This window comes from Leucoraja erinacea, chromosome 24 (assembly GCF_028641065.1).
Source record: "Leucoraja erinacea ecotype New England chromosome 24, Leri_hhj_1, whole genome shotgun sequence".
Lineage (NCBI taxonomy): Eukaryota > Metazoa > Chordata > Chondrichthyes > Rajiformes > Rajidae > Leucoraja > Leucoraja erinaceus.
Window position 1 is genome coordinate 33,047,298 of NC_073400.1, and position 251,493 is coordinate 33,298,790.

General features: G+C 45.9%; 6 protein-coding genes across 24 annotated transcripts; 5 read left to right on the forward strand and 1 right to left on the reverse strand.

The window, feature by feature from the left end:
- Window positions 1-1,333: 1,333 nt before the first annotated feature.
- On the reverse strand, window positions 1,334-8,303 carry yod1 (YOD1 deubiquitinase). 2 transcript variants are annotated; one of them, XM_055655059.1, is made up of 3 exons: window positions 8,195-8,303; window positions 3,775-3,988; window positions 1,334-2,986 (listed from the first exon to the last, which is right to left on the reverse strand). In XM_055655059.1, exons 2-3 carry the CDS (start codon window positions 3,980-3,982, stop codon window positions 2,283-2,285), a joined length of 912 nt encoding a protein of 303 aa, XP_055511034.1. In that variant the 5' UTR covers window positions 3,983-3,988; window positions 8,195-8,303; the 3' UTR covers window positions 1,334-2,282. The 2 variants fall into 2 exon arrangements, with proteins under 2 accessions (XP_055511034.1, XP_055511033.1); XM_055655058.1 differs by lacking the exon at window positions 8,195-8,303 and adding an exon at window positions 5,520-5,543.
- A 187-nt stretch (window positions 8,304-8,490) lies between these two features.
- LOC129708958 (6-phosphofructo-2-kinase/fructose-2,6-bisphosphatase 2-like) lies at window positions 8,491-67,393 on the forward strand. 4 transcript variants are annotated; one of them, XR_008725432.1, is made up of 15 exons: window positions 8,491-8,548; window positions 25,768-25,893; window positions 30,172-30,268; window positions 33,762-33,828; window positions 35,111-35,185; window positions 36,666-36,722; window positions 38,982-39,106; window positions 39,783-39,990; window positions 41,667-41,813; window positions 43,351-43,455; window positions 47,228-47,357; window positions 49,005-49,067; window positions 49,878-49,942; window positions 54,088-54,221; window positions 61,223-67,393. XR_008725432.1 is itself a non-coding variant. In XM_055655054.1 (14 exons), the coding sequence occupies exons 1-14, from the start codon at window positions 8,527-8,529 to the stop codon at window positions 61,280-61,282; spliced, it is 1,347 nt and encodes a 448-aa protein (XP_055511029.1). In that variant the 5' UTR covers window positions 8,491-8,526; the 3' UTR covers window positions 61,283-67,393. The 4 variants fall into 4 exon arrangements, 2 of the variants coding, with proteins under 2 accessions (XP_055511029.1, XP_055511030.1); XR_008725433.1 differs by lacking the exon at window positions 61,223-67,393 and adding an exon at window positions 58,870-59,138; XM_055655054.1 differs by lacking the exon at window positions 54,088-54,221.
- An 8,387-nt stretch (window positions 67,394-75,780) lies between these two features.
- LOC129708954 (C4b-binding protein-like) lies at window positions 75,781-105,985 on the forward strand. Its single transcript, XM_055655045.1, has 17 exons — window positions 75,781-75,905; window positions 77,493-77,684; window positions 78,978-79,074; window positions 79,880-79,953; window positions 81,616-81,801; window positions 82,735-82,929; window positions 83,714-83,810; window positions 84,616-84,689; window positions 86,386-86,571; window positions 87,507-87,701; window positions 88,487-88,583; window positions 89,389-89,462; window positions 91,163-91,348; window positions 99,716-99,748; window positions 100,534-100,572; window positions 102,893-102,922; window positions 104,930-105,985. Exons 1-17 carry the CDS (start codon window positions 75,842-75,844, stop codon window positions 104,989-104,991), a joined length of 1,881 nt encoding a protein of 626 aa, XP_055511020.1. The 5' UTR covers window positions 75,781-75,841; the 3' UTR covers window positions 104,992-105,985.
- A 22,849-nt stretch (window positions 105,986-128,834) lies between these two features.
- On the forward strand, window positions 128,835-159,886 carry LOC129709005 (P-selectin-like). The gene is made up of 8 exons (XM_055655134.1): window positions 128,835-128,842; window positions 131,793-131,866; window positions 136,590-136,772; window positions 141,314-141,499; window positions 144,660-144,722; window positions 153,486-153,515; window positions 156,770-156,799; window positions 158,250-159,886. The coding sequence occupies exons 1-8, from the start codon at window positions 128,835-128,837 to the stop codon at window positions 158,270-158,272; spliced, it is 597 nt and encodes a 198-aa protein (XP_055511109.1). The 3' UTR covers window positions 158,273-159,886.
- A 730-nt stretch (window positions 159,887-160,616) lies between these two features.
- LOC129708957 (complement receptor type 2-like) lies at window positions 160,617-198,140 on the forward strand. Of its 4 annotated transcripts, XM_055655050.1 has the most exons (12): window positions 160,617-160,732; window positions 169,438-169,626; window positions 171,254-171,350; window positions 172,173-172,246; window positions 178,206-178,394; window positions 180,798-180,983; window positions 184,212-184,397; window positions 187,452-187,637; window positions 190,130-190,159; window positions 191,442-191,526; window positions 194,588-194,695; window positions 195,278-198,140. In XM_055655050.1, the coding sequence occupies exons 1-11, from the start codon at window positions 160,669-160,671 to the stop codon at window positions 194,661-194,663; spliced, it is 1,362 nt and encodes a 453-aa protein (XP_055511025.1). In that variant the 5' UTR covers window positions 160,617-160,668; the 3' UTR covers window positions 194,664-194,695; window positions 195,278-198,140. The 4 variants fall into 4 exon arrangements, with proteins under 4 accessions (XP_055511025.1, XP_055511028.1, XP_055511026.1 ...); XM_055655051.1 differs by lacking the exon at window positions 194,588-194,695 and having other exon boundaries at window positions 160,666-160,732; XM_055655052.1 differs by lacking the exon at window positions 187,452-187,637 and having other exon boundaries at window positions 160,666-160,732.
- A 4,517-nt stretch (window positions 198,141-202,657) lies between these two features.
- On the forward strand, window positions 202,658-242,850 carry LOC129708952 (zona pellucida sperm-binding protein 3 receptor-like). 12 transcript variants are annotated; one of them, XM_055655036.1, is made up of 17 exons: window positions 202,658-202,884; window positions 205,584-205,784; window positions 207,019-207,115; window positions 207,833-207,906; window positions 208,229-208,414; window positions 210,091-210,273; window positions 211,560-211,745; window positions 213,788-213,970; window positions 216,870-217,055; window positions 218,562-218,744; window positions 219,313-219,409; window positions 225,156-225,229; window positions 226,849-226,920; window positions 229,441-229,481; window positions 234,504-234,591; window positions 237,392-237,462; window positions 242,070-242,850. In XM_055655036.1, the coding sequence occupies exons 1-16, from the start codon at window positions 202,668-202,670 to the stop codon at window positions 237,430-237,432; spliced, it is 2,109 nt and encodes a 702-aa protein (XP_055511011.1). In that variant the 5' UTR covers window positions 202,658-202,667; the 3' UTR covers window positions 237,433-237,462; window positions 242,070-242,850. The 12 variants fall into 12 exon arrangements, with proteins under 12 accessions (XP_055511011.1, XP_055511007.1, XP_055511012.1 ...); XM_055655032.1 differs by lacking the exon at window positions 237,392-237,462 and adding an exon at window positions 237,892-238,024; XM_055655037.1 differs by having other exon boundaries at window positions 229,441-229,461.
- Window positions 242,851-251,493: the final 8,643 nt, after the last annotated feature.

Here is a 251,493-nt window from a genome sequence, read left to right on the forward strand (position 1 = left end):
TAATTTCTCAGTTGTGAATTTACATGGACCCACCGAAAATATTTGAGAGGCCCGTTTGCTCGAAATAAAAATGTTACTGCTACAATGGAGGAAGCATTTGAGGCACAGCAACAAACAGCATGTGTTTCTGAGATGCTGTATAAATTGGTTGATTTGTGGCAGTAATCAAACTGTACCAAAGGCAAAGAATGAAGATGGAGAACTAGGTGCTTTTGGATCAAAATGTATTCCATTCGTTCTGAATCCACGCAAGCAACTCTGCTTTCTAATGTGGGTTGTGTTTTCAACGTTGTTTTGTGGAAGTTATTTATGCCCAAAGTACACTTGGCATACCCAAATATTTAGATTGTAATTTGTAACAGGTTTTTACTTAAAACATTCAATTAGTAATATGAGTAATGGTTGCACACAATAACTAAAAGCCATCATCTATTGTATACTGGACATGCTATGATTTCAAGTTGCCAGAAATAATATTTGTTAAATGAGCCTTCACATCCAATCTATTTGGTCATTAAAAATAGTTAACGTAAAGATAATAAAATCTAAAACATTTATACACTGATGTATCTTTCTGATGGAAGCATGCCTACTATAAAAAAATGTTTGTGACTAAAGCAAACAATTATTCAATTAATCATTAATTAAATTATTTTTAAAGAAAAGTGCTTTCAAGGGTGACTAATGCCCAAAATGGCCCCAATTCCGGCACAATTGTGAATAGATGCAAAACATTTTTTCCACAGTAATCTTTAAAACAGGGATCAGTTTATAAGGCGCAGGCTGGAATTAAATGTTGTTATTGAATTAGGATGCACATGTTAATTGTTAGATTGAAAAACCATCAATTCTTATGCATCCTATTGAGTTAATGGTAAGAGGCACAATCATATAATTAATTGAAAGCTCCATGTTGGGAAACCACTGGAGACGGACACACATAGAACTGCCTTTTGACCGACATTTCTGACAGCTTAACTGAATTAAAGAAAATAAAAATCCATGTGGGTCATGTAGGAATCTACAAAGAAACTTCACATCAGGAAATCAATGAAAGACTATTTCCTCAGATATTAATTATATTAACTGCATCGGGACTGATACAATCTTGGTATTTTCTAAATATTTATACCATCAATACAGTGCTACTTCTATGCATCTATACAAACATCTAATGCAAAAAGGAGCAAAAAAAGTGATGAAACTTAGCAGTTGGAGCACATCTGCAGCGTATGAGGAATTTATGACATTCTGCATCGACCATCCCCGATGCAGAATTGTGACCCAAAACATTGACAATCTCTCACTCACACATATTTCTTGACTCGCTGAGTTTCTCCAGAAATTTGTATTTTGCTGCAGATTCCAGCATCTACACTCACATTATTTGTAACTAAATCTTTCAGCATTAATCTTCAAGTAACAGTCTGACTCTATAATGTTTTTTAATGTGGTAAGCATTCCATGTGATCTGTTGTGTACTACTGTGGTTGTGTATAATTCAGTCCAGTCCAGTATCATAGTGTCAGAAATACAATGCCATTACAATACCTATCAAGGGTAGAGATTCCTGGACTTAGTGTCTTGGGCTGTTCAACAAAACAACCCTTTGGCTGTGAAAGCAGGCAACTGGGCAACAGTGCAATAACCATTACTGAGCTGAACAATGACTTAAAAAAGATTGCAAGAACTTCTACACAAGCTAGGGACAAAGGCAGTACTTCAGGATGTGTAGCAATTTCCATAGCAGACCACAAAATGGTTGTTGAATCATACAAAAAGGCAGCCCCCATCTTCCACGGAAGGATGGTATGATGAATTGTAAGAATCTTCCAAAATTAATACCAATGCAACCTTTTCCAAAGGGTTTCCGCTAGTTGCTTTTCAGATTTTCCAGTCATGGTTCACTCTTACAGATGTGTTCAGCCACAATCAAAATTTGAAGAAACCACTTACAGTTGATAATCTTCAGGCAGCTAAATGTCTTTGTTGTTTAAGTAATCTTAATGGATGTTAAAACTGAGCAGTATTTTGTTAATATATTTAATAAAAGGCTTATAATAGTAGTTATAATAGTTTAGAATTAGTAGTCTCAATAAGTTCCTAATATGTAAACAGATGTTCAAGAATGAAGACTAACCTTTGCAAACTAGCAATTTGATCAGCTCAGGTTTTAATCAACCCAGTGTTTAAAAAATCCATAGAATTCAAATTCATTCCGAAGGAGATTCATTATTCCAGTGCATTCCAGGAAAGTGAGGTAGATAATAATATTCAGAACATCACACCTCTCCAAAGTTAGTGTGTCCCGTCTCCTTAGCATGCTCTCTTGCTTCTATCTGACCCACCAAGCCCTTTTGGCAGACTATGCAACGCAGTGTGAACCTGTTCAGATCAGTAAATTGCCGTTTTCTTCGAGCTTCATCTCCCAACTCCAGTGCTTCTGCAAGTACAACATCATCAGCTGTTGAGAAGATGGTTTGTGGTGGGCTCTCAGGATCTTGAAATTGTCGTTCTATTGGGTCATAGTGGATTCCATCATAAATCAGAAGCACACGCTTTGTGTAGCTTACATCCTCTCCAAACCTGTCTATCCGCACTGTCTGCGCATCTACCACACAGATCTCACATCGGTAAAACTTGGATAGAATGGAGATTTCAATGGCCCCTCCCCATGTGTCATTCTGGCAAATCCAATTGCAGTAGTCCGAATTACTTTTTCCCAGTACTGCTTCTGTGTACGACTCGGGGTCACTGGCCACAATCTGAGCTATCAGGTTTCGCATTTCTGGGGCGCAGGTTGGCTCACAAACACCACCTTCCACCACGTAGTGAACACTTGTGAACAGACATGAATTATCTGCAGGGACAACGTGTCGAGTCAGTTGTGAGAAAGCATTCTTATCTGAACTTTCAGCACCAAGCTTTGAGATGGAGGCTTTAGCTTTCATTACATCTCTTTCCTCTTCCACAATTAAAGTATCACCTGGAAAAAATAATTAATATAACCTACTTGCTTACTTCATAATTAGGTTAATAATGGTCATCAATAAAATTACAAGGAATACACAAAGAAACAGACCTTTCACACCGTTGTCTAAGCCAGTATGCATTCTTTACTTTAGACTCTTGCTCATTTAATCCCACCAGTATAAACCTACATTCCATTCCCATGCCTTTCCCTAGTTTGTGCCTAAATATTTCCACACTATTCAACTCAGCCACTCTATGGTAGAGTATTACATTCGTGCTCACTACACTTTGGATAAAGAGGTATCAAATATGGGCTGATCCTTCCCCCCCCCTTACCCCCCCCCCCGCCACTCACCTTACCCAAACCCCCATGTGTTCTTTCACAGGAGTGAAAAAAACTTTAATCAAAACATTTCAGAACTTTACACACTAAATGTGTTGACCAAGGATAAACTCCAACGTTGTCATGAAACTTGCTGACTGGGAGATGCACTAATATTAAGCTTGGTTCTCCCCACGCAAACAATGGAGAACCAACACCTGTCCTCTTTCTCCCCATCATCCAGAGACCCAATCATTGCCCAGATGAAGCAGCAGTTCACTTGCACTTCTTCCAATACAGTGTACTGCATTCAGTGCTCACATCTCGGCCTCTAATGTATCAATGCAGATTGGCTAATCGATTTTGTGAACATCTCCATTCAGTTTTGACTGACTTTCTCTTGCCTCTTGCTCTCAATAACATAAAGCAGTGCGTACTCTTCATATTTCCTATCTATACAAGGCCTTTAATATACTTACCGGATTTGATTGCACAATCTTTGAGAGCTAGGTCTCCATTACGGAGATCTAGGGAGGTTGGAGGAAATCCCACCAGAATTTTTTGCAGAGCAGATGGAACTCCAGTTAGTTCTTCCACCTTATCTTTCAACTCTTGGACACTAGATGTCGAAGTCAGCCCTCGCATCAGATGGGTTCCATTCTTTGCTTTACATTGCAAACGCAGCATTTTACTCTGGAAGAAAAAATGTTAAATTCAGTCAAAGATTACACTAATTTTTTTTTGATCGAAATTACCAATGTTCTTTTTTCACAAACATCGTTTTTTCAAAGTGACTTAGTCTGCATACTGTTGCAGCCGAGATTTATTTTAAAGGTTACAATGTTTTTAGTTAAAAAAAAAAATGCTTAGTAGCTTGCTGACACATGCAAATGAGACACAATAAAACAATGACTTGCAGTGTATTACTATAAGGTGTAGAAAAAAATAATTCAAACAGATACATGGAAAATAAATTGTGTGGGCATGATCCACATGACATTGACAGCCATATTACCCGCAATGGCAAATAATAATAGTCACCAAGAATATATAGAATAGCTGCAATAAAGTAATCAATTGTGTTGCACAAACACCACATACAATCCCCAACATTGCTTTGGACTAATCGTTAACCAGGAATGAAATAGCCATCACATTTTTTTCCATGATATGATGATATACTGCCAGTGCTGTTGGACAGGGAGATCCAGGATTTAGAGTCTTTGACCATCATTATTGTTATCTGCCCTTATAGATTCTTGTCCCATTGAGAAAGATTTTAAGTACCATGGGAAGTTTTACTACATGAGAAGGGTTTTCTAAACACAAGTTGCTGTAGCCACACTAACCATTTGTACTTTTACTTCACTACATTATCAGAATACAAAACTAAGAGAACAATTCATTGAACAATGAGCCTCATGAACCCCAATGTGCTGCCCATTAGTCAGTATCCTTGTTCTCCTTAGTCAGATTTGCTCGTTTGTAAAGATCTTACTTGGAATTGAAAACTTGAATGAGTAAAACTTGGCATGCTAATGTACAACCCTTACAACAAAACAATACATTGACATAAAAGCTAGACAACTAACACACAGGCTCACGTTAGTTGCATGCCAGATGAAGCAGGAACAAGCATGGTCCTAATGTTTGAGGGAGAGAAAAAAATTAACAGAAGCATCAGTGGGCCAAATTGAGCTGGGTATGTCTGAAGGGAATCTCAGGCATTCAGCTGCTCCAGTGTCATTACATCCCAGAATAAATGAAGCAAGCATCTTAAATTAAAGAAAGTGGATGTCATATTATGCTAGAATTGGGGGTCATCAGCACACATGGCGTGCTTTCAAACTGTAGAATATAGGAGGGACAGAAATATATCATCCTTTTCCCAGCTCATCAGAAGCCACAGTGCAAGAATTACATCAAAAATAAATCACTGTCAGTATAACAAAGTTACACGGCACAGAAAACAGGCGTTTGACTCAATTACTTGATGAATCAGGAACATGTGGTCAATCATGTGACCAACCACATCCAAACAGGCACACATGACAAGGAGAAATTATGTTTGAAATTATATTCAATAGTTCATTGCTTTTCATTCTTTCATTGTTAAATCTTAGTTTTAAAATGTAGACATTATATAAAATGTTTCATAATCATCAAACCTACAGAACAGATTTTTTTTCTCCTGGTAATCTAATCATTGCTTCTCAAGTCTAACCTTTTGCATTCACCAATCCTTTAATCACACTTGCACCGTGCATTCTTCCTTTTGTGTCTTTAACCTGATGCCTTCCACCTGACCAAAGACAGACCTCAAATAGGATCTTTATTTCCACTAAAGTACATTTCAGAGTCCTAAAAGTAGTCATGATTCAAACAAATTAATGGAACTGAAAACTAGTTAAGATGGAAAATAGGAGCAGGAGGTGCCTCCCAGCCCACTCCACCATTCAATTTCTTCCGGGAAAGCAGATTATTATCTAAATGGTGGCCGATTGGGAAAGGGAGAGATACAGCGAGACCTGGGTGTCATGGTACACCAGTCATTGAAGGTAGGCATGCAGGTGCAGCAGGCAGTAAAGAAAGCAAATGGTATGTTGGCTTTCATAGCAAGAGGATTTGAGTATAGGAGCAGGGAGGTTCTACTGCAGTTGTACAGGGTCTTGGTGAGACCACACCTCGAGTATTGCGTGCAGTTTTGGTCTCCAAATCTGAGGAAGGACATTATTGCCATAGAGGGAGTGCAGAGAAGGTTCACCAGACTGATTCCTGGGATGTCAGGACTGTCTTATGAAGAAAGACTGGATAGACTTGGTTTATACTCTCTAGAATTTAGGAGATTGAGAGGGGATCTTATAGAAACTTACAGAATTCTTAAGGGGTTGGACAGGCTAGATGCAGGAAGATTGTTCCCGATGTTGGGGAAGTCCAGGACAAGGGGTCACAGCTTAAGGATAAGGGGGAAATCCTTTAGAACCAAGAGAGGAGATTTTTTTTTTCACACAGAGAGTGGTGAATCTCTGGAACTCTCTGCATGCACCAGGGTAGTTGAGGCCAGTTCATTGGCTATATTTAAGAGGGAGTTAGATGTGGCCCTTGTGGCCAAGGGACAGATCAGAGGGTATGGAGAGAAGGCAGGTACGGGATACTGAGTTGGATGATCAGCCATGATCATATTGAATGGCGGTGCAGGCTCGAAGGGCCGAATGGCCTACTCCTGCACACTAATTTCTATGTTTCTCAAACATTACCCGACCTTCATATCCGTAGCACTTTGAATTTATTAATAATCAGGTTGCAACCATCACTGGCTAGTAAAGAATTGCAAAGTTAAAAAATCTGAAATAAGTATTGAACATATTCAGAAAGTCAGACAACATCTATGGAGAAAAACATTGACTCCAATATTTCAGGTAGTAAACCTGTGTGGTATAGTAGCGCAGCTAGTAGAGCTGCTAACTAAGTGCCAGTGATTTAGATTCAATCTTAACCTCATATATTGTCCATGTGGGGTTTTAAGGTTCTCCATGTGACCGTGTGGGTTTCCTCCACCACATCTCAAAAATGTGCGGGTTTGAAGGTTAATTGGCCTCTGAAAATCATCTCGAGTGTAGGGAAGAGGACGCGAAAGTGGGATAACATAGAACTAGTGTGACTGGGTGCGCTTTGGTTGGCGTGGACTCGCTGGGCAAAGTGCCAGTTTCAGTGCTGTATCTTTAAACTAAACTAATCCAGAAAACAAAGATGTTTCAAGTCACTGAGGAGGCAATAATGTTGAGAGAACAAGGGTGGAAATCAAGACATATGCATTGAACAGATAATAGGCAGGACAGCTGACAAGAGGACTTGTCCTCTAACTAGTTATTGTCAGGAGACAAGTGGGAAGAGAGAAATTAGGAGAAAATCAGTACTGGTGTGACAGAACCCAACAGTTGCTGAAAAAGTGAAGTGAAGGATAACACTGGAAACATGCAGCTGGTCAGGCAGCACCTGTAGAGAGAGAACCTGTCATCATTAGAGCCATGTGTAGGAAGGAACTGCAGATGCTGGTTGAAACCAAGTAAGATAGACAAAAAAAGCTGGAGTAACCCAGGACAGGCAGCATCTCTGGAGAGAAGGAATGGGTGACATTTCGGGTCTGAAGGAGGGTCTTGACCCAAAACGTCACCCATTGCTTCTATCCAGAGATGCTGCCAGTCCCGCTGAGTTACTCCAGCTTTTTGTGTCTGTCATTAGAGCCATATGGTCATAAGGGTAAGGAGCTGAATTAGGCCATTCGGCCATATTTGTCCATCCTCCATCCCACACATGGTGATTGCCTGGTGGCCGGCATCGTCTCAGTCCTTCACAGGCACTTTGTCCGTTCCCCCACTCCCCAGCACCACTGGCTATGCCGGTTGAACCATGGCCTGGCCAAGAGCCACCCACCCATCCATCCATCTTCCCCCCCTTTCCACACACCCCCCCCCCCTCCCTCCACCCCCCCCTTTCCACCCCCCCCCCCTCTCCCATCCCCACCCCACCCCCCCCCCCCATCCCCCTCTCCCACCCCCCCCCCCCCCCCCCTCCTCCCTCCCCCCCCCCCACCCTCCAGTTCAGGTCCATAGTCACAGGAGCGCACAGCCTGTCCACTGCCTCCATTCCCAGTGCTTGGTGCCTGCTGCCAGCCACACTGTCTCAATGCTGGGGACACATCCCCACCCCCTCCCGTTCCCAAAATCAAGGACATGCCCGTCCCCCCCAAATTTACCTCAACACCGGGGCCAACGCCATTTACCTCAGAACCAAGGGCATAAACCCCTCACATACACCCCCCCCCCCCCCCCCCCCCCCCCCCCAAACCACCACATTCCATTTCAGCACCAGGGACACATACATTCTCCCCACATTTACCTCAGCACCAGGGACATCGCCGTCCCGCTCCCGCCCTCCGTCACTCACCCCCTCACTGACTGACTGCACTGAGCGCGCGCGCGCATCCACCCGCCCGCCACAAAGCCCCGCTCACGCGCCCCTCCTCTCCTCGCGCCTCACCCCCACCTGTCGATTGGTCGGATCCGCTGGCCGCTCCGTCTGCCCTGCCGGCGGTTGCGACTACACTCAGCGCGGGGGCGATGGGAGGGTGCAGGTGGCGGCGTCGGGGGAGGGGAGTGCTGACGTCACCATGGCCGCGCGGGTCACGTGTGTGGGCGGGAGGGAGGGGGGGCGGCGGCGGTTGGTGCAAGATGTCGCTGCAGCCGAGGAAAGGTAAGTGAAGGACAGCGGGGACCCACTGACCCACCCGCCGGCCGGCCGGCCCCCCCACTCACTCACCCGCCGCCGCCCGGGCCGAGGACGACGTGCTGTTCCCTGGAGCGGCCGATCCTGGCTGGCAGCTGTCAATGTGCGGCTGTCATTGAGCCCGCGGCCGGAATGCCGGCTGCCGACAGCTGCCTGCTGGAGCCGGTGTAGGGGACGGTGGCGCCTCGTCCTCCCCAGGGCAACCTGGCGCCACCACCTCTCTCCCCTCCCTCCCCCAGGGCAGGCTGACGGGTCCCCCCGGGCGTGTGTGTGTGTGTGTGTGTGTGGGTGTGTGTGTGTGTGTCTGTGTGTGTGTGTTTCTGTGACTGTGTGCGAGTTTGTGTGTGTGTGTGTGTGTGTGTCTGTATGTGTGTGTGTGTGTGTGTGTGTGTGTGTGTGTGTGTGTGTGTGTGTGTGTGTGTGTGTCTGTGTGTGTGTGTGTGTGTGTGTCTGTATGTGTGTGTGTGTGTGTGTGTGTGTGTGTCTGTATGTGTGTGTGTCTGTATGTGTGTGTGTGTGTGTGTGTGTGTGTGTGTGTGTGTGTGTGTGTATGTATGTGTGTGTGTGTGTGAGTGTCTGTGTGTGTCTGTGTGTGTGTGTGTGTGTGTGTGTGTGTGTGTGTGTGTGTGAACCACACCATTACCTCCCGTCCCTTCCCCTACACCTCTCCGGTTCAATCTCAGCTCACGCCGCCAGCTTGAAAGTATCTCACATTCATTAACAGAATGATGCAAGTTCGGCAGAGTCTGTAAAGGATCATCAGACCCGTCAGGTGAAGAAAAAAAACCCACAGGGCTTGAAAATGATTCAGGTTCACCGACAAGCCCATGAGTGGGTTAGGAAGGAAGTGCAGGTGCTGTTTTACACTGAAGATAGACACAAAGTGCTGGAGTAACTCAGCGGGTCAGTCAGTATTCAGATTCAGATTCAACTTTAATTGTCATTGTCAGTGTACAGTACAGAGACAACGAAATGCAGTTAGCATCTCCCTGGAGAGCGACATAGAATATGATTTCAATAAGTATCTCTGTTGAAAAGTATTAGGTGACGTTTCGGGTCGAGACCCTTCTTCAGACTGAGAGTCCGGGGAGAGGTAAATTAGAGTAAAAGGAGGTAAATAGAACAAATGAATAAAAAGAAATACAAAAAACAACGATGATCAGGAAAGTTGGAGCCCACAATGATCCATTGTGTGACCTGTATGAATGGGACTGTGCTAATTCTCAGAAAAGTTGCCCCACATTTCATACTAACGATCTTTAAAACACAGCTTAATCAGCACCTTCCCATTCATAGTCGCCACAGACAACAGGAACTATTCAAAAGGACACAAAATGCTGGAGTAACTCCGTGGGCTAGGCAACATTTCTTGAGAACATGGATAGGTGACGTTTCAGCGCCGGTCTGAAGAAACATCGCCTATCCGTGTTCTCCGTAGTTGCCGCCTAACCTGCTGAGTTACCCCAGGACGTTGTCTTTTTTTTTAAACTGGCGTCCGCAGTTCCTTGTATCCACAGAATCACAAACATTGATGCTCCCGCGATTGGGCAGCAGAATAAAAGTACCATGTTCTTTGACGAGGACAGAAACTTCAAATGCAGAAAATAACAAACACTTTGTTACACAGACTTCATCATCAATGCATGGTGATGCACTTAACCATGTTTCTGTGTTCATTTATGGCTTGTGGGGATCGTAGGCAAAGTTTGTATTCATGATTCACTTACCCTTCAGGAAGTCCTGGGATGCTGTTGCATTTTGCATAAGCCACTGCAGTCCTTGTCTCCTTATCGTACAACACAAAGCGTAGGAGGAACTTAGCAGGCCAGATAGCGTCTGTGGACAGAATGGACAGAAAATGTTTTACGATAGGTGGATGGATGCAGGCAGGAAATGATAAGCAGACTGGGTTGAATAAGTGACAAAGGTTAAAGATGAAAAGGAGACAGAGGGGTGTAGATCAAGAGGACTTTGAGAGTTATATGTTTTTCTGTTCATAATTTCTTAACTTTTTTCCCCCTCATTTGCACTGGACCTTGGTTGTCAATAATTTGGAAGTCTTTTTTTGTAGGATCATCTTTGAGGGCAGAAATGTTTGTTTAATTTGTCCATTATTTCTTAATTTCCCCATCATACATTCTTCTGTCTTTGTAAGGATCCCAGATTTGCTCTGACTAGTCTTTTTTAACGCTGCTTTCGTAGCAGCAGATTTTTATATCGTTCAAGAGATTACTCCCTCTAGCCACTAAGTGGATTGCATGGTTAAGGGGAATGTCATTGTATGCATGCGAGCTCTCCGTTCGAGACCTTCAGAGCATATTCACAGATAATTCTTCAAAACACAGTCCTTTGATTAATAAATTCTTTATCGTTGATGAAAATCAATAAGGTACACCCAAACTTCTTCCGACGTACACTCTAATCTTCATCGAAATCTAGCTTATTGTATTAAACGTTAGAAAACTTCTCGTGTTTCCGTTACACTTCGCATGATCGAAGAGTAAACCTTCCCCATGCTGGTCCTAAACTAAAACTGAAAACTAAGCTTCTGCTCAAGAAAAGTAGCTCCAAACATGCCCTAAAATAGTCATAAATCCCACCCACAATATAACGGTCAGTCTAAAATTTAAAGACATATGCCATCATCAAAGACACACAAAATAAGCCAAATGTCCACCACATACCGGCCCCTGATTGTTCAGAGTATATAACGAGGCAATTATTAATAAACATAAAAAAATTAGCCATGAAGGCTTAACATATATCAAAAACAAAAAGTCAGGGAATTGAACCCCGGTCTCCTGCGTGACAGGCGGGGATACTAACCACTATACTAACGAGAGAAAAAAATAGCATGCACTATATATCCGCAATCAGAATTCTTCATCGACTCTTCCATCTTCACTTTTGCCTTGTAGAAGCAAGCATAACTTGATTATTAATCTTATTAAAACACTGGTTTTAGTTTAAAGTCATAACATGTGCACCAAACCCTTAAAATCAGGCATGATACCCATAGTCCAAAACATAAGTCCAAAGCTTTGATAGCATGAAACATCTTCCCCCATGTCCGATCAACTCATGGATGTGTTGTAACAGCAATGTTGAAGTGTGAAAATCCTTCAAAAGAATAACAGGATTTTTACTAATAAAGTTCACCGTTAGGTTTGATTTAATTTCCGGATCATTAGCAGAGATTTCAAATCCCAGCTCAAGCTTTGGCCATTCTCTGTCTGGCTTACAGAGAGATTTTAGTTCATTGATCCATCTCTTATCGCTTAAGAAACGGTTCGTTGTCAGTTCTCTGGAAACCTCATCCGCAGGATTTTCTTCTGTGACAACATATTTCAGTTGTATAACATTAGTAACTACCAATGCTCTTTCCATTGGCAGATTGTCTCGGTCCAAATCCAACTCTCTGGTTTCTTTGTCTCTATTATCTAGTGGAATTGTTTCACAATTGTCACTGATCCACTTGGAAAGTGTAAAATCTCCCTTATTGCCACGGGAAGTCAGATGTTCTACTGGTAGAATTGCTTCCTGCTCAGTAGACAAGGATTTTAAGTAATCATCCTTGTCGAAATTATTCTTCAAAGAGATTCTTACTTCATGAAATTTTGTATTCTCGCCAAACTTGCGTTTCAAATTCTGGTGGCTTTGCTCTGCCTTACGACAATTATTCAGCAGATTAACACTTTCTTGTTTGAAAGGTAAGTCCAGACAATAGTGTCCGTCAATCTTTACTGAGTAGTTCATACTATCCATGAACTTCAACTGTTCGTTCGATATCTCTTCAGATTCCTTGCTGTTACTTTCCTTGAAGTCATGATTGTATGGCTTCATCGCCGGCTTTTCTAATTTATCAGTAGATATTTGATTAACAGCAATGGTAAGATAGTTCTTCTGATACCCGTTTTCGTTGTTCCTTTTCAAGGAGCCATAAATAACCTATCCAAGTCGGGTTTTTGTAGCATACGGTCCATCTACTTGGCGCTGAACAATCTGTATAGGTTCCAATGCCTTCAAAACATTCATTCCGATAAGTAGATCAACACTAGAATTTATTTCAGATATCTTGACATCCTTCAGGTAAGGCCATTCTATCAGGTTTTCATGTCTTGGTATATTTTGACGATCAACATGCATGATTCCATGTGTTAACACTTCAGATATTGGTATAAAACTATCTTCATCCAAACTGGATATCTCCATATTTGTAATTGAATACTCCTGCTCTCTTTATCTTTAGTCATGGTACTGAGTTGGATGATCAGCCATGATCATATTGAATGGCCTACTCCTGCACCTATTTTCTATGTTTCTATGTAATCGAATCTTAGTCTCTTCTATAATGTCCAGCCTTCTCGTCAGGTTTTCTATGCAAAAGGTAGTCGAACTTCCGTGATCCAGAAAAGCATATGTTTGCAACATTGTATTCGTCTTGCTATTCCTTACCTGTACTGGTAAGATGGAAAAATTACAAGCTTCAACCCCGGCCCCAATATGAGCAGTTACTTGAGGCGAGGTGATAGCATCTCTAGTAGTGGCTTCTTCTTCTGTTCCGTTTGCTTCAGTGCATCTTCTTCTATTTACTCTGATAGCTCTTTGTCTATTTGTTCCAGTTCTTCTTCTTCCCAATACTCTGGTAGCTCTTCTTCAGTGTGAAGTGCTTCAGGATGATATTGCCAGCACTTATAACAAATCATAGGACTCTTACAGTCTTTCACCATATGTCCTTTTTTCAAACATCCAAAACAGATTTCCTTCTCTTTCAAGAAGTCCATCTTTTCTTCATATTCTTTCATCTTGAATCTTCGACGCCATCTTATGGTGTGACCAACTTCATCACATAACAAACAAAACATTATTTGCTTGCTAATAGATACATTTCCTTTCATTCTATCAGTCTTTTCCACAGGTCTGGTTGTGATAGCAAAACTACTTCTCGTAGGTTCTGATATTTCTTCAGTTTTGGTAAAGGTAGAACCTTTGTTAGTTGCAATTGGTTTATAATCTTGAATAGTCCCGTAGTGTGGCTCTAACATGTACCGTACTTCCCTTTCTAAGAATTTCTCCAGGTCTGGTAGCCTGGCTACTTGGTTCCTTTCTTCCATTATTCCGCCTGCTTCATATCTCCACTTTTCTCTCGAAGGTTACACAGAAAAGCTTCTGGGCAACTTGCTAACTTGCTAATGATGATTCGAGTATTACTCGCAAGATTAATTTCCTCCAAGTGGCCGAGATTTCTCATCGAGCTGCAACAACTTCTCAGAAATATTGCATATTTACTCAATGCCTTCCCATCTTCCGGCTTGATTTCTTTCCAAGCATGGGCCTTCTCCATGGATGTGTTAGCAATCCTCTGTTCATTGCAAAAATGGTCTTTAAGTAATCTTCTCGCCTTTTTATAGCCATGGCTGCCTGTCTCAATTTGACAACTTTCTACAAGTAACTGAACATCTCCGCTTGTGTACTTCATCAGAAATCGTAAGCGCTCCTTTTCATCCGTAACTTTCGTTTCTAATACTTCTTCTAATGTCCTTACGAAGGCTTCATACCGCAAAGGATCTCCATCATACGTAGGGATTTCTGCTGGTGGTAGAATGAGAGAGGTATTTTGTTGAGTTATGATCTGGTTGAATTCAGTTTGCCTTTTCACCAATGCCAATAATCCATCCTGATAACCTTGGCTTGGCTCCACCTGTTGATGAACAGGCCTCTGTGATTCAAATTGGCTTGCTCGAGCCTGTGCACCAGGCCTCGGAAAAGCGTGGTCCAATATTGGTTTGTCCCGAGCATCCGCAGACGCTCCAATAGTAGTTTGTTTCGATCTAGTACTCATTTGCTGAGATGAAGTTTTACCCATCTTACTCTGTTCCAAAGGGTTTTCAAAACCAAGAAATCCGGTGGACCTCAATTGTGGAATTGATCCAACTGCTAATTCAATTGGAGTAGTTTTTTCTCCTGGTCTGGAGCTCATCGTCTTCGATGATCTAGAGCTGCATCTTGAACCCTTTCTTTCCAATATCTCCATCTTAGATTTGGGCACCACCATTTTTGTGTCTAGTTTCAGTTGTTCCTTTCGTCACCTCAGCTCCTTTATCCGTTCTTCTAGGTGTCCCATCTCTTCTTTCCTCTGATCGTTCCATTGTCTCATCTCAATGTCGCTCAATATCATGTTTCATCTTCAAGGCATCCGCTTCTATTAAGAGAGCGGCTAGATCAGCTTCAATCGAGCAGATGCCCTTGATACCAAACTGGCTGTAGAACCAGATTTATGTCTTGATCCTCGTGGAGATACTTTCGCGATATTATCTCGTGGTGTAATTTCATCTTCCATTCTGGCATCTTGTCCGGGAACATTACCATCTGGTTCGGGAATTGCTCTGCCAAGGACAAGAAGGCTCTGCAGAGAGTAGTGCGTTCGGCCGAACGCACTATGGGAACTTCACTCACCCCCCTGCAGGAACTATACAACAGGAGGTGCAACTCCAGAGCAAACAAAATCATGAGAGACCTCTTCCACCCCTGCAACAGACTGTTCCAGCCGCTACGGTCAGGCAAACGCCTCCGTTGCCATGCAGTGAGAACGGAGAGGTTGAGAAGGAGTTTCTTCCCAGAGGCAATTCGGACTGTAAACGCCTTTCTCACCAGGGACTAACTGTACAGAACGTTTTTCCTTCTATTATTTATTATGTAAAATAATATGTGTGTTATGATTGTGTTTATAATTTGTTTGGTTGTTTTGTTGTTCCGCGAGCATTGCCACTTTCATTTCACTGCACATCTCGTATGTGTATGTGACAAATAAACTTGACTTGACTTGACTTGACTTGACTTGGCACCTTGTTGCTTCGCACTTCCAGCTACTAAGCTCGTAGGTTGTGGTATAATTTCAAATAACCACTCCTCTGCCTCATCTATGAAACCATTGAATATCTTCATCTTATCTTCCCACCACTGGGTATGTCTTCTGCGTTCTTCCCAAGACGGCTGTGAACACAGCAGCACATTCTGTTTCTTTCCAACTCTTTGCAGAGGTTCCATAGTTGGCTCATATTAGATTTCACTTCGATCGTGTTCTGTACTGATTCCATTAATTTCTTCTGTTTCTCAATTAATCTGGTAACCTGGTTTCATAATTTGTTTCTCTCCTTCTCGGTTTCTTTCAAGCAGGCAGGATGTTTATTATCTGTTTCTTCACGATACATGAGTTCCCTGTAACTTTCAATTGACTCGTTAACTTGCTCCCATATCGAGTTTTCCTCAGGCATGGCTCTGTCTTCATCTTGTGGCTCCATGATTTTAAAGAGGTCTTGGCAGATCGCCAAGTCTTTAAATTGAACGAACAAAGTAATCTCTGAATTCTGCTGCAACTCCATCGAGTGGCCATTTTGAAAACATTTTCCTTAAAATAATAATATACTAATATTGTAGACAACATCTCTCAAACATCCATGGGCTTAAAGCTGACGATAGTTCGAAAGGAATACGTGTTATCAAGCGTTCCAAACAATCCAAGGTCAGTCGTCTCCTTTCTCCAGACAGATGGGAAAAACACTTTCTGGCTCTTCTTACAGAAGCCTTTTAAAATTAAAGCTTTTCAGCTTCAAAATACAAAGAATAATAGTCGATTTTACTCACAATTTCTGTGATGATGTCCTTAGATAAGTCTTGTCGCTGTCGATAGACCTCAAGGCCTTCTCTGGCCGAGATCTATTATCTTCAGTTCCTCGGCTGGAACAGGTATTGTCTTCAGTTCCTCGGCTGGAACCGGTATTCTGGCCAAAAACCCCTTCCGAGATCTTAGCCAAATCTTCTATCCCACTCTCTGGGACTGGTATTCACCCCCTTGGTCGGAGGTATCCTTTGACTTAATTATAGCGGCAGATTTTATATCGTTCAAGAGATTACTCCCTCACTGCTAAGTGGACTGCATGGTTAAGGCGAATATCGTTGTACGGAAGCGAGCTCTCCGTCCAAGACCTTCAGAGCTTCTTCACAGATACATCTTCAAAACACAGACCTTTGATTAATAAATTCTTTATTGTTGATGAAAAACAATAAGGTATATCCAAACTTCCTGCGACTAATACACTATAATCTTCATCGAACTCCAGCTTATTGCATTAAAGGTTAGAAAACTCCTCGTGACTCCGTTACACTTCGCATGATCGAAGGGTAAACCTTCCCCATGCTGGTCCTAAATTAAAACTGAAAACTAAGCTTCTGCCCTAAAATATGTCATGAATCCTACCCACAATATAACAGGCAGTCTAACATTTAAAGACACATGCCATCATAGCAAAAGGATTTGAGTATAAGAGCAGGGGGGTTCTATTGCAGCTGTACAGGGTCTTGGTGAGACCACACCTGGAGTATTGCGTACAGTTTTGGTCTCCTAATCTGAGGAAAGACATTCTTGCCATAGAGGGAGTACAGAGAAGGTTCACCAGACTGATTCCTGGGATGTCAGGACTTTCATATGAAGAAAGACTGGATAGACTCGGTTTGTACTCGCTGGAATTCAGAAGATTGAGTGGGGATCTTATAGAAACTTACAAAATTCTTAAGGGGTTGGACAGGCTAGATGCAGGAAGATTATTCCCGATGTTGGGTGAGTCCAGAACTAGGGGTCACAGTTTAAGGATAAGAGGGAAGTCTTTTAGGACCTAGATGAGAAAATCATTTTTTACACAGAGAGTGGTGAATCTGTTGAATTCTCTGCCACAGAAGGTAGTTGAGGCCAGTTCATTGGCTATACCTGTATTTAAGAGGGAGTTAGGTGTGGCCCTTGTGGCTAAGGGATCAAGGGGTATGGAGAGAAGGCAGGGATGGGATACTGAGTTGTATGATCAGCCATCATATCGAATGGCGGTGCAGGCTCGAAGGGCCGAATGGCCTACTCCTGCACCTATTTTCTATGTTTCTATCATCAATGACACACAAAACAAGCCAAATGGCCACTACAGCTTTTAGTCTTTAATGCTGCTTATTAGTTTACTCTCATTCGACTTTCCTTAATTAATTCTTTGGTGACTGCATAATTCTGCAACACTCCTAATCCTCAAGTTTACTGCATTTTCTGGCGCCTTTATAAGATGTTTTAAACTTATAGCTGGACTACTTTATCTGTTGTATTTGTGCCTTAAAGGAATGCAAGGTCAATGGTGGAGGAGGATGCAGAAAATATAACAACTGCATAATCTTAAAACTGATTAATATTTTAGCATCTGGAGAAAATAGATAGGTTGTGTTTTGGGTCATGTGTCTAAGCCATGCCATTTGTCTTTGATGCCTTTGTGTTTAAAGTTTTCACTGCTGTAACATGTTAAAGTATGGCATTCTTTTTGCCACATTTTGGAATGTCTCTCAGTAGAAAATTACGGCCAGTTTATCTACATTTCCCTATTTTGACTGAACCAACGATTTAACCTGCACGGAAGGCACACACACAGGCTTGTAGTTAGAGCTGAGTGAATTGAGGGTTAATAGATTTCATTGTTAATTGAGAATAAATTGTCAGATCAAATGACAAATGTCAATTCAGCTGGGTAAAACTTGATTAACCAGTCCAGAGAGCATCGAATGTCTTCAGCTACGAGCCACTGACATGTTGTAGTTTCTTTTGAACACAGAAGCAATCGGTCTGTTTTGCCCATTTGTTGTAGGGAGTCATATTGCTAGAAATCTCAGAAACTAGCAGCTTGTGTTAACAATACACACTATCATAAATGGGTAAAGATTATAACAATATAGAAAGTAGACAAAATTGCTGGAGAAACTCAGCGGGTGAGGCAGCATCTATGGAGCGAAGGAAATAGGCAACGTTTCGGGTCGAGACCCTTCTTCAGACCAAAGATCCTATAGCTCTGCTATAGCATCTTTGCTTCAGACTGATGTGGGGGGGGGGGGGGGGGGGGGGGGGGGGGGGGGGGGGGGGGGGGGGGGGGGGGGAAGTAAGGAAGATGTGGAGCTACAGGGCTGAGGGAGAGCTGAGATGGGGTGGAGAAAGTAAGGACTACCTGAAATTAGAGAAGTCAGTGTTCATACCGCTGGGGTGTAAACTGCCCAAGCGAAATATGAGGTGCTGCTCCTCCAATTTACGATGGTCCTCACTCTGGCCATGGGGGAGGCCCAGGACAGAAAGGTCGGATTCGGAATGGGAGGGGGAGTTGAAGTGCTGACCCACCAGGAGATCAGGTTGGTTATTGCGAACCGAGTGGAAGTGTTCGGCGAAGCGATCGCCAAGCCTACACTTGGTCTCACCGATGTAGAGCAGCTGACATCTAGAGCAGCGGATGCAATAGATCAGGTTGGAGGAGGTGCAGGTGAACCTCTGTCGCACATGGAAAGACTGCTTGGGTCCTTGAATGGAGTCAAAGCGACAAGTGTAGCATTTCTTGCGGTTGCAAGGGAAACTGCCCGGAGAGGGGGTGGTTTGGGTGGGAAGGGACGAATTGACCAGGGAGTTACGGAGGGAGGGATCTCTGCGAAAAGCCGACAGGGGAGGAGATGGGAAGATGTGGCAAGTGCTGGGATCACGTTGGAGGTGGCGAAAATGTCGGAGGATTATTTGTTGTATGCGACGGCTGGTAGGGTGGAAGGTGAGGACAAGGGGGACTCTGCCCTTGTTACGAGTGTCAAGTCAAGTCAAGTCAAGTTTATTTGTCACATACACATACGAGATGTGCAGTGAAATGAAAGTGGCAATGCTCGCGGACTTTTGTGCAAAAGACAAACAACAAAACAACCAAACAAATTATAAACACAATCATAACACACATATTCTTTTACATAATAAATAGTGGAAGGAAAAACGTTCTGTAGAGTTAGTCCCTGGTGAGATAGGCGTTTACAGTCCGAATTGCCTCTGGGAAGAAACTCCTTCTCAACCTCTCTGTTCTCGCCGCATGGCAACGGAGGCGTTTGCCTGACCGTAGCAGCTTGAACAGTCCGTTGCAGGGGTGGAAGGGGTCTCCCATGATTCGGCCGAACGCACACTACTCTCTGCAGAGCCTTCTTGTCCTTGGCAGAGCAATTCCCAAACCAGATGGTAATGTTCCCGGACAAGATGCTTTCCACCGCCGCTGGGTAGAAGCACTGGAGGATCCTCGGAGACACTCTGAATTTCCTCAATTGCCTGAGGTGGTAAAGGCGCTGCCTTGCCTTACTCACGAGTGCTGAGGCGTGTGATGCCCATGTCATATCCTCAGAGATGTGGACTCCCAGATATTTAAAACAGTTCACCCTATCCACAGGATCCCCATTTATCCTCAATGGAGTGTACGTCCTCGGATGATGTGCCCTCCTAAAGTCCATGATCAGCTCCTTCGTTTTTTTGATGTTCAAGAGGAGGCTGTTGTCCTGGCACCAGAGTGCTAGATCAGCCACCTCCTCCCGGTAGGCCTTCTCATCATTGTCTGAGATCAGGCCCACCACCACAGTGTCATCAGCAAACTTAATTATTGAATTGGAGCTGAACCTAGCCACACAGTCATGTGTGTACAGGGAGTACAATAGGGGGCTGAGGACGCAACCCTGGGGCGATCCTGTGCTCAGGGTGAGGGACTCCGATGTATTCCCTCCCATCTTGACTACCTGGGGCCTGGCGGTGAGAAAGTCCAGGACCCAGGCACACAGGGAGGTGTTGAGCCCCAATTCCATTAGCTTCCCGGCCAGTCTGGTGGGGACTATCGTGTTGAAGGCTGAACTGTAGTCTATGAACAGCATCCTCACGTAGCCCCCCTTCTGGCTGTCCAGATGGGAGAGAGCGGTGTGCAAGACCTGGGAGACCGCATCGTCCGTGGACCTGTTCGGACGGTATGCGAACTGCAATGGGTCCATGTTCCGAGGGAGGAAGGCGCAGATATGATTCTTCACCAGCCTCTCAAAGCATTTCATGACTACCGAGGTAAGGGCCACCGGACGGTAGTCATTCAGACAGGCTGGGGAGGCATTTTTTGGTACCGGTACAATGATGGATTTTTTTAAGCAGGCAGGGACCACGGACTTGTCCAGGGAGAGGTTGAATAATGTAGTGAGCACTGGAGCTAGCTGCGTAGCACAGGACTTGAGTACTCGCCCCGAGATGCCATCGGGGCCTGCAGCTTTTCTCGTGTTCACCCGTGTCAGTGCCCTCCTCACGTCGTGCTCGGACAGCGAGAATGGGTGCACATTCCTCCCTTCAGCTTCGGTAGCCAGCCCGCTGGCGGTATTGTCGATAGTCGGCAGACCTGGAGTGGTGTTGCCCCTCTCGAAACGAGCGTAAAAGGAGTTCAGGTCGTCAGCTAGGGAGGTGCCGGCACATGCGGATGTGGGAGGGGTGCTTCGGTAGTTGGTTACAAACCGTAGCCCCTGCCACAGGCTTCTGGTGTCCTGCTGCTCCATCTGTAACTCCATCTTGTCCCTGTACCTTCTCTTTGCGTCCTTCACCGCCCTTCGCAGTCGGTAGGACTCTGCCTTGTAGACGTCCATGTTTCCTGATGCCAGGCCTGAGTTGTAGGCAGCGGTGCAAGCATTCAAGGCCACACGGACAGACCTGTCTACCCAGTGAGGAGATGGGGAGTGGGAGCAGAGTCACGGGGTATAGCTATCTGGACTACACTTCTTCCCACCCTGCTTCCTGCAAGGACTCCATCCCCTACTCCCAATTCCTCCATCTACACTGCATCTGCACCCAGGACGAGGTGTTCCACACCAGGGCATCAGAGATGCCCTCATTCTTCAGGGAACGGGGGTTCCCCTCTTCTACCATAGATGACGCTCTCACCAGGGTCCCATCTATACCCCGTGACTCTGCTCTCACTCCCCATTCCCTCACTCGTAACAAGGGCAGAGTCCCCCTTGTTGACTCCATTCAAGGACCCAAGCAGTCTTTCCAGGTGCGGCAGATGTTCACCTGCACCTCCTCCAATCTCATCTATTGCATCCGCTGCTCTAGATGTCAGCTGCTCTACATCGGTGAGACCAAGCGTAGGCTTGGCGATCGCTTCGCCAAACACCTCAGCTCGGTTCGCAATAACCAACCTGATCTCCCAGTGGCTCAGCACTTCAACTCCCCCTCCCATTCCGAATCCGATCTTTCTGTTCTGGGCCTCCTCCATGGCCAGAATGAGGACCACCGTAAATTGGAGGAACAGCACCTCATATTTTGCTTGGGCAGTTTGCACCCCAGCGGTGTGAACATTGACTTCTCTAATTTCAGGTAGTCCTTACTTTCTCCTCACCTTCCCAGCTATCTCTCAGCCCTTTGGCTCCACCTCCTCCTTTCATCCGCACCCCCCATCCTCACATTAGTTTGAAGAAGGGTTTCGTCCCGAAACGTTGCCTATTTCCTTCGCTCCATTGATGCTGCCTCACCCGCTGAGTTTCTCCAGCATTTTTGTCTACCTTCGATTTTCCAGCATCTGCAGTTCCTTCTTAAACAGTATAGAAAGTGTTGGGCATGAGAAATTGCACAAATCTTTGCGGGACAATCTGTACTGTTTACCTCACAACATAAACTTGGCTAAATTAAGAAGAATATCGTTGTCCCTCAGACAATCATTACAGTTGCCAATTCCTAACCAGTTAGAAAAGCTCTGAAGATATCTTTGATCTTCTCCATGGCCAATTAATACAATTTCTTGTCCAGAACTGGCTGTTGCAAAATGTCCAGATAATGTAGGGATGAGGGGAGGTAATAATATTAAGTTGGATTTCGTCAAGATACTTGTGAATCTTGCATGTTATTTTGGTTGATGTTACTAAACAGTAGCACCAGGAAAGAAAATATTTCAGAATAAGGATAGGTCTCTGGGAAATGCCAAAGGTAATGGTTAGAGAGCGGAAAAGAAATCAGAGAAATGAAGTGTTTGTCAATAACCTGGTAGAAGAGAGAGAATTGAAAGGTCAGAGATGTTTGGTAAATTATCAATTGGCATTTTAGTTTTGTAGTCCATATAAAATGTGATTTTAACGCTTCATATAACACACATGAATTATGATGGTCATGACTGTTAAAAAGACAATTCTATGAACTATACTTTAAGATGATGTTTCCAAATTCTTGATTCAATAATTAGAAGTGATTATGTATGTCCAAGGCAAGATGGTGTCAAACTTGAAGGTGCCACAGGGAGGTGATTTGTTCCTGTACATCTATTGTGCAGATCAGAGAGTTGCTGCAGGTGAAGTCTTGGGAACTGTATGCAAAGTTATAGGAGGCGGACGGATGTCTGCCTTGGCCTAAAAGTTTGTGAGAATTTTTGCAGGTGAACAGACTTGTTTTTAAGTGGTGAAGAGCTGCAGATTTTTTGGGGATTGCTATTGGACAATACCCAACATGATTTCCTTCAATATTTGCTGCTCTGTTGTTTATTGTCAATGATCATGTCCATATTATTGTTGTTCATGATGAATACAATGATTATACTGCTATTATACAATAGTTCAGTGAAAATGGCAACACGGGTCAGTAAGGGTGGTGAAGAAGGTGCATGGCTTGCCTTCTCTGATCCGAGCATTGAACATAAATGTTTGGATGTTATCTTGGCAGCTTTACAAGACACAGGTCTGGGCCATACTTGGAGTATTATCTGCAGTTCTGGTCACCACATCATAGGAAGAATGTGGTTGAGATCATAAGTTCATAATTGATAGAAGAACAATTAGGCCATTCGGCCCATCAAGTCTACTCCGCCATTCAATCATGGCTGATCAATCTCTCCCTCCTAACCCCATCTCCTGCCTTCTCCCCATAACCTCTTGACACCTGTACTAATCAAGAATCTATCTATCTCTGCACTAAAGATATCCACTGACTTGGCCTCTACAGCCTTCTGTGGCAAAAAAAATCCACAGATTCACCACCCTCTGACTGAAGAAATTTCTCCTCATCTCCTTCTGAAAAGAATGTCCTTTAATTCTAAGGCTATGACCTCTACTCCTAGACTCCCACTAGTGGAAACATCCTCTCCACATCCACCCTATCCAAACCTTTCATTTTTCTGTCTGTTTCAATGAGGTCCCTCCCCATTTCTTTCTAAACTCCAGCGAGTACAGGGCCATCGCCGACAAACGCTCATGATAAGTTAACCTAGTAATTCCTGGGATCATTCTTGTAAACCTCCTCTGGACCCTCTCCAGAGCCAGCACATCCTTCCTCAGATATGCTGCCAAAAATTGCTAACATTCCAAATGCGGCCTGACCAGCACCTTATAGAGTCTCAGCATTACATCCCTAGTTTTGTATCCAAGCCCTCTTGAAATAAATTCTAGAATTGAGTTTGATTTCTTTACTACCAATTCTACTTGCAGAGTCCCTTTGTACCTCCGATTTCCAGATTCTCTCCCCATTTAGAAAATAGTCTTCACCTCTATTCCTGCTACCAAACTGCACCACACTTTGCTACACTATATTCCATCTGCCACTTCTCTGCCCACTCTCCCAACCTGACCTTCTGCAGAGTTCCTGCTTTCTTTCCACTACCCACCCTTCCACATTTTGTCATATCATCCACAAATGGCCACAAAACCATCAATCCCCTGGTGAAAATAATTAATATACAATGAAACGTAGCGGCCCCAGCACCTGCCCCAGGTGCAAGGGAGACAGTACCAAGGTAATTCACCATGATGTTGATGTCAGGACCGTGGAACTATTTGTGTGCCATCTGTGCACTGGGTAGCTACAACAAGCATGCTCGCCTCCACCCATTGGGACCCTTGTTCAGACTGATTGTAAGGGGGAGGGGAGGGAGAGGGAAAGGGAAGTTAGAAGAGAGGAGGGTCCTACAAAGCATGGCATGTAATAGGCAAATACAGGTAAGGAAGGGTTTTGATTTACAGGTGGTTGGACAAAGGCCAGAGATGAAAAGGCAGAAGGTGGAAGACAAAGGGATTGAAGAATTGCGAATTGTGAAACTAGAGATAGAAGGGGAGGGGGAAGGGAGAATAGGTGCTAGTGTGGCACTTGGGTGGGGGGGGGATGGAGAGGGTGTGGTTGGTGTTTACCTAAAGTTGGAGAATTGAATGTTCATACTGTTGGGTTGCAACCTACCCAAGCTTGCAAGCACTGATATGAACATTCTCCCCTACATCCCCCTCCCTTTCCACCCTCCCCTGTGCCCCACCTGGATATCCAAGTTACTTCAGCACTTTGTGTCTTTTTTTGTAAACCAGCATCTGCAAATCCTTGTTTCTAAGGTTAAACTAGTGATACTTAAAACATCTTAACAGTTTTTCATGATGAAAGTTTACTCACCTGAACTATTAATTTTCTACACATGTGAATTAGACTTTATTATTCTTTATGTTACCACTAATAATTTCATGTATGTTAGAACGGAGCTGCCTACTGCCGTTGTATGAGCTGCGACTGCTGGGAGAGTCAGAGACGAGCAAAAGACAGTGTCCACAGCCAATTGCCAGCAGCTACAAAGTGACATGTAACTAACAGGAGGGTTGGGGTCTTTGGGATAGGGGAGGTGGGACGGGTCGGGACCCTCGTTCAGACTGGGTCTGGTATAAACCAGCACCTGCAGTTACTTGTTTTTACACTGGATTAGCATAATTTGGTCTGTCCTGGCTACCTAATCCAGCAATAATCTCGAAACGAAAAAACGTTCGGATTCGGGATCACCACTATAGCGAGACCAGGCAGGTTGAGTTAAGGGCCTGTCCCACTTTCACGACCTAATTCATGACCTTTTTTACTTGTAGACATTTTTCATCAGGCTAGAAAAACGCCTCGACCTACTTGATACCACGAGTACCTACGACTAGCATCACGACCTACCTACGAGCTACCTACGACCTCCTAGGACCATGCTGCGAGTATGAGTCAAGGACAAACTCGGCAGAGGTCGTGAATTAGGTCGTGAAAGTGGGACAGGCCCTTTAAGTAGCTTTTATTATCAACAACAAACGGAAACTAAACTCGGTAACACTCGTGCCTGACTAGCTCACACAAAAATAGCTCCTGTTGCTGAGAGGAGAGCTGACAACTGACTGGAAAGTGCGCGAATGAACCCCCTCAGTCACATGATCGAGCCAACCAATGGGGAGGGTTCCGACCTCCCCAAACCACCACGAGGTGCCGCTACACCTTTATTATAATGCTGCGAATGAAATGGACGTGCATTTTTCACACTTATTTTCCCCCTTTTCAATCACCATTTAACAACATTTTCTCTTGATTGCAGCATGGGCATCCCACATGACCAACTCTCCCACCTTAATTGTAATGGTGGGACTGCCTGCTCGAGGCAAGACTTATGTTTCCAAGAAACTCACACGCTACCTCAACTGGATTGGTGTTCCCACCAAAGGCAAGTCAAAAAGTCACGTACGGTAAACCCTTGCAATAATAGACCAGGGGTAGGGAGGGAATGGTGTCCGTTATTGCCGACTGTCTCCTATAAATGAGTGAGGGGGGTAAAGTTTAACCCAAGGTCGGGGGGGGGGGGGGAAGGATACGCGGCATGGGGGGTCAACAAGCAGGAATTCAGAGGCCGGGGAACCGCAGCGCCCCCAGTCCAACATGATGTGCGCCAAGGACGGGTCCGGATGTGCACTGATCTCTCTAATTAATACATGGGTATTGATAGATTATAGATATTTTTATTTGATAATTAACATTGCTTCATTTGACTTTGTAGCTTTGATATTTGTGATTATATTCTCCCCTCCCTACCCCCCGACCCGTTGGGCCCCGTTCCCCCAACGCAATATTCCACCACTGACCTGTTTCCCCAACGCAATCCGTTCCCCCAACACAACATTCCACCACCCACCCACAGCCACCAACTGCGCAGGCGTGATTCATTTCCCCTCATCCACCAACACTCCCTCCCCCTCCTCTTCACCCTCCCTCTTCTCTCCCCTCTCCCACTCCTTACAACAATGTAACAAATCTCTCATTACACTGGGTGGGAACACTTGACGGGCAGTTTATGTAAATGAGATTCCATTGTGACATCATAGCTGTAACTGCCACTGCAACTTCAAGTCATTTTTTTATCAAAGTGGGGTTTTGTAAAGTTAAAAATGTGAATAACTTGTAAAATATAACATTAATCTGAACAAAACTTGATACACCACACGCACAGACAATGGTGAATAAGGTGGGCCAATAATTGTAGCGCTATCGTGTATCGTTTTGCCGTAATTCAGGGCATAACTACGCATGCATACACACAGATAGGCACACAGACAGACACTCACAAACAAACAAGATGAGAGTTTTAGTAATATACTAGACCAAGTGCAGACCCGTTGGGTCTGCTCCCCCAATGGTGTGATCCCCCAACCCAATATTCCACCATGCACCCGTCTCCTCCAATGGAACTGAAGCCGTTGCCAAATGTAAGTTTCCAGCACTCCCCTGCCTCCCTCAATTGCACCTCCCCTGCCTGCTGCAGCAGTGAAAAGTTCAGTGTTCCTGTCTTGCAACTTTGTTTCGAAGTGTGTTGGAAGCTGAGGAAGGAGCAGCCGTCAACGAATCAAAAGGCAGGAAGGGATCCGTACTGCAGGCGGACTGATTTGAGTTTTATATATAGATAGATAGATAATAGATAGATAGATAGATAGATATAGATAGATAGATAGATAGATAGATAGATAGATAGATAGATATAGATAGATAGATAGATAGATAGATAGATAGATAGATAGATAGATAGATATAGATAGATATTCTGTCTGCCTTTTCGTCTTTTTTTGTTATTTTTAGTGTGTTTTTAAAGTTTGTGTCAATGTTCTCCAGTTTGTTTTATATGGAGGGAGGGGGTCGTGTGAAACTTTTTCTCAATCTCTTACCTTGCTGGAGATGCGATAGTTTTCCGGATCGTATCTCCGGTCGCTCCGGTGGCCTAACATCATGGAGCTGACGGCCTTGCTCGAGACTGATTTGAGCCCCACCACGTGGCCGTAGACTTGCCTGGGATCGACCGGCCTGCGGATTTCACCGTCGAGGAGCTCGCAGTCTCGGGTAGCGACCGATGTCAGCAAGCTGCAAAGTCGCAGAAGGTTCGACCAACCCCGACTCTGGGTCCGATCGCCCGGTGCGGGGGAGCTGAGATTCCCCCGATGCGGGATCTTGATCGCCCCGAGGCGGAGGGTCCAACTACCGGCTACGGGAGCCAAGGTCGCCCCGACAATGGAACGTTCAAGGCCCCCCGACCGCGGGAGAACAAAGAAGGGGATTTAACTTTTCTTTCGTTGTCTCTAATGCATTTCGTTGTCTCTGTACTGTACACTGACAATGACAATTAAAATTGAATCTGAATCTTCTTTCTGCCTACCATCACAGTGAGGAATGTGGAGGAGTCACTGTGGTGGATGTTTATGTTAAAATGTATTTTGTATGTTTTGTTGCTTTTTATTGGTATGACTGTTTGGTAAATCAAATTCCTCGTATGTTGCAAAACATACTTGGCTAATAAAGTATGATTATGATGAAAATTGCCAGACTTTTAAATGGAACTTCACAGTTGTTCATGGTGTTGTCCATGGTGAATGCAGTACCTTCACCTCTGCTCTGCCATACCCCTTTTCAATAGCCATCCACTCTCGGGCAATGAGTTCAGCTAGTTACTATATTCCATTAAACATATCAATAGACAATAGTTGCAGGAGTAGGCCATTCGACCATTTGAGCCAACACCGTCATTCAATGTGATCATGGCTGGTCATCCATAATCAGTACCCCATTCCTGCCTTCTCCCCATATCCCTTGCCTCCGCTAGCTTTAAAAGCTCTATCTAACTCTCTTGAAAGCATCCAGAGATGGCCTCCACCGCCCTCTGAGGCAGAGAATTCCACAGACTCACAACTCTCTGTGTGAAAACGTATTTCCTCATCTCGGTTCTAAATGGCTTACCCCTTATTCTTAAACTGTAGCCCCTGGTTCTGGACTCCCCCAACATCAGGAACATGTTTCCTGCCTCTGGCATGTCCAAATTGAGCGTGGCTGTACTCACTCTATACTCATGACTGCGTAGCCAGTCATAGTGCGAACTCCATCATCAAGTTCGCTGACGATACCACTGTTGTGGGACATATCACTGATGGGGACAAGTCAGAGTATAGAAGTGAGATCGACCGACTGACCAAACGGTGCCAGCACAATAACCTGCTCTCAACACCAGCAAAACTAAGGAACTGATTGTGGACTTTGGAAGGGGGAGAATGGGGACCCAGTCCCATTTATATCAACGGGTCGATGGTGGTAAGGGTCAAGAACTTCAAATTCCTGGGCGTGCATATCTCTGAAGATCTTTCCTGGTCCGAGAACACTGATGCAATCATAAAGAAAGCACATCAGCGCCTCTACTTCCGGAGAGTCGGTACATCAAGGAGGACTCTCTCGAACTTCTACAGGTGTACAGTGGAGATCATGCTGACTGGTTGCATCATGGCTTGGTTCAGCAACTTGAGCGCCTTGGAGCGGAAAAGATTACAAAAAGTAGTAAACACTGCCCAGTCCATCATCGGCTCTGACCTTCCTTCCATCGAGGGGATCTATCACAATCGCTGCCTCAAAAAGGCTGCAGCATCATCAAGGACCCACATCATCCTGGCTATACACTCATCTCCCCACCACCTTCAGGTAGAAGGTACAGGAGCCTGAAGACTGCAACGACCAGGTTCAGGAATAGCTACTTCCCCACAGCCATCAGGCTATTAAACTCGGCTCGGACAAAACTCTGAACATTAATAGCCAATAATCTGATTATTTGCACTTTATCAGTTTGATTATTCATGTGTGTATATATTTATACAAAGGTATAGGGACACACTGATCTGTTCTGTATTTGTGCCTACTATGTTCTGGTGTGCTAAAGCAAAGCAAGAATTTCATCAGGGACACATGACAATAAACTCTCTTGGACTCTTGAACATAATAATCTTATATGTTTCAATCAGATCCCCTATCATCCTTCTAAATTCCAGAGTATACAAGCCCAGCTGCTCCATTCTATCAACGTATGACAGTCTCGCCATCCCGGGAATTAACCTTGTGAACCTCAATAGCAAGAATGTCCTTCCTCAAATTTGGAGACCAAAACTGCACACAATACTCTAGGTGTGGACTCATTAGGGCCCTGTACAACTGCAGAAGGACCTCTTTGCTCCTATACTCAATTCCTCTTGTTATGAAGGCCAACATGCCTTTCGCTTTCTTCACTGCCTACTGTACCTGCAAGCTTACTTTCATTGACTGATGAACAAGGACCCCCAGATCCCGTTGTACTTCCCCTTTTCCCAACTTGACGCCATGAAGATAATAATCTGCCTTCCTGTTTTTGCCACCAAAGTGGATAACCTCACATTTATCCACATTAAACTGCAGCTACCATGCATCTGCCCACTCACCCATCCTGTCCAAGTCATCCTGCATCCTCATAGCATCCTCCTCACAGTTCACACTGCCACCCAGCATTGTGTCATCTTCAAATTTATTAATGCTACTTTTAATCCCTTCATCTAAAGCATTCATATAATTTGTAAATAGCTGCGGTCCCAGCATTAAGCCTTGCGGTACCCCACAATATCCAGCTCCATGTTTTTCTCCAATTGCTTATACCTTTCTCTTTGACTTGCAGTTTTTAATCTGGGTGAATATCGCCGTGAAGCTGTGAAGACTTACAAGTCGTTTGAGTTTTTCCGCCATGACAACGAAGAAGCCATGAAAATCAGAGAGTAAGCTAGTTTGTTTCGGTTCTACCGAGTGTGTGTCAGAGTAAGGAAATTAACAACCATTCCAGCTGGTTACAGACGTGCTACTGAAATCGGGATAGTTTCTCGGCCTCTCAGTTACCACATCTCGCACTCTGTCACTCTCGTTCCTCACAAACGCTCATCCGCTATGAAGACCCAGTGTGTCAGAGATGCGAGTAGCGTCACTCTCTGTGCCCACGTGACTTTATTCATATATATGCCAGACTTACAAAATTCTTAAGGGGTTGGACAGACTAGATGCAGGAAGATTATTCCCGATGTTGGGGAAGTCCTGAACTAGGGGGTCACAGTTTAAGGATAAGAGGGAAGTCTTTTAGGACTGAGATGAGAAAATCATTTTTTACACAGAGAGTGATGAATCTGTGGAATTCTCTGCCACAGAAGGTAGTTGAGGCCAGTTCATTGGCTATATTTAAGAAGGAGTTAGATGTGGCCCTTGTGGCTAAAGTGATCAGGGGGTATGGAGAGAAGGCAGGGATGGGATACTGAGTTGGATGATCAGCTATGATCATATTGAATGGCGGTACAGGCTCGAAGGGCCGAATGGCCTACACCTGCACCTATTTTCTATGTTTCTATTTAGCTGTCGGACTACAACTGAGTTTAATGTTATCACATGACATTCATAAATGCTATTCCAGCTATCATGCACATGGATATGCAGAGAATGTGGGGGGGGGGGAATGTAGAACAGGTGCAGGCAGCGGGGATTAGTTTAATTCAGCATCATGTTCGGCAAGGACCCGGTGATCCAAAGGGCCTGTTCATGTGCTGTACTGTTCTATGTAGTCACTTTCCGTGGGTAACTGGGTTCCTGGTGTGTTAGTTTATTCCATTGTGAAGACATATTGGTTTTGTATCTCAGCAGTATCTATTTTTCATTGCAGTAACTTCCATTTCTGCAGTCAAAACACACACATTTAGTGTTGTTCCTGCTCTGTTTTTCCAAACATCTTGTAACTTTTACTATCTATTCATTTCTTACTCAATCACTCTCAAATATGATCCCTCATTTTTGATTAAAGTTTGGCATTCTCTTTGCAATAGGTTGCAACCACCTGTGGCTTCTTTAGACAATAGGTGCAGGAGTGGGCCATTCGGCCCTTCGAGCCAGCACCGCCATTCAATGAGATCATGGCTGATCATCCCCAATCAGTACCCCGTTCCTGCCTTATCAAATGCTTTATGAAAGTCCAGGTACACTACATCCACTGGCTCTCCCTTATCCATTTTCCTAGTTACATCTTCAAAAAATTCCAGAAGATTAGTCAAGCATGATTTCCCCTTCGTAAATACATGCTGACTCGGACCGATCCTGTTACTGCAATCCAAATGTGCAGTAACTTGCCTTTAATTTACATGTATGTCACAATTTTGTCACAATAATTTTATTTCAAAATGTTGTGAAATATTTTAAATGTTGGGAAATGTGTGCCTTTTAATTTATCTCTTACCCAATTGCATTTGAACTGGGATAAATTATTCATGAACAATAAAAATTCTCATATTGTGCTAATATTTGGGGGGAAATCCCCTGCTCTGCCAGGCAAGATCCAAAATAATCCACGATTGTTTCTATAAAGCATTTCAAACCAATTATTTGAATTGTATCCTCTACACTATGAATCGTAAACTTAATGCACTTGAAAGGAATTCAACATAGCTGTGTAAATGTGCATATAGACGATAAACACTGGTTTAGTGTCAGTGATCAAGATTTATCAACTGGCAATAGTCAATAGGTGCAGGAGTAGGCCATTTGGCTCTTAGAGCCAGCACCGCCATTCAATGTGATCATGGCTGATCATTCCCAAACAGTACCCCATTCCTGCCTTCTCCCCATATCCCCTGACTCTGCTATTTTCAAGAGCCTTATCTAGCTCTATCTTGAAAGCATCCAGAGAACCTGCCTCCACCACACACAGAGGCAGAGAATTCCACAGACTCACAACTCTCTGTGAGAAAAGTGTTTCCTCGACTCCGTTCTAAATGGTTTACTCCTTATTCTTAAACTGTGGCCCCTGACTCCCCCCTAACATCGGGAACATGTTTCCTGCCTCTAGTGTGTCCAAGCCGTTTATAATCTTACATGTTTCAATGAGATACCCTCTCATCCTTCTAAACTCCAGAGTGTTACAAGCCCAGCAGCTCCATTCTCTCAGCATATGACAGTCCCGCCATCCCAGGAATTAACCTTGTAAACCTACGCTGCACTCCCTCAATAGCAAGAATGTCCTTCCTCAAATTAGGGGACCAAAACTGCACACAATACTCCAGGAGTGGTCTCACTAGGGCTCCGTACAACTGCAGAAGGACCTCTTTGCTCCTATATTCGATTCCTCTTGTTATAAATGCCAACATGGCATTAGCTTTCTTCACTGCCTGCTGTACCTGAATGCTTACTTTCATAGACTGATGTACAAGGACCCCCAGATCCCGTTGTACTTCCCCTTTTCCCAACTTGACACCATTTAAATAGTAATCTGCCTTCCTGTTTTTGCTACCAAAGTGCATAACCTCACATTTATCAGCATTAAACTTCATCTGTCATGCATCTGCCCACTCCCCCAACCTGTCCAAGTCACCCTGCATTCTCATAGCATCCTCCTCACAGTTCACACTGCCACCCAGCTTTGTGTCATCTGCAAATTTGCAATTGTTTCTTTGAATCCCTTCATCCAAATCATTGATGTATATTGTAAATAGCTGGGGTCCCAGCACTGAGCCCTGCGGTACCCCACTAGTCACTGCCTGCCATTCTGAAAGGGACCCGTTAATCCCTACTCTTTGTCTGTCTGTCAACCACTTCTCTATCCATGTCAGCACTCTACCCCCAATACCATGTGCCCTAATTTTGCCCACTAATCTATGTGGGACCTTATCAAATGCTTTCTGAAAGTCCAGGTACACTACATCCACTGGCTCTCCCTTGTCCATTTTCCTAGTTACCTCTTTGAAAAAATTCCAGAAGATTAGTCAAGCAGGATTTCCCCTTCGTAAATCCATGCTGACTCGGACCAATCCTGTTACTGCAATCCAAACATGCAGTAACTTGCCTTTAATTTGCATGTATGTCACAATTTTATCACAATAATTTTATTTCAAAATGTTGTGAAATATTTTAAATGTTGGGAAATGTGTGCCTTTTAATTTATCTCTTACCCAATTGCATTTGAACTAGGATACATTATTCATGAACAAAGCAAAATTCTCATATTGTGCTAATATTTTGGGGGAAATCTCCTGCTCTGCAAGGCAAGATCCAAAATAATCCACGATTGTTTCTATAAAGTAATTCAAACCAATTATTTGAATCGTATCCTTTACACTATGACCAAATTCAGACTGTACAATAATTAACCCCCCCCCCCCCCCCCAACAATTATTACCATTTGTGAACAGTGTGTCTGCTGTTGAGAGCTGTACAACCTAATTTGCCTTTTGGTTTCCACAGAGATTGTGCTAGAGCAGCATTGCAGGATGTGAAAACTTACCTCACAGATGACCATGGACAGATCGCAGTGAGTTGTCCCCTGAATATATTTGTCACATCCTGCTCAATGATGATTCAGTTGTTCAATTATTTCATTATTGTCATGCGTGTTATCCATTAAAATCATACCTTACATGAGTACAATAGATCCTCTTCTGAAAAATGCAATGAGTCACCATTTTTTGGCACCACTTTTCAACATTCGAGTCTCTGAAGCATCCAGTCTAACTTATGGAGACATACATTTTTCTATATCTCACATTAATACCCCTGGCGGACTGGATCGATGAAGAAGTGGTTTATCTCCTGTGATGTTTTTCTTACTCATTTTTAGCTTAATTGGGCATTTTGATGTATCTCTTTTGTCCTTTAAGTACAGGAGAGATTTTCTGCTATGGACCAAGTAGTATCTATTTTGATAGAGACAAGAACTGTAGATACTGCAATCTTGATGAGTAAAACACAATGTGCTAAGTGGGTCAGGCAGCATTTGTGGAGGGAATGGACAGCTGATGCTTCGGGTCAGCACCCTTCTTCACCTCTAGACTTCTGGAGTAGGGGTGGAGAAAGCTGGAAAGAGAGATGGGGTGGGTCAAAGCCTGGCAAGTGAAAGGGGGTGTCTGATCCTTTCCCTTTCTCAAGTCAAAGGTGTAGCCATTGGGACTCACAAGGGCCCCAGTTATGCATGTTTTGTTGTTGGTTACGTTAAATCTTCCAACATATATCGGCACCATTTACCAATTCTTCTTCACTACATCCATGACTGCATCTTGCTGCCTGAAAAAAGCATTGGCAACAGAACCCCATCAAGCACATTTCAGATGTACGTTTAAAGAACTGTAACCTATAAGACTGCAGAATTAATGCAAGTAGGTGTGGTCAGGATGTGTAACTTTTCCTGACTTGCACAAGCTCAATGGGCCAAATGGCCTCTGATAATGCATATCGCCAGTGAACCGGCTTGGCAGTGAAGAGTCAACTACCTTGGTGGGCCTGATACAGGCCAGACCTGGTAAAAATGGCAGGTTTCCTTCCTGGCAGGGCAGTGGCGATGGGCTTAGAGTGACAATCTGGTAGTTTCATTGTTGTCCATATTAAGGCTAGCTCTAATTCTAGTTGTAACTGTACGTTGGTGTGGTGGAATTTGCACTTGTTTCCGAATTAATTGTCCAGTTGTCTGGTTATCTTGTTGTTTAATCACTTCATTACAGTACTGTTTCTTTAAGAGTAGCCAATGCTCTTTAGTCTATATTTGTTGGAAATTTAAGCTCAGTCCAAATATACGTCTTATTTATTTTCCTCCTTCGTAGGTTTTTGATGCAACCAACACAACCCGGCAGAGGAGAAATCTAATCATGAATTTTGCCAGTGATAATACATTTAAGGTCAGGATTAGGAGTGGTAATTGTTCTATTATTGTTAAAGCATTTTGACCACCAATTACCAATAAATGAATGGCGTTGACCTAATCTGTATATTATTGCCTGATCTGTATATTATAACAGTGGATTCTATGTGGTAATACCGCTTGCATTTTGAAAAATCGCACTGCATATCTGTCAACACCGGGTGGCGCCAGAAATTGCTGCCTCGCCAACATCCTGTCTATCCCTTCCTTTGTGTTTTAATAGTATGTATTAAATGTATGTTTTTAGTGTTCTTTAACTTGTTTTATTTGGGGGGGGGGGGGGGGGGTTGGGGGAAACGTTTTCTAATCTCTTACCTTGACAGAGATGCGATTTTTTCCATATCGTATCTCCGTCTGCACTGTGGCATGACATCAAGGAGTTGGTGGCCTTTGCTGGAGACCGACCTTTGAGAACTCCACTGCGGGGAGCCTACGGGACTTTCACATCGTGGAGTCCGCGATCCCTTTGCCAGGGATCGACCTCAGAGCGCCAAACGTGGGGTGCTTGCGGACATTAACATCACGGTGCCTGCGGGCTTCTGTTTAGGGGGTATTATTTTCACACACAGAGTGGTGAATCTGTGGAACTCCCTGCCACAGAAGGTAGTTGAGGCCAGTTCATTGGCTATATTTTAGATGTGGCCCTTGTGGCTAAAGGGATCAGAGGGTATGGAGAGAAGGCAGGTACAGGATACTGAGTTGGATGATCAGCCATGATCATATTGAATGGCAGTGCAGGCTCGAAGGGCCGAATGGCCTACTCCTGCACCTTTTGTCTATGTTTCTATTACTAAGAGAGATTTGACAGACATGGATTGTATTCTCTGGAACTCCAGATGTCGAAGAGAGACCCGATAGAAGTCTAAAAAATGGTAATGGTGGACAGTCAGAATCTTTTTCCTAGGGTGAAAATGTCAAAGACAAGTAGGCATCGGCTTAAGGTGAGATGGGCAAAGTTTAAAGATGAGCAGGCAAGTCTTTTTACCCAGAGGGTGCTGTGTGCCTGGAACATGCTGACGGGGTGATGCTGAGGCGTACAGATAAGCAGCGAATGGACGGATATGGATGATATGCAGGCAGATAAGAGTTGGTCAGCATCATGTTCGGCATAGACATGATGGGCTGAAGGGCCTGTTCAACTGTTGTATTGTTCTATGTTTCAAATGCATATCAATAGTCTACACATCTGGATACTATTTCCGCAATTTAGTCACAATGTTACTGCACAATGTCCTTGGAGAGAATTTCTGATGAGCAAAATGCCATTTATTGTGGAGTTTAAAGCAGAGTTTGTTTAACTGGTAATGTACTGACTGACATGTAAGATGCATTTTGGTTTTGAATCATGAAACATAAATCAATGAAGCTATAATAATCACACAATTCTGTTTTCTGGCCTTTTTCATTTCTTGTTACTTTAATATATTTACAAAGACCGAACTGTTGTTTGTTTACAGGTGTTTTTCGTTGAATCTGTCTGTGATGATCCAGAGGTCATTGCTGCAAATATCAAGGTACGTGATATATTTTACCGTCAGTCAGACCTTGCTGTTGAACAAGATCTGGCCAACAGTTGTTCGAGGGCAAAATGTTTAATTTGCCGGGGCTCAATAGGGCAAGTGGAATCAAGGGATATGGGGAGATGGCAGGCACCGGTTACTGATTGTGGATGATCAGCAATGATCACAATGAATAGCGGTGCTGGCTCGAAGGGCCAAATGGGCTCCTCCTGCACCTATTGTCTATAAGTAAAGGCATGACATTTCTCCTGACTGTAGTACAATCTAAGGGGTGTCAAGTTGGGGGGTGACCAATTGGGACTGAGCAGATAAAACAATTATTTGCATAAAGGATCTTTGGTTGCTCTTGATTAAACAGAAAATGAAGATTGAAGCATTATGATGCCTTTTAAAAATTAAATTATTTTTATATTCGTTCGTGGGTGTTGGATTCCCAGCAGGACCCACGTTATTTTCTGTCCATAATTGCCCTTGGGAAGGTGGAGAGGAAATTGCTGCATTGCTGCTGGAGCTGACTGTTGGCCTGTTCCAGTCTTTGCACCAGGCGATGAAGCAGCCTATAGCATATTTACATTCCTGGGTAAGAGCAAAACAAGCCATTGATATATTGGTCACCGAGAAATCGGAATAGACTGTGTGTTCCATGCAATCATGCTGCGGATACTCAAATTATTCAGACTAATGCATTCCGTGAATATCCATCAACATTTTTTAAAGTGAAGCTTCTATTTTTTGCTTTGAAGCAAATTTGGGTTTTGTCAAGGGAAATAAGTATCTTACAATCTAATGCGATATAGGGCCTCCTTACTGTTCTGCAGAGTGCAATAGTTTAACTCCACAGACTCCTGCATTGTTCACTTTCAGTCATCAGCTCGGATCTGATGATACTCTGCAGCTCCTTCTGTTTTAGTCTTAATAAAGGTCGAGGAAAATACTGCATTATGCTTTTGAGAAAGGAATTGATTTTGAAAAAAAAAATCCTTGAATCAATTGCTTCTTCTTTCCTCTGAACTCAGTGACGTTTTTTCCTGCTGTTAACACTGGTGGCATCAATTACTGCACTGGAAACAGTAGCCTGTCACCACAAATTACCTTGCAGCTTACTACAGACCAAGCCCTTGGGAAGCTTTCTGGAAACTAGGAATGCTCTTTCAATGACAAGACAATTTAACCAAGCCAGTTGTTGCCAAATCAAGGTGTGATGTATCCCAAGGTGACGCTTTCTCTGGTGAATCTGTAGAAATGAGTAAGAGTCATTGATTGAGACATGCCACATTTCCTTAGCCTTTTGAGGAAGTGGAGCCTTTGGTGTGCAACTCTGCCATAGCATCAATGTGGTTAGACCAGGGCAAATTGTTGCTATTTACTCCCAGAACCCTGAAGCTCTTGGTCACGTCCACATCAGCACCATTACAAACCAAGGCATCTTCCTGAAGTCGATGACCAGCCCCTTTGTATTGTTGACATTGAGGCAGTAGTTGTTGCCTTGACACCGTGTTGCTAAAGGGCCTGTCCCACTTAGCGATTTTTTTCAGCAACTGCCGGCGTCATATCTGTGTTGCCAAAAGATTTTGAACATTTCAAAATCCAGCGGCGACAAAAAAAATGTTTAGACACTTGAAAAAACACCGCATGTTATACGTCATCACTCACGCCGCTAATGTTTCGGTGACCTGATACGTCAGTCAATCATGCCGGCAGATGCCGAAAAAAATCGCCAAGTAAGACAGGCCCTTAACCTCTCCTTCTTGTACTCTGTCTCATCATTGTTCAAGATCTGGCCCAGTATTGTGGTCTCATCACCAAACTTGTAAATGGAGTTAGAGCAGAATTTGGTCGCCCAGTCATCAGTGCATAGGGAGCATAGTAAGGGACTAGAACATAGTCCCTTATTGTATCTCATGGTAAGGGACTAGAACATAGTCCCTTATTGTATCTCATGGTAAGGGACTAGAACATAGTCCCTTATTGTATCTCATGGTAAGGGACTAGATGATAGTTTTGTCGGTCACCGGTGGTAAACATTCTGCTGGAGATTGTTTGGTCACCTATACGTGCAGATTAGAGAGTATGGGTCAGGAAGTCGAGGATCCAGTTGTAGAGGATGGTGCTGAGTCTGAGCTCCAGGAGTTTGGAGATAGGTTTGCCTGTGCAGTATAATGTGAGTGTTAAGGAACAGATGAATTATTTACATCTGTTGTAAATCAAAACATTGTCTGGCATTGCTTAAGAGTTTCCATTTATTATTTACAGGAGGTAAAGGTTTCAAGCCCCGACTATGCAGAGGTTGCACAAGACAAAATAATGGATGACTTCCTCAAACGCATTAAATGTTACCAAGTTACCTATGAACAATTGGATCCCGATGATTATGACAAGTAAGAGTTTTAAAATGGAAGAACTTTTAAATCTCTCTGACTAAAGTTATGATTGCCACTCACAGGTTTACCCTCCTTACTGAATACTTAGCAATACAGCATGCAACGTTAGGTGGTAGTGAAATAGTTTTAAATTGTATTTTGTGAAGCTACATCGAAAGGAAGTAATGATGCAATTTGGCGTTTGTTTTTGATGCATAATAATATTTATTCATGAAATGGAATGCCAAGAATTAATATAAAATATGCGCTAAATTCCAAGATGCTTCAGCAGTCGGTATGCATCGTTATATTTCAGGTTTGCATTTATTTAAGTGTGAAGCGGGGTGGGAGATTGCAACCTTCACGTGGTCCACCCCGTTTCGACCAATGCAATCAACCTGATGTACACAAACAAATAGATCAAATAGAGCAAGTTGACCTCCAACTTTAGGCTGTGCACACCGTACACAAGAAGAAGAAGTGTGAATGAAGCGGGTTGTTGTGGTTGTATTCGTCAATAAGGTCTGGTCATTGATCCAATTCTGATTGATTTTTGGGTCTCCTCTGTTGCCTGTATTCATTTCACAACTTCTGTTTGTTCTACTTGTAGAAATTTGAAATTAAATCTGAGTTAAGTCGACAGTTTATTTTGTTAATACTTAATGGGTGTCATTTTTTTCTTTCTCAACTTTAGAGACCTGTCCTTCATTAAGGTAATAAATGTTGGTCGACGATTTCTTGTGAACAGAGTCCAGGATTACATTCAGAGTAAAATAGTGTATTACTTGATGAACATTCATGTCTATCCACGCACCATCTACCTGAGCAGACACGGGGAGAGTGAATACAACAGTTGTGGCAGGCTTGGCGGTGACTCGGGTTTATCACCACGAGGGAAGCAGGTAACAGGAGGGTTTTCACTGCCAACCTCACTTGGCTCATAAAACTGTTGTTTATGTGCACTGCGTTTGCTTATGTGGTAGTGCAGAACGCAGTGCTGGAAGAACTCGGGAGCATCTCTGGAGAAAGGATGGGTGATGTTTTGGGTTAGGTCCCTTCTTCAGAGAGGGATTACAAACTAGATATTTATTTGGTTTTAGTTTATCATTATTGTTAAATGCACGGAGATACAGTGAAGAACTTTGTTTAGGTTCTATTCGGGTAATTCATACCATCCTTGAGCACATCAGATTGGTTCAAAAGGGAAGAAGAAACAGGATGCGGAATATAGTGTTACAGTTAAAGTGAAAGTGCAGATTAAAAAGAAAATATAAGGGCTCCAACAAGATAGATTGGAAGATCAGGAATTCATCATCAGCATGAGAGGTCTGCTCAAGAGTCTGATAACAGTGGGGAATCTGGTGGTACGTGCTTTCAAGATTCTGTACCTTCTGCTCAACAGGGGAGGGGAGAAGGGAATGACCAGGGTGAATGTTTGCCGTATTCCAGCAGCAACGTGAAGTGTAGCTGGAGTAGAGGGAGGGAGGGAGGGAGGGAGGGAGGGATGGGTTGGGTTATGTGCTGGTCCGCTTCCACAATCCTTTGCCATTCGTGGTCTTGAGCAGAGCTGCAGCCAAACCAAGCTGTAATGCATCTGGATAGGATGCTTTCCACGATGCATTTGTAAAAGCCTGAACATTTTCCAGGAGTACTCACTGGAGAATGGGGGGACCTCATTGAACCATACAGAATAGTGAATGGCTTGGATAGAGTGGATGTGAAGAGGATGTTTCCACTAGTGGGAGAGTCTAGGACTAGAGGGCACAGCCTCAGAATTAAAGGACATTCTTTTAGGATGGAGATGAGGAGACATTTCTTTAGTCAGAGGGTGGTGAATCTGTAGAATTCTTTGCCACAGAAGGCTGTGGAGGTCAAGTCAGTGGATATTTTTTAAGGCAGAGTTAGATAGTTTCTTGGTTAGTACGGGTGTCAGAGGTTATGGGGAGAAGGCAGGAGAATGGGGTTAGGAGGGAGAGATAGATCAGCCATGATTGAATGGTGGAGTAGACTTGATGGGCCAAATGGCCTAATTCTACTCCTATCCCTTATGACTCTTAAGAGTATGATGGGAGGGGGAGTTGCTTACAAAACGATTGTTTCAGTCTCATCTGCAGGCCATCATTGCAAGAGGGTGCCAGCATTGTCCTCGTTTTTTAGAAGTCAACAACTAACTGGGCCAGTAAAATGAAAGCTGAGCTTAAAAGTTACCAGGCTGTGGAGAAAGAGCCAAATGGGGTTATATTTGAATTCGTATTATAATATATTTGAATTAGTTAATGACCTTTGAGTACACAAAAATGCTGGAGAAACTCAGCGGGAGCTGCAGCATCTATGGAGCGAAGGAAATAGGCAACTTTTTGGGTCAAAACACTTCCTGGTTTAGGCCCGAAACGTTGCTTATTTCCAGAAGGGTTTCGTCCCGAAACGTCGCCTATTTCCTTCGCTCCATAGATGCTGATGCACCCGCTGAGTTTCTCCAGCATTTTTGTCTACCTTCGATTTTCCAGCATCTGCAGTTCCTTCTTAAAACACAATGACCTTTGAGAAACCACACTAACTTGTGTTGATTCTTCTATAGTATGGGGAAGCCTTGCGAAAATTTGTTGAAGAGCAGAAGATTCCAGACCTGAAGGTTTGGACTAGTCAGCTCAAACGAACAATCCAAACGGCAGAGGCTCTTGGTGTTCCGTACGAACAGTGGAAAATCCTCAATGAGATCGATGCTGTGAGTCATGAAATAATATCTCTTCCTTTTATAAACTGACTTTTTAATATCAATTTCATTTTAAAAGCCATTGAAAAAGAAATGACCACAGTTAACAGCTCCACACTTCAGTGGTAACTTTTGGTCAATGTTATTGCAGAATTGAATTGGTCATATGGGGAGATTAATCAGCCCGCAGAGTCCAGATGTACTTATTGTAGAATAATAATAATAATAATACATTTTATTTATGGGCGCCTTTCAAGAGTCTCAAGGACACCCTACAAAAATTTAGCAGGTAGAGGAAAAACATGTAAGGGGAATGAAATAAATAGTAGAGACATGACTAGTACACAAAGTAAAGACAGAATACAATTCAAAACACAATATGAGGCAATTAGTGCACAGATGAAAAGGGAGGGGGACGTGGGGCTAAGGATAGGCAGAGGTGAAGAGATGGGTCTTGAGGCGGGACTGGAAGATGGTGAGGGACACGGAATTGCGGATCAGTTGGGGGAGGGAGTTCCAGAGCCTGGGAGCTGCCCTGGAGAAGGCTCTGTCCCCAAAACTGCGGAGGTTGGACTTGTGGATGGAGAGGAGACCGGCTGATGTGGATCTGAGGGACCGTGAGGGTTGGTAGGGGTAGAGGAGGTCAGTGAGATATGGGGGGGGGGGGGGGCGGGGGCCAGATGGTGGAGGGCTTTGTAGGTGAGGATCAGGATTTTGTAGGTGATCCGGTGGGAGATGGGAAGCCAGTGAAGTTGTTTGAGGACTGGAGTGATGTGATGCCAGGATTTGGTGTGGATGATGAGTCGGGCGGCTGCGTTCTGGACCAGTTGGAGTCGGTTGATCAATCTAGAACAATCTCTTCAGTCCGATTCCTTGCCATTTTCCCTACAATTTATTTTTCCTCAATTTCCTTTTTGAAAGCTCTGATTCTGCCATTTTATACAGTGAGTTCCAGTTTCTAATATGCCCTGTAATAAAAAAGTCCTTGATATTATTTAAATGTCCCTTTACCTCAGCACCATAGCCCTTGAACCATCAACTGAGAAGGTCATAAGTGATAGGAGTACAATTAGGCCATTCGTGTCCATCAAGTCTACTCTACCATTCAATCTATCTCTCCCTCCTAACCCCATTCTCCTGCCGAATGGGAACAGATTTGTATTACCCCCACCTGCATCTATATGATCTTAGAGCATTGACCAGTACAGCACAGTACATCATGTTGAGCATGGACATTGTGGGAACAGGCCCTTCATCCCACAATGGCCGTGCTGAACCCGATGCCAAGACCAACTCTCGCCTGCTTGCACATAATCTGTATCCGTACATTCCTTGAATTTCCACCTGCCTATCCAAAAATCTCTGTAATGCCACTGTCATATCTGCCTCCACCACCACCCCTAGCAGCGTGTTCCTGCCATTCATGACCCTCTGTGTAAAAAAATAACTTGACTGCTCGTCGCTTTTCAGCTTGGAAGTTGTTTGAATACTTTTGTGCTCGCTGTGAAGTCTGGCCTCGGTAATAAGTGTCTTTTACTTCATTTTCAAGGGTGTTTGTGAAGAGTTGACTTACAGTGAAATCCACGACAAATATCCAGATGAATTTGCACTACGAGACCAGGACAAGTACCACTACCGATACCCAGGAGGAGAGGTATGGAGGCAAGATGGCGAAAAATTCCATATTTACAAGGTTTTGCAGACAATTCATTTGATGGGAGAGAATTTGAGTGGAATAATAAACCTGAGTGGAGTGTGCAGTAAATCAGTGCTGATAGAGTTAGCACCCCCACCACTGGTAACTCCAGAGCAGCCGCCTACATTAGAGAGAGAGCATTCGCCATCCCGTAAAGAATCATGACAAACTCCTTCCCACATCCTTCCGTCTCAGAGTTCCCCCCGCCTCGCGCGTTGCCCCATTTCCATTTCCACAATTTTGCTGCTTTCAGCATTATGTTCAGCAGTGCTTTTATTCAGGGTGGGTGTGGGGTAAGTTGCCAGAGGGGGTAGTTGAGGCAGGTGCTATAACAACATTTAAAATACATTTGGTGCAGGTACATGGATGGGAGAGGTTTAGAGGGGTATGGGCCTAACACAGGCAGGTTGGACAAGTGTAGATGGGGTAGCTTGGCTTACATGGGCAAGTTGGGCTGAACGGCCTGTTTCTGTGCTGTACCACTCTTCTCAACTCTAAGCAATTCAGAGGGAGACCTACTACCCGAAACGTTGTCAGTTCATTCTCTCCACAGATGCTGCCTGACCCGCTGAGTTCTTCCAGCACTTTGTTTTGCAGGAGAGATGCCACTAGTCAGCACTGACATCACGCGGGAACTTGCTCCGCCCTCCATGCACACACAGTGTAACATCTGAATGTGACTGTTCTCCTTTCACTGTCCAGGCTCCACGGCCTTCCTGGTGAATCATTGATTCACCCAACTGCTGTTCGTTAATCCAGCTGGCTTTGTTACTCTCCACTTGCCTGGGTAATTTTCTGGTCTTTAAGATAGCGGAGTCAGGGGATATGGGGAGAAGGCAGGAACAGGGTACTGATTGGGAATGATCAGACATGATCATATTGAATGGCGGTGCTGGCTCCAAGGGCTGAATGGCCTATGTGCACCTATTGTCTATTCACACAATCCAATATAACATCAATGAAACTTCCAATAGATGTCAGTCATCGTACAGGATGAGAGCATTTTTTACAATCAACACCTTCTTCTTCCGTGTCCTTATGCTCTATAGTGGCTCGCCACTGCTGTACACATCATTGCGCTATTGTAGTGTTGAGTGCAAGGTCTGCACTAGTACATGGATTATCCAGCAATGGGCATTGCAGTAGGTGTTGCATTGTCTGGGTCTGTGTGCCACAGTCACAGGTTGCTGTACCCTCCATGTAGCCCCATTTGTGCATTGTCTTACCTTATATGGGCAAACTCTGTGTCTGCATTCTTAAAAACTGTTCATTACAATATTTAATTATTAAATATGAAGTTATGAACAATCACTTACTGGGTGTTGACACTATGGAATGTCTTCGTTCAATCTGCAGCTGTGACCCTCGACTTCCAAATCCATATCCTGCTCCCACACATGGCATTGAGCTCCCCTGTCTGACCTTCCATATGGGAATGTGGGAAGCAGCACATTGTATTGACTAGGAATATTGCAGCATTCTGGACTTTGATTGTAACTATCTCAGACCATGACCTTGCTGTCTGCAACCCCTTGGCACGAACACTGAATTCTCCAATTTCAGGTAATCTGCATCCCTTCTCTTCTTCTCCATCTCACTTTCTCTCCACCAGATCCTCTCACATATTGACTTCATTACAAACTGCTCCTACCCGCCCCCTCAGCCCCCCGTCACCCAGATTCTTTCCCCTTCTCCATCTGGTTCTAACTGCCGATCATCCACCCACCCACTTTTCCCAGCACTGTTCCTTTCCTCATTTACCCCGCTGCCTTCCATTCTGTCTCAGTGCTTTGTTCTCTTTCCCTCTTCTTTTCTGTCCCTGTCCCTAAGAAATGTCACACCCCTTCCTTCCAGTTCTGCCTGTAAAGCTAGCTGGGACTCTCCCCATCTGCTTGAGTAGCCTTGTAGTTGTCATACAATCCAAAGACCAGTCATGGAACTGTCAGTAGGTGTCACTATCTTACAGGATGAATTCAAATCAGAGAATGTCTTTTTATAGTCAGCATCTTAGAAAGGGAAACCCTGGCTGTGTATTCTTAACAAATGCTAATTGCTATATTTATTTTTTACAATATGAATTTATTTAACAATTATGTCTGCACAGGTAATTCAATTGGCCCTTGGGTCTCAACATTAAAGTGAAATAATTAAAGTTATGTAGTTATGTGTAATGTAGACGGATATAAACTGCCAAGAACCCAATGGGAGAAATTAGTTGTTGTAAAAACACAAGCTCTGCTTGTTTGCTACAAGTCTGTTAATCCAATAGTTGAGACCAAGTATAGTTTTAATGTAAAATTACATGCAGGGGATTTGTCTAAATATAAAGTTAGTTTAGTTTCAATTTGAACATTATGCCCAGCTGGTTATTTCAAGTTCTGTTCTAAATTTGTTGAGAATATGATTAGTGAGTTACAATAACACGAGTTTTAATTTAAATGTAGACATTTACTTATAGTTGGGCCGGAAGTTTAGAATACTTGGGATCAAAGATGACCTAGCCATGTAGCTAGCCATGTAGCTAGCCGTGTAGCTAGCCGTGTAGCTAGCCGTGTAGCTAGCCATGTAGCTAGCCATGCAGCTAGCCATGCAGCTAGCCATGTGTAGCTAGCCGTGTAGCTAGCCGTGTAGCTAGCCATGTAGCTAGCCATGTAGCTAGCCAAGTAGCTACCCCAACTTTCATCCCAAGTATTCTAACCTTCCGGACCAACTATAAATAAATGTGTACATTTAAATTAAAACTCGTGTTATTTGGCTTGGTGTTGGAAGACAGAGGATGGTTGCGTTTCAGACTGGAGACCCATAACCAGTGGAGTGACACAGGGATCACTGCTGGTCTATTGTTTGTTCATCATATATATTCAAGATTTGGAAGAGGATGTAGATGTCATAAATAGTACGTTTGCAGATGATGCTAAAACTGCTGCTGTAGCAAGAATAGATGCAGAAAAGATTCACATAAGTATTGCCTGGACTAGGGAGTTTGAATTATCAGGTAGATGGGATTGACTGGGACTGTTTTCCCTGGAGACTAAGGGGTGACCTTACAGATTTAATAGATAGGGTAGATAGTTGCAGTATTTTTCCCAGCAAAGGGAAGGCCAAAACTAGATGGGATCTGAGGGGTAAATGGTAAATCTTTCACACAGAGGGTGGTAGGTTAATAGAACAAGCTGATGGAAGTGGTAGTAGAGACAGGTACAGTTACAATGCTTGAAAGGTATATGGATAGGACAGTGTTAGAAGGACAAGGGGCCAAATGCAGGCAATAGGATTGGTGTAGATTGGCATCTTGGTGGTCATGGACATGTTGAACCAAAGGGCCGGTTTCATGCCGGGTGATGCCAGGAATCTGGGGTATGTGAATAGATACAGGAGTCTGTTAATGCAACTGGGATACCGTGAGTCACAAAGTTCAGCGACAGTCCACAAAGCGTCTCCCCTGATACTTCCGTCTTCATTGGGACTCGAAGAACAATTTGGGAAAGGATGTTTCTTTGCTGGAATAACCACCATTTTCTAATTTCATTTCATAATATTTTTATTTTTCATGCAATAGACCCAAGCAGCTTCATTGAGAAAAATGGATCTGATATTTCATATGTTAGAATGATTAAGTTCCTCGTGTCTTCTACTTGTAAACTGCGGTGATTTGTTGAAGATTTTGTTTAGTGACGTTTTTTTCTACGTTGAGTATCTGTGAATCCGTGCCCTGTGTGTTTGTGTTCAGTCCTACCAAGATTTGGTCCAACGGGTGGAGCCTGTCATCATGGAGTTGGAGCGACAAGGGGACGTTCTTGTAATTGCACACCAGGCTGTCATGAGATGCCTCGTCGCTTACTTTATGGATAAAGGAGCAGGTACAGCAATAAGCAAATGAGAAAGATAAATATTTTATATTGTCTCCTTTTCCCATTCCACCTATATTTGTAGCTCTTCTGATGTTGCTGCCTTACACCGAGCTGCAATTCCCCAGACCCCCACTGACTTTAGGTTTGGTTTGTTGTGGTCACTTGTACCACGGTACAAGTTTTGTTTTGCATGCTATCCACACAGATCAGATAATACTGTAAGTATAGCTGAGTATAACACAATCAAGCGTAGCTCAAGTACAATGGGTAGAGCAAAGGGACAGCGTGTCCCAAACTATGGGAACTAGAAAGACAACTCATTTACTATTTGCATCCACAGATCTCAAGGACTGTTTCACAGGACACCAACATTCATTTATTGAAAGGCTGTGGCAGTTACTGGCAAGGTCAGCATCTATGTGCCAGCCCCAATTGCTCCTGAACCTTGAAAGCAATTAAGAGTGAATTATCTTGGTAATATTGAACCTAGTGAAACTGTTCTAATGCAAAGCCAGTCAGTGATTTGAATGGAATGCACCTGCGGCAGTAACTAAAGTACAGATGGTTTAAAACATTACAAATTGGAACTGGAATGATAATGCACAGACTACTGTGTAATGTTACTACAACATCGTTAACAATTGCATGGGTTAACAGCTACAGTGACAAATGTAGGTGACCTTTGTTAAGGGTTGGCATTTCGGGGAATGATGACAGCGGTCCGTCAACTGGATATTAAGAATGAGATCTGTTCTGACTGATTGTATTTAACATCTTCAAGCCGATAGCTAACTGAAAATGGCAACACAGGTGGATAAAGTAGCGACAAAGGCATTTAATCCTTGCCTGGATTAGTGGGAATTAGCTCTAAGGACAAGTTAGATAAACTGGGGTTGTTTTGTCTGAAGCATAGGATGCCTGAGTGGCCACCTGATAGAAGGATAGAGTTGTGAGAAACACAGATAACTTATAAAGCATTATTTCTACAGTGGAAATGTAAAATACAGAAGGCATAGCTTTAAGGTGAGAGTGGGACATTTTTCAGAGATTTAAAGCATTAATTTTTACAGAGTTGTAGGTGCCTGGATAGGTTGGTGGAGGCAGATACAATAGCAACATTGAAGAAATAGTTAGACAGCCACACTGACAGGAAGCCAATCGGGAGATATGGCCATGTTTAGTTTAGTTTAGAGGTTCAGTCGGAAACAGGCCCTTCAACCCACCGAGTCCGCGCCGACCAGTGACTCCCGCACACTAACACTATCCTACACATACTATAGATAATTTACACAAACACCAAGCCAATTAACCTACAAACCTGTGTGTCTTTGGAGTGTGGGAGAAAACCGAAGATCTCGGAGAAATGGTCACGGGGAGAACATGCAAACTCCGTACAGACAGCACCCGTAGTCGGGATCAAACTCGGGTCTCTGGCGCTGCATGCGATGTAAGGCAGCAACACTACCGTGCTGCCTGGCAGACGTGTAGATAAATTGGCATCAGACATAGTGGACGGATGGGCCTGTCCCTTGCTGGACTAATGAAGGCAAATAGGATTACTGTAGATGGGCAGCACAGTAAGCATGGATGACATAGGTCAGTCAATAGGCCGTCCAATTCAAATGCTCCATGATTTTCTCCTTTATCTTTCTACAGATGAACTACCGTATTTGAAGTGTCCTCTACACACAGTCATGAAACTAACTCCTGTTGCTTATGGTTAGTGGTACCGTAATAACATTTTCTCTAACCACTAAATTTGTTTCTGTTAATCATGATCAAAGGGGCAGGCCAATTACATGATCTTTTTAAATTTCAACAAATATTCCTCTAACAAAGAATTATTTATCCTGAAACATGGTGGTCCGAGCTAGGTGGGACATGGATGCATAAAATAAACACATACCTTTGTGCAGCATCTTCCAGTTTAATAGTCAGCTAAACTCTTCCTAGGGGTAGTTGGTTGTTTAAATAGTATAATGCGACTATGCATCTTAGTTTAATCTTTGTGTTAATGTTTACTCTGGCCAGCTAAGTGTCTTAGTCCTGGGCATTTGAACAAGGGAAGCAAATAAGGTTAATGGAATCACAAGGAACTGCAGAAGTTGGAATCTTGAATAAAAACCAAAGTGCTGGAAGAACTCGTCGGGTCAGGCCGCATCTGTGGAGGGAAATGGACAGGTGATGTTTCAAGTCGGGATCAGTCTTCAGACTGATGATAAGTCTGTCATTCAGATTCAGTGTGAAGAAGGGCCTTGACCCGAAACGTCACCTATCCATGTTCTCCACAGATGCTGCCTGACCCGCTGAGTTACTCCAGCACTCTGTGAAACGTCACCTATCCATGTTCTCTACAGATGCTGCCTGACCCGCTGAGTTACTCCAGCATGTTTCTCTTTAATTGCTCACATTGTCAGGGGCTGTGGTATTCACCATCATCTGAAGGCAATAATTAACAATTTTAACATGGGAGTTCATTAAACCTAGCACCCAGTTTACTTATTTAATTCTATTTACTTTTCCTTTCAGGTTGTAAAATGGAATCAATTTATCTTAATGTTGAAGCAGTAAACACACATCGTGACCGTCCACTGGTAAATACCCCCTGCTTATCTTTCAGTACCTTGTTTCTATGATGATTTGAATGTAACTTTCCTTTTCTGCATAATCTTTACATTTTAAGAATTCTTAAATTTCCACAGTATTTGTAGGAGTATAGAAACTTGGTTGTAATGAAAATCCTTGACATTGTTGGGCATGTTACAAGAATAATTAGTAAAGCATTGATGAATAGAAATTCTGAATCAATGCTATAAGATTGTTCTGCAAGACAAAATGGTTGGCCAGGTAGACTGAAACAAAGGACATAAGATGGCTGCTGACCAGGCTTGCTGGAACAGGCTGTTAGGAGGGAATACACAATGTCTTGCAGTTACTGCGTAGTCATGAATAAAGGATCACAGGCCCAGTCTGACAAGATTGAGGAATACACAACCCCCCCCCCCCCCCCCCCTTGCCAGGAAGACCAAGGGATATTACTGGTCTGAGATTATGTGTGGTTCCTCTATCATCCCCTTATATGTATGTTGGGGGGGGGGGGGGGGGGGGTGGGGACATACTTGGGGGGGGGGGGGGGGGGGGGGGGGGGGGGGGGGGGGGGGGGGGGGGGGGGGGGGGGGGGGGGGGGGGGGGGGGGGGAAGGGGGGGGGGGGGGGGGGGGGGGGGGGGGGGGGGGGGGGGGGAGGGGGGGGGGGGGGGGGGGGGTGTCCCTTTGCTAAACGGTGGCATTAACATATAAAGAGCCTTGCAATTAAGGGCAGGCAGCTTGACTCTTTGCTAGGTTGTTAACCTGTGTGAAGACTCCTGCTCAATAAACGTACGTTTAAAGTCGATTATTGTCGAAACAACCGATGTGAGAGAGAAACGTGAATCAACAGCATCAGGGACCCTGGGATTCACAAAGGCTGAGATGTTGTGTAGATCTGTGCAACACACTGAGGTGATAGAAAATGTAAAAGAAGTGTACCAGTATGACTCAAAAGATGTAGGATTGCTGGCGTGGATTGATTGGAGGGTTGGATAGTCAATTAGAAACATAGAAACATAGAAAATAAGTGCAGGAGTAGGCCATCCGGCCCTTCGAGCCTGCACCGCCATTCAATATGATCATTCTCTCAATTGAGAGAATAATTGGCAGAACTCTGAGGTAAAATGTGGGATTTTGCGACTGGGCTCATGGTGGTGCAGCGGGTAGAGCTGCTGTCTCACTTCCCCACCAGAGATGCCAAGTTCAATCCTGACCTCGGGTGTTATGTGTGCACATTCTCCCTGCAACCGCATGAATTTCCTTCAGGTGCTCCGATTCCCTCCCACGTCCCAAAGATGGGCGGGTTTGTAGATTAATTCACCCTCTATAAACTGTCCCTCGTGTGCAGAGGGGGTGGAATGTGAAAGTAGGATAACATAGAACTAAGAAGAAAGGATGATCAATGGTCGGCATGGACCCAGTGGGCTGAAGGCCAGTTTGTGTCTTTAATTTAATTTGGTCAAAGCCAATATAGATGCTCTCTGACAAATGGGATCCTGTTCCATCATAATTTAATGGTTGTATAGATTCACTCATGAGGTAAGTTGCAATGACAATTCCAGGCTGCTCGCAATGTGGCACTGTACCATACTGAATTATTAAACAATTTACAGATTCTCCATATCGCTGTCATGGGTGACATTCTAGACCTAACCCAGTGACCATGTGTCTGAAGTCAGGATGATGTGTTAGAGTTTATATTGTTCTCCAGCACCTATTCCCCTCATCCTAGTTGGAGGTTGTGGCTTTGGTGAGTTGCCCAGGTAGGGTTAGGGTTAGGGTTATTAGTTTGCCTGACTGCAAGGGTGTGCAGTGGTTGAATTGTTGGATGAGGTGCTTAGTTCTGGAGTTTAAGATTCCGATGTGTTACAGCTACATCGGAGAGTGTGTCACAGACTCTTCACTAGGCTTTGTAAAGTTTAAATATTCCTACAAAGTTAATGCTCTTTTAAATTGGTAACATAAACTGTAATGATGCAAAGACAAGGCATTGAAACTTTCAGAATAATGAAAGGCCTGGATAGAGTGGATGTGGAGACGATGTTTCCACTAGTGGGAGACTCTAGGACCAGAGGTCACAGCCTCAGAATTAAAGGACATTTCTTCAGGAAGGAGGTGAGGAGGAACATCTTTAATCAGAGGGTAGTTAATCTGTGGAACTCATTTCCACAGAGGCTGTGGATGCCAAGTCAGTGGATATTTTTAAGGATAGATAAGTTCTTGATTAGCAAGGGTGTCGAGGGTTATGGGGAGAAGGCCGGAAAATGGGATTAGGAGGCAGAGACTAGCCATGATTAAATGGCGGAGTAGACTCGATGGGCCAAATGGCCTAATTCTACTCCTTTAACTTTTGAACTTGTAAATTATAACCTGCTGGTGCCAATCATTTGCCAATAGCTCTATATCTGAGACGTTGCCAAGTGCTGCTCTGTGCCCTTTGTTATTATATGGTCGATGGACATGATTACAAAGGGCGGATGTGTTTGGCTCCGTCAATCTTTGAATATGTAAACAGGAAACTGGCATGAATTTGCGTTTGGGGGTGAGGTTTTGTTATCGCCAACTTGCCTTTAATATTTATGGAATTGGTTTTGAGTTCAGATTTGTCGAGCTTCATTCTGGCAAATCCTTATTCCAAACTTTAGATGGGCCAAGCAATGTATTTTGGTTGTAGTTGGGCAGTTGATGCCGGTTATCTGGCAAATGTAGAGAGTGTTCTACAAAATATATCTGATGTGCCATGGGAATTTGACCTCTGACTGTCATACAAGCTGATAACAGACCAAGCTGATAACAGGCAGTGAGATTTGAATTGGAAAAGATTGTCCCCGCCTTTCCCCTGGCATGTGTGGACTTCAGCAAAGGCAAATCCTCTAATCATCAACATCCCAGGCAGGTTACCACAGACCAGAACTCAGCTAGATCAACCACATAAATACTGTGGTTAGGATACCAGGCTAGAAGCTGCCGGTCACTGTTCTAACGACTCATGGCTCTCTGAAGAGAAAATACTCATTTATCTCGGTCTAAAAAGGCAGCCCTCTCTCCGATTAAAAATATCATGACACTTTGAAAATACTCTGATTCGGCCAAATAACAATGTTTTTTTGAAAGGGAAATTATGTTCGACATTTGTGTTAGAATTTTGAAGACATAATTAATAGCATGGGTGAAGGGAAGCGGTGAATGTAGTGCACTTAATACAGTGGTCTCTTGTCTGTTAGTCACAGGGATCCAAGCTCCATATAACTACAAGCTCTACAAAAACAGTTCCTAATCATTAATACCAGAGACATAATGACAGCTGTAGAGTATAGTCTTGAATGTCTCCAAAGAGACGGTCCTAACCAGCATTCTCATGCACTACTGCTAAAAACATGGCAGTCAACTGAAACACTTCCGCAATTCATTAATCAGACATTAGTGCATCTTATATTTGAACACCAGCTTAAACCAGTTTCACCGATACACACCTTGGTTTGACAAGCTGTTTATCTCTAAATGTTTTCAGCAAACAGAAACTTTGAAAGGTTATTGAGAATATTTTGGCTATGCAACACCTAAACATGAAAACATTTAATCTCTAGAAATGAAAACATTTCAAATTGAAACTCACCCCAGTCTCCGCTCGCCATTCAGCTCCATTGAATCCATTGAAACTCTGGCTCAAATTCGATTAGAATCCACAAATCCCATGACTTCACACTCCCATGCTGAATTTCATTTGTAATCTGTCATCGCAGTGCAGCATTCCAGCATCTGTCAGCAGTTTGGGACAACTGAGTTTGCACAAAACATGCATAGAAACGTCCCGACCCAAAATGTCACCCATCCTTTTTCTCCAGAGCTGCTGCCTGGGCCACTTTGTGTCTATCTTTGGTATAAACCAGCATCTGCATGTCTTTGTTTCTACATAACTTGCAACCTTTGTGTGGTATAATGTCAGAATTTACCATATCCCACAGAAACTGAACCATGTTCGAGTTACCTGGGAATCGACCAAATGTGAAACCCATTCTCTCCCTCGACAAAAAACTTCAGACATAATTTCCAAAAACTCTAATGTACCATAGGAACATATTAACTTTTGAGAAATCAAGTAACAAGAAGGCAATTGCTTCAATTTTTTTCCTGTTCACTTTGTGCTTCAAGTGTTTTATGAAATCCCTGCTTGACGGTATCTTTCGGAGGAAGATCAAGTAGATCAAGTAATGACCATACAGCTTCATACAAGTACAAGTCACCTGCATGCAAGGGATTGAAGTTGAATCTTTCAACAGTAAGCTGTAAGTGGTGTTGCTTAATGCACTTGAAAGGAATTCAACATAGCTGTGAAAATGTTCATATAGACGATAAACACTGTGGTTTAGTGTCAGTGATCAAGATTTATCAACTGGCAAAACATGAATTGTAAAATGTCTGATCAGTTACATTTTGGCCAATCATAAAGCAGTTATTTACTTCCCCGAGTTGGTTTAAGATTGATTGAGGTCAATGTGCAAACCAAACGAGGGCACCTTTCCAGTTGAAGGAGACACCAAAAGCTGGAGTAACTCAGTGGGACAGGCGGCAGCATCTCTGGAGAGAAGGAATGGGTGACGTTGCGGTTCGAGACCCTTCTTCAGACCCGAAAGGTCACCCATTCCTTCTCTCCAGAGATGCTGCCTGTCCCGCTGAATTACTCCAGCATTTTGTGTCTATCTTTGATTTAAACCGGCATCTGCAGTTCTTTCCTACACAGTGTGTAGTTTTCCAGTTAATCTTTGGGGTTTTTACAAGCACAAACGTATCTGTGCAGAAGTGGTCAGCTACTTTAACATCTCACAGAGTTCCTATTTGACTGTCTTCACTTCCAGGTGGCATCTTGCAAAAGATACAGATCCTCTTTCAATACACAGTGACCATAAATAAATAAATAATCATGGCAAAGTGTGATAGAGTCAGAGTGATACAGTGTGGAAACAGGCCCTTCGGCCCAACTTGCCCACACCGGCCAACATGTCCCAGCTACACTAGTCCCACCTGCCTGCGTTTGGCCCATATCCCTCCAAACCCATCCTGTCCATGTACCTGTCTCTTAAACGTTGAGAAAGTCCCAACATCAACTACCTCCTTTGGCAGCTCGTTCCATACACCCGCCACCCTTTGTGTGAAAAGGTTACCCCTCAGATTTGTATTAAATCTTTTCCCCTTCACCTTGAACCCGTGTCCTCTGGTCCTTGATCCCCCTACTCTGGGCAGGAATAATCATGACTCACTGCAGAAGTTGTTCTCCCCCCCCCTTCCCCTGCCACAGCATCCAAGCTGAGACAACACGTGTGCAGCCTCATACTTGTCTAACTTTGCTTTCATGCCCAATGCGTCAAGCAGTTCCAAACAGCTGCTTGACTTTGCACATAGAATATTCAGCACAGTGAGCTGTGCCTGTGCAAGTTCAATGGATATCGACACATGAATCTCATACTCTCAGCTAGATACATTGACAGCACTGTTCAGCAGTGAAAGAGTTCTCTTTGTACTGAGAAGCCCCCCACAGTTCAACAGCATTCCACTCCGTCTTTCCCAGTCATTACTGGTTATTATGTTTATTGTTGTATATTTATTGTGTGTAATTGCATTAATGGGCCAGATAAACTGCAGCAAGTAACAATGTCAATGTTCCAATTAAACACTCTGCATGCTTGCCTTTCTTGACATCCTTACTCTGCATATTACCCCACAAGTCTCCACCATCAACTCTGCTTTCCATACAATTAAACAAATGAGGTGGCATCATTTACAGCTTCAGGACATCCCCAAGTGTTTGACTGCAGACATTCATTTGATATCACATGGAGAGAAACAGTGTCCTCCATAATGTTTGGGACAAAGACCCATCATTTATTTATTTGCACGGTGCTCCACAATTTGAGATTTGTAATAGAAAAACTTACATGCGGTTAAAGTGCACATCGGCAGATTTTAATAAAGGCCATTTTTATACATTTTTGTTTCACAATGTAGAAATTACAGCAGTGTTTATACATAGTCCCTGCATTTCAGGGCACCATAATGTTTGAGACACTGCAATGTCATGTCAATGAATGTAGTCATGTTTAATAATTTGTTGCATATCCTATACATGCAATGCCTGCTTGAAGTCTGCGATTCATGGACATCACCAGTTGCTGGGTGTGTTCTCTGGTGATGTTCTGCCTGTATTGCAGCCATCTTTAGCTTATGCTTGTTTTGGGGGCTAGTCCCCTTCAGTTTTCTCTTCAGCATATAAAAGGCATGCTCAATTGGGTTCAGATTGGGTGATTGACTTGGCCACTCAAGAATTGACAATTTTTTAGCTTTGAAAAACTCCTTTGTTGCTTTAGCAGTGTGTTTGGGATCATTGTCTTGCTGTAGAATGAACCGCCGGCCAATGAGTTTTGAGGCATTTGTTTGAACTTGAGCAGATAGGATGTGTCTATACACTTCAGAATTCATTATGTTACTACCATCAGCAGTTGTATCATCAATGAAGATAGGCGAGCCAGTACCATCAGCAGCCATACATGCCCAGGCCATAACACCCCCACCACCATGTTTCACAGATGAGGTGGTATGTTTTGGATCTTGGGCAGTTCCTTCTCTCATCCATACTTTGCTCTACTTGTTGCAGCAAGACTCCCGACGGGCCCCGATAAAGGGACCACATCACCCCGATCCTGGCCTCTCTCCACTGGCTCCCTGTGCGGTTCCAAATAAATTTAAAGATTCTCCTTTATGTCTACAAAGCCCTTAACGGGCTCGCCCCCACCTACATCAAAAGTCTGCTCACCCACCACACCACCTCCAGGTCCCTCAGATCGGCCGACTTGGGGTTACTGAACATCCCGCGGTCTGGGCATAAGCTCAGGGGTGACCGCGCCTTTGTAGTTGCAGATTCTAGACTGTGGAACAGCAGCATCCCTCTTCCCACCAGAACTGCCCCCTCCATCGACTCCTTTAAGTCGAGACTTAAAACTCATCTTTACTCTCAAGCCTTTCTTGACGTCCTTTGAGGGAGGGCTACATGTATGTAGTGATGTATCTACTTAATCTATGAACCACTGTTGTATAACGTTAGTACCTCCACCAATGTAAAGCACTTTGGTCAATGAGAGTTGTTTTTTAAATGTGCTTTAGAAATAAAAGTGACTTGACTTGACTTGACTTTGCTCTTGCCATCACCCTGATATAAGATAATCTTTGTCTCATCTGTCCACAAGACCTTTTTCCAGAACTGTGGTTGCTATTTTAAGTACTTCTTGGCAAACTGTAACCTGGTCATCCTATTTTTGCAGCTAACCAGTGGTTTGCATCTTGCAGCGTAGCCTCTGTAGTTCTGTTCATGAAGTGCTCTGCGGACAGTGGTCATTGACAAATCTACACCCGACTCCCGAAGAGTGTTTCTGATCTGTCGGACAGGTGTTTGGGGATTTTTCTTTATTATAGAGAGAATTCTTCTGTCATCAGCTGTGGAGGTCTTCCTTGGCCTGCCAGTCCCTTTGCAATTAGTAAGCTCACCAGTGCTCCATTTCTTCTTAATGATGTTCCAAACAATTTATTTTGGTAAGCCCGTTTGGCTGCTGTCTCTATCAGTTTTATTCTTGTTTCTCAGTTTCATAATGGCTTCTTTGACTTTCATTGGCACAACTTTGGTCCTCATGTTGATAAACAGCAATAAAAGTTTTCAAAGGTGATGGAAAGACTGGAGGAAAGACTAGGTGCTGAGAGCTCTCTTATACCTGCATTAAGGGGGCAATTAAACACACCTGAGCAATTACAGACACCTGTGAAGCCATGTGTTCCAAACATTATGGTGCCCTGAAATGGGGGGGGGGGACTATGTATAAACACAGCTGTAATTTCTACATGGCAAAACCAAAATGATTAAAAATACACTTTAATAAAATTTGACAATGTGCACTTTAACCACATGTGTTATATTCTTTCTATTACAAATCTCAAATTGTGGAGTACAGAGGCACATAAATAAATGACGGGTCTTTGTCCCAAACATTATGGAGGGGACTGTAAATTACAATGTACTGGCACTTGGTCTTAAATTGTATTTGCTCAACTTGCCCCGGTCTCATGGTGATTTATACTATTATTCTTCAGCTTATCAACTTACATACGCTAGTGTGGTCAGCAAGTTTTGATGTTTTGTTATTTAAGGCCCAAGCCAAAATAGCATTGTTCCCAGGGATGTGTATCCAATTCTACCAACAACTTGTTGTTGTTAAAAGGATATTTGGACAAGTATATAATACGGAATGATGGATATGGGCCAAATGCGGGTAGGTGGAACAAGTGTAGATGGGGCTGGCAGAGTTGAGACGAAGGCCCTGGTTCCCTTCTGAATGACTCTATGATTCATGAATCGTTCCATCCCACTCAAGCTCCTCAGAAACTCATCTTCCTTCACGTTCCCCAGGGAACAGTAGCTTTGGATCCACTATGTACTGCTTGCCACTTGAGACCCAGTGTGAATGGTTGGGGAGCTGAGGTCAAGTTTGTTTATATCTTTGAACATCGGGCTTCCTGAGATTCGCAAGGAATCTTTACAATTTCATGAGGAGAAAACCTGGCTTAGTTTCTCCCCTTCAGTATCTGCAGGTAATGTGTAATCAATAACTCTACAAGGAGCAAGTCAAAAGCTGCAATTTTAGTCACTAACGTAATAAAGATGTGCGGGTTTGTAAATTGCCCCTAGTGTCGGGAGTGGATGAGAAAGATCAACTCTGATACTATGAACAAATAATGGGAAGTAAGCAAGTCAGTAAAACCTATTCGGGGGAAGATTTCTTTCATGGTAGATACAGAGTTAGCAACCTGAACTGTTTATATAAGTAGACTGTTTAAAAAGGTTCAGAAACAAATATCCTCATCTCTTACCTGTGACATGTACCTTTAATGTAGGAAACATGGAGTTTTTCATCGATCACACTTTCCAGCAGTTCTTTGGAGAATTTGAAAGATGAAAGCAGAAACTGAGAACATGTCTATATCAGCATGAGCTAGTCACTTGCCCTGTACTTCAATAAAATCAGATCCACCTTCCCCAAAATTACGTGTCTTGTCCTTACTTGAATGTGTACCAAGAGGACCGTGACTACTGCATAAATTGTGACATGAAAGTTCACAGGAGCAGAAGTACACCCATTCGGCCCATCGAGTCTACTCTGCTATCCAACAGCATAACAGACTGGCCATTACTATTTTAACTTACTTTGTTGAAATGTGATGTCCTTTTTCTTCTTGTGTATTGACTTTCAAGGAAGACGATTGGGATTGCTTTGTATTTTAGGGTCGAGCTAGATAAATCTGAGCTTTCTAGTCAAGGTGAAAGTACTGACCAAATCGCTGCCCATGGTCATCCCCAAGACATGAGTACCTTGCAGTTCCCGATGCTGATTCAATGGTCTGGTCTTCTGTATCCAACACTGCAGGGACACAGTTGCATTCAGAATCAAAACTAAACATCATTATTACCATTCAAGGCTGTCCAACTAGTTTAGTTCCACACAGGACATTAGCTCCACAAATGGCTCTATCCAATTGCTGTTTCAGTAAAGTGACCAAGATGACCAACTGTTAAGTAGGATTAGTGCTAATGGGTCTTTGATGATTGGTGTAGACTTAATGGACCAATTGGCCTGTTTCCCTGCCATATGGCAAAGGTTCTATAGGATAAACAAGGTTGTGTTGCTTGCCTGTGATCACCAACTGAATAGCTTTCCATCTTCCATCGGTTGCAAAGTATAAAAGAGATAACGTTTGATGGCTCTGGGCCTGTACTTGGTCGAGTTGACAAGGATGAAGGGGAACCTCATTGAAACTTACTGAATAGTGAAAAGCCTGATTGGAGGGGATGTGGAGAGGATGTTTCCAGTAATGGGAGAGTTTAACACCAGAGGTCATAGTCTCAAAATAAAAGGACGTACCTTTTGAAAGGAGATGGGTAGGAATTTCTTTATCCGGAGGGTGGTGAATCTGTGGAATTCATTGCCACAGACAACTGTGGAGGCCAAGTCAGTGGGAGTTTTTAAAGCAAAGATTGATAGGTTCTTGAGGTTCATTAGCAAATTTGCAGATGACACAAAGCTGGGTGGCAGTGTGAACTGTGAGGAGGATGCTATGAGAATGCAGAGTGACTTGGACAGGTTGGGGGAGTGGGCAGATGCATGGCAGATGAAGTTTAATGCGGATAAATGTGAGGTTATCCACTTTGGTAGCAAAAACAGGAAGGCAGATCACTATCTAAATGGCATCAAGTTGGGAAAAAGGGGAAGTACAATGGGATCTGGGGGTCCTTGTACATCAGTCTATGAAAGTAAGCATGCAGGTGCAGCAGGCTTTGAAGAAAACGAATGGCATGTTGGCCTGGATAACGAGGAATCGAATATAGGAGCAAAAAGAGGTCCTTCTGCAGTTGTACAGAGCCCTTGTGAGACCACACCTGGAGTATTGTGTGCAGTTTTGGTGCCCTGATTTGAGGAAGGACATTCTTGCTAGTGAGGGAGTGCAGCGTAGGTTTACAAGGTTAATTCCCGGGATGGTGGGACTGTCATATGCTGAGAGAATGGAGCGGCTGGGCTTGTACACTGGAGTTTAGAAGGATGAGAGGGTTTCTCATTGAAACATATAAGATTAGAAACATAGAAATTAGGTGCAGGAGTAGGGTTTGTTAAGGGTTTGGACACGCTAGAGGCAGGAAACATGTTCCCGATGTTGGGGGAGTCCAAAACCAGGGGTCACAGTTTAAGAATAAGGAGTAAGCCATTTAGAACTGAGACGAGGAAACACTTTTTCTCACAGAGAGTTGTGAGTCTGTGGAATTCTCTGCCTCGGAGGCAGTTTCTCTGGATGCTTTCAAGAGAGAGCTAGACAGGGCTCTTAAAAATAGCAGTCAGGGATATGGGGAGAAGGCAGGAATGGGGTACTAATTGGGGATGATCAGCCATGATCACATTGAATGGCGGTGCTGGCTTGAAGGGCCGAATGGCCTCTACTCCTGCACCTATTGCCTATTGTCTAGTGATTAGTACGGGTGTCAAAGGTTACACACAGGGAGAAGACAGGAGAATGGGGTTGGAGGTAGAGTTAGACTAGTCATGATTGAATGGCAGAGTAGACTGGAAGGGCCGAATGGCCCAATTCTCCTTCTATGATGTATGAACATAACAGTTTTTATAGCAGTATCAGGGTTTTAGTAGCTGAATTGTTCCAAACATACTGTACCATCTATTGATTCTCTCTCTTTCGCCCACAGAATGTTTCACTCGGTCGTACACGAGAAGAAGCGTTGAGCACTGTCCCTCATCATAAATAACTGGAATCTACTCGACAAACGTCTGCTGTTACATCGTGTCATATTGGGTCCAGCTAAGCTGCCAAATAATGTTGCAAGGGACACGATCGCCACCCACTCATATCATCCAACAATGTTGGTTCAGGGCAAACATTCATCGTAGTTTGTATCTCGTGGTGGGAAGGAAAGTAATTTGAAGGTTGTTCCTGTGATTGAGTTCAATCAAATGCTGTCTACACCTTGCCTGCCTGAAAGAGCAGGGTAGTCAGTTTCCCCGTGTGAGCCAGCAATCCAGTTGATGCTGCCCTTTGTGCAGATGGAACATGGAAAGCCATTGCCCTCAAGGGGCACAAAGTGCCGCAGTAGCTCGACGAGTCAGGCAGTATCGCCATGTGACCTCATCCATCCTTTTCCTCCAGAGATGCTGTCTGACCCGCTGAGTTACTCCAGCACTTTGTGTCGTTCTTTGGTATAAACCAGCATATGCAGTTCTTTGTTTCCACATCTTCCCTGATGAGTTGCCCCTTAATTTATAAATAGAGCTTGAATTTGTTTGTCTTATTTATCAAGAAAACACATCCATAACTGGACACTAAAATAATTGTTATTTTATAGGCAGAGGAAATGGTGTTAATATATTTTGTAATACCAATCATTGATTTTGCTTTGATTGCAGCTATTTTAACTTGGTTGAGGTGCCCAGACAGTGGGCAAAGATGTACTTGTGTGTGGACTGGAATAAGCTTGCCATGTGTGGCTGAGTTACTAAGGGAGTGGGTGAGGGGAAAACCTTGAGTAAGCAAGTCGTACTGCGTGACTTTACACACGCAGGCGTTATTTATTGCCCGGGTCACATGGTTGTAGTTTTATTACAAAAGTCAAATGCGCTTTCCCCTTGCTTTAAAAAATATATATATATATGATATTTTTCAAACAAAACTAGAATAAAAAACTCTCCTGAACGAACACTAAAATGAGAACAAAAAAGAACTGAAAAAATCCTTCAGCAATAATTTGTTTCATCTTGATTTGGTAAAGTGTTTTTTTTGGGTTATTTTTCACTGTTAGAATTTAATGTATTGTTAACGCTTATTATATTTGAAACTTTTAAGTTGTATGGGAAACCATAAGTTAGTTTGTTGCAGCAGAGAATAATTTTGTGTTTATATATATATCAGGTATTTTTGTATGTCCTTTTAAATCTCTCCAAGGACTATGATGACCTCTGTTCTCATAGTTTTGTTACAGCCCCGCCAAATGTAGCCCCACAGATAAATGATACAGCTCTCCATTGAATGGATGAATAGTCAAGACAATGTTCAAACATGGGACACACTTGAACTATAATTTTGGACAATTTACTGGAGCTTTTAGTTTAGTTTCAAAAATGTTGCTTTCTCCTCTCTCAAAGTAACTGGCAGTGGAGGCGAATTCACTGGATGTTTTCAAGAGAGAGTTAGATTTAACTCTTAGGGCTAACGGAATCTAAGGATATGGGGAGAAAGCAGGAACGGGGAACTGATTTAGGATGATTAGCTGTGATCATACTGAATGGCGTTGTTGGCTCCAAGGGCCGAATGGCCTACTCCTGCACCTATTGTCTATGTGCATTTGCAAGGCAATTTGTTTTAAATGTGTAGAGAATGGTGGGTGTCTGGAGAGGTGATGGAAGTCAATGTGATACCTGTGGTGTGAACAGGTAGGGAATGCAGGGATACAGACCATGTACAGAATGATGGGATGAGTTAGAATGGCACCATGGTCAAACATAGTCAAGTTGGGCCGAAGGGCCTGTTCCTGCGCTGTGCTGTTGTGTGTTCTAATTGGCCTTAATCTTGTTTTGCTATTGTTGCTTTCTATTTTACAATGATAATCATGTTCAGTGGTCTTTCTGCAGAAGTCACAGTGTGGGTGGTGCTGTTCACGTTGTCTGTTCCATTCCATTGTGTTTGGGTTTGTCCGTGGTGATGATGGTTTCCGTCTGTCAATGCCATGGATGCCAGCGCGGTCACGAGTAAACCATGCGGCAGCTTGTTCACAACTTGCTTCCCGTGCATTAAGGGAAAGTTGAAAAGCTGAAAATGCTGAATTAGAAACCAATAATTGCTCATCACTAGATTACTGCTGCCAACTCTCAATGCAAAGTGGAAGATAGATTCAATACTGATTCTTCTTCATTCACTTCCCAGACTTGGGTGGAACATTTAAATTCTGAAATTAAGTGGGATTACTTTCCGAATGTACTTGTGCCAAGGCTGAAGCTTTAAATGGCCAGCAGCCAGTGCTGGCTTTAGCAGTCCTGCATCTCTTAGCTCAGCAGCAGTGCAGAGGAGCACTCCCTCCGTGGGTCAGTCCGAGTGTTACGTCAGGATTCATAAAACCTGCTCTTGTTGCACCCTGATTGGGAAGATCTTGCTCCGCGGGTGGGAATTATGGGATGAAGCTGGGTCCGGTGTGTGAGGGAGTGAGTACCTGCAGTATGCTGTGTATGTTGCCAGGAGGAGCATGCAAGCTCAATACCTTGGACTTGGCCAGTGACTACCTCCTGCACAATTACTGTATTAATCTCGATCAGGTAACACATTGATTGGTATTTTGCTGCTCTACAACTAGTGTACGGGTAAGGGGCAGCACGGTGGCGCAGCGGTAGAGTTGCTGCCTTACAACGGCCGAGACCTGGGTTCCATTCTGATTATGGGTGCTACTTGTGTGGAGTTTGCATGTTCTCCCTGTGACCGTGTGGGTTTTCTCCAGATGCTCTGGTTTCCTCTCACATCCCAAAGACATGCAGGTTTGTAGGTTAACTGTAAAATTGTCCCTAGTATCTAGGGTAGGACAACTATATAGATAGATAGACAGCCTTTTATTGTCATTCAGACCGAAGTCTGAACGAAATTGCAGCAGTCATACATATAATACAATACAATAAAACAACAAACACATATTAACATCCACCACAGTGAGTCCACCCAGCATCTCCTCACTGTGATGGAGGCAAAAGTCTTAGGTCTGCAGTCTCTTCCCTCCTCTTCTCCCTCTGCGCTGGGGCGATACCCCCCCCGGGCGATGTTAAGAACAGTCCCGCGGCTCAAACACCGCGGCCCGGGGTGGTTGAAGCTGCCGCCCACCAGTCCTGCAGACGCAGCCGCTGGCCCGCCCGAACCCCGGACTCAGGCCACCGTCTCAGCCACCCTCACATGAGTACCGTACTGTCTTCAGCCTCGGGCTGGGCCGCCCCGACTTGGGCGTTGCTTCTCCCCCCGGACCGGGCCGCCCCGACTTGGGCGTCGCTTCTTCCCGGGGCTGGGCTGCCCCGACTTGGGCGCCGAACCTCCCTCGGGCTGCCAGCGCCGCACCTTCCCGAGCTCGGCCGCTCCGACGGGAGCCTCGTTCCACCCTCGGGCTGGCCGCCCTCACGGGAGCGTCCCAACCTCTTCCAGCCCTGAGCTGGACCACCCTCACGGGAGCGAGCTCAGGGCGAGTCCTGACGGTGCTCTGCCTCCGGAGCCTCGAGGTCGTCAGCTCCATTTGGCCTCAGCACAGACGGAGGCAGAGAAGGGGAATACGACAAAAAGGTCGTATTCCCCCGCAGGGAGAGACTGCAAACCCCGTTTCAACCCCCCCCCCCCCAAAACACAAACTAAAACCAAAAAACTAGACTAACCAAACAAAATAAACAACATAAAAAAAACACAAAACAACGGGACCGCCGGTAAGCCGCTGCAGCCAGAGCCGCGCCGCCACTCCGATAGGTTATCGATGGTTGGCGTGTGACTCGGACAAGGAGCATATTTCCACGCTGTATCTCTGAAATAAACTAAGCTCGAGTTGATTTGTACACCTAACACTGCAGTATGTTTCTAGTAAGTTTGAATTTGGATTGAAGTGAATATTTTATTGTCACAGTGAAAGTCTTTGCTTGCCTACTCAAGGTATGTAAATAGTCGCCCATGAAGGGCACTTACAAATTTGCATTGTTCACAAATATTAACTTTCCTTCTAGGCACTTTACAAACCTTCCTGACAACTGCTGCTAGTGATGTTACAAACGTGGTTGTGCTGCTTTTAAAGTTTGTGGCTCTTTTTCTCTTTGGTACGATTGTTGAAATGAACAAAATATTGCTGTTCTGTGAGGGAATAAAAGCTAAAATGACTTAATTCATGGCAATCGGGGATTAGTTTAGTGCAATCTTCTTTGTTGCACCCAAAACTAAATGAAATGGGAAAGCAGTTCATCATGGTCAAACTGGCTTCAGGGTTTGGCTGACACTCTGATGGCATTGTGGTTAGGGGAACACTGGACTCTCTTAGAGACACAAGTTCAAATCCCAGCAAGGGGCTGGTATGAAATCTGAAATCTTGTAAGCATCAGAGTCTCAGTAAGACACAATGCTGGAGGAACTCAGCTGGCCAGCCAATGGGAATGAATGGACAGGTGATGTTGCAGGTTTTGTGGAGGGACTGGTCAGATTTCTTCAGACTGAAACTCTGTGTGCCCATTCCTTCCACAGATGCTTCCTGACCTGCTGAGTTCCTCCAGCACTTTGTGCTTTGCTCAAGATTCCAGCGTCTGCAGTTCCTTGTGTCTAACATGAGGTTTATTTATTCATGCAAAGGAGGGGGTATTTTGGGATTGTCTACCCTAAGCTCTGTGGGGACTTGATCACTGAGTTTCATGTGGTCAACAGGTTTCTTCTCTTCTTGCGAATGAAACATAAATAAGCCAAAGGAATAGTTAGATCTCGCGCCGGGTGTTGAGCAGCCAGGTTGTTGTGTCTGTTGGCGTCAATGTCTGCCAGGCCCTGACACAGCTCCATGTGGTGGGTGGGTGGGTAGAGCGGGCACCCAGAGATGACATGGTTGGCTGTCTGTTGTTCTGCTCCACATTCACAGGCTGAAATGCCCAACAGGTTTCTGGATGTGCAGGAAATAAAGGGATTTGGCAGTGGACAGAGACTGTAGCTGAGGTAGAGGATCAGGCAAACTCTCCCAGAGGACCAGACTCCATTCCAGTTCCCCATTTTCATGTTCTCAGATTAAAAATGGTCTCAATAAATGTAACCATGAAGTAAGAATCTCCAGAAACCTGTTTGGTTCACTGATACCTTTAGACAATGAGCGCACGGTGACGCAGCGGGTAGAGCTGCTGCCTCACAGCGCCAGAGACCCGGGTTCCATCCTGACTACGGGTGCTGCCTGTACGGAGTTTGTACGTCCTGTCCTCCCTGTGACCTGCGTGGATTTTCTTCTTCAGTTTCCCCCCACACGACAAAGACGCACAGGCTTGTAGGTAAAATGGCTTGGTGTAAAATGTAAGATCATCCCTTGCGTAGGGTAGTGTAATGTGCTGGTTGGCACGGACTTGATGGGCCGAAGGTCCTGTTTCTCGTTGTATCTCTAAACTAAACTATCTAGTGTGTAGGATAGTGCTAGTGTACAGGGTGATCGCTGGTAGGTGTGGACTCGGTGGGTCGAAGGACCAGTTTCCGTGCTGTATGTGTAAAATCTAACATCCCTTTTCAAGTCTACAATAAAGTTACCGTCCCTTTCCTGGCAGGGCCAGTCTTATTAACTTATTGTACCGTACCAAACTAACCTGGGCAAACTGAAATCCTGCTGGTTGTGAATTTCGTGTCATCCAGTGTGTATGTGTGCGGCAATCTCAGCTGCCTCGACCCGAGGGAAGGCAATGTCCAAACGCACAACGTACTGACTTGTAAAGTCGTGTACAAATTACTGCACAATTTGTAAATATAATATTGTGACAAATATAAATGTAACAGTGAAATATATCTAGTTTCTAATGGTTGAAGGATTTTATGTTGAATAATCCAGTCTGGTAAAGTGAATTAATTTCTAAGGGAAATGTTCAAATGAAGAAGAAATGTTAGTTTTGCACAAACATGTGGAAAAATTATTTATGTACAAAATCCCTTCATTTTAATGTAATGATTTGGTGAAGATTTTAACTTCATATTTTTCTGGAAGAATACAAATCTGTGGGGTGTTGGTGATTGACAGATATGATTGTACTTTATAGTCTGTGATTTGCTTGATTTTTATGTGTCTAAATCACAAAGGGAATATGTTAATCACCTGAAAATAAATAAATTATCTTCTGTGTGGAAGTAACTAGACTCTGGCTTTTTTGCTTACACCACATCCATCTCTAGTGTGTCTCTGCTTCTAGCAGATTGCTCCTCAGCCTCTGACAATCCAGACAAGGTTATCCAAATCTGTCCCACCGCCCCTAATAGCTAATACCTACTAACCCACCAACCTACTGGGGAAGGTACACAAAAAAGCTGGAGAAACTCAGCAGGTGCAGCAGCATCTATGGAGCGAAGGAAAAAGGCAACGTTTCGGGCCGAATCCCTTCTTCAGACCCTTCTTAACCTACTGGGGAACATCTGCACCCTCTCCAGAGCCTCCAAATCCTCCCTACAATGGGGCAACCACACAATACTCCTAATGTCAACGTCATAATGCCAAATGACATCATCCCTCAACCTCTAGACTTTGGCCATGGAGTCTCCATCTGCCATTCTGTGTTCTAGACGAGCAGATCTCAGTCAGTTAGAATTGATCAGAACATTTCCTCATCGCTCACCCTCGGCACTGCACCTCAGGATCTCAAGTTGTCACCAATTGGCGCAGTGAGATTTGAGTTGCCCTACAGCCATAGGAATAAAAAGAACACACTACACCAGGGGCGAGGAACCTTTCCATGTTGGAATGCCACATTAAGTTAGCTGTAATCTAATAAGGCCGCATCCAAGAAACTTCAATTAGATATACTTCACGACATTTATCTTGAAAGTTGTTGAAGAAATCTATTCCTCATGTTCTACCTGTAAGAGTGCCCAAAGTGAATAACTCTTCGTGGAAATAAAATAGCCCTCATGACTTACTAATGTTTTAATTGTGGCCGTCAGTCATTATTTTGTTGAATCCTCTTTTACGCTTTGATATTTTAAATACGTTCATTTTAAGATTAAAATAATAAAAGACAAAAAAAACATATTAATAAAAATAAAAGAATTTGTTCTACAAAATTTGGATTCATTCCAAAGGCCTAGAAGGCTGCGTGCAGTCTTAAGGCCACAGGTTCCCCATCCCCGCACTACACGATAGAGTTTAACATGACCACACAGCGGAATCAACGTTTCCCACCGTGAGATGAGGCAATAAAGTTCAGTCAACTTCCTCTTGTTCACCTGTGGTCGGGGCCTTGAACCCTCCGCAGTCACCGCTGTTCCGGCCATCTCACCAGCATGATCAGAGCTCCAGCGTTGGAACGGAAGATCTCTTGTTCCACTCCTGATATACACATGACTGTGTGTTCAAGTAGGGAATCATGGTCAGCATGGGAAAGTTGGGCCGAAGGGCCTGTTTCCGTGCTGTGCTTGTTTCAAGTCACAGTGAAATTCTTTGCTTGTTTACCTTGCCAAGGTATGTTAATTGTCATCCATAAGGGGCGCTTACAGTTACAAATCCCCCCCCACCCCCTCACTGTGCCAGGTACCCCTTTGTACAACAATTTGTTCTTCCCCACACAATGAAGGCATGGAATAATCTCCACCCAACTATAGTTACCCAACCAGATGCAACTACATTTAAAGTAGCTCTTTCTTCCCAATAACCCCTTCTGTCTTAAGTCCTCCCTCCACCACCTCCAGTTTAAATTCCATTGAGTGGAAGTACCTATACGAGGCGATGGACAGGTTTGGCCTCGGCAATAGTTTCATTCATTGGGTCAGTCTATTATACTCGTTCCCGGTGGCCTCAGTACAAACAAACGGCACACTGTCTGTCGCCCCACTTCCCCCTTCGGAGAGGTACCAGGCAGAGTTGCCTGTTATCACCACTTCTGTTTGCTGTCGCGATAGAACCCTTGGCGGTTTGGTTACGCTCAGAGAAGGGCTTTAAAGGTATCACACGGTTTGACACAATTCATAAAGTCTCATTGTATGCGGATGACCTGTTCCTGTACATCTCGAATCCAGTCAGCTCTCTCCCTGTGATTACCAATATTTTAGAACGGTTTGGTACGTACTCTGGTTATAAACTTAACTACCAAAAAAGTCAACTATTGCCGATTAACTCATCGGCTAAGCAGCTCCCTCGCTATTTAACCTCATTTAAATGGGCGGAGGTCGGATTTCGCTACCTCGGCGTTTTTATCACAATACACTGATATGTTCCACACAAACTTCCTGCCTCTGGTTGAGAAAGCTGAAAGAGACTTTGACCGCTGGTCAGTTTTACCGTTATCCCTCGCGGCCCGGATAAATCTGGTCAAGATGGTCGTCCTACCCAAATTCCTGTATCTTTTCCAGCATGTTCCTATATTTATCACTAAATCTTTTTTTGATAAATTAGAAAGGAGTATATCTAAAATTTTATGGGGTAGCAAACCGGCCAGCATTCGAAAGACGGTACTACAGTCTCCTAAGAGTGACGGCGGTTTGGCACTTCCTGACTTTAGGCGATACTACTGGGCTACTAACTTGCAAAAAATCCTGTACTGGATGAATGATGATTGCGACCACCTACCGACCTGGGTACACATGGAAAAGGCGAGTTCACATCTCCCGTTGCGGTCTGTCCTATGCTCTCAACTCCCCCTTTCTATAACATCTGCGGGTGCAGGCCCAATTGCGTCCCTCTCGCTCAAGATATGGAGTCAACTTAGGAAAAACTTTGGTTTACAAGGCCCTTCCATCTTGACCCCACTGCTTAAAAATCACATCTTTAAACCTTCAAGTACAGACTCCGCATTTAAAACCTGGCATAGTAATGGCAGCAGTAGTTGCATTTCGTTGTCTCTGTACTGTACACTGACAATGACAATTAAAATTGAATCTGAATCTGAATCTGAATCAAAAACCTATACAAGGACGGTATTTTTTCGTCTTTTGCGGAGCTTTCGTCCAACTACAGCCTCCCAAACTCCCACCTTTTTAGTTTTTTCCAGATTAGGGATTTTGTGAAGAAGATATTCCCCCATTTCCCAAATCGTCCCCCTGAAACCCTGACCGATTCCATCCTAGCTCTAGATCCCAACCGGAAGAAATACATCTCTTTTATGTACAACTTGTTAGGGTCGGTTACATTGAAACCTCATACCTCATTAAAAGCTGCGTGGGAGGGTGAGCTGAAAACGAAACTAACAGATCAGCAATGGGACTCTGCCTTGGATTTGATCCATTCTTCCTCCATATGTGCCCGTCATGGCCTAATCCAATGCAAAGTCCTTCACAAAGTCCACTACACAAACGCAAGATTATCTAGAATATACCCCGCTGTTAAAGACACCTGCAACAGATGTAATCAATCTCCTGCCAACCATAGCCATATGTTTTGGTCTTGCCCTAAGCTAGCAACCTTTTGGAGGAGTGCTTTCGACGTGCTAAGCAGAGCCTATGGCCAGACTATTCCTCCAAACCCACTGTCAGCTATTTTTGGTATTCCTCCCAACACCAACCTCTCTGTTGCGTTGAAGCGGGTCCTGGCTTTTACAACCTTGTTAGCCCGGAGACTGATCTTGCTTAACTGCAGGCTCACCTGTCCCCCGACACACACCCGCTGGATCAAGGTGCTCTACAACTTAAAGCTTGAAAAACTTAGGTCCTCTCTCAAAGGCTCTACCAAGACATTCCTAGATACATGGAACCCTTTCCTGGAACTTGTTAACTCTCTCAACTTGTTTCCGGACTCGGAAGAGGACTGAGTGCCCTCTATCACTGCTCTGTCTTATTGCAGCGGCCCCTCCTTTATTCCTTTCCCCAGCAGCGACATCCCCATTCCCACGTGGTCCGTCCTCATCTGCCGGTCAGTGCCGTCATTGACCGCTCTGTGATGCCGACCTGGGCTCCAGCCACCGGCTCCACAGACACCAGGGGCCGGCCACAGGCTCCTTGTTCTTTTGTAACGTTGCCACTGCCAAATCGTGGCAAGACGTGTGAACAGTCTAGGTGAGGTCTGCGGCATGTTTTACTGGGTTGGGTGCGAAACAAAGCAATTTCACTGCACTTGGTACTTGTGGCAACAGAGTATCATTGTTCATTAAATGTACGGGAATGTTCGGTGATTCACGCAACAGCATGTATCCGGTTATTGCTAAACCACTCTGGAATTCAGTTATCTAGATCTGCCCAACCCTCGTAAGCGACACCAATGTGGCAATGCCCCAAAGCTGTCTTTGTCATGAAGGGTACTGTGTTACACTTTCCTGTTCATCATGGAATTTCTGACACAAAATAACCAGAAGGGTGCCAAGCCAATAAAGTTGTGACATGATCATGAAAGTTGGCAACACCCAAACCTCAAACAGCAGGAGTCATAGATAGATAGAATCTTTATTTGCCACACGACCAGGGTTGGTGGTATTTGGGTTCGGTACATGATGGTACACTGCTTTAGACACATTAACACATATAACAACACAGATCACAGTAATAAAGTGCATCCATACCACATCACAAATCTCACCAACAATACATAGTGCAAAAGAACAGACAAAGACCATAGACAAGACACTGTATACATCAAAAGTCTTAGTATTGTCTGATTATTGGAGGGAATTGAGTGTTCTTATTGCTGAGGGGAAGAAACTGTTTTTAAAGTGGGTGGATTTTGTGGCAAGTGACCTGAGGCGCCTCCCTGAAGGGAGAGACTGGAAAAGGTGGTTTGCTGGATGGGAGGGGTCCGAGATGATCTTTATTGCCCGTTTTGAGGTACGTTGGAGATAAATGGAATGGATTGAGGGGAGGAGGGAGTTGATGATCCTGGAGGCCTTGGAGACAATGCGTTGTATTCTGTGTAGTGAGTGACTGTCAGTGTTTCCGTACCAGACTGTGATTGAGGAGGTGATGATGCTTTCAATGATGGATTGATAGAAACGGACCAGGAGGTGTTTGTGGACTCTGAACGTTTTGAGCTGTCTGAGGAAGTATAGGCGTTGTTGTCCTTTCTTGATGATGTGGTCTGCGTTGATGTACCATTTTAGATTATTGCAGATATAGGTGCCCAGAAACTTGAATGAGTTTGTGGAGGTTATGGGATGGGAGTTGACATGGACCAGGGGGTTGGGGTTTTGTTTGCGTCTGAAATCTATGATGATTTCTAAGATTTTTGATGTATTAAGCTGGAGGTTGTTGTCTTGATAATTTGATTTGATAATTTGATTTGATTTGATATAATTTAATTGCCACACAACCAAGGTCGGTGGAATTTGGGTTGTCAGCAGCGGTACAGTTATAAAGAACACACAACCACAATAAACATTTGACACAAACATCCACCACAGCATTCATCACTGTGGTGGAAGGCACAGAACTTGGCCAGTCCTCCTCCATTTTCCCCCGTGGTCGGGACCTCCACCCTCCGCAGACGTTGCTGCGGGCGTCCAGATGGTAAGGGACAAAGTCAAAGTCAAGGTGAGTCCAGGATCGGCTCTTCCCAACCAGAGACCGCGGCTTCAGGCTGGTGTAGGCCGCAGGCCGGCGGTCAAAGTTTTAAAGTACCTGCCGTGCCGCAGCCGGAAGCACCGCAGTCTGCAGGGCCGGCGGTCGAAGCTCCCCTCCAGGGGTGATGTAAGTCCATACCGTGCCCACGGTAGAAGACGGCCGCGGGCCGGCGGTGGAAGCTTCTTCTTCCCCCCGGGTCCTCCACGAGGGATCCCGGGCTGTAGACGCCGCGCCAGCTGGAGTTCTGCAGACCGCGACTTCAGGCTGCCGGCTGCCCCGGGCCAGTGTAACGGAGCGCTCCCCTCCGGCGAGCCCCAGCGAGGTCTCACCCGCTCCGAGAGTCCACGCTGCGCCCGCCGCTGAAGCTCCGGGCTCGTCTCCGGGAAAGGCCGCGCCGATCCTCGATGTTACGTCACGGGGGAAGCGGCCTGAAAAAATGTCGCCTCTCCGTGGAGGAGGCGGCCGAAACGGTTTCAGATGGGTGAGGACTATGTGCTCAAAGGCCTTCATGGCAACATGAAGGGAAGAGACAAAGATGTTGCATTGTTTTAAAAGTCCCAGTGATCTGGCTAATGTTTTAAATCTTCAGCAATGAAAGTTTCCAAAGGTGATGGAGAGGCGAGATGCTGAGAGCTCTCTTATACCTGCATTAAGGAGGCAATTAAACACACCTGAGCAATTACAAACACCTGTGAAGCCATGTGTCCCAAACATTAAGGTGCCCTGAAATTGTGTGGGGGGACTATGCATAAACACAGCTGTAATTTTTACATGGTGAAACCAAAATGTATAAAAATGACCTTTAATAAAATCTGACAATGTGCATGTTAACTACATGTGATTTTTTTCTATTAAAAATCTCACATTGTGTATACAGAGGCAAATAAATAAATGATGGGTCTTTGTCCCAAACATTATGGTGGGCACTGCAAATTACAATGTACAGTCTTAAATTGTATTTGTCTCATGGTGATTTATACCATTATTCTTCAGCTCATCAACTTACATTCGCTAGTGTGGTCGGCAAGCCTTGATGTTTTGTAATTTAAGGCCCAAGCCAAAATAGCTTTGTGCAGATAACAGAATTACACAGAATTGAATCAGGAAGTAGAGGGAACGCGGTCTGTGACGCAAGCAATGGCAGGATTGTGGTTAAAGGATCAGCTCAACAATAACATTTTTAAATTCAAGCAAGTCATGGAGTTATACAGCACGGAAACAGGCCCTTCAGCCCTCCATGTCCATGCTGGCCATGATGTATACCATGGCACATCTCCAGATTCAGCGGCAGTTCCTTCCCAGCTGTTATCGGCCAACTGAATGGTCATCCCTCTAGCTAGAGAGAGGACCCAACCTCCCATCTACCTGTGTGAAGAAGGGTCTCGACCCGAAACGTCACCCATTCCTTCTCTCCAGAGATGCCGTCTGTCCCGCTGAGTTACTCCAGCTTTTTGTGTCTATCTCCCAACTACCCTTTGAACTATCTTTAATTGGACTTATTCCTGCACTAAACATGCAAGGCCAGCAGCAGCATCAAGGACCAGTCTCACCCCCGGTCACTCCCTCTCCTCCCCTCTCCCATCAGGCAAGAGGGACAGAAGTGTGAAAACGCACACCTCCAGATTCAGGGACAGTTTCTTCCCGGCTGTTAACAGGCAACTGAACCATCCTCTCACCAACTAGAGAGCGGTCCTGATCACCCATCTTCCTCATTGGAGACCTTTGAAGTATCTTTAATCGGACTTTATGCTGCACCAACCATTATATATTTTATCCTGCATCTGCACACATGGACGGATTGATGATAATTGTGTATAGTCTTTTTTGCTGACTAAACAGCATGCAACAAAATACTTTTCAATGTACCTCGGTACACATGACAATAAACTAAGCTAAATGTCCCGATCTAAGCTATCTAGTCCACTTTGCCTGCGTTTGTCCCAAATCCTTCTAGACCTTTGCTATCCATGTACCTGTCCAAGTGTCACAGGGTCATAGGTGATAGGAGCAGAATTAGGCCATTCAGCCCATCAAGTCTACTCGACCATTCAATCATGGCTGATCTATCACTCCCTCCTAACCCCATTCTCCTGCCTTCTCCCCATATGCCCGATACCCGAACTAAACAAGTATCTATCGATGCCTTAAAAATATCCACTGACTTGGCCACCACAACCGTCTGTGGCAAATAATCCCACAGATTCACCACCCTATGACTGATGACATTTCTCCTCATCTCCTTTCTAAAGGAACATCCTTTAATTCAGAGGCTGTGGCCTCTAGTCCTAGACTCTCCCACTAGTGGAAACATCCTCCCCACATCCACTCTATCCAAGCCTTTCACCATTCTGTCTGTTTCAATGAGGTCCCTCTTCAACCTTCTAAACTCCAGTGAGTACAGGCCCAGTGCCGACAAACGCTCATCACAGGTTAACGCACTCATTCCTGGGATCATTCTTGTAAACCTCCTCTGGACCCTCTCCAGAGCCGGCACATCCTTCCTCAGATATGGGAAATACTTTAAATGTTGTAGTACCTGCCTCACGTACCTTCTCTGGCAGCTTGATCGGGGTTGTGGGAGAGGGCCAGGTGTCGGGGTTACAGGTGGGCGGCAGGTGCAGGTGTATAAGAAGGAACTGCAGATGCACGTTTACACCTAAGAAAAACACAAAGTGCTGAAAACTCAGCGGGACCGGCAGCATCTCTGGAGAGAAGAATGGGTGATGTTTTGGGTCAAGATCCTTCTTCAGGAGCAGGTACCGTGTCAGCTGTCCATGGCAGTGTTCGGGTGGAGTTGGCCCAGGTGTCCAGGTGCCAGGGCCGGGGGTGAGGGTGGTGCAGGTGGGACTGGGCGGGCGCGGTTCAGGTGTCTGAGGGAGGGACGTAGATGTCGGGGCCACAGGTGTGGGCGGTGTCGGGGTCCAGGGGAGGGGCGTTGCAAGTGCGGGGGGTGCTGCAGGTGTGGGGACAGCGCAGGTGCAGGTGCGGTGGTTGGCGCAGGTGTGTCAGGTGCAGGGGGCGGGGCGGTGCTGTGTCGGGGCGGGGCGGGGGCGGGGCTGTGGCACATTTGCTGCCAAAGATCTCATAGCTGCTGCGGAGTCGCCTCGGGATGTCCTGGCTGGAGTGGCGGGCGGTGGTCGTGGTGATACTGACGGCAGCGACACGGGCGGCAGGTAGGTAGGGAGGGGTGGAGGAGAGAAGGAGAGAAAACGGTCTCACCGAGGGGGTGGATTGAACTGAAGAGTAAATGTTTTAAATGTAGAAACAAGGAGCAGTAGATGCCGGACTTTTCCAGGCACAGTGCTGGAGTAACTCAGTGGGTCGGGCAGCATCTGTGGAGAACATGGCTGGGTAAAGTTTCGGGTCTGGACGCTTCAGACGAAGTTGAAGAAGGGTCTGGACTGAACCGTTCCTTCTCTCCACAGACGCTGCCTGTCCCGCGGAGTTACTCCAGCACTTTGTGTCTATCTTTAGCAATGTTACAAAATTCTGAGATTTAAAAAATCAAGTCTTTAATTTATCCTATCAGATAAAGCATAAAAAGAAGTTTAATTTGACATCTAATTCACTTTCATATCTTCAGAAACAATCTTACTTAGATGACTTGAAATTAAAGCATATAATTAGTTAGTTACCTCATTGTAGCTAATTACAAAATTCAATTACTAGATCTAAACATCTATCCATTTTTTAATAGATTAACATTTTTTGATAGTCTAAGTGTCCAAATAACATTCACACAAGTATTCAGAATATAACATCATTTTAAAATCTCATTGTCATGGGTTTATAGGCCAAATGGAAGGAATTTAATGTTTAATACCTGTAAATTAATGGCCATTTAAATCAGCTTGCGAGTGGGATTTTCTGGAACGGGACCATTTAGAACGTTCAGATTGCGGTGAATTTATACCCCCATATCTGCAGCAAATACACTGCCGGTTCTTCAATGGGGGAAAAATCACCGTTACGCAACTTAAAATGTGAATTAAATACATCTTAAGAAACACTTTTATACATAAAAATAAACTACTTTCTTTTACCAGGTCCTCCATAAAATCCGTCCCTGTTGTCGGCATTGACGCTTCAGAAGTTGATTTTAAAATCATTTCAGCGATTAACTTGTCAGGTGAATTTAAAAAAAAACCACGCAGAACGGCCGTAGGAATGATTCTTTAGCAAAATCTTGCACTCCAACAAAATATAATTGTATTGTATATCTTTATTGTCATTTCCTGAGTGTTCACATACCCAGAGGAAACAAAAAAACGTTGCTCAACCAGTGTCCATTCAGTGTGCATTAAAAATAAATAGAAATAAAAATACATATCATGAACAAATTAACACTCTACTAAACAGCAGCGGCACGACAGTGGCTCTGCTGCAGCGTGTCCAGGTTGGTGCGCGATACTTTGGCAGGGGGCAAAGTCCGTTTAGCAGTCTTATAGCCAGCGGGAAGAAGCTGAGGAGCATCCTGCTGGTTTTGCAGCTAATGCTCCTGTACCTCTTCCCAGATGGCAGGATGGAGAATATGTGATGCGTTGGGTGGTAGGGGTCTTTGATGATGGAGATGGCTCTGCTAATTCAGGACCAGGTTGGAAAAAAAACCCGTTTTAACCCCCCCCCCCCCCCCCCCCCCCCCCCCCAAATGCGCCAAAATCGTGCACACGGCCAGTGGCAGAATTACAGCGCCGCGGAAGGTAAGTTTTGTACCATACCTACTATCTTTGAAAACTAACTTTCGTCACCGTTATAAACAGGTGAATGTGGCAAACTCCCACACTTGGAAAATGGGTCACCGAGGGATGACTTTCTCAACCAGGTGGCCTTCCCTGTGGGGACAAAGGTGACTTACACGTGTATCCCAGGCTTCATGCTGAAGCAGGGCACCTCCCCAACGATCACCTGTGAGGCAAGCTCGAGCTGGTCACCGCTGGAGACTACCTGTGAACGTAAGTGGTGTCTACCTGTGTGTTTAACTTTATCATTGGCACGTGGACTGAGGTACAGATTGGTTTTGTATGATATTCCATGTATAAGACCACAAGAGGCATAAATGCACAGAGCCTTTTACATAGAAACATAGTTGCAGGAGTTGCCTAACTCGCTGAGTTACTCCAGCACTCTGTGAAACGTCACCTATCCATGTTCTCCACAGATGCTGCCTGACCCACCCGCTGAGTTACTCCAGCACTCTGTGTCTATCTCCAATATCGAAACTGCTATTTAATTTAATGTTCTCTCTGACTTCTAAAAAAAAAACACACATGTGAAACGTTTTATTAAAATTGCAAAATTCTTTGTGGTAACACCAAAGTAAATCAACATGTTATGTTTAGTCTGTAAGTTTAGTCAAAACTAAAATAGAAAAAATAAGCAGGCATGGGGTACTGATTCTGGATGATCAGCCTTGATCGTGTTGAATGGTGGTGCTGGCTTGAAGGGCCGAATGGCCTACTTCTGCACCTATTTTCTATGTTTCTATATCCACAATGAAGGAGGCTTTTTCCACGCTGTATCTCTAAACTAAATGTTTTGCGTGGTCATATCTAGGAAGATGACTTTTAACGTAGGTTTGTGGCAAACCTTGATTAAATATAATATCGTTCAACATTTGGAGACTACAATATTTTGCCTCATTGGAGACTCGGACTATGATCAGACTTTATTGGACTTGCACTAAATGTTATTCCATTTATCCTGTATCTGTACACTGAATGGTAATCACGTATTGTCTTTCTGCTGACTGGTTGGCACACAACAAAAAGCTTTTCACTGCACCTCGCTACACGTGACAATAAACTAAACTGAACTTGTATGTTGTGTAGGAAGGAACTGCAGGTGTGGGTTTAAACATGTATTACTGTGATTTAATATTACTTCATTGGAGCCACTCTTCTATTTCCACTGTTAAAGTCTTGAATTTGTTTTCAAGCGAGAGTTAGATATAGCTCCTGGGGCTAACGGAATCAAGGATATGGGGAAAAGCAGGAACAGGGGTACTGATTGTGGATGATCAGCCATGATCATATTGAATGGCGGTGCTGGCTCGAAGGGCCGAATGGCCTACTCGTGCACCTATTTTATTTTTGTATGTTAAAGTCTTGAATTTGTGTTCTGGAACTGGGGCAACAGTGCAGTGAAAACTCCTTGTTGCAAGTTTCCAAGCGCAGTGAGATGCAATGTAACACAGCGGACTTTCGGCATGTTCTAACCCGTGGAATTCTCCACTAATTCCTCTTTAGGAAAATCCTGTGGAAGTCCTGGAGAAATCCTGAATGGACGTTACAATGCAACGGGGAACGAATTTGGAGACAAGGCTACCTTTTCCTGTGACACGGGGTGAGTGTCTGTCTGCTCTGTAGTAACTGGAGGAAGGAACTTCAGATGCTGGGTTACACCGGGTAAAGACACAAAGTGCTGGAGTAACTCAGCGAGTCAGGCAGCATCTCTGGAGAAAGTGAATGGGTGACGTTTCGGGTTTGAGACCCTTCTTCCAACAGTGTCAGGGGAGAGGGAGACACAGAGATATGGACGGGCAAGGTGTGAAAATTAGTGATCAAAAGGAACGGAGATCAGGTAAAATATAGAATAGATAATGAGTCGCCTTCCTCTAGCTAATTATCCATTCTAAATGTTCCATCTCTGGAGAACATGCTTGGAGATACCACAAGGAAACAGGCCCTTTGGCCCACATCCACGCTACTAGCAGTCATCTGTACACCAATTCTGTCGTCACCAATTAGGACATTTTACGGAAGCCAATTAACCTATAAATCTGCACGTTATCAGAATGTGGAAGGCAAACTGGAGCACATTGAGTAACCCCACTAAGGCAGAGATAGGTCGATCCTTGATTAGTACGGGTGTCGGGGGTTATGGGGAGAAGGCAGGAGAATGGGATTAGGAAGGAGAGATAGATCAGTCATGATTGCATGACAGTATATAATTGATGGGCCGAATAGCCTAGTTCTACCCCCTTCACTTATGAAATGTCACCTATCCATGTTCTCCATCATGTCAGACCCACTGAGTAACTCCAGCATTTTCTACCCAAATGTGAATCTTTGATTGGCCTTTCCTGGGATCGCTGTTATTGGCCCGTTGGTTATGGGGATTTCCCGAGCTGTTCCTTTCCCTTTTGCAGGTACAACTTGGTGGGTCGGGAAACCAGGCTGTGTGAGGACAGTGGGTGGAGCGGCCAGGTGCCTACCTGTGAAGGTGAGCTGGAGTTCCTCATCGGCAAGGGCAGGTGTCAGTGATTCCCCTCCCTAATCCTCACATCAAAGCTGGACGTGGCAGCTTCACAAGTTAGCTCTTTCCGTCCTGAGTCTTGTAGTGTGCGTTTAGAAATGTTTGTATCGTCTGCTCAACGGGAGAGGGGAGAAGAAGGAATGACCGGGGTGTGCATGGTCCTTGATTATGTGTAGATGCTGGTTTAAACGGTAGACACAAAGCTGGAGTAACTCAGCAGGACGGGCAGCATCTCTGGAGAGTAAGTACGGGTGATGATTCGGGTTGTGACCCTTCTTCAGACTTGATTATGTTGGCTGCTCTCCTGAACCATGTGTAGATGGAGTGAGGCGGGGGTGCTGGGCTGCGTGAAGCATCAAAATCTTCCTGATGTCAATCCCATTGCAACTTGCGGACATGAAATAATTTAGTTTAGAGATACGGCACGGAAACAGGCCCTTCGGCCCACCGAGTCTGCACTGACCAGGGATCCCCGCACACTAACGCTATCCTACACACACTTGGGAATTAACCTACAAACATTGCTCGTCTTTGGAGTGTGGGAGGAAACTGGAGCACCCAGAGAAAACCCACGCAGGTCTCGGGGAGAATGTACAAACTCCGTACAGACAGCACCAGTAGTCGGGATTGAACTCTGGTCCCTGGCGCTGTAAGGCAGCAACTCTACTGCTGTGCCACAATGCCGCCCTTCTGTGAGAAAGCCTGATGTTTGGAGCTGTGAATTGACACCAACATTGTTGGGGTCTCGAGAAAGGCGGTTAATGTATTCAGCAGAATATACAGTAGATCCGCTGCAGAAATGGGCGGAGGAATGGCAGATGGAGTTTAATCTGAGAAGGTGTGAAATGGGAGTTTGTCTTTGGGAGGTCGAATGAAAGGGGATAATGTACACGACTCTTAACGGCATTGTTGTACAGGGCTTGGGGTCCAAGTCCACAGCTTGCTGAAAGTGACAATGCGTGATAGTCAAGTCTAGAGTGTTTTATCGTTGTATGTCGCAGATGGAACAATGACATTCTTACTTGCAGAGTGGCAAAGAAAGTATATGGTTTGCTTTCATCAATGGTCAGTGCGTTGAGTACAAGTCTGAAGTCAGGATGCAGCTGTATGGGATTTTGGCCAGGCTGCATGTGGAGTATTGTGTACAGTTCTAGTCGCCCCCATTACAGGATGTGTTGACTTTGGAGAGGGTGCAGCCCATTAGAGGTATCATTCTGATACTTGGATTGTTTTCTCTGGGAAGATCTGATGCGGTGATAATGTAGAACCGTTTACCACCCTTGAAATATCAAACACTAGACATAGCTTTAAGGTGGGAGGGGAATGTTTACTGCACTGTTTTTACTGAGGGTGGTGGTGGAGGCAGATACCATAGTGGTGTTGAGGCTTTTGGACAGGCGCGTGGACATGGAGGGATATGGATCAAGTGCAGGCGGGTAAGTGTTGGTCCTGGCATGTTGGGCAGGGACATTGTGGGCTGAAGGGCCTGTTCCTGTAATGTCCTGTGTTCTGAACAACCTGTGGCAGTCTGGTCAGCATGTTAAAGAACACACCGCGTATGTCCATGTTGCCCCTTGCAGCGTGCTTTGTGTTTAAAGTTGTGATCTCTGACTGTTTATCTTTCCCCAGTTGTGAAATGCTCCGATGCTCCGGCCATCAGTAACGGCTCTGTTTCCGGTCGTGGTGACAGTGAGTTCTGGGAGCACGGCATGACAGCGACGTATTCCTGTAAACTTGGCTACACGCTGATCGGGCAGGCGGAGGTGACCTGCAAGGCGGACGGACAGTGGAGTTCATCGCCACCATCGTGCAGAGGTACTCGACATCACGCTCGCTGTCGCTACATGAACACTCATCTCTGGCCACTGGACAACTGGCCAGAGCCGTTCCTTCCCCTGGTGACCAGGTCGCTCTGCCATCGGTCGTCAGTGGTCAGAAGTAACGTTAGCTGATGTAGCTCCACATTGGAGATGTTGCAACTGTGTTGTGTTCTCTAGTGAACATTCTACCCCACTCCACCCTCTCCCCCATTTACCCCCCTCCCACCCTGGCCAATACTTCCTCAAGAATTTCCTGGAAACTACAATTTTCACCAATTTTTACAGATGCAATGTAGAAAACATCGTATCGGGTTTCATCACCGTGGGGTTTGGCAACAGCTCTGCCCAAGACCTCCCCCCATCCCCAGCCAACATCTTTACTTCCTCAGGGACTAACTGAGGACATTCAGCATCACCTCCCTCCCCTTCTTACACCTTGCCCGTCCACCTGTGAGTGTGAGAGGTCAAGGGGTCACCCACTTCGGGCCGGGCGTTGCCCACTCTGCCCCTTCTCCCGGGCGCTCCAGAACCAAAGACCAAGGAGGTGCCGAGTGAAGATGGTCTTTGTTGATCCGGTCGGGATTGTTGGGTTGACCGGGTGGGGCACCTCATCCCCCTGTGGATGGGGGAGGGGAGGTTGCTTTCAACCGGGGCGGGGGGAGGTCTAAATTAGGGGTGACTCAACTGGGGGGAAGAGGGGTCTCAACCATGGGAAAGGAGGTGTCAACCTCAAATAAGCTCTGAACTACTGTGTCTGTGTTGTTTACAGTGCACTATGTTTCCATATTGTGTTATGCGTCTGCTCGTAACAATATCTTTGTTCTATCTGGGACACATGACAATAAAACACTCTGGAGTCTTGAACAGAGGGGGGAGAGGGGGTCTCGACTGGTTGAACTGAAAACTAACTTTCTTCTCTTTTTAAAAGTGCCTGGATGTGGAAAGCCCCCACTTTTGGAAAACGGGTCACCGAGGGATGAAGATATTTCCCAGGACTCCTTCCCTGTGGGGTCGACTGTGACTTACAGGTGTATCCCAGGCTTCAAGCTGAAGGACGGCACCTCCCCAAAGATCACCTGTAACTCAAATTTGACCTGGTCTCCACTGCAGACTACCTGTGAACGTGAGTGCTCGACCCCTCTACCTTCTTCAATGTCATGTGGTCTGGTCACTAGGCAGGTACGGTGGGTGGGGGGTGGGGGGGCGGTTATTGAAGGGCAGGTCACAAGGGGAGGTGTGGGTCATGGGCAGAGTCACCATGGTTTAGTTTGGAAATGCAGCGTGGAAACGGGCCCACTGAGTCCACACCGACCATCGATCACCTGCTCGCACGAGTTCTGTTTTCCCCACTGTCACATCCACTCCCTACACACTAGGGGGCAATTTACAGAGGGGCCGATTAATCCACAAACCCGCACGTCTTTGAGATTGGAGAGGAAACCGGAGCACCCGGAGAAAACCCACGCAGGTCACAGGGAGAACGAGCAAACTCCACACAGACGGCACCCGAGGTCTGGATCGAACCAGGATCTCTGGTGCTATGAGGCAGCAGCTCTACCCGCTGCGCCACCATGCTCCCTCCACTCGATGTTTTCAAGAGAGTTAGATTTAGCTCTTGGGGCTAATGGAATCAAAGGATATGGGGAGAAAACAGGAAAGGGGTACTGATTGTGGATGATCAGCCATGATCATATTGAATGGCGGTGCTGGCTCGAAGGGCCGAATGGCCTACTCGTGCACCTATTTTATTTTTGTATGTTAAAGTCTTGAATTTGTGTTCTGGAACTGGGGCAACAGTGCAGTGAAAACTCCTTGTTGCAAGTTTCCAAGCGCAGTGAGATGCAATGTAACACAGCGGACTTTCGGCATGTTCTAACCCGTGGAATTCTCCACTAATTCCTCTTTAGGAAAATCCTGTGGAAGTCCTGGAGAAATCCTGAATGGACGTTACAATGCAACGGGGAACGAATTTGGAGACAAGGTTACCTTTTCCTGTGACACGGGGTGAGTGTCTGTCTGCTCTGTAGTAACTGGAGGAAGGAACTGCAGATGCTGGGTTACACCGGGTAAAGACACAAAGTGCTGGAGTAACTCAGCGAGTCAGGCAGCATCTCTGGAGAAAGTGAATGGGTGACGTTTCGGGTTTGAGACCCTTCTTCCAACAGTGTCAGGGGAGAGGGAGACACAGAGATATGGACGGGCAAGGTGTGAAAATTAGTGATCAAAAGGAACGGAGATCAGGTAAAATATAGAATAGATAATGAGTCGCCTTCCTCTAGCTAATTATCCATTCTAAATGTTCCATCTCTGGAGAACATGCTTGGAGATACCACAAGGAAACAGGCCCTTTGGCCCACATCCACACTACTAGCAGTCATCTGTAGACCAATTCTGTCGTCACCAATTAGGACATTTTACGGAAGCCAATTAACCTATAAATCTGCACGTTATCAGAATGTGGAAGGCAAACTGGAGCACATTGAGTAACCCCACTAAGGCAGAGATGGGTCGATCCTTGATTAGTACGGGTGTCGGGGGTTATGGGGTGAAGGCAGGAGAATGGGATTAGGAAGGCGAGATAGATCAGTCATGATTGCATGACAGTATATAATTGATGGGCCGAATAGCCTAGTTCTACCCCCTTCACTTATGAAATGTCACCTATCCATGTTCTCCATGATGTCAGACCCACTGAGTAACTCCTGCATTTTCTACCCAAATGTGAATCTTTGATTGGCCTTTCCTGGGATCGCTGTTATTGGCCCGTTGGTTGTGGGGATTTCCCGAGCTGTTCCTTTCCCTTTTGCAGGTACAACTTGGTGGGTCGGGACACCAGGCTGTGTGAGGACAGTGGGTGGAGCGGCCAGGTGCCTACCTGTGAAGGTGAGCTGGAGTTCCTCATCGGCAAGGGCAGGTGTCAGTGATTCCCCTCCCTAATCCTCACATCAAAGCTGGACGTGGCAGCTTCACAAGTTAGCTCTTTCCGTCCTGAGTCTTGTAGTGTGCGTTTAGAAATGTTTGTATCGTCTGCTCAACGGGAGAGGGGAGAAGAAGGAATGACCGGGGTGTGCATGGTCCTTGATTATGTGTAGATGCTGGTTTAAACGGTAGACACAAAGCTGGAGTAACTCAGCAGGACGGGCAGCATCTCTGGAGAGTAAGTACGGGTGATGATTCGGGTTGTGACCCTTCTTCAGACTTGATTATGTTGGCTGCTCTCCTGAACCATGTGTAGATGGAGTGAGGCGGGGGTGCTGGGCTGCGTGGAGCATCACAATCTTCCTGATGTCAATCCCATTGCAACTTGCGGACATGAAATAATTTAGTTTAGAGATACGACACGGAAACAGGCCCTTCGGCCCACCGAGTCTGCACTGACCAGGGATCCCCGCACAGTAACGCTATCCTACACACACTTGGGAATTAACCTACAAACATTGCACCTCTTTGGAGTGTGGGAGGAAACTGGAGCACCCAGAGAAAACCCACGCAGGTCTCGGGGAGAATGTACAAACTCCGTACAGACAGCACCAGTAGTCGGGATTGAACTCTGGTCCCTGGCGCTGTAAGGCAGCAACTCTACTGCTGTGCCACAATGCCGCCCTTCTGTGAGAAAGCCTGATGTTTGGAGCTGTGAATTGACACCAACATTGTTGGGGTCTCGAGAAAGGCTGTTAATGTATTCGGCAGAATATACAGTAGATCCGCTGCAGAAATGGGCGGAGGAATGGCAGATGGAGTTTAATCTGAGAAGGTGTGAAATGGGAGTTTGTCTTTGGGAGGTCGAATGAAAGGGGATAATGTACACGACTCTTAACGGCATTGTTGTACAGGGCTTGGGGTCCAAGTCCACAGCTTGCTGAAAGTGACAATGCGTGATAGTCAAGTCTAGAGTGTTTTATCGTCGTATGTCGCAGATGGAACAATGACATTCTTACTTGCAGAGTGGCAAAGAAAGTATATGGTTTGCTTTCATCAATGGTCAGTGCGTTGAGTACAAGTCTGAAGTCAGGATGCAGCAGTATGGGACTTTGGCCAGGCTGCATGTGGAGTATTGTGTGCAGTTCTGGTCGCCCCCATTACAGGATGTGTTGACTTTGGAGAGGGTGCAGGGGAGGTGAACCAGAATGATACGCCCATTAGAGGTATCATTCTGATACTTGGATTGTTTTCTCTGGGAAGATCTGATGCGGTGATAATGTAGACACTGAGAACCATTTACCACCCTTGAAATATCAAACACTAGACATAGCTTTAAGGTGAGAGGGGAATGTTTACTGCACTGTTTTTACTGAGGGTGGTGGTGGAGGCAGATACCATAGTGGTGTTGAGGCTTTTGGACAGGCGCGTGGACATGGAGGGATATGGATCATGTGCAGGCGGGTAAGTGTTGGTCCTGGCATGTTGGGCAGGGACATTGTGGGCTGAAGGGCCTGTTCCTGTAATGTCCTGTGTTCTGAACAACCTGTGGCAGTCTGGTCAGCATGTTAAAGAACACACCGCGTGTGTCCATGTTGCCCCCTGCAGCGTGCCCTTGTGTTTAAAGTTGTGATCTCTGACTGTGTTTATCTTTCCCCAGTTGTGAAATGCTCCGATGCTCCGGCCATCAGTAACGGCTCTGTTTCCGGTCGTGGTGACAGTGAGTTCTGGGAGCACGGCATGACAGCGACGTATTCCTGTAAACCTGGCTACACGCTGATCGGGCAGGCGGAGGTGACCTGCAAGGCGGACGGACAGTGGAGTTCATCGCCACCATCGTGCAGAGGTACTCGACATCACGCTCACTGTCGCTACGTGAACACTCATCTCTGGCCACTGGACAACTGGCCAGAGCCGTTCCTTCCCCTGGTGACCAGGTCTCTCTGCCATCGGTCGTCAGTGGTCAGAAGTAACGTTAGCTGGTGTAGCTCCACATTGGAGATGTTGCAACTGTGTTGTGTTCTCTAGTGAACATTCTACCCCACTCCACCCTCTCCCCCATTTACCCCCCTCCCACCCTGGCCAATACTTCCTCAAGAATTTCCTGAGGAAACTACAATTTTCACCAATTTTTACAGATGCAATGTAGAAAACATCGTATCGGGTTTCATCACCATGGGGTTTGGCAACAGCTCTGCCCAAGACCTCCCCCCATCCCCAGCCAACATCTTTACTTCCTCAGGGACTAACTGAGGAAATTCAGCATCACCTCCCTCCCCTTCTTACACCTTGCCCGTCCACCTGTGAGTGTGAGAGGTCAAGGGGTCACCCACTTCGGGCCGGGAGTTGCCCACTCTGCCCCTTCTCCCGGGCGCTCCAGAACCAAAGACCAAGGAGGTGCCGAGTGAAGATGGTCTTTGTTGATCCGGTCGGGATTGTTGGGTTGACCGGGTGGGGCACCTCATCCCCCTGTGGATGGGGGAGGGGAGGTTGCTCTCAACCGGGGCGCGGGGAGGTCTAAATTAGGGGTGACTCAACTGGGGGGAAGAGGGGTCTCAACCATGGGAAAGGAGGTGTCAACCTCAAATAAGCTCTGAACTACTGTGTCTGTGTTGTTTACAGTGCACTATGTTTCCATATTGTGTTATGCGTCTGCTCGTAACAATATCTTTGTTCTATCTGGGACACATGACAATAAAACACTCTGGAGTCTTGAACAGAGGGGGGAGAGGGGGTCTCGACTGGTTGAACTGAAAACTAACTTTCTTCTCTTTTTAAAAGCGCCTGGATGTGGAAAGCCCCCACATTTGGAAAACGGGTCACCGAGGGATGAACATATTTCCCAGGACTCCTTCCCTGTGGGGTCGACTGTGACTTACAGGTGTATCCCAGGCTTCAAGCTGGAGGACGGCACCTCCCCAAAGATCACCTGTAACTCAAATTTGACCTGGTCTCCACTGCAGACTACCTGTGAACGTGAGTGCTCGACCCCTCTACCTTCTTCAATGTCATGTGGTCTGGTCACTAGGCAGGTACGGTGGGTGGGGGGTGGGGGGGCGGTTATTGAAGGGCAGGTCACAAGGGGAGGTGTGGGTCATGGGCAGAGTCACCATGGTTTAGTTTGGAAATGCAGCGTGGAAACGGGCCCACTGAGTCCACACCGACCATCGATCACCTGCTCGCACGAGTTCTGTTTTCCCCCACTGTCACATCCACTCCCTACACACTAGGGGGCAATTTACAGAGGGGCCGATTAATCCACAAACCAGCACATCTTTGAGATTGGAGAGGAAACCAGAGCACCCAGAGAAAACCCACGCAGGTCACAGGGAGAACGAGCAAACTCCACACAGACGGCACCCGAGGTCTGGATCGAACCAGGATCTCTGGTGCTATGAGGCAGCAGCTCTACCCGCTGCGCCACCATGCTCCCTCCACTCGATGTTTTCAAGAGAGTTAGATTTAGCTCTTAGGGCTAATGGAATCAAAGGATATGGGGAGAAAACAGGAAAGGGGTACTGATTGTGGATGATCAGCCATGATCATATTGAATGGCGGTGCTGGCTCGAAGGGCCGAATGGCCTACTCGTGCACCTATTTTATTTTTGTATGTTAAAGTCTTGAATTTGTGTTCTGGAACTGGGGCAACAGTGCAGTGAAAACTCCTTGTTGCAAGTTTCCAAGCGCAGTGAGATGCAATGTAACACAGCGGACTTTCGGCATGTTCTAACCCGTGGAATTCTCCACTAATTCCTCTTTAGGAAAATCCTGTGGAAGTCCTGGAGAAATCCTGAATGGACGTTACAATGCAACGGGGAACAAATTTGGAGACCAGGTTACCTTCTTCTGTGATACGGGGTGAGTGTCTGTCTGCTCTGTAGTAACTGGAGGAAGGAACTGCAGATGCTGGGTTACACCGGGTAAAGACACAAAGTGCTGGAGTAACTCAGCGAGTCAGGCAGCATCTCTGGAGAAAGTGAATGGGTGACGTTTCGGGTTTGAGACCCTTCTTCCAACAGTGTCAGGGGAGAGGGAGACACAGAGATATGGATGGGCAAGGTGTGAAAATTAGTGATCAAAAGGAACGGAGATCAGGTAAAATATAGAATAGATAATGAGTCGCCTTCCTCTAGCTAATTATCCATTCTAAATGTTCCATCTCTGGAGAACATGCTTGGAGATACCACAAGGAAACAGGCCCTTTGGCCCACATCCTCGCTACTAGCAGTCATCTGTACACCAATTCTGTCGTTACCAATTAGGACATTTTACGGAAGCCAATTAACCCATAAATCTGCATGTTATCAGAATGTGGAAGGCAAACTGGAGCACATTGAGTAACCCCACTAAGGCAGAGATAGGTCGATCCTTGATTAGTACGGGTGTCGGGGGTTATGGGGAGAAGGCAGAAGAATGGGATTAGGAAGGAGAGATAGATCAGTCATGATTGCATGGCAGTATATAATTGATGGGCCGAATAGCCTAATTCTACCCCCTTCACTTATGAAATGTCACCTATCCATGTTCTCCATCATGTCAGACCCACTGAGTAACTCCTGCATTTTCTACCCAAATGTGAATCTTTGATTGGCCTTTCCTGGGATCGCTGTTATTGGCCCGTTGGTTGTGGGGATTTCCCAAGCTGTTCCTTTCCCTTTTGCAGGTACAACTTGGTGGGTCGGGACACCAGGCTGTGTGAGGACGGTGGGTGGAGCGGCCAGGTGCCTACCTGTGAAGGTGAGCTGGAGTTCCTCATCGGCAAGGGCAGGTGTCAGTGATTCCCCTCCCTAATCCTCACATCAAAGCTGGACGTGGCAGCTTCACAAGTTAGCTCTTTCCGTCCTGAGTCTTGTAGTGTGCGTTTAGAAATGTTTGTATCGTCTGCTCAACGGGAGAGGGGAGAAGAAGGAATGACCGGGGTGTGCGTGGTCCTTGATTATGTGTAGATGCTGGTTTAAACGGTAGACACAAAGCTGGAGTAACTCAGCAGGATTGGCAGCATCTCTGGAGAGTAAGTACGGGTGATGATTCGGGTTGTGACCCTTCTTCAGACTTGATTATGTTGGCTGCTCTCCTGAACCATGTGTAGATGGAGTGAGGCGGGGGTGCTGGGCTGCGTGAAGCATCAAAATCTTCCTGATGTCAATCCCATTGCAACTTGCGGACATGAAATAATTTAGTTTAGAGATACGGCACGGAAACAGGCCCTTCGGCCCACCGAGTCCGCACTGACCAGGGATCCCCGCACGCTAACGCTATCCTACACACACTTGGGAATTAACCTACAAACATTGCACCTCTTTGGAGTGTGGGAGGAAAACTGGAGCACCCAGAGAAAACCCACGCAGGTCTCGGGGAGAATGTACAAACTCCGTACAGACAGTACCCGTAGTCGGGATTGAACTCTGGTCCCTGGCGCTGTAAGGCAGCAACTCTACTGCTGTGCCACAATGCCGCCCTTCTGTGAGAAAGCCTGATGTTTGGAGCTGTGAATTGACACCAACATTGTTGGGGTCTCGAGAAAGGCTGTTAATGTATTCAGCAGAATATACAGTAGATCCGCTGCAGAAATGGGCGGAGGAATGGCAGATGGAGTTTAATCTGAGAAGGTGTGAAATGGGAGTTGGTCTTTGGGAGGTCGAATGAAAGGGGATAATGTACACGACTCTTAACGGCATTGTTGTACAGGGCTTGGGGTCCAAGTCCACAGCTTGCTGAAAGTGACAATGCGTGATAGTCAAGTCTAGAGTGTTTTATCGTCGTATGTCGTAGATGGAACAATGACATTCTTACTTGCAGAGTGGCAAAGAAAGTATATGGTTTGCTTTCATCAATGGTCGGTGCGTTGAGTACAAGTCTGAAGTCAGGATGCAGCAGTATGGGACTTTGGCCAGGCTGCATGTGGAGTATTGTGTACAGTTCTAGTCGCCCCCATTACAGGATGTGTTGACTTTGGAGAGGGTGCAGGTGAGGTGAACCAGAATGATACGCCCATTAGAGGTATCATTCTGATACTTGGATTGTTTTCTCTGGGAAGATCTGATGTGGTGATAATGTAGACACTGAGAACCATTTACCACCCTTGAAATATCAAACACTAGACATAGCTTTAAGGTGGGAGGGGAATGTTTACTGCACTGTTTTTACTGAAGGTGGTGGTGGTGGTGGAGGCAGATACCATAGTGGTGTTGAGGCTTTTGGACAGGCGCGTGGACATGGAGGGATATGGATCATGTGCAGGCGGGTAAGTGTTGGTCCTGGCATGTTGGGCAGGGACATTGTGGGCTGAAGGGCCTGTTCCTGTACTGTCCTGCGTTCTGAACAACCTGTGGCAGTCTGGTCAGCATGTTAAAGAACACACCGCGTGTGTCCATGTTGCCCCCTGCAGCGTGCTTTGTGTTTAAAGTTGTGATCTCTGACTGTTTATCTTTCCCCAGTTGTGAAATGCTCAGATGCTCCAGCCATCAGTGACGGCTCTGTTTCCGGTCGTGGTGACAGTGAGTTCTGGGAGTACGGCATGACAGCGACGTATTCCTGTAAACCTGGCTACACGCTGATCGGGCAGGCGGAGGTGACCTGCAAGGCGGACGGACAGTGGAGTTCATCGCCACCATCGTGCAGAGGTACTCGTCATCACGCTCGCTGTCGCTGGCCAGAGCCGTTCCTTCCCCTGGTGACCAGGTCTCTCTGCCATCGGCCGTCAGTGGTCAATGTAACGTTAGCTGGTGTAGCTCCACATTGGAGATGTTGCAACTGTGTTGTGTTCTCTAGTGCTCATTCTTCCCCCGCCCACCTACCCTGGCCAATACTTCCTCAAGAATTTCCTGAGGAAACCCAGCGACTTTCACCAATTTTTACAGATGCAACGTAGAAAACATCGTATCGGGATTCATCACAGTGGGGTTTGGGAACAGCTCTGACCAAGACCCCAAGCAATGGCAGAGTTGTAGATGTAGCCCAGTCCATCACACAGACCACACTCCCCACCATTGTAGATGTAGCCCAGTCCATCACACACACCACACTCCCCACCATTGTAGATGTAGCCCAGTCCATCACACAGACCACACTCCCCACCATTGTAGATGTAGCCCAGTCCGTCACACGGACCACACTCCCCACAGTGACAATAATGAACCAAAATCTAAACCCTGCTCCATCCTCGCACCCATCTATCTCCCCCCCCCCCCCCCACCCAACCTCTGTACCAGCTATCTTACCTCCCCCCTGCTCCCTTTCATAAGGAATTAGGCCATTCAGCCCCATCGAGTCTACTCCGCCATTCAATCATGGCTGATCTATCTCTCCCTCCTAACCCCATTCTCCTGCCTTCTCCCTGGTCTCTCCCCGCCACACTACACCTTGTTAGAGGATCACATTCATAGAAACATAGAAATTAGGTGCAGGAGTAGGGCCCTTTGAGCCTGCACCGCCATTCAATATGATCATGGCTGATCATCCAACTCCGTATCCTGTTCCTGCCTTCTCTCCATACCTTGATCCCTTTAGCCGCAAGGGCCCATCTAACTCCCTCTTAAATACAGCCAATGAACTGGCCTCAACTACCTTCTGTGGCAGAGAATTCCAGAGATTCACCACTCTCTGTGTGAAAAAGGTTTTCCTCATCTCGGTCCTAAAAGATTGCCCCCTTATCCTTAAACTGTGACCCCTTGTTCCTACCGACCTTGGTGTTGAAGTCACCCCAGTGGAACTTCACGTTGTCTCCTCCTGGGGAAAGGGCCCTCGGACCAAGGTTGGAGCAGAATGTATTGTACATAGAGCAGCACAGGAACAGCCCTGTGCCTCACTGCCTGTGCAGAACATGATGCCAAGAACAACTCTTTATCTGCCTGCACATACTTCTGCATATCCACGTACTTGTCCAAACATCTCTTCAATGCCACCATCATATCTGCCTCCACCACCACAGCCTCCTGCTCACTCTGGGCACCCACCACCCAAATAGAAAACTTCTGCCCCCCCCCCCCTCCTTTAAACTTTGCCCCCCTCCATCAGAAAGGTCTGCCCTCTTGTACAATCCCGGGAGAAAGGACTGTCTACCCTCTCAATGCCCCTCATTGTATCAACTACTGTTAAGCCTCCCCTCAGCCTTCAGCGTTCCAGATAAAACAATCCAAGTCTGTCCAGATTCTCCCTAATCCAAGCATCATTGTGGCAACACGGTGGCGCAGGGGTTGAGTTGCTGCCTTGCAGCGCCAGAGACCCGGGTTCGATCCTGAAGACGGGTGCTGCGTGTACAGTGTTTATACGTTCTCCCTGTGATCACGTGGGTTTTCTCCGGGTGCACTGATTTCCTCCCAAGCTCCAAAGACGGGCTGTTTTGTAGATTAATTCGGCACCGACTCGGTCGGTCAAATGTACACTTTCACATGGCCTCTCTGACCCAATTAACAGTAAGCAGTCTGGTAAACCTCCTTGGCATGCTCTTCAAATCGATCCTTCATTTTGATCCTTGTGATTAAAACTTTTAAATCTTGCCAACATAAATGCTTCTCTGTAAATGTACCCATTGTTCTTGCTTGCAGACTAGGTGTGGCTCGGACCTTGTTTGTATGTTGGTATTTGATTTATTATTGGTGCTTGTGCAAAGGTACCGGGAAATGCTGTGCGTGTTATCCAGGCTAATCATAATCTGCATGAGTAAAACCAGAGCATGCACATATACAACAGGTGGTGCAAAGAGAAAAATATCAGGGTGTAGGAAACGGTCTTTATAACATTAGCTCACACATTCATAAGTTCCCAATCATGGCTGATCTATCTCTCCCTCCTAACGCCATTCTCCTGCCTTCTCCCCATAACCCGACACCTGTACTAATCAATCTCTGTATTAAAAAATATCCTAAGGCTTGCCCTCCACCGCTGTCTGTGGCAATGCATTCCACAGATTCACCACCCCGCTGACTAAAGAAATTCCTCCTCATCTCTTTTGTAAAGGTACGTCCTTTAATTCTGAGGCTGTGGCCTCTCTCTGGTCATCTGGTGCCTCTGGTTTCACAGAGAAGAGTCTAAAGTCTGCAATGAGGCAGCTTGGAATGAGGTATCATTCTAGTCTGAAATCCCTGCTTCATCCTGTAGTCAAAAAACAAAGTGCTTCCCTCCCAAACATCTTGCCGACCTTGGAGATCTGTGAGCAGACTAAGCCGTCTGCTGCACCTTGGTATCTTGCAGATCTGCGGACACAAAGTCTAGGTCTTCCTCCTGTCTCTCCGTGTTCTCAACCCATTCTCACATCTCCTCTTCCCCAGTCTCGTTTCCTCAGACTTCACGAGATCAATTCCCTTGCTGAGATTTGTATGTTTTTGAGCAGCCTCGATTTCTGCTTCCTCATTGTCACCATGATGGTTTACAAAGCAAAAAGGCCACGTGTTCATCTGCCCTGTAATTGCCAACATCTCTCGCCAACATCGTTGACCACTGCTCCAACCCGTATCACGGGCAATTGCCTCCTTTACTCTGGAAAATGATTCGGATGAGAATGTAGATGAGTGGTTTAGTAAGTATGCAGACAACGCAAAGAGTTGGCAGAGTTGTGAACAAGAAGAACGTTGTCAACAGATGCGGCCGGATATAGACCAGTTGACACTTGTGCAGAGTCATGATTGTGTCATGTTGCACTTTGGGAGGTCCAACGCAGTAAACAGTAGGAGACAGGAGCTTGAGATGAAGTTCATGACTCCTTGCAAGTGGCAACACAAGTAGATATAGTGGCAAAGAAAGCACATCGTATGCTTGGCTTGAATGGTCGGGGCATTGAATATAATCAGGAAGTTATGTTGCAGGTGTATAAACCATTGGTCAGGCCACATTGGGAGCATTGTGTGCACTCTGGTGGCCCCATTGCTTTGGGGAGGGTGCCAGAGGAGGAGGTTTGCCGGGATGTTGAGGATGCTGGGTATTTTGAGAGGTTGGACAGATTTGGATTGTTTTCTCTGGATCATTGGAGACCTGAAGGAAGTTTATGAAATTATGAGATGTCAGTGTGGTTTGCCCAGGGTGACAATGTCAATGCACAGTCTTGTACCCAGGAGAGGGGAATCAAGGACCAGAAGACAACCTCGTGTATGAACGGTGGCATCCAATTCTCTTTCCCAATTACCTGCCTGTTTTTTGATTCGTGGAACTCAAGCCCCAGGTCTCATTTTGTTTTCATTTTTCAAAAAGAGGATGATTTTCTATCTTCTCACATGCTCCATCTTACCCTTGCACCTAACCTATCAATATCCCCGTGATGTCCCTCTCCTACCTATCCTTGTACCAACATTGATTCTGACTGTACTGAACGCAGTTCCTTCATCCCAGCCATTCATCGTAGTCTGGTTTTGGCCAGTTGATCTGTGCCCTGTCCAGACGATATCTGGACCCAATGGCCTATCTGAGAAGGATCCTACATCCCTTCCTCTGGCTTAACATTTCACGAGAACGGGTGACATTTCAGTGTGTCTGCAGAAGGGTCTCGTCACTTATTCCTTTTCTCCACAGATGCTGCCTGACCCGCTGAGTTACTCCAGCACTCTGTGAAACGTCACCTATCCATGTTCTCCACAGATGCTGCCTGACCCGCTGAGTTACTCCAGCACTTTGTTTTGATTGTATATAGGATGATATACATATACAAATAAGGGGTCGGCCATTTGGGACTGAACTGAGGAAAAGCTTTTTCACCTAGAGTTGTGAATCTGTGGAATTCTCTGCCACAGACGGCAGTGGAGGCCAATTCACTGGACGTGTTCTTGTCCCAGCTACACTAATCCCACCTGCCTGCGTTTGGTCCATATCCCTCCAAACTTATCCTATCCATGGTCTGATCACCACAGTCACAGAAGTATTCTTTGTAAAATAGCGCGTGGTTAAAGCCGAGTAAAACAGCAATTATATTTTTTTTGTATGAACTAGTGTTAATACATTTAAATGATCAATATAGTGCAGCATTAATTAGCATCTTTAGGAATAGTAAAAGAAAGGTTATGTGTTTAATTTGTGGGTAGAACTGGTAGTGCCAAGTGTACACACTTACTAGTTTGTATTCATTTGACATGACATTCATTGCAGAGTCCTGAAGGTGAAATTGAAATTATGGTACGAGGACACCAAATATTTGTTTTCTAAGTACATTGTGGTGTTGGTGAACCTTGTGCAGAACCATGTCCACCCAGTACAGAACATCCCCTTCAACCCATCATATGGATATGGATCCAACCTTTATATGGATGGGTCAAGTTTGGAGGGATATGGACCAAATGCAGGGAGATGGGACTGGTGTAGCTGGGGCATGTTGGCCGGTGTGAAGTTGGGCTGAAGGGCCTGTTTCCATGCTCTATGACACCCTGCCCAACCACAGGTGTACAGGCAAGAGCACACTGACTGGTTACATCATGGCCTGGTTTGACAACTTGGAACACCCAGGAATGAAGGAGACCCATCCATACTTTAGTTTAGAGATACAGTGTGGGAACAGGTCCTTCCACCTAGTGTTGGATTTACCCCATGGGTTAGACAGTCGGTGGTTAGAGCAATAAAGGGTTTATGGCCAGATAATGTTTGCTTAATCTCTGACTGCATTTTACAACAGATGTTATCGCACTGTTTCAGGTCATACCACCCATAAAACGTGTCTTTTGCTGTTCAAAGGAACTTGTTTCAAAGAATTGAAGTCGGTCACAAGCTCATAGATCATAGGGGCAGAGGTAGGCCATTTGGCCCATCGAGTCTATTCTGCCATTCGATCATGGCTGATCTATCTTTCCCCCTTAACAACATTCTCCTGCCTTCTCCCCATAAACCCTGACACCCGAACTAATCAAGTATCTGTCAATCTCCACCTTACAAATACCCAATGACTTGGCCTCCACAACCACCTGTGACATTTAATTCCACAGATGTACCACCTTCTCACCGAAGAAATTCCTCCATCTCCATTCTAAAGGTACGAAAGGACTGTTTCATCCAGCTTGGAAGCAGGCCTTTCGGCCCAACTCGTTCCTACTGACCAAGATGCTACGTCTAAGCGAATCCCATTTCACCTGCGTTTGACCCATATCCCTCTAAACCTTTCCTTTCTAAGCACCTGTCCAGTGATTTTTCAATGCTGTGTAGTATCTGCCTCAACCACAGTACCTCCTGGCAGCACATTCCATTCACCCAAGTTGCCCTAAGGTTCCAACTACATCTTGCCCCTCTCACCATAAACCAATGCCCTCCGTTAGTGATTCTCCTACCCTGATGAAAGGTTATTGTTTCTTGTTTTATTGTTAATCATACAACAACTTAAGAGCCATAATACTTTGTAAACAAATAATGCAAAAGAGAAGTCCGTGGTATAACCAGCGATACATTTCATAAACTATCATAGTTGTTGAGGTTAGTGTTCAAGAGCCTGATGGGTGTTGGGAAGAAGCTGTTCTTGAACATGGAGGTCACGGTTCTTGGGCTCCTGTACCACTTTCACAATGGAGGGAGTGAGATGAGAGCGTGGCCAAGGTCTTTGGTATTGGCTGCCTTTCTGAGGCTAGGCTTCATGTAGATGCCTTTGGTGGGGAGGTCAGTACCTGTGTTTATCTATCCTGCACAATATGTCTTGTGCGTTCGGGTTGCCAAACCAGGCCGTCAAGCAACTATCCATATGTCCCCTACAGCACACCTGTTGGGGTTTGATAGACGATTCTGGAAACGGGCCTTTAGGCCCATGGATTCCACAGCAACCAGTGATCACCCCGTACATGAACACTGGACGATTTTACAAATGTATCGAAGCCAATTAACCTACAAACCTGCACGTCTTTGGCAACCGGAGCACTCGGAGAAAACCCACGCAGGTCACGGGGAGAACGTGCAAACTCCGTACGGACAGCATCCATAGTCAGGATGGAACCCGGGTCTTTGGCGCTGTGAGGCAGCAGCTCTACCAGCTGCGCCACCGTGTCGACCCTATGTCCTCGTTTGATGTATTTATTATTTATAATAATGACTTTCCCAACCAGACAAAGCTAACTACCCAATAGAGGAAACGTAAAAAATCTGTCCAGTAGTTAACTTTCTTGTCCCACAATAGAGGTTGTGCTAAGATAGACACAAAATGCTGGAGTAATGGCCCTGTCCCACGGTACGAGTTCATTCCAAGAGTTCTCCCGAGTTTAAAAAAAAATTAAACATAGCGGGTACGTCGGAGCTCGGGGATGTCTCTTAGCGGCTCGTAACGTTAAAGGCAGGTACTCGAGAAGACTCGCTAACGGCAAGTAAGCTCGGGAAAACTCGTGAAGATTTTTCAACATGTTGAAAAATGTCCACGAGTACCGACGAGCGGCCATTACTGTAAATCTCCGAGTTCGAATCAGGGCAAACTCGGGAGAGCTCTTGGAATGAACTCGTACCGTGGGACAGGGCCATAACTCAGCGGGACAGGCAGCATCTCTGGAGAGAAAGATTGGGTGATGTTTCGGGTTGAGATCCTTCTTCAGTAGAGGTTCTGCTCCCGATTAGTAATTGTTTGGGCCAGTAACCGTCAGCATTGTATTTTACTTATGCATGCATTGGTTCCATAGCATCCTTCTGCACCAACTGAATACTTCCTTTCCATTTATTATGCCCCTGTCCCACTTAGGAAACTTGAACGGAAACCTCTGGAGACTTTGCGCCCCACCCAAGGTTTCCGTGCGCTTCCTGGAGGTTTTTGTCAGTCTCCCTACCTGCTTTCACTACCTGCAACCTCCGGCAACCACCTGCAACCGCACGGAAACCTTGGGTGGGGCGCAAAGTCTCCAGAGGTTTCCATTCAGGTTTCCTAAGTGGGACAGGGGCATTAACATAGAAACATAGAAATTAGGTGCAGGAGTAGGCCATTCGGCCCTTCGAATCAGGTCCCTCCTCAGTGACGGTTACAGGCATCTCTCCATACACATGTGCCGACTCTAGGATAGGCTCATGGATGTACAGGGAATGGAGGGATATGGATCTGATGCATTAGTTGTCATCACGATCGGCACAGACATTGTGGGTTGCAGACCCTGTACTTGAGCCATGTTCCATTTTAATAGGGCATTGCTTTATAGAAACATAGAAACATAGAAATTAGGTGCACCAGTAGGCCATTCGGCCCTTCGAGCCTGCACCGCCATTCAATATGATCATGGCTGTTCATCCAACTCAGTATCCCGTACCTGCCTTTTCTCCATACCCTCTGATCCCCTTGGCCACAAGGGCCACATCTAACTCCCTCTTAAATATAGCCAATGAACTGGCCTCAACTACCCTCTGTGGCAGAGAGTTCCAGAGATTCACCACTCTCTGTGTGAAAATAGTTCTCCTCATCTCGGTTTTAAAGGATTTCCCCCTTATCCTTAAGCTGTGACCCCTTGTCCTGGACTTCCCCAACATCGGGAACAATCTTCCTGCATCTAGCCTGTCCAACCCCTTAAGAATTTTGTAAGTTTCTATAAGATCCCCTCTCAATCTCCTAAATTCTAGAGAGTATAAACCAAGTCTATCCAGTCTTTCTTCATAAGACAGTCCTGACATCCCAGGAATCAGTCTGGTGAACCTTCTCTGCACTCCCTCTATGGCAATAATGTCCTTCCTCAGATTTGGAGACCAAAACTGCACGCAATACTCCAGGTGTGGTCTCACCAAGACCCTGTACAACTGCAGTAGAACCTCCCTGCTCCTATACTCAAATCCTCTTGCTATGAAAGCCAACATACCATTCGCTTTCTTTACTGCCTGCTGCACCTCCATGCCTACCTTCAATGACTGGTGTACCATGACACCCAGGTCTCGCTGCATCTCCCCCTTTCCCAATCGGCCACCGTTTAGATAATAATCTGCTTTCCCGTTTTTGCCACCAAAATTGCAAAATTAGGTTTAGATAAAGTTGTCACTTCCTCACCTACTAGTAAATATTTTAACCGTGCGTAAATTATTGTTGTAATGCTTTTGGAATTGTTGAATAATTGTATTTATTTCCTCTTTCCCAGCTGAGAATAGCCGCACCACTAGGCACACCACTCGTAAGTATTAACTAGTCCAACTCATTCAGCATGACCAAGATGCCTTATCTAACTAATCAATTTGTCCGCATTTGGCCCATAGCCCTATAAACGTTTCCTATCCATGTACCTGTCCAACTGTCGTTTAAATGTTGTTATAGTCCATGCCTCAACTACTTCCTCTGGCAGCTCGTTCCATGCGCCCACCACCCTTTGAGGGAAAAAGCTCCTCCTCCGATTCCTATTAAATCTTGCCCTTCTTGCAATAATCAATGTCCTCTGGTTCTTGATTCCCTTACCCTGCGTAAAGGACTCTGCGCATCTACCCGATCAATTCTCCTCATGATTTTTATACACCTCTTTAAGATCATCCCTCATCCTCCTGCGCTCCCAGGAATAGAGTCCTAGCCTGCCCCAACCTCTCCCTGTAGCTCAGGCCCTTGAGTCCTGGCAACATTTTTGTAAATCTTCTCTGCACTCTTTCCAGCTGAATGACATCCTTCATACAGCAGGGTGACCAAAACTGAACACAATACTCTAAATGCAGCCTCACAAAATTCTTAGTCATGTTTAAAAAAAACATTATTTAAATCTAAACAAAATGCTGGAGTAACTCAGCGGATCAGGCAGCAGCTGTGGAGGGAATGGTGATGTTTGGGTCTCTCTATTCCCTCCACAGATGCTGCCTGACCTGCTGAGTTACTGCAGCACTTTGTGTTTTGCTCCAGGTTTTTCATGCCCCCATTCTTTTGAAGCAGTTGCTTTCTGAGTTAATTGAATAATTGTATTTATTTCCTCTTTACCAGGCGCGCCAAACAGCAGCAGCACTGTGACACCCAAAAGTGGTAAGTATTTATTCTTGGTCATAGAACACAATACTCCAAATACAGCCCCTCAAAATTCTTAATCATGTTTAAGGAGCATTAGTTAAAGCTAAACAACGTGCTTTAAAATAAGCAAATTGGCTCCATGGAAAGAAGCAGAGGGTGATGGTGGAAGGTTGCTTCTTGGACTGGAGGCCTGTGACTAGTGGTGTGCCTCAAGGTTCGGTGCTGAGCCTGTCACTGTTTGTCATCTACATCAATGATTTGGATGGGGCGGGACAAGATTAGCAAGTTTGCTGATGATACGAAAGTGAGTGGTTTTGCAGATAGTGAAGATGGTTGTGAAAATTTGCAGCAGGATCTTGATCGGTTGGCTAGGTGGGCGGAGGAATGGTTGATGGAATTTAATACAGGAAAATTAGGTGTTGCATTTTGGGATGTCTAACAAGGGCAGAACCTACACAGAGAATAGTAGGCCTCTGGGTAGTGTTGTAGTGCAGAGGGATCTAGGAATGCAGGTGCATGGTCCTTGAAGGTGGAGTCGCAGGTAGATAAGGTGGTCATAAAAGCTTTTGGCACTTTGGCCATCATCACTCAGAGTATTGAGTTTAGAAATTGGGAGGTCATGTTGCAGTTTTATAAGACGTTGGTGAGGCTGCATTTAGAATATTGTGGTTCAGTTCTGGGCACCTTATTATAGGAAAGATGTTGTCAAGCTGGAAAGGGAACAGAGAAGATTTATGAAGGTATTGCCAGGATTAGAGGGTGTGAGCTGTAGGCAGAGGTTGAGGAGGCTGGGACTCTATTCTCTGGAGTGCAGGTGGATGAGGGGTGATCTTATAGAGGTGTACAAAATCTTGAGGAATAGATCGGGTAGATGCAGTCTCTTGCCCAGAGTAGAGGAAACGAGGACATAGAATTAAGGTGAAGGGGAAAAGATTTAATAGGAATCTGCGGGGTCACTTTTTCACACAAACGGTGATGGGTGCATGGAACAAGCTGACAGAGGAGGTAGTTGAGGCTGGGAATATCCCAACCTTTTAAGAAACAGACAGGTGCATGGATAGGGCAGGTTTCACCCAAAAGTGGTAAATATTTATTCTTGGTCATAGTCACACAGCGCGGAAACATTATTCTTGGTCATAGTCACACTAGCTTGTATTCCCAGTTAGCCAAGGAACTGTAATTCTCTATTTTCAAGCCCTGGCCTGCAACACTTCTGTTTCGTCTGCCAGAAGTTCGTACTTTGTTTTTCAGAGCTATGCTCTGAAACATTAACATATCTATTTAGAGATACAGCGCGGAAACAGGCCTACCGAGTCCGTACCGACCATTCCCGCACAGTAACGCTGTCTTACACATGCTAGGGACAATTTACACATACGCCAAGCCATTCAAAAATGTTCTCGAGAGACACTAGGAAATGGCATTTGGGGATAACATTAATTGTCGTTTGAAATCTTAATCAATAAAGAGGATTTGGCACAGATTAATGAAAGCAACTGGCATTGACTGAGAACAGAAAATGTTGGAAGATTTGGTGGGGCAGCATCGATGGAAGGAGCTGTCATCAAATCGGGTTCGGTAAAACTTGTCAGAACTGGGAAAGTGATTGATGAAAAATGGTAGGAAGTTGGATAGGGCAAAGGGAATATCTGCGATAGGGTGTAACTCCATTAAATGGTTACTGTAGCATTTATAATGCAAATTATTTTGTGTTACTTGAGGCTGGGCTCTGTGTCATGGGCTGTATGAATGGAGAGAGAAGGTTAAGCCAATATCCCCTGTGGGGGCTTGCTACATACATGGCCATTCGGATGCAAGTAGAGAAGGCAAGTTACCTAACCTTGGCACATTGAGTGTTGAGTCTGGAAGGCTACAATGTGCTTGGTGAGTGTGGCCCCATGATGTAACAGGGCAGGAGTGTAACAGTGCAGACAGCTGGCAGTGAGGGTGGTGAACACTAGTGGCAGGGAATAGAAGATCCAGGGCACCTGTGTGGACTGAACACTGGCATTGTTCAGAGCGATCACCTGGTCTGATTTGTCCCAGTGTTGGAGAGACAGCATTGTCATTGTACCTGTACCTCACCTTGGTCTTGGATGGAGCTGTTCTCAAACCAAACTGTGATGCATCCCAAATAAATGCCTTCTACGGCGCATCTGTAGAGGTTGGTGAGAGTTGTTGGGGACGTGGCAAACTTCCTAAGCCTTCTGAGGTAGAATAATGAATTCCATATAATTCAGCTGCCATGTTCAGCGACTGATTTATCAATGATGCTGAGCATTGTGTTAGTTCATGGTGTGAACAATCAACTTAATATTATTTGTTTAATCCGCAGATAAAGGTGGTTCAGCTGGCACAAGTGTTGGTGAGTAGAACGAACTTGCCTGTTCTACTTTTCTTTCCAAGAGTGAATTGGTTAAACTGGAATACTTTCTGAAACATGACCTGAAATTTTAAAACAAAAAGTGGTAGTATTTGGAAACAATTCTAAATTCACTACATTTTTAGATGTTATGTGAATGACACTGTTATTTAGAAGTTGCATGGTGACTTTTTTGTAAACCAGCATCTCCAGTTTCATATGTGCACATCTCTCTCCATCATCGCATGAGTATAGAAGTTGTGAGGTCACACTGCAGTTGCATAAGACATTGGTGAGACTGTGTTTAGAGTATTATGTTTAATCACAAGGTGGATGTGAAATCTCACCTGCCTGTTTCAGTGACAGACACCCGCCGCCAGTAGATGAAGACACCCCCATCTGTCTCCCCCTCCTCTCCCTCGACTCCCCCACCTTTCCCTCCCAACTCCAGTCCCGTCCCGACCCCCTGGGAAACTGAAGGGAGCAACAATTAACTGCTGCCTGCCTGCTGAGTTAAAGAGTTCCCACGGTAGTAAGACGATGTTAGTTGCGCCCAAGTTTAAATTTCCAACGTGTGTTTCAGAGTAAATCAAAAACTGTCTGAATCAGCAAGTTAGACACAAACTGCTGGAGTAACTGAGCGGGCCAAGCAGCATCTCTGGAGAAAAGGAATAGATGCTATTTTTGGTCGGGACCCTTCGGGATGATTGTAGGGGGGAACTGGAAGCAAGAAAAGACCGGGACAAATCAGGGCCAACAACAGATGACCTCAGCAGGGTATTTTGAAGAGGGGTCCCGACCCGAAATGTCGCCTAACCCTTTCCTCCAGAGATGCTGCCTGACCCACTGAGTCACTCCAGCACTTTATGTCTATATTTGGTTCCCTGATATGCCAATTGTTGGCTAGGGATAGTGTGATCCCAAGAGGGAACCAGCGTTGCAAACCTTGGACTGGTTAACCAACATTTACTGCATGGGGGAGGGGGGGGGAAGGGGGGAGAGAGAGAGTGTAAGTTACCTAAAATTAAATAATTCAATGTTCATAGTGAACACTGACACAAAATGTTGGTGTAACTCAGCAGGTAAGTCAGATCTAGGAAGAAAAACATAAAAAGCTGGAGTAAGTCAGCGTGTCAGGCAGCATCTCTGGAGAAAAAGTATAGATAGCGATTCGAATCGGAACCCTTCTTCAGACATCCTAATCGGAATTGAGTCTGAAGATGTGTCTCGTCCCGAAACATCACCTATTTTTCTCTGGAGATGCTGCTTGACTCGCTGAGTTACTCCAGCTTTTTGTGTCTGTCTTCGTTTTAAACCAGCATGTGCAGTTCACTCCTTTACACGGGTCTCTGGAGAACATTGATTGGTAGCGTTCCGGACCCTGCTTCGGAAATGCATCGATCGCTGGTCGGCGAGGACTCCGAGCTGTATCTCTCAAAGAAGTACATGTGAAAAATTTCTCACGAACCATAAAAATGCGGGACCTTTCAGTAAAGTCCCTTTTAAAGATTAGTTATTTTCTTGAATCTCATTAACATAACTCATGAATAAGTTGATGTCCATATGCGGATGCAAATCTTTATTTTTTTAAATTCAATCCCACAGAAGACAATTTTTACTCACCTTCTGTCCCCTCTGTCAAGCTTCCGGGTTCACCGTTCGCAGGAGTTCCCACGGTACACGCAAGAGTCAGTACGGATATCGCACTGGCCACTACGTGCATATAATGTTGCAATATTCAACCACAAGTGTACAAGTCACTCTTGGAGAAATTAAAGCTTGTTTGAATTTTCTCCCGAGTCACCAAGTTACACGAGTACCTGCCGTTAGCGCCACGGTGGTCCACGAATGCCGTACGGTTTTGGCAAGAGGTTCCCACGCTGTTCAACTTTGGTTAACTCTTGCGTCAAGTCGCCGCGTGAAAAAGGGGTTTAAATCTTCAATGCTTGTGTCACCATTTCCATTTGTTTGATTTTTTCTTTTCCCTCTCTCTCTCTTGTTGACTCGCAGGACTACAACATATACTGTCGCTGCTCCTAACTGCAACATTAATATTCTGCCTTCAGTTATAATTGAAGCTGCCTGAAGAGCAAGAGAAGGCAAACTCGTTGATTCTATGATCGCAAAACCCCCATTAAACGCCTAGATCAGTTTCACAAGAAACTGTGCAAAAACTTATTGTCTAGTTTGATTTTTTTTTTTAACAAAGTAGTGAAACCTTTGCTGTCTGGCAGCTCAGTGATGCATTGCAGGGGTGAACGTTTAGCAGTACAGCTGGTTACCTTTCACTGGCCCCTGGTTACCATGCACTGGCCGCTAGTTACCAGGCTCTGGCTGTAGGTTACTAGGCACTGCGCATTGGTTAGTGGTCACTGGCCCCTGGTTAGTGGTCACTGGCCGGCCCTTGGTTACTGGTCATTGGCCCCTGGTTCGTGGGCTCCGGTCGCTAGTTACTGGGCACCAGTGACATTGAGAACAAGCTGCAGGATGGAGTTGTGCAGAGTGGAACACCGAGCTAATCTTTTCCAATATGGAAAAATATCAGTGCCAGCCAATAGCTAAATTAATTTCAATAATATATTGGTAAATATGTTGCCGTGAAAGAAAATACTTAATTTAATTTAAATTATATTTATTTGTTAAAAATATCTTTAATCTGCCACAGCTCCAGAGATGGGGTTCAGTCCCAACCTCTGGTTCTGTCAGTGTGGAGTTAGCACATTCTCCCTGTGACCTCTCAGTTCCTCCCAGTGCTCAGGTTTCCTCCCATCTCCCACAGACCGGCAGGTTGGTTGGTCAGTCGGTCACTAAGTTGACCGTGAGGTGTAAGGGGGGAGGGGGATTTGATGGGACATTCAAAAGGGCACAAAGGGACTGAGTGGGAAACCAACTCAGCATCAGTGATCCAAATGTCAATATGAAGAATGTAGACTGTGATTTTGTATTGTAACTTCAATTATTTAAACCTGTTAGTATTAATCAAATCATTACTGTGCCATATTGTATGAAAGATGAAGTTGTATTCTTATATTCTCTATGCTTATGAATTAAATTAAATAAAGCAGATATGTTGTCTAAGCTTAAATTATTGTCAAGTTGACCTGTGGTGTTAAATATTGAACACATTTATAAGCCATCATGAAAATTGGGATAAGTTTATCACTTCTGAGGGTAAGTTGTAAAAGTTATGATTTATATAACAGGATGGTAATTGCATTTTCACTGTCATTTATACATCCATTGTCCACAAAAACACTGTGGGAAATCAATGGTTGGTCTTGAGTGACTGGGTGTGAGGGTTTCATTGCTGAAACTTCCATTCACAGGGGTTGGGACTACAGAGGAAATCTGTCTGAACCCATCATTCCAACAATACTGTGCAAGCCACCCCCCCCCCCCCCCCCCCCAAAATTTAAGGGGAAATTTTTCCCAAGGCCATGACATATCCACACAGACAGGAGAATGGGATTGAGAGGGAACGATAGATCAGCCATAATTGAATGGCAGAGTCGACTTGATGGGCCGAATGGCCTTATTCTGCTCCTCGAACTTTTGAACGTACACACTGTCTCACACATTCATGCTACGACAACCAGCCCATGAATGCAAAGGAAGGGACAAAGAATTTGTATTTTGCATGAGCACTCTTGCCTACATTACTTGCAACTTTCTAAGTACCTGTAATATGAGAAAAGGGTAGGCTAGGACTTTATTCTTTGTAGTGCAGGGGGCTGAGGATGATTATATAAAAGATAGACACAAAGTGCTGGAGTAACTCAGCGGGACGGGCAGCATCTCTGGAGAGAAGGAATGGGTGACGTATTGGGTTGAGACTCGTCTACAGACAGCATTTTGTGTCTCTTCAGTTTAAAGCAGTATTTGCAGTTCCTTCCTACAAATGACTATGTGGAGGTGTATAAGTTCATGAGGGGAATAGATAGGGATGTACAGAGTCTTATACCTAGGGTCAGAGAATCGAGAACTGGAGGACATAGCTTTAAGGTGAGTGGGGAAAGATTTAATAGGAACCTGAGAAGCAGTTTTTCGTGCAGAGTGGTAGGTATATGGAACAAGCTGCCAGAAAAGATAGTTGAGGCAGGTACTATAAAAACATTTAAAAGACACTTGGATAGGAATAGGGATGGGAAAGATTTTGAGGGTTATGGGTCAATTGCAGGCAGGTGAGATGAGTGTGTATGGGCCATCTTGGTCAGCATTGACCTGTTGGGCCGAAGAGTCTGTTTTTGTGTTGATTTACTCCAAAAAGTGGCACCTATCCCCATCTGTTAGAGGGGATTAGCTCCACATGTTGTAAACAGGCCAGTTAGGTGGATTGCAGATGCTGCTTTACATAAAAAGACAGTGCTGGAGTAACTCAGCGGGTCAGGCAGCTTCTGTGGAGAGCATGGATAGGTGACGTTTCACAGAGTGCTGGAGTAACTCAGCGGGTCAGGCAGCTTCTGTGGAGAACATGGATAGGTGACGTTTCGGGTGGGAACCCATCTTCAAATTGTGTCCAATGTTACGTATGCACTCCAGCACTTTGTCTTGTCTGATCAGACCGTGGTGTAAATGCAACACTACGAACCCATCAGTTATCTCTCCATTTCTCCCCAGAGAAGGCAGTGGAGGCCAATTCACTGGATGCTTTCAAGAGAGTTAGATTTAGCTCTTAGGGCTAATGGAATCGAGGGATATGGGGAAAAATCCGGAACGTGATTTTTGATGATCAGCCATGATCATATTGAATGCCGGTGCTGGCTCGAAGGGCCAAATAGCCTACTGCTGCACCAATTTACTATGCTTCTATTTTTCCATGTCAAAAGCTCCTGGCTGAAAAGATTTGTGTTCCACTGTCCCGGTTAGTGACTTGCTCTGAGAGAGGGGCAGGCAAGTCAGAAACCCTTGCTCCCTTCATGGGTGAGGATTAATCACAACCTAGCCTGGCATCCATTAATTCTCAGGTACACAAAAATGCTGGAGAAACTCAGTGGGTGCAGCAGCATCTATGGAGCGAAGGAAATGGGCCAAAACCCTTCAGACTGATGGAGGGTGGGGGGAGGCGGTGAGAAGAAAGGAAAAAGGAGCCCGAGGGCTGAGGGAGAGCTAGGAAGGGCAGGAGACAGCAAGGGCTAACAGAATTGTGAGAATTCAATGTTCATGCCACCAGGATGCAGACTCCCCAAACGGAATATGAGGTGCTGTTCCTCCAATTTCCGGTGTTGCTCACTCTGGTCGTGGAGGAGGCCCAGGACAGAGAGGTTGGATACGGAATGGGATGGGGAGTTAAAGTGTTTCTCTTCAACGACGCTGCCTGTCCCGTGTTATTCCAGCATTTTGTGTCTATCTTCGGTTTAAACCAACATCTGCAGTTCCTTCCTACACATGGCTTCTCAAGAACATGCACCCACGTTCACTAGTTTATATTATTTTCACTGGAGTCTCATTGCTCCCCACTCCCCACTGTGCAGATGCACAGGCGCACACTTACTTGCTTACTCTCTTTAAATGCGGAACTCCGTGGAGGTATTTTGACGTGTGCACTATTGAACCAGTTCCGGCGTCTCATGATGCCAGAGTCACGGCGACATTCTTTTAGTGCGCACTAGAATTGCCACAGCCGAGCTCTATAAGACTGTGATCACTACGGTGGGTTCCCCGGTAGTGAGTGTGCATCTGTGATCACTGCGGCAGGTTTCCCGGTAGTGAGTGTGCGTCTGTGATCACCAGGACAAGTTCCGTGGTAAGAGTGCGATCACCAGGGACAAGTGACCAGTAATCGTGATAATGCCACATTGGGATAATGAGCTAATATGGGGCGCTCGCTTGGCATCGAAAATAAAATTGCTAGCGTGATTCGTGATGCACACCTATATTCACCCCGCCGTAGGAGCACACCTGTAGTAGTGATCACCGTGGTTCAGTCCGCGGCAAGTTAATGTGCAAAACTGTGATCAACAGGGCTTTCAGTGTTCCACCTGTGATTACTATGGGTGGAAGGGGGAGTGATCGCAGAAAGTGATGTGCACACCCATGATCGCCATAGCGTTTCACTACAGATAGTCAACGTGCGCAACCGTGTTCACCGCAGCCGTCCAGTGGTCTGTAGTTGTCTTCTTCTTGCGTATGGCATGCACAGCCTAAAGTTGTAGGTCAACTTGTTCTGATCTTGTTTGGGCAGTCGGGTTGATTGCATTCGTCGAAGCAGGATGGAGCACGTGAAGGTTGTAATCTCCCACCCCGGTCTGTTGGTCATCGCCACACCCACCATCGCCACACCCACCATCGCCACACCCGCCACACCCATCGCCACACCCACCATCGCCACACCCGTGATCGCCACACCCGCCATCGCCACACCCACCATCGCCACACCCGCCATCGCCACACCCACCATCGCCACACCCACCATCGCCACACCCACCATCGCCCCACCCGTGATCGCCACACCCGTCATCGCCACACCCGCGATCGCCACACCCACCATCGCCACACCTGTGATCGTCACACCCGCCATCGCCACACCCGCCATCGCCACACCCGCCATCGCCACACCCCGCCATCGCCACACCCGCCATCGCCACACCCGCCATCGCCACACCCACCATCGCCACACCCACCATCGCCACACCCCCACATCGCCACACCCGTGATCGCCACACCCACCATCGCCGCACCCACCATCGCCGCACCCGTGATCGCCACACCCACCATCGCCACACCCCACCATCGCCACACCCGCCATCGCCACACCCGCCATCGCCACACCCGTGATCGCCACACCCACCATCGCCACACCCGTGATCGCCACACCCACCATCGCCACACCCTGTCATCGCCACACCCGCCATCACCACACCCACCATCGCCACACCCCACCATTGCCACACCCGTGATCGCCACACCCACCATCGCCACACCCACCACCATTGCCACACCCGTGATCGCCACACCCACCATCGCCACACCCACCATTGCCACACCTGTCATCGCCACACCCGTGATCGCCACACCCACCATCGCCACACCCACCATCGCCACACCCACCATTGCCACACCTGTCATCGCCACACCCGTGATCGCCACACCTGTCATCGCCACACCCACCATCGCCACACCCACCATCGCCACACCTGTCATCGCCACACCCACCATCGCCACACCCACCATTGCCACACCTGTCATCGCCACACACCCGTGATCGCCACACCTGTCATCGCCACACCCACCATCGCCACACACCCGTGATCGCCACACCCGTGATCGCCACACCCACCATCGCCACACCCCGCCATCGCCACACCCACCATCGCGCGCACCTGTCATCGCCACACCCGTGATCGCCACACCCACCATCGCCACACCCGTGATCGCCACACCCACCATCGCCACACCCACCATCGCCACACCCCACCATCGCCACACCCCCACCATCGCCACACCCACCATCGCCACACCCGCCATCGCCACACCTGTCATCGCCGCACCCGTGATCGCCGCACCCACCATCGCCTCACCCACCATCGCCACACCCACCATCGCCACACCCGCCATCGCCACACCCACCATCGCCACACCCGTGATCGCCACACCCGTGATCGCCACACCCACCATCGCCACACCCGTGATCGCCACACCCACCATCGCCACACCCGTGATCGCCACACCCACACCCACCATCGCCACACCCACCATCGCCACACCCGCCATCGCCACACCCGCCATCGCCACACCCGCCATCGCCACACCCACCATCGCCACACCCGCCATCGCCACACCCACCATCGCCACACCCACCATCGCCACCCCCGCCATCGACACACCCGCCATCGCCACACCCACCATCGCCACACCCGGCATCGCCACACCCGCCATCGCCACACCCGCCATCGCCACACCCGCCATCGCCACCCCCACCATCCCCACACCCGCCATCCCCCCACCCACCATCGCCACACCCACCACCATCGCCGCACCCGTGATCGCCACACCCACCATCGCCACACCCACCATCGCCACACCCACCATCGCCACACCCGCCATCGCCACACCCGTGATCGCCACACCCACCATCGCCACACCCGTGATCGCCACACCCACCATCGCCACACCCGTGATCGCCACACACCACCACCATCGCCACACCTGTCATCGCCACACCCGCCATCACCACACCCCACCATCGCCACACCCACCATTGCCACACCCGTGATCGCCACACCCACCATCGCCACACCCACCATTGCCACACCCGTGATCGCCACACCCACCATCGCCACACCCACCATTGCCACACCTGTCATCGCCACACCCCGTGATCGCCACACCCACCATCGCCACACCCACCATCGCCACACCCCCACCATTGCCACACCTGTCATCGCCACACCCGTGATCGCCACACCTGTCATCGCCACACCCACCATCGCCACACCCCACCATCGCCACACCTGTCATCGCCACACCCACCATCGCCACACCCACCATTGCCACACCTGTCATCGCCACACCCGTGATCGCCACACCTGTCATCGCCACCACACCCACCATCGCCACACCCGTGATCGCCACACCCGTGATCGCCACACCCACCATCGCCACACCCCGCCATCGCCACACCCCGCCATCGCCGCACCTGTCATCGCCACACCCGCCATCGCCGCACCGGTCATCGCCACACCCGCCATCGCCACACCCACCATCGCCACACCCACCATCGCCGCACCTGTCATCGCCACACCCGTGATCGCCACACCCACCATCGCCACACCCGTGATCGCCACACCCGTGATCGCCACACCCACCATCGCCGCATCCGCCATCGCCACACCCCGTGATCGCCACACCCACCATCGCCACACCCACCATCGCCACACCCCACCATCGCCACACCCACCATCGCCACACCCCGCCATCGCCACACCTGTCATCGCCGCACCCGTGATCGCCGCACCCACCATCGCCTCACCCACCATCGCCACACCCACCATCGCCACACCCACCATCGCCACACCCGCCATCGCCACACCCACCATCGCCCCACCCGTGATCGCCACACCCGTGATCGCCACACCCACCATCGCCACACCCACCATCGCCACACCCGTGATCGCCACACCCACCATCGCCACACCCGTGATCGCCACACCCCACCATCGCCACACCCGTGATCGCCACACCCACCATCGCCACACCCACCATCGCCACACCCACCATCGCCACACCCCGCCATCGCCACACCCGCCATCGCCACACCCGCCGCCACACCGCCACCACACCCGCCATCGCCACACCCGTGATCGCCACACCCACCATCGCCACACCCACCATCGCCACACCCACCATCGCCACACCCGCCATCGCCACACCCGTGATCGCCACACCCACCATCGCCACACCCACCATCGCCACACCCACCATCGCCACACCCACCATCGCCACACCCACCATCGCCACACCCGCCATCGCCACACCCGTGATCGCCACACCCACCATCGCCACACCCGCCATCGCCACACCCGCCATCGCCACACCCATGATCGCCACACCCACCATCGCCACACCCACCCATCGCCACACCCCGCCATCGCCATCGCCACACCCACCATCGCCACACCCGTGATCGCCACACCCGTCATCGCCACACCCACCATCGCCACACCCGTGATCGCCACACCCACCATCGCCACACCCCACCATCGCCACACCCGCCATCGCCACACCCGCCATCGCCACACCCACCATCGCCACACCCACCATCGCCACACCCACCATCGCCACACCCGTGATCGCCACACCCACCATCGCCACACCCGTGATCGCCACACCCACCATCGCCACACCCGCCATCACCACACCCATCCTCGCCACACCTGTCATCGCCACACCCGTGATCGCCACACCCCCCATCGCCACACCCACCATCGCCACACCCGCCATCGCCACACCCACCATCGCCACACCCACCATCGCCACACCCACCATCGCCACACCCACCATTGCCACACCTGTCATCGCCACACACCCGTGATCGCCACACCCCCACCATCGCCACACCCACCATCGCCACACCCACCATTGCCACCCCATCGTCATCGCCACACCCGTGATCGCCACACCCGTGATCGCCACACCCACCATCGCCACACCCACCATCGCCACACCCACCATCGCCACACCCACCATCGCCACACCCGTGATCGCCACACCCGTGATCGCCACACCCACCATCGCCACACCCACCATCGCCACACCCCACCATCGCCACACCCACCATCGCCACACCCACCATCGCCACACCCACCATCGCCACACCCGCCATCGCCACACCCGCGATCGCCACACCCGCCATCGCCACACCCGCCATCGCCACACCCGCCATCGCCACACCCGCCATCGCCACACCCCGCCATCGCCACACCACCCCATCGCCGCCACACACCCGCCATCGCCACACCCGCCATCGCCACACCCGCCATCGCCACACCCGCCATCGCCACACCCGCCATCGCCACACCCGCCATCGCCACACCCGCCATCGCCACACCCGCCATCGCCACACCCGCCATCGCCACACCCGCCATCGCCACACCCGCCATCGCCACCACCCGCCATCGCCACACCCACCACGCCACACCCGTGGTCGCCACACCCACCATCGCCACACCCACCATCGCCACACCCGCCATCGCCACACCCATCGCCATCGCCACACCCCCGCCATCGCCATCGCCACACCCGCCATCGCCACACCCGTCATCGCCACACCCCGCCATCGCCACACCCGTGATCGCCACACCCGTGATCGCCACACCCCACCATCGCCACACCCGCCATCGCCACACCCGCCATCGCCACACCCGCCATCGCCACACCCCGCCATCGCCACACCCACCATCGCCACACCCACCATCGCCACACCCGTGATCGCCACACCCGTGATCGCCACACCCACCATCGCCACACCCGCCATCGCCACACCCGCCATCGCCACACCCCACCATCGCCACACCCACCATCGCCACACCCGTGATCGCCACACCCGCCATCGCCACACCCGTGATCGCCACACCCACCATCGCCACACCCACCATCGCCACCCCCCATCGCCACACCCGCCATCGCCACACCCACCATCGCCACACCCACCATCGCCACACCCGTGATCGCCACACCCCGTGATCGCCACACCCACCATCGCCACACACCGCCCAGCCACACCCCCCATCGCCACACCCACCATTGCCACACCTGTCATCGCCACACCCGTGATCGCCACACCTGTCATCGCCACACCCGCCATCGCCACACCCACCATCGCCACACCCACCATTGCCACACCTGTCATCGCCACACCCGTGATCGCCACACCCCCCCCATCGCCACACCCACCATCGCCACACCTGTCATCGCCACACCTGTCATCGCCACACCCACCATCGCCACACCCACCATCGCCACACCCACCATCGCCACACCCGTGATCGCCACACCCGCCATCGCCACACCCCACCATCGCCACACCCACCATCGCCACACCCACCATCGCCGCACCTGTGATCGCCACACCCGTGATCGCCGCACCCGCCATCGCCACACCCGCGATCGCCACACCCGTGATCGCCACACCCGTGATCGCCGCACCCGCCATCGCCGCACCTGTGATCGCCACACCTGTCATCGCCGCACCTGTCATCGCCACACCTGTCGTCGTCACCGCCATCCCGCGGAAAGCCAAGGTTGGCGCGGCGGGCGACGGCGGTTATTTTTGGCGGGTGTGTGGGCGGGGCGGGGCGAGCGCGTGATCGCCGGCGAGGGAGGGGCCGCGGACGGAGTGACGGCGGCAACATGGGGGGGTCGGGGCGGGGGCTGCGGGCCGTGGCCGTGACCGTGCTCTTCCTGCTGATGGCGGCGGCGAGGGCAGCGGGTAAGGAGCGCGCCCTCGGGGAAACAGTGAAGCCCCCGGGCCTCGGCCTCTCCTCCATCCCTCCCCTCCCCTCCCTTGCTCAGGCCTCGGTCCCAGTCACCGACCCCAGGGCCCAGTCTCGGCGCTCAGGCCTCGAGCAGCCTCGGGAGCGGCCACTCGGTCACACCTGTCACACCCATGCACCATTTACACCCATGCACACTTGTCACTTGTCACACCCATACACACTTGTCACACCCACGCTCACCTGTCACATCCATGCACACCTGTCACACCCATGCACCATTTACACCCATGTTCACTTGTCACACCCATGTTCACTTGTCACACCCATGTTCACTTGTCACACCCATGTTCACTTGTCACACCCATGCACACCTGTCACCCACGCTCACCTGTCACACCCATGGACACCTGTCACCCACGCTCACCTGTCACATCCATGCACACCTGTCACCCACGCTCACCTGTCACACCCATGCACCATTTACACCCATGCACCATTTACACCCATGTTCACTTGTCACACCCATGCACCATTTACACCCATGTTCACTTGTCACACCCATGCACACTTGTCACACCCACGCTCACCTGTCACATCCATGCACACCTGTCACCCACGCTCACCTGTCACACCCATGCACCATTTACACACATGCACACCTGTCACACCCATGCACCATTTACACACATGCACACCTGTCACACCCATGCACCATTTACACCCATGTTCACTTGCACCATTTACACCCATGTTCACTTGTCACACCCATGCTCACCTGTCACATCCATGCACACCTGTCACCCACGCTCACCTGTCACACCCATGGACACCTGTCACACCCATGCACACCTGTCACACCCATGCACATCTGTCACCAGTTATTCACACCTGTCACACCCACGCACACCTGCCACCGGCCGTGCACACTTGTTAGATTAATTGAAAGATACAGCACGGAAACAGGCCCTTCGGCCCACTGACTGCGCACCGACCAGCGATCCCTGTACACTAGCAGTATCCTACACACAAAGGACAATTTACAATTTTTACCAAAGCCAATCAACCTACAAATCTGCAAGTCTTTGAAGTGTGGGAAGAAATCACAACGCCTGGAGAATACCCACGCAGGTCACAGGGAAAACATGCAAACTCTGTACAGGCAGCACCTGTAGTCAGGATCAAACCTATGTCTCTGGCGCTGTGAGGCAGATGAGCCACTGTACCGCCCTAGTTCTAAGTTATCCCATTTTGGCATCCACTCCCTATGCACCAGGGGCAATTTTACAGAAGCCAATTAACCTACAAACACGCACATCTTTGGGATGGGAGGAAACCGGAACACCCAGAGGAAACCCACGGGGTCACTGGGAGAATGTGCAAACTCCAAAACCCCGGGTCACCAGTGCTGTGAGGCAGCAACACTGTCTGCTGCTTCACCGTGCCATCCTTGTAATTTTACTATTTCTTCTGTCAGTAAAGCAATGGTCTTAACACCATTCTCTGGTGAACTCCATTGTATTCTTACCTCCAGTCTAACCTGAAGATAGACACAAAATTCTGGAGTTCAGCATTTAAGAAGGGTCTCGACCTGAAACGTCACCCGTTCCTACTATCCAGAGATGCTGCCTAGCCCACTGAGTTACTCCAGCATTTTGTGTTTATCCGGTTTAAACCAGCATCTACAGTTCCTTTGTAGACAAAAGTGCTGGCGAAACTCAGCGGGTGTGGCAGCATCTATGGAGCGAAGGAAATAGGCCACGTTTCAGGCCGAAAACCTTCTTCCCTCCAACTCTGCAGTTCCTTCCTGCACACTCCAGTCTACCCGATCTATATACTACTGTGATTTTATAGATTTAAATTATGTCACCTCTTAGCCTCTGCCACAACTGGGAAAACCGACCCAGTAAGTTTTCAGAAGTGTTCACAGTGAAATCCTGGTGATTCTCCTCCATATACTTTCCAGCCTACCTCCCCACTTGCCAGAATTCATTAAAGAGTTGGATGCTGTAGTTAGAGAATGCAGGGAAGGGTTGGTGAAAGTCTAGAACAAAACACCTTCAATGGGAGATAGATTTAAAGGTGGATACGTCCCCAGCTGCTGACAAAGGTCAGGGATAGATTACGAAAGGTGGCAGATTTTTCAATCTTTGCTGGCTGTGTAATTTCATCAATTGTCACATCATGGCCACACATTGCACTGTGCATTTGAAGTCAATAAACTTATGTAGTTATGCTGGAAATTATTGGGTACAGTTTCGATTTGACACATTAACTAACAAGGGATTTGAGGTTCTGCATGGTAAGGTGCTCTGGAAGGTTAGATTGCATGGGATCCAGGGAGAGCTAACTGACTGGATAGAGACTTGGCTTCATGGAAGGAAGCAGAGGGTGATGATAGAAGGTTGTTATCGATCTGGAGGCATGTGACTGGTGGTGTGCCTCAGGGATTGGTGCTGGTGTAGCGGTGCCTACTGCCGCACGCAGGTATCGAACCCGGCGTTCGGAAGCCGCGGTCACGTGACTCGGGAGGGGCAGCTTGTTTTCGCGCGGTTTTGCTTTCGCGAGCCAGTTCAGACGTGTGGTCAGACGTGTCTAGAGAACCTGTTTACTGAATTTTAGTGAATTTTCGAATAAAAGTTTGTTTAAAACTTCAGTTGTCGTTCTTGAGACCGTCAAACTGGGCCAATTGCTGTTTGTGGTTTATATCATCAATTTGGATGGGCGTGTAGAAGGAATGATTAGTAAATTTGCAGATGACATTACAGTGGTGGTATTGTAGATAGCAAAGATGGTTATTCAAAATTACAGCAGAATCTTCATCAGCTGGGCAAGTAGGCTGAGAAATGGTTAATGGAGTTTAATGCTGATAAGTACATTTTGTAATGCATTTTGGGAGTTAAACCAATGCAAGTCCTTCACAGTGAATGACAAGGCCCTGGGGAGTGTTGTACGGCAGAGGGATCGAGGAGTGTAGGTGCATAGTTCCTTTAAAGTGGCGTCACAGGTAGATAGGGTGGTCAAGAAGGCTTTCTGTGCATGGGCCTTCATTCAGTCAGGCTATTGAGTATAGAACATGGACACAAAATCCTGGAGTAACTCAGTGGCTCAGGCAGCATCACTGGAGAAAAAGAATAGGTGATGTTAGGGGTCACAGCTTAAGGGTAAGGGGGAAATCCTTTAAAACCAAGATGAGAAGAACTTTTTTCACACAGAGAGTGGTGAATCTCTGGAACTCTCTGCCACAGAGGGTAGTTGAGGCCAGTTCATTGGCTATATTTAAGAGGGAGTTAGATGTGGCCCTTGTGGCTAAGGGGATCAGGGGGTATGGAGAGATAGCAGGTACGGGATACTGAGTTGGATGATCAGCCATGATCATATTGAAGGGCGGTGCAGGCTCGAAGGGCCGAATGGCCTACTCCTGCACCTAATTTCTATGTTTCTATGTTTCTATGTTTCGGGTCTAGACTGAAGCTGGGTCTTGACATGAAACATCATCTATTTTTCTTCAGAATTGCTGCCTGACCCGCTGAGTTACTTCAGCATCTTGTGTCTGTCTTCGGTGTAAACCAGCATTTACAGTTTGTACCTACACAGATTGTGTGTGGAAACTGGGATGTTATGTTACATTACACAAGATGTTTAAGAAAGAACTGCAGAGGCAGGACAAATCGAAGGTAGACAAATCAGTCTGAAGAAAGGTCTCGACCCGAAAAGTTGCCTATTCCTTCACTCCATAGATGCTGCCTCACCCGCTGAGCTTCTCCAGCTTTTTTGTCTACCTTTGCACAAGATGTTGGTGAGACCGCATTTGGAGTATTGAGTTCAGTTTTAATTAGTTTTAGTTATCCTGCTATAGGAAGGATGCCATTATGTTGGAAAGAGTGAAGGGAACATTTTCGAGGATGTTTCAGGACTTGAAGGCCTGAGCTATAGGGAGAGGCTAGACAGGCCAGGACTTTATTTCTTGAAATGCTGGAGGTTGAGGGGTGATCTTATGGAGGTGGGTACACAAAAAGTCTGGAGAAACTCAGCGGGTGCAGCAGCATCTATGGAGAGAAGGAAATAGGCAATGTTTCGGGCCGAAACGTTGCCTATTTCCTTTGCTCCATAGATGCTGCTGTACCCGCTGAGTTTCTCCAGCATTTTTGTGTACCTTCGATTTTCCAGCATCTGCAGTTCATTCTTAAACATCTTATAGAGGTGTATAAGATCATGAGGGGAATAGATAGAGTTAATGCACATAGTCTTTTACTCGGAGTAGGAGAATCAAAAAAAATAGAGGTTTAAGGCGAGAAGATTTAAAGAAGTGGAGGGGGAATGCTTTCACACAGAAGGTGGTGGAGTAACTCAGCGGGTCAGGAATGAGCTACCAGACCAGATAGTTGAGGCAGGTACTGTAATATTTAAAATACATTTGTCAGGTACTTGGATAGGAAAGGTTTAAGAGGGATATGGGCTAAATGCGGCAGATGGGACTAGTCAAGATGGGCCATCTTGGTCAGCATAGTAAAGTTAGACCAAAGAGACTACTTCCCTGTTGTATGTCTCTATGCCTCTATTTACCTTAGACATACCATTGGTTTGTGCAGCAGGTGTTTCTCCAGCGGATAGAACATCCTTGTGTTAGTGTATCTGTGTTTATATAATGGTACCAATTTTTCTAAGTTTTAATAACTAAAAACATAAAATGGATAAATAATGTGCTTTAATGTGGTGATGTCAACAGATCGCCTGCCACTGTTTCATAGCCGGAGGTGTATAAAATCATAGATCTGGCAGATACACAGAGTCTCTTGCCTAGAAAAGGGGAACCACAAACCAGGGGACATAGATTTAAGATGAAGGGGAAAGGATTTAATAGGCTGGTGGGTGTGTGGAACAAGCTGCCAGAGGAGGTAGTTGAAGCAGTGACTGTTGCAACATTTAAGAAACAATTAGACAGGTACATGGAAGGATGGGTTTAGAATTATATGGTCCAAATGCAGACGGGTGGGATGTGTAGATGGGATAGGTTGGTTGGCGTGGGCATGTTGGGCCGAAGGGCCTATTACCATGTTGTATGACTCAATAATTTGAGTCATACAACATCAAAGGAAATAAATCAAAGGAGATCAAATTGCACATGCAATATTGAAACAAGGGAATGGAATAATTAATGTAAATTAAAATAAACGCTTTTCAGTATAAGAGGCGAATAGAATCATAGAGCTATACATCACATCGGCCCACCTGGTTCATGCCTACTGTGTTCATCCTGGGCTTCCCATTTGTCTGCATTTGGTCCATAGCCTTCTAGCCCATTTATCTGCCCAAATATCTTTTAAGCATATAGTAGTGAAATGCTAAATGGAACTTGAAAGGAGACTGATTGCATGCTTAAAGTATGATTTTTTTTTGTTTCTTCTTTTCTTGAAGGTGATTGTGAATCGCCTCCAAAATTGGAACATGGGTCCTTAGTGGATGCACAAATCTCACAGACCAGTTTTGCACCGAATACAAAAGTTCGTTATCAATGTCATCCAGGTTACGTTTTCAAACAAGGAGTTACAACATCTGTTACCTGCAGAGCTGATTCAACCTGGTCACTTCTCCTTGCAGTTTGTATACGTAAGTTCTCGGACTAACTTTATTCTCTTATGGTAGACAAAAGTGCTGGAGAAACTCAGCGGGTGCAGCAGCATCTATGGAGCGAAAGAAATAGGCAATGTTTCGGGCAGAAACTCCTCTTCAGACCTCTTATGGTTTGCCCCAAGCAAGTAATGGACCACAATCTGGTTGTTTGGGTAGATGTTCAGTCATCACTGGATATTTATTCTTGCATGCCATTTTAAGTGAAGGGTTTTGCAGATGATTCAGCAGAAGATTGATCAGGTTACAATTTCCAGCATGAGCAGAGGTCACGTTTATTATCAGATGCACACGTCCAGTGAGGTACAGGTGTAATGAACATTTTGGTTGCAGCAACTCAAAGGCACATGGACACTGTCTCATACAAAAAAAAAAATTATATATGAATTACACAATTATAAAACAAGTCCATGCACTGATCCATAAGGTTCTGTTTTTGTGGTAGGATTAAAGTTGTGCATGTTAGTTCAAGAGCCTGATGTTTGTAGAAAAGTAACAATTCCTGAATCTGGTGGCGTGTGACTTCAAGTATCCGTAACTCCTGCCTGATGGCAGCAGTGAGAATAGTGCACGGCAGGATGCTGCTTTCTTGAGGCATGTAGTGCCGCATGGGAGCGTGAGGGCGGAGGGGGGAATGTGGCCCTGATGGACCGGGCTGAGTTCATCAGGATTGGGAATCGCCCGGATGATTTCAAATCATAGCATTGTAAGCGTGGAAATAAGCCCTTTGGCCAAAGTCGTGTATGCTGACCAAGATGTCTGTTTGATCTTGTCTCATTTGTCTGTTTGTCCCAAATTTCTTTCACATTTTTCTATCTATGCATTTGTATTAAGTTATGATTTGACTGCTAAACTAGTCTAGATAAATGCGCTTATAAACTCAAATGTTAGAATTATAATTACGTTGGGAAAATATTTTATACTGCATGCTTTTCAGCAGATTTCATTCCATCTGTATTCCTATCATTACAGAAAATTAATAGCCCAGCTAAGATTTTGATCCTCGTTTATTTGTCTTTAGAATTAATTCATCTAATTATTTGTAGAAACAAGGAACTGCAGATGCTGGTTTACAAAAAAGGACACAAAGTGCCCGACTAACTCAATGGATCAGACAGCATCTCTGGATAATGTGGATAGGTGATGTTTCAGGTCAGGAGCCTTCTTCAGACTTATTGTAGTCAGTCTGAACTTAATATACAATCAGTCTGAAGAAGGGTCCTGACCAGAAATGTCATCTATCCATGTTCTCCAGAGATGCTGCCCAAGTTAGGGTTTCCAGATGAAATTGGTGGAATTATGGATACTGAGGAAGGTTATCAAAGGATATAGCAGCATAAAGTTCATTGGAAATTTGGAGGGAAAAATAGCAGATGGAGTTCAATTGGACAAGTGTGAGGTGTTGTACTTTGGAGGAGTCAGATGTAAGAGGAAAGCATACAGTAAATGGCAGGACACTTGGGGGCATTGATGTACAGAGGAATCTTGGCATGCAGGTCCATAGGTCCCAAACACAACTAGACAGTGGTAAACAAAGCACATCTGCCCTTATTGGTCAAAACATGGTGGAAAAGCTGGAACGTCACATTGCAACTGAATAAAACTGTTGCCGGTTTGGGTGTTACTCCATTATCATTTCTCTCTTATTCTCTCTGTCTAGCGAGGACTTGTGGTAGTCCAGGACAGCCTGAAAATGGGCGTTACGAGGCAAAATCTGTTACTTTTGGAAGTACAGTTAATTATTTTTGCGACCCAGGGTGAGTAATTAATGTATAAATGTATATTAATTGTCTCCAGATGGTACAGAATGCAGCTGTTCGTCTATTGACTGGCACACGAAAACATGGTCACGTTTCACACATTTTGGCCTCTCTCCACTGGCTGCCTGTTCAGTATAGGATTCATTTTAAAATTATTTTATTTGCTTTTAAATCCCTAAATGGTCTTGCCCCGTCCTACCTATCTGAGCTTCTTCACCCTTATACACCCTCCCACTCTCTCAGGTCAGATGATCAGCTGTTCCTGATTGGGCCAAAAACTAAGCGGAAGCTCAGAGGGGACCGTGCCTTTGCTGTGTCGGCTCCAAGATTATGGAATGAATTGCCTCTACACGTTAAACAGGCCCCTTCTCTAGCTGTTTTTAAATCACTCCTGAAGACATATCTATTCTCCGTGGCCTTTGTAGACCAGTAAGGTGTCGACTTATTTATTTACTTTATTTGCTTGATTTTGCTGCGTGGTTCATACTCATGTTTTATGTCTTTTAATTTATTGTTGAATTTTCGTATGTAATTTATGCGCATCGTGTTAGCTGTATGTTCTATTGTTCTGCCTGTTTTATGATGTCTTGCTTATTTTTTTTTTTCTGTACAGCACTTTGGTCAGCTTTGGTTGTTTTTTAAGGTGCTTAACAAATAAAGTTATTATTATTATTATTATTATTATTATTATTAGAAATGGCTGAAATCGTTAATTTTTAAAATGAACAAACAGGAAAAATGTTCCCAATGTTGGGCGCGTCCAGAACCAGGGGGCACAGTCTTAGAATAAAGGGGAAGTCATTTAAGACTGAGGTGAGAAAAAACGTTTTCACCCAGAGAGTTGTGAATTTATGGAATTCCCTGCCACAGAGGGCAGTGGAGGCCAAATCACTCGATGGATTTAAGAGAGTGTTAGATAGAGCTCTAGGGGCTAGTGGAGTCAAGGGATATGGGGAGAAGGCAGGCATGGGTTATTGATTGGGGATGATCAGCCATGATCACATTGAATGGTGGTGCTGGCTGGAAGGGCCGAATGGCCTCTTCCTGCACCTATTTTCTATGTTTCTAATACAGGTCCCTTGTTTTTGAATTATGTTACTATATTAACAGAGCTAGACCACAATTTTTTATTAAATTTAAGCTTTATCCTGCTCCCTTTACAGATTGTTACATGATAATCCCCTAACTTCTCTTCTCTGCACCTCATTGAACACAGAATGATGCAGCACAAAAACAGGCCCTTTGGCCCACAATGTCTGTGCTAAGCATGACGGAAAGTTAAACTAATTTCTGCCTGCATGTGCTGCATATCCCTCCATTCCCTGATGATCCATGTGCCTCTTAAATGTCACTTTCGTAAATGCCCCCGCCACCAGCCCAGGGAGGGCCCCCGCCACCAGTCCCAGGCACCCACCACTCTGTGAAAAAATATATTCCTTTTGAAAACTCTTTTGCCCCTCTCACCTTAATACTATGCCAACTAGTATTTGGCATTTCCACACTGGGAGAAAGGTTCTCATTGTTTAACTTATTTATGCCTCATAATTTGATATTCTTCTCAGGTCTCTCCTCAGTGTCCAGCGTTTCACAAGTTCCAGTTTGTCCAAACTCTCCCTTAGCTAATAGACTGTTAATCGAGGCTGCATTCAGATAAACTCTTCTGCACCCTCTCCAAAGCCCACACATCCTTCCTGTAATGGAACCACCACACGGTACTCCAAATATGGCATAACCATAGTCCAATAAAGCGGCATCATGACTTCCTGACTGTGAGACACAATGCCTCGACTGGTGAAGGTAAGCGTACCGTACACCTTCTTTACCACTCTGTCAACTTGTCTTGTCACTTTCAAGGAATCATGGAGCCCGAGATCGCTCTGTATATCAATGCTATTAAGGGTTTTGCCATCAACTGCATACCTTTGAGTTAAACTGCTTGCATTTAATGTCCCAAAGTTCCACCTCTTACCCCTGAAGTTGTACAATGCTTCTTATGTATTCATTCCGTTCCAAGATGGCGCCGGTGTGTGTGGCCTGCCGTCAGTTGCTCCCGGAATTGTGTGTGCTGTTTGTAATTGTTTCCATTCTTACCCTGGATGTCGACTCTCTGTTGGTCTATGATCGCCAAACTCTGCTGGATCTTTGTTCAGTGGACTTGGCTGGTGGTGGTCGCGGTACGTTACCCCCTCTTCTGGCAAGGGCCCCGACTCGCCTTTGCCTTGTCCTGGCTCCACTTCCTCGGCGTAAGCGTAAACGTCGCCGGGGTAAACGTGGCGGCTGGTTGGTGAGGCTGAAGGCTTGTCTGGCGAGTTTACCTGCGTCTTCCTGGACTGGGATTGGTCGTTCTCTTATTCTTCCTCGACGCTCGTTGGACCCTGATGGCTGCTGCCTGCTGCCTGCCGTTGGCCCGGAAGAACTGCTCCTCCCTTGTGGCCCCTCCTCTCCTCGACCCCGCAGGCGTGGTTTAAATCTCCTCAACTTGCGGCCCTTGTGCCGGGCTCCCCTGACATCGGACGCCGTGGACCAGCCTGTTCCTGTCAAGATTGCCCTGGTGAACGCTAGGTCGCTGGTGAACAAGACTTTTATTTTGAAAGATTTTTTTGAATCCAGAGGGTTAGATCTCCTCTGTGTGACTGAGACATGGCTGGGTGTTGGTGAGTCCAGCGCTTTCGCTGAGATGTTACCCCTTGATTGCTGCTATCTTAACTCCCCGCGGACGTCGGGCAGAGGTGGAGGACTAGCTACTGTCTTTAGGAGTCATTTTAAATGTAAACAGCTATTGCTTTCATCCTCTTTAGCGAGTTTTGAATTAAGTTTGTTTGAGCTGGTTGGCTCTAACACAGTGTTGTGTGCTCTGGTCTATCGGCCTCCAAAGTATAATAAGGACTTTTTAAATGACTTTTCTATTTTCCTGGCTGAAATCATGCCTAGATATGACCGTGTACTTATTGTAGGGGATTTTAATGTTCACGTGTGTTGTCCTGAAAAGCCTATGGCAAAGGACTTTTTAAACCTCATTGATTCATTTAGTCTTGTCCAATCTGTGTCCGGACCCACACAAGAGCATGGTCACACACTCGATCTTGTTCTATCATACGGTTTGCCCGTTTCTAATCTAGTGATTTGTGATGCCGTGTTTTCCGACCATATGCCTGTGTTATTTGAGGTTATTATTGCACCTACTGCAGTTCGACCTTGCGCTCCTGCTCGACACTGTCGTGTTGTTAGCCCCTCCACTGCTGTTCAGTTCTCGGCTGCTTTCGCTCTGAACTCCATCGTTCCTGAGTCTGTGTGTGATACAGAGGAGCTTAGCTCATGGCTTCACTCCACCTGCCAGACTGTTTTGGACACTGTGGCTCCATTGAAGTTCAGGCAGCCTAAAACTAAATTTGAGCCCTGGATGAATGACACGACTCGTGCTGCCAGGCGCGAGTGTCGTAGAGCTGAGCGGAAGTGGAAGAAAGACAAACTGCAGGTGTCATTTCAAATGTTGAGGGAGAGTTGGTGTCATTATCAGAAAGTTGTGAAAGCTGCTAAGAGGAAACATTTCTCAGGTATTATCCTCTCTGACTGCCGCAGCCCTCGTGTTTTGTTTAACACCATTAACACAGTTCTTAATGCCCCGCAGGCAGTCTGTATGGAGGCGTCCCCTGCTGTGTGTGAGAACTTCCTCCGCTTTTTTGTTGATAAGGTCGCTATGATTAGAGCTCTAATCACACCATCTGCTTATGACCCCTCGGTATCTGTTCCATGCACGGCTATATTTGATCATTTTAAGCCGGTGTCTCTCTCCTTTTTGCATGAGATTGTTGGTCGTTCAAAGCCCTCAGGTTCTCCGAATGATGCTGTTCCTCCTCGGCTGTTTAAGGAGGTGTTGCCCACTGTAGGACCATCTGTTATCGCTGTCGTTAATAGCAGTTTGTCCTCGGGTGTTGTTCCTGCGCTTTTTAAACATGCAGTAGTACAACCCCTGATTAAGAAACCTGCTCTTGACCCTACAGTTCTTGGGAATTTCAGGCCTATCTCCAAACTGCCTTTTTTATCAAAAGTCCTAGAGAGGATCGTGCACAGGCAATTGATGGCCTTTTTGGAGGAACATGACGTTTTGGAGGTTTTCCAGTCCGGTTTTAAGTCCCGGCACAGCACAGAATCGGCCCTTTTGAGGGTTTTTAATGATATTTTTTTGGCTACTGATCAAGGTGACTGTGTTGTCCTCGTGCTTTTAGATTTGTCAGCTGCCTTTGACACAGTGGATCATGAAATTTTGATCTCCCGTTTGGAGCAGTGGGTGGGTATCAGGGGCATAGCACTGGAGTGGTTCAGGTCGTACTTGGCTGATCGAACTTTTTGTGTCAGCCTTGGGGACTCTGTATCCTCCTCAGCTCCTCTCTCGTGTGGGGTCCCACAGGGCTCAGTTCTTGGCCCTCTCCTCTTTTCACTCTATTTGCTCCCACTCGGTTCCATCCTTAGGAAGCACGGGATTTCATTCCACTTTTATGCTGATGACAGTCAGCTTTATGTGCCTCTGGGAAAGGGGGATAAGTTTATTCTCATGGTGTACACTCTGTCGGCCTCTTGCTTGAGTGTCTCAGTGACATAAAGACCTGGATGTCACTGAACTTTTTAAAATTTAATGATGACAAGACAGAGGTAATGATCTTTGGTGGCACCTCTGGGGCCCCCCCTGTTGATCTAGGCTCTTTGTCTGCATATCTCAAACCTAACATCACAAACCTGGGGATTAAAGTGGACACTGAGCTTAGATTTGACTGTCAGGTAAGGGCTGTTGTTAAATCTGGTTTTTTCCATCTGAGGCAGCTGGCAAAAATAAAGCCGATTTTGTCAAGGCAGCACTTTGAGACGGTAATCCACGCCTTTGTTACCACCCGGCTGGATTACTGCAATGCACTGTATCTGGGGGTTAGTCGGTCCTCCATCGCCCGTCTCCAGATGGTACAGAATGCAGCTGTTCGTCTCTTGACTGGCACACGAAAGCATGATCATGTTTCTCACCTTTTGGCCTCTCTCCACTGGCTGCCTATTCAGTATAGGATTCATTTTAAAATTCTTTTATTTACTTTTAAATCCCTAAGTGGTCTTGCCCCGTCCTACCTATCTGAGCTTCTTCACCCTTATTCGCCCTCCCGCTCTCTCAGGTCAGATGATCAGCTGCTCCTGATTGAGCCAAAGACTAAGCGGAAGCTCAGAGGGGACCGTGCCTTTGCTGTGTCGGCTCCGAGATTGTGGAATGAATTGCCTCTGCACGTTAAACAGGCCCCTTCTCTAGCTGTTTTTAAATCACTCCTGAAGACATATCTATTCTCCATGGCCTTTGTAGACCAGTGAGGTGTTGAATTGTTTATTAACTTTATTTGCTTGGTTTTGCTGCGTTGTTCGTACTTGTGTTTTATGTTTTTTAATTTATTGTTTGGATTTTTGTATGTAATTTATGCGCCTCGTGTTAGTTGTATGTTCTGTTGTTCTGCCTGTTTTATGATGTCTTGCTTGTTTTCTTTTTTCTGTACAACACTTTGGTCAGCTTTGGTTGTTTTTAAGGTGCTTAACAAATAAAGTTATTATTATTATTATTATTATTCCTTTCTTTCCAAAATGCACAGCATCACACTAGTCTGCATTCTATTAGTCCCTATTTTCTCATGAAGTTGCTAACAATTTCCTCAGTTTTTACTACATTTCTGGGTCGTTTCATTTAACAAACTTTGCAAGAATAACGGCATATGTGTCTGGTGGCAAAATCAATCTGTTGGAGGAACTCAGTGGATCAAGCAACAACTGTGGAGGCAAAGAGACATTTGCCATAGTCGGCATTTTGTGGTGGCACCCTACCCAGGACATGAAATGTCAAGACATGAAATGTGGATCATTCCTTTGCCCCCAAGGGTGCTGCTTGACCGGCAGAGTTCATCAAGAAGTTTTCTTGAGGTTTGTACATCTGAAGTTCCTTGTGCACCAATATCAATGCCTGTTCTTGATTAAAGTTAACCACAAAAATCTTTTTATTTCCTTGTTTAAGATTGACTAAGTTTTCCGTTATTCTAATCTGACTGGAGATACATGAACACCGCCCGTGCCTTACCATGACAATAGCAGAATTAGGCCATTCAGCCAATCGACTCAACTCCACCATTCAATCATGGCTGATCTATTTTTTCTTCAAAACCCCATTCGCCTGCCTTCTTTCCATAACCCCTGATACCAAAACAAATCAAAAATTTATCAATCTCTGCTTTAGAAATACCCAACGGCTTGGCCTCCACAGACATCTGTATTAATGAACTCCACAAATTCACCACCCTCTGGCTAAAGAAATCCCATCTCAACTCCAGGAGTCTTTTTAAAATCTGGAATTCCAGAGTATTAGCTGCCCAGATACCTTTGAGTTTGAATGTGCACAGAATAACTCCTTAACTCTTTCGTCTCTAGCTTCCTTATGTTTATCATATAGCTGTGCGATTAGACAAATCTAGTTAATTTTGATTAACTGTTTCTGAATATCGTGGAAACAAGTCGGGAAAGGGATCTTGTACATTCTGGATTATGTCAACCAATATCTAAATCACGTAACCAGCGAACATGCTCAGGTAAATCAAACCTTGAAGAATCTGGGGAAAAATGGGACAACATTTAAAACTTTAATTAATTGTAGAAAAACCGATATCATGAATTGTGAAATTAAACCAAATCCTAAACCTGTAAGTCAATACAGAAATGATATAAACTCACTTGAATGAATGAATGCATGAATGATTGAATGAGTGAATGAATGAATGAATCTCTTTATTGTCATTGCACATGGTACAACAAAATTTAAAAGTCAATCCCACGGTGCGATTCACAAGAGCAATTTTAAATATATAAGAAAAGGTAAAAATATATACATATTAAAAAAAAATTACAGGTAAATAACAATAGCAGCTGAGGTAGAACCATTCAGTTGAATGTGAGTGTTATTTCTTATTTTGCATTTTTAAGTTCACATATGGCTATGGGGTAGAAGCTGTCTCTGAGTCTGTTTGTGCGAGTTTTGAAAGACCTGTACCGTCTGCCAGAGGGCAGCAGGTGGAACAGGTTGTGTCCAGGGTGGGAAGGGTCCTTTAGGATGTTGGCTGCCCTCCCAAGGCAGCGCGAGCTGAAGATGTCCTTCAGGGAGGGCAGTGGGCAGCCAGTGATTTTTTGTGCGGTGTTGATGACCCTTTGAAGGGCTCTCCTGTCCGCTGCAGAGCAGCTGGCATACCATGTGGTTATACAGTACGCCAGCACACTCTCGATGGAGCAGCGGTAGAAGGACACCAGCAGCTTCTCCTCCAGGTTATTTTTCCTGAGGATCCTCAGAAAGTAGAGTCGCTGCTGGGCCTTCTTGACTGCTGGTGTGGTGTTTGTAGTCCAGGAGAGATCCTCCGTAATTTGTGTTCCCAAGAATCTGAAGTCTGAGACCCTTTCCACACATTCCCCATTGATGAATAGGGGTTTGGGGGCTGCACTGTTCTTACGGAAGTCTATGATAATTTCCTTTGTTTTTGTGGTGTTTAGGATGAGGTTGTTGTCTGAACACCACGCTGCCAATCTTTGGACTTCCTCCCTGTAGGCTGTCTCATCTCCTCCTGAGATACGTCCAACCACAGTCGTGTCGTCCGCAAATTTGACAATGGTGTTGGTGGAGTGGGCGGGGGCACAAGCGTGGGTGTAGAGGGCGTAGAGGAGGGGGCTGAACACACAGCCCTGTGGGGAGCCGGTGCTGAGTGTGATGGGGGTGGAGAGGTGATGGCCCAGTCTGACGGTCTGGGGGCGGTAAGACAGAAAGTCCTTGATCCAGAGGCAGATGGGTTGGGAGAGTCCTAAATCCATGAGTTTGGTGACCAGTCTGCTGGGGATGATGGTATTGAAAGCGGAGCTAAAGTCAATGAAAAGCATCCTCACATAGCTCCCCTGGTGTTCGAGGTGGGTCAGTGCAGTGTGAAGAGCAGTGGCGATGGCATTCTCAGTGGACCTATTTGCTCTGTAGGCAAACTGGTGTGGATCGAAGGTGAGCGGGAGGCTGGCTTTGATGTGCTGCTGGACCAGCCTCTCGAAACACTTCATGATGACTGGTGTGAGAGCGACCGGTCGGTAGTCGTTAAGGCCGCTGATAACAGGCTTTTTTGGTAGTGGGATGATTGTGGCAGACCTCAGGCACGGTGGGATGATGGATTTGGACAGGGACAGGTTGAAGATTTTCGTGAAGACCTCGGAGAGCTGGTCTGTACATTCCTTCAGAACCCTTCCTGTCACGCCATCCGGGCCGGCAGCCTTCCTCGGGTTCACCACCCTGAGCACCCGCCTCACTTCATGCTCCTGCACAGTGAGGGTGTAGTTGTTGTTGTTAGGGGCTGGTGGGAGAATGGTGACGAACTCTTCTGGTTCTGCCTCGAAGCGAGCAAAGAAGCAGTTCAGCTCCTCTGCCAGTGAGGCGGCGCCGTTGGCCGTCGTGCTGTTGCTGGGCTTGTAGTTGGTGATGTGCTGGATGCCCTGCCACACCCGCCGTGGATTGTTGTTGTTAAAGTGGTCCTCTATCTTCATCTTGTGGGCCGCTTTGGCATCCCTGATGCCTTTCTTCAGGTTGGCTCTAGCAGCGCTGTACAGGGCTCTGTCGCCAGACCTGCAGGCGGTGTTGCGGTCCTTGAGGAGAGTTTGGACCTCTTTTGTCATTCACGGCTTCTGGTTGGGGTACACCCGGATGAGTTTGTCGACGGTGACGTTGTCAACACAGTTCTGGATGTAAAAGAGTACCGTGGATGTGTACTCCTCCAAGTCCTGATTTCCAAAAATGTCCCAGTTTGTCCTTTCAAAGCAGTCCTGTAGCTGTGAGGAAGCTCCTTCAGGCCAAGTTCTAACAGTCCTGGTGGTGGGTTGAGCTTTTCTCCTGAGGGGGGTGTATGCTGGTGCTAAGTGAATGGATAGGTGATCCGACTGGCCTAAGTGTGGTAGTGGTGTGGCTCTAAACCCCTTCTTGATGTTTGAGTAGGCCTTGTCTAATGTATTTTCTCCCCTGGTTGCACATTTGATGTGTTGTTCAAACTTGGGGAGAACTGATTTTAAGTCTGCGTGATTAAAATCACCAGCTATGATTATGGGCTGCTTTGGGATAGGTGTTCTCTTGTTTGCTGATAGCGCTATGGAGGTAGCCTAGGGCTATGCTAGCATTAGCATCCAGTGGGATATACACAGCTGTAACTATGACCGCGGTAAACTCACGTGGAAGGTAGAAAGGCCTGCATCTAACTAGCAGGTACTCCAAATCAGCAGAACAGTGTCTGTCTATGATTGTGGTATTTGTACACCAGTTGTTGTGAACGTAGATGCATAACCTCCCTCCTTTGCTCTTACCGGAGTCTTTGTTTCTATCCCAGCGAAATGCTGTGCGGCCTGCTAGCTCAATGGCTCCGTCCGGTACAAGTACTTGCAGTTATCAGAGGTGCTGCCTATATTTATCCAGATTCTTTTGTCATTAAATTGTATTCTAGTTTTCAACAGTGGATTATTTCCTTTATCTAGGTACAAGATGGTTGGTCGGGCATCCCGTCGTTGTGTTGTTACTGGTTGGGATGGCCAGGTGCCAACCTGTGAAGGTAAGATCAGGTTCCGTTTTAGTTTGAGGAATAAATATTTTATGGCAAATTATTAACTTTGCTTATGAAAAAAGATTATATTTTAGTTGTTCTCTACGGGATTGTCTATGGCCAGGTGTCAAACTCGCGCCCGCGGGCCGGATGTTGCCCGCGAAGGGGTTAGATCGGCCCGCGGGATGATTTCCCCGATGCCAGAGTGGGCTGCAGCTATCCTCGGTGCCGGATCAGACTGCGTTCGCGTGTGGACGGCACGATCTGGCGTGCACAAAGTCATATTTTGCGTGTGACCTAAATTGAGTTTGACACACCTGGTCAATGGTACAGGTGCACAACCTTTTATCCAGAGTTCCGGAAACCGAAAAACTCCGAAAACCGGACATTTTTTCCAGGATGTCGTCTGCACACCAAAGCTCGCGTTTGGCGCCAAACTTGACCCGAAACGACCCACGGTCAACCCAGGTCTGTACTACTGTAGCGGCTGCCTCCAAGACACTTAAGCATCTGTAAATCATTGCTTAAATGTTAGTCAGTTAGTTTGGAGGGCTTTTATGTGGGGGGGGGGGGGGGGGTGGTGAAGGGGGAAACTTTAATTCTTAGTCCCCTACCTGGTCGGAGAGGCGGGGAGCGGGCAATGCCTTACCGGGTCGCCGTGCAGTAAACTCCGGAGCGCTGTGGCCGCCGACTCCCAACATCGCGGAGCCATGAGCTATAAAGGCTAACATACCAAAAGCTTTCTTTACCACCCTATCTATATGAGATTCCACCTTCAAGGAACTATGCACAGGTTATACCCAGATCCCTCTGTTCAACTGTATTCTTCAATTCCCTACCATTTACCATGTACGTCCTATTTTGATTTGTCCTGCCAAGGTGTAGCACATCACATTTATCAGCATTAAACTCCATCTGCCATCTTTCAGCCCATTTTTCCAAATGGCCTAAATCACTCTGTAGACTTTGGAAATCCTCTTCATTATCCACAACACCCCCTATCTTGGTATCATCTGCATACTTACTAATCCAATTTACCACACCTTCATCCAGATCATTGATGTACATGACAAACAACAAAGGACCCAACACAGATCCCTGAGGCACCCCACTAGTCACCTGCCTCCAACCCGATAAACAGCCATCCACCATTACCCTCTGGTTTCTTCCATTCAGCCACTGTTGAATCCATCTTGCTATTCCTGCATTTATACCCAACAGTTGAACCTTCTTAACCAACCTTCCATGAGGAACCTTGTCAAAGGCCTTACTAAAGTCCATATAGACAACATCCACTGCTTTACCCTCGTCAATTTCCCTAGTAACCTCTTCAAAAAATTCAAGAAGATTAGTCAAACATGACCTTCCAGGCACAAATCCATGTTGACTGTTCCTAATCAGACCCTGTTTATCTAGATGCTTATATATATTGTCTCTAAGTATCTTTTCCATTAATTTGCCCGCCACTGAAGTCAAACTAACAGGTCTATAATTGCTAGGTTTACTCTTAGAACCCTTTTTAAACAATGGAACAACATGCGCAGTACGCCAATCCTCGGGGACTATTCCCGTTTCTAATGACATTTGAAATATTTCTGTCATAGCCCCGCTATTTCTACACTAACTTCCCTCAATGTCCTAGGGAATATCCTGTCAGGACCTGGAGACTTATCCACTTTTATATTTTTCAAAAGTGTCAGTACTTCTTTTACTTTGAACCTCATAGTATCCATAGCTACTCTACTAGTTTCCCTTACCTCACATAATTCAATATCCTTCTCCTTGGTGAATACCGAAGAAAAAAAATTGTTCAATATCTCCCCCATCTCTTTTGGCTCTGCAGATAGCTGTCCACTCTGTCTCTCCAATGGACCAATTTTATCCCTCGTTATCCTTTTGCTATTAATATAGCTGTAGAAACCCTTTGGATTGACTTTCACCTTACTTGCCAAAGCAACCTCATATCTTCTTTTAGCTTTTCTAATTTCTTTCTTAAGATTCTTTTTACATTCCTTATACTCCTCAAGCACCTCATTTACTTCATGCTGCCTATAATTATTGTAGATCTCCCTCTTTTTCCGAACAAGATGTCCAATTTCCCTTGAAAACCAGGGCTCTTTCCAATTTTTACTGTTTCCTTTCAACCGAACAGGAACATAAAGATTCTGTACTCTTAAAATTTCCCCTTTAAATGTCCTCCATTTCTCTTCTACATCTTTCCCATAAAACAAAATGTCCCAGTTCACTCCTTTTAAATCATCTCGCATCGCATCAAAGTTAGCCTTTCTCCAATCAAAAATCTCAACCCTAGGTCCAGTTCTGACCCTCTCCATAATTATCTTGAAACTAATGGTATTGTGATCACTGGACCCGAAGTGCTCCCCAACGCATACCTCCGCCACCTGTCCCATCTCATTTCCTAACAGGAGGTCCAGCACTGCCCCTCCTCTAGTAGGTACCTCTATGTATTGCTGCAAAAAACTATCCTGCACACATTTTACAAACTCCAACCCATCCAGCCCATTTACAGAATGTGTTTCCCAGTATATGTGTGGAAAGTTGAAATCTCCCACAATCACTACCTTGTGCTTACTACTAATATCTGCTATCTCCTTACATATTTGCTCTTCCAATTCTCGTTCCCCGTTTGGCGGTCTATAATACACCCCTATAAGAGTTGCTACACCTTTCCCACTTCTCAATTCCACCCAAATAGCCTCCCTAGATGAGCCCTCCAATCTATCCTGCCAAAGCACTGCTGTAATATCTTCCCTGACTAGCAATGCAACACCTCCACCTCTTGCCCCTCCAATTCTATCACACCTGAAGCAGCGAAATCCTGGAATATTTAGTTTCCAATCACAGCCCTCCTGCAACCACGTTTCACTGATCGCCACAACATCATACTTCCAGGTGTCTATCCAGACTCTAAGCTCATCAACCTTTCTTACAATGCTCCTAGCATTAAAATATGCACATTTAAGAAACCCCCCGTCTCTTATTCTCTGTTTATTTCCTTTTTTTTCTTTCTCCTCTTGTGTCCGAGTGCTTCCCATTTCTGCTTCCTGCCTCCCATTCTGTCTACTACCTTTCGCTATTTGAGTCCCTCGCCCCAACCATTCTAGTTTAAAGTCTCCCCAGCTGCCTTTGCAAATTTCCCCGCTAGGATATTGGTCCCCCTCGGGTTCAAGTGCAACCCATCCTTTCTGTACAGGTCCCACCTTCCCCATTAAAGTTTCCCCCTTCACCCCCCCCTCCCTTCACATAAAAGCCCTCCAAACTAAATGACTACCATTTAAGCAATGATTTACAGATGTTTAAGTGTCTCGGAGGCAGCCGCTACAGTAGTACAGACCTGGGTTGACCGTGGGTCGTTTCGGGTCAAGTTTGGCACCAAACGCGAACTTTGGTGTGCAGACGACCGACGTCAGCAGAATGGGGACTGTCACATGACAAGCTTTGAGAGGCAGGTGACGTCATGAGTTAAGGGGAGTATATCAGCAGACAGGCAGTTGTCACGTAGCATGAGCTGGAGTGAAGAACCTCGCTCCACAGCAGCAACAATATCTATGTAATGTCTGTTCACATGTTTGGTACCCACACAATATTAATGGATATTGCCTTTCAGTATAGTACGCTCCTTTTCATACTGGACTTTTGCAGATCTTTTGGGATTTGTACAATAATGCCATGCTTTGTTGTGCTGCATTGGTTTGGATTGGCAGTATTTTGTGTAACTGAATTTAGAGTTACTTAGTTTAGAGATATAGGGCAGAAACAAGCCCTTCGGCCTAACAAGTCCGCGCCGACCAGTGATCCACGTACACTAGTACTATCCCATACACACTAGGAACCATTTACAGTTTTACTAAGCCAATTAACCTACAAACCTATACGTCTTTGCACTGTGTGAATAAACCAGAGATGCTGGAGAAAATACACGCAGGCAGGGCCGGCCTTAGGAGGTGCGGGGCCCAATTGGGAACAATTTTTGTGAGCCCCAGGTTCCCAGCCAAGGTCTGTAGAATCATAGAAATACAAATAAAGTCTATTCTAGACTTCATATCTCTATGGTAGAATGGAAAGTAATCAAAATGTGCGCTTAAAAAGTGCCTGAGAGTTAATGGACCAAATAGTTTGGACATGCTAGAGGCATGTGTGTGTGTGGGAGGGAAGGAGAGAAGGGAGGGAGGGAGAGAAGGGAGTGAGGGAAGTAGAGAAAGAAGGGAGGAAGGGAAGGGGAGAAAGGGAGGGAAGGAAGGAAATCCTTTGGGTTTTTTTAATTTCCCCCTTACCATTTCCGTACTTTTTCGATAGCTGCCATGACCTGTTTGATGTCAGCCTTCGCCCTGCTCCTCAAAGCTGCCTCTGGTCTCGGCCCGCACCGATCTGCCAGACATGCTGTGTGTATGTGTTTGGCGGAGACTGAGGAGAGAAGCGCCGGAACCAAGAGCGTACGGACGGACGAAAGCAACGCAGGTTCAGTTATGCCTCCCGCAGTGTTGCAGGGGAACAGTTGCAGAGCTCTAGGGTATTTTGATTAATTTAGTGCGGGGGCCCCCTTTGGGAACAATCGGTCCAATCGGCTTAAGGCCGGCCCTGCACGCAGGTCACGGGGCGATTGCACCAGCTCTGTGCAGACTGAAGCTGAATGATGTTCTTTTAGCCACTGAGATAAAGTTTTTCTCTGACAATCTATTTAGAATTTTAAGTGGATTTTGTTTATACGCAGCTGTCAAATGCCCTGACCTTAAAGCGACTCAGAATGGAATTACACCAACTGCCGACGGTGAATTCTGGGAGACTGGAATGGTTGCAGAATATAGATGTAATGCTGACTACTCATTGATTGGTTCAAGACTGCTTGAATGTAAAGCTAATGGACATTGGAATCACAAACCACCAACCTGCAAAAGTAAGTATGTATAGGAGGAATATTAATTTCAGGGTATAAGTTGGAGATTACTAGATGGAATAAAATGACACACAATGCTGGAGTAACTCTGCAGGTCAGGCAGCATCCCTGGAGAACATGGACGTTTCACAGAGTGCTGGAGTAACTCAGCAGGTCAGGCAGGTAATGCTTTAGGTCGAAGGTTACACAGAAAAGCTGGAGAAACTCAGCGGGTGCAGCAGCATCTATGGAGCGAAGGAAATAGGCAACGTTTCGGGCCGAAACCCTTCTTCAGACTGATCAGGGGTGGGGGTGGGGTGGGGACAAGAAAGGGAAAAGGAGGAGTAGCCGGAAGGCTGGAGGGTGGGAGGAGACAGCAGGGGAGCTGAGGAAGGGGAGGAGACAGCAAGGACTAACAGAATTGGGAGAAGTCGATGTTCATGCCCCCGGGATGCAGACTCCCCAAACGGAATATGAGGTGCTGTTCCTCCAATTTCCGGTGCTGCTCGCTGTGGCCATGGAGGAGACCCAGGACAGAGAGGTCGGAGATGGAGTGGGAGGGGGAGTTGAAGTGCTGAGCCACCGGGAGGTCAGCTTGGTTATTGCGGACCGAGCGGAGGTGTTCGGCGAAACGATTGCCCAACCTCCGCTTGGTCTCACCGATATAGATCTGCTGACATCTAGAGCAGCGGACGCAATAGATGAGGTTGGAAGAGATGCAGGTAAACCTCTGTCGCACCTGGAACGATTGCTTGGGTCCCTGAAAGGAGTTGAGGGGGGAGGTAAAGGGACAAGTGTTGCATCTGCTGCGGCCGCAAGGGAAAGTGCCCGGGGAGGGGGTGGACCGAGAGGGAAGGGAAGAATTGACAAGGGAGTTATGGAGGGAGCGGTCTTTGCGGAAGGCAGATATGGGGGGAGATGGGAAGATGTGGCCAGTAGTGGGGTCACGTTGGAGGTGGCGAAACTGACGGAGGATTATTTTTTGTATGTGATGGCTGGTGGGGTGAAAGGTGAGGACTAGGGGGACTCGGCCCTTGTTGCGAGTGCGGGGATGGGGAGAGAGAGCAGTGTTGCGGGGTATGGAAGAGACCCTGGTGCGAGCCTCATTTATGGTGGAGGAGGGGAACCCCCGTTCCCTGAATAGTGAGGACATTTCAGATGTCCTGGTGTGGAACGCCTCACCCGTGGAGCAGATACGGCGTAGACGGAGGAATTGGGAGTAGGGGATGGAGTCCTTACAGGAAGCAGGGTGGGAAGAAGTGTAGTCCAGATAGCCATGGGAGTCAGTGGGTTTATAGTGTATGTCGGTTAGAAGTCTATCACCTGCAATGGAGATAGTGAGGTCAAGGAATGGTAGGGAAGTGTCGGAGATGGTCCAGGTGTATTTCAGTGCCGGGTGGAAATTAGTGGTGAAGTGGATGAAGTCAGTCAGTTGTGTGCGGGTGCAGGAGGTGGCACCAAAGCAGTCGTCGATGTAGCGGAGGTAGAGGTCGGGGGATGGGGCCCTGGTATGTATTGAACAAGGATTGTTCGACGTAACCTACAAATAGGCAGGCATAGCTGGGGCCCATGCGTGTGCCCATAGCTACGCCTTGTATTTGGAGGAAGTGGGAGGAGTCGAACTCGAAGTTATTGAGGGTAAGGACCAGCTCCGCTAGGCGGAGGAGAGTGTCAGTGGCTGGGTATGGGTTGCTTCTCTGGGTCGAGGAAGAACCGGAGGGCTGTGAGGCCATCGTGGTGGGGGATGGAGGTGTATAGTGATTGGACGTCCGTGGTGAAGATGAGGGGGTGAGGGCCTAGAGAATTGAATGCGCGGGAGACGACGGAGAGTGTCTGAGGTGTCTGGACATAGGTAGGGAGGGATTTAACCAAGGGTGATAGGATGGAGTCAAGGTATTTGGAAATTAGTTCGGTGGGGCACGAACAGGCGGAGACAATGGGTCTTCCGGGACAATCTGGTTTGTGGATTTTAGGGAGAAGGTAAAATCGGGCTGTGCGGGGCTGGGGAACGATGAGGTTGGAGGCTCGGTCGGGTAGGGCATTGGAGTGGATGAAGTTGGTGATGGTGCTGGAGATGGTGGCCTGGTGCTCGTCAGTGGGGTCATGGTCTAGGGGTAAGTAGGAGGAGGTGTCCGATAGTTGGCGCGTGGCCTCAGCTTTGTAGAGATCGGCGCGCCAGACTACCACGGCACCTCCCTTGTCAGCGGGTTTGATAACCAAATCTGGGTTGTTGCGGAGTGAGTCGATGGCAGAGCGTTCCTGTGGTGAGAGATTGGAGTGAGACAGGGGAGTAGAGAAGTTGAGGCGGTTGATGTCGCGACGGCAGTTATTGATAAAAAGTTCTAAAGCCGGAAATTGGCCACGAGGGGGGTTCCACGAGGAGGGGGTGCGTTGGAGACGGGAAAAGGGGTCATCAGTGGGGGGCGAGGTCGAGACTCTTCTTCACACTAGATGGAATGTCTGATAGACTGGAAGGAAGATTTAGTTAATGGACAAATTAATTTCATAAGGGGACAAAAGTGTATAAAATCATGAGAGGAATAGATCGAGTAGATGCACAGTCTCTTGCCCAGAGTAGGTGAATCGAAGACCAGAGGACACAGGTTTAAGTTGAAGGAGAAAAGATTTTATAGAAATCTGAGGGGTAACTTTTTCACACAAAGAATGGTTGGTGTGTGGATCAAGCTGTTAGAGGAGGTAAGCTAGGATTATCTCAACGTTTAAGAAGCAGTTAGACAGGTACGTGGATAGGTCAGGTTTGGAGGGATATGTACCAAACACAGGCAGATGGGACTAGTATAGCTGGGACATTATGGCTGATGTGGGCAAGTTGGCTGAAGGACCTGTTTCCATACTTTATCACTCTATGAATCTATAACAATAATAGATCAAAAATGGATCGTTTTGGCAGACTTGACACCTTTGCTGTTGCTCAATAAAAAAATATGAAGTGAAATTGTTAAACTATGCACAAGGTTTAGTGGTGTTGGCCACAAATTAAGTTTGTTGGTAGTGAAATTCCTTGATTTCCATTTGTGATGATATTGAGTGTATTTCTTCTAGAACACTGAGGCTGTCAACTCTTTAAACCCCATCTCCTATAAGTATCTGTAAGTACCCCGCTATCAGGAGATTAAACTGTTTCAATACACACCACCTTAAAGTCTCTCTTTCTGCATGAGTATAGTGTCAATCTATTACACAAAACTAAAACTCTGATCTGTTCTTCCAGTTTGCGCGTTTTTTCTATTTGCGCAAAAACGATATGCGATAGCACGACTATTCGCCAGGTTACTCACTGTTCTCCTGTGCTGTGAGTGCAACAAGTTTTGTTCCGATCGGCGGTATATTGTAAAAGTTATTGAGGTTTAAAAATCTTAGTTTTCGTAGTGCTGGCTCGAAGGGCCAAATCGCCTACTCCTTCACCTATTGTCTATTGAAACTCGTGGTGCCCACCGTGTCAAACACCAACTCTATACCTCCCCTGCAGCCCAGCCTGACGGCGACAGCAAGCAGACAGGCAGGTAAGCGGGTAGGCAGGGCGGGTCGGGCCGAACGGCAGCAGCAGGCAGTCGGACAGGACGGGGGCGGGCTGAGCGGTGGCTGAGCCGGAGTGGGCAGAGGGAGGGAGGTAGAGTCGGGTTGCAGGGTGGCTGAGAAGTTGACGCGGAGTTTGAGCACGCACACACTCACGCACACGCACATATGATGCAAACTGGTCCAATCGTCAAGTCAACTGGATCTAAACTACAGCTAAGAATAAATGATCTGTGGAGGAATGAATTGCAGATGCTGCTTTTTATGGAGGGAGGGAGGGAGTGACAGGAGGTAGGGGATAGGAGATGGAGGGAGCGGTGAGGGAGGGATTGGGGGAGGGGAGGAGGAAAGGGGAAAGAAGAGGCAGGGTGAAGAGGAGGTGGAGGGAGTGCTAAGAGATGAGGGGGAATGAGTCGTGCCTGCGCAGTTGTGGGCTATGAATGAGTGGTGCAATATTGTGTTGGGGGGGCGGGTTACATTGGGGGAACGGGTGAGTGGTGGAATATTACATTGGGGAATGGGTTGTGTTGGGGGACCAGGCCTCCCATGTGACAGGGACCCAACGGGTCCCATTTAATCCAGTAATCACTATTCCAACAGTGGATGCCCCCTCCCAAAAAGGAAGGTATATCTCAAGCTAGTTTGATCAATATATTTTTAAAATGAGGCATGTTTAATTATGAGGAATAATTTCTACAAAGCTTATAATTTACTTCTTTGAACGTTATTATTCAGGGGCGAGTTAGGGGATACGGAGAGAAGGCAGGAACTGCGTACTGATTGGGGATGATCAGCCATGATCACACGGTGCTGGCTCGAAAGGCCAAATGGCCCACTCCTATTGTCTATTGTCTATAACAGATTCCCGAGACCAAGTAATTATGTAATTAAGGCTATGGCCATTATTTGATTCCCTTTATATTTTTTCTACCTGTCGTTGTTGTTTTCTCTGTTTTATGAGCACTTACAATGGGTATAAAATATTTCTTGCTTGTGTTTGTGGTGTCTAATGCAACGCTTATCAGTTGTTAGGTGCACTCGTCCTGCAACACCCGAAAATGCAGTTATACAAGCAGGATTTCTATTCACATACAAATTGCACGGTGAAGTCACCTACAGATGCAAAGAAGGATATGTAATGATTGGACCGAGGACAATTCGTTGCACTGCAAACAACGATTTTGTGCCATCACCACCTACATGCCGAAGCAGTGAGTAACCATTTATGTTGAGAGTAAACAAAAATGGAGGAGAAAATCAGCGGGTGAGGCAGCATCTAAGGAGCGAAGGAATAGGTGACTTTCGTCACGTATTCCTTCTCTCCATAGATGCTGCCTCACCCGCTGAGTTTCTCCAGCATTGTTGTCTACCTTCGATTTTCTAGCATCTGCGGTTCCTTCTTAACCATTTATCTTGAAGTTATTTTTTTAAAAAGCTCATTGCTTTGTTCATGTTTGATCACAATGGTTAGATATTGAATGTTTTGTGTGTTTTCATAGTTTAGTTTAGCGATGCTGCACGGAAACAGGCTCATTGCCGCCATCCCCCGAGTCCGCGCCGGCCAGCGATCCCCGCACACTTACACTATCCTACACACATTAGGGAAAATTTACAATTATACCAAGCCAATTAACCTAGAAACATGTACGTCTTTGGAGTGTGGGAGGGAACCGGAGCATCCGGAGAAAACCCACGCAGGTCACTGTACAAACTCCGTACGGACAGCACCCGTAGTCAGGATCGAACTTGAATCCAGCACTCTGCCGCTGCAAGTCAGCAACTCAACCTCTGCGCAACCGTGCAGCCCTAGTTAAATTCTGTATATTGACTTTGTTCTTGTCTATTCATTTCTAATATATATTCAAATTACATTAAAAATTAGAATAATGTATCCGTATGCGTGTTTTAATAATATATTAATATTATATTGGTTATATATTTAGGGTCATGAGAACAATTGCATGGTTGAAACTTAATTAGCCTCTGCCCTAACATGAATTGATGACATTGTCATACAGCATTGAAACAGACCTTTTAAGATTCAATAGTGTTTAATTGTCATATGTACCCACAACGGAACAATGATATTGCTTTGCAGCAGCATAACAAGCCTGTAAACAATACTCATAACATCATTTTTAAAAAAAACAATAAATTAATAACCCTATCACTAATACAAAAGAGCGGCACAGTAGCACAGCGGTGGAGCTGCTGCCTTATAACATGGATTCAATCCAATCTACAGGTGCTGTCTGTATGTAGTTTGTACGTTCTCCCTGTGATTGCATAGATTTTCTCCGGGTGCTCCGGTTTCCTCCCACACTACAAAGATGTACAGGTTTGTAGGTTCATTGGTCTATGTAAATTGTTCCTAGTGTGTAGGATTGCTGGTTTCCACACTGTATCTCAAAGGTCTAAACCCAAAGTCCCTAGTGCGACCAAAGACAGTCCATAGTTTATAGATAAATTAGTGTAGTGTATTTCAATTACAATTATTTTTAATGTTTTTGTATATTTTGCCAAATATTAAATCCATTCAAGCTGCTTTAGCAATATATGAGTATCAGACATTTAAAAATAGTAAAACACGGGTTGTTAAAGGCTGCCAGGTGGACCTGCAGCTTCCACTACTTATTACTCATTTTTACCTCACGGAAGGTCAGGGAATGGAATGTTTGGTTAGGCAAGTGTGGTCATAGGGTTTATGCAGCATCAGTTTGTCTGATCAAGCTGTCTGTTGGTTTAAAAACTATCTATCAGGCAGATCCCAGTGTGTGCGAGCAGAAGGTATTACTTCTAGCTCTCTTAATGTATCCAAGGGTGTGCCACAGGGATCGGTTTTAGGACCTTTATTATTTATATTAATAGATCATAAAGCTCCAAACGCAAATTTTCACTTTTGATATATTGATATATTTGACACAGTGATATATTGCTCTGCGTCTACCCCAAATCAGGCTCTCTGTCAGCTCCAAACTGCTTTTAACACTGTGCAATGTAACCTGTGTGATTTAAAACTTGTTTTAAATGCTGACAAGACAAAGCTTATGCTGTTCACTAAAGCGAAATCAAATCCCTCGGATCTCCCTCCTATCACCACTTTGCAGGGCTGTGATTGAATCAGTGTCTCAATATAAATATCTGGGAATTATAATTGACGATTCTCTCTCTTTTAAACCTCATATCCAGCAACTTGTGAAAAAACTAAAGATAAAATTAGGTTTTTACTTTAGAAACAAATCTTGTTTTTCTTTTAAAGCCAAAAAAAGACTTGTTGCTGCAACGTTTATGTCCGTGTTGGACTATGGTGATGTTTTATATATGAATGCATCTTCAAAATGCCTACAGTCTTTGGACACGGTCTACCACGGAGCACTGAGATTTGTTGCTAATTTTAAAACCCTCACGCAACACTACTCTTTGTATGCTCAAGTTGGATGGTTTGCCCTGTCCACCCGCAGACTCCATCATTGGCATATCCTTATTTATAAGACTATCCTCGGTGTTCTTCCTTCGTACCTGCAGAAGTATGTAATTCGAAAAAGCACAGGAGCTTATCAGCTCCGCTCTGAGGACTTGTTCTTACTAACTGTACCTAAAGTCCGTACTGAACTGGGGAAAAGGGCATTTAGTTATGCTACTCCCTTCGTATGGAACCAGCTGCAGAATGAACTGAAACTTAAGGAGCTGGTTTCTATAAACAGATTTAAATCCCTTCTTAATGATGTTGAAGCGGGCTCTTCTGTCTGTACATGCTTTGTTTGATGATGTTCTGACTGTGACTCTATTTATATGTTCTCTGTTGTTTTTAAATTATTGTCTGTAATTGTGGAACTGTGCTGCTGCCTGTCTTGGCCAGGACTCTCTTATAAAAGAGATTTTTAATCTCAATGAGACTTCTGGTTAAATAAAGATTAAAAAAATAAAAATAAAAATGCAGTGATGTAAATACAAGACATAGCTGAAAATAAAGAGACTAAAGGGAGAGATTTAGCTCTTAGAACTAACAAAATCAAGGGATATAAAAGCAGGAATGGGGTACTGATTTTGGATGATCAGCCATGATCATATTAAATGGCGGTGCTGGCTCGAAGGGCCGAATGGCCTACTGCACCTATTGTCTGTTTCTATGAACAATTCTTATTTTGACAGGAATAGTTCATGTATTTTAGAATCAGAAAGTTGATTTCTTGAACAACACCATTCCTACCTTGCATTGCAGATTATGCTTCTGATGAAAATGGTCATGAACTGGAGATTGTTCATCTTGTTTATACATACTAGATTATCAGAAGAACTGTTTGGTAATGGCTCCTTTTATGTTTACATTTGCTTTTCAATGACAAGTAATTTATATTCTCTCTTTTACAGGAGCTGACGTTATTCTTACAACTAAAGGTCCTGATCCTGGGCTTGGTACCGATCCCACTCACAGTAAGTAACAATTTCATTGTTTAATGCATTTCGTTGTCTCTGTACTGTACACTGACAATGACAATTAAATTGAATCTGAATCTAACTGCACTTATCAAACTATATGGAGAAAACTGCTAATGTGTTTGATTGTACTTATGTAAGATATGATTTACCTGGGTAGAACAAATTTTATCATTATACCTCGGTACATGTGACGATAATATACCAATACTGAATTTTTACATTAACTTCAGGACACCAAGATAATCAGGCAGAGTAACATGGTTGACCGAAAAAACTGGAGTAACTCAGCGATTAACCATAGATCAACCATGATTAAATGGCGGAGTACATATGATGGGTCAAATAGCCTAATTCTACTCCTACCCCTTATGACTCTATGGATCAGACAGCATATCTGGAGAAAAGGAATAGGTGATGTTTTGGGTCAGGACCCTTCTTCAGACAGGTTTTGTGAAAGGGAACCCACATTTATTGGACTGTGAGGAGGTAGTGGGTGCTGTGGATAAAGAGGAACCAGTCGATGTTCTATGTTCAGATTTGCAGAAGGTCTTTGAAAAGGTGTGTGGCATCCAACACTGTCGTGGAAACTAAAAGTTCCTTGTATGGAATGTAGTATATAGTATGAAGTTACTTCAGCATGTTGGGTCTATCTTCGGTTTAAACCAGCATCTGCAGTTCATTCCTACACAGGTAGTCTATTGGCATGGGTAGAAAATTGATTGAATAACAGGAAACTCAGATTAGGCATAAAATCAGTCTTTTCCTGGTTGGCAAAAATGTGGTTAGTGGTGTGTATTAGACGTGGTACTGGGGCCACAACGTTTTATAGTTTATATAAATGACCAGGATATACAGTGCATTCAGAAAGTATTCAGACTCCTTCATTTTTCCACATTTTGTTACGTTACAGCCTTATTCTAAAATGGGTTAATTTTTTTTAAATCATCAATCTACACACAATACCCCATAATAAAAAAGCAAAAACAGGTGTTTAGAAATTTGTGCAGTAATTAAAAAGAAATAACTGAAATATCATATGAATAGCATTCAGACCCTTTACTCAGTACTTTGTTGAGGCATCTTTGGCAGCGATTACAGCCTCAAGTCTTCTTCATTATGATGCTACAAGCTTGGCACACCTGTATTTGGGTAATTTCTCCCATTCTTCTCTGCAGGTCCACTCAAGCTCTGTCAGGTTGAAGCTGTGTCGATGCACAGTTATTTTCATGTCCCACCAGAGATGTTCGATTGGGTTCAAGTCCGGGCTCTGGCTGGGCCACTCTAGGACATTCACATACTTGTCACAAAGCCACTCCTGTATTGTCATGGCTGTGTGCTTAAGGTCATTGTCATTGAAACATAGAAACATAGAAATTAGGTGCAGGAGTAGGCCATTCGGCCCTTCGAGCCTGCACCGCCATTCAATATGATCATGGCTGATCATCCAACTCAGTATCCCGTACCTGCCTTCTCTCCATACCCCCTGATCCCCTTAGCCACAAGGGCCACATCTAACTCCCTCTTAAATATGTCCTGGACTTCCCTAACATCGGGAACAATCTTCCTGCATCTAGCCTGTCCAACCCCTTAAGAATTTTGTAAGTTTCTATAAGATCCCCTCTCAATCTTCTAAATTCTAGAGAGTATAAACCAAGTCTATCCAGTCTTTCTTCATAAGACAGTCCTGACATCCCAGGAATCAGTCTGGTGAACCGTCTCTGCACTCCGTCTATGGCAATAATGTCCTTCCTCAGATTTGGAGACCAAAACTGTACGCAATACTCCAGGTGTGGTCTCACCAAGACCCTGTACAACTGCAGTAGAACCTCTCTGCTCCTATACTCAAATCCTTTTGCAATGAAAGCTAACATACCATTCGCTTTCTTTGAAAGCTAACATACCATTCGCTTTCTTGTCCTGTTGGAAGTTCCAGAACACTCTGGAGCAAGTTTTAATCAAGTATCTCTCTGTACTTTGCTCCATTCATCTTTCCCTCGATCCTTACTAGTCTCCCAGTTCCTGCCGCTGAAAAACATCCCCACAGCATGATGCTGCCACCACCATGTTTCACCTTAGGTATGGCATTGGCCAGGTGATGAGCAGTGCCTGGTTTCCTCCAGACGTGACACTTGGCATTCAGGTTAATGAGTTCAATCTTGGTTTCATCAGACAAGAGAATCTTGTTTCTCATGCTTTTTGGCAAACTCCAAGCGGGCTGTAACGTGCCTTTTACTGAGGAGTGGCTTCATAACTGGCAACTCTATCATAAAGGCCTGATTGGTGGAGTGCTACAGATATAGTTGTCCTTCCGGAAGGTTTTCCCATCTACACCGAATAACTCTGGAGCTCTGTCAGAGTGGCCATCGGTTTCTTGGTCATCTCCCTGACCAAGGCCCTTCTCCCCCGTTTGCTCAGTTTGGCCGGGCGGCCAGCTCTATGAAGGGTCCTGGTGGTTCCAAAGTTCTTCCATTTAATAATGACGGAGGCCATGCAAAAAAGTTATTCAACTCCTCTGCTTTTTTCTTTATTCCCCATTATCACTTCTCCTGCATCATTCTCCAGCAGTCCAACGTCCACTCTTGCTTCTTTCTTACTCTTTGTATAACTGAAGAAACTCTTACTATCCTATTTTATATTATTGGTTAGCTTACCTTCGTATTTCATCCTTTCTCCCCATGTTGCCTTTTTAGTTACCTTCTAGTGGTATTTAAAAGCCTCCCAATCCTCTGGCTTCCCACTAATCTTTGTTATGTTATACGCCTTATCTTTTAGTTTTATACTGTCCTTGACTTCCCTCGACAGCCGCTGGGACCTTGTCAGCCCTTGATTCACTGAATAAAAAGGAGGGCTGTTTTGAGACAGGTACTTTCATTCAGAACTTTATGTATCTTTGCAATTTTCCCCAAAAGATGTGAATGTAGGGCTTTTGAATGTTTTTAATGCAGAGGTAGATAGTCTTGACAACAAGGAGTGAAAGGTGACAGGAATGCAGAGTATAATCAGATCAGCGGTAATCATTAAACGTTAATGCAGACTCCTGCTTCACATGTTCATCTGTATGTATAATAAGTGAAAAATATTGGAAATATTGAACAGTTTAATAGCGGCAGGACAAAAGGGAAAGCATAGAATATATCAGGATAACTCTTTGTTAGACTGGAGAACATTAAAGTGCTGTCTATTCATATTCTCCCAGATGCTGCCTGATCTACATAATATGCCAAGTATTTTCTGTTTTTGAAAGGCCATGGTTGTCATTTATCCATCTTTCCCAATAACTCAGCTGTTTACCATGAGAGTTTAGCCTTTTGTCTTTTCTTTGCGCTGTGCAATTGTAGAATGCTGCGTTCCAACATGTTTCACCTTGCAGGTTGTACTTTCTGCGTCTAACTTACAATTGCATGTAACAATGTTAAAATGTTTTATTCATTTCTGGAAGTTGGGCATTGTTGGCTTGACCAGCATATGTTGGTTATCAGTAATTATGTCTGAACTGAAGGGGCAGTTTAGACGCTTGAGTCCCCTACTTTGGTGAATCAAAGGTCACGTGAAGGCCAAATGGAGAGACTTCATTCCATGGAGTGCTCTAGTAAAGCTGATTTTTTTAAACAATTACCTGTAATTTTCATGGTTACTGTTACTAAAAAATTTTATATCCAGATTTATTTAATTACTGTATTTTCCCCGTTGTGGGATTCCAAGCTGTGTCTCTCCCTTTCAGGTGAGGCAGAGGTTCGCTTGCACCTCCTCCAACCTCATCTACAGTATCCATTGTTCTAGTTGTGGACTCTTGTATATCTGCGAGACCAAGCGTAGACTCAGTCCGCCTTGGCCTATGGGATCTCCCGGGTGCCAAACACTTTAACTCCCCTTCTCATTCCCATACTGACTTTGATGTCCTGGACCTCCTCAGGTTATAGTGAGGCCAAATGCAAATTGGAGGGACAGCACCTAATTTTTTGCTTGGGCAGCTTACAACCCAGCTGTATGAATATTGTTTTCTCTAAGTTCAATGAACCGTTACATCCTCTTTCTCCCCATCATCATGCTAGTTTCACTCTTGTCTTGCTGAGTTTCATTATTTATATAACTCGTTATCACCTGGCCCACAGCCACCATTCCTTGATCATCGTTACTTTCTTGCATATCTTCCGTTCATTTGTTCTATCTCTCATATCACTGTCTATATATCTTGTTTCCCTTTCTCATGACTCTTGGTCTGAAGAAGATTCTCAACCGAAACATCACCTATTCCTTTTCTCCAGAGATGCTGCCTGACATATCATTGTATCGCTGCTGACATATCATTTCACTTGCACTTTTTGTGCAATGTGACAAATAAACCGTTGTATTGTATTGTATTGTATTGTATTGACACGCTGAGTTATTCCAATATTTTTGTGCAGCTCTTAATCAGAGGTTGTCTAACACGTGCTCCAGGCTACCGGTCATTATAGGTCAAGTGAAATCCCAGCCAAGATCCCTTCTGATTTTACTCACTGGAACTTTTTTTTAGTTCCCTCTGCTCCTTTGATCAAACAGCTGATCTTTTGAAAGTCCTTGTTGTGAAAGTTTCTTGTTACATCTGTATATGGCTTTTAGTTATTATTAATTTATTACAACTAAAATCACGTTAATTCCTATGAGGAAAGCTGTTCAGGTCAATTTAATTATTCCATCCTGTGTAACTCTAAATTATTTGTAGCATTCAATGGATTTTTAGATTATTTGGATTGGAGACTGCGTTTCTGTCTCCCTTCCATTTACTCCATCTACACTTCACCCCACCTCGGCAAGGCCAGCAGCATCATCAAGGACCAGTCTCACCCCGGTCATGCCCTCTTCTCCCCTCTCCCAGCGGGCAAGAGGTACAGAAGTGTGAAAACGCACACCTCCAGATTCAGGGACAGTTTCTTCCCAGCTGTTATCAGGCAAATGAACCATCCTAGTAATAATGAGAGGGCGGTCTTGAGCTGCCATCTCCTCATTGGAGACCCTTGGACTAGCTTTAATCGGACTTTGCTGAACTTTACTTTGCACTGAATGTTATTCCCTTTATCCTGCATCTGTACACTGTGGAGAGCTCGATTGTAATCATGTACAGCCTTTCCGCTGACTGGATCGCACACGACATAAAGCTTTTCACTGTACCTCAGTACATGTGACTATAAACCAAACTAAATTAAGCTATCTTGAAACATTTTGTCTACCTTGACTGAGAGCTTGCACTCATCTTATGAATTGGCCCTGATATTAGGTCCCACTCCGGAGGGGACTACTAGACTGAGATGTGTACACATTACTGAGAGAGAGAGAGTGTTGAACTGTAGGACATGTCATCTTAAATTGAGTGTTGAACTAAGTCCCATCACATCTTAGGTTTAGGTTTTTATTGCCATGTGTACTGAGGTGCAGTGAAAAGCTGTGTTTTGCAAGCTATTCGAACAGATCGGATAATACTGTACATTAATTCAATCAAATCTACTTTCAAGAGAGAGCTAGATAGGATTCTTAAAGATAGCGGAGTCAGGGGGTATGGGGAGAAGGCAGGAACGGGGTACTGATTGTGGATGATCAGCCATGATCACATTGAATGGCGGTGCTGGTTTCGAAGGGCCGAATGGCCTACTCCTGCACCTATTGTCTGTTGTCTATTGTCAAATCAAACTCAAAATTACAACAAGATGTTGATCATAAGTGGGCTGAGGAGTGGCTAATGGAGTTTAAAGCAGATAAGTGCAAGATTCGTTTTAGTTTAGTTTAGTTTACAGAGTGGAAACAGGTCCATCAGCCATCAGGACAGGCCCGACCAGCGATCCCCGCATATGAGTACTATCCTACACACACTAGGGATAATTTACACTTATACCACGCCTATTAACCTACAAAACTGTACCTCTGTGGGAGGAAACCGAAGATCTCGGAGAAAACCCACGCAGGTCACGGGGAGAAGGTACAAACTCTGTACAGACAGCACCCGCAGTCGGGATGGAACCTAGGTCTCTGGCGCTGCAATTGCTGTAAAGCAGCAACTCTACCGCTGCGCCCACCGTGCCGCCCCCAGAGATGTTGCATTTTGTGGCATCACGCCAGGGTAGGAACTTCACAGTGAATGGTAGGGCTCTGGGTAGTGTTGTCGAGCTAAGGAATCTCGGAGTTTCCTAATAGTTTTAACTGCAAAATTCTGACATCATCTTTATAAATCTTCTTTCCATCCTCTCTCTTTCTTTTAGATGTTATTGCTAGAACTACACTCAGTACCACAAGTGTGCCAGCAAAGGTTTGATATAATTGAGCATAATGTCTGCACTTGTCATTCTGTCTCTCAGAAAGCAAACACTACTGCTTGCTAGGTCAACAAAAAAATGCTGGAGGAACAGCGATGAGGCAGCATCTATGTAGAGAAGGAATAGGTGACGTTTCGGGTCGAGACCCCAGTCTTAGGTGACCTTGTTAACCTGCATCTTCATTGTGTACGGGTGCTAAAAAGAACAACCTTGTTTTGAAGCTTGCTAATGATCTGGGTGGGAATACAGACAGCATTTCAAAGTTTGCCAATGCCATTAATTTTGAAATAGTAAACAATGAATAAATAGAAACAATTTAATTCTTGCCAAATTTGTATGTTGTCTCTTGCTCTCGCTCTCTCTCTCTCACATTTCTGGACCATCTTTGCAAATTATCATTGCATCCTCTCTTTCCTTTAGATGATGTAAAATCAACAACACTCAGTACCACAGTGACCAAACAATGTTTGATAATGACTTCTGCACTTGCCATTCTGTTCCTCATAAAGCAAACATTAGTACTCGCTTGTTGATGATTGTATTAGCCTGCATCTTTACTGCGTAAGGGATCCCTTCCCTCCTTAGTGCACAGAAATCTTCATTTGGAATGACAGAAACGTTACTGCAAGGGAGGAGGCCATTAAACATAGAAATATAGAAAACATGGAAAATATGTGCAGGAGGCCATTCGGCCCTTCGAGCCAGCACCGCCATTCATTGTGATCATGGCTGATCGTCCCCTATCAATAACCCGTGCCTGCCTTCTCCCCATATCCCTTGACTCCACTAGCCCCTAGAGCTCTATCTAACTCTCTTAAATCCATCCAGTGACTTGGCCTCCACTGCCCTCCATGGCAGGGAATTCCATAAATCGGCAGGGAATTCTATAAATATTTAGCCTATTGAATCAATGTTAAATCATTCCACCTTGCCCTCTCCCTGTATGCTGGCAATGCTTTTTAATTACTTTTCTGGATTCCCCTTGAGCACGTTTGAAGTTCCCCTTAAAGTGAATTCCAGGTTACAATGATTCTGCATTAAAAGTATCTTTCCTCATTCCACTTTTTGCACATTTTTCTATTCAACTTCATTTAGTGTTCTTTTGGTATTCTGGTTCTTGGCCCTTATGGTATTGGGAATAATATATTTCCTGTACTCTATTTGGATCTTAGCCTGACATTAGTGGTGGGGAATATGCTGGAGTCAATTATTAAAGATGAAATAGCGGCTCATTTGGATAGCAGTAACAGGATCGGTCCGAGTCAGTGTGGATTTGCGAAGGGGAATTCATGCTTGACTAATCTTCTGGAATATTTTGAGGATGTAACTAGGAAAATGGACAAGGGAGAGCCAGTGTATGTAGTGTACCTGGACTTTCGGAAAACCTTTGATAAAGTCCCACATTGGAGATTAGTGGGCAAAACTGGCACTGTAAATGGTGTCAGGCAGCAACTCTACTGCTGTGCCACCCCATCTTTATTACTCTGATAAAACTCTCCATCATATTCGTTAGTTGTATAGTATTTGCCTTCAGAACCCTTCTGGCACTCACCTTCCCTCAGTAGGTAGATACAAAATGCTGGAGTAACTCAGCGGGACAGGCAGCATCCCTGGGAGAAACAACGGGTGACGATTTGGGTCAAGACCTTTCCCTCAGTGGTCCCCACATTCGTGGCTGCTAATTCTCCCCTGGGTTATTGATTCGGAATGATTTCTCACGACCAAGGTTAACCGAACTGGCCGCTAATTTCACTTCTCCAGTCCTCAGTAAGTACAAAAGTTCAGCAACTTATTGCTAGTACCTCTGCAACTTTGACCTCAGCCTGGAGCCTGTTGTACATCCTATCCGGTCAGGAAAATTTATTTGATATTTTAAGTCGCCATCTTTTCAAATTCATCCCCATTATCAATTTTTAATTAATCTGCATCTCAACCTCCAGCATCTCCTTTGGCAAAATGTCCAAGTAAATTGTTATCTTGTGGAAACTGTAACACCTTAAAGTACCCACCATGAAATTAATTTGGTATCTTAACATTTAATTTAGTTTAGTTTAGAGAAACCGCACAGAAACAGGCCCTTCGGCCCACCGGGTCTGCACCGACCAGCGATCCCCGCACATTAACACTACCCTGCACACACTAGGGACAATTTACACAACAACCAAGCCAATTAATCGGAGAAAACCCACGCGGTCACAGGGAGAACGTACAGACTCCGTACGGACAAGCACCCGGGTCTCTGGTGGTGCAAGCCCTGTAAGGCAGCAACTCTACTGCTGTGCCACCGTGCCGCTCAAATTATTGTTCATTCTTTATTGCCCTTTAGAAGGTGGTGGTAAGTCATTTTATTGCAATTGTTATGGTATTCCACTATTTAAACCCTAATAGCATGTTGTATGCATTAGACAGCTGCTAAATGTTAGGCAATTTTCATAAGATCAGCCTAACCATTCCTTTCTTCTCGTTTCAGCACCAGGCAGTCAGGCAGGAAGGAATGTTGGTAAGTGCAAAAAACAGGCCACATCATCTTCTTTACGCATCAATAAATATTTGTTGCAGTAGTTCAGCACATTAATAAAACCCCATCTTGTATGCAGTTTTCATCTCCTTATCTAAAGAAGGATATTCTCGCTGGTGAATGAGATCAGAAAAGTTCCAGTGGACTAATTCCTGATAGCAGGACTGGCATATGAAGAAGCTTCTATTCACTAGAGGTTGAGGGAATCTCATAGAACACCACAAATTCTATCGGGACAAGACAGATTAGATGCAAGATGGATGGATGGATGGATGTCCTCCAGGATTACAGTCAATGAAAGTCCATTTAAATGACAGATAAATGCCATTTAAGACTGAAATGATAAATAAGATCACAGAGGGTGATTGAAGAGCTTGATACTGTTTTTGGATTTAGATTCATGAAGGGATATAAGGGAGAAAGTTGGAACGGGATACTCCATTTGCAGCTCCTATATTCTGTGCAGCTGCTCTTCCCCTCCCTTCCCAGCCGTAACAACGATCCTCATGCCTTTGCCTCCCACCCTCCCCGCCGTGTCCGATGTCCACCACCACCATGAGACTCTGCCCTCAACATAACCTGTATCCTCAACTTTCAGAGTTGGGCAGCTGCAGTTATCTGCTCCATCTCCACAAACCATCTCGGGCAGTTTCCCATCCAATGGACAGACTATCCATGTGAATGAATGAAGGAGATGCAGATGTTGGTTTCAACCAAAGATAGACACAAGATGCTGCCAGTCCCTCTGAGTTATAGACAATAGGTGCAGCAGTAGGTCATTTGGCCCTTTCGAGCCAGCACAGCCATTCAATGTGATCGTGGCTGATCATCCCCAATCAGTACCCCGTTCCTGCCTTCTCCCCATATCCCCTGACTCTGCTATCTTTAAGAACCCTATCGTCCAGTTATTCCAGCATTTTGTGTCTATGACTATCCATGTAAAGCAGCAGTTCACTTGTCCTTTCACTTCAGTGAGTTGTAGTCAGTGTTTTCTATTGGAGATTGGGTGACTATTAAACCGCAAGGATCACGCCGAGCTTTCACTTGCTGCCACTTGAGTTCTCTGTCCCACTCCCACACTCACCTGTCTGGCCTCTTGAGTATTTCCCTCTCTATGGATGAGTCCCGAGTCCTTCCACCATTTTCTATTTCTGTTTTTGATTTCAAGACTGCACTTATTTGTGCAAATACATTTTTGATATCTGACAACTTTGGAATCAATGTGTAGGAAGGAACTGCACATGCTGGTTTAATCCAAAGGTAGATACAAAATGCTGGAGCAACTCAATGGGACAGGCAGCATCTCTGGAGAGATTGAATGGGTGGCGTTTCGGATCAAGACCCTTCTTCAGACTGGTTCAGACCCAAAACGTCACCCCTTCCTTCTCTCCAAAGATGATGCCTGTCCCGCTGAGTTACTCCAGCTTTTTGTGTCTAACATTGGAATCAAATTGTAAAACAGAATTACAATTGTCAGTGGTTTCTTTATGTTTCAAATAAGCAAGGTAAGTACGCAAGTCTTTATTGTAGGTGGTGTTATAATTTATTAAGTACTTAGACTCATGATTGGGTTACTAGCACAGGTTTAAATTGTAATCTAGTTAATGTTTGTTAAATATAGACAAGAAACATTGATCCAAAATATTTGCAGTTAAGATGATTCAGTATAAAGGGTTTAAAATCCCTACATTGTGAGAGAAATCCCCAATGAATATTCAGATATATTACATCCAATGGTTCTGCTTTATCCACTCTGGCAATTTATTATTCAAAAAACAGTCGTATTTGTTAAGCACAGTATAACTTCCATAAAAAAATATCAGAACGCTGGAAGAACTGGGCAGGTCCAGCAGCATCTGTCAACGAAGAAGGATAAGACAACATTGTAGATTGGGACCCCTTCAAGACTGAGAAAGAGCAGGAGAGATTGACAGTGTATAGCAGGATGTAGGGGTAAGTTGAAACCAGGAAAGGGTAGAGGAAACTAGAGGGGGAGAAGGGCTGGGGGAAATGAGCAAAGTGAAAAGATAATCATCCGAGGACGTACACTCCATTGAGGATGAATGGGGATCCTGTGGATAGGGTGAACTGTTTTAAATATCTAGGAGTCCACATCTCCGAGGATATGACATGGGCATCACACGCCTCAGCACTCGTGAGTAAGGCAAGGCAGCACCTTTACCACCTCAGGCAATTGAGGAAATTCAGAGTGTCTCCGAGGATCCTCCAGTGCTTCTACGCAGCGGTGGTGGAAAGCATCTTGTCCGGGAACATTATCATCTGGTTTGGGAATTGCCCTGCCAAGGACAAGAAGGCTCTGCAGAGAGTAGTGTGTTCAGCCGAACGCACTATGGGAACTTCACTTGCCCCCCTGCAGGAACTATACATCAGTAGGTGCAACTCCAGAGCCAACAATATCATGAGAGACCCCTTCCACCCCTGCAACGGACTGTTCCAGCTGCTACGGTCAGGCAAACGCCTCCGTTGCCATTTGGTTGTTTGGCGTTTTGCACAAAAGTCCTCGAGCATTGCCACTTTCATTTCACTGCACATCTCGTATGTGTATGTGACAAATAAACTTGACTTGACTTGACTAACTAGACGGACAAGGGAAAATAAAGACCCGATGAACTAGATGCAGAGAGAGCAATAGCAATAGCTGGAGATCTGGAAGCAGGATACATTGTATGCCACATCTCTGGAGAGAAGGAATGGATGACTTTTCGGGTTGACACCCTTCTTCAGACTGACTCAGTGAAGAAGGGTCTCGACCCGAAACGTCACCCATTCCTTCTCTCCAGAGATGCTGCCTGTCCCGCTGAGTCACTCCAGGATTTTGCATCTATTATCGGTATAAACCAGCATCTGCAGTTCCTTCCTGCATGTGGGCTTTGCCATTTAGAATTATCAGGAGAAATGTCTTCACCCGAGAGGTCTGAACCTGTGCAGTCTCTCCCCTGTGGCAGTGAAGGTCAAGTCATTAAATATATTGAAGGAGGAGGAGGATGCTTTTGTTAATGCTGAAGAGATGGGGGATATGGGTGAAGGTGGGAATTAGTGACTGAAATGGATTATCAGATGATCGATATTTCTAAATTCCCTTCCCCTGTTCAATTTTACATATGTCCATGCATCTATCATCCCCGTATGTGTTATCCGCCTAAATACAGGTACTGGCAAAGCTTTCATTATTACGTACTCAGATTTAATTAAAATTTAATGTTTCCCTCCTGCAGGTCAGTGGTATGGGCTGCTCATCATCTTGGGTAAGAACTTTCAGATGGTAATGTATTGTATTTATGGGCGGCACGGTGGTGCAACGATAACGTTGCTGCCTTACAGCGCCAGGGACCCGGGTTCGATCCTGACTGTGGTGCTGTCTGTACAGAGTTTGTACGTTCTCCCTTGCTTTTCTCCGGGTGCTCGGGTTTCCTCCCACACTCCAAAGATAAACAGATTTTGTAGGTTAATTGGCTTCTGCAAATTGTTTTTAGAATTCAAATTTACCACCGTCTGTGGTTTGACAGCTGAATTGTCGGTTCTGATTTTATGAACCCTTGTTCGCTAGTCTCAGCAGAGGAACTAGCCTTTCTCAATCTATCTGGTCAAATGTTTAAATCATTTAAAATCTCTAAATTATCTTGTAATCTGTAGACATGAGGAACTGCAGATGGTAGTTTATGAAAAAGAAACACTCAATGCTGGATTAGCTCAGTGGGTCAAATACCATCTTTAGAGAACATGGATAGGTGGTGTTTCGGGTCAGGACTCTTCTGCAGTCTGAAGAAGGATCCCAACCTCGAATAGTCTGAAGAAGGGTTCCGACCCGAGACGTCACCGATCCACGAAAAAAGACACACAGTGCTGGAGTAACTCAGCAGGTATGGCAGCGTTCCCTGAGAATATAGGTGGTTGACGGTTCGGGATCCTCTTTAGGTTGGGACCCTTCTTCAGATTGGAGAAGGGGACAGACAGAAACACCAGCTATCCTTGTTCTCCGGAGCTGCTGTCTAACCCACTGAGTTACTCCAGCATTTTGCAAGGAGGAACATCTTTAGTAAGATGGTAGTTAATCTGTAGAACTCATTGCCACTTTCATATCCCTGCATTTTCTTAATATTCTCTTTTGCTGATCTGTGAGTCCATGAGAGGATGCAGGTGGTATTTGGGTGCAAAGATAAAACAAGACCAACATGCCCCATCAACAGTACACTAGTCCCACCTGCTACGCGCGTTTGGCCCATATCCCTCCAAACCTCAGTATTCCTGAACCAGGGGCCACAGTTTAAGAATAAGGTGTAAGCTGTTCAGAACGGAGACGAGGAAAGTATTTTTCACTCACTTATGAGTCTGTGGAATTCTCTGCCTCAAAGGGTGGTGAAGGCAGGTTCTCTGGATACTTTCAAGAGAGAGTTAGAAAGGGCTCTTAAAGATAGCAGAGTCAGGGGATATGGGGAGAAGGCAGGAATGGGGTACTGATTGTGGATGATCAGCCATGATCATATTGAATGGTGGTGCTGGCTCGTAGGGCCTAATGGCCTACTCCTGCACCTATCGTCTATTGTCCTCGGCAGTCATCGTTGATCTGTAAAATGCTGTTGATCTGTAAAATAAACCAACATTGCTTATTTGAGTTTGATTCTGTATCTTTGATATGCTTTTTAATTTTGTTAAGTAATTATTTTAAGTTGAAGTAATATTTTTATGTGCATTTAGTATATTCACATGATGAATTGTGAGGCCTGGCACCATCCGATTCCGGACTGCTCTGAAACATGCTGTTCTGTGCTGGAACTCGGCATATTATCTCCAGACATTACATTGAAGAAACGGGTACATTTTCAGATGAAGAATATCAAGTTTTTTTTCCTACAGAAATAAAATATTTTGCCTTGAATTGTATTTAGAAGCTAATATATTTTGAGTTTTTCCATTATGAAGTGTCATTGTGTAGACTGGAAATCACACATGAAAATCGCCGTGGCCAGTAATTTTCCACTTTACTATTAAATATGAATCTGGCCCAATCAAGCTCTGTATGCTATTTCCTTCTGTTTCAAATATAAAGGACTTTTTTCTATATGAAAGTTGTGAATAATGTGGAAATATTTACTTATTTTTAATCTTGGACTGGTTGCACATGGTGTTTCCCTTATCTCATTTTAACTGCAGTTTGCGATGGTATATTCCAACGTAGCAGTGAACACCACTATCCTCAGTCAATGGAATTATTGTCTACGAAACATTCCCCTCGTTCTGCTTCTTCATGGGACCACAGTTATACAGCAGCTCAACAGGTGCTTATAAAAAATGAATAGCTTAGAACACTTAAGATGTAACTTTGATACCTGTACAAGCATTTCCGGTGCAGCTGGTTTGACAGAAATATTAGTATTGTTTCATTGTTTTTCTCAGTGAATGTAACTAGCTGCAAACATCAGATTATAAAGTGGAAACGGAACAATTAGAAATGTATGTTTTTATTGTAATCAAACAGCACTTGCTTCTTTAAACTTTGTCTCTGAACTAATAATCTGCATGGCCCAACATTGCTGCTTTCCTCTGGAGCCACCTGGGAATATAAACACATTTTGTAAATTCATTAATCAGACGAGGAATGTCCTCTTGTGCATTTGTAGTATTTTCCAGTTTAATATACTGTACATATTTGCTGATTTCATGACCTGGATCAGCAAAATTGAATATTGATGCAGTTTTATGTTCCAATGATGACTTTAAAATATAAGCTTCATATACTGCTTGTAATGTCTTTTATTCTACAAACCAGCATTCCGTTGATCTCACAATGGAAAATTGTCAAGGTTGTAGTTAGGAGATTAATTAATGATTCAGTGATACTTTATTGTCACATGTGCCTAGGTCCAGTGAAATGCTTTGTCATGCATACAATCTGGTAATATCATACAGCAGACCTCATCTAGGTAGTACACAAGAGTCACCACCTTTCTGACAAAGTTACAAAAAGTTGATTTTCTGCTCACAGTGGTGAACCAGGCCTGCCAGTGCACGTAGCAGCAGGCAGCCCCCACTGGGTCCCCTTTCGATATCAAGAGTCAAGAGTGTTTTATTGTCATATCTCCCAGATGGAACAATGAAATTCTTACTTGCAGAATAATTGGTTCCCCCACTGGGACTCCATCCATTTCACCACTAACTTCCATCCGGCACTCATTCACCAACAACTCCCTACCGTTTCTAGACCTCACCATCTCCATCGCAGGCAACAGACTACTGACCGACATGTACTACAAACCCACTGACTCCCATGGTTATCTGGACTACACTTGTTTTCATCCTGCTTCCTGTAAGGACTCTATTCCCTACAAAGGAATTACAAGGATGTCCTTCCACAAATTAGGAGACTAAAACTGTACACAATACTCTAGATGTGGTCTTACCAGAGCCCTATACAAAGAAAAAAGATAGAAAGTAAGGTAATTACAAGAGGTAACTGAAGGTGGAAAAACAACGGAAGTGCTTAGCAGACATTTGCTGTGGAGATTTAAAGGTCCAAAATATCGGGAATTATCGCGTTTGCTCGCTGAATTTCATCAAAAGTAAGTTAATAATGCCTTACTTTTGATGAAATGTGAGAAAAACCTTTTCACCCAGAGAGTTGTGAATTTGTGTAATTCCCTGTCACAGAGGGCAGTGGAGGCCAAGACACTGGATGGATTTAAGAGAGAGTTAGATAGAGCTCTAGGGGCTAGTGGAGTCAAGGGATATGGGGAGAAGGCAGGCACGGGTTATTGATTGGGGACAATCAGCCATGATCACAATGAATGGTGGTGCTGGCTCGGAGGGCCGAATGGCCTCCTCCTGCACCTATTTTCTATGTCGCCTATCCCTTCTCTCCATAGATGTTGCCTCGCACCCGCTGGGCTTCTCCAGCTGTTATGTCTCCCTGCAGTTCCTTGTTGTTAACGCTTGTAGGCTGGAGCGCTGACCCCACTGGCCCCGCCCACCCTGTAGCGTGCCAGGATAAAACATGGCGGTGTCCAGGCGTCGCAATCCGCAGTGCGCACGCGTAGGCCGCACCCATTTCCGCCCGCGGCCGGCCGGGGTATAACTGGCGGTGCGCTCCTCTGTTGGCAGGTCATTTCCGGCTGAGGATATGGCGGCGTCGATGCTGTTGCTGATGGCGACGATGGCGGCAACGTGCTGGGGGCGCGCGGCGGGTAAGTGTGGGGGCATTGGGGGGTAAGGGTGGGGGCACTGGGGGGTAAGGGTGGGGGCACTGGGGGCGCGCGGGGGGGTAAGTGGGGGGGCACTGGGGGCGCGCGGGGGGTAAGTGGGGGGGGGCACTGGGGGGCGCGGGGGTAAGGGGGGGGGGGCACTGGGGGCGCGGGGGGGGTAAGGGGGGGGGGGGGGGGCGCGCGGGGGGTAAGGGGGGGGGGGGGGTACGGGGGCGCGGGGGGGGTAAGGGCGGGGGGGGGGTAAGGGGGGGGGGGGGCACTGGGGGCGCGCGCGGGGGTAAGGGGGGGGGGGGCATTGGGGGCGCGCGCGGGGTAAGGGGGGGGGGGGGGCATTGGGGGCGCGCGGGGGGGTAAGGGGGGGGGGGCACTGGGGGCGCGCGGGGGGGGTAAGGGCGGGGGGGGGTGGGGGGGGGCGCGGGGGGGGTAAGGGGGGGGGGGGCACTGGGGGGGCAAGGGGGGGGGGGGTAAGGGGGGGGGGGGGGGGGGCAACTGGGGGGTAAGGGGGGGGGTAAGTGGGGGGCGCGCGGGGGGGCAACGTGCTGGGGGCGCGCGGCGGGTAAGGGGGGGGGGGGGCGGGCGGGGGGTAAGGGGGGGGGAGGGGAGGGGAGAGGAAAGGGCCGTTATCAGGGTCGCGATGTGAGGGCGATTATCGGGAATGCGCCTTGGATTACGAGGGGGGCACGGGAGCGCGCCTTGTTGTGGCGGGGGGCGCGCCTTGTTGTGGCGGGGGGCGCGCCTCTGGTGGGGCACGGGAGCGCGCCTTGTTGTGACGGGGGGCGCGCCTCTGGTGGGGCACGGGAGCGCGCCTTGTTGTGGCGGGGGGCGCGCCTCTGGTGGGGCACGGGAGCGCGCCTTGTTGTGGCGGGGGGGCGCGCCCTGTTGTGACGGGGGGCGCGCCTCTGGTGGGGCACGGGAGCGCGCCTTGTTGTGGCGGGGGGCGCGCGCTCTGGTGGGGCACGGGAGCGCGCCTTGTTGTGGAGGGGGGAGGGGGTGTGGTGAGTTAGTTGTGGGCGCTGCTGTGCTGAGGTGCAGTAAACCACCGTGCATGGGCACACCAGGGAGTGCAGAGAAGGACACAGACCGAGCAGTAGACACCGTGAATGCACGGAGCGTCTCGCCCAGAGTAGGGGAACAAGGACCAGGGGACGTGACTTTAAGATGGGAGGGGAGATTTAACAGGAACCCGAGGTGACTTTTCCCACAAATGATGGGTGTATGGAACAAGCTGGCAGACGAGGTAGGTGAGGCAAGGCACTGGAATATAATTTAAAATACACTTGGACAAGTACATGGGTGGGAAGTGTAGGCAGGGAGATGCTGGTCTGTGTGTGTGTGATCACAACTATGCAATTTCTAACAAGTCTTGGGCAGAGCTGTTGCCAAACTAAATTGTGGTGGATCTCGATAAGTTGCATCTGTAGAAATTGGAGACGTACTGAATGCAGATAAATTGTAGATAGTATACTGACTGGCCCAGGAACAAGGAGATGACGGAGAGTGTTGGACACTGCCCGGTCCATCACAGATGCTGACCCCCTCCACCAATGAAGGCACCTACGTGTTGCTGCTTCCCGACAGTCTGCATTGGCAGGCGCTTGTCGGCAGACTGTGGGGTGACCAGGGTGGCACCTGCTGAGAACTGGAGGCCGGAGCCTGCGGCTGGGGCGTGGGTGGGAGCCACGGAGACGTCTGGAGAGAAACCGGCGGTGATAGTGGAGAGATTCTGTGTGGCAGTCGGTGATGGCGACAACCGATGGATGAGGACGGACAAGTGGAAGTGAAGCTGCCGGGGGAAGGAACATAGAAAATAGGTGCAGGAGTAGGCCATTCGGCCCTTCGAGCCAGCACTGCCATTCAATATGATTATGGCTGATCATACAAAATCAGTACCCTGTTCCTTTCTCCCCATATCCCTTGATTCCGTTAACCCAAAGAGCTATATATAACTTGCTCCGTCAGCCCTAAGAGTTATATCTAACTCATTCTATTAGCCCTAAGTTCTATGTTTAAGAAGGGACCTAAGATGCTGGTTTAAACCGAAGATAGACACAAAGTGCTGGAGTAACTCAGTGGGACAGGCAGCATCCGAAGAGAAGAAATGGGTGATGTTTCGGGCAGGCACGTGCTGTCAGGGTAGGTAAGGTAGGTATTGCCTACCCTGACTAAAATTATAAAATGATCATTACTAAATATAAATAGTAAAGGCTTGGGAGAATTATGCCTATCTTAGAGATCGATCTCTTAGGTAGGCATAACTCTCCGTGCCTTTCACCAGCAGCACTTGCAACATGCGAAAGTCTGTGCAGCCCACGTGCCGTCGGTGCTGCTTCAAGCCGTCAATGACAAGCGGGGCTGAAGGCAGCTGAAATTCTGCCTTGGCTGTACTGCGCATGCGCAGAGCTAGTTTCTTGGCGGGTTTTTCAAATATCAATTGCCATTATCTGAAGAGTATCTTGGGGAAACAAAGAGAAAAATTGAGTTTGTGTACCATTAATGTGTTTAGTACATATCTTGGTGCTATATGTTTTAAAATACCTTATTTCCCGGGGTGGGGGGAGAGTTCCTTTCACAGCGTTTGGGGAGTCTGGCCCGGGGTAAAGTTGGAGTAACCCACTGGTGATGCTCCTTGCACAGAGCCACCAAATTGGGGGGAGGGGGGAAGAGAAGTAGCTCCCCGGAACCGGCAGCCTCCCCGCTCACCTCTGGCATCTCCCCGTCTAAAAACCTTGCTCCTGTTCAGACGGAGAGCACTGCCAAAGGTGAAAAGGCACTGAAGTGGCGGCCAGTTCTGTTTTCGGGTCCTGGCGGCCGCTCGCAGCTACTCAAGCTGCTTCTATCCCTCGCTACAATGCGGTGGCTTCACACCCGAGTGCCGCAGCAGCAGTGAGTGAGTTACTGGCATTATCCCCGACCCCCTCCTTCTCAACGTTCCTGCCCTCCCCGCAACCTTACCCCGGCACAGACTCTCCACAAGCTGTGAAAGGAACTCTCCCCCCAATTGGTCCCTTGAACAAGTATTCAATAAGATGGCAACTGATTCGGTATGGGTAGAGCTGCGAAACACTAAGGGGCAGAAAATTCTGGTGGGTGTTGTGTACAGGCAACCTAACAGTAGTAGTGAAGTTGGAGGTGGTATCAAACAGGAAATTAGAAATGCGTGCGACAAAGGCAAAACAGTTATTTATAATGGGTGACTTCAATCTACATATAGATTGGGTGAATCAAATTTGCAGGGGTGCTGAGGAAGAGGATTTCTTGGAATGTATGCGGGATAGTTATCTAAATCAACATGCAGATGAACCAACGAGAGAGCAGGCTATTCTAGACTGGGTATTGAGTAATGAGGAAGGGTTAGTGAGCAGTCTTGTTGTATGCACCCCCTTGGGCAAGAGTGACCATAATATGGTTGAGTTCTTCATTAGGATGGAGAGTGACATTGTTAATTCAGAAACAATGGTTCTGAACTTAAAGAAAGGTAACTTTGAGGGTATGAGATGTGAATTGGCCAAGATTGACTGGCAATTAATTCTAAAAGGGTTGACGGTGGATATGCAATGGAAGACATTTAAAGACTGCATGGATGAACTACAAAAATTGTTCATCCCAGTTTGGCAAAAGAATAAATCAGGGAAGGTAGTGCATCCGTGGATAACAAGGGAAATCAGGGATAGTACCAAAGCGAAGGATGATGCGTACAAATCAGCCAGAAAAAGCAGCATACCAGAGGACTGGGAGAAATTCAGAGACCAGCAGAGGAGGACAAAGGGCTTAATTAGGAAAGGAAAAATAGATTATGAAAGAAAACTGGCAGAGAACATAAAAACTGACTGCAAACGTTTTTATAGATATGTGAAAAGAAAGAGATTAGTTAAAACAAATGTAGGTCCCTTGCAGTCAGAAACAGGTGAGTTGGTCATGGGGAACAAGGATATGGCGGACCAATTGAATAACTACTTTGGTTCCATCTTCACTAAGGAAGACATAAATAATCTTGCCGGAAATAGCAGGGGACCGCGGATCAAAGGAGTTGGAGGAATTGAGTGAAATCCAGGTTAGTCGGGAAGTGGTGTTGGGTAAATTGAATGAATTAAAGGCCAATAAATCCCCAGGGCCAGATAGGCTGCATCCCAGAGTACTTGAGGAAGTAGCTCCAGAAATAGTGGATGCATTAGTAATAATCTTTCAAAACTCTTTGGATTCTGTAGTAGTTCCTGAGAATTGGCAGGTAGCAAACGTAACCCCACTTTTTAAGAAGGGAGGGAGAGAGAAAACGGGGAATTACAGACCAGTTAGTCTAACGTCGGTAGTGGGGAAACTGCTAGAGTCAGTTATTAAAGATGGGATAGCAGCACATTTGGAAAGTGGTGAAATCATTGGACAAAGTCAGCATGGATTTACGAATGGTAAACCATGTCTGACGAATCTTATAGAATTTTTCGAGGATGTAACTAGTAGCGTGGATAGGGGAGAACCAGTGGATGTGGTGTATCTAGGCTTCCAGAAGGCTTTCGACAAGGTCCCACATAAGAGATTGGTATACAAACTTAAAGCACACGGCATTGGGGGTTCAGTATTGATGTGGATAGAGAACTGGCTGGCAAACAGGAAGCAAAGAGTAGGAGTAAGCTGGTCCTTTTCACAATGGCGGGCAGTGACTAGTGGGGTACCGCGAGGCTCAGTGCTGGGACCCCAGCTATTTACAATATATATTAATGATCTGGATGAGGGAATTGAAGGCAATATCTCCAAGTTTGCGGATGACACTAAGCTGGGGGGCAGTGTTAGCTGTGAGGAGGATGCTAGGAGACTGCAAGGTGACTTGGATAGGCTGGGTGAGTGGGCAAATGTTTGGCAGGTGCAGTATAATGTGGATAAATGTGAGGTTATCCATTTTGGTGGCAAAAACAGGAAAGCAGACTATTATCTAAATGGTGGCCGATTAGGAAAAGGGGAGATGCAGCGAGACCTGGGTGTCATGGTACACCAGTCATTGAAAATAGGCATGCAGGTGCAGCAGGCAGTGAAGAAAGCGAATGGTATATTAGTTTTCATAGCAAAAGGATTTGAGTATAGGAGCAGGGAGGTTCTACTGCAGTTGTACAGGGTCTTGGTGAGACCACACCTGGAGTATTGCGTACAGTTTTGGTCTCCAAATCTGAGGAAGGACATTATTGCCATAGAGGGAGTGCAGAGAAGGTTCACCCGACTGATTCCTGGGATGTCAGGACTGTCTTATGAAGAAAGACTGGATAGACTTGGTTTATACTCTCTAGAATTTAGGAGATTGAGAGGGGATCTTATAGAAACTTACAAAATTCTTAAGGGGTTGGACAGGCTAGATGCAGGAAGATTGTTCCCGATGTTGGGAAAGTCCAGGACAAGGGGGTCACAGCTTAAGGACAAGGGGGAAATCCTTTAAAACCGAGATGCGAAAAACCTTTTTCACACAGAGAGTGGTGAATCTCTGGAACTCTCTGCCACAAAGGGTAGTTGAGGCCAGTTCATTGGCTATATTTAAGAGGGAGTTAGATGTGGCCCTTGTGGCCAAGGGGATCAGAGGGTATGGAGAGAAGGCAGGTACGGGATACTGAGTTGGATGATCAGCCATGATCATATTGAATGGTGGTGCAGGCTCGTAGGGCCGAACCTTTCCCTGTGCTCCTGTTTTTCCCACCACCTCTCCAGGCTATAAATGTCAAATACTGCTGGCTGTAGTTTATTATGAGGGAGGAGAGCTTTGCATGCAGAGTCGTGGGTCTCCAGAACGCACTGCTGGGCGTGGTGGTGGAAGCGGATACAATAGGAATGTTTAAGATGCTTTTAGATAAGCACATAGAATGGAGGGAAATTGATCACATACCGATTGAAGAGAGATTTACCTTGACTCGTGTTTGGCACAGGCGTTGTGGGTTGAAGGGCCAGTTCCTGTGCTCTGTCTCTTCATTGTTTGAGATCTGTCCCACTATGGTGATGTCATGCTTTGGCAGCACAGATTAAACAGTTTCCCCTGTTGCATAGTTCCTGTGCCTGTTGTGACAGTCTTGCTGTTCTGGGCTTGTCTTGCTACACTGATGTGGCCTTGGGTTGTGCCTCTGCCTTGTTATTTTTAGTTCTTACTGGACGCGGTGTTGACACTGTCCTGGTCTTTGGCTTTTACGTTGCTGAATTCTGTAATATGTGTACATAAAGGCTGGAGAAACTCAGTGGGTGCAGCAGCATCTATGGAGCGAAGGAAATAGGTAACGTTTCGGGCCGAAACCCTTCTTCAGACTGAACATCGGTCTGAAGAAGGGTTTCGGCCTGAAACGTTACCTATTTCCTTCGCTCCATAGATGCGGCTGCACCCGCTGAGTTTCTCCAGCTTTTTTGTGTACCTTCGATTTTCCAGCATCTGCAGTTCCTTCTTGAACACTCTGTAATATGTGTCCCTTTTTGTCTGACATTGTTGTCGCTTTGTTATATACAAACTGCGAGGCGCACTCTGTGAAGACAGGCACAAAATGCTGGAGTAACTCAGCAGGTCAGGCAGCGGAGAGCATGGATAGGTTATGTTTCACAGAGTGCTGGAGTAACTCAGCAGGTCGGGTACCATCTCTGGAGAAAAGGAATGGGTGACATTTTGGGTCAAGACCCTTCTTCAGACCTGCTTCATTCAGGTTCTAGGTGGTTAGGCAGCGATTGTGAAAGCCAAGGGATAAGTATTGGGTCGAGACCCTACACCAGGACAGGCAGCTCCTGGGCATCTTATACGTGTCCTTGGACCATGACCCTGTTAACATACCCAAAGCCATGGTCTCCCTGACACATCACTGACCCCATCACAAGGATCTATAGGTGCTGTAATCTTGAGTAAAATACAAAGTGCACCACTTCCAAAAGACGTGGTCTGCATTTACGGAACTATTACAAGCATAAGGTGCAATAGTAATTTAAAATATAAATGGTACCAGGATCTGGTAACAGGGGGTATAAAATAAATTTAAAAAAAAACACGGTTGGTATATCCTTTCTTGCGGATTTTTGTGTTACAACGGGTCCCACTTAGTCTAGTTTACAATGATCTGGACGAGGGAATTGAATGCAACATATACAAGTTTGCGGATGACAAGAAGCTGGGGGACGGTGTTAGCTGTGAGGAGGACGCTAGGAGGCTGCAAGGTGACTTGGATAGGCTGGGTGAGTGGGCAAATGCATGGCAGATGCAGTATAATGTGAATAAAGGTGAGGTTATCCACTTTTGTGACAAAAACAGGAAAGTAGACTATTATCTGAATGGTGGCCGATTAGGAAAAGGGGAGATGCAACGAGACCTGGGTGTCATGGTACACCAGTCATTGAAAGTAGGCATGCAGGTGCAGCAGGCAGTGAAGAAAGTGAATGGTATGTTAGCATTCATAGCAAAAGGATTTGAGTACAGGAACAGGGAGGTTCTACTGCAGTTGTACAGGGTCTCGGTGAGACTACATCTGGAGTATTAAGTACAGTTTTGGTCTCCTAATCTGAGGAAGGACATTCTTGCCATAGAGGGGGTACAGAGTTAGATGATCAGCCATGATGATATTGAATGGTGGTGCAGGCTCGAAGGGCCGAATGGACTACTGCGCCTATTTTCTATGTTTCTCTAGGGTAGATAGTTTTTCCTGGAGCACGGCTCTGGAATGGTGATGGTGATTGGGGAGAATTCTGAGATCCAAGCTGCACATTTTGCACGCGGGAGTTTGTGAAATGGGCTGTCAGATGAGACCAGACACGAATAACTCAATGGGTCAGGCAGCGTCTCTGGAGAAAAGGAATAGGTGCTGTTTTGGGTTGAGACCCTTCTTCAGCCAGATGAGGTGGTGGAGGTAGGCACAATTTCAACATTTAAAAGGCATTTGGTTAGGAAAGGCACAGAGGGATACAGGACTAATGTTTAGATGGTCATCGTGGACGGTCACAAGGGATGTCATGGGTGAAGTGGACCAAATGCAGCATTTCTATTCTGCCTGATTCCGTAATTACTCATTGGGGACAAGGATCCTATCTCAGGATATGGGGAATATTGCGTGCTAATAATATAGCAACGAGGAATGGAAGATCCAGTGACTGCCCATAATCGCGTGTGGCAGCCTCGCCAGCAGCTGTCCGTCCTTTCACCCTTTTAGTTATTTTTAGTCTCAAAAAGAATGTCTTTGGAGGTCTTTTAGTCATTTTTATGTGGGGGGGGGGGGGGAACCGTTTCCCATTTTATTTTATTTGTGTGGCTGCATGGTAACTCAAATTTCACTGCACCAATTGGTGCATGTGACAATAAATGTAACTTGAACTTGAAGAGTGAGAAGAGAAACTTGCTCCTGTGTTGCAATATTTGTTGTTTTTATGTGAACCTTCGCCTGGCGATCTGGTCATTGGATTTTGTGTTTGTTGAGTCTGTTGCCTCTTGGCCACTGTGGTTCAGGTAGTCAGTGTCAGTTTTGTTTACCTTTCCACAGTTAGTTGTCTGTCTTAGAATTCCCATCTGCATCAGTAGCCAGCACGTTCTTTGGGGTGCAACGGTGGGCAGGCTTGTTGAGTCCAATCCCAAATTCGACTCCCACTATTGCTCCAGGACACACGATCTGTCACTTCTCATGTCAGCAACTTTAAGTCTTCCCGGTATGAATGTACCGTGACGACTGATTAAATGGACTTATTTTCTTTTTGTTAAGGTGACTGCAACAAGCCTCCAGCCTTGGAAAATGGCATGCTGGAGGATGAATTTATTTCAACGCCTACGTTTGAAAGTGGAAGCACGGTGCGTTACCGCTGTATACCCGGTTATGTTATGGTCTCAGGAAGCAGATTTTCCATTACTTGTAATGGCAACGTCTGGGGAGAACTTCAGGCCAGGTGTCAGTGTAAGTATGTGATACTTCCATCTACTTACAGCCCCATCACCTCCAGCAAGGAGTAGGAAGGAACTGCAGATGCTGGTTTACACTGAAGATCGACACATAATGTTGGAGTAACTCGGAGAAACAGGCAGCATCCCTGAACAGTCAACCCAAAATGTCACCCATACCTTCTCCCCAGAGATACTGCCTGTCTCGCTGAATTACTTCACCATTTTGTGTCTATATCCAGAAATGAACTTGGTTGAATATAGAGTCAGTAGCTTGTTTCTGGTATGCACCAGTGACCTCAGCTGAGGTAGAAAAAGGTTTCTCACAACGGAAGCACATTCTGTCTGACAGCATAATTTAACACCAGATAATTTGATAAAAATGCTAGTAATTATGTGCAACCAAGCAACTTTGGTCATTTAATGTAGAATACCTTTATTATCATCTGTAATCATATTTTGGTGGTAGAAATACATGCTTTTATGCCATTTTTTGTCAATAAATGCCCTTTCAGTGCCTTTTTTATAATTTTATTTTGCCTTTTTTGCCTGCCTATTTCAGTTTTTTTTTAGTGCCTAAACATCCTGGCTCTAGTTATAAGGATGTGAGGAACTGCTCTGTGCAGATCTCCAATGAGTTTCCAACCCTGTTGGAAATGTGAATACCTGCTGATCTAACTTTAGTTATGTTCATAAGTGATAGGAGCAGAATTAGGCCATTTGGTCCATCAAGTCAACTCTGCCATTCAATCATGGCTGATCTATCTTTCCCTCCTCACCCCATTCTCCTGCCTTCCCTCATAACATCTGGCATTCAAGAATCTATCTACCTCTGCCTTAAAAAACAGTCGATGACTTCCATAGATTCAACACTCTGTGACTAAAGAAATGCCTCCTCATCTCCTTCCTACAGAAACGTCCTTTAATTCTGAGGCTGTAACCTCTGGTCCTAGACTCTCCCACTAGTGGAAACATCTTCTCCAGATCCACTCTATCCAGGCCTTTCACTAATCGATGTTTCAACGAGGGCCCCCTCGTCCTTCTGAACTCCAGCGAGTACAGGCTGAGTACAGCCAGTGCTGACAAATGCTCCTCATTAGTCAGAAATTGCTGCTCGGGTTCCTCCGCTCTTAATTCTGGGCCAAGTGCCTGCATTTACAATATCGACTGATGCACAGGGCACCACTCATACCTGCTATGTTTAAGTCTTTGCTCGCCGTTGTGTTTACTTGCTCGCCGTTGAAAATAAACTACAGTTACAATTTCCCCACTTATTTTTTTTTTGCTTTTCTTTCAATTAATTGTATTGAGAGCGTTTTTTTTTTCATTGAAATATACAGCTTGGAAACTGAGCCTTCAGCCCATTGAGACCATCGGTCAACCATTCACACCAGTTCCGTGTTATCATTTAAAAACAATATCCACACCCTACATGCCAGGGGCATTTTACAGAGGTCCGATTAACCTACAAACCTGCATGCTTGGGATGTGGGAAGGAAACCATGCAGTTCAGAGAATGTGTAAACTCCACGCAGACAGCACCCGAGGCCAGGATTGAACCGAGGTCTCTGCGCCGCGAGACGCCGGCTCTACCAGGGGAGCCGTGAGGAGTGATAACATTCCTACCCTTTTATTTTACACAGTAAGGTCGTGTGGGAGTCCTGGGGAAATTCTGAATGGGAAAGCCACGACCACCAGCAATACGTTTGGCAGTACCGTTACATTTACTTGTGATGCTGGGTGAGTATTCGCGTATTTGTTTCATAGAAAAGTGGTTTTGTTCATTTTAATTTCCAAGTCGTTATATCAGTGTGCCGTGCCATCATCAGCCACTTGTTGAAGAGATGGTCTTGCGTCATTATGGGTGGCTCGGGTGAAACCTAGAAAATAGGTGCAGGAGTAGGCCATTCGGCCCTTCGAGCCAGCACTGCCATTCAATATGATCATGGCTGATCAAAATCAGTACCCTGTTCCTGCTTTCTCCCCATATCCCTTGATCCTGTTAGCCCTAAGAGCTAAATCTAACTATCTTGATTACATTAAGTCCTGAGGGATATGAAGCTGGAGGCTCAAAAGATGTGCAATAATCTTCCAGTCCTTTCTACATGCAGGCATGTGCCACAGAACTGGAAACCAGGAGCATCTTGGCATTTTGGGGATGTTTCACAACTCTCTGGGTGAAAAATTTACAATTTACAGAAGCCAATTAACCTACAAACGTGTACATCTTTGGAGTGTGGGAGGAAACCGGAGCATCCGGAGTAATCCCAAGCGGTCACGGCGAGAACATACAAACTCTGTACAGACATCACCCATAGTCAGGATCAAACCCGGGTCTCTGGCGCCGTGAGGCAGCAACTCTACCACTGTGCCACCTATGCATTTTTGCCAATAGAGTGTACTGATGCAGTATTGGATCTTTGTGGTACACAACCAATACCTATTTGAAAATATATGGAACTGGGATTTATGTTGAAATGCTAGATCATAGTTGCTAAATGCTGAATACTGGATGTCTTTAAGGTTGCTGTGATATGAATGCTTTCTTTGTTGCCTTTTTAGATACCAATTGGTGGGGAGGGCCACTCGATATTGTGAGGTTCAAGGGTGGAGTGGCCAGGTCCCAACATGTGAAGGTAAGGCATTTTTTGCTGTCTTTCTGTTATGACTGCTTTCATTCCCTCTTTTGGATTTTCTCTGGAGTGCTCAATATTCTGTTACCGGCTGCCTTAGTTGCTCACGTTCTGCTCAGTACGGATTCTACTTTAGGGTAGATATTCAGACCCTTTTCCCCCACTGGTAGTCTAGGACCAGAGGTCATGGCCTCCGGATTAACATAGAAACATAGAAAATAGGTGCAGGAGGAGGCCATTTGGCCCTTCGAGCCAGCACCGCCATTCATTGTGATCATGGCTGATCGTCCCCTATCAATAACCCGTGCCTGCCTTCTCCCCATATCCCTAGACTCCACTAGCCCCTAGAGCTCTATCCAACTCTCTCTTAAATCCATCCAGTGACTTGGCCTCCACTGCCCTCTGTGGCAGAGAATTCCATAAATTCACAACTCTCTGGTTGAAAAAGTTTTTTCTCACCTCAGTCTTAAATGACCTCCCCTTTATTCTAAGACTGTGTGTGGCCCCTGGTTGTGGACTCGCCCAACATTGGGAACATTTTTCCTGCATCTAGCTTGTCCAGTCCTTTTATAATTTTTATGTTTCTATAAGTTCCCCCTCATCCTTCTCCAGTGAATACAAGCCTAGTCTTTTCAATCTTTCCTCATATGACAGTCCCGCCATCCCAGGGATCAATCTCGTAAAAATTATAACCAGGTGCCAAATTTAGAATAAAGGGGAGGCCATTTAAGACTGAGGTGAGAAAAAAACATTTTCACCCAGAGAGTTGTGAATTTGAGGAATTCCCTGCCACAGAGGGCAGTGGAGGCCAAATCACTGCACTGCCTCAATCACAAGGATGTCCTTCCTCAAATTAGGAGACCAAAACTGTACACAATACTCCATATGTGGTCTTACCAGAGCCCTATACAACTGCAGAAGAACCTCTTTACTCCTATACTGGAATCTTCCTGTTATGAAGGCCAACATTCCATTAGCTTTCTTCACTGCCTGCTGTACCTGTAAGCCAACTTTCAGTGACCGGTGTACAAGGACGCCCAGGTCTCGTTGCACCTCCCCCTAACCTAACCCCATTGAGATAATAATCTGCCCCCTTGTTTTTGCCGCCAAAGTGGATAACCTCATATTTATCTATATTATACTGCATTTGCCACGCATCTGCCCACTCACTAAACCTGTCCAGGTAACCCTGCAACCTCCTAACATCCTCTTCACAGCTCACACTGCCACCCAGCTTTGTGTCATCCGCAAACTTACTAGTGTTGCTCCTAATTCCCTCTTCCAAATCATTAATAAATATGGTAAACAGTGGCGGCCCCAACACCGAGCCTTGCGGCACTCCACTCGCCACTGCCTGCCATTCTAAAAAGGACCCGTTCACTCCTACTCCTTGCTTCCAGTCTGCCAACCAATTTTCTATCCATGTCAACACCCAATACCATGTGCTCCAATTTTAGTCACCAGTCCCCTGTGCGGGACCTTATCAAAGGCTTTCTGAAAGTCTAGATCCACTACATCCACTGGCACCCCTTCATCCATTTTACTTGTCACATCCTCAAAAAATTCCAGAAGATTGGTCGAGCATGATGTCCCTTTCATACATCCATGTTGACTTGGACTAATCCTTTTACTGCTATCCAAATGCCCCATTATTACCTCTTTAATAATTGACTCCAGCAACTGTCCCACCATCGAAGTCAGGCTAACTGGTCTGTAATTCCCCATTTTCTCTCTCGCTCCTTTCTTGAAAAGTGGGATAACATTAGCTATCCTCCAATCCACAGGAACTGATCCTGAATCTATTGAACATTGGAAAATGATCACCAATGCGTCCACTATTTCTAGAGCCACCTCCTTGAGGACCCTGGGATGCAGACCATCAGGCCCAGGGGATTTATTATCCTTCAGTCCCATTAGCCTACCCAATACTATTTCTCGCCTAATGAAAATTTCAGTTCCTCTACCCCCTTAGATCCTCTGTCCTCCAGTACATCTGGGAGATTGTTTGTGTCTTCCTTAGTGAAGACAGATCCAAAGTACCTATCCAACTCTTCTGCCATTTCCTTGCTCATAATAATTTCACCCGTGCCTGCCTTCAAAGGACCCCGACTTTGCTACTCTTTTTCCCTTAATATATCTAAAGAAGCTTTTACTGTCCTCCTTTATATTCCTGGCCAGCTTCCCTTCGTACTTCATCTTTTCAGCCCGTATTGCCCGTTTTGTTTCCTTTTGTTGTCCTATGAAAGTTTCCCAATCCTCTGGCTTCCGGCTACTCTTTGCTGTGTTATACATCTTTTCTTTTCATTTAATTCTATCCCTAACTTCTCTTGTCAGCCACGGTTGCCTCCTACTCGCCTTAGAATCTTTCATCCTTTTTGGAATGAAATGATCCTGCATCTTCCGGATTATGCCGATAAATTCCGGCCATTGCTGTTCCACCGACATTCCTGCTAGGATCCCTTTCCAGTCTACCTTGGCCAGCTCCCCTCTCGTGCCTTCATAGTCCCCTTTGTTCAGGGTGCTCTTTTAAAAAGGAGATGACAAACTTCTTTAGTCAGAGAGTAGTTAATCTGTGAAACTCAGTGCCACAAAGGGCTGTGGAGGCCAATTGGTGGAAATTTTTAAGGCAGAGATAGATAAGTTCTTGATTAGAACGGGTGTCATGGGTTATGGGGAGAAGGCAGGAAAATGGGATTAGGTGGCAGAGATCAGCCATGATTGAATGGTGGAATAGATTTGATGGGCTGAATGGCCTAATTCTACTATAACTTGTGTGACATGTCAAAGACTAGAGGCATAGTTTTAGGGTGAGAGGGGCGAAGTTTAAGGGAGATTTACAGGGCAAGATTTTGTTTTACTCGGATTGACGGGGGCCTGGATCATGTTGACGGGGTGGTGGTGGAGGCAGATACAATAGTGATGTTTAAAAAAGCTTTTGTACAGTCGGTTTTATACGCAGGGAATGGGGTACGGATCATATGTGGGCAGATTAGTCTTAAATGGCCTTTTATTGCTTTCTGCAGTTTGTGTGTAATTGACATTGCATATCAGGCTTTGGAGTGTGGGAGGAATCCGGAGATCCTGATGAAAGCTTACGGCAGTCACTGGGGGAACGTGCGAACTCCGTACAGACAGCACACACAGACAGGATGAAACCCGTTTTTCTGGCGCTGTGAGGCAACAGCTCTACCACTGCGCCACCATGCTGCCCAAATTCTTTTCTTGGTTCTGTTGGACTGTGGGCCTTGAAACTCCTTGATAGTTGAGTTGGAAGCACAAATCGTTAGATAATTCTGCATTCCCTTCCAGCTGCTTCCCATGCCGTCGGGCACTGGCTTGCTTTCAATGCATCTTTGTAGATTAGGGGTGGGACACTGGATATTGGTGGGTCCCTTTTCACTTTTTTATCCAAAGGCCCCTCTGCCTATCCCTGGATCTTGGTTTCAGTCATTGAGTTCCTGGTTTGTGATAGGTGATTGGACTTGGTCAACACTGGTTGCATGTGCAGAGGGGAGGAGGAGGTTGTGTAGGAAAGAATTGCAGATGCTGGTTTAAATCGAAGATAGACACAAAATGCTGGAGGAGCTCAGCAGGATGGGCAGCATTTCTGGAAAGAAGGATTGGATGACGTTTTGGGTCGAGACCTTTCTTCAGACTGATCACCTCTCATTGTTCCTGCTCCCAAAGTACTCCCCATCATCAGACGGGTTAAACCAACTGTGAGGACAGTTAAAGTCTGGTCAGAGGAGGCGGACTCCACACTTCAGCAGTGTTTTGGAAACACTGACTGGAAGGCGTTTGCAGCCCAGGCCACCCTTGACTCCCAAACGGACATTGATTCCTACACATCCTCTGTTCTGGACTTTATAAACTCCACCATCAATAGTGTCACCTCCCTCAAACAGGTGACCATATACCCGAATCAGAAGCCATGGATGAACAGCGAGGTCAGGCTACTGCTGAAAGCACGGGACAGCGCTTTCAGGTCAGGCGATGCTCGAGCCTACAGCTCATCCAGGGCTAACCTGAAGAGGGGCATCAGGAAGGCCAAGCACTGCCATAAGCTCAGGATTGAGGTGCACTTCAACAACAACTCCGACCCCCGACGCATGTGGCAAGGCATCTAGGCCATCACGGACTATAAACCCTCCAACATCATCCCCACATCCAGCGACGCCTCCTTCCTTGAGGAGCTTAATCACTTCTATGGCCGCTTCGACAGGGACAATCTAGAGACAGCCATCAAGGCTGTGCTCCCTGCCGATCACCAACCCCTCACACTCACTCCCTATGACGTATACGTGGCACTGAGTAGGACTAATGCATGTAAAGCTGCTGGCCCTGACGGCATCCCCGGGCGCGTCCTCAGGGCCTGTGCTGCGCAGCTGACAGACGTCTGGACTGACATCTTCAACCTGTCACTTGCCCAAGCAGTTGTCCCCACGTGCCTTAAAACCACCTCCATCGTGCCAGTGCCAAAACACTCCACTGCGGCAAGCCTCAACGACTTCCGCCCAGTTGCACTTACCCCCATCATCATCAAGTGCTTCGAGAGGCTGGTCCTGGCACACCTCAAAGGCTGCCTACCCCCCACACTGGATCCCTATCAGTTTGCCTACCGCAAGAACAGGAGTATGGAGGATGCCATCTCAACGGCACTTAACTCTGCCCTCTCCCACCTCGACAACAGAGACACTTACGTAAGAATGCTGTTCATCGATTACAGCTCAGCATTCAACACCATTATACCCTGTAAACTGATCACCAAACTCGGTAACTTGGGCATCGACCCCTCCCTCTGCAACTGGATACTGGACTTTCTAACCAACAGACCCCAGTCTGTGAGGTTTTAGACAAGCACACCCCTTCAACCCTCACCCTGAACACCGGTGTTCCACAGGGCTGTGTGCTGAGCCCCCTCCTCTACTCCCATGACTGCACACCTGTACATGGTACTAACACCATCATCAAGTATGCAGATGATACAATGGTGATTGGCCTCATCAGCAACAACGATGAGCTGGCCTACAGGGAGGAGGTCCAGCACTTAGCAGCATGGTGCGCTGACAACAACCTGGCCCTTAACTCCAAGAAGACCAAGGAGCTCATTGTAGGCTTCAGGAAGTCTAGGGGCGACACGCACACCCCCATCCACATTAACGGGACGGAGGTGGAACGTGTTTCCAGCTTCAGGTTCCTGGGAGTCAACATCTCCGATGACCTCTCTTGGACCCACAATACCTCAACTTTGATCAAGAAGGCTCACCAGTGTCTTTTTCCTGAGGAGACTGAAGAAGGTCCATCTGTCTCCTCAGATTCTGGTGAACTTCTACCGCTGTACCATCGAGAGCATCCTTACCAACTGTATCACAGTATGGTATGACAACTGCTCTGTCTCTGACCGGAAAACACTGCAGAGGGTGGTGAAAACTGCCCAACGCATCGCCGGTTCCTCACTCCCCTCCCATTAAGTCTGTCCAAAGCAAGCGTTGTCTGCGAAGGGCGCTCAGCATCGCCAAGGACTGCTCTCACCCCAACCACAGACTGTTTACCCACCTACCATCCGGGAGATGCTACAGGTCTCTCCGTTGCCGGACCAGCAGGTCCAGGAACAGCTTCTTCCCTGCGGCTGTTACACAGTACCTCGGCGATTGCCAGTCACTCTCCCCCGGACACTCCTCCCACCAGGAAAAAAATAATAAATGCACTACTATAACTGCACGTAAATATATGTATTTATTGCTCATATTCTATGTCGCTCTTCTAGGGAGATGCTAACTACATTTTGTTGTCTCTGTACTGTACACTACACAATGACAATAAAGTTTGAATCTGAATCTGAAATTGACTGGGTTTTATGGACCTGCTCTGCCATAAACTGTCAGTAAGGTGATGCAGATTTTAATCATGACGTTAATGCTGGATCAATTGTGGACATTAATGAAAATGCTTCTCTCGCCAGCTGTGAAGTGCTCTGACCTTCCAGCGATTGAAAATGGGAAGTCGCCACGCACACCAAGTGGGGAAGATTTCTGGGGTTATGGAATGGTGGCTGAGTTTTCGTGCAATGATGGCTATTCATTGATTGGTCCAAGCTCCATCATTTGTGAAGCTGCTGGAGAGTGGAGTGGAGCGGCTCCGAAGTGCAAAGGTACGTTTGTACTGAAGCAAAGTGTGCTTTAATTAGCACTTGTAACACATTTAATATTTCAAGTTCACACTTCTGCACATAGTCAGACTCTTATTTCATTAAAAACAAGAAGTGCTGGAGGAACTCAGTGGGTCGGGCAGCATCTGTGGAGAAGGGACAATGTCATGGACTGGGAAAGTCTGAAAACCATCATACAATTTTATTAACAGCTGACTGTGCAGAAGTGTGAACTTGAAATATTAAATGTGTTATAGGTGCTAGTTAAAACACGTGTTTAATGGTTTTATAATGTGTGAAATGTGTACGTTTCTTTACATCTTACAACAATATTCTTCCTTTTTTAGTTCTTGTAAATCTAACATCCCTCAAAACAAGTCTTTCCCCAAACTACTATTTGTTTTAATTTTTAAATAAATCAGTCGAGAGTTGTATGTTCCGAAACAGAACGATGAAATTCTTACCTGCAGCAGCACAAAAAACATGTAATCATAGTACTTTGTGAAACCCATAGTAAACAACAAAATAAATATTTTAGGAAGGAACTGCATTTGCTGATTTACGCTGAAGATAGACACAAAATGCAGGAGTAACATAGCGGGTCAGGCAGCATCTCTGGATAGAAGGAATGGGTGGTCATTCGGATCAAGACCCTACTTCAGACTGAGAGTCAGGGGAGTGGGAGGCACGGAGATATGGAAGGGTAAGGGGTAAAAACGAGCCATCAAAGGGGACGGAGATCATGGAAAATGTAGAATAGATCATTGTTAGCCAGGGGAAGGTGACAACAACAGCAAACCAAGATAACATTTAATTAGGAAGACCGTCAGACTGGTCAGGGGGGACTGGGATGGAGAGGGGAAACAAGGATCACTTGAAATTGGAGAAGTCGATACTCATGTCTCCTTTAATATCTTGTTTTCACAACTTGCCCTTCAATATCTGTCTCCCTCTCCCCTGCCTGAAGGCTCTCGACCCAAAATGTCACATTCCTTCCATCCAGAAATGCTGCTTGTTCTGCTGAATGACTACAGCATTTTGTGTCTATCTTCAAAATAATAGAGTATGTTTATGTGTGTGTGTGTGTGTGTGTGTGTGTATATGTGTCTGTGTGTAAATATACATACAGAATACTGGAGTAACTCACAGGATATATATATCTCTCACACACGCAAGCAATAATAATGTGATATCAAACATTATGCCCCTGTCTATAGTTCAGAGCCTGGTTGTAGGTTTACTAGCTTGTTGGTTACATAGATACATAGACAATATGTGTAGGAGCACCATTCGATGTGATCATGACTGATCATCTACAATCAGTACCCCGTTCCTGTTTTCTTCCCATATCCCTTGATTCCGCTAACCCTAAGAGTTCTAACTCTCTTTTGAATGCATCCAGTGAATGGGCCTCCACAGGCAGAGAATCCCACAAATTCACAACTCTGTGTGAAAACGTTTTCCCTCATCTCAGTTCTAAATGGCCTAGCTCTTATTCTTGGGTTGTAGGGGTAGAAATACTGTTAAAGATGGCAATCTCTCCGAGGTAAAAACAGAAAATACCCAAATGCTCAGCAAGGTATCGGAGGGAATGTCAGCATTTCAGGTTGATGGCTTCATCAGAATTGGAAAGACTTAAAGATAAACTGGCTAGAAGAGAAAGAGTTGGGGGTGAGAGAAATGGTGGTGGCAAGGCAATTGACAATGGATTTGGGCTGAATGTAGTAAGAATAAGCAAAATAACACGTTGGATATCAGACGTGAATGGCAAGTGGTAGAAATATTCTTCATGTCAGACAGCAATGACTGGCTGGCATTGATAGTGTGGGATTGAGGCAGCGACTCTTGTCGATCCCTTCGATGGGGAGGGTAGTACCTGTGGCGGACTGGCAGTGTTCCCCGCTTTTTACAATCTTTCGTGTAGTTGTGGTTGGCTTATGATCTGCTGCCCACCAGAAATATGAGCTGCAAATGCTGGAAACGTGAAACAAAATGCTGGGAACACCCAGCCGATCAGGCATCGGTGGAAATAAATAATTTTCAGACGTGATGTGTTGATGTTCTGCCTTCCGGTCATGTGGCAACGTGGGGAAAATGACACCATTCCTCCTCACCCAATTTTACATGGTTGACCTGTGAAAGGTGTAGAGAGAGACAAGACCGACCATAACGTTTCACATTAGTTGTACTCAGTCAGCACCTGCAGTTGGGACTTGGAAAATATCATTTGCTGCCCTTTGAACTGTTCTAGTTTATCGAAATATTTATGTACATTTAAGTATTTTGACCAAAATTAATTAAAAACAAATATCTTTCTGTTCTCTTTATTTTAATGTCATAAATGGGTCTGCATGCATTTGAATGCTTTAAGATGCTCAGTATAACAAATGTTTGTTCCTTTATCAGATGTAAAATGTCCGAATCCCAATACTCCTGCACATGGCGACATGATAGGAGGATTTGCTGATGTGTATGTGTATGGTCATGAAATCACCTTCCGCTGTAAAGAAGGTTATGTGATGAAGGGAAAGCGCGTCATTAAATGTGGCGAGAATAATACATTTGTACCCGCACCGCCCACCTGCCAATCAGGTGAGTGGACCAATCCTACACTACAGGGCGGAGTTGGATCTGCACTGGTGGGCAAAGATCTTAGAGCAGAGCAAGATGGGTTACTCTCACGCAAACATGTAGTACGCTCATGGGCGGATTCATGGGTGATTATAGGGCCCATTTTAGCGACCAGTCCCCGCCATCTTGTTCCGCCATCTGCTCTAAGATCTTTGCTGGTGGGCAATTCCGAATAAACATCGTGTTTACATGGTTTACTCCTTCACTCCTAGAAATGCTTTCTATTGTGAAAGAAATACTGGTCATGTCACCAAATAACATCCATCACTGCCATGGTTTATGGATGCATTTAAAAAAAAGTGGGGGTGGTGGGGGGGGGGGGGGGAATGCAGAGTTAGAAATCTATAATGCATGTATGGAGAGAGAAATAGTCAATGTTTCAGGGTGCTATTCAAGATTCAGAAATGCCTACTGATGGACGACTGAGGGTTCTGCGATATTCAGGCTGGAGGTCTGTGGAGTTCTGCTGGGACCTGTGTTTGATTGTGATGCATATAAATGACTTCTCCATAAATGTAAGGTGGACAAAAATGCTGAAGAAACTCAGCGGGTGAGGCGTCATCTATGGAGCGAAGGAAAAAGGCAACGTTTCAGGTCGAGACCCTTCTTCAGACTTGTCTCTCCTTCTACATAAAAGTAGATGAGTTGGATAGTAAGTTTGCAGATGATACACAAAGTACTAGAGTTGCAGATTGTGAGGAAGGCTGTCAAAGTTTACAGTGGGATGTAGATCAACTATAGTGTGAGGTGTTGCACTATGGCAGAACAATTAATAGCAAGACTCTTAGACTGTCGATGTGTAGAGGGATCTTGGAGTCCAGGTCCATAACTCCCTGAAAGTGGCAGCACAATTAGAAACTGGTAAAGAAGGCATGTGGTATGCTTGCTCTCCTTGGTCAGGGTACTGCGTGCAAGGAAATCATAATGCAGCCTTATTGCATAATTGCAGGAAGGATGTGGAGGCTTTGGAATGGGTGTAGAGAGGATTGTAAGAATGGTGCTTCATTTATGGAGCGGGCAGCCTTGGATTGCTCTCTCTGGAATGCCAGTGGTTGTGGGGAGACCTGATTAAAGAATATAAAATTGAGGAATAGGGACGAGAGAGGGTCAGTCAGAACCTTTATCCCAGGAGAGGAAAATGCTACAGCTTTCAAGCGAGAATAGCCAAGTTTAAAGGAGATGTGTGGAGCCAGTTTGTTTTGCACAGAGGTGGTGCGTGCTGCTGGGGGGGGGGGGGGGAGGGGTGCTCCCGGGGGTGGTGGTTGGGGGGGGGGGGGGGGGGGGGGGTGTGTGTGTGTGGGGGAGTGTGCTGCTGGTGGCGGGGGGGGGGGTAGGGGGGGGGGGGGGGGGGGTGTGCTGTTGGGGGGGCAGTGGGGGTGTGTTGGGGGGGGGGGGGGGTGTGTGTGCTGGGGATAGTGTGGGGGGGGGGTGGTGTTGCTGGGGGGGGGGGGGGTGGTGGGGGATAGTGTGGGGGGGGGGTGTTGCTGGGGATAGTGTGTGGGGGGTAGGTGCAATGGGACTCTGATAGGGGATAGTGTGTGGGGGGGGGTGTTGCTGGGGATAGTGTGTGGGGGGGGGTGTGTGCTGGGGATAGTGTGAGGGGGGGGGGGTGTGTTGCTGGGGATAGTGTGGGGGGGGGGGGTTGCACCAAAGGTTTTTCATGCTGGGGATAGTGTGGGGGGGGGGGTGTTGCTGGGGATATAGTGTGTGGGGGGGGGGGGTGCTGGGGATAGTGTGTGGGGGGGGCCATGGTGTTGCTGGGTGGTAGTGTGTGGGGGGGGGGGATAGTGTGTGGGGGGGGTGAAAAGTGTTGCTGGGGATAGTGTGGGGGGGGGGTGTTGTTGGGGGGGGATAGTGTGTGGGGGGGTGGTGTTGCTGGGGATAGTGTGTGGGGGGGGGTGTTGCTGGGGATAGTTGTGTGGGGGGGGGGTGGTGTTGCTGGGGATAGTGTGGGGGGGGTGTTGCTGGGGATAAGTGTGGGGGGGGGGGGAGGGTGGTGTTGCTGGGGATAGTGTGTGGGGGGGGGCTTGCTGCTAGTGGGGGTTGTGCGGAAGTGCGGTTGGCGGGTGTTTGGGGGAGGGGGGGGGCGTGTGCTGCTGGGGTGGCGGTGGAGGCAGATGCAATCGTGGTGTTTAAGGGACTCTGATAGGCACATGGATTATACATGTATGACATGGATTAATTGCAGGCAGATAAAAGTTGGTCTTGGCATCATTGCTTCATTTAAAAGACATTTGGTTAGGTACATGGATGGGAAAGGTTTGAGAGATATGGACCAAGAATGGGCAGGCAGGACGAGCATAGATGGGGCATCTTGGTAAGCATGGGTGTTGCACCAAAGGACCATTTTTCATGCTGTATGACTATTGTGGGCTGAGGGGCCTGTTCCTGTACTGAACTGTGCGGCATTCGGCTTTTTACATTTTGTTTTGTCTGAATGGAGCAAAATAGCAAAAATACGTGCAGGAGTAGGCCATTCTGTCCTTCAGGCCAGTGCTGCTGTGGTTGATCATCTAAAATCAGTACGCCCTTCCTGCTTTTCCCCATCTCCCTTGGTTCCTTTGGCCCGAAGAGCTAAATCTAAACGAAAAGTGAAAGCATAGTTGCAAAATTTGATAGGAAAATTAGTTGTTGGGAGGCAGAGTTCACACATGCGTGCTGCCTGTGTGGAGTTCGCACGTGCTTTCCCCACAACCTCCCTGTGCTGAATGAAGTGATAATACAGTAACTAAATTTGTCACTGGGATCCTATTGAATGGGCAAAAGAGCTGCAAGGCAATCTCCTGATCTAATTTACGATGCTTTCGCGACAAAAAGAATTGAAAACTGAGTGGGCAAAGACCTTGTAAATGAATCCTCACATGGGAAAAGGTGGGAATGTCCAATTTGGCAGTAACATTGTGACAAAGGGGGAGCTTGGAGCATTTCAGAAATACAATAACTAAATTATTTTACCCCCTGAAAGATTTTGAAAAATAGTTTTTAATAGCTGTATGGAGGGAGGTTGTAAGTGTATTGTGCTGCTTTGTTGAACCTTGTAAGTTTAACAAAAAATGTTTGTATATTCAAGTGTTTTGAATATAAAATTAAAAAGCATTTGTCCAGGGTATTTTAGCGTTGTAAATGTATCTGCATGCTTTTGAAAGCTTTCCATAACGAGCACAAACACATGTTTTGTTCTTCAATCAGATGTTAAATGCCCGAACCCCAAGCTTTCTGAACATCTCAACATACCAGATGGATCTAAATCTGTATATAGAAAAGATGATGAAATCGAATTCGCCTGCAATGATGGTTATGTGATGGTTGGAGAGAGTGTCATTAAATGTGGAGGGGACAGTAAATTTGATCACCCACCGCCCACCTGCAAACGTGGTGAGTAAACCATTCCTAAACTAGAGGCTAGAACTGCATCTGCAATGAAAGGCTATTCCCAGTAACCATTGCGTCTCGGTGGCTTGCTCCTCTTAACTCGTGTAAACTCTTTAAAAGTTGAGCTTTTGTGATTTAAGAGTACAATGGACAATATGTGCAGGAGTGTGCCATTCGACCCCTTCGGGCCAGCACCGCCATTCACTGATACAATGCGTTAACCACTGAATCAGAGCACCGATCCGTGTGGCATGGTACTGCCTACATCTTGGACCTGAAACATGAACGATTTCTCTCGCCACACATTCCGTTTGTACTTTAGACTTTCAACATCGGCAATATTTACTTTCCATTGTGTCTGTAAACAATAGCAACCATGGATCTCATTTAGAAATGTGAGCAATCTTTCTTCTAAAGAGGAAGGGAGATTCTAAGGGGAATAAGGGGCACCTGTGGCTAACAAGAGAAGTAGAGGACAGTATAGAAATAAAAGAGACGAGACATAGCAAAGCTGAGCCGGAAGCCAGAGGATTGGGAACATTTTAAAGAGCAACAGAAGATAATTAAAAAGGCAATACGGGGAGAAAAGATAATGTATAAAGGTAAGCTAGCCAAGAATATAAAGGAGGATAGTAAAAGCTTCTTTAGGTATGTGAAGAGGAAAAAAATAGGTAAGACAAAATTAGTTAAGACCTTGAAGACAGAAACAGGTGAATTTATTATGGGGAACAAGGGAATGGCAGACGAGTTGAACAGGTACTTTGGATCCGTCTTCACTAGGGAAGTCACAAAGAATTTTCCTGATGTACTAGTGGCCAGAGGATCTGGGGTGACGGAGGAACTGAAGGAAATCCACATTAGGCAGGAAATGTTGTTGGGTAGACTGATGGGACTGAAGGCTGATAAATCCCCAGGGACTGATGGTCTGCATCCCAGGGTACTTAAGGAAGTGGCTCTAGAAATCGTGGACACATTGGTGATCATTTTCCAATGTTCTATAAATTCAGGATCAGTTCCTGTGGTTTGGAGGGTAGCTAATGTTATCCCTCTTTTTAAGAAAGGCGGGAGAGTGAGTGAAAACAGGGAATTATAGATCAGTTAGCCTGACATCGGTGGTGGGGAAGATGCTGGAGTCGATTATAAAAGATGAAATAGCGTCACATTTGGAAAGCAGTAACAGGGTCGGTCTGAGTCAGTATGGATTTACGAAGGGGAAATCCTGCTTGACTAATCTTCTGGAATTTTGAGGATGTAACTAGGAAAATGCACAAGGGAGAGCCAGTGGATGTAGTGTACCTGGACTTTCAGAAAGCATTTGATAAGGTCCCACATATGAGATTAGTGGGCAAAAATTAGGGCACATGGTATTGGGGGTAGAGTGCTGACATGGATAGAAAATTGGTTGGCAGACTGGAAACAAAGAGTAGGGATTAACCGGGCCCTTTCAGAATGGCAACAGTGACTAGTGGGGTACTGCAAGGTTCGGTGCTGGGACCACAGCTATTTACAATATACATCAATGATTTGGATGAAGGGATTCAAAGTAACGTTAACAAATTTGCAGATGACACAAAGCTGGGTGACTGTGAACTGTGTGTAAGACCTCCCCCCCCCCCCCCCCCCCCCCCCCCCCCCCCCCCCCCCCCCCCCCCCCCCCCCCCCCCCCCCCCCCCCCCCCCCCCCCCCATAAGCATGTAAAGTGGACTTGTCTCTAGTCAAGGCCTCATTATTCCTAATCGTGTTGTAGATGTGCACAGACATTACATTTACATGGGCCCCCGTATCTAGCTTGGCCTTCACTGGCTTGTTATTAATTGCCATTAGAACAGAAGGATCCAGAATCTTACCAGCTGTGTGATGGAGTGAATGCACAGTTGACTCCTCGTGTGTTCATTGGATCGTCCTAGTGGGCAGAGTCGAGCTGGTCTTGAGATTCAGGAATAATGAGACCTTGACTAGAGACAAGTCCACTTTACATGCTTATGACACTTCTGACACCATGTAAATAAGCAAACTATACAATCTGGTGTTCAAGATCATACTTAATCGATACCCATAGTATAGCGGATTGTTAGTTCATCGTTACAGCTTCCCAGACTGACCAGTATAGCAAGTGCGTGTTAGTATGACCTGGAGTATTGCGTACAGTTTTGGTCTCCAAATCTGAGGAAGGACATTATTGCCATAGAGGGAGTGCAGAGACGGTTCACCAGACTGATTCCTGGGATGTCAGGACTGTCTTATGAAGAAAGACTGGATAGACTTGGTTTATACTCTCTAGAATTTAGGAGATTGAGAGGGGATCTTATAGAAACTTACAAAATTCTTAAGGGGTTGGACAGGCTAGATGCAGGAAGATTGTTCCCGATGTTAGGGAAGTCCAGGACAAGGGGTCACAGCTTAAGGATAAGGGGGAAATCCTTTAAAACCGAGATGAGAAGAACTTTTTTTTCACGCAGAGAGTGGTGAATCTCTGGAACTCTCTGCCACAGAGGGTAGTTCATTGGCTATATTTAAGAGGGAGTTAGATGTGGCCCTTGTGGGTAAGGGGATCAGGGGGTATGGAGAGAAGGCAGGTACGGGATACTGAGTTGGATGATCAGCCATGATCATATTGTATGGCGATGCAGGCTCGAAGGGCCGAATGGCCTACTCCTGCACCTAATTTCTATGTTTCTATGAAGCATACAGTAAGGTGGGGTTAGTGATGCTACTTCTACTATGATTGGTTCACATGCAATAACCAGTCTACAGACGTAAATAACATTGTGACAAAGGGGGAGCTTGGAGCATTTCAGAAATACAATAAATAAATTATTTTACCCCCTGAAAGATTTTGAAAAATAGTTTTTAATAGCTGTATGGAGGGAGGTTGTAAGTGTATTGTGCTGCTTTTTTGAACCTTGTAAGTTTAACAAAAAATGTTTGTATATTCAAGTGTTTTGAATATAAAATTAAAAAGCATTTGTCCAGGGTATTTTAGCGTTGTAAATGTATCTGCATACTTTTGAAAGCTTTCCATAACGAGCACAAACACATGTTTTGTTCTTCAATCAGATGTTAAATGCCCGAACCCCAAGCTTTCTGAACATCTCAACATACCAGATGGATCTAAATCTGTATATAGAAACGATGATGTAATCAAATTCGCCTGCAATGATGGTTATGTGATGGTTGGAGAGAGTGTCATTAAATGTGGAGGGGACAGTAAATTTGATCCCCCACCGCCCACCTGCGAACGTGGTGAGCAAACCATTCCTAAACTAGAGGCTAGAACTGCATCTGCAATGAAAGGCTATTCCCAGTAACCATTGCGTCTCGGTGGCTTGCTCCTCTTAACTCGTGTAAACTCTTTATAAGTTGAGCTTTTGTGATTTAAGAGTACAATAGACAATATGTGCAGGAGTGTGCCATTCGACCCCTTCGAGAACAAGGGAATGGCAGACGAGTTGAACAGGTACTTTGGATCTGTCTTCACTAGGGAAGTCACAAACAATTTTCCTGATGTACTAGTGGCCAGAGGATCTGGGGTGACGGAGGAACGGAAGGAAATCCACATTAGGCAGGAAATGTTGTTGGGTAGACTGATGGGACTGAAGGCTGATAAATCCCCAGGGCCTGATGGTCTGCATCCCAGGGTACTTAAGGAAGTGGCTCTAGAAATCGGGACACATTGGTGATCATTTTCCAATGTTCTATAAATTCAGGATCAGTTCCTGTGGTTTGGAGGGTAGCTAATGTTATCCCTCTTTTTAAGAAAGGCGGGAGAGTGAGTGAAAACGGGGAATTATAGATCAGTTAGCCTGACATCGGTGGTGGGGAAGATGCTGGACTCAATTATAAAAGATGAAATAGCGTCACATTTGGAAAGCAGTAACAGGGTTGGTCTGATTCAGCATGGATTTACGAAGGGGAAATCCTGCTTGACTAATCTTCTAGATTTTTTTGAGGATTTTCTTTAGTCAGAGAGTGATGAATCTGTGGAATTCATTACCTCATGGCTGTAGAGGCCATTAATGGATATGTTTAGGGCAGAGGTAGACAGATTTTTGATTAGTACGGGTGTCGGGGTTATGGCGCGAAGGCAGGAGAATGGGGTCCAGAGGGAAAGATAGATCAGCCATGATTGAATGGTGGAGTACACCTGATGGGCCGAATGGCCTAATCCTGCTCCTACAACTTATGGACTTGAACGGAAACCGGACAGGCTTTTGTGTCGAGACATTAGAAGATTCCAGCAAACTTGTGGCATGCCCGAGATTCCTTCACACGAATGACTGATGTGTGACTGTCAGAGTGAATCTTCCTGGATCCATTTGTCAGCTTCAGCTTTTGTTTTCGTTACGTCGACAGTATCATGAATGGATCTGGGTGTTTTTCATTGCTTTTAGATGTCTGGTAAAAACACATGCTTTGTTCTTCAATCAGATGACAAATGCCTGCAACCCAAGCTTTCTGAACATGTCAACATCATAGAAGGTTCTAGATCTGTATATAGAAACGATGATGAAATCACCTTCGCCTGCTTTGATGGTTATGTGATGGATGGCCGGCGTGTCATTAAATGTGGAGCGGACGGTAAATTTGAGGCTAGAACTGCATCTGCTTAGTTACTTACTTACTGCCTATTCTGCCTCCTGGCATGTAGGGCAGCAACGAAGGTCCTCCACTCCTGGAGGTCCATCAGGCCCAGTAGTGTAGATTCCTTCAGTTGCTGTTTACGTAACATATTTGTTTTACGAAACCCCCAGCCTGGAGGACCAGTGAATTGCTCTTCGTCTTGCCTCTACCCTTCGACCAAGGGGAGACCCTAACAGGAGACTAACCTCCCGCTGACATAGCTCTAGGGGTCACTGAGACACACAAGCTCCCCGACCACGACAAGGTTGCAATCCAACGGGGAGATAGAACTGCATCTGCAATGAAAAGCTATTCCCACTAAACATTGGCCTCGGTAGCTTGCTCCTCTTATCTCCTGTAAACTCTTTAAAAGTTGAGCTTTTGTGATTTAAGAGTAAGATAAATATTGCTCACATTTCTAAATTAGATCCATGGTTGCTATTGTTTATGGACACATTGGAACATAAATATTGCTGATGTTGAAAGTCTAAAGTACAAACTGCATGTGTGGAGAGAGAAATGGTTCATGCTTCAGGTCGGTGACCAAGGTGTAAGCAGTTCCGTGCTGTGATCTCAGCGGTTAACGCATTGAATCAGTGTTTTGGCCTTTTATGTTTGGAGAAATGCATTGAATACATTTGGTAAAGAATGGCTAGAACAAGTACGTCATCATTATCTACAGCTCCGTATTCATCACCGTCATCCCCACTAAACCTACAATCAAAGGTGTACAACAGAACCTCTGTTTGTTCTGATTACTTTGGCACCTCAACTCTTTGGTGGGAACAAAAGGAGAGAAGCTCCAGTACTGGGTGAATGGGTCAGGCAGCATCTGTGGGCAGTTGATGTTTCTGATCCAGATCCTTCAGTCTAGATCGGAGGTACGGTCTGAAATATCGCCTGCCCACTTTACTCTCCAGATACTGCCCGGCCTACTGAGTTCCTCCTGCTTCTCTCCCTGCCTTACTAGAAATCCCAGCATCCAAAAAAGCCAGCACTGTTCCTCTTCCCACAGATACTGCCGACCCTGCTGAGTAACATCTGCACCTTTTCTTGTTTCTTCATTTGCTGGGGTTCCATGATTGCAACTTTAATCCTCTATTCTTTCTTCACAGGTGCCGGGGCGAGCAAGGGAAAGACTGTTGGTAAGTTTGGAAAGCCAGATAATTCATGCTGTTCTCTATTTTTATCGTCTATGTTAAACATGTACAAGGATTGACACAGTTTTGGTATTGGTACTGAGATACAGTAATAGAATTAGCACAGAGGGTGGTTGGTGTATGGAACGAGCTGACAGGTGGTAGTTGAGGCAGGTAGTCTAACAACAATGGGCAGGTACATGGATAGGGAAGGTTTAGAGGGATACGTGCCAATGTGGGCAGGTGGGACTGGTGTAGATGGGGCATCTTGGTCAGCATGGGGGTGTCGTGCTTGACTTTCTTTGGCATCTTTGCATCAGTTTGAACTGTGGAAGGGCTTTGTGCGTTTGATGTAAATGTGCAGCTTGTTATTTGCTACTTTGGGCCCATCAGCAAGGACATGGCAAAGATCGGGTGGAGAGTTAACGAGGGCAGCATATACACAAAGCATGGCATGGCCCTGGAGAGTGATGTAGAGCAGAGAGACTTCAGGGGACAAGTACAGAGTTCCCTGCAAATGCGGTGAAGGTGGTATATGACATGGCTAACTTCATTGGACAGGACATTGAATACAAGAAGTAAGACATTGGTGAGACTGCACCTGGAATATTGTGTGCAGATCTGTTCCCCATGCTACAGAAAGGATATGATTAAGCTAGAGGGGATGCTAGATTGTTAAGGATGTTGCTGGGACTATAAGGCTCGAGTTATAAGTAAAGACTAGATAGGTGGGGACTTTTTTTCCTTGTAGTGTAGTAAGGTGAGGGGGGGGGGGGGGGGTCCTTGAAGAGATTTATAAAATATAGGGCGGATAGTCAGCCTTTTTCCAAGCGGAAAGTCTAAAACTCGGGGGCAGGAGAGGCATGTTTTGTACACAGAGGGTAGGAGCTGCCGGAAGGGAACCGTTATGATGGTTAAAATGCCCTGCAGTCAGTCTGAAGAAGTCTCGACCCCGTGCGTCACCTATCCATGTTCTCCACAGATGCTCCTGACCCCGCACTCTGTGAAACGTCACCTATCCATGTTCTCATAGATGCTGCTGCACCCGCTGAGTTACTCCAGCACTCTGTGAAACGTCACCTGTCTCTTCCCTCCACAGATGCTGCCTGACCCGCTGAGTTACTCCAGCACTCTGTGAAACGTCACCTATCCATGTTCTCCATAGATGCTGCCTGACCCGCTGAGTTACTCCAAGCACTCTGTGTCATTGTGAGCATTGAACTGTGTGTCCAAACTCTCACTGAAATTGCCATTCTAACATTTGTGTTTCACCTTTTTGTTTTAAAAGGGATTGTCATTGGCGTGTTGTGTGCGTTTGCGTTTGCGTGCGCAATTGCAGGTGTAGGATATTACCTATGCAAAAAATCCAAAGGGTGAGATATGTTTTATATTTATCATTGATTTATTTTGTAGTTGCTGGATGCTGTATAATTTGATGGAGGGTGGGATTAACTTAGAAAGACATCTCGGTCAGCATGGGTGAGTGGGCCAAAGGGCCTCTTTCCCCACTGCATACCTCTTTATGCCCTAATTTTCCCACAATTCCTTTTTTTTAATGATTCTATTTTCTACTGAAAATGCTGTCGGGAGTTAACGGAATAATTAATTTTGGGGGGCCTGCTTCTGATTTGATATCTTTATTTGATGTAAAGATAGAAATCTTTGAACTGGTTGTCCATTCTCACTCCTGGCACCGATCAACAGCTCATTATGTGGGAACCCACTGCACCCCATAGGGTCAATATTTACATTTACCAAGCCAAGAAACCTACACACCTGTACATCTTTGGAGTCCTTTATCTCTCCACACCACTGTCTATATCTCCCGTTTCCCTTATCCCTAACAAGTCTGAAGAAGGGTCTCCCATTCCTTCTCTTTAGAGACTCTTTGAGTTACTCCAGCTTTTTGTGTCTGTCTTCGGTTTAAATAAGCATCTGCAGTTCCTTCCTACTCTGTCATATCTAACCTGTCACGCCCTTATATATTGCACGTTTCAGTGGCCATGTCACGTGGAGTAACATAGGGCAACACAGGAACAGGCCCTTCGGCCCATAATACCAGTGCTGAACATGATGCCAAGATCGATTATATCCCTGCACTTAATCCATATCCCTGCATATCCATGTGCCTACCAAAAAGTCTCTGAAACACTTGTATCTGTCTCCACCACCAATACCGGCACTGTGAAGGTGTGTGTGTGTGTGTGTGTGTAAAGGAAAAAGTTACCCCACACATCTTTTATACTTTGCCCCTCTGACCTAAAGCTAATAGAGTGGCACGATGGCACAGCGGTAGAGTTGCCGCCTACAGCGCCAGTGACCCGGGTTCGATGCTGCCTACAGGTGCTGTCTGTATGGAGTTTGTATGTTCTCCCCGTGACCTGTGTGGGTTTTCTCTGGTTTCATCCCACATTCCAAAGACGTGCAGGTTTGTAGGTTTGGAAAGTGGTGAAATCATTGGACAAAGTCAGCATGGATTTACGAAAGGTAAACCATGTCTGACGAATCTTATAGAATTTTTCGAGAATGTAACTAGTAGCGTGGATAGGGGAGAACCAGTGGATGTGGTGTATCTGAATTTCCAGAAGGCTTTCGACAAGGTCCCACATAAGAGATTAGTATACAAACTTAAAGCACACGGCATTGGGGGTTCAGTATTGATGTGGATAGAGAACTGGCTGGCAAACAGGAAGCAAAGAGTAGGAGTAAACGGGTCCTTTTCACAATGGCAGGCAGTGACTAGTGGGGTACCGGAAGGCTCAGTGCTGGGACCCCAGCTATTTACAATATATATTAATGATCTGGATGAGGGAATTGAAGGCAATATCTCCAGGTTTGCTGATGACACTAAGCTGGGGGGCAGTGTTAGCTGTGAGGAGGATGCTAGGAGACTGCAAGGTGACTTGGATAGGCTGGGTGAGTGGGCAAATGTTTGGCAGATGCAGTATAATGTGGATAAATGTGAGGTTATCCATTTTGGTGGCAAAAACAGGAAAGCAGACTATTATCTAAATGGTGGCCGACTAGGAAAAGGGGAGATGCAGCGAGACCTGGGTGTCATGGTACACCAGTCATTGAAAGTAGGCATACAGGTGCAGCAGGCAGTGAAGAAAGCGAATGGTATGTTAGCTTTCATAGCAAAAGGATTTGAGTATAGGAGCAGGGAGGTTCTACTGCAGTTGTACAGGGTCTTGGTGAGACCACACCTGGAGTATTGCGTACAGTTTTGGTCTCCAAATCTGAGGAAGGACATTATTGCCATAGAGGGAGTGCAGAGAAGGTTCACCCGACTGATTCCTGGGATGTCAGGACTGTCTTATGAAGAAAGACTGGATAGACTTGGTTTATACTCTCTAGAATTTAGGAGATTGAGAGGGGATCTTATAGAAACTCACAAAATTCTTAAGGGGTTGGACAGGCTAGATGCAGGAAGATTGTTCCCGATGTTGGGGAAGTCCAGGACACGGGGTCACAGTTTAAGGATAAGGGGGAAATCCTTTAAAACCGAGATGAGAAGAACTTTTTTCACACAGAGAGTGGTGAATCTCTGGAACTCTCTGGAGCAGAGCGTTGAGCCTCTGCTCCAACATCTCGGAGCTGCGGTTTGGGAGAGCTCCCAATGCGGGCGGCGCTGAACAACATCGCGGAGTCCTGGGGGCCTTCCCGAGGGCTACCAGCCTTGCATCTCCGCCCAGCGCGGCCTGTGGACTTTGGGATCCGCGGACTCCGTTATGAGGTGCCCGACTCGGATGTCCAGGCCGCTGTGGAGGTCCTCCAGTCCCGACGTCTGACTTCCATCACCGTGGCAAGCTGGGCCTGAACATCGGGCCGCCCATCGCGACGACTGGGGGGGGGGGAACCACAGGTGAACATTAGGAACATTAGAGGAAGATGACTGACTTTGGTGCCTTCCCTCACAGTGGGAAACATTTGATGCTGCTGTGTGGGGATGTTTTATGTTGGACTCTATCGTGTGTTGTGTTCTTTATTTTTATTGTATGGCTGTATGGTGATCACATTTCACTGTGCCAACTGCCACATGTGACAAATAAATGTATCTATGCAGGGTATGGGTAGGTGATGGTTTAGGTCAGGACCCTTTGTCAGACTCTGTGTGACGTTTTTAGTCAGTGTCGTATTGTTACAATTGAAACTGGGCTGTAACATGCAAATTAAGTGCATGGTGTGGTTAGGGCCTGTGATCTAGACAGCGCAAACAGTGAGAATGAGAAGCCATTTTAATGGATGGAACTATTAAAAGAAAACTACTGCACAACGTGGTGTCTGACAATATTCTTCAATGACAAAACATAGCACAGAGTCAGAATGACAACCACTGTTGAGCTACTGCAGTACTTTGTGTTGTACATGTTACAGGCAGAGCAGGTTTGAGGAGCTGTAGCTGACCCATGCTCCTGTTTATCTTCATTCCAGAAAGCAAAGTAACTTGAAGAGTGACCCTGTCAGTGGACCAGCAGCTGCCAACCAGATGGTGCCCCTTACTGCATAGTGATGGAAACAATTAAAAACACACATCAAAAGGTGCATTGCTTTATAAACCCTGCCATTCGCTTTTCAGTCTTGTTTAGGGCAACTTTAAACGCGACTCTAAACCTCGACAGTCGCTTCCCAGGGTAAAAGCTCCCAGCCTGTTTGGTTTATTGTTGCGTGTACCAAGGTACAGTGAAAAGCATTTGTTGTGTGTTAACCAGTCAGTGTAAAAACTATACATGGTTACAATTGAACCGTTCACAGTGTACAGGTAAAGAGGTTCAGTGCAAGTGTGGGCAAGTTGGGCCAAAGGACCTGTTTCAATGCTGTGTGACTCTAAGTCTGAATGAAGATAATCTGAGGGTCTCCAATGAGGTAGATAGTAGCTCGGGACCGTTCTCGGGTTGGGTGTTGGTAGGATTTTGTCTCTCCTTGTGGCTTGAGCTCTCTTGTCCCAGTAATCTGGTGAATCTTCTCTGCACCCATTGCAGCTGAATGAAGCCCTTCCTGTAGTGAGGTGATCAAAACAGCATGCCATACTCCATGCATGGTCAACCACAACGCCTCCTACATTGTTACTGTCACTTTCTCCACATGATAAACTTGCCCCTAATTCTTTGTTTCCTCCCATAGGTCAATAATTTGAACTGATGTTGTTGTGAACTGGATTAATCGAGTGTGCACCGACCGATGTTGAAATGACACTGCTGCCTGGCGTGTTGGATAAGTATATCGCAACGCACAGACCCCGCTGAATTATTCCAAATGTTCTTGATTTAAAAAATAATCTATTGGAAGTGCGTGCATGGGAAGTTAAGTTGCAAAGCTTCAGGCCAGATACAAACACCTTCTTGCAAAGCAAGGTCTGTGAAACTACGCAAACTATGGAAGTAATTTTTTATCTTTATAATGAGTTTTTCTGGAAACTTAATTTATTTAACAATTGATAGCTACTGTGCTGGTTCCACTGAATCTATTAGAGCTATTTAAGTTATTTTTGTCGAAGACTTATGTTTATTTCTAAATTTATAATATAGAATTTCTCACAAGAACTAATTCCTTTTTGTTAGATGATATTTCTCCGGATGGTACAGCTAGTTTTGTTTGTGCTGTTTAAAATAATTATTGAGGATCCAGTGCCCGTGTCCCCTTGGTCAGTAGTTTGTTGTCATGATGTGTCTCACATCTGGGCAGATGTTGGTTGGCCAGTGTGGATCGTGCATGTATTAATTATGCAGACTGGAGCAGCTGCCATTCCAATCTCACAGTAAAATTACGTTAATAAAACTCATTCTCAAAATAACGTTAACTTGTACTTTGTAACTTTCAGAGAGTGCCATGCATTGGATGAAGTTTTTTTTCTTTGCCAAATTGATGCTGGAAACATTTGTTTTTTAACTTCCCAGTTTTCCTGCTTTTGAGATTTTTCTGGTGAAATGTGCGAATAGCATTACTCATCGTTGAGGTTGTGTAGCGTGGAAACGGACGTGAGGTAGTGATTAATGCAGAGGTCAATAACGTGACTGTCACTAGAATGGACTAGTTGGGCGGGCAAGGGTCAGGTCTGACAGCACCCTGAGGTGAGCTCACCCCTCCCCCCCCCCCCCCGCCCTCGCCGTTGGCTGACACGTGTAATGGTGCACAGATTTGTGACGTCCAATTGGAGGTTTGAGCTTGGTGCAGGTGCCGGTGGTCTTTGTGGTGGAGCAACTCAGTGCTGTTGAACCCTAGCACGCCCATGATCAAAACTAACTTCACACAGTTGTGTTGCCTGCTGCAGCTGCATGTTACCTGTCAGTGCCGCGCACACAAGGCCACCCAGACCTGTCTCCACCACCCACCACTTCAACAATGCTGTTTGTTTGAGCTAGAGGAACAGCCCCTGTACTCCGAAGGTAGACACCTTTGCTCTGTCTGAGTGGTCTACAACCCGATTGCATCAGTGCTTATTTTTCTAATTTCAGGGTAACCCGTTCATCCCTCGCGTGTCCCACCCTCGCCCACACAGCTGCCTCCCCGCCCGCACGCACACACGCTCCTGTGTCTTCCCCCCCCCCCTCCCCCAACCTCAACCCTCCCCATCTAAACCACCCACCCACACACAAGCTCCTGTGGCCCACCCGTCCCCCTCCCCACACCAACCTCCCTCCCCCCCCCATTTGCTCCCACACTCCACTTTCCCATTGGGTTCTGTCACCTGTACCCCCTGAGCTCCTCTGCCAATCGTGTCCCAGTTATCTCTCCCCTCCTAACTCACCATCACCCATCCTCACCTGGATCCACATCGCGTGCCAGCTCCTGTCCCATGCCTCCCCCTTGCCTCTTTATACTAGCCCTCTCCCACAGCTCCACAGATGCTGCCCGACCCACTGAGCCCCTCCAGCTGCTTGCTTATTGGTTCAAAAGCAATCTTCAGCTTTGTCTTCAGTTAAAAGCTGCAGACGCTGGTTTAAACCGAAGATAGACATAAAAAGCTGGAGTAATTCAGTGGGACAGTCACGTTGAGGTACTTCGGCTGCCTTCAGTGTAGAACGTAGACCTGGTTATATCAGGTGCAGCTTACATTCTTCTGTCCAGTTGGACGGTGTGATTGACAGCTGAGGTTGGGTGCGTGCGGGTCCTGTACTGCAGGCGTTGAGGAATGGGGGGATGTTGATTCTCTACAGGAGTTTTGAGGCCAAGTATTATGGTTTCCAGTAACGGGCAGGGCAGGGGAAGGGTTGAGGCCGGGGACGTGAGATGACGCTGATGAAATTCCCAACTAAACCAGAGCACGGCTGAGAATTCCTGTCGATCCGAGTTGGTGAAAGCGATTGAAACAAACAGGATTTGTGTTATTGTCTATTACTGCTGTTGATTTAGCATTAATTTGTCGCCTGGGTTGAAGGAATAAATGCACCTTGTGGCCTTAAGCACTTTTATTTATAAATTCCAAGCTGCAGCGGCATTGAACTCTTTGCTTGCAACTTAGCTTTTCATTTTTATTTTTATGAATCAAATCGTGCAAAAAGAACTGCTTTATTTGTACACTTGTGGTATTCGCATCTTAAAGAGAAAATATTGTGTCTGCGTTTTTACGCCAGTGTTGTAAATGATTAAAACTACGGTTGAAATGACAATTGTTAGCGAGGAAATGTTGCGTACGTTGCAGCAAGATTGTTCTTAGCCTGGTGCCAAGTTCCAGGTACGTGATCTGTTCCCCTGTAACAGTTGGACACTGGGTAGACCCAAGCCCATGCACATGTGATGTGCCTTTACATGTAATGCACTAAGCTTTCTAAATCAGTTGTACACGATAAAACAGACTTAACGTCAAAGGTCTGTAAAGTTCCGAATGTAATGACGACAGCCAAACTTCCAAAATAGGGTGAAAGAAAGATGATTCAGTTTGTTTCTGAAGTTTTCTGTGCACCTTTGAGATAATGTCCTTAACATTATATGTAGTTTCAAAGCACTTAACTGATAATGATAATAAATTGCTGCATTTTTTAACTTCTCTCGTCTTCTGTCTTTGATCTTGTCCGATGGTTACTTGTTGTCTGGTCTTGTTGAAGGAATGAGAGGGTTAACATATAATGAGCCCGGTCGATAAAAATGCTGGAAAAACTCAGCAGATGAAGCAGCGTCTATGGAGCGAAGGATTTGGTGACATTTCGGGTCGAGACCCTTCTTCAGACCGTCTCCACCTGAAACGTCACCTATTCCTTCGCTCCATAGATGCTGCCTCACCCGCAGCGTTGCTCCAGCGTTTTTGTCCACCTTTGATTTTTCCAGCATCTGCAGTTCTTACTTAAACATATAAACTCCGTACAGACAGCACCCGTACAGACAGCACCCGTACAGACAGCACCCGTACAGACAGCACCCGTAGTCAGGATCAAACTTGGGTCTCTGGCGCTGTGAGGCAGCAGCTCTACCTGCTGCGCCACCGTGCTGCTCATTCCTGAAGGTGGCGTGGGTGAAGCTGGTGGGGTTTGTTCATAAATTACAGGAGCAGAATTAGGCCATTCGGCCCATCAAGCCAACTCCACCATTGAATCATGGGTGATCTATCTCTCCCTCCTAACCCCATTCTCCTGCCTTCTCCCTGTAACTCCTGACACCAGTACTAATGAAAGATCTGTCGATCGCCACCATTAAATTATGCAATGACTTGGCTTCCACTGCCGTCTGTGGCAACGAATTCCACAGATTCTGCATCCCCTGAGTAGCTTGACCTGCCCTACATAGAAACATAGAAAATAGGTGCAGGAGTAGGCCATTCGAGCCAGCACAGCCATTCAATATGATCATGGCTGATCATCCAAAATCATACCCCGTTCCTGCTTTATCCCCATATCCTTTGATTCCATTAGCCCTAAGAGCTAAATCTAACTCTCTCTTGAAAACGTCCAGTGAATCAGCCTCCACTGTCTTCTGTGGCAGAGAATTCCGCGGTCTCACAACTCTCTGGGTGATGATGTTATTCCTCAACTCAGCCTACCCCTTATTCTGAAACTGTGACCGCTGGTTCTGGGTTCCTCCCTTCTAGTTTACTTCCTCTTCCCCCCCCCCCCCCCCCCCCCCCCCCCCAAATTTCAATCAGCCTCAAGAAGGGTCCCGGCCTAAAATGTCACCTATCAATGTTCTCCACAGATGCTGCCTGACCCGCTGAGTTACTCCAGCACTTTGTCTCATTTTGTAAACCAGCACCTGCAATTCCTTGTTTCAGCAAGGCCAGTTCTTTCCCCCCCACCACCCTCCAATTCCACATTGTTAACTGATTTTAAATTGTGAGGCTACAATTAGATACGAGTGTGGTTCTCTGGATTATGAGAGATGCAAGGAACTACAGATTAGAATCTTGAGCAATGATACAATTTATTTGTTGTCATCTGAACCTCATTGAGGTTCAAACAAAATTTGGTTTCTGCAGTCATACACACAAGTAGAAGAACCAAGACACAACACAATTTACACAAACATCCATCACAGCGAATCTCCTCACTGTGATGGAAGGCAAAGTCTTATCTCTCCCCTGCACTCCCCATTCTCCTCCCGATGTCAGAGTCAAAGCCCCCGGCGGGCGATGGTAAGTAAGTCCCGCAGCCATTAAAGCCGTGCCGGGCGATGCAAGGCCATGCTCCGGGTCTTGGTGTTGTAGTCCCTGGTGGGAGCTAGCAAATCCCATGGCCATTTAAAGCCGGGCCTTGCTCCAGGTCATCCTCAATCCCGCAACTTGGGCGGGAGAAGTCGTCGTTGCGGAAGCCCCGTAAAGCGGTCCCCCACTAGGGACCCGCGGGCTCCCGGTATTACTGTCCACCAGACCTGCGGCTGGAGCCTCCCCGGAGCAAACCACCGGCTGGAGGAACAGCAGGTCAAGCAGCATTTGCGGAGGGGATGGGCATGCAGGTCTGACCCTTCATCAGGCAGATGGAGTAGGGGAAAGATAGCTGGAAAGGAGAGGTGAGGGTTGGACAAAGCCTGGCAAGTGATGGGTTGGGGGGGGGGGGGGGGGGGGGTGGGGTGCAGGGGGTGGGTAAATGGACAGATGAATGGACATAATGTGGAGGTAAAAAGGAGATATTTCCTCCACAGACAGGCAGTGGAGGCCAATTCACTGGATGTTTTCATAGAAATATACATACATAAATATAGAGAATAGGTGCAGCAGTAGGCCATTCGGCCCTTCGAGCCTGCACCGCCATTCAATATGATCATGGCTGATCATCCAACTCGGTATCCTGTACCTGCCTTCTCTCCATACCCCCCCATGATCCCTTTAGCCACAAAGGCCACATCTAACTCCCTCTTAAATACAGCCAATGAACTGGCCTCAACTACCTTCTGTGGCAGAGAGTTCCAGAGATTCACCACTCTGTGTGAAAAATGTTTTTCTCATCTCGGTCCTAAAGGATTTCCCCTCTATCCTCAAACTGTGACTCCTTGTTCCCCAACATCAGGAACAATCTTCCTGCATCTAGCCTGTCCAACCCCTTAAGAATTTCGTAAGTTTCTAGAAGACCCCCCTCAATCTTCTAAATTCTAGCGAGTACAAGCCGAGTCTATCCAGTCTTTCTTCATATGAAAGTCCTGACATCCCAGGAATCAGTCTGGTGAACCTTCTCTGTACTCCCTCTATGGCAAGCATGTCTTTCCTCAGATTTGGAGACCAAAATTGTACACAATACTCCAGGTGTGGTCTCAACAAGACCCTGTATTGGTGAGACCACACTCTCTTTCAAGAGAGAGTTAGATTTAACTCTTAAGGGCTTATGGAATCAAGGGGATATGGGGAGAAAACAGGAACGGGGTACTGACTTTGGACGTTCAGCCATGATCATATTGAATGGCGGTGCTGGCTCGAAGGACGGAATGGCCTACTCCTGCACCTATTTTCTATGTTTCTATGACTGGATTATTACAGTCTGAGAGTAGTTTAATTTGGCCTTGTTTGTCTGCAAGGGCTGTCTTGTACTTTCCTATGTTCTAAGTTTGATCTTGTTCATCTGTAGAATCTTGCTTTCAGACTGTGTGACCACACCCAGTGCATGGCTGTCATTTCCTGTCACTACAGTTACATGATAGCTGGCCAAACTCTTTACACTTATATAAAACTAGTCCAGAATGAAATCATAGATGACAGTATTCTCAAACAACAATTCAAAACTGCAGCTACAGATGAAAATCTCCTTGTCCAATGCGAAATAAATGAACGTACAAAAAACGGTCGCTATTTCTCGAATTAGATCAACAACTTCCTCAATTATAAAGTTCTGGGTGAAAGCCAGAACAGGAAAGCTTTGTATTTGAACTGATGATCGATATATTACTGTACTTCCCGTTTGTCATGGACAGAGCGAGGATTTTGACACGATCACTATTGCAGAGCCTCAGGGAGGAGAGGGCTACGTAGAGTGGAACCAGGAACTGCAGATGCTGGTTTACACAAAAGAACACAAAGTGCTGGAGTAACTCAGCGAGTCAGGCAGCATCAATGGAGAACATGGATAGGTGATGTTTCAAGTCGAGATCCTTTCGCCTGCACTCTGTGAAAAGTCACCTATCCATGTTCTCCACAGATGCTGCCTGACCCGCTGAGTTACTCCAGCACTCTGTGAAACGTCACCTATCCATGTTCTCCACAGATGCTGCCTGACTCGCTGAGTTACTCTGTCTCATTTTGTAAGCCAGCATCTGCCGTTCCCAGTTTCTGCAAAAAAAAATTAAATCATGTTTGGAGATAAATGTTGGCAAGACCATGGGGAATTGTCCCACAGCCAGTAGGTATTATGACTCACATCCTTCTCTGGAAATTCATCAATCAAATCATATAATTAGACTGAACACTTCCTGCAGAGTCCAGCTAACAGACTAGCGCACTGCAGCCTGTTCTGGAACAATGTCCTGGTTTGGTTATATAGTGCAGAAACAGGCCCTTCGGCGCACCAAATCCGCATTGACCTGCAATCCCCGTACACTAGCACACGGGACAATTTACAAATTTACCAAGCCAATTAACCTGCAAACTTTGGAGTGTGGGAGGAAAAACCGAGCATCCGGAGAAATGTCCGGGGGGGGGGGGGGGGGTGATTGGCAGTCACCGAGGTACAGTCAGTTAGAACGTTGCCTATTTCCTTCACTCCATAGATACTGCCTCACCCGCTGAGTTTCTCCAACATTTTTGTCTACCTTCGATTTTCCAGCATCTGCAGTTCCTTCTTAAACAGAGTGTATTGAACTATTGATTATAGTACAACTGGACACAGAGTGCTGGAGTAACTCAGCTCCTGATGCCAGGGTGCAGAATGTAACGGTGGCCACGGACCACCCGGGACTGCCGCCTTGATCAAAGATGGCGGCATGCATTGGGGGCAATGGCCACGATCAAAGATGGCGACCCGGGAATACCGCCTTGATCAAAGATGGCGGCATGCATCTGGACAATGGCCACGATCAAAGATGGCAGCGCGGAGCAACGGGAACACAGCCTTTATCAAAGATGGCGGCGATGTAGTGTGGATTTTAGCCGCCTTGATCAAAGATGGCGGCGAGCATCGGAACAATGGCCACGATCAAAGATGGCGACCCGGGAATTACCGCCTTGATCAAAGATGGCGACGGCCATATTATCGACTGCCATGATCAAAGATGGCGGGGTTCCATTTGTCACAGCGCCGGGTTGGGCCTGCTCAGGCAGGCGGCGATGGCGCTGCGGCTGGCGGCGCTAGCTGTGCTCACGGCGGCGGCCCGGGCTGCGGGTGAGCGGCAGGCCGAGGCCTGGCACCGGTCCCGGGACGGGCAAGGCCCAGGGAGGGGCAGTGACCCCAGGCTGACCCCTTCTCATCAAAGTCTCTTCATCAACTTTAACCCCCACAAGGTCCTTATCCCTCCAACCCCTGTGTCTCCATCTGTCCAAACTCCACTCCAGACCTAAAGGGCCTTTGGTCCAAGTCAGTGTCCAGAGAGAGACCACACAATGCTGGAGTACACACGTGTCACTACAGCACCTCATATTTACCTGGGTAACTGACACCCCAGCGGTATGAATGTTGACTTCTCTAACATCAAGTAACTCTTGTTTTCCCTCTCTCTCCATCATAGACAAATAGGTGCAGGAGGAGGCCATTCAGTCATCGAGCCAACACCGCCATTCAATATCTTCTTCTTATCGAGTCCACACTCGATAAGAAGTTGTTGAGCCAGAGCTGAACACCTTCTCAGGATCCGCTTACAATGGTGTCTGTCTTGTGGCTTCTTGTACGTGGTGGTGGAAACAGGGCCGTGATTTTCCTTGACACCGCCATTCAATATGATCATGGCTGATCATCCACAATCAGTACCCCGTTCCTGCTTTCTCCCCATATCCCTTGATTCCGTTAGCCCTTTTAGCTAAATCTAACTCTCTTGAAAACATCCCGTGAATTGGCCTCCACTGCCTTCTGTGGCAGAGAATTCCACAGATTCACAACTCTGAGTGAAAAGGTTTTTTCTCATCTCCGTACTAAATGGCTGACCCCTTATTCTTAAACTGTGACCGCTGGTTCTGGATTATTCCCCCATCCTAGTTCCCTGACTAATTTCACTGTCCTGATTCGTTTTATTGTTTGTCATCACTTTTCCCCCAACCAACAATGAACTATTCTACATTTTCCTTGATCACCGTCTGCTTTGATCTGTCATTTTCACACCTTACCCTTCCATATGTCTATGTACCCCTCTCCCCTGACTCTCAGTCTGAAGAAGGGTCTCGACCCGAAATGTTACCCGTTCCTTCTCTCCAGAGATGCTGCCTGTCCTGCTGAGTTACTCCAGTGTTTTGTGTCTATCTCCAGATTCAGGGACAGTTTCTTCCCGGCTGTTATTTGGCAACTGAACCATTCTATTACCAACTACAGAGCGCTCCTGAACTACCATCTACCTCATTGGTGACCCTCAGACTATCTTTGATTGGACCTTACTGGACTTTATATTGCACTAAACTTGATTCACATTAGTCTCTTCATCATGTATCTGTACACTGTGCACAACTAGATTGTAATCATGTGTTGTCTTTCCGCTGACTGAATAGCACAGAACAAAAGCTTTTCACTGTACCTCGGTACACGTGACAATAAGTGCAACTAACTAACAAACCATGTATATGACATATACATAGTTATATTACATATAATATACAGTGTATATTTACTCCAGCACTTTGTATCCTTTTTTGTTCTTCTACAGTATATCCTGCTTCCTGTGGTATAACCCTATCAGAGTGTCATGGAGTCATAGTCATAGAGTGATACAGCGTGGAAACAAGCCCTTTGGCTCAACTTGCCCACACCAGCCAACTATGTCCCAGCTTCACTAGTTCCACCTACCTGTGCTTGGTCCTTATCCCTCCAAACCTGTCCTTTCCATGTGCCTGTCTAACTGTTTCTTAAACGATGGGATAGTCCCAGCCTCAACTACCTCCTCTGGTAGCTCGTTCCATACACCCACCACCCTTTGTGAGAAAAAGTTACCCCTCGGATTCCTATTAAATCCTTTCTCCCTCACCTTGAACCTATGTCCTCTGGTCCTCGATTCCCCCACTCTGGGCAAGAGACTCTGTGTATCCACCTGATCTATTCCTCTCATGATTTTGTACATCTCTAAAAGATCACCCTCATCCTCCTGCGCTCCATGGAATAGAGACCCAGCCTACTCAACCTCTCCTTCGCGTGATTGCACCTTTCCTATTTTTGAGCTCAACCCACATTGTTTCCAGGAACAAACCCTCCACAGTTTCCTCGTGAGTGCTGCCGCGATATTCTCCCAGATTAGTAATGCAATTCCTCCACCTCGTTTACCTCCCTCTCTATCGTATTTAAAACATTGAAACCTGGACCATTGAGCTGCCAGTCCTGTCCCCCTCGTAATCAAGTCTCTAATGGCAACCGCCATAGCTCCATGCACAGATCCAGGCTCGAAGTGCATCTGCCTTACCCAGAATAATCATTGCATTGAAATAAACACACTGATCATGGCGGACTTGATAGTAATCTCAAACCTGCATCCTCGTCTACACCGAGTCGCCTTTCAACTTCGTGCTTGTCAAGAATCTAACTAACTCTGCCTCAAGAATATTCAAAGACTGTAATTCAAGGAAGAGAGATCCAAAGATGTACCAACCCTCAGTGGGAAAAGCTTTCCGCCTTCTCTGTCTCGGCTCTCACATGTGCTTCATGTCCCTTCCATCAAGACCCCTCAGCCTAACACAGCTCCTCTTGTTCCTGAACTGTTGCTGAACAATCCATCTATCGCTGCCAGTCTTTGTCCCGCTCCCACCTCTCTCCATCTCCCCACTACTCCAGTCTGAAGAAGGGTCCCAACCGGCATCATCATCTGGCCATCTCCCTCCGCAGATGCTGCCTGACCCGCTGAGTTCCTCCAGCACTTTGTGTTTAACTTAATAAACCTATTTATTTTACAGCTGACTGTGGCAGACCTCCAGAGTTGGAAAATGGCTCTCCAGTTCATGAATTTATCTCTGAGATCTCATTTAAAGAGGGGGCAGAGGTAATTTATGGGTGTGATTTGGGTTATGTATTCAAGGAAGACTCGTTAAATAGTTCAAGATCTGTTACTTGCGGGGAAGATTCAACGTGGACAACGTTGCAGCTCAAATGTGAATGTAAGTAACAAGTAGCCTGATTGTATTCTCCTTTCTCCTCACTCATTTATTTCACTTGTTGAAGGTAGTTTGTTTCCATGGGCCAAAGGAACTGTTGAGAACTTAGTTACTGAACATTCGGAACGTCACAATGGTGTGAAAAATTGTGGTGAAACTGACCTGCAAATACTGAGTTCTTTGGATTAATTTAAAACTCATTGAGGCATAATCTGTCAATTGAGGTCGGTATACAGAAGCAAGGATTTGCTCCTTCAGTTATGGGACATCATATCACTAGTTCTAGATGTGTTTTATGTTTACAGTTGTACAAGACATCGGTGAGGCCATTTGATGTATTGTGTTTTGTTGTGGTCACCCTGTGATGGGAAAGATGGTGTTAAGGTGGAACGAGCGGAGAGAACTTTTACGAGGATGTTGCCAGGACCTGAGGGCCTGAGCTACAGGGAGAGGTTGAGTAGGCTAGGACTCTATTTATTTTAGCACAGGAGGGGTGATCTTATAGAGGTGTATAAGATCACAAGAGGAATAGATAGAGTAAATGCATAGTCTTTCACCAGAGGATAGGGATCCAGTAGCAGAGGACATGGGTTTAAGGTGAGGGGGGGGAGATTTAATAGGAATCTGATGGGCAAATGTTTCACACAAGGAGTGTTGGATATATGGAACAAGCTGCCAGAGGAGGTAGTTGAGGCAGGGACTATAACAACATTTATAAGACATGTGGACAGGAACATGGATGAATGAATAAGTTTATTGGCTAAGTATTCACATACAAGGAATTTGCCTTGGTGCTCCGCCCGCAAGTGACAACATAACATTGAGTGACAGTTAGGAATAAAACATTAAACATTAATAATAAAACATTATTGATTAAACATGTGAATTATATAAATTACCAGAGCAAAAGGAGGCTACAGATATTTGGATATTGAGTAGAGCTACTACTCATGGATAAAAGGTGTTTTTTTCAGGATAGGACAGGTTCAGGTGGCACTGGCATAGATAGGCATATTGGTTGACACGGGCAGGTTGGGCTGAAGGGGCAGTTAGCGTGTCGTAGGACTCTACAACTGAGGAAAGGCTCATTTGTAAACAGTAACAATCTAGAGTTTACAGCATGGGAAATGTTAAGATGCAAAACTACAAATTGTTTTACTAGTTCTGAGAACAAGCGTTTGGATAGTTTTGCCACTATTTTTCTATCCTTTATCATCTCCCACTTTCATTTGCACAGTGAGGAACTGTGGAAATCCAGGAGAGATTATGAATGGATATTCACAGGCACCGAAAACTACTTTTGGAAGTAAAGTTACTTTTCACTGTGAGACAGGGTGAGTACAAAAAACTAAAATTATCTTTAAGAGACGTTCTTAAAAAATGTTCTGAAGAAGGGTCCCGACCCGAAACACTGCCTATCCGTCTCCAAAGATGCTACCTGACCCACTGAGTTACTCCAGCACTCGTGAAACGTCACCTATCCATGTTCTTCACAGATGCTGCCTGACCCGCTGAGTTAGTCTAGCTTAGTTTAGCGTAGTTGAGTTTATTGTCACGTGTACTGAGGTACAGTGAAAGGCTTTTTGCTCCGTTCTATCCAGTCAGCGGAAATACTCTACATGATTACAATTGACCCATCCACAATGCACAGATACATGCTAAAGGGAATAACGTTTAGTGCAGGATAGAGCCAGTAAAGTCTGATTAAAGTTAATCCCCAATGAGGTAGATGGGAGACAAAAAATGCTGGAGAAACTCAGCGGGTGAGGCAGCATCTGTGGAGAGAAGGAATAGGTGACGTTTCGGTCAAGATCCTTCTTCAGACTGATGACTGGGAAGTCAGGACCACTCTCTAGTTGATGAGAGGACAGTTCAGTTGCCTGATAACAGCTGGGAAAAAACAGTCCCTGAATCTGGAGGTGTGTGTTTTCACACTTCTGTACCTCTTGCCCGATGGGAGAGGGGAGAAGAGGGAGTGGCTTTTGATACTACTTGTTAGTTGGTGCTTTTTGCCTGTGTTTCCTACAGTCACATGTCTTCCTTGTGTTTAGATACCAGGTGGTGGGTCGGAGTTACCAGTTGTGCACTGTTGATGGTTGGGACGGCCAGATCCCGACGTGTAAAGGTGAGCTTCCACATTCATCACGCCAGAGACCCGGGTTCGATCCCGACTTCAGGTGCTGCCTGTACGGAGTTTGCACGTTCTCCCTGTGACTGCGTGGGTTGTCTCCAAGATCTTCGGTTTCCTCCCACACTCCAAAGACGTGCAGGATTGTAGGTTAACTGGCTTGGTATAAATGTAAATTGTCCTCAGTGAGTGTGGGATAATGTTAGTGTGCAGGGATCGCTGGTCAGCGTGGACCCGGTGGGCCGAAGGGCCTGTTTCCGTGCTGTATCTCTAAACTAAACAAGTATTGGAAGCAGTAATTCAATGTCATTTCTTCCAGCTGTCACTTGCGATGAACTTCCACCGATTATGAATGGCGTAGCTCCTTCTCCACCCAATAGGGAGAACTGGAAATATGGGATGGTGGCAAGGTACTCCTGTGATGAGAACTATTCACTGATCGGTGCAGTCGAACTTGCTTGTACAGAGACCGGGGAGTGGAACAATGAGCTGCCAACATGTAGAGGTACGCGACTAGTTTGTCCCATGTCCACAGAAGATTGTTTGCAGCAAACTCAGACATTACACAGAATAAACGACATACAGAAGCACAATACATGGTCTAAGATCTAGAATTTTAAAAACCAGTGTCCTACAACGAGACAACTATACCAATGTCTCCACAGCTGGGATTGGTAGAGTGTAGTGCTAAACTTTATGTTTGACAAGGCCAAGAGTCATTAATCCAGCCAATAAATTTACACATAAGTGTTTAAGAAGGAACTGCAGATGCTGGAAAATCGCAGGTACACAAAAAAGCTGGAGTTTCTCCAAATTTATACATAAGATTTCTTAAGAGAGTTTGTAAAGTATTGACTCCTGCAGCCACAAACATTTCACTTGCACTACCCCGATCTAGGTTTCTTAAGTAACATTCTCATGGCATCATTATAAGCTACTTTAAGTCTCTGTAAGCTTGGTTTTCTGTAGTTTGATCACAGGTGTGCAGTATAGAGTGATGTACAATATGCTCCAAACAGAGACATCTTCACTCCATCTGTACATGCACTAAACTTGTGCAAGAGAATGTTTGCTTGTGCATACATCATACGACGTTGCCTATAAATATCCTCATCATCTGTCATTTGTTCTGTAATAAAATGTCCAAGATATTTTACCTTATTACAGACACTAAGATTATTATCAGACAATTTAAAATCAGGACATTTTAGACATTTATCCTCTTTGCTTCTACAGATCATAACAGCACTCTTACCAGTGTCATAGTTAATATCGTAAAGCTTTAAGAGCACAAAAAGTGCCCCGTCCACTGATTCCATAAATCCTGCCACTTTAATCCTGCTTACAGTGTGTCAAGGTAGTGCAGCAGGTAGAGCTGCTGCCTCTCAGCGCCAGAGACCCGGGTTCGATCCTGACCTCAGGGGCTTCTGCATGTAGAGTTTCCACATTCTCCTTGTGACCGTGTGGGTTTTCTCCGGGTGCATCAGCCTCCTCCCACTTCCCAAAGACGTGCGGGTTTGTAGGTTAATTGGCCTCTAGTGTGTAGGGAGTGGATGAGAAAGTGGGATAACAGAACTAATATGAATTGTTGGTCAGCGTGGACTCATGGGGCTTGTTTCCATGCTGTATGTTCTAGCAATAAAAGAATCCCACACATGATAATGGCTCTGAATAAATGTTAGGAAATTCAAGATTAAATGTAATTAAAAACAAATAATTGTCACGAGTTGCAAGGTGGGTTTGGCTTAATGTAGTTGCGTTGGATATGTTCTAGATAAACCTTTAAGGAATTGTTTATATTCAGTAAACAATTTAACCTTAGTCATGAATAAAGTCATACCAAGCTGCAGTTGCAGATATGCAATCAACTGGAATGTGTGTGTGGTATTTTAAAAATGTGCACGTATGTTGATTCACACAGTGGGTGGTGGGTGCATGGAACAAGCTGCCAGAGGAGATAGTTGAGGCAGGGACTATCCAAACATTTAAGAAGCTGTCAGACAGATACATGGATAGGATAGGTTTGGAGGGACATGGACCAAACGCGGGCAGGTGCGACATGTTGGCCGGTGTGGGCAAGTTGGGCCGAAGGGCCTGTTTCCACACTGTATCACTATGACTCTAAAGATGATCAAAGCACAGTTACCTGAAGCAAATTCATGCTTGGATTTATTTTGCTAGCAGTTCTGTGCCATCTTCCTGACGTGCCATTGAATGGACAGATCGAGGCAGGGTTTGGCCCGACGTACATGTACAGAGACACCATCAGCTACAGCTGCACTGAAGGCTTTGAAATGGTCGGCCAGAGTGTAATAGAATGTGCAGAAAACAACACCTTTGTACCTGGACCCCCCTCCTGTAAAGGTGAGTTGCAAACAGTGTATGAGCCTGGACATTGACATCTTTGCTGAAGCCTGCAAATATCTTCTTAGTTTCTGTCTCGAGACGTGTGTCCACTTACTGTCCACACACGCAAATCTGCCCAATCACATTGTCAACAACCACAATCATGTTGCAATAGTCTCCGTTTAGTTAAAATGCCAAGAATTGGACTTGTGTGTGCCACCACTTGCAATCTTTCTTTAATTGGTAACGTGTTTGTTCCATCGATTCCAGATGCTTTACATAACTAGGCCAGAGAGGTGTTTTTGAGTTGAGTTTATTGTCACGTGTACTGAGGTACAGTGAAAAGCTTTTGTTGCGTGCTATCCAGTCAGCGGAAAGACAATACATGATTACAATTGAGCCGTCCACAGTGTACAAATACATGATAAGGGATTAACATTTAGTGCAAGGTAAAGCCAGTGAAGTCCGATCAAAGATAGTCCGAAGGTAGACAAAAATGCTGGAGAAACTGAGTGGGTGAGGCAGCATCTATGGAGTGAAGGAATAGGTGACGTTTCGTGTTAGATGCAGGAAAAATGTTCCTGATGTTGGGGGAGTCCAGAACCAGGGGTCACAGTTTAAGAATAAAGAGTAGGCCATTTAGGACTGAGATGAGGAAACACTTTTTCACCCAAATAGTTGCGAATCTGTGGAATTCTCTGCCACAGAGGGCAATGGAGGCCAATTCACTGGATGTTTTCAAGAGAGAGTTAGATTTAGCTCTCAGGGCTAACGGAATCAAGGGATATGGGGAGAAAGCAGGAACAGGGTACTGATTGTGGATGATCAGCCATGATCGTATTGAATGGCGGTGCTGGCTCGAGGGGCCAAATGGCCTACTCCTGTATATACCTACCTATTTTCTATGTTTCTTGTGAGGCAGCACCTTTTGTGGGTCGTGTATTTTGTATAACGATACAAAATATACCCTTCAGTTTAGTTTAAGAAGGAACTGCAGATGCTGGAAAATCGAAGGTAGACAAAAATGCTGGAGAAACTCAGCGGGTGAGGCAGCATCTATGGAGCGAACGAAATAGGCGACGTTTCTGGTTGCGACCCTTCTTCAGTTTAGTGGTGTGTTGGCAAGCTGGGAGAGAGACCTTTGTCCAGTGACAAGCTTTAGACCGTACTGTATGTACGAGCAATCCAGCTACCTATTCCCCTGCCTTTCCCCAGAGCCGTGCAGAGACTGCTGTGCCTGACTGACTGACTGTGGGAAGCTCATGTTTCCATCTGATGTTTCATTGTATTTCATTTGTCCACAGCTGTCTCATGCGCTGCTCCCCCACCGATTAGTAACGGGAACACTTCCTCACCAGCCGACGGAGAGCTCTGGGAATATGGGATGGTGGCGGAGTACTCCTGCAATGCCGGCTATTCATTAATCGGAGCGGGCAGACTGGTTTGTACAAAGACCGGGGAATGGGACAACACACCACCAACGTGCACAGGTAGAGTACAGTCGCTTTACAGCTGTCTGTCTGTCTGTCTGTCTGTAGATTAGCCTGTAGCAAGGTTGTAGTGTTACTGAGACCATCCCCAAGTGACAGTTCAACAAATATTCCCGCTTAACCCTGTGTTTATTATTCCCGATGTTGGGGAAGTCCAGAACTAGGGGTCACAGTTTAAGGATAAGAGGGAAGTCTTTTAGGACCAAGATGAGAAAAACATTTTTCACACAGAGAGTGGTGAATCTGTGGAATTCTCTGCCACAGAAGGTAGTTGAGGCCAGTTCATTGGCTATATTTAAGAGGGAGTGAGATGTGGCCCTTGTGGCTAAAGGGATCAGGGGGTATGGAGAGAAGGCAGGGATGGGATACTGAGTTGGGTGAACAGCCATGATCATATTGAATGGCAGTGTAGGCTCGAAGGGCCAAATGTGTGTGAAAAAGGTTTTCCTCATCTCGGTCCTAAAGGATTTCCCCCTTATCCTTAAACTGTGATTCCTTGTCCTGGACTTCCCCAACATCGGGAACAATCTTCCTGCATCTAGCCTGTCCAACCCCTTAAGAATTTTGTATGTTATTATTGCTTCAAGAATGGAGGCCAGTCAACTAATCAGATTGGTCAACTCTGCTAGTTCATAAGGTCTTAAGTGGTCATAAGGTTATACGTTAGTAGAATTAGGCCATTCGGCCCATCAAGGCTGCTCCACCATTCAATCATGGCTGATCTATCTCTCCCTCCTAACCCCATTCTCCTGCCTTCTCCCCATAATCTCCGTACTAATCAAGAATCTATCTATCTCTGCCTTAAAAATATCTACTGACTTGGCCTCGACAGCCGTCATAAAATTCCACAGATTCACCACCCTCTGACTAACGAAATTTCTCCTCATCTTTTTCATAAAAGACGTCCTTTAATTTTGAGGCTATGACCTCTAGTCCTAGATTCTCGCACTAGTGGAAACATCCTCTCCACATCCACTCTATCCAGGCCTTTCATTATTCCGTATGTTTCAATGAGGTTCCACCTCAGGGGGTATGGAGAGAAGGCAGGGATGGGATACTGAGTTGGGTGAACAGCCATGATCATATTGAATGGCAGTGTAGGCTCGACACTCCAGCGAGTACAGGCCCAGTGCCGACAGACACTCCAATGTTCCCGAGCCGGGCAAGCCTAGCACGGCCATCTCCTCATGATGTTGAGGTGGTTGAGACTTGAGATGGCAAAAAGTAGTTTGATCATCTTGTAAACTGCAGTCTGTGACTGGAGTAACTTTTCTGAAGATAAAAGTGTTTTGATTTGCCCAAGTGTCAAACTTCACAGACAAGTTTGCTTGTTGGTGTGAACTTATAGAATCATGGAGTCATACAGCTGGGAAACTAGCCCTTCGGCCCATCGCATTCATCCCGACTAGAACTAGATATTTGAGAGAACTATATTAGAATATTAATAAGGCAGAGATAGATATATTGTTGATTAGTAAAGATGTCAGGGGCTATGGAGAGAAGGCAAGAGAATGGGGTTGGGAGGGAAAGATGGATCAGCCATGATTGAAGGGCGGAGCAGACTTGATGGGCTGAATTCTGCTCCAATCGGTTATGAGCTCATGGACTGCTGTGTGTGTGTTTTCTGAGAAGAGGCTATTTCACGTCATCTAACTCAAATAGGTAAATCAGTAGGATATGCGTTAGGATAGTGCTGCTCTGATTTGCCATGTTAGATTTACTATCTGTACAAGAAAGATCTGCAGAACAAAGATCAGAGATGATCGGAGATGTACAGACAGTTACCTGGTGTAGATCCATGTACAGATGTACAGACAGTTACCTGGTGTAGATCCATGTACAGATGTACAGACAGTTACCTGGTGTAGATCCATGTACAGATGTACAGACAGTTACCTGGTGTAGATCCATGTACAGATGTACAGACAGTTACCTGGTGTAGATCCATGTACAGATGTACAGACAGTTACCTGGTGTTGATCCATGTACAGATGTACAGACAGTTACCTGGTGTAGATCCATGCTTGGATTTATTTTGCCAGCTGTTCTGTGCCACCCTCCTGACGTGCCATTGAATGGGCGGATGGAGGGGGATTCTGGCCCGGTGTTCACAGTGGGAGACACCATCATCTACAGCTGCGACCAAGGCTTTGACATGGTCGGCCAGAGCGAAATAGAATGTGGACAAAACAACACCTTTGTGCCTGGACCTCCCGCCTGTAAACGTGAGTCACCTTCCCTACAACTAAACCTAACAACTCAAAGAATTGCCGATGTTATAAATCTCCACCGTGGATTTTTCTTGGTCGTTCAAGAGAGAGCTAGATAGGGCTCTTAAAAATAGCAGTCAGGGGATATGGGGAGAAGGCAGGAACGGGGTACTGATTGGGGATGATCAGCCATGATCACATTGAATGGCGGTGCTGGCTCGAAGGGCCGAATGGCCTGCTCCTGCACCAATTGTCTATTGTCTATTGTTAATCTGCTTTAAAAAAAAATCTTCAATCTTTAATTTTCACGAATAGAATTTCTGCCCTTTTAGCTCAGTGATAGGACTGGAAGTTTGTAAAAGATTCATCCGAATGTTCTCAACGCAAAAGATGTTAGAGCAATGTGCAGATATCTAATTTGACCAACTGCACTGGGTTAATGTTTGGTGATGAAGTTGATGATTCAACACCAGGCTGAGGCATTGTGTGGGAGAGGGCTGAGGTACAGCATGGAAACAGGCCCTTCGACCCGCCCAGTCCACGCCGACCATCGATCACCTGCTCACACTAGTTCCATGTAATCCCACTTTCTCATCCACTCCCTACACACGAGGGGGCAATTTACAGAGGGGCGATTAACCTGCAAACCCGCACGTCTTTGTGATGTGGGAGGAAACTGGAGCACCCGGAGGAAACCCACACAGTCACATGGAGAACGTGCAAACTCCACACAGACAGACAGCACCCGAGGTTGGGATTGAACCTGTGTCTCTGGCGCTGTGAAACAGCAGCCCTACCCGCTGCGGCCCTGTTGAGCGGTTGGTTGGTGGAGCAGGCTTAAGATGTTTTTTTAAGGCTCCTCTAGATATTTTTTATAGTCTATGCATAATGAACGGCGGCACGGTGGCGCAGCGGGTAGAGCTGCTGCCTCACAGCTCCAATGACCCAGGTTCCATCCTGACTATGGGTGCTGTCTGACCTGCGTGGGTTTTCTCCGAGATCTTCGGTTTCCTCCCACACTCCAAAGATGTGCACGTTTGCAGGTTAATTGGTTTATGTGTAAGTTGTCCCTAGTGTGTGTAGGACAGTGTTAGTGTACGGGGATCGCTGGTCAGTGCCGACTCGGTGGGCCGAAGGGCCTGTTTCCGGGATGTGTCTCATAACTAAACTAAAAAAATTGAAACTGAAGCTTAGATTGATTGTATTTGCGGCAGCTGTGGAATGTCGCCGCCCTGCACCGATAGCAAATGGCCAGAAGGAGGCAGTGTCTAGCCTGAAGTACAGATATGGAGACACCATCAGCTACAGCTGTGCTGAAGGGTTTAGAATGGTTGACTGCAGTGTAATACAACGTGGAGAAAACAACACGTTTGTTCCCCGACCCCCCCCCTCCTGCAACATGAGTCGCTATCCCCAGTACTAAGCTAGAAAGGGGATAGCAGTTGGGGGCTGAGTTCAGTAAAAATCTATCTTTGAAGTGTACAATAGACAACAGGTGCAGGAGTAGGCCATTCGGCCCTTCAAGTCATTCAATGTGACTATGGCTGATCATCCACAATCAGTACCCCGTTCCTGCCTTCACATATCCCCTGACTCTGCTATCTTTAAGAGCCCTATCTAGCTCTCGCCTGAAAGCATCCAGAGAACCTTCCTCCACCGCCCTCTGAGGCAGAGAATTCCACAGACTCGCAACTCTCTGGGTGGAAAAGTTTTTCCTCGTCTCCGTTCTAAATGTTCTATAACGTTCTCTGTTACAGATCAGGGCAGATAGCAGAACAATCGTTATTCATATTTATTCCTTTATCATGTATCTGTACACTGTGGACGGCTCGATTGTAATCTTGTATTGCCTTTCCGCTGACTGGTTAGCATGCAACGTGTAGGAAGTAACTGCAGATGCTGATTTAAACCGAAGACAGACACAAAATACTGGAGTAACTCAGCGGGACAGGCAGCACCTTCGGCCCACCGAGTCTGTACTAGCCAGTGATCCCTGCACACTACACACACTGGGGACAATTTACATTTATACCAAGCTACAAACCTGTACATCTTTGGAGTGTGGGCAGAAACCGAAGATCTCTGAGAAAACCCACGCAGGTCACGGGGAGAACGTACAAACTCCGTACAGACAGCGCCCGTAGTCAGGATGGAACCCGGATCTCTAGCGCTGTTAAGCGGCAACTCTACCACTACGCCCACGATGCATGAGGATACGCAGTGTTACCCAAACACACATGCATTGGACCACAGTATATTCATTTAATTTTGCACCTGTGAGAGGGTTGCTCCCTTCTGCACTGAGTGCTTTTAATTCCTGAAGCTGAAGTTTTGATCCCACATTCCCTTGAGAGTATTCATTGTATTTCAGTTTTGGTCTCATAATCTGAGGAAAGACATTCTTGCCATAGAGGGAGTACAGAGAAGGTTCACCAGACTGATTCCTGGGATGGCAGGACTTTCATATGAAGAAAGATTGGATAGACTCGGCTTGTATTTGCTAGAATTTGAGGGGGGATCTTATAGAAACTTACAAAATTCTTAAGGGGTTGGACAGGCTAGATGCAGGAAGATTGTTTCCGATGTTTGGGGAAGTCCAGAACAAGGGGTCACAGTTTAAGGATAAAGGAGAAGTCTTTTAGGGCCTAGATGAGAAAAACATTTTTCACACAGAGAGTGGTGAATCTCTGGAATTCCCTGTCACAGAAGGTAGTTGAGGCCAGTTCATTGGCTATATTTAAGAGGGAGTTAGATGTGGCCCTTGTAGCTAAAGGGATCAGGGGGTATGGAGAGAAGGCAGGTACAGGATACTAAGTTGGATGATCAGCCATGATCATATTGAATGGCGGTGCAGGCTCGAAGGGCCGAATGGCCTATTCATGCACCTATTGTCTATGTTTCTATTTGTTCACAGCTGTCTCATGCGCTGCTCCCCCACCGATTAGTAACGGGAACACTTCCTCACCAGCCGACAGAGAGCTCTGGGAATATGGGATGGTGGCGGAGTACTCCTGCAGTGCCGGCTATTCATTAATCGGAGCAGGCAGACTGGTTTGTACAGAGATCGGGGAATGGGACAACACACCACCAACGTGCACAGGTAGAGTACAGTCGCTTTACAGCTGTCTGTCTGTCTGTCTGTAGATTAGCCTGTAGCAAGGTTGTAGTGTTACTGAAACTCCCACCTAGTCCTGTGCGTGATTGTGATCCTGCCACTGAGAAAATAAATGTTAACAATTAATAACTACATTAAGTCATCTATATGTGGTACTGCACCAAGAATGGATAGGCCAGGTTTCGAGGGAATATGGGCCGGTGGGATGAGTGCAGATGGGACGTGTGAACAGGTTGGGCCAAATGGCCTGTTTCCACACTGTAAGCTCAATAACTGGACTCCAGTCGGCTCATCAATTAGTCAACTCTGCTAGTTCCCAAGCAGAGCAAGCCTAGCACGGCCATTCCCTCTTGTGATGAGTTTATCCCCTCACACGTCCTTCATGTTGTTGTATCTGACCTACACTTGCACCAAGGGTAGCTCATGACTTGGCTCAGACAGCCCTGTTGTACAGTGTCAGTGCCAGGACCACTACTCTTCACCAATGTGCCAATGACTACAACAGGAGCAAAGTTGGCAGATGACACCAAGATAGGTGGGAAAGCAATTTACAAGGAAGATAAGTCAGAGGGTGGTGAACCTCTGGAATTCCTTGCCACAGACGGCTGTGGAGGCCAAGTCAGTGGATATTTTTAAAGCAGAGATAGATAGAGTAGTGATTAGTACGGGTGTCAAATGTTTTGGGGAGAATGGGGTTGGGAGGGAGAGATAGATCAGCCATGATTGAATGGTGGAGTAGACTTGATGGGCTGAATGGCCTAATTCTACTCTTATTCCTTATGACAAAGCAGATTGATGTGTCAGGTGAGTTGGCAAATGTTTTTAATGGAGTGTGCGAGGAAAATGCAAAGTTATTCCTTTTGTGAAAAAAGAACAAAAATGTCTAGGTGTTGCAGGTGATAAATCCTGGACTAATCTGCCATTCCCACTTTCCAAAGTCTCATTTTATGGAGTTCAGTTGAGTTTACTGTCACGTGTAGCGAGGTACAGTGAAAGGCTTTTGTTGCGTGCTAGCCAGTCAGCAGAAAGACAACACATGATCACAATCAAGCTTTTCACAGTGTACAGATACATGATAAGGGAATAATGTTTAGTGCAAGGTAAAGCCAGCAAAGCCCCATCAAGGATAGTTCGAGGGTCACCAAAGAGGTAGATAGTAGGTCAGGACCGCTCTCTGGGTGTGGTGGGACGGTTCAGTTGCCTGATAACAGCTGGGAAGAAACTGTCCCTGAATCTGGAGGTGTTTGTTTGCACACTTCTGTACCTCTTGCCCGATGGGAGGGGTGAGAAGAGGGAGTGGCTGGGGTGAGACTGGTCCTTGATGATGCTGCTGGCCTTGCCGAGGCAGCATGAGGTGTAGATGGAGTCAATGGAGGGGAGGTTGGTTTGTGTGACGGTCTGGGCTGTGTCCACAATTCGCTGAGTGGGACTGATACTTGGTGAATGGCCAGTATTCTGGTGAAGAGTAATATGTGTCATTTTCCTGGATAGTTGTCCAGTGTCAGCAGCCAGTCCTGCCGGCGTTCAGCCAGATGGAGGGAGGAATCGCCCTCTCCTACACGTATGGGGAAACCATCAGCTATCGCTGTGTCCGAGGCTCTCAGATGGTTGGCAGAAGTACAATTGAATGTAGAGGGAACAATACCTTTGTGCCTGGACCCCCCATCTGCAAACGTGAGTAGCCTCTGTATGAGCTGAGTGCTGGAGGGAAGGAATGGGTTAAACGTTTCCTCTTTCATGAACTTATGGATATCAGGTGGAAATGTTACTTTTCGGTTTAATGTGTGCATCTTGCTGTGAAGAATTGAGATGTCGTGTTCAGCTCATGGCTGGTGGGAGTTTGGGATTTGCATCAACTATGTCCACGGTTCTGGGTGTTGCCAAGCTGCTTGTATGTGGAAGATGCAGCGCTCCATGTGTCAGACCGCTGCCGTGCCTTGTGGAGGCCAGAACGTGGAGCGAGATGGGGGCCCACAAGGTACCCCATATCCAACCTGGTCTTGTAGTGCATCGTGTTTAGTGAAGGACACAGAGTGCTGGAGTAACTCAGCGGGTCAGGCAGCATCTGTGGAGAACATGGATAGGTAATCATTTCATTCGCTAAACCTGGACTGTAAATAAGTGGGAGATTAGAATTGTCGGGGTTGTTGTGTAAAATTCAACACATTGGCGTCACGGGTGTGAAGAACGTGTTGGCGTGTGGCGTTTACATCTTTAACTGCTTCCTTTTCTCCCTGTGTAGCGATTAACTGTGGCAGCCCAGGAATGATAGTGAATGGGTATTCTCAGGCACCAGACACCACTTTTGGAAATCGAGCTCATTTCCAATGTAGATCAGGGTGAGCATTTGAACAATGAAAATCGCTAACATTTGTAGTCACTGGAAATCTGAAATAAACTACAGAAAACGTTGAGCAGAGTCAGCGGGCCAGTCAGTCAGGAGCTGTGGAGGGAGTGACAGCTCTTCTTCAGGTCCAAAAGGTAATATTCAATTGTAGAGAAGATGGCAGGAAAAAATGGTTAAAATTTAGTTCGACCCCTTTGGCCAGGAGGAAACCCACGAGGTCCCCACAGGGAGAATGTACAAACTCCGTACAGAGAGCACCCATATCTGGAGAACATGGATAGGTGACGTTTCACAGAGTGCTGGAGTAACTCAGGGGGTCAGGCAGCATCTGTGGAGAACATGGATAGGTGACGTTTCACAGAGTGCTGGAGTAACTCAGCGGGTGCAGCAACATCTGTGGAGAACATGGATAGGTGACGTTTCACAGAGTGCTGGAGTAACTCAGCGGGTCAGGCAGCATCTGTGGAGAACATGGATAGGTGAGTTTGTGCAGTGAGCATTTGAGTTCCAGTCTTCAAACTGTTTCCACACGAGGGTCCTGGTAATATCATGAAGCAGAAACATTTAATTAGTAAGTAAGTAGTTGAAGCTTTATGCAAAGTGCAGGCTGGAGGTGTGGACAAAGTTGCAGTAACGTGCGTACAGACACTAGTTAGTCCATCAGGGATCATCCTTACAACTGTTCATGGTTTGTTCTATTTCATTGCCAACATGTGATCCCTTTATTAGCCCATTGTATTGGTTTATGTGTCGATACATTTAGGATTAATCAAGAGGCAAGAGAGTTTTATTGTCATGTGTCCCAGATAGGACAATGACATTCTTGCTTGCTGCAGCACAACAGGATATGTAAATGTAATACAGAACGGGAGATAAAAGTTCAGTGTGTCTATAGACCATAGACCATATATACACAATAAATAAACAGATAAAGTGCAATAGTAATAATAATAATAGACTGTTATTGTTCAGAGCTTGATTGAAGTTGTGTTTAATAGCCAGATGGCTGTGGGGCAGAAGCTGTTCCTGAACCTGGATGTACCAGATTTCAGGCTCCTGTACCTTCTTCCCGATGGTAGCGGAGAGATGAGAGTGTGGCCAGAATGGTGTGGGTCCTTGATGTTGCTGGCAGCCTTTTTGAGGCAGCGACTGCGATAGATCCCTTCGATGGTGGGGATCAATATAATATATACATCTCCAGTGTATATACAAAACCATTGATTCTGAAGAAGGGTCACGACCTGAAACGTCACCTATCCATGTTCCCCAGAGATAGAAACATAGAAACATAGAAATTAGGTGCAGGAGTAGGCCATTCGGCCTTCGAGCCTGCACCGCCATTCAATAAGATCATGGCTGATCATCCAACTCAGTATCCCGTACCTGCCTTCTCTCCATACCCCCTGATCCCCTTAGCCACAAGGGCCACATCTAACTCCCTCTTAAATATAGCCAATGAACTGGCCTCAACTACCCTCTGTGGCAGAGAGTTCCAGAGATTCACCACTTTCTGTGTGAAAAAAGTTCTTCTCATCTCGGTTTTAAAGGATTTCCCCTTTATCCTTAAGCTGTGACCCCTTGTCCTGGACTTCCCTAACATCGGGAACAATCTTCCTGCATCTAGCCTGTCCAACCCCTTAAGAATTTTGTAAGTTTCTATAAGATCCCCTCTCAATCTTCTAAATTCTAGAGAGTATAAACCAAGTCTATCCAGTCGTTCTTCATAAGACAGTCCTGACATCCCAGGAATCAGTCTGGTGAACCGTCTCTGCACTCCCTCTATGGCAATAATGTCCTTCCTCAGATTTGGAGACCAAAACTGTACGCAATACTCCAGGTGTGGTCTCACCAAGACCCTGTACAACTGCAGTAGAACCTCTCTGCTCCTATACTCAAATCCTTTTGCAATGAAAGCTAACATACCATTCGCTTTCTTTACTGCCTGCTGCACCTGCATGCCTACCTTCAATGACTGGTGTACCATGACACCCAGGTCTCGCTGCATCTCCCCCTTTCCCAATCGGCCACCATTTAGATAATAGTCTGCTTTCCTGGTTTTTGCCACCAAAATGGATAACCTCACATTTATCCACATTATACTGCATCTGCCAAACATTTGCCTACTCACCCAGCCTATCCAAGTCACCCTGCAGTCTCCTAGCTTCCTCCTCACAGCTAACACTGCCCCCCAGCTTAGTGTCATCCGCAAACTTGGAGATATTGCCTTCAATTCCCTCATCCAGATCATTAATATATATTGTAAATAGCTGGGGTCCCAGTACTGAGCCTTGGGGTACCCCACTAGTCACTGCCTGCCATTGTGAAAAGGACCCGTTTACTCCTACTCTTTGCTTCCTGTTTGTCAGCCAGTTCTCTATCCACATCAATACTGAACCCCCAATGCCTTGTGCTTTAAGTTTGTATACTAATCTCTTATGTGGGACCTTGTCGAAAGCCTTCTGGAAGTCCAGATACACCACACCCACTGGTTCTCCCCCCCCTATCCACGCTACTAGTTACATCCTCGAAAAATTCTATAAGATTCGTCAGACATGATTTACCTTTCGTAAATCCATGCTGACTTTGTCCAATGATTTCACCACTTTCCAAATGTGCTGCTATCCCATCTTTAATAACTGACTCTAGCAGTTTCCCCACTACCGATGTTAGACTAACTGGTCTGTAATTCCCCATTTTCTCTCTCCCTCCCTTCTTAAAAAGTGGGGTTACGTTTGCTACCCGCCAATCTTCAGGAACTACTCCAGAATCTAAAGAGTTTTGAAAGATTATTACTAATGCATCCACTATTTCTGGAGCTACTTCCTTAAGTACTCTGGGATGCAGCCTATCTGGCCCTGGGGATTTATCGGCCTTTAATCCATTCAATTTACCCAACACCACTTCCCGGCTAACCTGGATTTCACTCAATTCCTCCAACTCCTTTGACCCGCGGTCCCCTGCTATTTCCGGCAAATTATTTATGTCTTCCTTAGTGAAGACGGAACCAAAGTAGTTATTCAATTGGTCCGCCATATCCTTGTTCCCCATGATCAACTCACCTGTTTCTGACTGCAAGGGACCTACATTTGTTTTAACTAATCTCTTTCTTTTCACATATCTATAAAAACGTTTGCAGTCAGTTTTTATGTTCTCTGCCAGTTTTCTTTCATAATCTATTTTTCCTTTCCTAATTAAGCCCTTTGTCCTCCTCTGCTGGTCTTTGAATTTCTCCCAGTCCTCCGGTATGCTGCTTTTTCTGGCTAATTTGTACGCATCATCCTTCGCTTTGATACTATCCCTGATTTCCCTTGTTATCCATGGATGTACTACCTTCCCTGATTTATTCTTTTGCCAAACTGGGATGAACAATTTTTGTAGTTCATCCATGCAGTCTTTAAATGTCTTCCATTGCATATCCACCGTCAACCCTTTTAGAATTAATTGCCAGTCAATCTTGGCCAATTCACGTCTCATACCCTCAAAGTTACCTTTCTTTAAGTTCAGAACCATTGTTTCTGAATTAACAATGTCACTCTCCATCCTAATGAAGAACTCAACCATATTATGGCCACTCTTGCCCAAGGGGGCACGTACAACAAGATTGCTAACTAACCCTTCCTCATTACTCAATACCCAGTCTAAAATAGCCTGCTCTCTCGTTGGTTCCTCTACATGTTGATTTAGATAACTATCCCGCATACATTCCAAGAAATCCTCTTCCTCAGCACCCCTGCCAATTTGATTCACCCAATCTATATGTAGATTGAAGTCACCCATTATAACTGTTTTGCCTTTGTCGCACGCATTTCTAATTTCCTGTTTGATACCATCTCCAACTTCACTACTACTGTTAGGTGGCCTGTACACAACACCCACCAGCGTTTTCTGCCCCTTAGTGTTTTGCAGCTCTACCCATACCGATTCCACATCCTCCAAACTAATGTCCTTCCTTTCCATTGCATTAATCCCCTCTCTAATCAGTAACGCTACCCCACCTCCTTTTCCTTTCTGTCTATCCCTCCTGAATATTGAATATCCCTGGATGTTCAGCTCCCAGCCTTGGTCACCCTGGAGCCATGTCTCCGTGATCCCAATTATATCATAGTCATTAATAGCTATCTGCACCTTCAACTCATCCACCTTATTACGAATGCTCCTTGCATTGAGACACAAAGCCTTCAGGCTTGTTTTTACAACACTCTTACCCCTTATACAATTATGTTGAAAAGTGGCCCTTTTTGATTTTTGCCCTGGTTTTGTCTGCCTGCCACTTTTACTTTTCACCTTGCTACCTATTTCTTCTACCCTCATTTTACACCCTTCGGTCTCTACGCTCACACATTTAAGAAACCCTTTCCCTTTAACTCCATCCTCCACTGTCCCATTCAACACCCCACCCCCCTTATTCAGTTTAAAGCCACCCGTGTAGCAGTGGCAAACCTGCCTGCCAGAATGCTGGTCCCACACCTATTAAGATGCAATCCGTCCCTTTTGTACAGTTCCCCCTTACCCCAAAACAGATCCCAGTGATCTAAGAATCTAAATCCCTGCCCCGTGCACCAGTTCCTCATTCACACGTTCAGGTCCCATATCTCCCTGTTCCTGCTCTCGCCAGCACGGGGAACTGGAAGCAAACCGGAGATAACAACCCTGGAGGTCCTGCTTTTCAACATTTTTCCGAGCTCTCTAAAGTCACGCTGCAGAATATTCATCCCCTTCTTTCCGACATCATTTGTGCCAACATGCACTACCACTTCCGGATGTTCACCTTCGCCCTTGAGGATTTTCTGTACTCTGTCCGTGACATCCTGGATCCTGGCACCGGGAAGGCAGCACACCATCCTCGCATCCCGTCTGTTGCCGCAGAAACCCCTGTCCGTACCTCTCACGATGGAGTCTCCCACTACAATGGCCTTGCCTGCCTTAGGCCTTTTTGGTTTTGGCTCAACAGCCCTATTCGCATCGCAGGCCAGTCCGCCGCTCACGTCTTCTGTCCCAACAGCTTCTAAGCGGATGAACCTGTTTACAAGAGGTACATCACCCGGGGACGTTGGCATTCCATGCTTCCCTTCCCTTTCTCACTGTCTCCCACCTTCTCTCTTCCAGTACCTTAGGTGTAACAATCTTACTGTAGGACTTGTCGAGGAACGACTCCGTTTCTTGTACGAACCGGAGGTCGTCCACTTGCTTCTCCAGTTCCCCAACACGGCCCTTCAGGAGCTCCACCTGGATGCACTTCTCACATTTGTAGCAGCCAGAGGCACCAGCGGTGTCCTTGACCTCCCACATACTGCAAGCATCGCACTGAATCAGCTTGCCTGACATCTCCTTCTTTGGTCTCTACCTCTCAAGCGTATTGCGTGGTCCCCTCTCCTAAGACTCTCGAGCCAAAGACTCACACTTTTCTCACAGGGCACTTCGCTCACTAGGCCGCTCACTCACTGCTGCTCGCAAAGAGCTGTCCTGCTTAAATTGACTGATAAATTGCCTGATATACCAATTTACAGAGCAAATTCCTCATTTTTCAACTGTTTCCACCCCTCTCCTCCCACTTGGGCTAGAGCCAATCAGTCGTATCTCTTGCTAATCTGTTGCTGCTGTTGTTCCTCCCAAATCTACAACAGATGCTGCCTGACCTGCTGAGTTACTCCTGCACTTTGTGTGTATCTCTGGTATAAACCAGCACCTGCAGTTCCTTGTTATTATATTGCTTGACATCTTGTTTATCGTTGATCTAGATTCCTGATGGTGGGAAGGAACTACCGATTGTGCAAAGCTGGAGGCTGGGATGGTAAACCCCCAGTGTGTGAAGGTGAGTTATTCCCTGTGTTGTTGGCATGTTGTGCAGTGGCCTGTAGTTGAGGCATTTACAGCCAGAGATTGGGCCGGTCTATGAAGGCAGGTTAGGAATCCATGTTCCTTCATGTTCACCTGATAGGAGCAAACGTAGGCCATTCGGCCCATCAAATTGATTTCATGATGAAAGAATGGATCGACTGGGCTTGTATTAACTGGAACTTAGAAGGATGAGAGAGAATCTTATAGAGACATGTAACATTTTTGAGGGATTGGACAGGCTAGATGCATGAAAACAGTTCCACGTGTGGGGGGAGTCCAGAACAAGGGGCCACAGTTTAAGAATAAGGGGTCGGCCATTAGGAATGAGATTAGGAAAGACGTTTTCAGCCAGAGAGTTGTGAATCTGTGGAATTCTCTTCCACAGAAGGCAATGTGGGCCAATTCAATGGATGTTTTCAAGAGAGAGTTAGATGTAGCTCTTAGGGTTAACGGAATCAAGGGATTATGGGGAGAAAGCAGGAGCGGGGTACTGATTCTGGATAATCAGCCATGATCATATTGAATGGCGGTGCTGGCTCGAAGGGCTGAATGACCTATTTTCTATGTTTCCAAGTCTGCCATTCAATCATGGCTGATCTATCTCTCCCTCTTAAGCCCCATTCTCCTGCCTTCTCCCCGTAACACCAGCTGCATTGCGATGATCCGTGGTGGAGGCCATGGATGTTCAGTCACAGTATCAGCATCGTGGACCACATCATGTTTATTGCTTTAGAAGGGCTGAACTTTTTGAGTGACAGCAAAGTCTGGTTCAATTTGGAGTTGATGTGAATTGTCTCAATTGTGCCACCAAATCCCATTTCTCTGGTCTGGAAAAAAAAAGTAAGCTTCTTGTCTTCTACAAATATCCCAACACAAGCAACAAACTCAAGGATCAAAAACGTCCAGATATTCTGATAATCCTTCTTTAATTTTATTTAACAGAACTAAAACTCTTACACCAAGATTTTAGTTTAGAGATACATTAGGGAAACAGGCCCTTCGGCCCACTGAGTCCACACCGATCAGGTGATCACCCATACACCAGTACTATCCACACACACTATGGACAATTTACACACACACCGAGCCAATTAACCTACAAACCTGTATGTCTTTGGAGTGTGGGAGGAAACTGGAGCACCCGGAGAAAACCCACGTAGGTCACGGGGAGAACGTGCAAACTCCGTACAGAGAGCACCCGTAGTCAGGATGGAAGTCGGCTCTGTGGCGCTGTGAGGCAGCAGCTCAACCCGCTGCGCCACTGAAACTAAAGATATTTAGTTGCTTAGCATTTTTGTTCAACATATACATTTGAAGATTGACTCAAACCAAATTTGAGGGAGGAACAGCTGCTGCCAGAGAATAAATGTGATTTAAAATTAAACATTCCTGATGGTGGAGAGGGTTCTTAAACACTTGACGAAGATTCTCTAAGTTTCTAAATTACAACCAAAAATGTCACTCTGCATTAGTCTGCATTACTATACGTTACTGTGCATTTTACTCTGCATGGCATGTGAATATAAGATGTGGGGATCTGAGTATTAGCATTGTGTCTACTAGTCACACTTGTCATTGCATCTCTGTATCTAGAAATAAAGTCATCGTTGCCAGAGAGGAAGCCTGACTCTGGAGAGTCTATCAAGGGATCTCTCCAGTCTAACGGTACTGTACAACAGCTACCTCCTTCCTATTGATAAAGTTAAGGGCCTGTCCCACGAGCATGCGATTCCATGCGGCAAGCGCTACCTAACGTGGTCGCTTGAGCTGTACGGCCTCGCGGGGCCGGTCCCACTTCGATCGCCGGCGCCGTATGGAGTTGTGCGGAGCTGGTCCGACACCGCGCGGGGCTCCGAAAAACTGACCGTTCAAAAATTCCGCACGGCAACGGCCTGCCGGCCCGCAGCCGCCTCGACGGGCGTGTGCAGCGTATCGACACAGTACATGCGCGAACTTCCCGCGGACTTCGCTCGAACTTCACGTCCCTCACTCTACCTACACGCGGCCTCCACTTCTGGTTTGGACGCGCTTGCCGCATGCGGGTCGCATGCTCGTGGGACAGGCCCTTACCACTAAGCTTAGTTCACATTTATGATCAGTGAAAATAGATTTGTAAAAATGTGATTGAAACTGTTAGTTTAGTTGGGTTTAGAGGTACAGCATGGACACAGGCCCTTCGGCCCCACCGAGTCCACACTGACCATCGATCCCCTGTTCGCACAAGTTCTGTCATCTCACTTTCTCACAGTTCAGCCCAGCTGATTTTAATGATAACGGCAGAAATCTCTTGATGGTCAGCAAGGCGAGATTTGTCCGATTCACCTGTTCACAATGTCGTTTCTCTCTTGAGCAATACTTCTTTATTCCTCATAGAGTGTTACAGCATGGAAACAGGCCCTTTGGCCCAATTTTCCCACACCGACCAACATGTCCCATCTACACTAGTCCCACCTGCCTGCTTTTGATCCATATTCGCCTAAACCTGTCCTATCCATATACCTGTCTAACTGTTCCTTAAACGTTGCGACACCACCTGCCTCAACTACCTCCTCTGGCAGCTCGTTCCATACACCCACCATCTTTTGTGTAAAAAAGGTTCCCCTCAAGTTCCTATTAAATTTTTCCACTCTCACCTTAAACCCATGTCTTCTGATTATCAACTCCAGGTAAATCACTCTGTGCATTTACCGAATCTATTCCTCTCATGATTTTATACACCTCTATAAGATCTCCCCTCATCCTCCAGCGCTCCAAGGATTAGAGACTCACCTACTCAACCTCTCCCTGTACCTCAGGCCCTCAAGTCCTGGCAACATCCTCGTAAATCTTCTCTGAACCCTCCCTAGCAACAGCGTCTTTTCCGATAACTGTTGAAAATGTCAGTATTCTACGACAAACTCAAACTAAAATAAACATAAAGCTGGGAAGTGAATCTTCCTTTGCAGAATGAACAGAAAAACTATGGTAAACTTTGCAATGGGCTACGAGACAGAAAGAAGTTTAGAGATACAGAACGGAAACAGGAGTGTGGGAGGAAACCGAAAATCTCAGAGAAATCCCACGCAGTCGCGGGGAGAACGTACAAACTCCGTACAGATCGAACCCAGGTCTCCGGCGCTGCAAGCGCTGAAAGACAGCGTCTCTACCGCTGCACCACCGTGCCGCCCATAGTTGGATGTGCCTTTAGCTTTCGGAGCCAGTAAACACTGACTTGAAACGTCCCTGCCAAACCTCTCGCATGTTGACCAGTTATAAAATCAGCCTGGAATTCCCCATTCCTTGTTTATTATGATCGACGTCCTTTCAATTGAGTGCACATCATGTTCCTGGGAAAGAGACGGATTTATTCCTCATTATATCAGTATTAACGTTTAATTTTACTTTATCTGTTACACACATTGTGAGGAAATGGTGCGGGGATCTCGGTTTCACACCTGACCCTGTCTCTCTTTCTCCTGCAACTATTTTCCATGTTTACTCGCACAGATTTATTTCTTTTTGACCTTTTATTCATTGACAAGACGGACTCTGCCAGTTAGACGATTATTTATGGTTCCTCCCAAAACATCTTAGAACTGAGCAACAGTTTTGTCATATAGATCAGTACAGCACAGGAACAAGAACAGGCCATTGGCCCACAAAGTCCGTGCTGGACATGATGCCAAGACCAACTCTTATCTGCACACAATCCATATCCCTCCATTCCCTGTATATCCATGCGCCTATCCTAAAGCCTCTTCAACACCGCTGTCGTATCTGCCTCCACCACCACTCCCCTCCCCCTGGCAGCGCGTTCCAGGCACCCACCACATTCTGTGTGAAACACTTGCCCCGCACATCTCCTTTAAACTTTGTGCCTGTCACGTTGAACCTGTGTCCTCCAGTGTTTGGTTTTCCATCCCGGGGAAAAGGTTGTGACCTTCGACGTTTCAGCTTTGTTCATTAGTCGCTTGGGTTGTTTATCCTTTTGTGTTTTTTTTCCAGAAAATAATCTGTAACTAACGGGCAATAGTGAGGTCATTTCTGTTATTAGTTTAATTCCATCGTTAATATTTCCTCACTATGTCTGACAATGGTCTATTTTAGTAGCAACCTAAGACTTTCCATAAATTAAACGTTACTTGTATTGTTCAGCTGAGAACTTGTATACGGCCAATGCAATCTTTGTTTCGTTCAATCCTACAGCACATAGGAAGCAAGGCCTTGGTGAGGCACACTTGGAGCATGCAAGTTTTTCATTATATTTATAAACATTGCACTGTTTCATTTATTTTATAGCTGCATCGTTTGCAAGTGTGTATGATTATATGTAATGCAAGAGAGTTATGATGCAGGTAATTGTACAAATACACTCACTAGATTTTCATAAGCATATTACAACCCAGCGGTATGAATATTGACTTCTCTACTTCAAGTAACACTTGTAGCAATGTTACAAAATTTTGAGATTTTAAAAATCAAGTCTGCAATTTATCCCATCAGATAAAGCATAACAATAAGTTTAATTTGACACCAAATTCACTTTCATATCTCAAGTATTAAAAAAGTTATGGCCATTTTCATACTCGGAAATTAGCATCTTGTTCCATATTGATTTTCAATGGACATTACAAAAAAGCTGTGATCTTGGATAATCAAAGGCCCATTTCTTAAGAAAAGATTAACATTTTTAAATAGCCTAAGTGTCCAAAGATTATTCACAAATAATTCACAATATAACATGATTTTTATATCTAATTTACATTAATTTATAGGCCAAATGGAAGGAATTTAGTGTTCAATTGCTGTAATAAATGCCCATTTAAATCGGCTTTCTAGTGGGTTCATGTGGAACGCGCTGGTTTAGAATGTTGACAGCGCGCTGGATTAGTGCCCTCAAATGCCGAGAAAAATACTGCGGGATATAAAAAGCCCAAAATGAACTACTCGCTATAGATAACTTGATATATAGGGTTATATACATGCCCCATTTAATGTAAAAATAAGGTACATACCTTTAATTGTTTGCTTTATAAAACCCTGGGGCTGCGAGATGTTGCGGAATCAGAGAGTAATTTTAAACTATTATAACTATATTATCGAGGCCTATAAAACTAATAATACCTTTTGCGACCGGGTCTTGCAGCGATTTTTTGTTAATGATTTACTAGGCTGAACATCTGCGATTAGTACAGCCTAGTAAAAATCGCGTTTTAAACCCGCCCCCCTCCAAACAGCGCCAAAATCGCGGACCTGGCTGTGGGCAGATTCCCAATGGCGATTCAGGTAGGTTTTGTAACATACCTAACACTTGCCTTCCCTCTCGCTCCATTCACAAGTTGCAGGAGTAAAATTAGGCCATTCGGCCCATCAATTCTACTCCGCCATTCAAGCATGTCTGATCTCTGCCTCCTAAGCCCATGTTCCTGCCTTCTCCCCATAATCCTCGACACTCGTTCTAATCAAGAATTTGCCTATCCCTGCCTTAAAAATATCCACTGCCTTGGTCTGCACATCCTTCCTGCAATGGTCACCTGGCCAGGTGCATTTCCCAATATAAAGCCCAGTTCAGTCCCTCCTCCAGTCAGTCTGTCCACATTCTTGGATAATGCCAACATATTCTGTCCCATCAGCCTCCCCCCCCAAAGGGAACCCGGTCAATAATGGGGCAGTTAGTCCATGGCTTCAACCTTGTTGCTGATACAACTTTTCATAACTACTCTGCATATCTGTTTTAATACCTTACTATGCAGTAACATACATCAGTTCACATTGATTTTTTAATTTCATTATGTCTATGTGAATTTCATTGTGTATAAAATCATGAGAGGAATAGATCGGGTAGATGTACAGAGTCTCTTGCCCAGAGTAGGGGAATCGAGGACCAGAGGACATAGGTTTAAGGTGAAGGGGAAAAGATTTAATATGAATCTGAGGGGTAACCTTTTCACACAGAGGGTGGTAGGTGTATGGAACGAGCTGCCAGAGGAGGTAGTTGAGGCTGGGACTATCCCATCGTTTAAGAAACAGTTAGAAAGGTACATGGATAGGACGGTGTAATGTGTTCATACATATTCATGTATATGTTAATGAGTTGGTGTTGTGTATAAGCAGGGAATGTTGGGTATAAATCATTTTCACACAGAGCGTTGTGAATTTGTGGAATTCCCTGCCACAGAGGGCAGTGGAGGCCAAGCCACTGGATGGATTTAAGAGAGAGTTAGATAGAGCTCTAGGGGCTAGTGGAGTCAAGGGATATGGGGAGAAGGCAGGCACGGGTTATTGATTGGGGACGATCAGCCATGATCACAATGAATGGCGGTGCTGGCTCGAGGGGCCAAATGGCCTCTTCCTGCACCTATTTATGTTTCTATGTAATCGAAAGTGTCTGGAAATTGCAGAAAGCTATAAATTTGGCACGAGGAACCAGAAGCAGCACGAGACAATCAACACTACAGGTTTGTGGTTTAGTGGATGAACAAATTCAGTCCAAACTCATGAACACTCCGGATCTCACATTTGAGCAAGCATGCAAGATTGCGATCACAATGGAGATGGCATCAAAGAATGTTCGCAAGTTCCGCCCACCACGGACTGCAGTGGCATTTACAGTCACAAGGCAGTACCTATGGCCAAACCAAGAGGTGCTAAACCAAAACCGAAGTATGGTGGGGAGCCAAGTTCAGCCAGTTGTTATCGTTCCAATGGTAATCACTCATCCCAATTTTGTCCGTTCAAAATGGCCAAGTGCTGTAACTGCCAGAGAAAGGCCACATCGCCTCAGCATGTCGGGCCAAGCTTAAAGCAGGAAACCAACAATCTGCAGGAAACATCAGTGACAACATCAGAGAGAAGTTCACAACTTGAGGTGAATACAGATGGAAATGAACTTGGGTTGTACACCATTTATGCAACCAACATCGATAAGCCTACAACCAGCCAAGCAAGGAGTTTCAAACTAAACTATTGATTAATGAACAGTTAATCGATATGTGTATTGACACGGCAGCAGATTGTTCGGTCATGAGCAGAGACCTGTACAAAACAAAGTTCCCACAGATACCATTGTTTGAGAGTAAGGTCAAGCTGAGAACCTACTCGGGCGAAGTTTTGGAGATATGTGGACAAATGAACTGTAAAGTTCAGCATAATGGTCAGTCAGTAACACTGCCCATCATAGTGGCCAGCTACAGGAATAAACCAACCCTCCTTGGAAAGGATTGGCTGAGTAAAATAGAATTAGACTGGAAGAACATTTTCAGCGTCGATTTGTCCAAATCACATCTTGAAAACGTCATAAGCAAACATGCAAACATTTTTGCTGACAGTTACACAGGAATAGCAGGTACTCTGCACACATTCAACTTCAGCAAGATGTGAGGCCTGTGTGTTGTCGACCAAGACCTGTACCATATGCACTAAAGCAACAAGTGGAGGAAGAGCTCAACAGGTTAGAGCAGAATGCAGTACTCGTGAAGACAGACCAGAGTAACTGGGCAGCGCCAATTGTGGCCGCACCCAAGGCCGACAAAACTGTCAACCAAGCCGTTGATGACGAACAAGACCTGTACGCAGAACTTAGTACGGAGCAAGAGTCTTCACTAAACTGGATTTGTATCACGCTTTCGCAAAACTCAATGTCGACAAGGAAAGTCAGCAGTACTTGACTATCAATGCACATAACGGCTTGTATTCATATACAAAGCTGCCCTATGGTGTGAAAAGGGTAATGATCATTTTCTGGTGCTAGTAGATAGTCATTCCAAATGGAGTGAGGTTAAGCATATGGGGTCAAGCACTACTACTGAGTGTACCATAGATAAGTTGAGATCCATTTTTGCATGCCATGGTTTACCAGAAGAACTTGTTTCTGCCTCAGTTTCGTTCAGAACGGTTCAAAGAGTTCATGCAGCGGAATGGTGTAAACACACACGTCTTCCCCCATACCATCCAGCCTCGGAAAGGTCTGTTAGAGTTGTCAAAGATGCTCTCAAGAAACAGGGCAGTTCAAAACTCAGCATGAAACATCGGTTGGCTAGTTTCTTGCTGAAGTACAGAACCACACAACACACAACAGATTACTCACCTGCAGAACTGTTGATGAAGAGATTTAGAAGATTGAGGGGGGGTCTTATAGAAACTTACAAAATTGTTAAGGGGTTGGACAGGCTAGATGCAGGAAGATTATTCCCGATGTTGGGGAAGTCCAGAACTAGGGTCACAGTTTAAGGATAAGAGGGAAGCCTTTTAGGACCGAGATGAGAAAATCATTTTTTACACAAAGAGTGATGAATCTGTGGAATTCTCTGCCACATAACCCAAATTGGCCTTGAGAGTTGAGCAAAAACAGTTAAGTCAAAAATGCCATTTTGTCTCCCACCAAAAGGAGCGGTACTTCAAGCCAGATGAGCAGGTTTGTGTTCTCAGTCCTCTCAATGTTGGGAAAATGGTGGAAATGCGTGGAACAAAAAGATACTTAGTTGAAGTTGGAGATGTTGATCAAATGATTCCAGCCAAAGATGAACCAAAAACTGAGCATGAAGTCCTAATCCCTGAGTTTTCATCTGAAAGTGAGTTGGAAGAGACCACTATGATTGAAACACAATGTTCAGTTAGTACAGACAAAGAAACAGATTCCTCTGGTCAAAGTCAGGGTACTAAAACAGAGCCAAACAAGCCAACAGTTGAGTCAACACCTAAACCTGTTACACCTGTTACTGTTAGACAATGGCAGGATCCGTAAACCAGTAGTCAGATTAGGTTTTTAAGTTAAGTAACTCACTGTATAAGTAAAACGAAAATGTGTAGGTATGTAAAATAAATATATTATGTTTATCACGTAAGATTTCATAAATACCGGTTTAAATCAGTATTTATGAAATGTGTATGTTAATGAGTTGGTGTTCAATATAAGCAGGGAATGTTGGGTAATAAAGCTCTCTCTCATGATCCTGGCAACCTGCGTGTAAGTTATTCATTCTGCCATCCGGAAAATATAACAGACAGGTTTGTAGGGATATGGACCAAGCGCAGGCAGGTGGGACTAGTGGAGCTGGGACATGTTGGCCAGTGTGGGCAAGTTGGGCCGAAGGGCCTGTTTCCACACTGTCTCACTGATTTTACATGTCAGTTTCAAGATAGCAGCAGCTAGAGTTTAGATCAATATTATTACCGGCTCAGTGATATCATTACAAATATATTCACTTATTACTCCAGATAACATCGTTTTGTTCCAGTCACTCATTGTGTAATCATGTGTATTCTTTCAGGAACGATTGGCATTGTTGCCATTTGCATTACATCTTTCTGTACTGGGATTGCTCTTACTGCAGGAGTGTCACATATTAAGAAGAAACGGTGAGCTGCTATTGTGTTATAAATCTCTTAGCAACTTCTGGAAACAATTAAAACCGTTCGGACCAGTCTGAAGAAGGGATTCAACCTGACACAGGGATGTAATGCTGAGGCTCTATAAAGCGCTGGACAGGCCACGTTTGGAGTATTGTGAGCAGTTTTGGGCACTATATCTGAGGAAGGATGTGCTGGTTCTGGAGAGAGTCCAGAGAAGGTTTCCTAGAAAGATCCCAAGAATGAGTGGAGTAACATATGATGAGTGTTTGACGGCACTGGGCCTGTACTCGCTGGAGTTTAGATGGATGAGGGGGGACCTTATTGAAACAACGAATAGTGAATGGCCCGGATAGAGTGGATGTGGGGAGGATGTTTCCATTAGTGGGAGAGTCTAGGACCAGAGGTCATAAATTAAAGGAGGTTTCTTTAAGAAGGAGATGAGGAGGAATTTCTTTGGTCAGAGGGTGGTGAATCTTTGGAATTCTTTGCTACAGAAGGCTGTGAAGGCCAAGTTAATGAACATTTTTAAGGCAGAGATAGGTTGATTGTTGATTAGTACAGGTGTCAGGGGTTATAGGGAGAAGGCAGGAGAATGGGGTTAGGAGGGAGAGATAGATCAGCCACGATTAAATGGGCTGTATGACCTAATTCTGCTCCCATCACATCACGTATCCATGTTCTCCAGGTATGTTGCCGATTCCATGCAGTTACTTCAGCACTTTGTGTATTTTTGTGTCCACCAGACTCTATAATTCCTTGTGTCTCATTCAATCTTCCTGCTTCTTTGCTTCCCCTTTCCCCTGTGCCATTTTGCACCTTTGCTTTCCTTTGAGTATTATTCCATTTAACAAGGCAAATAGTACTCAAGGGCCTATCCCACTTGCCGATTTTTTCGGCGACTGCCGGCATCATTGACTGACGTGTCAGGTCACCGAAAACGTGGTGGGGTGATGTATTTATAACATTGTTGGTGGGAAACAGATAGAATGGAACAGCCACTGCATGCTTGACATAACAAGATAAGGATTTCTGTAGACCCATGGAACTGTTGATGCTGGTTTACCTCGGAAACGCCACCAACATAATCAATGTGTCAAATTGCAATAATAGTGGGTCAAGATAGATGACGTTTTGGGTGGAGACCATTGCTCGGACTCATCTTGCATCAACATAAATTATTTTTGGTGGCTTATCTCAGACAAAACATGCATGTTCCGACCACTGAGTTTTCAATGACTCATTGCATATCCGAACTGTGACAACACCGACCTCGCCCAAAAAAATCCCCCAGCTGGTTTGTTCAACACAATTTCCCTTTCATAAAGTGTAAGAAGGAACTGCAGATGCTGGAAAATGGTTTTGATCTGAAACGTCGCCTATTTCCTTCGCTCCATAGATGCTGCCTCACCCGCTGAGTTTCTCCAGCAATTTTTTCTACCTTCCCTTTCATAAATCAATGTTGACTCTTTCAGTCATAGAGTCATACAGCATGGAAACAGGCCCTTCCGCCCAACTTGCCCACACCAGCCAACATGCCCCATCTACACTAGTCCCATCTACCTGCGTTTGGCTCAGAGCTCTCTGTCCTATCCATGTACCTGTCGAAATGTTGTTTAAACATTGTGATTGTACCGGCCTCAACTACCTCCTCTAGCAGCTCGTTCCATACACCCACCACCCTTTGTGTGAAAAAGTTACCCCACAAGTTTCTATTAAATCTTTCCCCCTCCCCTCTCTCACTTTAAACCTATGTCCTCTAGTCCTCAACTCCCCTACTCTGGGCAAGAGACTCTGTGTGTCTACCCGATCTATTCCTCTCATGATTTTGTACACAAACCCTGTTTTCTAATTTATCATATCAGTAATAATAGATTGCAAAGTTGAGCTAATTAGACATTTATTCCCACTCGTCTCTCTGTTCTGTTTAAATCGTCATGTTACATTTACCACCTACAGTGTGCAGGAATGCTCATTGACGTACATACTGTATCAGCCAACCCACACCCTCTTTCCGTGGCTCTTTCTCTTCATACTCTGGGAATACGATCATTTGGCCCTGTAGATTTATTGGCTTTCAGTCTATTAATTTCTCCACTAATTCTCATCTCGTTCCGTTAGAGTCCTGGTACCCTCGCCCGCTGGGAATTTTAAAAATCCAAAATGTATTTAGGGAGGAACTGCAGCTGCTGGTTTAAGCCAAAGATAGGCACAGATGGCTGGAGTAAGTCAGCGGGTCAGGCAGCATCTCTGGAGAGAAGGAATGGGTGACGTTTCAGGTCGAGACCGTTCTTCAGACTTCACCCATTCCATCTCTCCAGAGATGCTGACTGTCCCGCTGAGTTACTCCAGCATTTTGTGTCTATCTTCGAGCGAAAGTATTTATTCAATTCTTCTGCTATTTCATGGTTCCTCATTATAAATCATCTCACTTCTGACGGTAAAGGACCGAGATTTGTCTTCACTAACTTTTCTCTTTTCATTTTTTAGTAGTTCTTGTTGTCTGCGTCTACATTCCTTACACATTCACACTCGCACTGTATTTATGCTCCATTCACAAATTCCTGCCATTTTTAGTTAAATTCCAAACTGCCGCTAATTTCACCGGGTTTGCTGGTAACATATTATGTCTCCTTTGTAGAACTAATATTGTCCCTAATTTCCGATGATGTCTGTGGTTGGGTTACCTTTTCTTTGAGTTTTTTGCAAGAAAAGAAAGTTTTGCTGTTTGATTTCCTGCAGTCGTTTCTGAAATGTTAACCATTGCGACCCCCGATATCTGAATCTTGATATCATTTTAAACCCACAGCAAACAACTTCACAGCATCTCTGGAGAACATGGATAGGTGATGTTTTGGGACAGGACACTTCTTCACATTGGTAAGGTCCCGACCATGGATAGGAAAAGGGTCCCGACCCGAGACGTCACCTATCCATGTTCTTCACAGATGCTGCCTGACCCGCTGAGTTACTCCAGCACTTTGTGTCTTTTTTTGGTAAACCAGCATCAGCAGTTCCTTGTGTCTTCTCATTGTTTAGATACTTCCCCAGATGTTGTAAGGAGATGTGGGAACTCCTGAAGTTGCATCAGTTCACTGGTGTGTTGTTAACCACACTATGGCTTTCTCTGGGGAGTGGCCACATGGACAATTGTGGAACAAAGCGAGAGGCAAAAGGGAGTGCTGGAATCTTGAACAGAAAGCCAAGGGCTGGAGTAACTCAGCGGGACAGGCAATGTTGGGGGCAGGCAAAGTCATGTTTTTCAACTTTCACTGATGAGTCGCTGAGCTGTTGATGATTTGTAACCAGGTGGTGTCGGCCCAGGAAATGTAAACCCTGTAAAAGAGTTCACATCATCCCTCAGCCCAACCCAGGCCAAGTGGAGGTCCTCGCCGATCACCCAACATGATCTTCACAAAGTTAAAACCTACAATGATGAAAGGTAAGCATTGAGAAATGATGACACAACATGCTGGAGTAACTCAGCGGGTCAGGCAGCATCTGTGGAGAACATGGATAGGTGACGTTTCACAGAGTGCTGGAGTAACTCGGTGGGTCAGGCAGCATCTGTGGAGAACATGGATAGGTGATGTTTCACAGAGTGCTGGAGTAACTCAGCGGGTCAGGCAGCATCTGTGGAGAACATGGATAGGTGACGTTTCACAGAGTGCTGGAGTAACTCAGCTGGTCAGGCAGCATCTGTGGAGAACATGGATAGGTGACGTTACGGGTCGCCAAAGAACCGGGTTCGATCCTGACATTGGCTGTAATATGTGTGGAGTTTGCATGTTCTCCCTGTGAGCATAGTTGTTTCCCCCGGGTGCTCCGGTTTCCTCCCTCATTTCAAATACGTGCGGGTTTGTAGGTTAATTGGCTTACATCGTCCCTGATCCTGCCATCCTAACCACTGTAAGGCTAAAGAGGAAAGTTGAAAAACACCTCACCTTATCTTATCTTTGCTCTTCTCAGCCGCCTCACTGAAGCCTCTCGAGACAAAGCCTTGCGCTTACATTTCAAACACAGTCTTCATCTTTTGAATACTCACATTGCGAGCGATTGCTATGCCTGTCAGGATCAGAAAACATTCAGCCATACCATGCTCAGCACTTCTCTCATCTCACTATTGTTTATTTGGGACGAAAGCCTACAACATATACATCAATGTTCGTTAAATGCCAGACATTCTTTAATACAATTTAAAGTACTCCAAATCTGAGGAAAGACATTCTTGCCATAGAGGGAGCACAGAGAAGGTTCACCAGATTGATTCCTGAGATGCCAGGACTCTCATATGAAGAAAGACTGGATAGGCTCGGTTTGCACTCGCTAGAATTTAGGAGATTGAGGGGGGATCTTATAGAAATTTACAAAATTCTTAAGAGGTTGGACAGGCTAGATGCAGGAAGATTGTTCCTGATGTTGGGGAAGTCCAGGACAAGTGGGTCACTGTTTGAGGATAGAGGGGAAATCTTTTAGGACCGAGTTGAGAAAAGCATTTTTCACACAGAGAGTGGTGAATCTCTGGAATTCTCTGCCACAGAAGGTAGTTGAGGCCAGTTCATTGGCTATATTTAAGAGGGAGTTAGATGTGTCCCTTGTGGCTAAGGGGATCAGGGGGTATGGAGAGAAGGCAGGTACGGGATACTGAGTTGGATGATCAGCCATGACCATATTGAATGGCAGTGCAGGCTCGAAGGGCCGAATGGCCTACTCCTGCACCTATTTTCTATGTTTCTACGTTTCTATGTACATAGATTGCATTATTCTAAAACAAAATGAAATAGAATTTTTCCTAATATCACTCCTATCTGTGATAAATGTCAATACTCGGCAGCTAATTTAACCCATACCTTTGTAAATTGTATAAAACTTAAAAATTACTGGATGGATATTTTTAAAATAATCTTTGTAGTTGTTAATACCCAACTAGATCCCGATCCTAAATTAATAATATTGGGCGTATCAGAACAATAACTAAAACTTACAACAAACCAAAGAAATTTCCTTGTTAAAATTTCATTAATAAAATATTAAAATTTTGGAAAGACCCAGCAACCCCCACAATCAACATGTGGATTATGGAGATGTCGGAGACCTTAGATTTGGAAAAAATTAGATTTGTCTTAATTGACAAACCAGAATTATTTACTAGAATATAGTCTCCATTTATAGATTATTTGAAGGGGTAGATTGACCGGAAACCTGAATCCAGGACTAGATGAATATTTATGTTCTCTGACCGACGGACCTATCTCCTAAGTTGTATTATTAATAGTTTATCCTACTTTTCTAATTTATTTTCTTTCTTTCTTTATTTTTTCCTAACTGTAAATATAAATAAATAATTAGGCAATGTTAATATGTAACGGATGAAGGAGGATCCCAGCTACTTTGGTAACTGGGTCCCTGGAATCCTGGACATTTAATATGGAACTATTAAATAAAGTTTGTATTGGTTTGGACTATGATATGCAGATGCCTCTAATAAAAATGTATTTATAATAAAAAACAAACAAATAAATAAATAAATAACAACTGGCTGAACTCGGCACCCTGCCATACTTTAGTTTTGGTTTTGCACCTCTTGGTTTGGCCATAGGGACTGCCTTGTGACTGTAAATGTCACTGCAGTCCGTTGTGGGAGAAACTCGCGAGCATTCTTTGATGCCAACATCCATTGTGGTAGCAACCTTGTGTTCGCTAAATGCATTTTGTTGTCTCTGTACTGTACACTGACAATGACAATTAAAATTGAATCTGAATCTGAATCTGAATCTTGCATGCTTGCTCGAATGTAAGATCTGGAGCGTTCATGAGTTTGGACTGAATTTGTTCATCCACTAGACCACAAACAAATCTATCACGTAGTGTGCGTTCGAGAAAGATTCCAAAGTTACAGTGCAAACTTCAGTTTTTCAAGGCAACAATGTGCTCATTGATCTGTGTGATTCTGCTTCTGGTTTCTAGTGCCGAATTTATAACTTTCTGCAATTTCCAGAGGCTTTGGGTTGAAGTGCTCCTCCAACTTCTTCATAATACCATTGAATGGCATGTCTTTTGCCTTTATGGGCGCAAGGAGATTCACGAGTGTGCCGTACACTTCAGGACCGATCTCCATGAGCAGAATCGCTTTTGTGTGTTCGCAAACGGCCTTAGATATTTCAGTCACTATCTCTCCTTCACCACTAATCTCCATTCTGTTGTTTACCATGAAAAACATGTTTGCTCTCTACATAGGAGCTGAACGGCTCTCTACTCTTGTCAAAAGTGGCAAGGTTTCCCATGTAGCCTGTGGACGATGCCATCGTGTAGTTCTCTTTTTTTTTTTTTTAAGTTGTTTCCAAATCCCCTATTTCCTGTCTGTTCTGGTGTAATAATTCACCTAAAACTTAACTGTACATAAAAAAACTCAGTCTAAAATGTTATACAATCCCAAGGACGACATCTTGCCACGAAGGCACAACATACAGATACTTTGACAAACTCTTGATGATTTGTCCAGCTGCTGTTTTAAACTACAATACCCTGCATAGAAGGATCTGCGGCCAATCGTGTCCAGCTCACAAACAACTGCGACACAGCTCCGTATTTACTGTTTAAAATGTTAAACAATACTGCATGTTGCACAACAGTCCTGCACTGTATTTAAAGGATGAGTTCACAAACTCTATCCCATCCTCGTCGCCAATTTTGTTATATTCCGGACGGAGAATGAATAACAACTTACACGCAGGTTGCCTGGATCATGAGAGAGAGATTTATTACCCAACATTCCCTGCTTATATACAACACCAACTCATTAACATATACACGAAAGTGCATGAATTCATTACAACTATCTACCTCATCGGGGACCCTCAGACTATCTTTGATTGGACTTGACTGGCTTTACCTTGCACTAAACATCATTTCCTTATCATAAGTAACTAGGAAAATGTACAAGGGAGAGCCAGTGGATGGATGTAGTGTACCTGGACTTTCAGAAAGCATTTGATAAGGTCCCACATAGGAGATTAGTGGGAACATGGTATTGGGGATAGAGTGCTGACATGGATAGAAAAATGGTTGGCAGACAGGAAACAAAGAGTACGGATTAATGGGCCCCTTTCAGAATGGCAGGCAGTGACTAGTGGGGCACTCTGTGAAATGTCCCCTATCTATGTTCTCCATAGATGCTGCCTGACCCGCTGAGTTATTCCAGCACTCTGTGTCTATCTTTGGTATAAACCAGCATCTGCAGTTCCAATTTATAACATTCTGGTGAATCGGTTTCTATTTCAGATTCCCAGTGTTTGCTTGTAACTGCTGATGCTGTTTTAATTTATAATTAAAAACCAACAACACAATAAATTTGATATTTACCATATTTCAAGCATTTACTGGACATTCTTGTGCAATTTTTATTCTAGTCTGGACATTTTAGGTACATTCACGTATCGATGATTTAGATTAAAGTTTCTCAAATTTTCTTTTTTTTTATCCCACAGGTGAAAATTCTACCGTTGCAAATTTCTGGCAACATTCTAATTCAACTCGTCTCATCTCCACAAAAACTAACCAAAGAATGTGTGGGTTATGAATGGATCATTGAGTTGACATTTTGAGTTGTTTTAGTTTTGGACACTTAATATGTTCACCTACTGCCCGATGGAGACGTGTTTATTTCAATGTATTTTATTCTTAATGCACTTGGTTAAACTTGTGTTGAGAAGGTTGTTGATTGTGCTCCAGGTGAAGAGTTTTGTCCCTGGAGGAAGTTCCAATGAGGTTTATGATCAGGAACTTCCATAACCGGTGGAGATTGAACCCGTTTCATTTTTCTTTGAATTGCCAATGGATATGTTGTCCTCAGAGGCTTCATGGGTTTCATAAAATGGACCAACTCACTTGTTTATGTTCCATTATCTTGCCGTGATGTGTCCAGCCTAAAGTGAGACTGCTTTGAAAGCTCCGATTGGGATGGGTCAGTGCCTGGTCTTGCATCTCCTGCCCTGGAATGAGAACCTTGGGGCTAATCAGGATGGTCCGTTGGACAATCAGATTACTGTTGGCTCAGTGAGAGGTGACTTGGGCATGGACAAGTACGTCAGGCCACTTGACATTAGGTTGCTCCTTCACCCTTTGGTGCAGGGTTCAGACCTGGTATCTCTCTTCCGTTGCCACCTACATATGATGTCAATTTGTTGTTTTTGAAAATCTGAAAATGTTCTGTTTATTTAAGATATCTTGCCTTTGTATCTGAAATATTTCTGGCAGTAAATGTGATGAAAGAAATGTGTCCTCTTGTGCACCCTGAATCAGTTAAACAGGACCGTATTTAGATGTTCCACTTGTGAGCCCCCCCCCCCCCCCCAATACTCCACCCCCACGACTAGAGGAAGATGGTCCACCAGATTGACAGCTAAGCGTGGCCAATGAGATAAGGGGCTGGAAAACTGTGCTTCATTTATTTATTTATTTATTTGTTTATTTATTTATTGCCACTGCTAGTGTCGAGTTATTGGCTTAAAACACTATTATTCTGAAATAGATGGCAAGGAAAATTACTGAAGGGTTGTTTACATACTACAGTGCGTTGTGACAGCACATGTAAGAAAGGTCTATGGCAGTGTCAAAAATATTATACACCTTGCAGGGCTCTCACTTAAGCATTCACATATTATTTCTGCTTCAAATAAAGCCACAAACTAAACATATTCACCAATCAAGACATGATATATACCACAATGACATGCAGCAAAATTACAATACAGTATCTCAACTCTTTTTACACATTGCAATGAATGCAATTTCTATTATTTCTTTCCACTTCCTAATAAAAATGTGGTTGGATTATTCAGCGTATGATCAACCTCAGTGAGACCAAGCACAGGCTTGACGATCGCTTCGCACAACACCTCCACTCAGTTCGCAATAACCAACCTGATCTCCCGGTGGGTTAACACTTCAACTCCCCCTCCCAACCCGAATCCGACCTTTCTGTCCTGGGCCTCCTCCATGGCCAGAGTGAGGCCCACTGCATATTGGAGGAGCAGCACCTCATATTTGCTTGGGTAGTTTACACTCCAGCGGTATGCCACACTTGTCATTTTAATTCATTTCAAGACTAAGGGGCTGTACATTGGCCATAAAGTTGCTGCCTAAACGTGCCAGAGACCTGGAATTGATCCTGAATATGGGTGCTGTCTGTATGGAGTTTGCTCCTTTTCCCTTTGATCACATGGGTTTTCTCCGAGTGCTCTTGTTTCCTTCCACATTCCAAAGGTGTGCAGGAACCTATTTCAGACCCAACCCAAAATGTAATATTTTCCTTTTGTCCAGAGATTCTGTCTGACCTGTTGAGTTACTCCAGCTTCTTGTGTCTATCTTCAGTTTAAACCAGCATCTGCACTTCCTTCCTACACACACTATAGTATACGATAGAATTTTATTAATCCCAGGAGGGAAATTGTGTGTGTGTGTGTGGGTATATATATTATACACACACATATATATTTATATAGTTATATATTCATATATAGATTACACCATTTTGTTTTCCCGTTTATAACATTGTTTACAGAGTACTATGTTTACATATTCTGTTGCGCTGCTGCAAGTAAGGATTTCATTGTTCTAACTGGGACGTGAGAGTATAAAACACTCTTGACTCTTGACTTACTCCGCTAATGTGTGGGAAAGAAGTAGTGTACGAGTGATCAGTGGTCGGCGTGGACTCGGTGGGCTGAAGAGCCTGTTTCCACGCTGTATCTTTAAATTAAACTAAAGACTAAATTCAGAGGGAGTCTAAAGAAGGGTCTCTACCCGAAACGTCACCCAATTTCTTCTATCCTGAGTTGTTGGCTGCTCCATGGAGTTCCCCCGCACAATTAAAGCATGGTATAGTCTTCACCCTACCATAGTTACCCAACCAGACGCAACTAAATTTAAGGTACCTCTTTTTTCCCCAAGAACCCTGTTTTGCTTAAGTCCAAGTCAAGAGTCAAGAGAGTTTTATTGTCATGTGTCCCAGATAGGACAATGAAATTCTTGCTTGCTGCAGCACAGTAGAATATGTAAACATAATACAGAACAGGAGATAAAAGTTCAGTGTGTTTATATACCATAGACCACACTAAATAAACAGATAAAATACAATAGGCTGTTAATGTTCAGCCCTCTACCACCTCCAGTTTAAATTCCATTTAGAATATTTATGGAGGACCAGGAAACCAGAAGCAAGAATTACTCCAGATCCAGGGTCAGGGACTGCTTCTGCGTTGGTTTTCGGCGCTGGCGGCGAGGCAGCGACCTGACAGCAATGGCGGCCAAATCCCCCACAATGCAAAGCGAGAGAGAGTGCCCAGCGCCGACCCGTTGCTGTGGCAGTGCGCATGCGCAGGGCGGTTGCTGCTGTGCGGGCCGTGGTTGTGCGCATGTGCAAGGCGGCCTGCCGTGCCGGCGGATGAGGAGCGGGTGGAGACGCGGACACGGACACGGACACGGACACGGACACGGTCACGGTCACGGTCACGGACACGGTCACGGTCACGGTCACGGTCACGGTCACGGACACGGTCACGGACACGGTCACGGTCACGGTCACACGGACACGGACACGGTCACGGACACGGACACGGTCACACGGTCACGGTCACGGTCACGGTCACGGTCACGGTCACGGTCACGGTCACGGTCACGGTCACGGTCACGGTCACGGTCACGGTCACACGGACACGGACACGGTCACGGTCACTGTCACGGACACGGTCACGGACACGGACACGGACACGGACACGGACACGGTCACGGTCTCACGGACACGGTCACGGACACGGACTCCGTCACGGACACGGACACGGTCACGGACTCGGACACGGACTCCGTCACGGACACGGGACGGACTGCGGTCGCGGTCACGGACACGGACACGGACACGGTCACGGACACGGACACGGACACGGACTCCGTCACGGACACGGACACGGTCACGGAATCGGACACGGACACGGTCACGGACACGGACACGGTCACTGTCACGGGCGGCGGGCAGAGAGAGAGAGATATATATAGAGCGGGGGGCGGGGTGTCCAGCCTTGGCCGGAGGCCCCAGGCTTCGGCCTATGAAGCCTAGTGGTAAATCCGGGTCGTGCTGGTGGCCCCCCCTAGACCACGAGGCCCCAAACTGAAGCTTGTCCAGTTTATACACAAATCCGGCCCTGCAGCTAAATATCAATTTAACATTTATATTCCATTCACAAATGTACAAATCACAGACATCAAAAGTAACACTGTCACATTCAACAATGCTTTTAAAAGCTGCTTTGTTTGTACAGGTTTGTAAAGCAGCGGCTGCCTGTAGGCCTGGTGGAATAACTGAAGCACATAGCAACATAACAACATGGAAAAACAGGTGCAGGAATAGACCATTCGGCCCTTCGAGCCAGCACCGCCATTCAATATGATCGGCTGATCATCTAAGGTAGACAAAAATGCTGGAGAAACTCAGCGGGTGAGGCAGCATCTATGGGGCGAAGTTTCAGGTCGACACCCTTCTTCAGACTGATCATCTTAAATCAGTACCCCGTCCCCGTCCCCATATCCCTCGATTCTGTTAGCCCTAAGAGCGAAATCCAACTTTCTCATGACAACAGAGTACAGTACAAGCATATACAGGAGGAGCCATTCGGCCCATTGTCTCTGCTAGCTCTTTGGAAGAGCAGTTGATCTGTGGTCCCATGTCTTGGTTCTTGGTTTCTTGGTCCTCCAAAATATTCCAAATGGAATTTAAACTGGAGGTGGTTCATGCTTCTTGGGATTCCGCATCCGCATTCTCCATAATCTGTGTCAACCTGTGCCAAGTTACTGACAGAATCGCTTATCCTGACTACGGGTGCTGGCTGCACAGAGTTTGCACGTTCTCCCCGTGACCTGCGTGGCTTTTCTCTGCGATTTTCCGTTTCCTCCCACACTCCAAAGACGTGCAGGTTTGTATGTTAATTGGCGTGGTATAAATGTAAATTGTCCCCTGAGTGTGTGTGTGTAGGATAGTGTTAATGTTGTGCTGTTTCCGCGCTGTATCTCAAAACTAAACTAAACTTCCTTGTAGACCTATGTCTGTTTAGCTAAAAGAAAACAAATGTCTGCCATATCACAATTTTATATTCCACTATTCAGGAGCTATTTATATTGACTGTTTGTGTTTTATGAAGTCTTTTGCAGTGCGTTGTGTTGTTTCACCGGTAGAAGCATGTGTGTGTTGGTTATGTGTAGGAAGGAACTGCAGATGCTGGATTACACAGAAGGTAGATAAAGAAAGCTGGAGTAACTCAGTGGGACAGGCAGCATCTCTGAAGGAATGGGTGAGGATTCATGTCGAGACCCTTCTTCAGACTTGTCCAGTCTATATGATACTGTGTCTTTGTGATTATGTCTCTGTGACTCTGTTTCTCTGTGCCTCTAAGAGTCTGTGCCTTTATGAGTCTGTGACTGCGTCTCTGTGTCTCTCTGTGTCTTTGTGTCTCTGTGTCTGCGTCTCTGTGTCTCTCTGTGTCTTTGTGTCTCTGTGCCTGCGTCTCTGTGTGGCTCTGTCTCTGTTACTCTGTCTCTGTGTCTGTTACTCTGTGTCTCTGTAACTCTGTGACTCTGTTCTGTATGACTCTGACTGTATGACACCAAGTGCCCGGCTGCCATGTTGGGACTTGAACTTGTCACAGGGCTCGAGTCTTGGCCAGGGTCCAGTAATCCGTCCACTTTGCTGCGATCAGCCCGAGTCAGCACTTTGCAGCCTGATGCAATGTGGCAACAGGTGTCCACAGTTGGCAGTGTTGCAGCTCCCTGCCAGAACACACAGGCAGCACCAACGCATTCCTCTCCACCAGATGTTCAGCCATTCCGAGACCCTCAGGAGATCCACACACCTCTGCCAATTCACAAAGTGTAGAACATTACAACTCATTCTTAAATCCTTCCAAGAGGACGTGTTGGCAGGGTTGTCAGTGTGTGGCTGGGGCACGCAGGCCTGTGTGTTACACGCACCATTACTAGACTCAGATCGTGGGTTATTTTGGTGCACGGGATTGCTGATGTCTCACTTTCCCGCTGAGGGGCTGGAGGTCTTGTGTGGAGAGCGGGCAGGTTTAAGTTGGCCACGGACTGAATGCTCGGCATTATATGAGCCTGGCATAAGGCATGGGATATCCTGCCTGTCTTGTCTGTGGGCTGTGGGAGGGGGTCTCCTGCAGGAAGCCCACACCTTTTTATAACAAAAAATAAATGTGATCAATTATGTACAAAAATGATATGTGCATTACACAACAATACACTGAAACCCACCCCCATAATACAAGTAAAACAAATATTCTTCAATCACTATTTCCCCATCCTCATTGAAGATATATTCCACCCCCCGCGGTGCCCAGCGGTCCCTGAAATCCCTCAGGGTGCCCGTGGACAGTGCGTAGTCCCTCTCTAACCCACCCGGGCGCAGACGTAACCCCGGACAAGGGGCGGGCAGCCGGCTCGGGCAGAGTCCTCTTCAGCCTGGCACCGCGACCCGTGGATGGCCAGCTTGGCCAGGCCCAGGAACAACCCCGACCAGGACATCGTCAGCCCTACCCTCTCCCCTACGCACAGGGTGTCCGGAGATGAGGATGGTGGGTGAGAAGTGCAGCCAGAAGGCAAGGAGCTGCTCTTTTAGATAATGGAACAGGGGCGTGGGGGGGGAGGGGGTGGGTAGGGGTGGTGTAGGGGGAGGGGAGGAAGCAGGGGGGAGGGGTGCATGGAACAATTTGATTGTGTATTATTCATGTCCCTTCTACTTTATGTTTCATTGTGTTTATATGTTTGTATTTGCTTGTTTTCATCTGTGAGTTGTCCTTGAGAGTCGTTGAAAGGCGCCCATAAATAAAATGTTTTATTATTATTATTATCATTTGCCAGCAGTGGTGTTGGTGGTGGAAGCAGTGGTGATTAAGAGGCTTTTAGATAAACACATGCAGGGATGTGGATCAAGTGCAGGCTGAGGAGATTAGTTAAACTTGGCCGTGTTTGACACAGACACTAAGGGCTGAAAGGCCTGTTTCTGTGCTGGACTGTTCTATCTGATCCAGGCAGTTGGCAGCTTCCATTACATGTTATCAGGCACGTTCCTAATGCATGCCAGGCGTGGATAGATCATTACCAGCTGAACAATACATGTTAAGGCTCAATTTTACCTCCAGGTTTTTAAAGTGCCTTTTTATTTGAATCACATTGCTTTCTGTTTTAATTTGTTCCTCTTGTTTTCCTATCCAGAAGTAACAGGTGTTACAAACTGTACATGAAACCAAATGGCCTGATTGCCCTGTAGGTCAGGCAGCATCTGCAGAGGGTGATGCAGACTGCTTGTCTCAGCTCTACTAGACATTCCTGCCCCCAGCAGTCTTTCTCTGTGAGCATTTATTTCAATAGGGCTTGTATACAAAAACAGGGATGTAATACTGAGGCTCTATAAGGTGCTGGTCGGGCCGTATTTGGAATATTGTGAGCAATTTTGGGCCCCATATCTGAGGAAGGACGTGCTGGCTCTGGAGAGGGTCCAGAGGAGGTTTACAAGAATGATGCCAAGAATGAGTGGGTTAACCTATGATGAGCATTTGTCGACACTGGGCCTATACTCGCTGGAGTTTAGAAGAATGAGGGGGGACCTCATTGAAACATACAGAATAGTGAAAGGCTTGGATAGAGTGGATGTTGCCACTAGTGGGAGAGTCTGGGACCAAAGGTCACGGCCTCAGAATTAAAGGACGTTCCCTTTAAGAAGGAGATGAGGAGGAATTTCGTTCTTCAGAGGGTGGTGAATCTGTGGAATTCATTGTCACAGAAGGCGGTGGAGGCCAAGTCAGTGGATATTTTTAAGGCCAAGATAGATTCTTGATTAGAATGGGTGTCAGAGGTTATGGGGAGAAGGCAGGAGAATGGGGTTAGGAGAGAGAGATAGATTAATTGGCAGAGTGGACTGGATGGGCCGAATGGCTTAATTCTTTTCTTATGTTTTATGAACTTCAGATTCAGATACAACATTAATTGTCATTGTCAGTGTACAGTACAGAGACAACGAAATGCATTTAGCATCTCCCTGGAAGAGCGACATAGCATATGATTTGAATAAATATTTACATTAGCATATATACAGACATAGTGTTTTTCCCGTGGGAGGAGTGTCCGGGGGGGTGATTGGCAGTCACCGAGGTACGTTGTTGAGTAGAGTGACAGCCGCCGGGAAGAAGCTGTTCCTCGACCTGCTGGTTCGGCAACGGAGAGACCTGTAGCGCCTCCCGGATGGTAGGAGGGTAAACAGTCCATGGTTGGGGTGAGAGCAGTCCTTGGCGATGCTGAGCGCCCTCCGCAGACAACGCTTGCTTTGGACACTCAATGGAGGGGAGCGAGGAACCGGTGATGCGTTGGGCAATTTTCACCACCCTCTGCAGTGCTTTCCGGTCGGAGACAGAGCAGTTGCCATACCATACAGTGATACAGTTGGTAAGGATGCTCTCGATGGTGCAGTGGTAGAAGTTCACCAGAATCTGAGGAGACAGATGGACCTTCTTCAGTCTCCTCAGGAAGAAGAGACGCTGATGAGCCTTCTTGACCAGAGTTGAGGTATTGTGGGTCCAAGAGAGGTCATCGGAGATGTTAACACCCAGGAACCTGAAGCTAGAAACACGTTCCACCTCTGTCCCGTTAATGTGGATGGGGGTGTGCGTGCCGCCCCTGGACTTCTTGAAGTCTACAATGAGCTCCTTGCTCTTCTTGGAGTTAAGGGCCAGGTTGTTGTCAGCGCACCATGCTGCTAAGTGCTGGACCTCCTCCCTGTAGGCCAGCTCATCATTGTTGCTGATGAGGCCAATCACCGTTGTATCATCTGCATACCTGATGATGGTGTTAGTACCATGTACAGGTGTGCAGTCATAGGTGAAGAGGGAGTAGAGGAGGGGGCTCAGCACACAGCCCTGTGGAACGCCGGTGTTCAGGGTGAGGGTTGAAGAGGTGTGCTTGTCTAACCTAACAGACTGTGGTCTGTTGGTTAGAAAGTCCAGTATCCAGTTGCAGAGGGAGGGGTCGATGCCCAGGTTACCGAGTTTGGTGATCAGTTTAGATGGTATAATGGTGTTGAATGCTGAGCTGTAATCGATGAACAGCATTCTTACGTAAGTGTCTCTGTTGTCGAGGTGGGAGAGGGCGGAGTGAAGTGCCGTTGACATGGCATCCTTTGTACTCCTGTTCTTGCGGTAGGCAAACTGATAGGGATCCAGTGTGGGGGGTAGGCAGCTTTTGAGGTGTGCCAGGACCAGCCTCTCGAAGCACTTGGTGATGATGGGGGTAAGTGCAACTGGGCGGAAGTCGTTGAGGCTTGCCGCAGTGGAGTGTTTTGGCACTGGCACGATGGAGGTGGTTTTAAGGCAAGTGGGGACAACTGCTTGGGCAAGTGACAGGTTGAAGATGTCAGTCCAGACGTCTGTCAGCTGCGCAGCACAGGCCCTGAGGACACGCCCAGGGATGCCGTCAGGGCCAGCAGCTTTACGTGCATTAGTCCTACTCAGTGCCACGTACACGTCGTAGGGGGTGAGTGTGAGGGGTTGGTGATCGGCAGGTAGCACAGCCTTGATGGCTGTCTCTAGATTGTCCCTGTCTAAGCGGCCATAAAAGTGGTTAAGCTCCTCAAGGAAGGAGGCGTCGCTGGATGTGGGGGTGGTGTTGGTGGGTCTGTAGTCCGTGATGGCCTGGATGCCTTGCCACATGCGTCGGGGGTCGGAGTTGTTGTTGAAGTGCTCCTCAATCCTGAGCTTATGGCAGTGCTTGGCCTTCCTGATGCCCCTCTTCAGGTTAGCCCTGGATGAACTGTAGGCTCGAGCATCGCCCGACCTGAAAGCGGTGTCCCGTGCTTTCAGC

Excerpts from the sequence above, each read along its gene's own strand:
- yod1 (XM_055655058.1), bottom strand. Across the intron at positions 2,987-3,774 it reads AGATTGTGCAATCAAATCCG|GTGATACTTTAATTGTGGAA; the intron begins GTAAGTATATTA and ends TATTTTTTCCAG.
- LOC129708958 (XM_055655054.1), top strand. The coding sequence starts at position 8,527 with ATGTCGCTGCAGCCGAGGAAAG. Across the intron at positions 30,269-33,761 it reads GAAGCCATGAAAATCAGAGA|AGATTGTGCTAGAGCAGCAT; the intron begins GTAAGCTAGTTT and ends TGGTTTCCACAG. Across the intron at positions 49,943-61,222 it reads CACATCGTGACCGTCCACTG|AATGTTTCACTCGGTCGTAC; the intron begins GTAAATACCCCC and ends TTTCGCCCACAG.
- LOC129708954 (XM_055655045.1), top strand. The coding sequence starts at position 75,842 with ATGTCCTGGCTGGAGTGGCGGGCGGTGGTCGTGGTGATACTGACGGCA. Across the intron at positions 88,584-89,388 it reads ACCTTCTTCTGTGATACGGG|GTACAACTTGGTGGGTCGGG; the intron begins GTGAGTGTCTGT and ends TCCCTTTTGCAG. Across the intron at positions 91,349-99,715 it reads ATCGCCACCATCGTGCAGAG|CTGAGAATAGCCGCACCACT; the intron begins GTACTCGTCATC and ends CCTCTTTCCCAG.
- LOC129709005 (XM_055655134.1), top strand. Across the intron at positions 131,867-136,589 it reads CCAGGTGCCAACCTGTGAAG|CTGTCAAATGCCCTGACCTT; the intron begins GTAAGATCAGGT and ends GTTTATACGCAG. Across the intron at positions 144,723-153,485 it reads TGGTACCGATCCCACTCACA|CACCAGGCAGTCAGGCAGGA; the intron begins GTAAGTAACAAT and ends TTCTCGTTTCAG.
- LOC129708957 (XM_055655050.1), top strand. The coding sequence starts at position 160,669 with ATGGCGGCGTCGATGCTGTTGCTGATGGCGACGATGGCGGCAACGTGC. Across the intron at positions 160,733-169,437 it reads GTGCTGGGGGCGCGCGGCGG|GTGACTGCAACAAGCCTCCA; the intron begins GTAAGTGTGGGG and ends CTTTTTGTTAAG. Across the intron at positions 172,247-178,205 it reads CCAGGTCCCAACATGTGAAG|CTGTGAAGTGCTCTGACCTT; the intron begins GTAAGGCATTTT and ends TTCTCTCGCCAG.
- LOC129708952 (XM_055655032.1), top strand. The coding sequence starts at position 202,668 with ATGGCGGCGAGCATCGGAACAATGGCCACGATCAAAGATGGCGACCCG. Across the intron at positions 226,921-229,440 it reads GGGATCTCTCCAGTCTAACG|CACATAGGAAGCAAGGCCTT; the intron begins GTACTGTACAAC and ends TCAATCCTACAG. Across the intron at positions 234,592-237,891 it reads TCACATATTAAGAAGAAACG|GTGGTGTCGGCCCAGGAAAT; the intron begins GTGAGCTGCTAT and ends ATTTGTAACCAG.